The 288358-nt window shown below is 45.4% G+C and overlaps 2 protein-coding genes across 14 annotated transcripts; one reads left to right on the top strand and one right to left on the bottom strand.

The window, feature by feature from the left end:
- Positions 1 to 55887: 55887 nt before the first annotated feature.
- Positions 55888 to 189854, top strand: MAP7D3 (MAP7 domain containing 3). Of its 9 annotated transcripts, none has more exons than XM_073543533.1 (21): positions 55888 to 56110; positions 91261 to 91359; positions 91441 to 91521; positions 93058 to 93221; positions 94508 to 94613; positions 100023 to 100118; positions 103471 to 103566; positions 107040 to 107138; positions 108452 to 108550; positions 119439 to 119564; positions 127117 to 127241; positions 129153 to 129283; positions 129481 to 129722; positions 148821 to 148956; positions 149498 to 149678; positions 154093 to 154197; positions 154458 to 154511; positions 155829 to 155889; positions 156224 to 156419; positions 166119 to 166405; positions 186136 to 189854. In XM_073543533.1, the coding sequence occupies exons 1-21, from the start codon at positions 56065 to 56067 to the stop codon at positions 186141 to 186143; spliced, it is 2538 nt and encodes an 845-aa protein (XP_073399634.1). In that variant the 5' UTR covers positions 55888 to 56064; the 3' UTR covers positions 186144 to 189854. The 9 variants fall into 9 exon arrangements, with proteins under 9 accessions (XP_073399634.1, XP_073399633.1, XP_073399637.1 ...); XM_073543532.1 differs by having other exon boundaries at positions 127093 to 127241; XM_073543536.1 differs by lacking the exon at positions 119439 to 119564 and having other exon boundaries at positions 55889 to 56110.
- Positions 189855 to 190301: 447 nt separating this feature from the next.
- FHL1 (four and a half LIM domains 1) lies at positions 190302 to 256550 on the bottom strand. 5 transcript variants are annotated; one of them, XM_073543542.1, is made up of 7 exons: positions 256433 to 256533; positions 247727 to 247902; positions 200894 to 201075; positions 195766 to 195940; positions 194534 to 194703; positions 193178 to 193364; positions 190302 to 192368 (listed from the first exon to the last, which is right to left on the bottom strand). In XM_073543542.1, exons 2-7 carry the CDS (start codon positions 247875 to 247877, stop codon positions 192214 to 192216), a joined length of 1020 nt encoding a protein of 339 aa, XP_073399643.1. In that variant the 5' UTR covers positions 247878 to 247902; positions 256433 to 256533; the 3' UTR covers positions 190302 to 192213. The 5 variants fall into 5 exon arrangements, with proteins under 5 accessions (XP_073399643.1, XP_073399644.1, XP_073399646.1 ...); XM_073543543.1 differs by lacking the exon at positions 256433 to 256533 and adding an exon at positions 249815 to 249829; XM_073543545.1 differs by lacking the exon at positions 247727 to 247902 and having other exon boundaries at positions 256433 to 256550.
- Positions 256551 to 288358: the final 31808 nt, after the last annotated feature.

Genomic DNA, 288358 nt, shown 5'->3' with positions numbered 1-288358 from the left:
TCCGCTCCTGAGTGCCGGCGGCAGTGCCAGGTATTAACACGCGATACTCCTCCGAGTTTCTCGCATGTGTGATCCCGGCCTAAGATGAAGCAACACAAATAGAAAACTGGAAGCAATGAAAACAAGTGAATAATTAACAATGATATAAAAAAAAAGATCAGGCCCATAACACCTCACATTAGAATACATTCATATACCGTAGTTATAGTTATTGCCTGTAAATGGCAGAACATTTCTTCCTGGCAACTATGAAAACTGGAATTTCATTTTCTTCTGGGTTTGTATGACACTATATGGACACACTGTATTAGGATGCACTTCTTAATCATTGAATTTAGGTTCTTTTTTGGCCTCACTGTGTGACATCCAGCCCCCCGAGTCCCCGACCCTGGTGTTTAACATCCGGCCCCTCGCCCCCTGGTGTATAACATCCAGCCCCTCGCCCCTGGTGTATAACACCCGGCCCACCGACCCTGGTGTATAACATGTGGCCCCTCACCCCTGGTGTATAACATCCTGCTCCTCGCCCCTGGTGTATAGCATCTGGCCCCTTGCCACTGGGGTATCAAATCAGGCCCCCGAACCCTGGTGTATAACATCCGGCCCCTCGACCCTGGTGTATAACATCTGGACCCCCACCTCTTGTGTATAACATCCAGCCCCTGGTGTATAACATCCAGCCCCTCAACCCTGGTGTATAACATCCGGTCCCCCAAACCTGGTGTATAACACCCGGCCCACCGACCCTGGTGTATAATATCCAGCCCCTCGCCCCTGGTGTATAACATTCTGCTCCTCGTCCCTGGTGTATAACATCTGGCCCCTTGCCCCTGCCCCCAGGATTAAAATCAGGCCCCCCAACCCTGGTGTATAACATCCGGCCCTTCGACCCTGGTGTATAACATCCGGCCCCCCACCCCTGGTGTATAACATCCAGCGCCTGGTGTATAACATCTGGCCACTCGTCTCTGGTGCATAACATCAGAGCCCCCCTGCCCTTAGTGTATAGCATCCAGCCCCTCGCACCTTGTGTGTAACATACGGCCCCTGACCCATGCTGTATAACATCCGGCCTGTCACGGTCATGGTTTTCGGAACCACAGTGCCACGGACCACAGAGAGCCTGGAGGGGCGTGACTAAGCGATCACCTGACTATTTACTAGAGCCTCTGATGGTGAGGATAGACTTGGCTCCCAATGAATGCCAGGTGCCACTCCAGGGCAGATCAACGGTCGCGCAGCAGCTGGACTCGAAGGGCAGACTGGATAGAGCAGCAGGCAGGGCTTGTATCAGAGTGCAGCGGACAGAGTTTGTGTCAGAGACAGAGTTTGTGTCACAGTGCAGCAAGCTAATTTTGCTTCAGAGTGCAGTAAGCAGGATTTGCTTTTGAGTGCAGCAGGCAAGATTTGCTTTTGAGTGCAGCAGGCAGGATTTGCTTCAGAGTGCAGCAAGCAGGATTTGCTTCAGGGTGCAGCAAGCAGGATTGTACTTAGAGTATAGCAGGCAGGATAGGTACTTAGAGTACAGAAGGCAGGATTTGTACTTGAAGTATAATAGGCAAGATTTGTACTTAGTTTACAACAGGCAGGATTTGCACTGGTATGCGGCCTTACACAACATAGACTGAAACAGGAAGGTTGCTCAGGAACCTCCCCAGTGGAGAGGAAGCAATATATACATAATGCCTCCAAACCATCGGCTGGGGAGGAAATTGCAAGTGCACACGCTGGCCCTTTAAGAGGGCGGGAGCATGCGCGTATGTCCTTAGAACATGGCCAGAGGCCTGGCTGGAAGTGCTGCTGGGAGCATGCAGAGCATGAGGTAGAGAGGAACCAACTGCAGCACGAATGAGTGAACTGACACGCCGGGAACCCAGCGTGATGCTAACACGGCCCCACGCATCTGGTGTATAACATCCAACCCTTGCCCCAGGTGTATAACATCAGAGCCCCCCTGCCCCTGGTGTATAGCATCCTGCCCCTCGCCCCTGCTGTATAACATTCGGCCCCTGTCCCAGGTGTATAACATCCGGCCCTTGCCCCTTGTGTATAACATCCAGCCCTTCGACGCTGCTGTATAACATCAGGCCCATCACATCTGGTGTATAACATCCAGCCCCTTTCCTCTGGTGCATAATATCAGGGCCCCCCTGCCCCTGGTGTAAAGCATCCACCCCCAGGGTATAACATCCGGCTTCTCACGCCTGATGTATAACATCCAGCCCCTTGCCCCTGGGGTATAACATTCGGTCCTTCGGCCCTTGTGTATAACATCTGGCCCCTCACCCCTGGTAAGCACAATACTCAAGCCCATTATCCTTCAAAGGAGCGGGCTACACTCAAAATGCACAAATGTATCACAAAGGTTATGTCACTATCAGGTGACCCAATAACCAAGAGTGTCACTTATTTCATAAAACGAATATTTTATTAGACATTAATAGACATACAACCATAAAACTATTGCCTCAAACCAACACTTATAGGAAGGAGAAACAGCGAAAGGATACAATTCCAATTATACAATGTGTCAAAATTTAAAGAAAATGACTACAGTATCCTAAATAATATAATATGCCCAACAGTATGCTTAGTATCTTTAATTAGATACAACAGGGCTAAATGGCTATAGACAATTACATGCAAAAACCTGCATAGATGTGAATGAAATTTACTGCCTTAATTTGAATAGAATCTTGCACATAATTCACACCATTGAATGACTATTCACCAATCAGCTATTGCTGCGGCTACACCGCCATAGCCTTACACATATATGGATTCTAATCCCCCACAGCATGCTGCAGGGAAGCAGCGTCTAATCTCATGCCTACTTCACTGTGCACATGGCTTAGGTAATATGTATTTGGCGATTTGTTCATTACATTTATTTTCATGTTTTGGGTCAATTTACCTGTATACATGAGAGGCTGTGGTAGCGCTGTAGCAGCAATGGCTGCATATATCGTATGCTGTGGGTGATTAGAATCCATATATGTGTAAGGCTGAGTTCACACGTGGCGTTTTTTTCGCGTTTCCGCGGCGGTTTTAACCGCGCGATTTTGCCACGAAAATGCGAAAAATAAGCATCCCATGCATTCCTATGGGATTCCGCAATGCTGTGCTAATGCTGCGGTTTTTACCGCGGCGGAATCGCTTCGCGGTAAAAAACGCAGCATGCTCAATAATTTGCGGAATCGCGGCGATCCCGCACCCATAGGAATGCATTGTTCCGCTTACTTCCCGCATGTGGCTGTGCACACCATGCGGAAAGTAAGCAGAACATTTGCGGATGGTACCCACGGCCCGGAGGAGAGGAGACTGTCCCCCGGGCTCTGGGTACCATATACATGTAAAAAAATAGAATTTAAAATAAAAAATATTGTTATTCTTACCTTCCGGCGTCCCGCGCAGCCTTCCCGCCTCTCTCCACGCTTCCGTTCCCAGTAATCCTTTGCGAAAATGCCCGCGATGGCGTCCGTTCTCGCGGGATCACGAAGTCTCGCGGTCATTCGCGCGACGTCATCGCGAATTACCGCGAGACATCGCGATCCCGCGAGAACGGACGTCATCGCGAGCATTTTCGCAAAGGATTACTGGGAACGGATGCGAGGGACGTCGGAAAGTAAGAATAACACCGTTTTTATTTTTTTTTACATTCTATCTTTTACTACTGATGCTGCATAGGCGGCCTCAGTAGTAAAAAGTTGGTCACACTCGTCAAACACTATGTTTGACGAGTGTGACCAACCTGTCAATCAGTTCTCCAAGCGATGCTACAATACTGAAATTGTTCGACGCTTGTTTCCCAGCCTCTTTCCACCGGCTGAGGAAGAATAATGGGGGCAGAACAATTACCATTAGATCAATCTGTCCCCATACAGTATCATGTTATCAATTAAAACAACCCTGAGGATAGGGAAAAAAAGGGAAGGACGCTGCGCACGATCTAAGTGTAGTAGTAGACACTAGGTGTAAACTGCACGCTTATATAATTGCACTCACCTAGTTAAAGGTGAAAATTAAGCATTGAAAGGGGCAGGGCTGCCACTAGGAATTTCGGTGCCCCATACTGGCAAAATTTTGGGGCCCCTTGAGTCTCTGCCCAGGATCCATCCCAGCCCCGCACTCCACTCCTCGAACTGTCCATAGTCCCACCGCTCTCTCTTGGAAAAACTCCACTTCTCACCAATTACACATTAACAGTTCCCATCTCCAAATCACACACATAGCCAGCAGCTCTTGTTCTGGCCAAAAACATTTTTAAATCTGCCATCACGACAAGGTAGACTCTTTTGGCCAGGCCCTACTCTACTCTAACCTATTAAACATTTGTTAAAATATCCAATACAATTTAGGTATAGTTTTTATTTATTTTTCAATAATATCACATCCAAAGGGACAAATGCCACCGCACCATGCCCAGACCACATATTGCCACCACATGGTGACTGAATACTACAATACTGATCATTAATAAAAAAAAACCATAATACTATCACCATAAGTGCCATTATACACAGGAGATCTGTACTTAGTGTCTGTGATCACCAGTGACATTATACACAGGAACTCTGTATATAGTGCCAGTGTACAGGTAATACAGTGATCACTGGTGACATTGTACACAGGAACTCTGTATATAGTGTATAGCAGGGGTCCCCAACCGCCGGTCCGCGGCCCAGCACCGGGCCGCTGCAGTGCCCTTGCCGGTCCGCGGACACAAGGGGAGCCAGGGGCGGTCAGTGGCGTAGCGGGGGCTGGGGCGGCGTGTGTAGCGGCGGGCAGGGAGCGATCCAAGCAGCTCCGCTGCCTGCAGGAGGGAATAGCAGGAGCGGAGCTGCAAGGACCCGTCCAGCTTCCTGCCGGCCGCCCGCGCTTCCTGTCTCTGACTGACACAGAGAGGAGCGCGGCCGCTGCTGTGTCAGAGCGAGGAAGCGCGGGCGGCGGGCAGGTGAGAGGTGGTGTCTGTGTGTGTGTACGTATAATATGTATGTGTGTGTTGGTCTGTGTTTGTGTAGCCTGGCCCTGGAGGAGATGGGGACATGAGGAGAAGACCATGAGGGGAGTGATGGAGAGATGGCAGTGATGGGGAGAAGGCAATGATGGGGAGAGGGGAGTGATGGGCTGAAGACAATGATGGGGAGAAGGGAGTGATGGGGTGAAGGGAGTGATGGGGTGAAGGCAATGATGGGGAGACAGCAGTGATGGGGTGAAGGCAGTGATGGGGAGAGGGGAGTGATGGGGTGAAGGGAGTGATGGGGTGAAGACAATGATGGAGAGAAGGGAGTGATGGGGTGAAGGTAATGATGGGGAGAGGGGAGTGATGGGGAGAAGGGAGTGATGGGGTGAAGGCAGTGATGGGGAGACGGCATTGATGGGCTGAAGACAATGATGGGGAAAAGGGAGTGATAGGGTGAAGGCAATGATGGGGAGAAGGGAGTGATGGGGTGAAGGTAATGATGGGGAGAGGGGAGTGATGGGGAGAAGGGAGTGATGGGGTGAAGGCAATGATGGGGAGACAGCAGTGATGGGGAGAGGGGAGTGATGGGGTGAAGGCAATGATGGGGAGAGGGGAGTGATGGGGTGAAGGCAATGATGGGGAGAGGGGAGTGATGGGGTGAAGGCAATGATGGAGAGAAGGGAGTGATGGGCTGAAGACAATGATGGGGAGAAGGGAGTGATGGGGTGAAGGCAATGATGGGGAGAAGGGAGTGATGGGGTGAAGGTAATGATGGGGAGAGGGGAGTGATGGGGAGAAGGGAGTGATGGGGTGAAGGCAATGATGGGGAGAGGGGAGTGATGGGCTGAAGGCAATGATGGGGAGAAGGGAGTGATGGGGAGAAGGGAGTGATGGGGAGAAGGGAGTGATGGGGTGAAGGGAGTGATGGGGTGAAGGCAATGATGGGGAGACAGCAGTGTTGGGGTGAAGGCAGTGATGGGGAGAGGGGAGTGATGGGGTGAAGGGAGTGATGGGGTGAAGACAATGATGGAGAGAAGGGAGTGATGGGGTGAAGGTAATGATGGGGAGAGGGGAGTGATGGGGAGAAGGGAGTGATGGGGTGAAGGCAGTGATGGGGAGACGGCAGTGATGGGCTGAAGACAATGATGGGGAAAAGGGAGTGATAGGGTGAAGGCAATGATGGGGAGAAGGGAGTGATGGGGTGAAGGTAATGATGGGGAGAGGGGAGTGATGGGGAGAAGGGAGTGATGGGGTGAAGGCAATGATGGGGAGACAGCAGTGATGGGGAGAGGGGAGTGATGGGGTGAAGGCAATGATGGGGAGAGGGGAGTGATGGGGTGAAGGCAATGATGGGGAGAGGGGAGTGATGGGGTGAAGGCAATGATGGAGAGAAGGGAGTGATGGGCTGAAGACAATGATGGGGAGAAGGGAGTGATGGGGTGAAGGCAATGATGGGGAGAAGGGAGTGATGGGGTGAAGGTAATGATGGGGAGAGGGGAGTGATGGGGAGAAGGGAGTGATGGGGTGAAGGCAATGATGGGGAGAGGGGAGTGATGGGCTGAAGGCAATGATGGGGAGAAGGGAGTGATGGGGAGAAGGGAGTGATGGGGAGAAGGGAGTGATGGGGTGAAGGGAGTGATGGGGTGAAGGCAATGATGGGGAGACAGCAGTGATGGGGTGAAGGCAGTGATGGGGAGAGGGGAGTGATGGGGTGAAGGGAGTGATGGGGTGAAGACAATGATGGAGAGAAGGGAGTGATGGGGTGAAGGTAATGATGGGGAGAGGGGAGTGATGGGGAGAAGGGAGTGATGGGGTGAAGGCAGTGATGGGGAGACGGCAGTGATGGGCTGAAGACAATGATGGGGAAAAGGGAGTGATAGGGTTAAGGCAATGATGGGGAGAAGGGATTGATGGGGTGAAGGTAATGATGGGGGGGGGTGAGTGATGGGGAGAAGGGAGTGATGGGGTGAAGGCAATGATGGGGAGACAGCAGTGATGGGGAGAGGGGAGTGATGGGGTGAAGGCAATGATGGGGAGAGGGGAGTGATGGGGTGAAGGCAATGATGGGGAGAGGGGAGTGATGGGGTGAAGGCAATGATGGAGAGAAGGGAGTGATGGGCTGAAGACAATGATGGGGAGAAGGGAGTGATGGGGTGAAGGCAATGATGGGGAGAAGGGAGTGATGGGGTGAAGGTAATGATGGGGAGAGGGGAGTGATGGGGAGAAGGGAGTGATGGGGTGAAGGCAATGATGGGGAGAGGGGAGTGATGGGCTGAAGGCAATGATGGGGAGAAGGGAGTGATGGGGAGAAGGGAGTGATGGGGAGAAGGGAGTGATGGGGTGAAGGGAGTGATGGGGTGAAGGCAATGATGGGGAGACAGCAGTGATGGGGTGAAGGCAGTGATGGGGAGAGGGGAGTGATGGGGTGAAGGGAGTGATGGGGTGAAGACAATGATGGAGAGAAGGGAGTGATGGGGTGAAGGTAATGATGGGGAGAGGGGAGTGATGGGGTGAAGGGAGTGATGGGGTGAAGGCAATGATGGGGAGACAGCAGTGATGGGGAGAGGGGAGTGATGGGGTGAAGGCAATGATGGGGAGAGGGGAGTGATGGGGTGAAGGCAATGATGGGGAGAGGGGAGTGATGGGGTGAAGGCAATGATGGAGAGAAGGGAGTGATGGGCTGAAGACAATGATGGGGAGAAGGGAGTGATGGGGTGAAGGCAATGATGGGGAGAAGGGAGTGATGGGGTGAAGGTAATGATGGGGAGAGGGGAGTGATGGGGAGAAGGGAGTGATGGGGTGAAGGCAATGATGGGGAGAGGGGAGTGATGGGCTGAAGGCAATGATGGGGAGAAGGGAGTGATGGGGAGAAGGGAGTGATGGGGAGAAGGGAGTGATGGGGTGAAGGGAGTGATGGGGTGAAGGCAATGATGGGGAGACAGCAGTGATGGGGTGAAGGCAGTGATGGGGAGAGGGGAGTGATGGGGTGAAGGGAGTGATGGGGTGAAGACAATGATGGAGAGAAGGGAGTGATGGGGTGAAGGTAATGATGGGGAGAGGGGAGTGATGGGGAGAAGGGAGTGATGGGGTGAAGGCAGTGATGGGGAGACGGCAGTGATGGGCTGAAGACAATGATGGGGAAAAGGGAGTGATAGGGTGAAGGCAATGATGGGGAGAAGGGAGTGATGGGGTGAAGGTAATGATGGGGAGAGGGGAGTGATGGGGAGAAGGGAGTGATGGGGTGAAGGCAATGATGGGGAGACAGCAGTGATGGGGAGAGGGGAGTGATGGGGTGAAGGCAATGATGGGGAGAGGAGAGTGATGGGGTGAAGGCAATGATGGGGAGAGGGGAGTGATGGGGTGAAGGCAATGATGGAGAGAAGGGAGTGATGGGCTGAAGACAATGATGGGGAGAAGGGAGTGATGGGGTGAAGGCAATGATGGGGAGAAGGGAGTGATGGGGTGAAGGTAATGATGGGGAGAGGGGAGTGATGGGGAGAAGGGAGTGATGGGGTGAAGGCAATGATGGGGAGAGGGGAGTGATGGGCTGAAGGCAATGATGGGGAGAAGGGAGTGATGGGGTGAAGGCAATGATGGGGAGAGGGGAGTGATGGGCTGAAGGCAATGATGGGGAGAAGGGAGTGATGGGGTGAAGGCAATGATGGGGAGAGGGGAGTGATGGGGTGAAGGCAATGATGGGGAGAAGGGAGTGATGGGGTGAAGGCAATGATGGGGAGAAGGGAGTGATGGGGTGAAGGCAATGATGGGGAGAAGGGAGTGATGGGGTGAAGGCAATGATGGGGAGAGGGGAGTGATGGGGTGAAGGCAATGATGGGGAGAGGGGAGTGATGGGGTGAAGGCAATGATGGGGAGAAGGGGGTGATGGAGCACTCATTCAAAACCTATGGTGAGTTGAGTCACATTATAAATGTTATTTAATTATAAGTATGCACTGCTACACTACAACCGTGTCCATAGCCCTGCCCCCTTATGGCCAAAGCCCCGCCCCTGCCACACCTCCATCCCCGCCCTGCCGGGCCATGGAAGAATGGTCTTGCTTGAAACCGGTCCCTGGTGCAAAAAAGGTTGGGGACCACTGGTGTATAGTGTCAGTGCACAGGTAACAAAGTGACTCACCAGTGACATCTCTAGGTGAAGTTCTTCAGCTTCGATTTTCATCTTTCATCCAGCACAGACCGCCATCACGTCTTCCAGCCAGGGCTCGTGTATGCAGGAAATTACACAATTATCTAGAGCTTCACTTGCGGAGCACATTACTTAATTTTCCCAACTTCTACACTACACCAGATGAAGAAAAAAAGGTGACATAGTGTCGCTCTGCACAGTAACAGGACCTCCCCCCAATTAAAGCAGTATCCTCAAAAAAATAAAATAAATACATCACTGCAGTAATAATATCCCTTAATTAGTCCCTATGGTAATAATATCCCTTGTTGTAAATTCTCTTGATCTGACTTCTGAGTCGGGGCTCCCTCTGGTGGTTACTGTGGGTAGTGGAGCTGGCCGGGTTGACAGAAGTCTGCCACCTGACGACGACGATTGGAAATCAGGGGTTACTGACTGGGAGGATATAAGTGAGCAGGCTTCCCTCAGTTGCTGCTGGTGATGGTTTCTTCCTGTGCATTTTGAGGTCTGCTGTCTCCTGCCTGATCCTGCATTTTTCAAGTTAAGTTGTTCATTTGCTAATCCTTTGCATCTGATCTGGTTTTGCCTCTTTCTGCTTTGCTGTGAGGGTTCAGCGTGCTCCCTGCTGGGGCAGTGCTGGACCCCGCTCCATATGTTACAGCTTGTGTCAGTTTGTTCAGTTCCCTGTTATATTAGTCTCTTTTGCTTTTCTGCCAGTTCACACCAGAATGCTGATATAGTAGGGAGAGGTCGTGAGACCTCAGTGTTTTTTGTACATCAGACATTTTGGATTTGTTAGGGTTTTTGCCTGATTGCAGACAGTATCTTTCCTTTCCAAACCTATCTAGACAGTTTGGGCCCCATCATTTGCTCAGTCTATTTTCTGCCTGTGTTTGTGCCTCATCTTGTCTCACCGACAATATATGTTTGGGGGCTATCTATTTCTTTGGGGTTCTACTCCGGAGCAGTTCAGATTTTACCTTTCTTGCATTAAACTTAGTTAGTTCTCCGGCTGTGCCAAGGCATCTAGGGCATCGTAGGTACGCCCTTGGCTACTGCTAGTTGTGTTGTTAGGATTAGGTGTCATGATCTGACAGTTTTAAATTGCACTGGGTGAACTTTTTTTACTTTGGAAAGTTCAAAGGTGTTTTGACTGTCCCCGGTGGTGGTTGTGGTATTGCACCTTAGGTTAGTTTTGTGCACGTAATTATGGATCAGGTGTGACACCCTATAAAGGTGTGCTAGGGGTGTGCAATCACTGCCTGTGATATTGTGAGATTGTGTTCACTTTGAGTTGGAGAGCCTGGAGGAAGGATGGAGCTAGTGAGGAGTCCTGCGCAGCTTAGCCAGGGGGGACGTGTTTCAGCTATGGTGTCTGGACGAAGGGCTGGCATGGCGTGGTGGGGTCGCAGTGATGGTGTCAGCGGGAAGTGTCTGCATGGACTGGTGGAGTGGCGACTATGGAGAGTGGCACTCACCATGTGGGACTTGGCCGCTGAGCTGGACTCAAGCATGCTCGACTTCGTGTCAGAAGCTGAACTCATCCTTGGGACTCTGGTACTAAGCAGCTGCAACTGGTGGTGGACTCTGCTCCAAGGCTGCACTAAGGTGAAGGATCCTGTTATGGTGATGGATCCGGGTGGAGGAGAAGACGCACGCAGGTGGTGGGCTCTGTTGCTAGGAGCGCACACAACAGAGCAAAGCTAAGTGGTGTTTCCCCTGTATTGTCTCTTTCCTCATGTGTGTTATTAGTGCAGTGGTGGGATTAGTCTCCGCACCGACCCATTCCCTAGTGAGGGTTTAGGGTCAGGGTGAGCAAGGGCGTTAAGGTACGCGTGCGGCGACAGGTGCGGAGCCTGTTTAGGGAATGTAAGGAGTGCAGGGACACTGGCTCAGGGGAGCTTAGGAGGTCTCCATGTCCCCATTCCCTATCGCAGGGCCCACCATTGTTATAGTTTCCCAGGTTCCCCCTTTATTATTTAAATTCGCCTTACTGGAGGCGGGGTTTCCAGATTTTATGTATAACGTGTAATTCCCAAATTCCCCGGGTGGAGGCGGCGTATCCACCTGCACGTTTTATTATTTAAATGCGCCCCACTGGAGGCGGTGTATCCAGGGTCACGTGTGTCAAATGGGTTCGCCTTGCGGAAACATCTGCGTCCAGACACACGTGATCATGACATTAGGGGTCTGCAATCCGCTAAGTTACCAACCTTTCTGGTTTCCTGGTGGCCTAGCCTATTCCTGCCATCCTCCTCGGCGACCTATTTATAACAATCCCCCATCCTGGCCCCTGTTTGTCTCATTCCTAGCTTCAGCCATATGTTCTCCCATCCCACCCTCATGAGTATCCATTCTGCCCGCATATGATCTCCCGATCCTGCCCCATCTGTCTACATCGTATCCATCCTGTCCCATGATCCTGCACCATGTATCTCCCATCCTGCCCCCTGTGTGTCGCATCGTACCCCCTCCTGTGTCTCACTGTCACATTCTGCCCCCTCCTGTGTCTCACATTCTGCCCCGTGTCCATTCTGCCTCCTCCTGTGTTTTACTGTCACATTCTGTCCCGTGCCTCACATTCTGCCCCCTCCTGTGTCTCACTGTCACATTCTGCCCCTGTGTCTCACATTCTGCCCCATGTGTCCATTCTACCTCCATGTTTCCCATTCTGCCCCCATGTCTCCCATTCTGCCCGCATGTCTCACATTCTGCCCCATGTCTCACATTCTGCCCCATGTCCATTCTGCCCCCATGTCTCACATTCTGCCCCCATGTCTCACATTCTGGCCCCGTGTCTCACATTCTGCCCCCGTGTCTCACATTCTGCCCCCATGTCTCCCCTTCTTCCCCATGTCCATTCTGCCCCCGTGTCTCACATTCTGTCCCCATGTCTCACATTCTGCCCCCATGTCTCACATTCTGCCCTCTCTCACATTCTGCCCCCATGTCTCACATTCTGTCCCAATGTCCATTCTGCCTCCGTGTCTCCGATTCTGCCCCAGGGGGGCCAGTCTGCCCTCGTGTCTCCCATTCTGCCCCCATGTCCATTCTGCCCCCGCGTCTCACATTCTGCCCCCGTGTCTCACATTCTGCCCCCATGTTCATTCTGCTCCTGTGTCTCACTTTCGGCCCCTGTGTCTCATATTCTGCCCCTGTGTCTCACATTCGGCCCATGTGTCTCACATTCGGCCCCTGTGTCTCACATTCTGCCCCCGTGTCTCACATTTTGCCCCCGTGTCTCACATTCTGCCCCATGTCCATTCTGCCCCTGTGTCTCACATTCTGCCCCTGTGTCTCACATTCTGCCCCTATATCTCCCATTCTGCCCCATGTCCATTCTGCCCCCATGTCTCACATTCTGCCCTCGTGTCCATTCTGCCCCGTGTCCATTCTGCCCCCATGTCTCACATTCTGCCTCATGTCTCATATTCTGCCCCGTGCCTCACATTCTGCCCCCGTATCTCACATTCTGCCCCATGTCCATTCTGCCCGTGTCTCACATTCTGCCCCCATGTCTCACATTCTGCCCCCGTGTCTCACATTCTGCCCCAGGTCCGTTCTGCCCCTGTGTCTCACATTCTGCCCGTGTCTCACATTCTGCCCCATGTCCATTCTGCCCCCATCCCATGTCTCACATTCTGCCACTGCCCCCATGTCTCACATTCTGCCCCGGGCCCCTGGATTGCCGCTTTCAATAAAAAAATTTTAAAAAATGTTCTTCTTACCTGGCCGCATTCCTGCGGCGAAGCTCCCTCCACGCAGATGAAGCGCGCACTCACCGGCAACTGAATGACGTCAGACGCCAGCGACGTGCGCGCTGCAGCTGAAGTCAGCTGCCAGCCTCCGACTGGCTGGCGGCTGTTAACCATTGACGTGCGGGCCCGGGCCCGCACATCGATAGAGTTGAACTGTCGCAGCGCCGCTAGCCGTTTAGCCTGCTGGTAGGGCACGGTGAGCAGATGAGACGGGGCCCCCTCTGCCCACCGGGCCCCATAATTATATTATTTATTTTTTGATTACCTGAAGATGACTCCAGGGTGTAAGAGTCGAAACGCATTGTCCTGCAATTTTTTATAATCTCAATAAAGCAGATATTTATATAAAACATCTATGAGAAACTCTATACGGGAGCGCTGGCTTCATACTGGGATTTTTCTACCTAGTATCATGTTAGCAGCAGCATATCTGCAGTTTTCACTAGGTGATGTGCTGCTGAGATCAATGATTTTTGTTCTGGCATAAACAAGCTAATTTCTCGATGAATAGGCAGCATTTTGTTTGTTTAATATAATACATCCCATAGTCCTCCACATAGTATAATGCACCCCACAGTCCTCCATATAGTATAATGTGCACCACAGTCCCCCATATTGTATAATGCACTCATAGACCTCCACATAATATAATGTGCCCTATAGTCCACCATATAATATAATGTGCCCGATAGTCCTCCATATAGTATAATACACTCCCCATAGTCCTTCATACAGTATAATACACTCCTCATAGTCCTCTGTTATGATTGGGTCACCGAGGAGGAAAACAAAACCAAGCTAAGTCACAGAAAACCAGAGAGGTTGGTAACTAAGCGGATTGCAGACCCCTGATCCTAACCACAACAACTAGAAGTAGCCGTGGAGCGTACCTACGATGATTCTAGACGCCTCGTCACAGCCGGAGGACTAAATAAGCCTAAAGCAAGAAATGGGGAAATCTAAACTGCCCCAGAGCAGACCCCAAAGGAATAGACAGCCCCCACACATGTATTGACGGTGAGACGAGATGAAAACACAAACACAGGTAGGAAAATAGGCTGAGCAAACGATGGGGCCCACACTAACTTGAAAGGACAGGAAAGGAAAGGTACTGTCTGCAATCACGCCAAAAAAACCTGCAAAAATGTCCAACACTTCTGATAGCAAAAAAACCCTGAAGTCACTAGACTTCATCCACTATATCAGCACTCTGGCATATTCTGAGATCAGAGCAAAAAGAGGACAATCTAATAAGGGACAAAAAGCAAACTGGCACATTCAGTGACATAAGAATGGAAATTCAGCACAGCCCCAGCCGGGGCTGGCTAAGCACACAAAAACTGAATAGACCAAACCAAATCAAGTCTGAACAATAGCATAGAACACTTAGCTTGAGAAGGCAGGAACTGAACTGGAAACTAGAACCTCAGGAGGCAGGAAAAAATCACCAGCATGGGAAAAGGGAGTCGGCTGTCTTAAATCCAGTCTGAGACTTCAGATGTCCAATCCTCGTCCTCATTATCAGGTGGCAGGTCTCTGTTAATTAGATCAGCTTCGTTACCTCCTGCCACCAGCAGAGGGAGCCCGGAAAGAGAACTCACGACTCCTCTGTCAACACAACCAGCTCCTTCACCAGAAACCAGAGGCAGACCAGAAAATGAGTTCACAACAGTACCCCCCCTTGAGGAGGGGTCACCAAAGCCTCATCCACACCACCAGGCCGATCAGGATGGGCCCGGTGAAAAGCACGAACCAATCTATCGGCATGAATGTCAGAGGCAGAGACCCAAGAATTATCCTCCTGGCCATAACCCTTCCATTTAACCAAATACTGGAGTCTCTGTCTAGCCAAACGAGAATCCAATATTTTCTCTACCTCATATTCCACATTGCCTTTAACCAATACAGGGTCAGGAGGTGCCACCATGGGAACTACTGGCTCAACAATCCTCTTCAATAGAGATTTATGAAACACGTTATGGATTTTAAACATAACTGGAAGAGCCAATCGAAAAGAAACAGGATTAAGAATCTCCAAAATATTATAAGGCCCAATAAATTTTGGCTTGAACTTTGGAGACGCAACCTTCATAGTGATATTCTTTGACGACAACCAAACCATATCACCCACTTTAAACCGGGGTCCAATGGTCCTATGCCGGTTGGAAAACCGCTGGGCCTTTTCCTGAGAGAGGGACAACTTATCCACCACTTGGTCCCAAATCTGCTGCATTCTCTCTACCACAGTGTCCACACCTGGGCAGGCTGAAGATTCCACTTGCTCTGAAGAAAATCGAGGATGAAACCCAAAGTTACAGAAAAAGGGCGACATCAGAGTGCCAGAACTAGCTCTATTGTTTAGCGCGAATTCGGCCAAGGGCAAAAATGAGACCCAGTCATCCTGATCTGCAGATATAAAACATCTCAAATAGGACTCCAAAGTCTGGTTTGTTCTCTCAGTCTGCCCATTGGTCTGAGGATGAAACGCAGAGGAGAAAGATAACTGAATTCCCAAATTGGAACAAAAGGCTTTCCAGAATCTGGAAACAAACTGGACTACTCTGTCCAACACAATGTTCTCGGCAACCGAACCACCTGTTGTAAAAACAAGGGCACCAACTCTGAGGAAGATGGCAACTTTGGAAGTGGAACAAGATGGACCATCTTAGAAAATCTATCACAAATCACCCAGATAACAGTCATTCTCTGAGAGACAGGAAGATCAGAAATAAAATCCATTGAGATATGGGTCCATGGCCTCTTGGGCACCGGCAGGGGCATCAACAACCCACTAGAACGAGAGCAGGGTTTAGACCGAGAACAAGTCCCACAGGACTGTACAAAATTCCTGACATCACGAGATAAGGCAGGCCACCAAAAAGACCGACTCACCAAATCTCTGGTACCAAAAATACCTGGATGACCAGCCAATGCGGAGCAATGAACTTCAGACATCACTCTCTTCCTCCACTGGTCAGGAACATACAATTTTCCCATAGGACAACGCTCAGGTTTATCCTCCTGAAATTCCTCCAGGGCGCATCTCAAATAAGGCGAAATGGCAGAAAGAACTACCCCCTCACCTAGGATGGTAGTAGGCTCGGTCACAATAAGAGAATCAGCAAAGAAACTCCTAGAAAGGGCATCAGCCTTAACATTCTTAGTGCCCGGAAGAAAAGAGACCACAAAATTAAAACGTGTGAAAAACAAGGCCCACCTAGCCTGTCTAGGGTTCAAGCGTTTGGCCGACACAAGATAAATCAAATTTTTGTGGTCGGTGAGGACCACAACTTGATGTCTAGCTCCCTCCAACCAATGTCTCCACTCTTCAAATGCCCATTTCATGGTCAACAATTCCCGATTCCCCACGTCATAGTTGCATTCAGATGGGGAGAACTTTCGAGAAAAGAAGGCGCAGGGATTTATTTTAGAAGTCACAGGATCTTTTTGGGACAAAACAGCTCCCGCACCAATCTCAGAAGCATCTACCTCCACCTGAAATGGAAGTGAGACATCAGGTTGCCGTAAAACCGGAGCAGAAGTGTATCTCCGCTTAAGCTCCTGAAATGCGGAGACAGCCTCTGGAGACCAATTCAGCACATCAGCGCTCTTCTTGGTCAGATCAGTCAGTGGTTTGACAATACCAGAAAAATTACCTATAAAGTTACGATAGAAATTAGCAAAACCCAAAAACTTCTGGAGAGCCTTCGAAGAAATGGGATGAACCCTATCATAAATGGCCTGTATCTTGGCCGGGTCCATTTCAATAGTCGACGGAGACAAAATAAATCCCAATAATGAAATCCTCTGTACACCAAAGAGGCATTTCGATCCCTTAACATACAGGGAATTCTCCCTCAAAATCCGGAACACAGTCTGAACATGTTCCACATGAGAATCCCAATCCCTGGAAAAGATCAAAATATCATCCAGATAGATGATCAAAAACTTATCTACAAAGTCCCGGAAAATATCATTCATAAAGGATTGGAAGACAGAAGGGGCATTAGTGAGTCCAAAAGGTATCACCAGGTACTCAAAATGTCCCTTCGTAGTATTAAACGCCGTCTTCCATTCATCCCCGTGCTTGATGCGAATAAGATTATACGCCCCCCTGAGGTCAAGCTCAGTAAACCAGCAGGCACTTTTAACTCTGGAGAATAAATCAGAAATCAGGGGTAACGGGTACTGATATTTAACCGTCATTTTGTTAAGGGAACGATACTCAATACAAGGCCTTAATGAACCATCTTTCTTGGCCAAAAAAAAACCCCAGCACCTAAGGGTGAAGAGGATGGTCTAATATGACCCTTCTCCAACGACTCCTTAATATAAGATCGCATAGCATCATGTTCGGGTACTGATAAGTTGAAAAGCTGCCCCTTGGGAAATTTACACCCAGGCATCTACTCAATTGCACAGTCATAACTCCTATGAGGAGGCAAAGACGCAGACTTACTCTCACTAAATACATCAGAAAAATCAGCCAAATAATCAGGAATATCATGAGACTGAGGAGAGGTGGAGAAAACAGGAGTGTCACCAAGAGCACACCGACAGCCCCAACTCACCACAGACACAGATTTCCAATCCAAAACTGGATTATGAATTTGCAACCAGGGAAAGCCCAGAACAATAGTATCATGCAAATTAAGAAGTACCAAAAATTTACAATTTTCTTGGTGGTCTGGGGCGACCCGCATTATCACCTGGGTCCAAAACTGAGGTTTATTCTCTGCCAAAGGAGTAGCATCAATACCCTCAAAGGAATAGGCGTCCGCAGAGGTATCATGGGGAAACCACAACGTTTAGCAAAGTCCAAATCCATCAGATTCAAAGCTGCTCCTGAATCTACAAAAGCCTTAGCGGAAAATGTGGATAAGGAGCAGATCAGAGTAATTGCCAAAAGAAACTTAGGTTGTACACTGCCCACAGCAAATGTGTGTGCAAAACGTTTCTCTCGTTTGGGGCAGACAGAAATAGTATGAGAGGCATCTCCACAGAAAAAACACAGCTTATTACGCCTTCTAAACTCCTGATGTTGCGCCCTAGATAAAAACCCTATTACATTGCATAGGTTCAGATGTTTGTTCAAAAGATGGCAACGCCTCTCGTGTAGTTTTAAGTTCACGTAAACGCCAATCAACTTGAATGGCTAATGACATAGAATCATCAAGACCAGAGGTAACAGGAAATCCCATCATAACATCTTTTACAGTCTCTGATAAACCCTTCCGAAAGAGAGCCGCCAATGCACCATCATTCCATGTAGTAAGGACCGCCCACTTTCGGAATTTTTGACAGTATAACTCTGCAGAATCCTGACCCTGGTTAGGATAGGGCTTTCTCAGCCTGATCAATAGCATTAGCTTCATCATACAACAACCCCAAGGCTTGAAAAAATGCATCCATATTAGTCAGAATAGGATTTTCAGGTGTCAAAGAAAAAGCCCAATCCTGGGGATCGCCGTGCAGCAAGGAGATGACAATTTAAACCTGCTGCGCAAAGCTCCCCAATGAGTTAGGCTTCAAGGCAAGAAATAATTTACAATTATTCTTAAAACTCAAAAATTTAGACGGATCCCCAGAAAACACATCAGGAGTAGGGATTTTTGGTTCAACAGTAGTGACTGAGCGAGATAGGCAGAAATTCCATGCACTTCAGCAGCAAGCTGCTCCACACAATCAGACAATTGCTTAATCTCCATTAAAGAAAAAATCCTCCTATGGCCCCAGAGAAAAAGAGGAAAAAATACATACAAAAAAAAAAAAATTCTGACACTTTTTTTTAAACAATTCTTTCCTGCTTTTGAGTACCCTAGAGTCTGCGGTAAGGCTGGTGATTCTGTTATGATTGGGTCACCGAGGAGGAAAACAAAACCAAGCTAAGTCACAGAAAACCAGAGAGGTTGGTAACTAAGCGGATTGCAGACCCCTGATCCTAACCACAACAACTAGAAGTAGCCGTGGAGCGTACCTACGATGATTCTAGATGCCTCGTCACAGCCGGAGGACTAAATAAGCCTAAAGCAAAAAAAGGTAAAATCTAAATTGCCTAAGAGCAGACCCCAAAGGAATAGACAGCCCCCACACATGTATTGACGGTGATACGAGATGAAAACACAAACACAGGTACGAAAATAGGCTGAGCAAACAATGGGGCCCACACTATCTTGAAAGGACAGGAAAGGAAAGGCACTGTCTGCAATCACGCCACAAAAAAACGGCAAAAATGTCCAACACTTCTGATAGCAAAAAAACCCTGAAGTCACTAGACTTCATCCACTATATCAGCACTCTGGCATATTCTGAGATCAGAGCAAAAAGAGGACAATCTAATAAGGGACAAAAAGCAAACTGGCACATTCAGTGACATAAGAATGGAAATTCAGCACAGCCCCAGCCGGGGCTGGCTAAGCACACAAAAACTGAATAGACCAAACCAAATCAAGTCTGAACAATAGCTGAGAACAATTAGCTTGAGAAGGCAGGAACTGAACTGGAAACTAGAACTTCAGGAGGCAGGAAAAAATCACCAGCATGGGAAAAGGGAGTCGGCTGTCTTAAATCCAGTCTGGGACTCCAGATGTCCAATCCTCGCCCTCATTATCAGGTGGCAGGTGTCACGCTTACCCTTATCTGCAGGAGGGTAGCGTGACCGGTCAGCGGTCCCGGTGTCAGCGGGCTGAAGTGACGGGCTGGGGGCTCAGAGAGCCAGGGGTTTATACAGTAGCGATGGTCGGGCAATCCAGAAGGCATACACAGGAGGAGCAATGCGGTACAGAATCAGGCAGAACAAGAATGGTCAGGGAAGCAGGATCGGGCTGCACGGTACAAAATCAGAAAGCGAGAGGGTAGTCAAGGGAAGCCAAAGGTCAGAACACGGGTCGAGCAGGACGGTACCAAATCAGAAAGCCAAGAGACAAAAACCAGAAACCAGACCAGATCATACACACCATAGACACGGAAACAGGCGAGAGGCACTTAGCAAAGACAGGGTTGGACACACTCAAGTATGAAGTATAAACGACAGGGATGGTTGCTTGCCTGTGGCCATAAATACCCTTCCTGAGGCCAAAGAGAGGCTCCAACCATTAACCCTACGCTTGTCAGACCAAAATTTCAGATACCATGACAGTACCCCTCCCTCAACAGGGGGCCTCCGGACCCCCAGGTCTTCCTGGGTATCGAGCATGATATGCCCTGACCAGGCAATCTGCGTGTACTGACCTGGCCGGCACCCAGGATCGATCCTCCGGGCCATACCCCTTCCAATGGACGAGGTACTGTAAAGAACCACGAACCCATCGAGATTGCACAATTTTTTGCACCTCGAACTCCATGTGGCCGTCCACTGACATAGGCGGTGATAGAGGAGTACATTCCTCTCTCACAGAACCTACCGGTTTAAGCAAGGATCTATGAAAAACATTGTGCACCTTCAAGGAGGATGGGAGACGTAGTCAATAAGCCACCAGATTAATCACCTCCATTATTACATAGGGACCAATAAATTTGGGACCCAACTTTGCTGATGGCAGTTTTAACGTTATATTCCGTGTTGAGAGCCAAACCTTGTCCCCACAATGCAAGTCCTGACCCAGACCCCTCTTTTTATCAGCAAAATGTTTGTACCTTCCCTGAGCCTTTTCAATACTTGCGCGAACCCTTGACCATAAACCACTGATCTGCCTAACCGAATCTTCTACCCCTGGACAATTTGAATCCAACCGCGAAAACTCACCAAAATGAGGATTTAATCCAAGGTTAATAAAAAAAGGTGACCTACCGGTGGACTGGTTAATTCGGTTATTAAAGGCGAACTCCGCCAGTGGTAATGCATCACAACAGTCGTCTTGCAGTGTAGCAGTCAAACATCGAAGGATTTGTTCCAAAGACTGGTTGGTGCGCTCCGTTTGCCCATTACTCTCCGGGTGATAGGCTGAGGAAAAAGACAAAGATATCCCCAACTTCCTACAAAAAGCTTGCCAAAATTTAGCTATAAATTGTGTCCCCCTATCAGAAACGATATTGGTCGGTACCCCATGGAGACGAATGATTTGGGAAAGGAAGTGTTTAGAAACGACCTTGGCAGACGGTAGTTTAGACATGGCTACGAAATGTGCCATTTTCGAAAACCTATCTACCACTACCCAAATGACGGTATTACCCTTGGAGGGGGGGAGGTTGGTAATGAAATCCATGGACAAATGAGTCCATTGTCTTTCTGGAATTGGCAGTGGTACCAATTCCCCGGCCGGCCGGCAATGAGAGCTCTTAGAACGGGCGCACACCCCTCAGGCCATGACATACCCCTTAATTTCTGTACACATTGATGGCCACCAAAACATTCTCTTTACCGCCTCATAAGTGGCTGCAATACCTGGGTGGTCCCCCAACTTAGAATCGTGAAACTCCCGTAAGAGCTTGGACCGTAAGACCTGTGGTACAAACAATCTATTAGGCGGTTTGGCCCTTGGAGCTAAAGATTGAGCCCCCACAATCTCCCGCTCCAATTTTGACGAAAGCTCGGCTATCACCACCCCGGGTTGAAGAATGGATGAGGGAGGATCGGGGGCAGAAAGAGGTTCAAAACTTAGTGACGTTGCGTCCGCTTTCATGTTCTTAGAACCAGGCCGGAAAGTTATGGAGAACTGGAATCGGGAAAAAAACAGTGACCACCGAGCCTGCCTGGGAGTCAACCTTTTTGCTGTTTTGATGTACTCCAAATTTTTATGGTCAGTGATAACCGTAATTGGATGTTCTGCCCCTTCCAAAAAATGCCTCCATTCTTCAAACGCCAGTTTTATAGCCAAGAGCTCTCTATTCCCCACATCATAATTTCTCTCTGCCGGAGAGAATTTCTTGGAAAAAAAAGCACAGGGTCTGAGATTAGTTAATGTAGACGATCCTTGAGACAAAACAGCCCCCACCCCCACCTCAGACGCATCCACCTCTACCACAAATGGCTGTGACGGATTGGGCTGCACCAGAACTGGTGCGGACATAAAGCAATTCTTCAGACTCAAAAAAGCTTGTTTGGCCGGTAGGGACCAATTCATTATATCGGCCCCCTTACATGTGAGATCGGTAAGAGGTTTCACTATCTGAGAAAAACCCTTTATAAACCTCCGATAATAATTTGCAAACCCCAGAAAACGCTGCAGACCCTTTAGGTCCTGGGGTTGGACCCAATCCGCAATGGCCTGCACCTTCTTGGGATCCATACGAAACCCCTGTGGAGAAATAATTAGCCCTAGAAAAGTTAGCTCCTCCACAAAAAAGGTACACTTTTCTAATTTAACAAACAATTGGTTCTCCCTGAGTCTCTGGAGAACAATCTTAACATGAGATAGGTGAGACTGTTCGTCTGTAGAGAAAACCAAGATATCGTCTAAATAAATGACAACAAAGTGGCCAATCAGGTCCGCAAAAATCACATTAATAAAATTCTGAAAAACTGCTGGTGCGTTGGCGAGACCGAATGGCATCACAAGATTCTCAAACAACCCTTCAGTAGTAAGAAACGCCGTTTTCCATTCATCCCCCTCTTTAATCCTAATAAGATTATAAGCCCCCCTAAGGTCTAGTTTGGAGAACCATTTTGCTCCCGAGAGTTGATTGCACAGATCGGGAATCAGAGGTAAGGGATATGCATTTTTAACAGTGATTTTATTAAGTTCCCGAAAGTCGAGGCAGGGACGCAGGCCACCATCTTTCTTTTTAACAAAGAAGAACCCCGCTGCTATTGGGGAGACCGAAGGTCTGATATGCCCTTTACGGAGACTTTCCTTTATATATTCTTTCATGGCCAAACGTTCAGGCCCTGATAAATTAAACAGACGGGCTTTGGGTAATTTGGCCCCTGGGACTAAATCAATGTTGCAGTCAAAAGGCCTATGTGGGGGTAATGCCTCAGCCTCGCTTTCGGAGAACACGTCCTCGAAGTCTTTCAGGCACTCCGGAATGCCCTACAGACACACAGAAGACTCCAAGACAGGTTTTGCAGGGGAAACACAACACACAGTTTTATAGGAACAGTCATTACATTTCAGACCCCATTTAACAATTACCCTCCTTTCCCAGTCAATTACCGGGTTGTGCCGCTGAAGCCACGGCATACCCAACACCAGCCCTTCAGGTAGATTATCTATAATGAAACATCTTATCTCCTCCACATGGGAGGAGCCAACCTGTAACACAAAGGTATTGGTGGCATAACGAATCCCCGAACGGGTGAGGGGGGAGGAGTCAATTGCCACCATTTTCAACAGGGTCTCTAACCTGACTGTCCCTATCTTGACCCTGGAGACGGTGCTGGCACTGACCAGGTTAAGAGAGGAACCGTAGTCCACCAAAGCTGTGGAAAAAAAACGACATTTATCTACCAGCAGTTCAACATCAAGCAACAGCTTGGGGCATGAGGAAAAAGGTACCTGCCGGTCTGGGCAGCCTCCTCGATCACTACCCAGACCTAGTAGTTTCCCAACGGCTGGGAGGACGAGGGACAGGACGGACAGTCTCTCCTCCAATGTCCTGTTTCTCCACAATAAAAGCACAGCTGTTTATCCCGCCGGCGTCTCCTCTTTTTCTCTTTGATGGATGTGGTACCAATCTCCATGGGTATAGCACTGGTCCCCACCTCCTTGCTCCCAGCGAACAGAGGTGATTCGGAGTGCATCACCCCTCTGGCCCTTAACCGTCGATCCATCCGAACTGCCTGTGTCATGGCATCTTCCAGGGTATCAGGAGGCGGATGCAGGGCTAGTGCGTCCTGAAGGCGTTCCGCTAAGCCCCTACAGAACAGACCGCGGAGGGCCGCATCATCCTAAGTGTCTTCCGCTGCCCACTGCCAAAACTCAGAACAATACTAGTCTGCAGAGTGCCGACCCTGACGTGCGCTCATCACCCTGTCCTCCGCCAGGCATACTCTATCAGGCTCATCATAGATTCGGCCCAAGGCCTCAAAAAACGCATCCACAGTCATACGTTCTGGTGCTGTGGGTGCTGACGAAAATGCCCAGGCTTGTGGGGCACCTCGCAACAGGGAGATAACTACCCCCACCCTTTGAAATTCTCCCCCGGATGAGCGAGGTCTCAGGGAGAAAAACAATTTGCACCCCTCCCGGAACGCTCTGAACTCCTTTTTGTCTCCAGAAAAGGAGTCAGGCAGTTTAACCGGGGATTCAGGGGACGTAAGGGATACATCCCTACTCTCGGAAGACATAGCCCCTTGCACAGTATTAACCAGCTGCTGCTGGGTATGAGCTATACTGCGCTGTTCAACACTCATTTTCTGGAACATTTGGAAGAGCTGCTTCACTTGCTCCGACAATGCCTGCATCGGGTCCATGACCGCAGCAGACCCCCACACACTCACACACAAATATCAGAACAGGTAGTAACACAAGGAAAAAGTAAAGGTCCTTTATAATGTCACGCTTACCCTTATCTGCAGGAGGGTAGCGTGACCGGTCAGCAGTCCCGGTGTCAGCGTAGCAACTCAGACTGCGGGGCTGTCAGAGGGGCCCGTGCAGGAACACAGTCTGGGAGGTCGCAGGACCTGTGGAAGGGGCGGAGCGCTGGTAGAAGCACTCAGAGGCTGGAGGACCTGGCACCACGTGACCTGTGACGTCAGAGGGGGCGGAGCTTATCGCAGGGACGCTGAGGTGACGGGCTGGGGGCTCAGAGAGCCAGGGGTTTATACAGTAGCGATGGTCGGGCAATCCAGAAGTCATACACAGGAGGAGCAATGCGGTACAGAATCAGGCAGAACAAGAATGGTCAGGGAAGCAGGAGGTCAGGCACGGGTCGGGCTGCACGGTACAAAATCAGAAAGCGAGAGGGTAGTCAAGGGAAGCCAAAGGTCAGAACACGGGTCGAGCAGGACGGTACCAAATCAGAAAGCCAAGAGACAAAAACCAGAAACCAGACCAGATCATACACACCATAGACACGGAAACAGGCAAGAGGCACTTAGCAAAGACAGGGTCGGACACACTCAAGTATGAAGTATAAACGACAGGGAAGGTTGCTCGCCTGTGGCCATAAATACCCTCCCTGAGGCCAAAGAGAGGCTCCAACCATTAACCATACGCTTGTCAGACCAAAATTCCAGATACCATGACAGCAGGTCTCTGTTAATTAGAACAGCTTCATTACCTCCTGCCACCAGCAGAGGGAGCCCGGAGAGAGAACTCATGACTCCTCTGTCAACACAACCAGCTCCTTCACCAGAAAGCAGAGGCAGACCAGAAAATGAGTTCACAACAGTCCTCCATATATTAAAATACAGTCTTCAGTCCACCATATATTATAATACACTCCTCATAGTTCTCCATATAGTTTAATGCACCCTCCATAGTCCTCCATGTAGTACAATTTGCTTCCCATAGTTCCCCATAGTTCTTCATATAGTATAATATATTCCCCATAGCCCCCAATACAGTATAATGCAGGTCCCATGTAGTTCATATAGTATAATGCACTTCCCATAGTCCGATAGAATGTAATGCAGGCCCCATAGAGTATAATGCAGCCACCCCATAGAGGATAATGCAGCCAACTCACAGAATATAATGCAGCCACCCCACAGAATATAATGTAGCCCCCTCATATATAATGCCTTCTGCCATAGAATATAATGCAGACCCCCATAGAATATAAAGTAGCCCCATCACAGAGTGTAATGCAGCCCGCTCGTGGAGAATAATTTAGCCCCCTCATAGAGTATAATGCATCCCCCCATAGAATATAATGCAGACGCCCCCAAAGAATATAATGTAGCCCCCTCATAGAGTATAATGCAGCCCCACAGTAGAATATAATGCAGTCCCTTTTGTTAGGAACAGCGGAACGCACTAAATAAAAATAATAATAAAGTGCGTTCGCCGCTCGGGGTCCACCGTGCAGTAGGAGTTACAACCGCTGCTGAGTAATGGCAGAAGAGCAATATGGCGATATAATGTGTGGCGCCCCTGAGGGTTCAGTCGCCACAGAGGTACTCCAACTCCTCATGAGGTGTGGTACCCCACCATCCAGGTAAGGTGGAGACACCTGACCACACTCCAACACCTGCATCCCACACAACATAGTAGTGTAGCAAAGCAGTCTTTGGTGGCTCCCTGATTGGAACACGAAGCGTGCTGGGAGGCGGGTGGAGTTTAGTTTGCACTAAAAGAGCGGGAAGAGGATAGGATTTTGTCAGTCACAGGAGTCTGACGAAGTCAGTCTGTGAAAGGAGATCCCCTGAGTGGGATGGAGGAAGGAAGTGCTGCAGGCGACCTCAGTGATCTGGGTCCGCTGGCACAAGAAAGGAACATTGATAGAATGCCTGACTCTCCATAAGAAAGAAAGGATTAGTACGGAACGTGAGGAGAATAAGAGAACCAAGGACCAGGGTTAGAGGAGAACCCTTCCCAAGTTCTAAGCGCAAGGCCGGGGTCCGGTCCCCGAGGTTGTATGGATACTAATGGTCCTGCAGCAGACACTGGAGGAATGGAAGTAGTGACCACTTTATTCCCACACAAGACTTGGGGTCACAACAGCAACATGTGTGAGCCGGGACTAGGTAGAAGGAGTCCCCGAAGTAGGCTACAGCTGTCTGCCGTACAAGTAGAGTTCATAGGAACATCTGACAGGAGGAACTCCAGTGTAACCCAGTACTGTGAGTACTTCACTCAAAGGCGCTAAGAGGGAGACGTTCAGAAAAGGCATATATGTTGGCGGAGTGTTGGAAAGGAGTACTTCATCTTGCCTGGAAGTTGGCTGAGCTCCTGACCCGGAGGACACGGCACGGATGTGGGCACCTGTAACACAACAGACTGTGAGTAAAGCTTTGGAACTACATGCCCTGGTGTCCTCCACTTATTCCTGCGCCAGCCTGCCCGACACCGCTACATCCCTCCTGCGCCCGACACTACACCATCTAAGTGTCACCTCACCTACACTGCCCTGGGACTACAGCACTGCCTGTGGAGGGATATAACATCATTGCTGCACTACACCATCTGTCCCAGAGGATCTGTCAGCAGCGTCGGCTTAACATTTGCCGAACACCACAGGTGGCGTCACGAATCACTTATAGACTTTCACTACCATAAGCACACTGAAACAACCCCGTTTGCAATGGAGCCCCAGGGCCACGGACCGGGTCACTGCTGCCGTGACAACTCCCGTTGAGAAGATCAACCGGCTCGGTACCGAGTACCCCACGGTCCTGGCGAGTGAGGGCGATCCATAATGCGCACGGGTTCAACTTCACCCGAAGTGCGCAGAGCGGGCTCTGTTCACACACAGAGGTGCCGCAACAAAAACATACAAAAAGGCTGAGCCTGTTAGAGTCAAAGGCCTCAGGCACACACGGTATAAGGTCACAGGAGCAGGAACTAAGACAGAGGGGCTGCGTCCGTCTAGACCTACCGTGTGTGCGGCGTCGCTACTGCGAACGCCAAGAAGGGCTGCAACTGCAGCGCGGCGCAGGACACTGCCGCTGGACGAAACAGCTACAAAGCAGGCGCTATGTCGGACGCTAGCGCAGAGGTGCGGTGTGAGACTTGCCACAGACTGGCGCAGACTACTGAACTAATTCCCTAACAACATGCGTAATATCAGAGGGAAGGGGTTTCATAATAAGTCAGTTACCAGAATCATACATCCGTCACCATTCACACATAGCAGTATAGTCTATACTAGCGCATGGCGGAACGGCCATGCGCGCTTTTTATAGCAGCCGCGACCTTCCAGAAGCTTCCAGATCTCCGAGATGGACCAATGAGATCTGGAGCAGGACCTGAGCACATTACTCCCGATCTCCAATGGGAAACTGTCTCATGAGCATGCTCAGTAGGAGGACAGAGGGACTTAGCCCCTGGAGAGATTTGCTGCAAGGCAATCTCCTCTGCGGTAGATAAAGAGGAAGAGACCGCAGAATGTATGGGTCTGGATTCCTGCAGAGCAGACGCAGGAACCTGACTCCTAACACCTCTCATATAGCATAATGCAGCCCCCCATAGAATGTAATGTAGCCCCCTCATAGAATATAATGCAGGAACCCCATAGAATATAATGCAGACCCCCATAGAATATAGTATAATGCAGCCCACCCATAGAATATAATGCAACCCCCCTCATATAGTATAATGCAGCCCCCTCATATAGCATAATGCAGCCCCCTATAGACTATAATGTAGCCCCCTCATATAATATAGCCTTCTCAGAGTATGCTGCAGCTCACCTCATAGAATATAATACAGCCCACCCCCCATGGAATATAATGTAGCCCCCCACCCTCCTCCCCATAGAATATAACCCAGCTCCACAGTCCAGTACTCACTCACTGATAGATTTAAAAAACACGCCATCCACACCTATCCTCTTTCCCCGCGCTGCTTCAGGCTTTGCTCCGGTCTCAGCAACTACACTGCCCGGCACACAGCGGGTGCAGGATGAAGTGACGTCATCGCGCACCCGCAGTGTCAGAGGCAGAGAGGGAATGATGGGAGAGGGAGCATCATCTGAGGCCCTCTCCTACATCATTGCTTTCAACTGAATCGGTGTCTATGATGCCGATACAGTTGAATGCGGGAGGGGAGGAGGGGGGGTTGGTGCTGATGCCAGGCGGGCCCCCCTGACTCATGGGCCCCATAGCGGCCGTGAGGTGTGCCGCTATTAGAGGCACGGCACTGGCTGGGGGCCCCTGGGGGAGCCGGGGCTCTAAGCAGCTGCCAAGTCTGTGTGCCGCTGGTGTATAACATCAGGCCCCTCGCCACTGGTATATAACATCTGGCCTCTCTCCCCAGGTGTACTGGTGTATAACCTCTGACCTTCCACCATGCCATCTGCCTGTACTAACATGACAGAATGGCTGGTGATAAAGAGCTCGCTGACACCAGCATGGTCCTGGTTTCTTCTCTCCTAAATCTTCCCACATTATCTGTGAGTGATATTATTGAGAAGTAGAAGGAAAAGCAGCAACTCGGCCACAAAGTGGAGACCACGCTGGCGGCTGAGTGCTGAGGAGCAGAGGGCAGAAAAGTCACTAACGCTCTGCTGCCTCCATAACTGCAAAGTCCAAACATCCATTGGCAATAATATCAGCCCAAATGCTGTCCACTGGGAGTTTCACGCCCTAGCAGGTGCATGCAGCCTTATATCACCAAGCACAAAGCCGAACATTGAAAAGAGTGGTAAAACTGCCCTCACTGGACTCTGGAGCAGTGGAAACAACTTCTGTGGATTGATTTGTCATCTCCAGCTGGCATCTGATGGATGAATCTTGATTTGGTGAATGACAGGAGAACATGACCTGCCTGACTGCACTGTGCCAACCATAGTCTGGGGGTGAAAGGATAATGATATGGGCGTGTTTTCTATTCCAGCATGACTGAGCCCCAGTGCACAAATCAAGGTCCATAAAGAAATGGTTGGGGGGGGGACATGAATGGTCGCACAAAACTCGGACCTCAATCACATTTAACATCTTTGGGATGAACTAGAATGGAGGGAAATGGGCAAAAATTCCCACATACACCACCACAATCATGTAGAAAACCTTCCCAAAGGCGAGGAAACTGAAGCCGAGAAGGAACCAATACTATATTAATGCCTACGATGGAGACAAGAATTTCTCCTGTAGGTGTAATTTGCAGGTGCCAATACTTTTGCCCATATAGTGCATCATGCAGAATATTTCCAGCAAATCTCTACATATTCTTATCACTTACAATGCCTCTTTCACGATGTTCACCCCTTAATCACACATGCATGTAAGCTTAGCTATAAGGTATAATTGGCTATTACTAATGCCAAATCTGTAGTATAACCCCCAGCTGTCATCTGCCATATTTCATTGTGATGCCTTATCTGACAGGGGGCTCCTCCAGTAGTAGGCTCCTGGTGCGATTACTCCCCCTACATTCTCTATAGCTGTGCTCCTGTTTGTAAAGGTAGCAATTGAGATAATAGGATTTACTCGGGCACAGCTTTATATGAGTTTCTCTTCTACATACCATCTGTATATCACACGCTTCCTATTTCACTATTTTGCTTGGATGATTGGACTCTACACATTGTACATTGAGAAGTCTCATTGGTAATTTAATTAGGCGGGTGAAATAATTCCATCAAAAGTGCATTACGATAAATGTAATACAACAATAAATAGTATTGCTAACCTGTCGAATCCCTGCCATTCCCTTGTTCTCTGCAGTTTTTATGTACTTGGCTACAGTGAGGATACTGCACATTCCACATGTGACCGCTGCAGCCAAACACTGACCTCCATGGTACAGTAATGAGGCCAGTGACTGTCTGCAGTGAAGAACCTGTTATTAAGCATTGGATTGATAGCAACAGAACGGTGGTGAATTCATCAAGTAATTTTTTTCTTGTTTTATCACATATCCCTTATTCATTTTTCACAACTTTGAAAATCCTTTTTAATGCAATAGTGTCACAATAAGAAAAATAATGGCCATAGTTCTGTCACAGCACAGAAAAAAACACTTGTATTTCCTTATGTCTGACCAGATGACCCTACAACCTCTGCACACTTATAACAGCCCCCCGAGGAAGCCCACGCGAAACGCGCATCGGGGCTGCACGCACTAGGAAGTAAAGTGGAGATTATGGGTAAGGGCAGCTTTTAGTATGTTTGGGCTATTTTCTTTCCCTTAAAGTGGCACACAATCCCTTTTTTTAATTCAATTGTATATGATCCTCCAATGTTTGACTCTTCCATTCGCTGCTTCATTCATTTCTTATACCTTTTTGACACGTTTTGTTATTTGTTTATTACCGTATATAATCTAGTGTGAAGCAGTGATTGCTTGAGTGTACATTGTGATTCATATTTTTCTGGGAAAATTCAATTTTCTGCACTTGTACTTTACTTGAATTTGCTGCTACACTTTGCCCTTCCCTTCCACTAAAATAAAGGTGGATCTGGTACACCTGTGATATCTACTATTCAACTTTGTCCTCTAATTGATTATTACTATTTTTTTCAATGCTGCGTGTTATTAATTTTTTTAAATAAAAGTATAATATTATTTTATTTGGAACTTTTTGTGCTCCTTTTTTCCTCTTGTGTAAACTTCTGCACACCATATCGTTACACCCCTCATTGAATCTTTAGACGTTAACATCAATCTATAGGGTAATTGATAACTTTGTGTCAGCACCAGTGATGAGCGAGCATACTTGTTGATCGGGTTTACCCGAGCATGCTCGGTTGTCTTCCAAGTCTTTTGTAGTGCTTGAAGATTTCGTTTTTGTCACCTCAGCTGCATGATTTGCGGCAGCTGGACAGCCTGAATACATGTGAGAAATGCCTGTTTGTTAGGCAATCCCCTCATATATTCAGTCTGTCTAGCAGCCGCAAATCATGCCGCTGCAGCGACGAAAACTAAATCTCTGCGCACGCCAAAATACTCGGAGATCACCCGAGCATGCTCGGGGAAACCCGAGTAACGAGTATATTCGCTCACAGGGCCGCCATCAGGGCATTACTGCCCTGACTGGCGTATGGGGCCCGGTGGGCAGAGGGGGCCCGCATCAGGCCCGGTCTCCTCTGTCACCGGGCCCCTACCGGTAGGTGAACCGGGCCCTCAGCACTGCCACAGCTAAATGCTATTGACAATGCGGGCCCGCCGGCCCGCACGTCAATAGTTAACAGCTGCCAGCCAATAGGAGGCTGGCAGCTGATGTCAGCCGCAGCGCGCACCTCGCCGGCGTCTGACGTCACTGTCAGTCGCCGGCTAGAGCGTGCTGCAAAGTGGAGGGAGCAGATTGCTGAACACTGGTGCAGAATGCTGGACATGGGGCAGAATGATGAACACTGGGGCAGAATGCTGGACATGGGCAGAATGCTGAATGCTGGGGCAGATTGCTGGACATGGGGCAGATTGCTGAACGCTGGGGCAGAGTGCTGGACATGGGGAAGATTGCTGAACGCTGGGGCAGAGTGCTGGACATGGGGCAGAATGATGAACACTGGGGCAGATTGCTGGACATGGGGCAGAATGATGAACGCTGGGCCAGATTGCTGGACATGGGGCAGAATGATGAACACTGGGGCAGATTGCTGGACATGGGGCAGATTGCTGAACGCTGGGGCAGAATGCTGGATATGGGGCAGAATGAAGAACACTGGGGCAGATTGCTGGGCTTGGGGCAGAATGATGAACACTGGAGCAGAATGCTGGACATGGGGCAGAATGCTGGACATGGGGCAGAATGATGAACACTGGGGAAGATTGCTGGACATGGGGCAGAATGATGAACGCTGGGGCAGATTGCTGGACATGGGGCAGATTGATGAACGCTGGGGCAGAATGCTGGACATGGGGCAGAATGATGAACGCTGGGGCAGAATGCTGGACATGGGGCAGATTGCTGAACACTGGGGCAGAATGCTGGGCATGGGGCAGAATGATGAACACTGGGGCAGAATGCTGGACATGGGGCAGAATGATGAACGCTGGGCCAGATTGCTGGACATGGGGCAGAATGATGAACACTGGGGCAGATTGCTGGACATGGGGCAGATTGCTGAACGCTGGGGCAGAATGCTGGACATGGGGCAGAATGCTGGACATGGGGCAGAATGATGAACACTGGGGCAGATTGCTGGACATGGGGCAGAATGATGAACACTGGGGCAGATTGCTGGACATGGGGCAGAATGATGAACACTGGAGCAGAATGCTGGACATGGGTCAGAATGATGAACGCTGGGGCAGAATGCTGGACATGGGGCAAATTGCTGAATGCTGGGGCAGAATGCTGGACATGGGGCAGAATGATGAACACTGGGGCAGATTGCTGGACATGGGGCAGAATGATGAACACTGGGGCAGATTGCTGGACATGGGGCAGATTGCTGAACGCTGGGGCAGAATGCTGGACATGGGGCAGAATGATGAACTCTGGGGCAGATTGCTGGACATGGGGCAGAATGATGAACACTGGGGCAGATTGCTGGACATGGGGCAGAATGATGAACACTGGGACAGATTGCTGGACATGGGGCAGATTGCTGAACGCTGGGGCAGAATGCTGGACATGGGGCAGAATGATGAACGCTGGGGCAGAATGCTGGACATGGGGCAGAATGATGAACACTGGGGCAGATTGCTGGACATGGGGCAGAATGATGAACACTGGGGCAGATTGCTGGACATGGGGCAGATTGCTGAACGCTGGGGCAGAATGCTGGACATGGGGCAGAATGCTGGACATGGGACAGAATGATGAACACTCGGGCAGATTGCTGGACATGAGGCAGAATGATGAACACTGGGGCAGATTGCTGGACATGGGGCAGAATGATGAACACTGGAGCAGACTGCTGGACATGGGGCAGAATGCTGAACGCTGGGGCAGAATGCTGGACATGGGGCAGATTGCTGAACACTGGGGCAGAATGCTGGACATGGGGCAGAATGATGAACACTAGGGCAGAATGCTGGACATGGGGCAGAATGCTGGACATGGGACAGATTGCTGAATGCTGGGGCAGATTGCTGAAGACTGGGGCAGAATGTTGTACATGGGCAGAATGCTGAACGCTGGGGCAGATTGCTGGACATGGGGCAGAATGATGAACACTGGGGCAGAATGCTGGATGATGGGGCAGACTGGGAGATGGGGCAGAATGCTGGACGCTGGGGCAGAATGCTGGACGCGGGGGCTGAATGCAGGACATGGGGGCAGAATGTGACAGTGAGACACAGGAGGGGGCAGAATGCGAGACACGGGGCAGAATGGAGATACAGGGGCATGATTGGAGACAGATCGCACAGGATCATGGGGCAGGATAGGGAGATCATATGGGACAGAATGGGGAGATCATTGGGGAAGAATGAATACTCATGAGGGTGGGATGGAAGAACATATGGCTGAAGCCGGGAATGAGACACACGGGGGTCAGGATGGGGGACATTATTACCATAGCGGCTAATTAAGGGATATTATTACTGCAGTGATGTATTTATTTTTTGAGTATACTGTTTTAAATGGGGGGGGGCGGTCCTGTTACTGTGCAGAGCGACACTATGTCACCTTTTTTTCTTCATGTGATGTTATGTAGAAGTTGGGAAAAAATAAGTAATGTGTTCTGCAAGCGGAGCTCTAGATAACTGTGTTATTTCCTGCAGAGACGAGCCCTGGCTGGAAGACGTGATGGCGATCTGTGCTGGATGAAAGATGAAAAGCAAGGATGAAGGACTTCACCTAGAGACGTCACTGGTGAGTTAATATGTTACCTATACACTAACACTATGCACTGTATATTATATATACAGAGGTCCTGTGTATAATGTCACCAGTGATCACTGTGTTACCTGTACACAGACACTGCATACTAAGTACAGATCTCCTGTGTATAATGGCACTTATGGTGATAGTATTATGTTTTTCTTTATTAATGATCAGTATTGTAGTATTCAGTCACCATGTGGTGGTAATATGTGGTCTGGGCATGGGGCGGTGGTATTTGTCCCTTGTATGTGCTATTATTTGGTCACTTTGTGGTGGTAATATGTGGTCTGGTCATGGAGTGGCGCTATTTGTTCCTTGTATGAGATATTATTCGGTCACTATGGTAGTAATATGTGGTCTGGTCATGGTGCGGTGGTATTTTTTCCTTGTATGTGATATTATTCGGCCACTATGGAAGTAATATGTGGTCTGGGCATGGTGTGGCGGTATTTGTTCCTTGTATGTGGTATTATAGGTCACTATGTGGTGGTAATATGTGGTCTGGACATGGTGTAGCGGTATTTGTTCCTTGTATGTGATATTATTGGTCATTTTAAAAATTTAAAAATAAATAAAAATATACCTAAATTGTATTGCATATTTTAACAAATATTTAATAGGTTACAGTACAGTAGAGCCTGGCCAAAAGTGTCTACCCTGTTATGGTGGCGGCTTAAAAAAATCTTTTGCCCAAAGCAAAAGCTGCCGGCTATATGTGTGATCTGGTGATGGGAACTGTTAATGTGTGATTGGTGAGAAGTGGAGTTTTTCCAAAAGAGAGCGGTGGGACTGTGGACAGTTCGAGGGGTGGAGGCAGGGCTGGGTGGAGCCTGGGCGGAGTCTCAAGGGGGCCCCGAAAATTTTGCCAGTATGGGGCCCCGAAATTCCAAGTGGCAGCCCTGCTCGCTCATTAATAGTCAGCACAAGTATGTGATTTGTATACTTCTGGCCACATTCTGACTAGACATGCTCAATTTATTTTCATTGCGTAAGGTTACACATGTCTAGTCGGCGTGTGACCACATGTATGTAAATCGCTGGCACTAGAGAATCCTGACAACGAGCAGTGCGCACTGTGAGAATGCAGAAGTCTGCAGTCACAAGGAATGACTGCAGACTCATCACAAACCTGGACAACCGCTTTAATGCTTCTAACATAAATAAAAATATTAGAATTAATCAGTATCACAAAAAACACTTACATCCAGGTACCTTATAGATGACAAATATAAAACACAATAAAACCCATTAAAAAAAAGCCTCTAGGGCAGTGTGGATACACAATTAATAAAGCATATTAATATTGTATAAGCCCATAATGTCATGGCATTGACAATGATACAGTATCAATCGCTATATGGAACCTCGATACAATGGAATGAATATATTACACTATATGGAAGCTCAATACATTAAGATGGATATAATTAGAACATTGAACAAGTTTCAAGGTACATAAAGTCAAATAAATAGTCAAATAAATAAAGATAATAAGCCAACCACTTAAGATTACTTCATATAGCCCCCTCACAAAAGCACTTCAGGAGACACAGAAAATAGTCCATGCCACAAACATATGCCATTATGTATCAAACCACACTGCCCAGTACACCAACACGAGTTTCGGGTACAGCTTTGTCAGGAGGTCTTAAAAATGTTTGTAATAAAGATTAAAATAAATTTGTTATACTTTGTCCAATATGATTCATTATTCTACTTGATGGTAATCAATCTACTTGATGGTAGTCTTATTATAATATAATATGTTTTGGTACCCCTAAGAATTTGATCTGATTGATATTAATATGGGTTCTTATTTCCAATTTTTGGTTATAACCTTATAGATGACATTGTTTCTGATTGGAGTCCTTCTCTTTCTTTTCTTCATCTTGTCCAGACTCCATGACTTTTTTCATCCATAGCTCTTTCTCTGCAGACTTCCATTTTCTCTGTTCTTCTGCAGCACATCCCCACACGGTACCATTAAAATAGCAGTGTGATTACAATGCTCCTGAATAAAAATATCTGCCCTACACTGAGCCTCTCAGTAAATAATTACCCATCCCTATATTCCCTACACAAAATATGATCCACACACTGTCCCTCTTATGGTGCTTGCCCTACACACTGCTCTCTACTTTCCATACTGAGTCCACCTTCACACTATCATCTCACACTGTGTCTCCCCTAAAGGGCCCAGTCTCTCTACTGTTCCCACTCATCACACCCACCATACTGTGTCTACACCCATACCCCATACTGTTTCCTTATTCATGCCCCCATTTCCCCCCTTCCTCCTCATACTGTGCATTCAAACTTGTCCCGCTCGCCATATTGTGTCTGCACCTGTCCCTTCCTTGCTCCCCAAATCTAAGCCTGGGGCAGATACCTCGCATGCCCCCCGCCAGATATGCCTCTTCTTTTCAAATATTTTTATTAATTTTCAAACAATTTTATAGAAAGAAGATAAGAATGGGGAAACAAGAGGTAAAGCAAGGGCAGGGTATCTTAATAAAAAAAATAGGGAATTCAAACTATTTACAAACATATTTAAATCTAAGAATATCCAATTATGCCCATTGGTATACAGTAAGGTCCATATATATTTGGACAGAGACAACATTTTTCTAGTTTTGGTTCTAGACATTACCACAATGAATTTTAAACAAAACAATTCAGATGCAGTTGAAGTTCAGACTTTCAGCTTTCATTTGAGGGTATCCACATTAAAATTGGATGAAGGGTTTAGGAGTTTCAGCTCCGTAACATGTGCCACCCTGTTTTTAAAGGGACCAAAAGTAATTGGACAGATTAAATAATTGTAAATAAAATGTTCATTTCTAGTACTTGGTTGAAAACCCTTTGTTGGCAATGACTGCTTGAAGTCTTGAACTCATGGACATCACCAGACACTGTGTTTCCTCCTTTTTGATGCTCTGCCAGGCCTCCACTGCGATGGTTTTCAGTTGCTGTTTGTTTGTGGGCCTTTCTGTCTGAAGTTTAGTCTTTAACAAGTGAAATGCATGCTCAATTGGGATGAGATCAGGTGACTGACTTGGCCATTCAAGAATATTCCACTTCTTTGCTTTAATAAACTCCTAGGTTGCTTTGGATTTATGTTTTGGGTCATTGTCCATCTGTAGTATGAAATGACGACCAATCAGTTTGGCTGCATTTGGCTGGATTTGAGCACACAGTATGGCTCTGTATACCTCAGAATTCATTCGGCTGCTTCTGTCCTGTGTAACATCATCAATAAACACTAGTAACCCAGTGCCACTGGCAGCCATGCATGCCCAAGCCATCACACTGCCTCCACCGTGTTTTACAGATGATGTGGTATGCTTTGGATCATGAGCTGTACCACGCCTTCGCCATACTTTTCTCTTTCCATCATTCTGGTAGAGGTTGATCTTGGTTTCATCTGTCCACAGAATATTCTTCCAGAACTGTGCTGGCTTTTTTAGATGTTTTTTAGCAAAGTCCAGTCTAGCCTTTTGATTCTTGATGCTTATGAGTGGCTTGCACCATGCAGTGAACCCTCTGTATTTACTTTCATGCAGTGTTCTCTTTATGGTAGATTTGGATATTGATACACCTACCTCCTGGAGAGTGTTGTTCACTTGGTTGGCTGTTGTGAAGGGGTTTCTCTTCACCATGGAGATTATTCTGCGATCATCCACCACTGTTGTCTTCCGTGGGCGCCCAGGTCTTTTTGCATTGATGAGTTCACCAGTGCTTTCTTTCTTTCTCAGGATGTACCAAACTGTAGATTTTGCCACTCCTAATGTTGTAGCAATTTCTCGGATGGGTTTTTTCTGTTTTTGCAGCTTAAGGATGTCTTGTTTCACCTGCATGGAGAGCTCCTTTGACCGCTTGTTTCCTTCACAGCAAAACCTTCCAAATGCCAGCACCACACCTCAAATCAACTCCAGGCCTTTTATCTGCTTAATTGAGAATGACATAATGAAAGGATTGCCCATACCGGTCCATGAAATAGCCTTGGAGTCAATTGTCCAATTACTTTTGGTCCCTTTAAAAACAGGGTGGCACATGTTAAGGAGCTGAAACTCCTAAACCCTTCATCCAATTTTAATGTGGATACCCTCAAATGAAAGCTGAAAGTCTGAACTTCAACTGCATCTGAATTGTTTTGTTTCAAATTCATTGTGGTAATGTCTAGAACCAAAATTAGAAAAATGTTGTCTCTATCCAAATATATATGGACCTAACTGTATGTGATGATACAGGATAAGTAAATGAAACTCAAGATCTATTATAAATCTAATACAACTAAAGAGCCCAATAGCCAAGTTCTCTCTACAATGTAAGATGTTTTGCTTTCCACAAATCCCATTTTATATGGTATTTTTGTAGGAAATTATTGTTCATAGCAAACCTTTTTTAATGAAACTGTGGAGTTGAATTGTATTAATAATATCTAAGAATTTTGGTGTTTGGGTTTTTTCCACCACAGTGCAACTGAATTTTTAATCACCAGCAAGATATGAATAATTATATATTTAATTGAAGGATCAACATTCTCAAGTCCTATGGAGAAGAGCGCCATTTGTGGCGTAACTATGAGTTTGATATGTGTAAGAGAATTGATATGTAATATAGCGTCTTTCCAAAGTTTCTTTATTTTTGAACATGTCCAGAAGATATAAGTTAGTGGGTGATCCACATCCTCTCCAACAAAGAGGGGAGGTGTCTCCATTTATGTGTGAAAGTCGTATCGGTGTGAGATACCATCTCATAATCAGTTTATAAACCCTATAATGCATATTGGGGGCCTTTTAGGCCCCCATGCTTACTTTTTTGCTATTATCTGCAAAATTACTTAAGTTAGAATTTTGAAACTCCAGGTAATCCTTAAGTATGTCGTTGTTGGTAATATCCAGTTGTTCATTAAAAGGACTCATGGAGGGGAATGGAAATATTTGACGCGTAGGTGTGTTTGATGACATTTTCCCATGTTTCAATTGAAAAAGATCTATTTAAATGAGATTCCCATCTTTGTAGGTAGATATAGATATGCCTCTTAACATGTGTAATAGTAATCATTTTCTGGGAGACATACTTCATTTTTTGGAACAATTTCAAGGATGCCATCACTTTCACCCATGACTGTACCTTTGTCTAAAAATATATTGCCCTCAAACAAAATAATTGTCATGTTGTAAAATCCACTTCAGATACCTACATAATTAATATTGTGGTCTGGCATGTTGCCAGTCCTCAACAATTGTGAAGCTGCAGCGCAGGTACAATGTAACGCAGCCTCCGTCAGGTGCAGAGCCTCCTCCTAACAATGCTCAGATGGCCGCAGTCATATTTGTATGTTGCTGAGGATGCAATACTGCTGACAGCACACATTTCCCCGGAATGTCTCCGTAGCGCTGTGGCAATGAAGGATTGGTGGATATTTGCATCTAGATAAAGTTACTGCCAGCAGGATGTAAACCATCTTCCCGTCAGCTGTTTTGACCTGTTCTTTGTTCAGGATTTGCCTATTGCTGATCTGTGCAGGAATCCATGTCCGCAATGCAGGGAATTCTCTCCAAACTTCTTGCCAAACAGTATCAAACAGGAGCGGGAACTTCACTGATAAGAAATAATTGTTTTTCCAAAATAATAGGGTTTCATAACTTTAAAGGGGTTTAAGCGCACATTATTTTAGTGCACACATTGGCCCATGGTGGCCTTAAATAAAACAGACACTCACCCACAAACCTACACCATTCCCCCACAAGGCTGGCCTTTCCCGCCTATCTTGCTTCCCTTTTCCGAATGAAGAATTCACATGACAGGTGCAGCCAATCAGCATCTACTGATTGACTGCAGTGGTGTCGTGTCGTTAGCTGAAAGAGAGCGCACAAAGGAAACCGGGATAAAAAATAAATGTTAGCTACAGCTCACAGCTTCTCTAGCTGGTCGGGGATTAATACCGGTGCGTGGACATGGCTTGTCAAGCTCCAAGTGCACCAGATACAGATCAATTAATGGATGCAGAATCCAGCACTCAGTTGTTAAAAAATGTAATCCAAAATCTGTATTATAATTCCATTGTGTGATCACATCTGTACGGTTCTCTTTTGTCATATAAATTGGGGTATATAAGTTTTTCAATCAAGTCACCTTAAAGCACCACTCCAGTGGGGGGGGTGCACTGGAGTGGCGCTTTAATTTTAAGCCTCCTGCCCCCAGTCATTTCCTCACCTTCCAGCGTCTTCAGAGTTTTTTAGGTGCCGCTCCTGGACCCCATCTTGTCCGGAAGACAGAACCTACATCTCAAGAGCGCAATGCAAGTCTATAAGAGCCAGAAGGAGGCCAGAACATGGCTCTCATATACTTGTATTGTAATGTGACCTCTGCGCCACTCCATGAAAAACTGGAGCTGTGGGCAAGTCATTATTTGCCAGAGACTGATAGGAGCGACGGCGAAAACGGATGAAAACGCGGAGGGTGATTATTAGACAGGGGGCTTACATTTAAAGCACCACTCTAGTGGTTCAATGAAAAAAAGGCTAGAGTGATGCTTTAATGGCGAGTTAAAAGTCAAATGTTTCACATGTGATATTTGTTTAAATAATTTTGCTGGATGTTTTGAAAGGTTTGTGTGTTAGTCTTATGTATCTATGATAAAGAGTCACATCCACTCGAAACTCGTGAGTTTACATAAGCCTTTACTGTTTTTAATGGAATTTTAATAAGGATTTCGGAATACATTATTTAACAACCGAGTGCTGGATTTTAAATCGATTAAAGGGAAACAAGGGTCTAGTTTGAGATAAGATGACGGAGCTCATAAGTCTCATACAGAACTCGATTCCCTATGACTCCTACAGAACCAACAGTACTAAAGGTAACAATTTGGGAGAACAATGGCCACCACTAGGCGCAGGGAAGACAGATTTATGTTAACTCTATTGAACTCAATGAAATTGATACATTCATTGTGATGTTATGCTGCATAGCATTTATTTGAAATAATGATTATATCATTTTTATAATATATTTTTAAAACTACCCTTTATTCCAGGGAGCTAATGTTTTCCAAGTATATTTTTAAAGGTGCTATTGATATGAAATTCTCACCAGATGTCATTAACAACCCATCCAAACCACATAGGCAAAGAAATCATCCATGATGTCCATAAATTACAGTTGTGGCCAAAAGTATTGACACCCCTGCAATTCTGTCAGATAATGCTCAGTTTCTTCCTGAAAATGATTGCAAACACAAATTCTTTGGTATTATTATCTTCATTTAATTTGTCTTAAATGAAAAAACACAAAAAGAATTGTCCTAAAGCCAAATTGGATATAATTCCACACCAAACATAAAAAAGAGGGAAGACAAAAGTATTGGCACTGTTCAAAAAATCATGTGATGCTTCTCTAATTTGTGTAATTAACAGCACCTGTAACTTACCTGTGTCCTTGTGTGTACCACATTGAGCATGGAGAAAAGAAAGAAGACCAAAGAACTGTCTGAGGACTTGAGTAACCAAATTGTGAGGAAGCATGAGCAATCTCAAGGCTACAAGTCCATCTCCAAAGACCTGAATGTTGCTGTGTCTACCGTGCGCAGTGTCATCAAGAAGTTTAAAGCCCATGGCACTGTGGCTAACCTCCCTAGATGTGGACGGAAAAGAAAAATTGACAAGAGATTTCAACGCAAGATTGTGCGGATGTTGGATAAAGAACCTCGACTAACATCCAAACAAGTTCAAGCTGCCCTGCAGTCCGAGGGTACAACAGATTCAAACCCGTACTATCCGTCAGCGTCTGAATGAAAAGGGACTGTATGGTAGGAGACCCAGGAAGACCCCACTTCTTACCCCGAGACATAAAAAAGCCAGGCTGGAGTTTGCCAAAACTTACCTGAAAAAGCCTAAAACGTTTTGGAAGAATGTTCTCTGGTCAGATGAGACAAAAGTAGAGCTTTTTGGGCAAAGGCATCAACATAGAGTTTACAGGAGAAAAAAAGAGGCATTCAAAGAAAAGAACACGGTCCCTACAGTCAAACATGGTGGAGGTTCCCTGATGTTTTGGGGTTGCTTTGCTGCCTCTGGCACTGGACTGCTTGACCGTGTGCATGGCATTATGATGTCTGAAGACTACCAATTTTGCAGCATAATGTAGTGTGAGAAAGATGGGTCTCCCTCAGAGGTCATGGGTCTTCCAGCAGGACAATGACCCAAAACACACTTCAAAAAGTACTAGAAAATGGTTTGAGAGAAAGCACTGGAGACTTCTAAGGTGGCCAGCAATGAGTCCAGACCTGAATCCCATAGAACACCTGTGGAGAGATCTAAAAATGGCAGTTTGGAGAAGGCACCCTTCAAATATCAGGGACCTGGAACAGTTTGCCAAAGAAGAATGGTCTAAAATTCCAGCAGAGCATTGCAAGAAACTCATTGATAGTTACCGGAAGCGGTTGGTCGCAGTTAATTTGGGTAAAGGTTGTGCAACCATTTATTAGGCTGAGGGTGCCAATATTTTTGTCTGGCCCATTTTTGAAGTTTTGTGTGAAATGATCAATGTTTTGCTTTTTGCTTCATTCTCTTTTGTGTTTTTTCATTTAAGACAAATTCAATGAAGATAATAATACCAAAGAATTTGTGTTTGCAGTCATTTTCAGGAAGAAACTGAGTATTATCTGACAGAATTGCAGGGGTGTCAATACCTTTGGCCACAACTGTATGTGTAATAATGAGAAATGAAAAAGAAAAAAGTACTGAACACCTGAAGAAAGAGAAGTGCAAAAAGCAATGAAAAGTCATGTCACCAGCTGACATCTATCGGTCACTAAAGAATTTCATATCAGTAGCACCTTTAGAAATATATTTACAAAAGGGCAAAGCAACTCGCAGTACAATACATCACAGCAATTATATATATATATATATGTTTGAAAAAGGAGTCAAAACTTACTAATCTATGCTATATTTTCTGTTTTTCTTTCTCTTCTGTATGCTGTCTGTTCTCTATGGACAGAACACTGACCCATGGAGTTTAATGAAGCACAACCATAATAATAATAATAAATTTTATTTCCATAGCGCCGACATATTCCGCAGCACTTTACATTTCAGAGGGGACTTGTACAGATGATAGACATTACAGCATAACAACAATCACATAGAGCATAACAGATACCAAGAGGAATGAGGGCCCTGCTCGCAAGCTTACAATCTATGAGGAAAAAGGTACGAGGGGCGCCTGAAAACTTCGAGGCCCACCCATGAAATCTTTTTTTGCATGGTCTTGTTTTGCAATGCAATATGTTATTTAGTTAGTTGAAAGGTCTCATGAGCAATCTGGATTTTTTTTTCATTTTTTTTGTTTCCGTTACAGCATTTTAAAGTTGGGTCGCAAGGCTGAAATATTTGTACTGGATTCTGGAGTGGATGGGTAGCCAGTGTAATGACTGGCACGGGGTAGAGGAATCGGAGTAACGATTGGCGAGAGCCCCAGATCCTGCCCCGCATTGTGTGTGTTATAATGTATTCACACTGCGGGGCAGGATCTGGGGCCTCCATAACACGCAGGCGTGATCGCCTGATGTCAGCTCACAGGCAGCGCGCACTGCGCATGCCCGAGAACTGTTTCACAGAGCAGGCGCCGGCATAGGAGACAGAAGGAGGCGGGGCACAGACGGCAGGGCAGGGGCATGATGGACGATTATGGGAGGCGGGGTACAGACGGCAGAGCAGGGGCATGATGGACGTCTATGGGAGACGGGGCACAGACGGCAGCACAGGGGCATGATGGACGGCTATGGGAGGCGGGGCCCAGAGACTGCAGACACATGATTGACGGCGGGGAGGCAGCTGCTTCAGGGGGACACAGCATACCTATGGAACGCATTACAGGTATGAGGACCTATTTATAAAAGTTAATATTTCGGCGTTACTGGGGGTCAGAAACGGAAGAGCCACCTTTACAGAATGCAGCCTTAGGGCCCCGTCACACATAGTGATCTCGCTAGCAAGATCGCTGCTGAGTCACAAGTTTTGTGACACAACAGCGATCTCACCAGCGAGATCACTGTGTGTGACAGCGATCAGCGACCGGCCCCCCTGCCGGTATCGCTGATCGCTGTAGGAAACCGCTGGACATTTCTTTTGTCGCTGGTCTCCCGCTGGCCAGCAAGCATCGTTGCGTGTGACAGGCGGGAGACCAGCGATCTGCTGGTAACTAACGTACACATCGGGTATCCAAGGGACGTGCGTCCCTTAGATACCCGTTGTGTACGTTAGTTACCAGCTCCCTGCATCAGCGCGCTGGTAACTAACGAACACAGAGACGCCGCGCGCTCGGCGTCGCTGTGCTGATCACTGGTGAAGTTGTCTGTGTGACAGCTCACCAGCGATCACATAGCGACTCACCAGCGATCCTGACACGTTGATATCGTTGTCGGGATCGCTGGTGAGTCGCTATGTGTGACTCCAGCTTTAGAGCTGCTGAAGGTGGCTCTTTTACTTAAAAACGCCCTGGGGTGTGACAGGTTCCCTTTAATGGGCAGGAGAAACTAATAATTCTTTGTTTCTTCATAGTGCTCGGATAAGGTGTTATCAAGCATGCTCGGGTCCTAATTGAGTATTTTCAGCGTGCTCGAAAAAAGTGCTCAAGTTGCCATGGCTCCATATATCGCGGCTGTTCAACAGCCACAACACATGCATGGATTCCTGTTTGTTAGGCAATCCGTGCATGTGTTGCGGCTGTCGAACAGCAGCAGGACATGCAGCAGTGGCGACTAGAGCATTTTTTTTTTCCAGCACACGGAAAATACTCAATTAGGACCCGAGGACCTTATCTGAGCACACTTGCTGATCACTAATTAAGAATTGTAAAAACTGACACATGAGTCAAAAATGGATCCAGCACACTGAAAAATACAGACTGTTCTTCACCTATGAGAAAAAAAACCCTAACACGTGAAGCTTAGTTTGTGCAATAGACCAAACAAACAGTGTATGTCTTCTTCTTGATAGTCCCCAGATAGCCCTCACTTATAATGTAAGGAAGCTTGGCAATACTGTACTGAACGGTGAAATGTGGAATTTTTATTATTAGGCTGGGCTTAGAAATACTTATGATTCCGGAAACATGTTTGGCTTAAAAAATGTGGCGGGTTCATCTCAGTTTAAAAAATGTGTGCATATTCGCTAAATCAGTGGGGTTCATCAGTTGCTGCTGGTGTCAATCGTGCAATGGATATGGATCTATGATGTAAACAGGATCCTAATATACAGGTCTTCCCTATTCACTTATTACTAATATTACTGTAGTACTGTCCAAAAATTCAACCACATCAGGCCACTGTGTAAGAACAGTTCAATGTCCCCTTGCTCGCTAACAAGAGAGGACCTTGTCATCTGCTCACCAGATGTTCAGAACCAAAGCCTGCTGCCTCAATGAGGAGCAGATCGGGGGGCCATGGCAGGCTAGTAAATCAAACCTTATGGAGTCCACACCATGTTTGTAAACTACATCCAGTAGTGAAACATGAAGGGGTCAATTCATTAAGACTGGCTGCCCATGTCAGCCTTAAAGAAGGAGAGTACAGTGCACCACATTCGTTAAGCGGTGCACGCCACTTAATGAAACAGGTGTATCTGTTACCCGGCGTGAGCCACCGCCAAAAATGTCCTATTGCAATTCTGCAGTAAGTTACACCACTAAAGTGTCGCAACTTATCATGAATTTGATGGGCGGTCCGCGGTCATAGTTCTGTCCTGTCCCGCCCATGCTATGCCCATACTGGCATAACTGTAGGGACTGACGTGTAAATGCCAAATGTGTTTCAAGTTGGTCAACAATATTGCTACTTACTAAGGTGTTTTTTACGACAGAGTTCTGGATTAAACACCTTCATGAACTGCCCCCAAAGAGTATGTGCAAATGTGATGCATAAAGCATATGGAGCAGGCTTTGCGTTAGGAAAATCTGCTGCATATTACAATAGCAGCCATTTCTAGATGATTTTAAAGAGTACCTACACTTTCACAAGAAAGCGATTATAGTAAGGGCTACCACCAGGAATTTCAGGGCCCCATACTTGCAAAATTTTAAGGCCTCCTTGAGACTTCTTTCAGGCTCCACCCCTTGAACCTTTCACAGTCAACCATCCATTCTTGGAAAAACTCCACTTCTGCACCTTGTCCTCACCAATCACACATTAACAGTTCTCATCGAACACTACATCACATACACAGCCATCAGCTTTCAATTTGGCCAAAATATTTTTTAAGTTGCCATCATGACAAGGTAAACTATATTGGCTGGGCCCTACTCCACTCTAACATATTAAAAATTGTTAAAATATCCAATACTCTATTTAGGTATATTTTTATTTCTTTTTCTTTAAGGGAATGTGTCACATTAATTTTTTTAAAATGATCACTAATACTTCATACAAGAGACAAATACCGTCACACCATGACCAGACCACATATTACCACCACATAGTGACCAAATAATACCACATAAAAGGGACAAATACCACCACACCATAACCAGGTCACATATTACCATCACATAATGACTGAATAATACCACATACAAGGAATAAATACTGCCACACCCTGACTAGACCACATATTACCACCACATTGTGACCAAATAATGATCATAGCTAGTGTATAGTGTACAGGTAATACAGTGATCACCATTGACATTATACAAAGGAGCTCTGTATATACAGCTCTGGCAAAAATTAAGAGACCACCACATCAAAACCCTGTTATGGGCAACCCATTCTCCAGACCTGAACCCCATTGAAAACCTCTGGAATTTAATCAAGAGGATGATGGATAGTCACAAGTCATCAAACAAAGGACAGCCCCCTGACGAAGGAGTTAAACCAAAACGCGCGTCGGGGCGTGCTTTGGACTTGGTTACACCGTTACACAAGTAATGCGGTTTATATGTTATTCTGCCTATATGGTCTAGCCCAGGGGTCCTCACACTACAGCCCGCGGGCCACATGCGGCCCCCCAAGGACTTTTATCCGGCCCCTGGCCAGGCAAACATTGAACTCATGAACTGCACTGCAGTTCAATGCTGGCAGGCATGTAATCGCGGGCGGTACGAGGCGCCGAGGAACGGCGTTGCGCAGCCCTCAGTATGCAGCAGAGACCACACAGACGACGTGATTTTCATAACGCTGCCTGCGCAGCCTGATGACGTCACGCCGCCTGTGCCTGTGCCGGAAGAAGACTGAGACGAGCGGGCGCCTCCTTTTTTTTTTTAACGCCGGGGACATTGGGGACATTTACCTGCCTAATGGGGACCTATGATGCCTATTGGAGCCATTTTCCTGCCTATTGGGGACCTATACTGCCTATTGGGGACATTTACCTGCCTATTGGGGACCTATGCTGCCTACTGGAGACCTATGCTGCCTATTGTGGACCTATGCTGCCTATTGGGGACCTGTGCTGCCTATTGGGGACATTTACCTGCCCATTGGGAAATTTACCTGCCTATTGGGGACCTATGCTGCCTATTGGGGACCTGTGCTACCTATTGGGAACATTTACCTGCCTATTGAGGACCTGTGCTGCCTATTGGGGACCTGTGCTGCCTATTGGGAACATTTACCTGCCTATTGTGGACCTTTACTGCCTATTGGGGACCTGTGCTGCCTATTGGGAACATTTGCCTGCCTATGGGGAACATTTACCTGCCTATTGGGGACCTGTGCTGCCTATTGGGGACATTTACCTGCCTATTGGGGACCTATGCTGCCTATTGGAGACCTATGCTGCCTATTGGGGACCTGTGCTACCTATTGGGAACATTTACCTGCCTATTGAGGACCTGTGCTGCCTATTGGGGACCTGTGCTGCCTATTGGGAACATTTACCTGCCTATTGTGGACCTATGCTGCTTAATGGGGACCTGAGCTGCCTGTTGGGAACATTTACCTGCCTATTGGGAACATTTACCTGCCTATTGCGGACCTGTGCTGCCTATTGCGGACATTTACCTGCCTACTGGGGACCTGTGCTGCCTATTGGGAACATTTCCTGCCTATTGGGGACATTTACCTGCCTATTGGGGACCTATGCTGCCTATTGGGGACATTTACCTGCCTATTGGGAACCTGTGCTGCCTAATGGGGACATTTCCTGCTTATTGGGGGCCTGTGCTGCCTGTTGGGGACATTTACCTTCCTATTGGGGACCTGTGCTACCTATTGGGGACATGTACCTGCCTATTGGGGACCTATGCTGCCTATTGGGGACCTGTGCTTCCACTATATGGTCTTTCCTCATATAAATATTCCCTTGGTGCTCGGTACTAATTAATAATCAGCCCCTATATATACAGTATATGTATGTATATATATATATCTATCTATAATAATAAATGCCCTAAGCAGCTTCCGGTTGTAACAACTTCCGTCCAGTTGTAACCGGTGACGTCACCACACACACACGCACATGTTAACCCTCAACACACCACACCGCCTCAACACACACTCCTCTCACCTTTCACCTCCACTCACGTCCACTCACTCTTTCACTCCACATACGTTCCTTTCTCTCACTCCGTTTCTCATACTCACACCGTCATCGTCGCTGCCCCGACATCTTCCTCCGCCGGCGCGATCCTGGATCCAGACGTTCTCCCGGCCGCCGACATGGTCTTGCGGCGACGCCATCTTGGATTTCGTGAAATCCCGCGATATTCAAGATGGCGTCGCCGCAAGAACATGTCGCTGGCATGGACGACTCGGGATCCAAAAAGATGGCGTCGGCGAAATCTCGCGAGATTACGCCGACGCCATTTTGGATCCCGATGTCGTCCACGCCGGCGACATGTTCTTGCGGCGACGCCATTTTGGATCAGCGAAATCCCGCGATAGTCAAGATGGCGTCGCCGCAAGAACATGTCGCCGGCGAGGACGACGTCGGGATCCAAAATGGCGTCAGCGAAAACTCGCGAGATTTCGCCGACGCCATTTTGGATCCCGACGTCGTCCTCGCCGGCGACATGTTCTTCCGGATACGCCATCTTGACTATCGCGGGATTTCACGATACTCAAGATGGCGTCGCCGCAAGAACATGTCGCCGGCGTGGACAACGTCTGTATCGAAGATGTCGGGGATCGTGAAGCAGCGGCGATGACGGCGTGAGTATGAGAGACGGAGTGAGAGAAGGGGTCGTATGTGGAGTGAAAGAGTGAGTGGAGATGGTGAAAGGTGAGAGGAGTGTGTGTGTTGAGGGTTAACATGGCAAGAGGTGTGATGCTATCGCATCCTCCCGATGCGATAGCATCGGGCCATAATCTAGTATATATATATATATATATATACCCTGTATATACTCGTGTATAAGCCGACCTGCGTATAAGCTGACCCCCCTAATTTTGCCACAAAAATCTGGGAAAACTTATAGACTCATGTATAAGCCGAGGGTGGTGCTGCAGAAGGGTTAACGGTGGTCCAAAAAGATGCTCCATAGATAAATACCCCCATAAAATGCTGCACAAGGGTTAATGGCGGCCCAAGAAGATGCTCCCTATATAAAAAAAAAACCCATAAAATGCTGCACAAGGGTTAATGGTGGCCCAAGAAGATGCTCCATAAATACCCCCCATACTATGCTGCACAAGGGTTAGTGGTGGCCCAACAAGATGCTCCATACGTAAATACCATATGCTGCTGCAGCTGCTGCTATTAGCAAAAAAAAAAAAAAAGACATACTCACCTCTCCTTCGTTCGGGGTCAGGTGCCAATGTCGCCGCTGGCTCAAGCCCCCGGCACTGGCTATATTTACCGGTCCCCGCTCCATCGCTGTCTCCCGGGTCCTGTGCAGTGATTTTAGCAGAGGGCGCGCACTGACTACATCATCGCGCCCTCTGCTGAACGTCACAGCCAGAGGACCCGGAAGACAGTGATGGAGTGAGGACCGGTAAATATTGCTCTGCTCCCCGTCATACTCACCTCCCTCCTGGCACACGGTCTCTTCAGCCCCTGCTTCCCCCATGGTCTCAGCGCCCCAGCTGTTCCTGCATCAGCGGTCACGTGGTACCGCTCATTAAATACAGTGGGGAAAAAAAGTATTTAGTCAGTCAGCAATAGTGCAAGTTCCACCACTTAAAAAGATGAGAGGCGTCTGTAATTTACATCATAGGTAGACCTCAACTATGGGAGACAAACTGAGAAAAAAAAATCCAGAAAATCACATTGTCTGTTTTTTTTTCATTTTATTTGCATATTATGGTGGAAAATAAGTATTTGGTCAGAAACAAGCAATCAAGATTTCTGGCTCTCACAGACCTGTAACTTCTTCTTTAAGAGTCTCCTCTTTCCTCCACTCATTACCTGTAGTAATGGCAGCTGTTTAAACTTGTTATCAGTATAAAAAGACACCTGTGCACACCCTCAAACAGTCTGACTCCAAACTCCACTATGGTGAAGACCAAAGAGCTGTCAAAGGACACCAGAAACAAAATTGTAGCCCTGCACCAGGCTGGGAAGACTGAATCTGCAATAGCCAACCAGCTTGGAGTGAAGAAATCAACTGTGGGAGCAATAATTAGAAAATGGAAGACATACAAGACCACTGATAATCTCCCTCGATCTGGTGCTCCACGCAAAATCCCACCCTGTGGGGTCAGAATGATCACAAGAACGGTGAGCAAAAATCCCAGAACCACGCGGGGGGACCTAGTGAATGAACTGCAGAGAGCTGGGACCAATGTAACAAGGCCTACCATAAGTAACACACTACGCCACCATGGACTCAGATCCTGCAGTGCCAGACGTGTCCCACTGCTTAAGCCTGTACATGTCCGGGCCCGTCTGAAGTTTGCTAGAGAGCATTTGGATGATCCAGAGGAGTTTTGGGAGAATGTCCTATGGTCTGATGAAACCAAACTGGAACTGTTTGGTAGAAACACAACTTGTCGTGTTTGGAGGAAAAAGAATACTGAGTTGCATCCATCAAACACCATACCTACTGTAAAGCATGGTGGTGGAAACATCATGCTTTGGGGCTGTTTCTCTGCAAAGGGGCCAGGACGACTGATCCGGGTACATGAAAGAATGAATGGGGCCATGTATCGTGAGATTTTGAGTGCAAACCTCCTTCCATCAGCAAGGGCATTGAAGATGAAACGTGGCTGGGTCTTTCAACATGACAATGATCTAAAGCACACCGCCAGGGCAACGAAGGAGTGGCTTCGTAAGAAGCATTTCAAGGTCCTGGAGTGGCCTAGCCAGTCTCCAGATCTCAACCCTATAGAAAACCTTTGGAGGGAGTTGAAAGTCCGTGTTGCCAAGCGAAAAGCCAAAAACATCACTGCTCTAGAGGAGATCTGCATGGAGGAATGGGCCAACATACCAACAACAGTGTGTGGCAACCTTGTGAAGACTTACAGAAAACGTTTGACCTCTGTCATTGCCAACAAAGGATATATCACAAAGTATTGAGATGAAATTTTGTTTCTGACCAAAATATGCAAATAAAAGGAAAAAAAAACAGACAATGTGATTTTCTGGATTTTTTTTCTCAGTTTGTCTCCCATAGTTGAGGTCTACCTATGATGTAAATTACAGACGCCTCTCATCTTTTTAAGTGGTGGAACTTGCACTATTGCTGACTGACTAAATACTTTTTTTCCCCACTGTATGTGCATATTCATGACTTTATTGAGTGGTACCACGTGACCGCTGAATGCAGGAACAGCTGGGGCGCCGAGACCATGGGGGAAGCAGGGGGTGCAGAGACCATGCCAGGAGGGGGTGAGTATGATCTCTGACACCCGCGCTCCCTCTCCCCCACCGACCCCCGGTATATGACTCGCGTATAAGCCGAGAGGGTGACTTTCAGCCCAAAAAATGGGCTGAAAATCTCGGCTTATATGGCAGTATATACGGTATATATATTGTAACAGCAGTTTCTTTTGGTGAACGATTTTTTTCACTTTTTTTTATTATTATTAATCTTTTATATGCACAATTGCACTCTATATTCCTCTATTAGCCTATATATAAATATTGTTGCAGTTTTTTGTGACCAATTTTTCACATGATTACTTAAAGTATTTGTTAACCTTCCAATTGCACAACTGCACTTTAGATATTGACTTTTCTAGTTTTGGTCATATGTATTGCATATTTTTTTATTTACATGTTTCACTCTTAATTTTTTTGTTGTACTTGTGTCAACTTACTTCTGTACATCTGGCTGGTAAATATGGTGAATTATTATAACAATTTTTAATCTACAAAATAATTATCTATACCGTTTATTTATTATCCTCACTTTTTTATCTTTTCTGGTTGGGGTTTCTTTTTGTTTTACAGGAGCTCTGTATATACAGCTCTGGCAAAAATTAAGAGATCACCACATCAGAACCCTGTCATGAGCAGCCCATTCTCCAGACCTGAACCCCAATTAAAACCTCTGGAATGTAATCAAGAGGATGATGGATAGTCACAAGCCATCAAACAAAGAAGAACTGCTTACATTCTTGCACCAGAAGCAGTGTGAAAGATTGGTGGAAAGCATGCCAAGACGCATGAAAGCTGTGATTAAAAATCATGGTTATTCCACACAATATTGATTTCTGAACTCTTCCTGAGGTAAAACATTAGTATTGTTGTTTCTAAATGATTATGAACTTGTTTTCTTTGCATTAATTGAGGTCTGAAAGCACTGTTTTTTTAATTTTGACCATTTTTCTTTGTCAGAAAATAAATACAAAATTTATTGCTTGGAAATTCGGAGACATGTTGTCAGAAGTTTGTAGACTAAAAGAGCAATTTACATTTTACTCAAAAATATACCTATAGAGAGTAAAACCAGACAAACTGAACATTTGAAAGTGGTCTCTTAATTTTTGCCAGAGCTGTAGTGTCAGGGTACAGGTAACACAGTGATCACCAGTGACATTATACAGAGGGGCTCTGTATATAGTGTCAGTGTACAGATAATACAGTGATCACCAGTGACATTATTCACAGGAGCCTCTGTGTATAGTGTACAGGTAATACAGTTATCACCACTGATATTATACACTGGAGCTCTGTACATAGTGTCAATGTACAGGCAATACAGAGATCACCAGTGACATTATACACAGGAGCTCTGTACATAGTGTCAATGTACAGGCAATACAGAGATCACCAGTGACGTTATGCACAGGAGCCTCTGTATATGGTGTACAGGTAATACAATGATCACCAGTGACAATATACACAGGAACTCTATATATAGTGTCAGTGTACAGGTAATACAGGGATCACCAGTGACATTATACACAGGAACTCTGTATATAGTGTCAGTGTACAGGTAATACAGTGATCACCAGTGATGTTATGTACAGGAGCTTTGTGTATAGTGTATAGGTAATACAGTGATTACCAATGACATTATACACAGGAGCTCTGTATATAGTGTACAGTGAATAGGTAATACAGTGATCACCAGTGACATTATACTCAGGATCTCTGTATATATTATATAGTGTAAATGTATATGTAACATATTTCCTCACCAGTGACGCCTCTATTATTTTTTTTTTTTCGTATATGTACCTACCTACTGTCAATGTAATGCCTTTATGCATCTGTATCTGTACTTGTTCCTGCCTTGCTGCTGTAATGCTCTGAATTTCCCCATGGTGGGACGATTAAAGGATTATCTTATCTTATTAAAAGTCCTTCATCTTCCCTTTTCTTCTTCACCTTGCACAGACCGCCATCACTTCTTCCAGCCAAGACTCGTCTCTGCAAAAAATAACTCACAGTTAGCTAGAGCACATTACCCACTTTTTCCCAAAGTTCTACACTACACCAGATGAAGAAAAAAGTGACATAGTGCCATCCTACACATTAACAGGACCTCCTCTTAATTCATCATTTGCTATACTCCACCCTCAATTCATTATCATTTGCTCTCCCCCACCCCCACCCCAATTCATCATTATTTGTGCTCCCCCACCCTCAATACATCATAATTTACTGTCCTCCATCCCCCACCATCAGTTCATAATTTGCTCCCCCTAACCTCATTTATTTAATAAAAAATAAAAAAAAAGTTTTTCAGACCTCTCATACAATCCCCTGCAGCTCCACTTCTGGTAACTAGCGCACGTATATGCAGCCACCGGTGCAATGATGTAATCGCGTAGGCACCGTTACCAGCATGTCACAGAAGAGGCGAAGAGAGCTCCATTGGAGCAGGCTGACAATTTTGATTTGATGGCCGTGGAGCTCCAGGAAAGCTCCCTTTGTCGTGATGTGCACCGCAACCCATCCCTGCCTCTGGGACAGCAATGTCATTTTTGCAGTGCTGCGCACTATATTCATTATTTGTGGTGATTTTGCAGAGCTTTTTCAGGCGGATTTTAGGTCAGAATCAGCCTGACATATGTGTGCACATACCTTTAGGCTATGATCAAACCGAGTTTAGTGAAGTTTCCTTAGGCCGGGGTCACACTTGCCCGAGTCTCGTGTCTCAATAACCATCACTGCCGCCGGCACTCGGGACCGGAGTGTGAGGCTGCAAGTATTTCTATGTAGCTGAGCACTCCAGTTCAAGTGCCGGTGGCAGTGCCGGGTATTGAGACGCGAGACTCGTGCAAGTTTCTCACTGTGACCCCGGCCTTAACGCTTCTATTTCACTTCTAAGGGAAATCCATTTTACTGTTCATATAGCCTTAGTGGAAATTGATTCAGGAAATGCTATTTTTCTTTGGGGAGATATTGGAAGGGTTTTTCCATTTTCTGGAGCAGTTTTGAAACCATTTTTCCTGAAGCAATTTTTTTGCAGTTTTGTTTGGTTAGTTTAGAGCCTGATCTGAGTCTGATCAGAGTGTGCTCCGATTCTCTTGGATGAGGGCCTTACAGAAGAATGGAGATTTTTTTTTTCCTCCATCTTATGATGGAGAAAAAAAAATCTCCAATCTTCTGTAAGACCATAGAAATCAGACTGCACTCAGATGTCATCCAAGTGCGGTCCAATGGCTTTCACGGACTCATTGACTTGCGTGGCCGAGTGGGATCCGAATATTAGATTTAACTCAGACATGCAGCGACTCTTTTCCTCAGACTGAAAAAATCAGACATGTGCACGGCCCCATAGAATAACATTGATCCAAGCGCGATTCCATGTTTTGTGGGATTGCACTAGGACGAGCGCTTAGATTAATTCACCCCAAAGACTTTGATTTGAGGGGACCCTGCTGAAGTTTCAGAGGTACGGGTCGGGTTTTGCTTAGATCAGGGTAAAGTTTGCTGCGCCAGATTTTGCGCTCTGAAAGCAAACTTGGGAACCTGTATAAAACAAATTCCATAATATTGGGAATATTTATTAATGCAGCGGCGCCAATGGACTCCATATTTATTCAACTTTTTGCTAAAACTTGTGTAGTGTGAGAAAAAGGAGGCGAAAATTGTGAAGTGGGAAAAAGTCTCATATCTATGGGGAAGAGCACTGAAAAGTTGTGTGAAGCCCACCGGGCACTACTATGGCGCATGCTTCACTAACGTACCGATTGGATTAATAACTCAATAGGACTAAAGCATCTAAAAGACAAAATATCTTTGTTGCCCACAGCAACCAATCCGAGCACAGCTTTCATTTTTAAAAGCTCTGGTTAAATGAAAGCTGCGCTGTGATTGGTTGTCATGGGCAACAAAGCCTGGACGGTTTTGATAAATCTGCTTTGTGCCAGGCCCTGTCACACATAGTGCTGCTGTGCTATAAACAGCAGCGTCAGTATTATTAGTCCTGCTGGAACTTGTAGTACTCTGTCTGGTTCCGGGACACAAAGAGTAAAACCCAATCACAGACTTCTCCCTAGCAACAGCAGCAGCAACAGCCGTCGAGCGTGATTCCTCTACGGCGCATGCGCAGCCCGGGGCTGACAGCGAGAGAGCGGCAACACCGGGGGAAAGGAAGATGGCGGACGGTAGCGGCAAAATGAAGGGTCTGCGGGAGCAGCTGGGTAAGAGACGGCACCCCTTCTAATGCCGGAGGCTGTATATGGGGCGGAGGAGGGAGAGAAGGCGGCAAGAGGGAAGGAGAGCTGCTGTGGTGGGCTGGAGGCTGTGGGAGGACGTGGCCTGTCATGGAGGGAGAGCTCAGGAGGGGCTTCCCTGACTGTTACCCTGGGGTCCTGCGGGGAAGTGGAGGACGTGTCACACAGCTGCCTCTTCTGTGTCCTGAGTCAGGGGAAGTGATTGGAGCTTCAGGTCACACGTGGGGAACTACAAGTGCCAGCATGCCCCTGTTAGCTGAGGAGCCTCCACTGCTTCTTGTGGGGTATAAGTGTCTCATGTGGGCGGTGGGCACAGATCAGTGCCCGGCTGTATTTGCCATGGGGCACAGCTCAGAGTCTGGGCAGAATACTGACAAACTTTCCGCCAATCACACGCCCTGAGCTGGGAACCGGGGGTCTGTGTGATGTGTGGGGGTCCGAATGGTACGATCCCATGATCGGTGGTCCTGTGTCACCCGGGTCATGAGGGCTACAATGTACGTGCGTGATTAGTGCCTCATTCACCCCTATGGGAGTGGTAGACCACCGCCGCTCACATCCACATAGAAGACCCCTGTGTTCAGGATGAGTGGGGATCTGAATGCTTGGACGCCTTCATGTCGGTGATAAATGTTGGTAAAATAAACCGTTTGGGTTCCGTTCACATGTTGCAGATTTCCAGCTTGTAAAATCTGTTGCATTTTACTGTACCAGGAAAGTGGGTGAGTGTTCCCTTCATCTCATCCGCTCTGTGCTGGTGGGGGGGGTTGTGTGCCAAATCCAGGCAGAAATTGGGTTTTGCATTTTCTGTTGTGGATGTGTACTTTTTTTGTTGCTGATTTAACCCATTCATTTCAATGGGGACCCTAAAGCCGGCAGGTTATACTATAAACCAGGCATTGTTTTCTAAGGACAATTACTAAGCTTGCAAAATATGCAAAAGTTTGGGATGCAGAAACTGGGGATTTTAGATTAAAAAAAATCTGCGCGTAAAATCTGCACCAGATCCACATTGTGAGAGCCTAGGTTTCAGGCTGCTACTGTTCGTTCCTATTTGCTTTGAGGCTTATTCACACATCAGTGTTTTCCATGCGTGTGCTATCTGTGTTTATCATGGACCGCACACATTTCTATACTAGTTCACATGTCAGAATTGTGGATACATGCGGATCAAAATCGTCAACTAAGAAGTCTATGGTCCTTGGGGAAAAAAAAAATGGACATCACTCAGATGCCTTCTGGATGCGGTCCAATAGGAGAAGGTGGAGAAACTTTTTCTTTCTCACATAGGAGAAAAACTGATGGAACGCGGATCAAACTCGTACCGAAATCACTGATGAAACTCGGTCAGTTTTTCCCGCACTGTGTGATGTGTGAATGGTTACGTATGTTAGCTTGGCTCAGCATGAGTTTTCTACACTGAGAGGTAAATCGCTGCAAAAAACCACAGCTGGGAACGTATCTTCCCACAGAATAAAAGGCTCTGAAGCTGAAATTCAGCATGCCAGACCTTTCTTTCCCCAGCACCATTGTCGTGAATAGTCTGGATCCACCATAAACATACTGATGTTGGCCGATTCACCATAATCAGTGGCTTTGGACAACTTCCATCTTGTGTGTAGTCACTGTTAGGACTGTTTCAGATGCTGTAGTGTCCCCACCTAACTCCACAGGTCTACAGATCCGATCATCATTTGGCATGGAAAGCAGTGGTGGTCTAAGCTCAACTCAGTAGAACCACGAGGGTCCGGGTTTTGTTGTATTTCAAGACAGAGAAACTGACCTTCCGGAAAAACTGGCTGACACATAATAATGGCTTCCATTATAGCTCTGCCGAGTCGTCATCCGGCTCCTGAGTGGCAAAATGTCAAATCAAAGATGTGTCAAGTGAAGGGTGTGAGATCAGTGCTTGGTGCAGGGTTACAGCATTGGATAAATGGCTGCTGTTTGCAGATCTGCACACTGTCAGGGGTGTGCTCACGGGCACGGACGGTCATATGAACGCACACAAGACGTCTGTGCTGCTTCCTCCCGTAGCTGGGAACCAAAGTTCTGCATACTGTGAGGCCGACTTCCTTTCTGTCACCGTGTGGAGCACAGATGTGACAGTCATTACATTTCCGGGGCTTTTATGGGTTTCCTATGCCAGGCTACCACTGCTTCGGCGCTTCCTCCATGGTTGTTTGGGTTCAGTCCTGTATTATTTAGGACACTTAGTAATATATTGGTACATTACTGCAGAACAGCATAGGAGATGTTTAGTACTGTGCCGTAGGAGACATAACATAAGTTTCTACTATATTTAGGCATTTTCATAAAAACTGCCGCGATGCTCTGTTGACTGTGGCATTATGGGTTCCTGTATGTGTGTAACATGAACACTAGGTCCTGATTCGGAGTAGGTTTACTGCAAAATGTGCATGTGTGACATGATTTTGTTGGGGTTTAAAGCAGATTTCACCCTTTCAGCTTCTTAGATCCTCGGTCTGATCCAGGCCCTCTGACCACTGGCCAACAAGAAATTCTTCACCTTCCACACAAAATTAAACCAAATGAATTCTTTGCATTTCATAGAATTGCATCATTTTCTATTCATAACATGAATGCCATTATCAAGGGAAAATATGGTATTGCCCTCAATAGGAATCTGTCGGATTTCCACTCCCCCCAGACTGTTTGTATACTCATGTTGCTCTTGTAAAGATAATGTTATCCACACCTTCACTTCTGCAGTCTGTTGCTCACTAAATTAAAAATCACTGTTTTAATTCACATGCAAATGATGCTTAAGTGCTTTAGGAGTGTCATAGCACTTCCCATGCCTCTGCCTCCCTAGCTGTGTTCCCCACCTAGTTCCACCACCTTCTGTCTGACGGGACTATGCTGTCAGTCAAACAGAGGAAGGTGGTGCTGGTGGGAAAGAGCCATGGAGGCAGAGGCTCGGGAAGTGCTTTAACATTCCCACAGCACTGAAAGCAAAATCTAGACAGATTTTTCTGTGGTTCTTGGAGCAGAATCCACATCAGAACAATGTGTGAAGCCACCCTAAGGGTATGTGCACACAATGCTTTTAGGGTGCCTGTAGATGAGCATGTTAAAAAAAAATAGCCCGTGTTTTCTGAATGAAACTCGGACACTTTTTCATACACTCGTTTGTAGGCACCCTAATTTTCATCAGACTTTCATCCATGTGCCATCTAAGTATGTGTCTTTTAAATCTGGGTGATATATCAGTCCATGTGCAATCTGTTTTCATACAGCTACATTAAAACATTTACATGATCACATCCGGTTTCCTAGAGTTTTAATAGAAACCTATCCATAAAATTTTGGTCCGTGTAGGATCCAATATTTTTATACTGTATCTTCTGTAATAGAGAGATGGCAGCTTCTAAAGATTGAACCTGTTACTTCTCTTGCTTGCTTCAGGGTGTCCAAACCCTGAAGTGGTTAAAGGGTATCAGTCATTAGGTTTTTGCTACCCCCATCTGAGAGCAGCATAATGTAGCAGGATTCTGATTCCAGCAATGTTTCACTTACTGAACTGCTTGCTGTCATTTTTATAGAACTCGGTGAACTGAACAGGGATTTTATGTAACCCCACTCATACCACTGATTGACAGTTTTCTGTGTACACTGTGCATAGGCAGAAAACTGCCTACCAGTGGTTCAATCGCGGTTATACAGCGCTCATGAACAGTTTACCAGTCATCTAGCAGTAATTTTCTGCTGATAAAATCACTTTTTTTTTTTTTTTTTTTAACAAACTACACTAAGCAGACCAGTAAGTGACACATTGTTGGAATCAGGGTCTCTGGTTCTACATTATGCTGCTCTCAGATTAGTTTGGCAAAAACCTGGTGACCGGTTTACTTTAAAAGAATTGATCTAAGCTATAACATGTGCACAGCAGTGTCATTTAGACATTGCTGTACTTTACTTCCATTTTTTTTTTTTTTTTTTTTTGTTGGAGTTTTTTTTAGGTGCAGTCTGCCTGGAAAAGACTACAAGCACACATGCCCTATCGTAACGTGCATTTCACAGTTTATTATAATGATTCAACTTTCTTGTCAGGAATGGATCCTAAAGCCAGAAGGTGCCTATAAGAAAAGATATTTCCCCTTTTAATCCACATGATTAAAAACTGTATTAAAACATCACATGAGTGTGCCCCAGCTTGTTGCAGAAAGTTTGTCAATTGTCCCAATCATCTGGAAGAGCCCCATCTAGATGAGTGGAACTGATTAAAGTCTTACAAATTTCTGCAGGCTCAGTATATACACACGTGGTCAAAATTGTTGGTACCCCTCGTTTAATGACAGAAAAACCCACAATGGTCACAGCAATAACTTGAATCTGACAAATGTAATATTAAATAAAAAATCTATGAAAATGAACAAATGAAAGTCAGACATTGCTTTTCAACCATGCTTCCACAGAAGAAAAAAAAATAAACCTCATGAAATAGGCCTGGACAGAAATGATGGTACTCTTAATATTGTGTTGCACAACCATTTGATGACTTACCTACAGTGGAATTTTCAGGTACCCCTGATGGAGCCATTGTGCTCCTATGTGGTAGAATACATCTTTTTAGTCAGCCAAAAGAGTGTAGTTATGCGCCCATAGGCAGAGCTGACCGGAGGAGGCGCGGCAGGGGGCGGAGCTTCACAGCGAGTGTCCGCTGCTCCTCCAAACGCAAATGTGAAACTAGCCTTAGCCAAACCTCTGACTCCGACTCCTCAATTTCCATAACACCGACTCTGACTCCACCAAAATGGGCTCCGACTCCACAGGCTTGCTGTGAGCTATGGGTCTAGGGGAGAATATATATATCTTTTTTCCACTCAAAATTTTGGAATGAAGAAAACCTCTGAGTAAATTTGGAGACATGAAGGATTTAATCAAGGCGCAAACAGGGTTTTTTATAACAAGAAGTAAATTTCTAGCATTATATTTTATTCAATCCCTTTAATGCTTTAATTAAGTCGTATTTTACTTGATCCGTTTTCACAGGCAGTGCATGCATTGGAAGTCCCTGGCAGTCGGGCCATGTTTTCCGATCCAAGCTCTGTCCATATTTCATTGCATGCTTGTTCCCACCTTCGGATTTGTGACACCATGCATATATGTTCCCACAGTGTGACATCGCACAGATATATTCCCACGGTGGGATTTGTGACATTCTGCATAGAATCGTAGAGTTGGAAGGGACCTCCTGGGCCATCTGGTCCAACCCCCTGCTCAAAGCAGTATTCGCTAAATCATCCCAGTCAGATGTCTGTCCAGCATCTGTTTGAAGACTTCTATTGAAGGAGAACTCACCACCTCTCATGGCAGCCTGTTCAATTCATTAATCACTCTAACAGTCAAAAAGTTTTTTCTAATATCTAATCTGTGTCTCCTCCTATTCAGTTTCATCCCATTGCTTCTAGTCTTTCCTTGAGAATAAAGATGATCCTTCTACAATGTGACAGCCCTTGAGATATTTGTAGACAGTTATTAAGTCTCCTCTCAGTCTTCTCTTTTGCAGGCTAAACATTCCCAAATCCTGCAACCTTTCCTTATAAGACAGGGTTTGCAGACCGGTCACCATTCTGGTCGCTCTTTTCTGAACTTGTTCCAGTTTGTTGATGTCTTTTTTTAAAATGTGGCGCCCAAAACTGGACACAGTATTCCAGATGAGGTCTGACCAAAGAGGAGTAGAGGGCAATAATGACTTCACGTGATCTAGACTGTATGCTTCTGTTAATACATCCTAGAATTGCATTTGCCATTTTTGCTGCTGCATCACACTGTTGACTCATATTCAGTCTGTGATCTATTAGGGTGAGTGCAGACGTACTTTTTTGCCCTGCGGATTTTTCCGCGCAGAATGGAAGAAATCCGCAGGTCAAATGACCTGCATTTTTCCTGCGGATTTCTTCCATTTTTCATGCGGTTTTTGTGCGGTTTTCCATCGCGGTTTTCCCCCTGCGGATTTGGTGACAGGGGAGATGGAAAACCGCACAAAAGAAGTAACATGCTGCGGATTTTGTACCGCGGGAAAACCACGCTGTAAAAACCGCAGCGTCTGCACAGCGTTTTTTTTTAGATTGATTTTAAGGCTACTGTACATCACAATGCAGAAATGCAACGTTTCTGCGCGGTAAAATCCGCTGCGGATCCGCTACAAATCTGCATCGTGTGCACACAGCCTTAGTATACCCAAGTCTTTTTCACATGTGCTGTTGCCTAGCCCTATTCCTCCCATTCTGTATATGCTTTTTTCATTTTTATTGCCCAGATGTACTACTTTGCATTTTTCCCTGTTAAAAACCATTCTGTTAGTTGCTGCCCACTGCTCCAGTTTATTTATATCTTTTTGAATCCTCTTTCTCTCTTCTCTAATATTAGCTATCCCCCTCCTAGCTTTGTGTCATCAGCAAATTTAATCAGTTTACCCTCAATTCCTTCATCTAAATCGTTGATAAAGATGTTGAACAATACCGGGCCCAGGACAGAGCCCTGTGGTACCCCACTTGAGACATTCTTCCAACTGGATGTGCAGCCATTTACGACCACTCTTTGGGTCCGATCACTAAGCCAGTTATGAATCCACCTAACAGTTGCCTTGTCCATTCCATACTTAGTCATTTTTTCAAAAAGGATTGTGTGAGATACTTTGTCAAATGCTTTGCAGAAGTCAAGATATACTATATCTACAGCATTTCCCTGATCCACCCAATCAGTGATTCTGTCATAGAAGGAAATTAAGGTAGTCTGACAAGACTTATTAGTTACAAACCCATGCTGACTCTGTTTAATCACTTCATTCTTATCCAGGTACTGACATACATGTTGTTTAATAATTTGTTCAAAGATCTTTCCTGGTATAGAAGTCAGACTCACTGGCCTATAGTTGCCTGGGTCCACCTTCTTCCCCTTTTTGAAGATTGGAACAACATTTGCTCTTCTCCAGTCTTCTGGGACTTCTCCTGTTCTCCACGAATTTTCAAAGATTATGGAGAGGGGTTCAGAAATTTCTTCTGCTATCTCCTTCAGTACTCTGGGGTGTAATTCATCTGGACCTGGAGACTTGAATTAATTTAGGTTAGCTAAGTGTTTCCTCACTATATTTCTGTTTATAAATTTCCTGGATTCTTCTATTCCCTTATTAGGACAGTGAAGAACAGTTGATGTTACATTTCCTTCCTGAGAGAAAACAGATTTAGGCTGTGTGCCCACGTAGCGATTTTTAAGCGTTTTTGCCTCGATTTTCGGCGAGAAAACGTTTAAAAATCGTGTACAGAACGCCCCCCATGCATTCCTATGGCATTCCGCACATGCTGTGCAAATGCTGCGCTTTTTTCCGCTGCGGAATCGCATCGCGGAAAAAATCGTAGCATGCTCATTCTTTTGTGCGGAATCGCAAACAATTGCCGCGATTCCGCACCCATAGGAATGCATGAGAACCGCTTACTTCCCGCATGTGGCTGTGCCCACCATGCGGGAAGTTAAGCGTCTCATGTGCGGTTGGTACCCACGGTGTGGAGGAGAGGAGACTGTCCTCCAGGCCCTGGGTACCATACCCCTGTAAAAAAAAGAATAAAAAATAAAAAATCGGGGTATATTTACCTTCCGGCGTCCCGCGCTGCATTCCCGGCCTAAGCGTTCCCAGTAATGCCTTGCGGCAAGGCCCTGTAATGACGTAGTCTCGCGAGATCGCTATAGCAACGCGAGACTACGTCATCACAGGTCTCGCAAGGCATTTTAACATTCTATCTTTTACCATTGATGCCGCATAGGCGGCCTCAATAGTAAAAACCTGGTCACACTTGTCAAACACTATGTTTGACGAGTGTGACCAACCTGTCAATCACTTTCCAAGCGATGCTTGGAAAGTGCTTGAATATCGCACGCGAAAATCGCGGTGAAATCGCGCGGAAAAAAACACGTGATTTCTGGGAAGGAGTCCGGTTTTTAGTGAGCGTTTTAAAACGCTACGTGGGCACATAGCAAGTAAATAGGAATTTAAAAGTTTGGCCTTCTCAACATCCTGTCTTACCATTTCATCATTTTCATCCTGTAAAAATCCTATAGCATCTTTGACTTTTACTTTTGACATATCCCACAAATCCTTTATTATTGCTTTTGACGTCTCTTGCAAGCCTCAGTTTGTCAGCTGTAGATAATCTGATTTGTGCCCTGCAGGTACCGCAGACAGCATTATATTCTTCTTTAGATATGCCTCCCTCTTTCCATTTTATAAACATTTCTTTCTTCCTTTTTAGCATGTGCTTAAGTTCTGTGTTCATCCATCCTGGTTTCCTTTAAACGCTTCCTATTCTTCCCTCTTTCCGGAATTGTTAACGATTGTGCTTTGAGAATTTCATTTTTCAAGATTTCCCATCCTTCCTGGACATTTTTGTCCTTAAAGGGGTTGTCCGGGCTTTTCACATAATCTCAGTACATATCTGGGCTGCAGAATTATGACAATAAGTAATTTACTTTCTGTCACTAGTTTGCACGGTTTTCTAGATATTCTGAACAGAACGTCCAAGGGGGGGGGGTGTTATGGCATTGAAATGAGAACTAGTCGTAACCTCCTACTCTACTTAAAACCTGCCCTCTATAGCAACAACCCCACCCTCCATAGTAACAGGCCCTCCCCGTCCACATTAAGAAGAAGCCCTCATCACACAGTAACAAATCCTCCCCCTACCCCCATGGTCACTACCTCCTAGGGTCCCAGCCACTTTTACCTCCTCAACCATTTCCTCCCTGTTTATAAGGATTAGATCCAAGGTAGCAGTTCCCCTTGTTTTCTCCCCTACCTTTTGGAAGATAAAGTTGTCAGCAAGAGAGGATAAGAATTTCCTTGACCTGTTAGTTTTGCCTGAGAGAGATTCCCAACAAATGTCAGGATAGTTGAAATCTCCCATGACAGCTATGTCATATTTTTTGGAGAACTTTGCCATTTGATGCATAAAGAGTTCATCCATATCTTCAGCTTGCACAGGCGGCCTGTAGTAAATGCCTACAATGGTGTCCTTTCCATTGTTCTGTCCTTGTATTCTTACCCAAACAGTTTCCACAGAACTCCCAGTCTCTGAAGCTTCAATCTCTGTGCAGATATACACGTTTCTAACATATAATGCGACACCTCCTCTTCGTTTATCAAGTCTTTTTCTTGCAAATAAGTTGTATCCTTCTAGCCTTGTATTCCAATCATGTGTATTGTCCCACCAAGTTTCAGTGATTCTAATGACGTCATATTTCTTTTCCTGTGTTAGTAGTTCCAATTCTCCTTGTTTGTTGCCCATGCTTTGTGCATTAGTATAGAAATATTTTAGTTTGTGATTGGTTTCTCTTTCTCCAATATTTTTATTATTTAGATTCTTTTGTCTTTGTTCTTCCTTTCCACTTCTAATAGAGTTCTCAATAGAATTTGTCAGGTGTATGGCTTTTCCTGGCCTTTAGTTTAAAGCTCTCCTGATGAGTGTAGCAAGGCGACTTCCAAATACATGTTTTCCAGTCTTCGTAAGGTGCACCTCATCTCTAGCAAGTAGTCCATCGTATAGGTAATTCACTCCGTGATCCAGAAATCCAAATCCTTGCTGACGGCACCATCGACGTAGCCAGTTGTTCACCTGCAGAATCGTAGTCCACCTCGTTATTCCATGGCCATCCACTGGGGGGATGGAAGAGAAGACCACCTGTGCTCCCAGTTCTTTCAGTTTCCTGCCTAAGTCTTCAAAGTCACTGCAGATGGTTTCCAGGTTGTTTCTTGCGGTGTCATTTGTCCCCACATGTATTAGCAGGAATGGGTGGTCGTCAGTAGGTCTGAAGAGTCCTGATATCCTGTCAGACACACCTTTTAATTTTTGCACCTGGAAGACAGCACATTTCTCTTGAAGTTATTTCCGGTCTGCAGATAGCGGCCTCCGCTCCTCTCAACAGGGAATCCCCCATGACCACCACTCTCCGTTTCTTCTTCACAACATTTTTCTTTCTCCATCCAGGAGGACTCTGAAGGCGTACAAGGTTGATGTTTGTTGGCAAAGTCTTATCCTGATGTATTTCTTCATCGTTTTCCTGCGTGAGAGCCTGATACTGGTTCCTGAGCAGTATGGGTGCTGAATACCTCCCGATCCTCCTGCTTCTCTCGGTCACATGTTTCCATTCCTCTGTTTCTTCAGGTGCACTTTGAATTTCTTCTCTTTCAGTAACATGAAGAGATAATTCTGCTCTGTCTAAGAACTCTTCACCTTCCTTAATTATTTTCAATGTAGTTAACCTCTTTTCGAGATTTTGCAACTTTTCCTTCAACAGGGACACAAGCTTGCATTTGTGGCATGTGAAGTTTGGCTTTTCCACTGGTAAGTCTGTGAACATGTAGCAAGAAATGCAGCTCACCAAGTGGCTCCTGGCCTCTTCCATATTGTTATTATTAAAGAGATTTCAAAGCAATGAAAAATGAGCGGTTTACTGATTTCCTCTTTTCAGTTGCAACGGCCAAAATCCAGTGATCGAGTGAGCTTATAATAGTCCCGCGGTGGGGCTTGTGACATCACGCATAGAACTCTCCCGCGCTGGGGCTTGTGGCATCACGCATAGAACCTTCCCGCGCTGGGGCTTGTGGCATCACGCATAGAACGTTCCCACGCTGGGGCTTGTGGCATCATGCATAGTATGTCCAGTAATTGAGATATTTCTGTAATATTCCCAGTGTAGGTATGATGTACAGTATATCTGACTGTGGTGCAGTGGATATATTTTGATTAACCCTTTGTAAATTGTGATATGTGCATTAAAATATGTTTGACAGTGGTTCTCTCCCCACACGCTCTCTAATAATGTGGTCACCAGGTGATTGCTATAATGGAGTGATGTGAGCTGGGAAAGATTATATCTGCTTATGAATAAGACTTAGCTGCCAAAATATGTTCATATTGGTGACTTATCTGTGGTTACTGTGAAGCCGATTCATCAAGATTGGCGTTTTGTTTTGGCCACTTTCTCAAAGTTGGCTGAGCTGACTGGGATTGGCATAAAATGGCCAAACGTTGCAATGTTTTTGCAAGTTGTCCCCAAAATTTGTCACTTCAAAGAGTTTTATGTCAGATATCTAATGTTACCTCCTTGATGAATCCGCCCTAATGTTTTAATCAGGGCTGTGGAGTCGGTAAGCCAAACCTGCGACTCCGACTCCTCAATTTCCCTTACTCCGACTCCAACTCCGACTCCACGACTCCGACTCCCACACATATTGCTTATATTTAAGTGAAAAATTTATTGTAGTACAATGTGAACCTCAGACATTTAATCATTTTTATGATCCAATAATCAAGATATTTAGATAGAACAGAATATATATTGGTGTACTACCCGGTTTTCATTCTTTTTGGTACAGATACGATATGGATAGACAGATATGGATAGATAGAGCAGATTTCTAATCTGCTTTTGCTATTGAAAACATTATCTATGAGCTCAAAAACCTTTCAGGTGATGCAGTTTTTTAAAAAGATGATCAGCTTTTGCAGCTGAAAAACGTATCCTCAAAAAACACAGGAAAAACGCTGTGTGTGAATGTAGCCTTAGATCAGGAATATAACAGCCATTTATAGGACATTTCATAACTTTCCCAAACTCCTATGAAAAAATATTCAGCACATCCTGCATTGAATTACTGTACCCAATTTATTATATATTTTAGGAGTCGGTCCATTTTATACCGACTCCGACTCCACCAAAATGAGCACCGACTCCACGACTCCGACTCCACAGCCCTGGTTTTAATTATTGATTAAATAAAGGTATAATGGAGATTTACAATGTTGCTGCATTAAAGAGAACCTGTCGGCAAAATAATATGGTATTTTACCTGCAGCTATAGCAGTAACCTGCAGGTAAATTCTGTTTTATACATGGGCAGGTGTCTATTTTGCAGAGTTGCTGCAGGAAGAACATAAACTTGTATTATTCCTGCAGCTGCTCGCTTCTAGTCTACAGGGCTGCACCAGGGACTTCTGATTAGGCAGTGCTCACGTCACAGTGAAAGTGGTTAAATCAGGCCCACTGATCATTGACTGACATCCTGTTCTGCATAAGCTGCAGATTACTGGGTTATATGTGATGATCCTGGTAGGTCCAATTGCTGGGACCTCCAGCAATCCTGTGATCGGGGCTCTAGAGCTTGGCTTTGCAACCCCATCGTGAGCGTAGTGGAAGTGCACATGCACGTTCTCCACTCCATTTATTGTTCATGGGACTACCGAGTACTGTACTCAGATATTACCAGGGCTGTGGAGTCGGTAAGCCACAGTTGCGACTCCGACTCCTGGATTTTATCAGGCTCCGACTCCGACTCCGGCTCAGACTCCTTCATAAATGGCCAATTCATAACAACAAATTTACTGTTGTAAAATATTAAACATCGTGCTTATTCAATTTCTCACCATCATATAAGTAATCAGACCACTTAGAGCAAAAACTGCATTTATTAGAATACAATTAGAATATAGCAAATAACTTTTATAAACTTTTCTAAACTGTAAGTAAATATGCAATAAACACTTATGCAGTTAAGAAGAAATCTATAAATTTGTCCTCAGAAAAAGTATTGCCTCTGTCAGATCCTCCTTCATGGATGCCCTCAAATCTGATCTAATTATTTTGAGAGCAGAGAACAACCTCTCTACACTAACTTGTGTTGGTGGCAAAGCAGTAACCACTCGGGCAACATCTCTGACAATGTCAGGATACAGAGGAATCGCTTGTTGCACTGTTATTTTTGATGAACGGTCAAATTTCTCAATTTCTTTTAGTGCACATGAAAAATTCTGCTGAAATGTACTGGCTGTGTTCCTTGATGGGGATGACTCTTCTATGCGGGAACGCTTTGCACGGTCCTTGTGATCCAAATATTTTTCGAAATTAAATTCTTCATCAGTTGATGATGAGGGTGAAGATGTGGCAGGACGACCAAATTCTTCTTGTTCCTCCTGACTGTTCTGCAACCCTTTCATCCTTACTGCTATTTCAAACAGAGCTTCTTTTCCTTTACTTAGCTGTTGATCATCTAGAAGAATCCGATGCATTGGGTCTACATAAACAGCTGCCAAAAGAATGTTATTTTGTAATAGTAGCTCCTCTCTCCATTTCATTGATGTAGCAATGCCACTTGCAATTAACCCTCCTCTTTGGGACAGGCGAAACATCAGGTTCTTCCACTCCTTTAAGAAAATACCTGGAGTTAAGTCCTCTGCTTGTAATTTTTTAGTCACTGTAAATGGGTGCTCTAGCAATTTTTCCAGCTCAGTCACCTGATTCCACTGACTTTCATTTAGCGTCAGTTGAGGGTTAGCCATGTCTACAAGAAAGGTTTTCAGTTCAACCAAGCGCTGAATCATTAAGTACTGCCCCATCGTGTGGCTTGATCAATAATTGCCCCTTTTCCAGCACGTCTCTTCAAAATTGAGTCAACTTTAGGGGTTCTGGCAACAGTAGCCAATTTTCTCACCTTGCCAATCAGTGCAGCAGCATGTCCTTCTTGCAGACTGTCTCTTATAGCCAGCTGTAGCGTATGCACAACACAGCGCATGTGATGAATGAAAGAACATATTGACACAGTTTCAACAAGATCATCTAAACTATCATGTTGCTGTTCATCTGAAGCAACTTCAGTTTGCTCCTCAGTTACAATACTGTGTTCCTCTATTTCAAACATTTCTGTGTCTGTGGACCCAGAATGTTCTTCTAGCTGCTAGTCACCATCATTACTCATTCATTAGCTTAATAGTACTTATCATATTTGAAGCATTGCCAGTTACGACAGAACTTGCTCTTTTTTAAGTTCATAGTCTTGCAGAACCTTTTCCACCAAGACCTGGAGAAACTCACTGGTGTGATGAGCTTTGGTGTCTTTTACTGCCAATGTCTTGGTAACTATTTCATTTTTGTCACAAACAAATCGGACATTGATGGCAAAATAGTTCACTCTGTGACGTGTGCAGGCATCCATTTTAAGAAGCAGAAAGCGTCCCTTGAGAGTTTTTTTAAGTTCTTCCTTTTGTTTAAAAGCTTCTTCGATTACTAATTTTCTAATACTCTCTCTCTCCAGAGAAACACCAAGCTTGCGGGCCATTTCCCCATTCATACACATAAAAGCTGGTCGTGAAAATAATGAAATAGGCACACTATCCTTTACAACAAGCTCTATGATCTGTTTTTTAAATGTATCTACTGTCATTGTCACAGTAACTTTGTCACTGACAAAATATCTTGCAACTGATGGCTGCAAAGTTCTCTGCTCCTTTGTTTGGCTGGAAGAGCTGGGCACTGGTTCATTGGTTTGGATGCAGTCTTTCTCATCCACTGCTTTGAGTACTTCTGGATGAAAGCGCTGTAAATGTCTCTTTAGATTAGAAGCTCTGGTAGGAGCATTTTTATCTTTGCCTGAATATGCACTCATCTTGGCTTCACAGCATTTGTTTTCGTCTGGATCATTTGTCATACACTGACAGACATAATGTTTTCTATCTTGAGTGATGGTGAAATGTTCAAATACAGCTGATTTAATGTGATGCTTCTTTGACATTCTCAGGCATTCACAATCCAAATGACAATTGTTTTTCCTAAAAATAATTGTACAAAATTATTGCCAGGTCGTACAACTGATATAGTGGTCAGTAATACTGTTATTATTCCTCATGTACTCACAGTTAACTGATGCAAAGTTTGTTGAAAGGATAATACTTCTTACAGTCTTCCTCTTCTGAGTAGCAGGCAGCTGTGAGATGCTTGGAAGACGCACACCTAGTATGATCTAGTCTAGAGGAGGAGCTTTACTACTAAGAATTTGCAACACATTTTCACTTTCAGTTTCATACATTGTAAGTAGGGGGGTTGGGGCAGCATGAGGTTAACCAAGTATAAGATTAGATAAGGGCAGTGGAGAACAGTGACACACAAGAAGTAAAGGCCCCGTCTCACTAACCGATCTCGGTAGCGAGATCGCTGCTGAGTCACAACTTTTGTGACGTAACAGCGATCTCACCAGCGAGATTGCTTTGTGTGACAGCGATCAGCGAGCGGCCCCCCTGCCGGTATCGCTGATCGCTGGAAGAAACCTCTGGACATTTCTTTGGTCGCTGGTCTCCCGCTGGCCAGCACGCATCGCTGTGTGTGACAGGCGGGAGACCAGCGATCAGGTGTAAAAAATAATAAAAAAAAATAAAAAAATATATAGCTATTCTCACCTTCCGCCGTCCCGTTCAGCCATCCTGCCTCTCTCCACGCTCCGGTCCCAGTGATCCTTTGCACGAATGACCGCGAGACTTCGCGCTCCCGCGAGACCGTGACATCTCGCGGTCATTCGTGCAAAGGATTACTGGGACCGGAGCGTGGAGAGAGGCAGGATTGCTGAACGGGACGGCGGACTGTGAGAATAACTATATTTTTTATTTTGATTCTATTTTTTTTTATTCTATTTTTTACAGCGATGGTCAGCGATGTCGGGCGCTCGGCATCACTGTGCTGATCGCTGGTGAAGCTGTCTGTGTGACAGCTCACCAGCGATCACATAGCGACTTACTAGCGATCCTGACTCCTTGATATCGGTGTCGGGATCGCTGGTAAGTCGCTTAGTGTGACGGGGCCTTAAGAAATGTCTCTATCTCCAGCAGAACTGCTTATCACTGTTGTTCATAGTTTGATAGAACATATATATTTGAGTAACATTTATAAAATTCATATGAAAGTTCAATTATGAAATATTAATACATTTTTTTTAAAGCTGGAGTCGGAGTCGGTACATTTCTACCGACTCCGACCAAAACTAACTCCGACTCCACAGCCCTGAATCCAACAGTCTTGAAGGAGTTCCCAGAGATGCTTAGCACTTGTTGGCCCTTTTGCCTTCACTCTGGTCCAGCTCACCCCAAACCATCTCGATAGGGTTCAGGTCTGGTGACTGTGGAGGCCAGGTCATCTGGCGTAGCACCCCATCACTCTCCTTCTTGGTCAAATAGCCCTTACACAGCCTGGAGGTGTGTTTGGGGTCATTGTCCTGTTGAAAAATAAATGATGGTCCAACTAAACGCAAACCGGATGGAATAGCATGCCGCTGCAAGATGCTGTGGTAGCCATGCTGGTTCAGTATGCCTTCAATTTTGAATAAATCCCCAACAGTGTCACCAGCAAAGCACCCCCACACCATCACACCTCCTCCTCCATGCTTCACGGTGGGAACCAGGCATGTAGAGTCCATCCGTTCACCTTTTCTGCATCGCACAAAGACACGTGGTTGGAACCAAAGATCTCAAATTTGGACTCATCAGACCAAAGCACAGATTTCCACTGGTCTAATGTCCATTCCTTGTGCTCTTTAGCCCAAACAAGTCTCTTCTGCTTGTTGCCTGTCCTTAGCAGTGGTTTCCTAGCAGCTATTATACCATGAAGGCCTGCTGCACAAAGTCTCCTCTTAACAGTTGTTGTAGAGATGTGTCTGCTGCTAGAACTCTGTGTGGCATTGACCTTGTCTCTAATCTGAGCTGCTCTTAACCTGTGATTTCTGAGGCTGGTGACTCGGATGAACTTATCCTCCGCAGCAGAGGTGACTCTTGGTCCTTTCCTGGGGCGGTCCTCATGTGAGCCAGTTTCTTTGTAGCGCTTGATGGTTTTTGTCACTGCACTTCGGGACACTTTCAAAGTTTTCCCAATTTTTCGGACTGACTGACTTTCATTTCTTAAAGTAATGATGGCCACTCATTTTTCTTTACTTAGCTGCTTTTTTCTTGCCATAATACAAATTCTAAGTCTATTCAGTAGGACTATCAGCTGTGTATCCACCAGACTTCTGCACAACACAACTGATGGTCCCAACCCCATTTATAAGGCAAGAAATCGCACTTATTAAACCTGACAGGGCACACCTGTGAAGTGAAAACCATTTCCGGTGACTACCTCTTGAAGCTCATCAAGAGAATGCCAAGAGTGTGCAAAGCAGTAATCAAGCAAAAGGTGGCTACTTTGAATAACCTAGAATATAAGATACACATCATTTTCAGTTGCTTCACACTTTTTTGTTAATTATACAATTCCACATGTGTTAATTCACAGTTTTGATGACTTCAGAGTGAATCTACAATTTTCATAGTAATGAAAATAAAGAAAACTCTTTGAATGAGGTGTGTCCAAACTTTTGGTCTGTACTGTGTGTGTGTGTGTGTGTGTGTATATATATACAGTGCCTACAAGTAGTATTCAACCCCCTGCAGATTTAGCAGGTTTACACATTCGGAATTAACTTGGCATTGTGACATTTGGACTGTAGATCAGCCTGGAAGTGTGAAATGCACTGCAGCAAAAAAGAATGTTATTTCTTTGTTTAATTTTTTTTTAAATTGTGAAAAGTTTATTCAGAGGGTCATTTATTATTCAACCCCTCAAACCACCAGAATTCTGTTTGGTTCCCCTAAAGTATTAAGAAGTATTTCAGGCACAAAGAACAATGAGCTTCACATGTTTGGATTAATTATCTCTTTTTCCAGCCTTTTCTGACTATTTAAGACCCTCCCCAAACTTGTGAACAGCACTCATACATGGTCAACATGGGAAAGACAAAGGAGCATTCCAAGGCCATCAGAGACAAGATCGTGGAGGGTCACAAGGCTGGCAAGGGGTACAAAACCCTTTCCAAGGAGTTGGGCCTACCTGTCTCCACTGTTGGGAGCATCATCCGGAAGTGGAAGGCTTATGGAACTACTGTTAGCCTTCCACGGCCTGGACAGCCTTTGAAAGTTTCCTCCCGTGCAGAGGGCCAGGCTTGTCCGAAGAGTCAAGGCTAACCCAAGGACAACAAGGAAGGAACTCCGGGAAGATCTCATGGCAGTGGGGACATTGGTTTCAGCCAATACCATAAGTAACGTACTCCACCGCAATGGTCTCCGTTCCAGACGAGCCCGTAAGGTACCTTTACTTTCAAAGCGTCATGTCAAGGCTCGTCTACAGTTTGCTCATGATCACTTGGAGGACTCTGAGACAGACTGGTTCAAGGATCTCTGGTCTGATGAGACCAAGATCGAGATCTTTGGTGCCAACCACACACGTGACGTTTGGAGACTGGATGGCACTGCATATGACCCCAAGAATACCATCCCTACAGTCAAGCATGGTGGTGGCAGCATCATGCTGTGGGGCTGTTTCTCAGCCAAGGGGCCTGGCCATCTGGTCCGCATCCATGGGAAGATGGATAGCACGGCCTACCAGGAGATTTTGGCCAAGAACCTCCGCTCCTCCATCAAGGATCTTAAGATGGGTCGTCATTTCATCTTCCAACAAGACAACGACCCAAAGCACACAGCCAAGAAAACCAAGGCCTGGTTCAAGAGGCAAAAAATCAAGGTGTTGGAGTGGCCTACTCAGTCTCCTGACCTTAACCCAATTGAAAACTTGTGGAAGGAGCTCAAGATTAAAGTCCACATGAGACACCCAAAGAACCTAGATAACTTGGAGCAAATCTGCATGGAGGAGTGGGCCAAGATAACTCCAGAGACCTGTGCCGGCCTGATCAGGTCTTATAAAAGACGATTATTAGCTGTAATTGCAAACAAGGGTTATTCCACAAAATATTAAACCTAGGGGTTGAATAATAAATGACCCACACTTGTATGTTTAAAATTTATTAAAATTTAACTGAGTAACATAACTTTTTGGTTTGTAAGATTTATGCATCTGTTAATAAATCCTGCTCTTGTGTGAAGTTTGAAGGCTCTAACTTATTTGCATCTTATCAAACCTGCTAAATCTGCAGGGGGTTGAATACTACTTGTAGGCACTGTATATAACACTATGACTTATCTCAGCTAAGACAAAGCCTAGATCCTCAGGCTACATTCACACCATGGGCGTAGCCAGGATCAAACCTGGGGTGGGGGCAGAACCTCATACTGCATACCTGCACACCTCAGCTGCTGCAGAACCTCATTCTGCACACCCCTACACTTGAAAATAAAGCCTGCACCTTAAGAAGATGTGGTGGTGATGAATGCAGTCTATTTATTCCAACTATCAAGTGATGTTGATGTGTTACTGAAGACGAGCAATGCCTGTCCTGGCCGTCTTTTTGGGCAGCTATGAGGTGTACCTGACTGGTGCTAAAAAAAAGGAGTGTTAGTCTGTGTACTACCCGGTTTTCATTCTTTTTGGTACAGATACGATATGGATAGACAGATATGGATAAATGGATAGAGCAGATTTCTAATCTGCTTTTGCTATTGAAAACATTATCTATGAGCTCAAAAACCTTTCAGGTGATGCAGTTTTTAAAAAGCTGATCGGCTTTTGCAGCTGAAAAACGTATCCTCAAAAAACACAGGAAAAACGCTGTGTGTGAATGTAGCCTTAGATCAGGAATATAACAGCCATTTATAGGACATTTCATAACTTTCCCAAATTCCTATGAAAAAATATTCAGCACATCCTGCATTGAATTACTGTACCCAATTTATTATATATTTTAGGAGTCGGTCCATTTTATACCGACTCCAACTCCACCAAAATGAGCACTGACTCAGACTCCACAGCCCTGGCTGCTATGTCACAAAACTGGTGACAGGTTCCCTTGAAAAAGGGTTACTCCCAAATTCACAAGTTAAACTTGCTAATCACATAGGTGATACCCAGAGAAATCTGGAGATCAGAGCTCTTGAACCGCAAGAACATGCTCTACTGCCCCATCTTTGATGGAGCGGAGACAGAGGTACGCATGCTTGACCTCCGCTCCAATGACTATCAATGTGATTACCAGTAATATCCAGGGCTGTGGAGTCGGAGTCGGAGTTAGTTTTGGTCGGAGTCGGTAGAAATGTACAGACTCCGACTCCAGCTTTAAAAAAAATATATTAATATTTCATAATTGAACTTTCATATGAATTTTATAAATGTTACTCAAATATATATGTTCTATCAAACTATGAACAACAGTGATAAGCAGTTCTGCTGGAGATAGAGACTTTTCTTAAGGTACTGTCACACTTAGCGATGTACCAGCGATCCCGACCAGCGATATGACGCGGTCAGGATCGCTGGTGCATCGCTAGGTGGTCGCTAGTGAGCTGCCACACAGGCAGATCTCACTAGCGACATCGCTGGGGACGGGGGTCGCTACTTACCTGTCACTCCAGGCGATCCTGCGTCCTCCCGCCCAGCTCCATGCGTCGCTCGTCGGCGCCACAGGAAGCTGACGACGAGAAACAGTCCAGGACGTTCTCGCGCGATCAGCGATAACCAGCGGGGGAGCGGTCGGAGGTAAGTATCAGACACAGCGATATCGCTAGCAATATCGCTATAACGTCACTAGTTATAGCGATATTGCTAGTGATATCACTTAGTGTGACATGCCCTTTACTACTTGTGTGTCACTGTTCTCCACTGCCCTTATCTAATCTTATACTTGGTTAACCTCATGCTGCCCCAACCCCCCTACTTACAATGTATGAAACTGAAAGTGAAAATGTGTTGCAAATTCTTAGTGGTAAAGCTCCTCCTCTAGACTAGATCATACTAGGTGTGCGTCTTCCAAGCATCTCACAGCTGCCTGCTACTCAGAAGAGGAAGACTGTAAGAAGTATTATCCTTTCAACAAACTTTGCATCAGTTAACTGTGAGTACATGAGGAATAATAACAGTATTACTGACCACTATATCAGTTGTACGACCTGGCAATAATTTTGTACAATTGTTTTTAGGAAAAACAATTGTCATTTGGATTGTGAATGCAGAATTAAAAACCTGAGAATGTCAAAGAAGCATCACATTAAATCAGCTGTATTTGAACATTTCACCATCACTCAAGATAGAAAACATTTATGTCTGTCAGTGTATGACAAATGATCCAGACGAAAACAAATGCTGTGAAGCCAAGATGAGTGCATATTCAGGCAAAGATAAAAATGCTCCTACCAAAGCTTCTAATCTAAAGACACATTTACAGCGCTTTCATCCAGAAGTACTGAAAGCAGTGGATGAGAAAGACTGCATCCAAACCAATGAACCAGTGCCCAGCTCTTCCAGCCAAACAAAGGAGCAGAGAACTTTGCAGCCATCAGTTGCAAGATATTTTGTCAGTGACAAAGTTACTGTGACAATGACAGTAGATACATTTAAAAAACAGATCATAGAGCTTGTTGTAAAGGATAGTGTGCCTATTTCATTATTTTCACGACCAGCTTTTATGTGTCTGAATGGGGAAATGGCCCGCAAGCTTGGTGTTTCTCTGGAGAGAGAGAGAGAGTATTAGAAAATTAGTAATCGAAGAAGCTTTTAAATAAAAGGAAGAACTTAAAAAAACTCTCAAGGGACGCTTTCTGCTTCTTAAAATGGATGCCTGCACACGTCACAGAGTGAACTATTTTGCCATCAATGTCCGATTTGTTTGTGACAAAAATGAAATAGTTACCAAGACATTGGCAGTAAAAGACACCAAAGCTCATCACACCAGTGAGTTTCTCCAGGTCTTGGTGGAAAAGGTTCTGCAAGACTATGAACTTAAAAAAGAGCAAGTTCTTTCTGTCGTAACTGGCAATGCTTCAAATATGATAAGTACTATTAAGCTAATGAATGAGAGTAATTATGGTGACCAGCAGCTAGAAGAACATTCTGGGTCCACAGACACAGAAATGTTTGAAATAGAGGAACACAGTATTGTAACTGAGGAGCAAACTGAAGTTGCTTCAGATGAACAGCAACATGATAGTTTAGATGATCTTGTTGAAACTGTGTCAATATGTTCTTTCATTCATCACATGTGCTGTGTTGTGCATACGCTACAGCTGGCTATAAGAGACAGTCTGCAAGAAGGACATGCTGCTGCACTGATTGGCAAGGTGAGAAAGTTGGCTACTGTTGCCAGAACCCCTAAAGTTGACTCAATTTTGAAGAGACGTGCTGGAAAAGGGGCAATTATTGATCAAGCCACACGATGGGGCAGTACTTAATGATTCAGCGCTTGGTTGAACTGAAAACCTTTCTTGTAGACATGGCTAACCCTCAACTGACGCTAAATGAAAGTCAGTGGAATCAGGTGACTGAGCTGGAAAAATTGCTAGAGCACCCATTTACAGTGACTAAAAAATTACAAGCAGAGGACTTAACTCCAGGTATTTTCTTAAAGGAGTGGAAGAACCTGATGTTTCGCCTGTCCCAAAGAGGAGGGTTAATTGCAAGTGGCATTGCTACATCAATGAAACGGAGAGAGGAGCTACTATTACAAAATAACATTCTTTTGGCAGCTGTTTATGTAGACCCAATGCATCGGATTCTTCTAGATGATCAACAGCTAAGTAAAGGAAAAGAAGCTCTGTTTGAAATAGCAGTAAGGATGAAAGGGTTGCAGAACAGTCAGGAGGAACAAGAAGAATTTGGTCGTCCTGCCACATCTTCACCCTCATCATCAACTGATGAAGAATTTAATTTCGAAAAATATTTGGATCACAAGGACCGTGCAAAGCGTTCCCGCATAGAAGAAGAGTCATCCCCATCAAGGAACACAGCCAGTACATTTCAGCAGAATTTTTCATGTGCACTAAAAGAAATTGAGAAATTTGACCGTTCATCAAAAATAACAGTGCAACAAGCGATTCCTCTGTATCCTGACATTGTCAGAGATGTTGCCCGAGTGGTTACTGCTTTGCCACCAACACAAGTTAGTGTAGAGAGGTTGTTCTCTGCTCTCAAAATAATTAGATCAGATTTGAGGGCATCCATGAAGGAGGATCTGACAGAGGCAATACTTTTTCTGAGGACAAATTTATAGATTTCTTCTTAACTGCATAAGTGTTTATTGCATATTTACTTACAGTTTAGAAAAGTTTATAAAAGTTATTTGCTATATTCTAATTGTATTCTAATAAATGCAGTTTTTGCTCTAAGTGGTCTGATTACTTATATGATGGTGAGAAACTGAATAAGCACGATGTTTAATATTTTACAACAGTAAATTTGTTGTTATGAATTGGCCATTTATGAAGGAGCCGGAGTCGGAGTCGGAGCCTGATAAAATCCAGGAGTCGGAGTCGCAACTGTGGCTTACCGACTCCACAGCCCTGGTTGGATTACCTCTTGAAGCTGATCAAGAGAATTCCAAGAGAGTGCAAAGCAGTAATCAAAGCAAAAGGTGGCTTCTTTGAAGAACCTAGAATATAAGACATATTTTCAGTTGTTTCACACTTTTTTGTTAATTATATAATTCCACATGTGCTAATTCATAGTTTTGATGCCTTTAGAATGAATCTACAATTTTCATAGTCATGAAATAAAAGAAAACTTTGAATGAGAAGGTGTCCAAACTTTTGGTCTGTACTGTATATATGTAATCGATATTACATAGTGTATTACATATTTACAATTTATTACAGTTTTTTGTGTTCTACAGTTGTATTCCAATAAATATATATTCTGTTCTATCTAAATATCTTGATTATTGGATCATAAAAATGATTAAATGTCTGATGTTTACATTGTACTACAATACATTTTTCACTTAAATGTAAGCAATATGTGTCGGAGTCGGTGTAAGGGAAATTGAGGAGTCGGAGTCGCAGGTTTGGATTACCGACTCCACAGCCCTGATAGCAGCTAAAAATATCGCCTTATTCAGCATCTGTTATACATTCTCTACATCCTTATAGAACACACTGACTCCCCTTGTATACTCACAAAAAACGTTTTTTAATGTCTCCCGCGCTGTATGGTAATCTCAGTCCGGTCCGATGGGCGTGATTTTGAGCCTCTACATCACTCCCAACAGCTGTTGCTCGCCGTCCTACTTCATGGATGATGTTTCTTGCGCCGTGCGACATCTTGTGCCTGCTCAGAAATATTCTGTTTCATGCCTGCGCAGTATGCTTTGCCCAACTGCGGGCAAAGCTGAAAAACAGAAGTGTGACATCACGCATAGAACGTTCCCGCGGTGGGGCTTGTGACATCACGCATAGAACGTTCCCGCGGTGGGGCTTGTGACATCACGCATAGAACGTTCCCGCGGTGGGGCTTGTGACATCATGCATAGAATGTTCCCGCGGTGGGGCTTGTGACATCACTCATAGAACGTTCTCGCGGTGGGGCTTGTGACATCACGCATAGAACGTTCCCGCGGTGGGGCTTGTGACATCACGCATAGAATGTTCCCGTGGTGGGGCTTGTGACATCCCGCATAGAACGCTCCCACGGAGGGGCTTGTGACATCACGCATAGAACGCTCCCGCGGAGGGGCTTGTGACATCACGCATAGAACGCTCCCGCGGTGGGGCTTGTGACATCACGCATAGAACGTTCCCGCGGTGGGGCTTGTGACATCACGCATAGAACGTTCCCGCGGTTGGGCTTGTGACACTCGGGGATTGTCCATGCCACATGATGTTTGATGCTGGGGCATAGAATTTATTACCTTGCAGTCCATGTGACCAGTGCTGTGGAGTTGTAGTTGAGATGAATCTGTGCTGCACTTTATGTACGTGCTCAGTAGTGACCAGTGCTGTGCAGTCGTAGTTGGGATGAATCTGTGCTGCACTTTATGTACATGCTCAGTAGTGACCAGTGCTGTGCAGTCGTAGTTGGGATGAATCTGTGCTGCACTTTATGTACATGCTCAGTAGTGACCAGTGCTGTTGAGTCGTAGATGAGATGAACCTGTGCTGTACTTTGTGTACATGCTCAGTAGTGACCAGTGCTGTGGAGTCATAGATGAGATGAATCTGTCCTTCACTTTATGTACACGCTCAGTAGTGAGGCAGTGCTGTGGAGTCGTAGATGAGATGAATCTGTGCTGCACTTTATATACATGCTCAGTAGTGACCAGTGCTGTGGAGTCGTAGTTGAGATGAATCTGTGCTGCACTTTATGTACATGCTCAGTAGTGAGGCAGTGTTGTGGAGTTGGAGTCAGAGTTGAACGTCAGGGAAATGTCGGAGTCAGAGGTTTGGCTTACCAACTCCACAGCCCTGGTCTTCACCCTCCATGTTTGAGTAGTATTGAATATAATGAGCACTAGACTTTGTTGTATCCATTTTGAAGTTTTTTTTTTTATTTTTTAAAAAAACAGGCCACCTCTGCTGCCTCTATTTTCTGCTGCAATATATCCAAATGGTAATCAACTGATCCACCCTATCACTGCTAGCAAGCAGCCTGAATGGTACAACTTCCCACCTCTGCTGCCTCTGTTTTCTGCTGCAATATATCCAAATGGTACAGCTCCATACTTCTGCTTGCTGTCTGTCGTCTGCTGCTTTACCATTTTGCTGCATATTTTAATGTGCTTGCCAAAGCTTTGGCATAATTCATTTGTTGCACTGTATGTAATACTTACTGCTTTAGATTCGTCACTGGGGCCTCTCTAGATCTTATCAGGTGGAAGGTGCTATAGCATATGACACAGCCTGGTCTAGTGCCTTTGATCATCTAACCACCCCCTGGTGTGCTGGCCCTAGCTGCCAAATTATACCCAACCAGCTCCCACAAGCCCTCTCTCCTGACCCTGTAGTGTGGCCTATAAATGTAGTAGTTCCTATGGGGAAGCACGTAGTGTGGGGTGCAGCACGAAAGCATCACAGAAGCTAAGCATCAAGAAAACGGCAGTTATACGTGGCAGTTAGTCAGGGCAGGAGTCAGGTAACCTACACTTTGCTCCTCTCTTTTATCCATGTGCTTTATTTCTATCCTCCTGTGTTCCCTTGCCATCCACTTTCACCACCCCATTCCCCCTCCATCATGACTCATATACATCAGCCCCTCTGTACTTCCCTCTCCCATGTACAGCTCCCATGCACTCCTCACCTTCCTGAGAAACCTCAGCCCATCTTGCCCAAACACATCGCAGAAAAAAAACTACTTACAATTCCAACAACTATTTGCTCTTTATCTTCCTACTCCTACTGATTTCAGGGGACATCTCCCCCAACCCTGGTCCACCATCCCCCAACCTCAACCCCTACCCTACCTCCTATCGAAACCATAATAATCTAATTAATATTACTTGCACTCCCTCATCTCCATCTTTTTATTGTGCCCTCTGGAATCCACGGTCTGTTTGTAACAAGCTTCCTTTCCTACACAACTACTTTCTGAACAACTCTCTTAATCTGTTGGCCCTCACTGAAACCTGGATTCAGGGTTCTGACACTCTCTCTCCTGCTGCCATTTCCTATGGTGGCTTACAATTCTCTCATTCCCCGAGACCCACAAACAGACATGGTGGTGGAGTCGTCATGCTCCTGTCCCCACAATGCACTTTCCAGGTTATCCCCCCAGTTCCATCACTCATATTCCCTTCTTTTGAGGTCCACACCATCAGGCTCTTCCGTCCCCTCTCCCTCAGAGTAGCGGTCATATACCGGCCCCCAGGCTCACCCACCCACTGCCTTGACCACTTTTCAGCCTGGCTGCCGCACTTCATGTCCCCAGAACTTTTCCAACCCTTATTTTGGGAGACTTCAATATCCTCAATAACAGCCCTACTTCCACATCTGCATCTCAGCTTCTATCACTAACCACCTCTCTAGGCCTCTCGCAGCTTTTAAACTCTAAGACACACAAGGACGGTAACACCCTTGATCTGGTCTTCGTCCGGCTCTGTTGAATCTTCCACCTAAATAACTCACCGCTTCCACTCTCTGAGCACAGCATTCTCTCCTTCACGCTTACAAATCGTCGCCCACCCCAACTCACTCCTACCTACCTACCATACATTCAGAAATCTACAAGCCATTAACCCTCAAACACTTTCAGATTCCCTACACTCATCACTGTCACCAATCTCCTCTTTTTCCTGTCCTAATCTGGCTGTTCATCACTACGACACTCTTAGAAGCACCCTTGACCAAGTAGCTCCCCTCACCCTCAGAACCTCCAAGCACAGAGTAAAACAGCCCTGCCTCACATCGCAAACTCAACTTCTCCAGCGATGCTCTAGGAGTGCTGAACGCCTATGGAGAAAAACCCACACACCAGAAGACTTCATCTACTTCAAATTTATGTTAAGAACCTATAACACTGCCCTTGACCTCACCAAACATACCTACTTCACCACCCTGATCTCCTCACTTGCCAACAACCCCAAGAAACTTTTTGACACGTTTCACTCCCTCCTCAGGCCAAAAGCACAAGCCCCTATCACAGACATTTGTGCTGGCCTCCCACTTTACAGAAAAAATAGATAATATCCATCAGGAAATCTGCTCCCAACCACCAAGTGCTGTGACTCTCCCCTGGCTCACTTTCCACATTTGATCCCATCACAGAAAAAGTCTCCAGACTCCTCTCTTCTCGTCCGACTTCATGCACTACCGACCCCATTCCCTCACATTTCCTCCAGTCTCTCTCTCCAGTTGTCACAACCCACCTAACTACAAACTTTAATCTCTCCCTCTCCTCGGGCATTTTCCCATCCTCCTTCAAACACGCCATCGTTACTTCATTACTAAAGAAACCCGCTCTCGACCCATCCTGCACAAACAACTACAGACCAGTCTCCAATCTCCCCTTCATTTCTAAACTTTTGGAGCGCCTAGTTTACTCCCGCCTCACCCGTTACCTCTCCACTCACTCCCTTCTAGACCCTTCACAGTCCGGCTTCCGCCCCCTACATTCGACTGAAACTGCACTCATCAAAGTGACCAATGACCTTCTGACAGCAAAACGTAACGGTGACCACTCTCTGCTCATTCTTCTTGACCTATCTGCAGCTTTCAATACTGTTGACCACCATCTCGTACTCTAGGCTCCAGTCATTAGTTATTAAGGTCTCTGCTCTCTCCTGGTTCTCTTCCTATCTCTCTGACCGCTCCTTCAGTGTTTTGTTCTCTGGCTCCACGTCTTCTCCTCTTCCTCTTGCAGTCGGGGTACCTCAGGGCTCAGTCCTTGGCCCCCTTCTTTTCTCTCTCTACACGGCCCCAATTGGACAGACCATCAGCAGATTTGGCTTTCAGTACCATCTTTATGCTGATGACACACAACTATATACGTCTTCCCCCGACCTTACCCCCCGCTGTATTACAGAACGCCAGTGACTGTCTGTCCGCAGTCTCCAACATCATGTCCGCTCTCTATCTGAAACTCAACCTCTCCAAAACTGAACTTCTGCTCCCGCTGTCTACTAACCTCCCTAAATCTGACATTTCCCTCTCTGTGGGTGGTACCACAAATAACACCCCGGCAGCAGGCGCGCTCTCTGGGTGTTTTGTTTGATGCCAATCTCTCCTTCACATCCCATATACAATCTCTTGCCCGCTCTTGCCGCTTACACCTAAGGAACATCTCTAGAATCCGCCCTTTTCTCACCATGGAAACAACAAAAACCCTCACTGTAGCATTGATCCACTCCCACCTGGATTACTGCAATACTCTATTAATTGGCCTCCCCGTCACTCGTCTATCCTCTCTCCAGTCCATACTTAATGCAGCAGCCAGGGTCATCTATCTGACTATTCGGTACTCGGACGTGTCCGCTCTTCGCCAGTCCTTACATTGGCTGCCCATTCATTATAGGATCCAATTCAAAGAACTTATTCTCACCCACAAAGCTCTCCACAGTGCAGCACCCCCCCTACATTTCCTCCCTCATTTCTGTCCATCGGCCTAACCGACCGCTGATCTCTGAAAACGGCTTTCGACTAACCTCTGCACTAATCCGTACCTCCCGACTCCAAGACTTCTCCCGTGTTGCTCCTATCCTCTGGAATGCTCTACCCCAAGAAATCAGGACTATCCACAATTTGCATAGTTTCAGGCGCTCCCTCAAAACACCTTTGTTCAGAGCGGCCGATCACGTTTACTAATCAAAGTCATGCTATGTGTAAGGGTGCATGTGTAGCCCATTCACTATCTCCATCTATCCCTCACTCCCTCAAGATGGCTGGACCATCATTGTAAAAACACACCTGTACTTTGTATCTTCCCCACCTCATTGTAGATTGTAAGCTCTCATGAGCAGGGTTGTCTTAATTTGCTTTAATTATTGTATTGTTAATGTTGTTACTTATGACTTGTGTTTTGAAACTGTTAAACTGTAAAGCGCTGCGGAATATGTTGGCGCTATATAAATAAAGATTATTATTATTCCATCATTTTTCTGATATGTCTATTCTCGTGTTCTTACTTTGTCTCAAAAAGCTGTTCTAAATACATAGTGGGGTATTTGTATTTTCTTCATCCTTCTACAATGCATTTGCAGCCTTCTAGCGAGCTATGCAATTTGTCCGTAGATGTGCAGTTGTCAAACACTTTTTTTTTTTTTTTTTTGCCTTTCAGTTTTATTTTTGTTAAACCACCACAAGTATTATTCAATCAGTTCTATTTACCCATTACATAGATGTGCAGTTTTTGTTCTTTTTTTTTTTTATCAGTCTGTGCCTTTCTCCCCCTCCCCGGTTCCAGCTTTGAGTCTCCCCGCTGCTCATGATGTCTGTTACTGTCTACAGTTCTGACATCTCATCGATTGGCTCGTCCTGTCAACTCGAGCAGAGCCACTAAGCTCAGTTATTGGCTGCATTGTGGACAATGGCTGATACTAAGCAATAGACCTGGGGAGGGTGAGTTAAGATTGTTGTTGTGTTTTTTTTAACAGTCATAAATACCTAGAAGGAATAACAGAAGAATGGCTCAATGCAGTTATGTAAATACTGCAGAAATCATTTAATGAGGCGTTTGCATATTTACTAAAATGAGCATGTCAGGCCCGAGCTGCAGACACCAGGTAATTTCTAGACTCCTAGTTTGTGCTTTCAGCTCTTACCTTGGGGAAGCTCATTATCCTGACAGGGGCAGTTACCATGGTGAAATGTCCTTTCCTTCCTTCTATTTGATTGCGTAGTAACTAGTAGAAATAGACAACTGAGGATGTCTTGAGAGATTTGGTTGCGCAGCGCCTTTGATCGGGAAATGTTTATCATAACATCTTAAAGTCATGTTATCATGTAAAAGGCGTGTGATTGTGCACTGTCCAAGTAAGAATCTGACAAATGAAACTCAATGGCGCTGTTGAGATGACTGGTTTGTCACAGAGACCAAATGTTGGTGTGTGTAAAAAAAAAAAAAAAAAAATGCTCAGCATGCATTATTCTCTTCTGAGTGTTGGATGACACTTGCCCATTTAAGGCTGTAAGTAGGCAAAAAAAAAATTGGCTCCCGTCAGAACATCATCTTGCATCGGATTTTAATGGCTACTTTGCCATTATTACCTAGGAAGCTACATTTCATTATATATATTTTATAATGTTGACATAAAATACAGACACATGGATGATAATACTAATAAAATAAGCCCTTATTTTCTGAATGATTTCTCATATTCTAGTCTGAACCTGGTCTCATAGGCGGCTGTAGGGATCCATTTTTACAGATTAGGCTGCACCTATCCTAGGGGCTGTGTGACACTGCAGAGTAGTATGGACTTATGAACTGGGAAATGCTGTAAATTACAGTGGATTCACACATACACACTGTTTGGGGGGGAAAAAACTACTGCCGTTTTTTCTTAAAGTTTGAGGCTATATTCTCACGTCAAGTATTTGGTGCACAAATTTCTGGACCATTTCTGCATCTCTTGGAAGGAAGAACGCAGTATAAAATAGGTGCGCTATTGTTGCGTTTTGTGTATTTATTTTTTTTACATGTGTTGCAGATTTTTCCCCACTTGTTACTATGGGTGAAATCTGCACCAAAATCTGAAGGTCTTGACATGCTGCAGATTTACATCTGCACCAAACCCGCAAGTAACAAATTGGCAACATGTGCATGAGACTTCAGGATACTTATTCACTTTTTGTGACAAATCTGCGCAGAAAAAAACCGCGACATACACTACCGTTCGAAAGTTTGGGGTCACCCAGGCAATTTTTTGTTTTCCATGAAAACTCATACTTTTATTAATCAAATAAGTTGCCAAATGAATTGATAATGTAGTCCAGACATTGACAAGGTTCGAAAAAAAAGATTTTTATTTAAATAATAATTTTCTCCTTCAAACTTTGCTTTTGTCAAAGAATGCTCCCTTTGCGGCAATTACAGCATTGCAGACCTTTGGCATTCTAGCAGTTAATTTGCTGAGGTTATCTGAAGAAATTTCACCCCATGCTTCCAGAAGCCCCTCCCACAAGTTGGTTTGGCCTCATGGGCACTTTTTGTGTACCATACGGTGAAGCTGCTCCACAACAGCTCAATGGGGTTGAGATCTGGTGACTGCGCTGGCCACTCCATTACAGACAGCATACCAGCTGCCTGCTTCTTCCCTAAATAGTTCTTGCATAATTTGTAGCTGTGCTTAGGCTCATTGTCCTGTTGTAGCATGAAATTGGCTCCAATCAAGCTCTGTCCACAGGGTATGGCATGGTGTTGCAAAATGGAGTGATAGCCTTCCTTATTCAAATTCCCTTTTACCTTGTACAAATCTCCCACTTTACAAGCACCAAAGAAACCCCAGACCATCACATTACCTCCACCATGCTTGACAGATGGCGTCAGGCACTCTTCCAGCATCTCTTCAGTTGTTCTGCGTCTCACAAATGTTCTTCTGTGTGATCCAAACACCTCAAACTTGGATTCGTCTGTCCATAACACTTTTTACCAATCCTCTGTCCAATGTCTGTGTTCTTTTGTCCATATTAATCTTTTCCTTTTATTAGCGAGTCTCAGATATGGCTTTTTCTTTGCCTTTCTGCCCTGAAGGCCAGCATCTCAGAGTCCCCTCTTCACTGTAGACGTTGACACTGGTGTTTTGCGTATACTATTAAATGAAGCTGCCAGTTAATGTCCTGTGAGGCATTGATTTCTCAAACTAAAGATTCTAATGTACTTGTCTTGTTGCTCAGTTGTGCAGCGGGACCGCCAACTTCTCTTTCTTCTCTGTTTAGAGCCTGTTTGTGTTCTCCTCTGAAGGGAGTAGTACACACCGTTGTAGGAAATCTTCAGTTTCTTGGCAATTTCTCACATGGAATAGCCTTCATTTCTAAGAACAAGAATAGACTGACAAGTTTTCACATGAAAGTTCTTTTTTTCTGGCCATTTTGAGAGTTTAATGGAACCAACAAATGTAATGCTCCAGATTCTCAACTAGCTCAAAGGAAGGTCAGGTTTATAGCTTCTCTAATCAGCCAAACTGTTTTCAGCTGTGCTAACATACTTGCACAAGGGTTTTCAAGGGTATTCTAACCATCCATTAGCCTTCTTACACAGTTAGCAAACACAAACTACCATAAGAACACTGGAGTGATGGTTGTTGGAAATGGTCCTCTATACACCTATGAAGATATTTAATTACAAACCAGACGTTTGCAGCTAGAATAGTCATTTGCCACATTAATAATGTATAGAGTGTATTTCTGAATCATTTAATATTAGCTTCATTGGAAAAATTGTGCTTTTCTTTCAAAAATAAGGAAATTTTGTAAGTGACCCTAAACATTTGAATGGTTGTGTAAGCAAATCTGCAAAGTGTGCACAGACTTTTAATTGGCTTAATTTAAAGGGAATGCACAGTTCACTGGCTTATGCATAAGCTCTTAAAGGGGTTGCCCTTAAAGGTGTTGTCCACTACTAGGACAACCCCTTCTTGATCTAAATGTTTGGCCCCTATACTCACCTCCCGTGCCAGTGCCGTTCCAGTGTCGGCACTCGTGGTCCCGGGGCTCCCGTGCTGCTGTTGTGACACGTGACCCCGTTGCCCAGTCAGCACTGGCGTCACGGTCTCTGCCTTCATATGAATTGAACATGACGTCAGGGCTGCGGCTCATCTCTGACTTCCTCATGTTCAATTCGACAGAAGGCGGGGCCAATGACGCAAGCACTGTTTAGTCGCCGGGGTCACGTGTCACAACATATGCACAGGAACCACCAGGAGAGCATGTGCTGACACTGAAGGAACGGCCCGGTCACGGGAGGGGAGTATAGGCTTTTTTTTGTTTTATCAGGGCCATATATGAGGAATGAGGAGTTGTCCAAGTAGTGGACAACTTCTTTAACTTATGTTTGATGAGGGCAGCTAGATCATATTAAGACTAATTCACAAAGCAGTGGTTTTATGTGAGACTACAGGGTGGGTTTTTAACAACTTGACAGCTTTAAAGGATTGTCCACTTTATGATTATTTTCTAAATATGTTTTAAACATTGGTATAAAGGTCCTCGATCTATACAAGTCTGTTGCATCTGCTAATTTCAGTGGCATCAGCCAACCATCTATTGTGCATTGCTCCTCCCGATTGTCGCTTGTCACTTTATGTTGGTGGGTGGAAGGCTCAGGCGGATGACACTGGAAGCTGCTCTCTCATAGAGAATGCAGGAATGCTCGGCTAAGTGCGAGTCAGGAGAAAGCTGTCAGCCAAACTAGGGTTCAGCTGACCACTATGTAATGTGTATGACCAGCTCGTCACTTACTCTTATAATGCTGGTAATAGATCAGTCCTACTGTACTTTGCATTTCTGTAAACGTTTAGCTATAGATCCAGTGTTTCCGTGTAATGTGTGAAGCCTTTATATAGTGGCCTTGTTGTTGGCTCTGCAGATGGGAATTTCTATATATAACGGGCTCTTTGTGGATATTCTGCTGCCTGGGCAGACTTTTGTCATTTGCTTTCATAGCCTAAAATGGTTTTTTTGTTTGCCTTGTTTTCAAAGATATCCCAGTAATATAAGAAGACATTTACTGATTGTGGTGTCATTCTGATAGGACAGATACTGTGATGAAGGAGCTCAATCATTAGTAGCTGTAGCTGGCTGGCAGTATACGGTGCTCTGTCCCTGTGTGCCCAATAAAATAACTATTCAGTTTCATTTGACTTTCTCTGGCTATGAAAAAACATGCTGCGGATGCTAGTTAAGCTGAAAGGGAAGTACCACCTATTAGAAAAAGAATACCTTGTCTACTGAGCTCAGTGATTGGCTACAGTTTGCACTGTCAACGTGATGTCTCCGCTGCAGCAAGAACCCCAAGACCCGAGCAGCGGCTGGGTGTCCACTCTGGACAGGGCAGGATGTGGAAGGCTATGTTCACAGGGTGCAGGTTCTGCTGCGGATCCGCAGCGGATTTGGCCCTGCGGATCCGCAGCAGAACTGCAGGTGTTGTACAGTACCATTATAGCCCATGTAAAAAAAAAAAAAAACGCTGTGCACATGCTGCAGATTTTTCCGCGCTGATTTCATGCGGAATAAACGAAGCAGCATGTCACTTCTTTTGTGCGGTTTTGCTGCAGTTTTCCACCTGCTCCATTCTCCAAATCCGCAGGTGGAAAACCGCACAAAAAATGCACTAAATCCGCAGGTAAAATTTAGTAAAATCTGCGCGGAGAAATCCGCGGGAGGATCCACACCGTGTGCACATAGCCTAACTCCTCTGTTTATTATTTCAGGCATTTTACAGCATTTGGGGTCCACTTTTTGAAAGTGGAAAAACCCTTTAAAGCAATGCAAGAAGCCTTGGAGTTGTTGCATGTTGCTAAAAAAGTGTACGTTCACTTTAAAGTGGTGAAAAATCACTGCGATATGCCATCACTTTATGACCATGGAGGCCTGACCACATCACTTAGGTGTCATTTTACACCCTTTTTGCAAATTTGTGAATATATTTCTCCACTATAATGGGCATGTCTTCTATCCGTGAAAAAAAATGGACTTGTTATGACCAGCATACTTCTGTAAGGCCCTGTTTACACTGGGTATCTGCAGGGCTTACTTGGGTGCTGCTTGAATCCCCCTAAAAACAGGGTTCAGAGAAACCCCTGACTAGTCCATAGACTGCAGTGACACAAACGGAGTTCATCTGAAAGTCTGTTTTTTTTGTTTTTGTTTTTTTTTTTTTCTTTTGAAAGTGTCCTTCATTTCACACAGGCAGAAATGAATTTCACGTTCAGATGAATTCTGTTCCAGTCTGTGGCCCATTTTACGGGGTTTCATGCAGAACCCCCAAACGTTCTGAAGAAAACAGACTTGGTCCATTAAGGGTTGTAACATTGTGGTCAGACCTGTGGTGACCATTATAGTATAGACTGTTTGCTGGTCATTAGCAGTAATACCTTTCATTCTCACACATGTAGCTGGTGAATGGCAGAAGTGTCAGCCATGTATTCTTCTTTTGTTTTTGTTTAGTGGCCGCAGCACAAGCAATAGCTGATGAGCGCAGAAGCCAGACTGGATCCAGCCCTGTCCCTGCTCTGTCCTCCGTCAATGTAAAGACTACTAAGCCAGGTAATCTTTATTTCCAGTAACAGGTTTGTGGGACCCTGTTCTCCTTCAATGAAGTGATCGCTCACGTCTATCTTTTTATAGTAATTGATGGCTCAGCTTTAAGAACAGATGAGAGACAAAGATTAGCTCGGGAACGCAGAGAAGAGAGAGAGAGGCTAAATGGTAAGCTCAGAGTCTTTGTCATCTGCGCCTGTATTATCTTGGTAAAGCAATGCTCCGTACATCCTAAGGGTGCATTTACATTTAACAGTTTTGCAGCGTTAATTGACCGCCTGTCGATTACCCGGTTTACACGGGCTGACCCCGCTTTAGATGTGCGTTGTGCTATCTGAAATGGATCGTTCACTGCATGTAAGCAGCCTTTGTCCTCAGCAGCGCAGCTCCTGTTTACAACAGACAACGCGCCGCCGAGAACGATGATCTTTTGTGTCAACCAAAAGATCATTTCACCCAACGAACAAGAGATTTCCTCATTCGTCGGGCAATTGGCCACTTGATTAGAATTCACGATTATAGTGAACAGTTTGTTCCTAGGAACACTCATGTACAATAAACTTTGCAGACTTTTTTAGTTGCATGAATCCGTTTTAGCTGACCTTGGTAATATTTTTTTATTTTTTATTTTTTTTTGCCATGAATCAGTGTCTTACTGCACGATTACAGGCACGTCTTCCTCTGAAACGCTGTGGCCTTTCAGAGAAAACATACTTAGAAAAGCCGGCCAGGGCCATAGAGAAAGAGCTGTCTAGGCTGATGCTGCCCCTGGCCAGCTTTTCAAACTGTTTTAGTGGAAGTTGCGATACCAAATATGCTTATATTTTATTTTTCTTTTTTTACAGGAAAAATATGTGGTTGACTTAAATTTTTATATTTAAAAAAAAAAATCATTTTTATAATCTTTTTTTTTATTTTGTCTTTTTACTTTTAAGTCCCTTAGGGGACTTGAACTTGTGATCGCTTGTTCTTTATACTGCAATTCTATTGTATTGCAATTTATGGAGAAAACGACATTCTTCTATGAAGCCCAGCCACATGATGACAATGATGATGTAATGGGGGTCCTTCAGGCCCTCAGCTGTCATGACCTGTCAGCACCACACATGCATGTTGCTGTCAGCGTTTAGATGATTATACAGCAGTGATTGGCGGAAACTAAGCTTGGGTCACTGCTACAACAGTGAGATGCCAGCAGTGTAACACAGCTGACATCCTTCTTCCAGATATGGTACAAGCTCCACTCCTGAGCCCTCTCTGCATGCATGGAAACCGGATGTAGGACAAGCTTTTATGTAGTGCATCATAAAAGGGGTTAATGAATAATGTTGATGTGACATGATTCGGCTATCTGCCACCATGATTGCTCCTTCCCCTTCTGATATTGTTCCCTTATGGCAGACTAAATTTCTCATGATGGCAATTGCTCCGATCTTGGAGCCTGACAACCTGTCTGGCTCCAAGATCTTGGAGACTGACAACCTGTCTGCATATGACTGGACTGGTTGGCATACTGGAGATCAGATGACCCAACTTCCTATAATAAAAAAAGTAACTGTATAGATGTAACAGAGGTCCTATTAAATTCATTAAACAATTAAAATATTAATGCTGGGTCAGAATTATATGGGCAAAAAAAGCTGCTGGAATGATTTACTTCCTTGTGTCTAGATAAGCAGTTTTATGGAATGTTTTACATTGCAGCTGCCAAAGAAAAAGAATTACTTGAAAAAGAAAAAAAGTCAAAACTTCAATATGAGAAACAAATGGAGGAAAAGCAGAAGAAATTGGAGGAGCAGAAACTGAAAGATGAGCAGAAGAGAGTAGCGGCGGAGGAAAAAAGAAAACAAAGATTACTGGAAGACAAGGTGATATTTCTGGCAGGAACATGTGTGCACCTGCTATCTTAAGAGATCCTCAGCTAGGTGATCAAAATCCTCTAAGCTGCTTATTAGCAATGAACTACAAGGTACTGATTTGTTAGGCTAAGTTTAGGTTCACATTCAGCTTTCTCCTGCATTTTTTCTGCATGAAAAACTCGATTATGACCAGAAAACAGCTGGAATTGATATGGTCATATTCCGAAATGTTCTGTTTTTTTTAATTTGAGGTTAAACCGGTAAGATAAATATTTCATCTTGCAAAAAAGCCTTGTGACGAAGAGCTGCATCACAAAAGTGTGACAATCTGCTGGAGACTGATTAAACATTAGAAATTAGCAATATGTACTCTGTGTGCTCATTCGTTACCGTGATGCATGTGAGACACATTAAATACGTTTCACTTGCAATTACTATGAAGACTAAATAGGTATTGAAAAATGGCAGCAATTTGTGGTCAGATGCGTGCAGTTTAGACAAATAGGTTTTTGTTTGCTTGGCAACACTGCAGCTGCCTCCCGGCGAGAATACACCCAAATACAGCAGCTCTTTGTTGCGAAGAGGCTAATGAGAGCGTTTTAATCACCTTTCTAGATAATCTGTGCTGTGTTTATGGCTAAATACATGTTCTTTGTAACATGATTCTAATGCTGTCTACTGTTACATTTAACCTATGGACATCACAGCTTTTCATGAAACAAAGTGAGGCGCATAGGGGCCATCCAATAAGTTATTTTCTCCTGAACTCTTGCATAATACACCATAAATAGCTATATTTTTGTGCAATTCGGAAGTTCTGTAAACATATTGGAACTTTTGAGTTTTTTACAGTAGTCCCAGCCAGCTATGCCAATATGGACGGAGCATGAGTGAGACAGGACGTGACTACACCCGCCTGTCGAATTCATGAAACGTTAGATCACTTTAGTGATACAACTTACTTAAGAATTGTACTCCTGTCCTTGACTAGAGTAGATTTCTGACAGTGGCACATGCCAGTTAAGAGTCGCACCTAAATCATTAAGTGGCACATCATACTCTTAAGAGTGGCCTGTACAACACTAGTCTTAATGCATAGGCCCCATAAAGTGTAAAAGCTGCTCTGAAACTGTATTCACATTGTATAAATGGCAGAATGTTAGCACATGCAAGCTGACAAGAGTTTCTCTGCTCCTATCAGTCTCTGAGCATAACTCTTTTGTTTTAGCAGTACATTTTTGATACACGGAGGCACGCTGTGTCAACTGAATCAGTGTTTATTTTTGTTTTTTTAGGAACGCCGGGAATCAAATGTTAGGCGAACTCTCGAGCGCAGCAGTCAGCTGGACCAGAGACAGAAACGATGGTCTTGGGGGGGAACAGTAGAAGGAGACAAACAAGGTACTTCTCTTTTTTCTTTCTAATTAAGGTGATTAAATAACATTGCTTTTTCTTTTGGATTTGTTTTTTTTTTTTTGTTGTTGTTGCATGATATGTTAGTACTTGGCTCTGTATACTGAAAGTTTTTACAGATCCTTATTCCCCATATATCTATTACAACTATGACAGGTGCCTGGCTTTTTGGATTTTGTTTAGATTGCAGATGGTAAAGTATCCTAAAGAAGTATTTTTGGCACTCGCCATACTCCTCTTTTTCTTGGAGCCTTCATTAGGAGACACAGGTAACCATAGGTGTATGCTGCTGACACTAGGTAAAAAAGGTTAGGTCCTCCCTAGCAGCTTACACCCACCGATTGGCGCAAAGCTTTTCAGTTAGTGAAAAAGCAGTAGGAGATGCATCAGCAAAAGAAATAAACAAGCCCAACAGAGGCATTCAGGCCCAACATTGACACAAACAAGGGAGGGTGCTGTGTCCCCAAATGAAGGCTCCGAGAAAGAGATTTTATGATGAGTACCGAAAATCCTTATTTCTTTATCGCTTCATTTGGGGGACACGGGTAACCATAGGACATCCTAAAGCAGTCCCAAGGGAGGGAACAAAATATTGTGCTCAAAACAGGTCGAGCGACAGATGACCGCCGCTTGTAGCACCTTTCTACCTAGACCAGCATCAGCCGAGGTGTAGGTATGTACCCTGTAGAATCTTGCGAATGTATGAAGGGATGACAAGGTGGAATGTATGAAGGGATGACCAAGTAGTGGCCTTACAAATCTGAGTTGAAAGGACCTGGTGGCAAATGGCCCAGGGAGCCCCCCACTGCAAGAGTGCATTGAGCCCTCACTCCCAGTTGGGGTGGTCTGTCCTTGACTCGGTAAGCCTCCAGTATAGCTGAGCAGATTGAGTGGGCAATAGTAGACTTGAAGGCAGGGTGTCCTTTACGACAACCCTGATAAATGACAAGCAAGGCATCAGAACGTCAGAAGGATGCTTTCCTTGAGAGTTAAAGACGTAAGGACCTAACTAGGTCCATCTTCTGGAAAGCGCTTTCTGGGGGCTGGGCTGAAGGAATCAAAGACAATATCCTCGTTGAAATGGAATGGGGAGACTACCTTGAGAAGGATTGAAGGAAGTGGTCATAGTACCACCTTGTGCTGGTGGAGGGCATAGAAAGGATAAAAGCAAGAAAGAGCTGCCAATTCTGAGACCTGTCTGATGGAAATGATCGCAGACATGAAGGCAAGTCTACTTGGAGAGAAGAGAGAATGTGATGTCCTGAATAGGTTCAATGGGAGACTCCTGAAGAAGACTGAAAACTAGGTCAAGGTCCCACAGGTCTACAGGGGGACGATATGGTGGCGCTAGGCGAGCAACTACCTGAAGGAAGGTCTCAACCTAGGGATGAGAGGCCAAATTCCATTGAAAGAGAATTGAGAGCACGGAGACCTGATCATTGAGGGTACTAAGAGACAAACCGGACTCTAGCCCTGATTGTTAGAATGCCAGGATGGATGGAAGGGAAAAAGACATGGGAGCTGTGTGGCTATCTTCACACCAGTGACACAAGGCCTTCCTGGTCCGGTGATAAATGCGTGACGACAAGGGTTTCATTGCCTTGATCATGGTCTGTATGACCTGGGGCGAGAAACCTGCCTCCCTCAGTACTGTGACTTCAGCGGCCATGCCATTAAATTTAGAGACAGAGAATTCTGGTGGAAGAGGGGACCCTGAGAGAGTAGGTCTGGGAGTTTCCAGGATACATCTGCGAGTAGGTTGACTAACTCTGTGCCCTCCCTCTGACAGATCTGTTTAAACACAGAGGGGTTGAGGGTCCAGTCATCCAATGAGAGGCCCTGACAACTTAGGAAATCGGTGGCCCAGTTGTCACACCTGTATGTAAAGTGTACCGCTGATATTTCTGGCAGGTGCTGCTCGGCCCAAACTAGAACCTCTAACATGACAGACTTGCTGCTTGTCCCGCCCTGGTTGCTTATGTATGCCACGGCCCAGGCATTGTCAGATTACATGCGTACTGGTTGGCCTGTGGAGAGGTAGATGGCTCTGATTTACAGAAGGTTGATGAGAAGAGAGGTTTTCTGGCGGATCCTCCAGACACTCATTTAACCCGAAATTCTTTCTGGGTGCCGGACAAAAAAAAAAAAATCTCTCTCTCTCTCTCTCTCTCTCTCTCTCTCTCTCTCTCTCTCTCTCTCTCTCTCTCTCTCTCTCTCTCTCTCTCTCTCTCTCTCTCTCTCTCTCTCTCTCTCTCTCTCTTCCTTTACATTTCTTCATTTTCAGGATCCGTCTGAAAACGGATCCTGTGCCATCCGTTGACAACGGATCCGCTTGTCCGCCTTTTTGGCGGATTATAACTGATGCAAAAAACTGAAGTGTGAAAGAGGCCTTAGAGAATGAATCCCCAGACGGAATGACTAGATCTTCTTTGGGAGAAGGACTCTAGCGTGGGCCGTATCGAACAGCATGCATAAGAAAACTAGGAGCTGGGCCGGGACCAGAGACAACTTCACCGTGTTGACTACCCAGCCTAAATGGTTAAGTGTGTTCAGGGTTATCTGAAGACTTTTGCAACAGTCTCAGAAGGACAGACCCTTGATCAAGTCGACGAGGTAGGGGACGATTGATTACTATCCCTTTAGAGTGAAGGATGGTCATGATGGCTGTCATGACCTTTGTAAACACTCTAGGGGCAGAGGTCAGTCCAAAAAGGAGAGCTGTGAACTGGTAATGGTCCCTCTGGACCGCATAGAGGAGAAACCTCTGATGTGCCACGCAAATAGGAATGTGGAGATGGGCATCCTGGATGTCCACCTTGCAGAGGAACTACTTGGGTTCCATGGAGGCAATCACCGAGCAAAGGGATTCCATCCTGAAATGACGGAGGCACACCCGCCGGTTTAGTAGCTTGAGATCCAGGATCGGATGGAGTCAGCCATCCTTCTTTGGGACCACGAAGAGGTTGGAATAAAAACCTGAGAAGCATCCTTGACAAGACTATCTTCCTCACCCGTTCAAGTCCATGAAAAACTCGGTCAGTCCTTGGGTGGCATCCCAGTGCTGACTTGTTTTTCACTGATCATTTGCTAGGAGAAACTTGAGATCTCTATCAGGCTACGTATGTTTGTACATATGAGAAAGGCTAATGGTAAAAACGGATACTGATGGATATCTGATCCAGCGTTAATGGAAACTGGTCAGTTATTCATGTATTCAAATACCGTATATACCCGCGTATAAGCCGACCCCCCCCCCCCCCCCCTAATTTTGCTTTAAAAAAACTGGGAAAACTTATTGACTCGTGTATACGCCGAGGGTGGTGCTGCACAAGGGTTAATGGTGGTCCAAAAAGATGCTTCATAGATAAATACCCCCATAAAATGCTGCACAAGGGTTAATGGTGGCCCAACAAGATGCTCCAAGGATAAATACCCTCCATATATTGCTGCACAAGGGTTAATGGTGGCCCAAGTAGATGCTCCATACATAAATACCCCCATATGCTGCACAAGGGTTAATGGTGTCCCAAGTAGATGCTCCATACATAAATACCCCCCATATGCTGCACAAGGGTTAATGGTGTCCTAAGTAGATGCTCCATACATAAATACCCCCCATATGCTGCACAAGGGTTAATCGTGTCCCAAGTAGATGCTCCATACATAAATATCCCCCATATGCTGCACAAGGGTTAATGGTGACCCAAGTAGATGCTCCATACATAAATACCCCCCTTATGCTGCACAAGTGTTAATGGTGACCCAAGTAGATGCTCCATATATAAATACCCCCCTTATGCTGCACAAGGGTTTATGGTGACCCAAGTAGATGCTCCATACATACCCCCCATATGCTGCTGCGCTGCTATATTTAAAAAAAAAAAAAAAAAAAAAAAAAAGTCATACTCACCTCTCCGTCGCTGGGGACCAGGTGCTGGTGTAGCCGCTGGCTCAGGCCCCCGGCACTGGCTATATTTACCGTTCCCCGCTCTATCGCTGTCTCCCGGGTCCTGTGCAGTGACGTTAGCAGAGGGCGTGCACTGACTACGTCATTACGCCCTCTGCTGAATGTCACAGCCAGAGGACCCGGGAGACGGCGATAGAGCGGGGAACGGTAAATATTGCTCTGCTCCCCGTCCTCCCCCGTCATACTCACTCCCCTCCTATCGCACGGTCTCTTCAGCTCCTGCTTCCCACATGATCTTGGCGTCCCAGCTGTTCCTGCATTCAGCGGTCACGTGGTAACGCTCATTAAATATGTGCATATTCATGAGTTTAATGAGCGGTACCATGTGATGCTGGGACGCTGAGATCATGGGGGAAGCAGGGGCTGAAGAGACCGTGCCAGGAGGGGGTGAGTATGGTCTCGGACACCCCCCACTCCCCCTCCACCGCCGACCCCTGTATATGACTCACGTATAAGCCGAGGGGGGGGGGGGACTTTCAGCCCCCAAAAATGGGCTGAAAATCTCTGCTTATACACGAGTATATACGGTAAATGAAGAAAAAGCAATAGCTAAGAGAGGCCTAAACTGCACTTCTACTTTGTGGACAGCATCAAAGGAAAAAAAAATGGTCATTTCTAGCATCTTATGCAGAATGCATTCCTGAAATTGATTAACTTAATTTCTTAATATGGATGAAAAAAGCATTATTGGTTGTGTTTTTCAGTGGCTGGTTATCCCTGGTTTTTGACAATAAAATGCAGCTCCTAAGTCTGCAGCAGCTTCTTTTGACATTACAGCATTAACATTCCTGCAATCTAGCAGAGACACAACCAGGGACTCTGAGGAGAGGACAGAAGCAATTTATAACCGCTTCTGTCTTCTTTTCCAGGCATCTTGGCATTCACTGAGCATAATGTAGTAAATAGAACAGTGGCAATGCCCGGGCTTCTCTTGGACCTGGTTATCGCTTGGTAAGCCAGATTCCTTGTCTCGTAGTCTTAAGTTTTCTTCTAGCTTGCAGCGCTTGGTCCTACTGTTTTAATAATTCCTCAGCAGTTTAGGAAATGAAAATGAACACTAATTGCAGCTGAGAAAAGGGTTCTTGTTGATATGAGATCCAGTTTTTTTTTTTTTATCTCCTCAGGGATGTGATTGTTTTACACACCTATGTGATGTCCTACAACTGTCTTATTAATAAATGTGCATAGCTAGCCAGAGCAGACATATAAGGGTATCTTGTGAGCAGCCAATTCAGGATTCACTTCATATAGATACAGAGGGTGGGATCATTCTGTACATTTATTTTTTAATTTTATTCCTTTTGTTCCTTTTCACATGTTATGACTGATTACGTTGTTAGGAGTGGTCTGAAAGTTTATTTTTATGATTATTTTCTCCACACAGTGTGTCCCGACCTTTTCAAAGCCCTGATTGTTTTGTTTTTGCATAGGTGCTTCGGGAAGTAGTTCTCCCAGCCATGTAGATTTAATAGGCAAAAATGCTTCCACCATAGAGCCACAGCCCGGAAATGAATGTGGATCTGGCGGTATTTATTAAACCCAGCTCTCGCTGTCCCTTGTATACTAACCTAAGATTTGTTTGGCTGCATTATAAGCATTCACACATATAGTTGATCTACTTTTGGACACACTTTCTCATTCACATTTGTGTAGAGAGAGGTTCTGTTTCTGCCATTCGGAAGCAGGTAAAATATCCTTACAGCAGAGAAGACTTAGGCCGGTTTTAGCAGCAATTAAGGCAATGCCATAATAATTTGTTACATAATCCAATATTTAGTTATATTTGATTATTTACTTAAACCCCCACTTTTATTAATAACGTACATTTCAGTTTATAGTGTGCACATGATGGTAGCATTAAAGGGAACTTGTCATCTAGTTCATGCTGCCCGGACCACTGGCAGAGTGGATCAAACACTGGCTGAGTTATTGTAGCCGGGTATGTTTTACTCTAAGAAGCTGCGACGTTTCAGAGAAATCAAAGTCCCGATTCAGCAAAGTTGTACAAAAATTTAGCAATTTGGGGGTTTTCATGCCATTTTTGCACAGCTCTGACAAAGTGGGCAGAGTTGGGCAGAGGGAGTAGACCCCCATTTATCAAATTGATGATGAGCATTGCATTCCCAATGCAACAAATATCTCTAGAGTCTCTACCTGATGTAAAATTTGTGGTGAGGTGCACATCGCTTCTCCTGGTTCTTTAAGAGGTGTGCAATCCACCCCGCCCTGTGAAAAATGCCAATTTTGATGAATTGGGACCAATATTTTAAAAAAATCTGGGTGGAATGATAAGTCCGAGACGAATCCCCGGCAGATTCTCTCTGCCCTGCTCACCTACACTGACAAGTCTGTCCCTGTGTGTGGCTAGGCGTAGATCTGTCAAAGGGATCGGGGCATGTAAAAGCCACCGGGGAGCTTCCTCGGACTAGTCATACAACATGACTAAGTCCCTGGCCAGCTTTGTGGAGCCAGATTGTGATGTATGCGGTCTGTGATTCGGGAAGCATGAATCAGATGGCAGGTTCATCTTAACAGAGGTTATCACATAAAGACAGGGAGTGCTGATGGTAGGATCACCCTGTATAATAGAGCGTAGAGCCTCTTGCAAAGATCCGCTTTTACTCTAGTGTACCCATGCTGTAGTCATAATACACAGAAAGCGTATATGGTACATGTGTAATGGATGGTTTGCTGACGACTTCCCTGGGAATTTCTTAGTCCAGACTTGTGGCTTCAGAAGCTCCTTATCAAGTGAGTGGACAGAATACCCTACACTACAGATCGATGTTAGTTACATTACATGTCCCACTGCTGCTCGATACCAAAAAGCATTTCCACCAGTTTGATGAGGAATTGTCCAAAAGTAATATAAGGCTCCATGACTGATTGTGACATTGCAAGAAATCACAATGGATTTTACACGGAATTTATGTAAAATGCGTGTGATTTTGCATCTGTTTTAAGACAAGTTAATTGACCCTTTCACACATTATCACAATTGGATCATATCACTGCATTAGTGAGATCATCACAAACCCAGGCCTTATACATAAGGAGCAGCATGCTTACCAATGCAATGTACTGACATTTACATTCTTTATTCAATATAATCCTAAATTAATTCAAATGCATGACATGTAAAAATGCTTTTCTGCATGGTTATATAATCCTGTTTATTGCCTGCCCCAAGGGCTTATTTCATGTGCTGTGCAAATCCAGTTGCATTTTATGTGCCTTATAACATAGCTTTGTTTTTGTTTGCAATTGCTGATGTGTTTCTATTGCCCACGTCACAAAGATTTTCACTATATAAGCTACTTCAACCCCTTACTGCCATTGGATGCAAAAGTATATCCAATGGCAGTACCCCCGTTTTGATGAGGGCTTCGGCAGTGAGACCGCATCAAAGCCGGGACATGTCAGCTGTTTTCAACAGCTGACATGTACCAGCAATAGGCGCAGGTGGAATCGTGATCCACCTGCGCCTATTAACTAGTTTAATCCCGCTGTCAAACGCTGACAGCGGGCTTTAACTAGAGCTTCTGTTTGCGCTGCCGGAAATACGCGCATCGCCGACCCCCGTCACGTGATCGAGGTCAGCGATGCGTTGCCATAACAACCTGATGTCTCCTAGAGACCTCTATTGTTGATGAGGCATTGCTATGACCGCTACCTGGTGGTCGGCGTTCATAGCAATGCTGTAATTCTACATATAGGCGATCTGCTCATCGCTTATATGTAGCAGAGGCGATCAAGTAATGAATGCTTCTAGCCTCCCATGGAGGCTATTGAAGCATGCCAAAATTAAAAAAAAAAAAAGGTTTAAAAAGTATGAAAAGAATATAAAAGTTTAAATCGCACCCCTTTCACCCTATTCAAAATACCGTAAAACAATAAAGAAAAATCACAGATACACATATTTGGTATCGCCACGTTCAGAATCACCCGATCTATCAATAAAAAAAAAAAAAAGGATTAACCTGATCGCTAAACGGCGTAGCCGGAAAAAAAATAAAATGCATTAACGGGCGATCAAAAGATCGTATCTGCACATAAATGGTATCCTTAAAAATGTCATCTCAGTGAGCAAAAAATAACCCTCACCCAACCCCAGATCACAACATTTTTTTTTTTTAGCAAACTTTGGAATTTTTTTTCACCAATTAGATAAAAAAGAGCCTAGACATGTTGGACGATTGGTTTGCTGCTGACAGAAATCTGACCTCTTCGGGGCTGCAAAATAGATTCATCAGCTGCACTTTAGGAAATGATTTATTGGTTTGCAAAATAATGGTCAAGAGGTCAGAAAGCCTTCAGTGAACGTTTCTGCTTTTACCTTTGCCAGTGGCATGTTGCCTTTTCCATGAATGTCTGCTCCTTGGATTAAAAGAGGATTTTCGCTCAAAATGGCCATCTTTAACCAATTCAGAAGTATGGGCTGTAGCCACAGATGTATTGATATGGTTAATGTACTTAGACCTGGTTCATACACATGTCACAATCCGTATACGAACCCCCGATTCCCAGACTAACCGTGGGTCTCCTCACCTTATAGCCTCATAGACACATATGCAGCGGTCAGTCTGGTCATTTCGGTCCGTATATGGATTGTGAAATACGCCTGTCTAAACCCTGCTTCAGAGTTATTGATTTTTAAAAAAAATTTTTTATAGCGAACATTTTGTCAAATATACCGGTAAATTAATGGGACGTGCACCAAGCTTTCCCTTGCTTCCCTAACCTCTGATTTGCTAGTTATATGGCCATTGGTGGGAATCCTCATTAATCTGTAAAAAGGCTAACACCGGCTTGATTAACAAAAACTGCTTGGATATCAAAGATTTGAGATGCATAAATATATATATTTTTTTTTTATAGCTGCAAACATGCGTTCCACATCAGCATCGAACCTTAAGCAGGCAGACGGCAGCATCCACAAGCGTCTGTCATCTTCATCTGCCACTCTTGAAAAAGGTACATTTGTTTGGATGGCAATAAAGCGTTGGTGATTCCTAGGGGGTTGTCCAATGGGTATAATTATTTGAAATTAGTTCATAGTAAAAGGTCCTATTTTAATGACAACAAGAACAGATCTTGAAAATCTTGAGTTTAGTCACAAATTGTTATAAAATTGTATGACTTTTTGATTACTAAAATTAGCTTCTCATATTGATGACGTATTTTATTCAGTTACTTTTGATTTTGGTGACAGATACAGATCCTGGACTACAATCCCTGAATAGTGTATGCATCGTTGAGGGGTCTGAAATTTCTGGGTTGCAACTGAGTAAAATATTATGACCTTGCAAGAATGAAAGGCATAGTGTCAGCTTTGTTTTATCTGTAACTTCCCTAACTCATCTGGTTTCTGGATCTAACATACTACCTCAGAGCAGTAATACTTCTGATATATCGCTATATATATAATATTATTTACAGGATCTTATCAAGTTCTTTATGTTCAGACTTATAATTCTGGTCTTATGTAATTTGACATTTGGTTTCAGATGCTGAGAACAGATGCCAGGTTATTAGACTTTCTGGATTGTCAGATACCAAATTTAAAGGGAATAGGTCACGATGCTTTGGCAAAGGCGCTGACTCCAGCGATGTATCCTTACTGGACTGCTTGGTACATTTTTTATATATATATATATATATATATATATATATATATATATATATATATATATATATATATATAAAATCCCTGTTTTATCTACTGCAGATCTATCAGTTTTATGAATGCTGAGCTCTGTATAAACCCGCCCACACCACTGATTAGCAGATGTGTACACTGCATTGGCAGAAAGCAGCCTATCGGTGGTGGGGCGGAGTTATGTAGAGCTTATGAATATGGAGGACTACATAGCAACAGGTTTACTAGTCCTTTAGTGATAATCTCCTGCTGATAAAACTATGATTTTATTAAAACTACAGCACACAGACCAGTAAGTGGCACATCACAGAAGTCAGGGTTTCTGTCTCTATATCATGCTGCTCTCAGATTAGGTAGCAAAAACCTGGTGACCATTTTCCTTTTAATGAATTTCCCTTTTTTACACACAAGCAATAGAGGTTTAATGATTTCTGAAAACCCCTGTACCACCCAGCTGCCGTTTGTTTTCAAAACACAAACTGTGCTTTATGCACCCTCCTGGGTGTAACGTTGAGTCTCCACCTCTGTTCAGGCATCTTATTCCCTGAAGCAATGATGTCACATTGATGGTGCTGCAACCAATAAATGAGCTCTGCACCACTGCCCAACTTGATTGCACAAGCCAGTTATATATAGCTGCTAACTTCACTGATTGTCTGCAGCGCTGTCAATGTTGCAGACAATAACAGCTGCAGCAGAGACTTTGCGATAGACCCACAGGGCATCCTGCTTTGCTGATCTGTGAGATTCTTACCAAACATTGATACTCAGTGATGCATATTTTACTAAGCAGATTCTGTCACTCTGGTTTACATACCAGCCCCCCAAAGAACATACAGCTCATGAAATTCAAACTTGCTAAATCTTTTTCTGGCGTAAGAATACCCAGTCTTAGTAAATGTCAGCTGTCGCCTATGTACAGTGGGTGAAAAAATTTGCCAAGTATATTTCTAAAGGCTGCCATTGACATGAAATTCTCACCAGATGTCAGTAACAACCCATCCAAGCCACACAAGCAAAGAAATCAAACCATAGATATCCATAAATTGTGTAATAATGAGAAATGACTCAGGAAAAAAGTGTTGAACATGCCTACTGAAAATTATTTAAAACTTTATGCAAAAGCTTTTGTTGGTGATGACACCTCCTGTATGGAGAAACTAGTCGCATGCTTGCTCTGTTATGATTTTGGCACATTCTTCCACACAAACACTCTTCACTCCTGAAGGTCCTGTGACCTTTAATTCCTTCCATACATTTTCTATTGGATTCAGGTCCAGTAATTGGCTCTGCCATTCTGGCAGCCTTATTTTTTAAGAAACCATTTGAGAGCTTCCTTCGCTGTGTGTTTGAAATTTTCTTGCTGAAATGTCCTCCCTCATTTCATCTTCATTATCCTGGTAGATGTCAACAGATTTTTATCAAGAATGTCTCCTTACATCTGTCTATTCATCCTTCCTTCAGTTATATTGTTTTCCAGTGCCGTATGCTGAAAAACAACCCCACGCTATGATGTGCCCACCTCCAAACTTCACTCCCGGTCTGGTGTTTTGGGGGTTATCAGTGTATTTTGACCTCCAAACATGATGTGTATTATGGCATGCAAAGAGTTCAGTTTTGTTCTCATCTAACCTGACTATATTCTCCCAGTTTTTCGCAGGCTTGTCTAAATGTTGTTGAGCAAACTGTAAAAGCTATTGAACTTGCTTTATGTTCAGCAATGGAGTCTTGCATAGTGAGTGTGCATACAGGCAAAGTAGGTTGAGCGCATTACTTATTGTTTTCTCTTAAATAATTGTACCTGCTGTTCCTGGTTTTTCATAGCTCTCCACAGGTGGTCCTTTGCTCTTGGACAACTCTTCTGATAATTCTTTTCACTCCTCTGTCTGAAATCTTGCAGGGAGCACCTTGTTGTGGCCAGTTTATGGTTAAGTTCTTTCTGCTTCCTGATTGTGGTCTCAACAGTGCTCACTGGACCCTTCAGTAATTTAGAAATTCTTCTGCAACCAATGCCATTAGTATATTTTACAACAATAAGGTTGTGAATGTCTTGAAACAGCTTACTGCTTTTACCAATTATGAGATGTTTATTGTGTGTCACCTTTTTATAGGCCTTCAGTTAAACCAGCTGATATTTTTCACTAAGTGGCAGGATTGCTTTCTAATTACTGTTAATGTCAGCTGGTGTCATGACTTTCCATGGCTTTTTGCACCTTTTTCTTCATGTGTTCAGTACTTTTTCCTGTGTCATTTCTCATTATTACACACAACTTAATTTATGGACATCTATGGATGATTTATTCTCCTGTGTGGATTGGATGGATTGTTACCGACGTCTGGTGAGAATTTCATGTCAATAGTATCTTTAGAAATATATTTACTTAGAAAATTGCTGATGTGTTCAGTACTTCATTCACCTGCTTTGTATAAATATGTGATAGAAGATGTTCAGTAGTTTGGTTCTAGCATTGAAACACTAGCGCCAAAGGTGTACTTTCTGGCAGTAAGTTACAACATATTATATTACCAGTGATTAGTATGTAATTATTACTTGTTACAAATATCTGTCCTGGGGTAACTAACTGGAAGTCTTTGTATATCTGTTACTGTGCAATATCCTTATAATCTTCACTAAATCCAACTCGACTCTGTTATTATGCTTCTTTATTATTACAGTCCCATTGGCGGTTTTGACTTTTTTCCTTCTTTTTACTCCCTAATAATGTGACTATATTTGGAAATTGTTTGGATCTTGTATTTGTGGGTGCTGACTTTGCACATCTTACAGGTACCAAGCAGAGGAGTTCATCATTAAGCAGGCTGAGTAACAAAACTCCTCTCAGTCCACAGCCCTCCTCGCCTAAGGTTTCAAACCAGGAGCAGAAAGGTGCAGCTTGTGAATCACTTTTCTTTTTCCTCTACTGTTTTCATAGAACAATAAAAATAAATACTTTTAGTATTTGTCTGGTGAAAACAAGTTAATGCACATCCTTGTGTGCAAACTGTTTATAAAGCGCTGCGGAATATGTTAGCGCTATATAAAAATAAAGATTATTATTACGCAGCGCTTTACAGTTTGCACACATTATCAACACTGTCCCCGATGGGGCTCACAATCTAAATTCCCTATTAGTATGTCTTTAGAATGTGGGAGGAAACCCACGCAAACACGGGGAGAATATACAAACTCCTTGCAGATGTTGTCCTTGGTGAGCCACCATGGGTATCAAGTTATCTGAGCATGTTCTGGTATTGGCCGAGTATCTCTGGTTTGTTTGAGCAGTGTGCTTGAGTCCCCGTGGCTGCATGTCTCATGGCTGTTTGACAGCTGCACCAATTGCAGGGATTGCCTAACAAACAGGCAATCCCCAATGCTGCGGCGACTCCGACATCTTATTCAAGCACTACCAAGATATTCACATAACATCAGAGCATGTGGATTTGATGGGGTTTTGGACTCCAACAAGCTTAAGGGTCAGTTCACTCTTCATTTCTACCTTATGGCCAGTATATGGTACGGCGCTGGGAAAGCTCCTGGCAAATGCACCCTACTTATCCATAGGCCCTATTGCACCAATGATATGACCAAAAAGTGTCCCTTTGATACATGTTGAGCCCATTTGCGTCAGCATAATTTTTAAAAAAAATTTTCTTACTTTGTATAGGAAAATCTAGTCCGCTATATTCTTTTATACAGAGGGAAACAATAGAAAAAAAAAATACCACAAGGTATACTTTTTATGCCGAATGGCATGGTAACATTATTCCTATATAGTATGATGTGTCAAAGGCTTCCTTTGGAGCAATGCATCTAGGAGTACATCTGAACATCTTTTTGACAGAACTAAACAAAAACAAAAAAAAAAAAACCTGTGAAAACGCAGTAATGTGCAAACACCAGACTCATGCACATAGAGGGCATGCAGATGATATTAAAGCTGCACAGTGCTGTATATACCAATTCATAGGCACTGCGGTGTTACTGATCATGCTTTCTAATTGATAGGAGACATTCGAATTTATAACTGTGTTATTTGCTTCCTGTGAACTTTTTTTTAACTTTGTAAATGACCTTTGATGAAAATGTCATCAGGAAGGCAATGACACAATGGACATAGCTTAGACTAAAGTATGAATTGCTCATTCTTGTGTTTTGATGTTTCATTTTGATAAGCTGCGTTTTGTTGGTTTGACATTTAGGCATTGTGGGCTACAAGAGAAGCTCTTCCCTCAGTAGACTGAGTAGTAAAAAGTCACCTCCTGCACATCTAGAGGGCATGAAAAAGGAAGAAAAATCAGGTGTCTGTTCAATCTACTTTTATATGCTGGCAGGACTCCATTGTAGTGTGTACGATGCCATAGCTCCAATGAATCAGATACAACTTATGGAGCAATGGTTAATTTCAGCATGCGTTCACACTTGATTTTTTTTTTTGCTGTAAAATGTGTTTTCTAGTCAAACATTATTGTATTTTTACACTAAAGTGATGACTGATGAAAACTGATCTCCGTTTATCCAGGCAATATAAGGACAATCTGTCAACAGATTTCACAACACAATTAGCTGAGCACTTATTTTGAAAATCCATGTTAGAAAGTCTTTATAAACCTGATATTAAAAATTGCATTTTAAGAATCCAAATATTAAATATCATGATTAAGTGTGTTCAAACTCCAATCACCTTGCTTGGCTATCAGCTGCAGCGTGTACTGAGCAATGTGAGACCTCAGCAGGGAGGAGAGATACTGAGGAGCTGTTATAAAGGCAACTGAGTTAACTTTTAAAAAGGGTTAAACAGCCATTCTGACAATGTCATTAAGTGCACCAGACTCATCAACATTAAGAGTTTTGTAACAAGTTGTAGAGTTTATATTGGGAAATCTGGTGACAGATCTGCTCTATGTAGGTTACGGAGCAAAAAAAAATGCAAATGTGAACCCAGCTACATCTATTTGATAGATACTACAGCTTCTGCAGCTTGTACTGGTAAAGTTAAGCTTTTTTCCTGCAACATTGTACATGATCAAAGCCACATATGGTTGTTTAGGCAAACACTCCTGCCCAATCAGGCTAGGAAAGACACAGCCTTGGTGGCACAGGTGCTGAGGCAGGTTCTGCCGCCATGCATGTATCATGCCCAGGTTTCAATAATTAGTATTGTACCCAATTAAGATAATTACTGGGCTGTGAACCGTCGTCTTAGCAGCCGTACCGCCTGGAGTGCAGTTGTCTTTCTACACCCGGAGTCAGATTGTGCAGGACTGTATGCCAGGGCAACCCCTTGAAATTGAAAATGTAATTTGCTGCTTTAGTAACACAAGATAGTCATTTCAGAAACTGCTAAAATAAGGTCTTTGCTATATCACATGGTGACAAGAAAATACCAAGTGTGTTAGAGATACAGGATTGAATACACATGGAGGCAGATTAATTAACATTGCCATTCCCAAGTGAGTTTTCCTCTAAGTAGGTTGAACATTCTGTACTGTTTATCTTATTTAGAGATCTATACAGAAGTACGAAGTATGAGTCTTTTTTACTTTATTGCCTTATTGGGGGACACAGATTACCATGGGTGTATGCTGCTGCTAGGAGGCTGACACTATGCAAAACAAGAAAATTAGCTCCTCCCCGGCAGTATACACCCACCGACAGGCACCAAGCACCTCAGTTTTGTGCTTAGTGTCTGTAGGAGGCAGACCGGGATTTCCCCAGATCCGCAGTTAACTTTTTTCCCTTAGGTTTTCTAGTAGAACGTTTTAATTCTTTGTCTTTTGTTTTTCAGATTCAAGTCGGGAAACAGGGTGTAAGTTTCACCCTGCTTTCCCATATAAGGCGGCTGAGCGAGCAGTGTGGCGTGCCCCACATCGCAACCGCTGGCAGGACTTTTTCCCTATCGCCTTCTGGTGCTATGGGTTGTGGACAGGTGGCTGGTTCTTGCCAAATCCCCCTCCTCACCCCTCTCTCGGGACAGGGCTGAGAGGAAGACGGCGATCGCAAGTAGTGCATCCTCCTCATCCAACAAGAGGTTAACGCTGTCTTCTGCAGGATGCAGGTACAGAGGACATTTCCCAGCGGCTTGCCTTATGCTCGTGGGCCCCTGTGATCATCCTCTTCAGGGACGTCAAGTAAGTGCCTGTACGATCCCTCCAGCCCCGCATTGTTACCAGAGATCCCATCGGCAGTAACATCTACATGCTTCCCTGTTTCAATCTCCTGTCTCTCTCCCCTGCCTGCCGCGCACCGCTCTCATCAGCCGCGTGCCTCCCTTTCTATATTCAGGGGGGCACAGAACAGTTCACAGCCTGGGCAGGGATTTCAAGGGAATCTGCGGGCATAGTACCTTAATATCAGCGTTTTTTTTGTCCTGAGTAGTTATCAGGCACCGGGCTGGGGCAACGTCAGTTTCACTTTCGTTTCAGCCCGCTTTCAGCGCGCTCTCTCCTCCTTCTGAGCGCGCTTTCCTTCGCGCCTTTCCTAGCCTATCACAGGGCTCCTTTCTCTTTTGCCTTGCCAGCCCCCCTTCTCCCCGCGCCCTCCCCGCTGCTCTTATCCAATCGCGGCTCAGCTGCTAAGCTCCGCCCGCCGCTTCCTTTATACAGTATTTCCTGGTCGTCTTTTCTCTTCCTGTGTTGCGTGGGGGACACTTCGGCGTTCTCTGCAAGCCTGAATCTCGGTAGGCTCTGCTCTGAGGCTCAAATTAGCTCCTCTCCGCAGTTTTTCTCCCTAACTCGTGTGGCCATTCAGCGCAGGTTACTTATGCCCAACCCTTCAAGGGATCTCAGCTTCAGGCCCGCCGCTGCCCACTACGCTTGTGCGCGCTGTAATAAGAAGTGGGCTTCAGGTCAGTTGTCCCCCTTCTGTCCGTCCTGTAGACCTTCCATTATGTCTGCCTCTCAGGAGCACACCGAGTCCCGGGATGAGGATACTCCACCTCCCCCAGAGTTGGCCGTGGTAATGTCTCAGTCAGTCGCTGACTTGACTAAAGTTTCTCAGTCTCTGGTCCAGGTCTTAGAACGATTGCCTCAGCTAGCTACAGCCACCTGCGCACCGACTGCCTCTCAAGGTGAGTCGTCCGCACCTGACCGCGACCTTCAGAGGGACAGACCGGGCAGGAGTTCTAGGAAGCGAGCTCTGTCTACTTCATCCTCCAGCTCGCAGGGTCCTTCTGCCTCTCCTAGGGTTCCTTCGCCCTCCTCAGAAGACGACCTTAAGTCAGGCAATGACTCCCAATCGGGGTCTAGTTCAGACGCCGACAACGCATCTAAAACACGGGACATGGTCGATAGTCTCATTTCGGCTATCTTCCAAACCCTTACAATTAAGCACGATAAGGCTCCCACTCAGGAAGGCTCTGTGCTCTTTAAACGAGCAAGGCCCCCATCTCGAACCTTTCCCAATCACAAAGCGTTCGATACTACCTTGTCCAAACACTGGGAGCGCCCTGAGCAACGTTGCTCAGGCCGCAGGTATTTAGACGTGCTGTATCCCTTTGATGCGGACCTGCTCACCAAAGTGGACCAAGGCTGCCGAGGTGGATCCCCCAGTTTCACGGATAGCCTCAAAAACGGTTCTATCCTTTCCAGATGGGGCATCGCTTAAAGATCCTACTGACAGGCAGATTGAATCTCTGGCTAAATCAATCTTTGAGGCATCCGTCGCCTCCCTCTGTCCTATTTTCGCATCCGCCTGGGTGGCGAAAGTTATTTCTGCTTGGGATAAAATTCTTCACAGGGGCATCTTAGCGACAGCTCCTCAAGACGAGTTAGCAGATCTGGCAGATCAGATTAACCATGCGGGTAAATACCTTTTGGCCGCCTCCTTGGATGCGGCCGGGTGCGTAGCTTGGGCTAACGGCAACGTAGTAGCTATACGCCGAGTCCTTTGGCTAAAGTCATGGAATGCGGATACTACTTCATAAAAGTCGCTTACTAATCTGCCATTCCATGGATCTAGGCTCTTTGGAGCCAAGCTGGATCAGATAATCTCCGATGCCACTGGTGGTAAAAGCACTTCTCTCCCCCAGTCTCGACCAAAACGCTTTTTTAACAGAAAGGGTTTTCGGCCGTTCAGGTCTTTTCGTCCCTTCTCTTCCACGGAAATATCTGCTCAGCAAGATCGCTCTTCCACCACTAGGGAGCGGGAGCAGAAAAAACCTTACAAACCCGCTCCCCGCTGGAGAGAGGTCAATACTCCAGGTCTTCAGGCGCCAGTTACGGCAGGTTTTCCTCCAAGTGATGGGTCACCCTCACCTGGAAGTTCTTCCAGGGTGGGAGGCAGACTTTCCTTTTTCGTCGATGCTTGGCTGTCTGCTGTCGATGACGCTTGGGTCAGAGAAATCGTCGCATCCGATTACAAGATCGAATTTGCTTCCCACCCAAACAGACGGTTTTTCCTGTCTCGACCTCCGAGACAGCGGTCCCAGATTCCAGGGTTCCTTCAGGCCATTTCCTCCCTTCTTTCCGCCGGAGTGATTGTTCCCGTCCACCCCCCCAAACGAACGGTTTTCAGGGTTCTACGCAAATCTCTTCGTAGTCGCAAAGAAAGACGGCTCCCTTCGTCCAATCCTGGACCTCAAATTGCTCAGTCGCCACGTGAAGATTCTTCATTTCAAAATGGAGTCCCTTCGGTTGGTGATAGCCTCAATGGAATCCGGAGAATTCCTCTGCTTTGTGAACATACGGGATGCCTATCTTCACATTCCTGTTTGTTTGCAACATCAGAAATATCTTCGTTTTGCGATTCAGGAAAATCACTACCAGTTCACGGCTCTCCCCTTCGGCCTAGCTTCCGCTCCCCGTGTTTTCACGAAGGTGATGGCGACCGTCATGGCCATCCTTCGCTCCAGGGGGATCCTCATCATCCCTTATCTGGACAATCTCTTGATCTAGGGCTCGTCCCATCAGGACTGCCTTCAGAGTCTTCAGATAACCCTGGACACTCTCTGCCGTCTCGGAAGGATAGTCAACAAGGAGAAGTCCATTCTCATCCCCACGCAGCGTCTGACTTTTCTGGGCATGGAATTCGACACGAACCTGGCCCGGGTGTTTCTTTTGAGGGAAAAATTTACGGCTCTTTCCAAGGGAATCAAAATCCTCAAACGGCTAGCACCCATCCCCCTTCGGTCCTGCATGAAGGTTCTGTGGAAGATGGTAGCTTCCATGGAAGCAGTGCCGTTTGCACAATTTCATCTTCGTCCCCTCCAGCTATCCCTTCTTTCAGCCTGGGACAAGTCCACGCTGTCCTTGGACCGTCCCATTCTCCTCCCTCACAGAGTGAGGCAATCCCTGACTTGGTGGGCAATGCCAGCGTCAGTTCAACAAGGGAGGTCTTTTCTTCCGCTTCAGTGGCAAGTCATCACCACCGATGCCAGCCTTCTAGGCTGGGGAGCGGTGTTCCATCAGAAAATGTCCCAAGGCCACTAGAATCCACAGGAGGCTCTTCTACCTATTAATCTTCTGGAGATCAGAGCAATCTTCCTGGCCCTTCTTCGCTGGAAGCCTCTCCTCGTCGGCAAGCCAGTCCGCATTCAGTCGGACAACGCCACGGCTGTGGCATACATAAACCACCAGGGGGGCTCTCGCAGCAAGCAAGTAATGTCAGAAGTGGCCAAGATACTGCGCTGGGCGGAACATTACGTTCCGGCAATCTCAGCCGTTCACATTCCAGGGGTGGAAAATTGGGCAGCCGACTTTGAGTCGTCAAGGTCTAGCATCAGGCGAATGGGCTCTTCATTCCACAGTCTTCGATCAGATATGCCAGCGCTGGGGCTCACCGGATGTCGATCTCATGGCATCTCGGATGAACCACAAAGTTCCGCACTTCGTAGCCAGGTCCAAGAACCCTATAGCCGTCGCTTGCGACGCCCTAGTAATTCCGTGGTCCCAGTTCCGACTTCCTTATCTGTTTCCTAGTAATTCCGTGGTCCCAGTTCTGACTTCCTTATCTGTTTACGCCTCTTGCCTTGATCCCACGAGTGGTCAAAAAGGTAAAATCGGAAGTCGTATCAGTTTTTCTAGTGGCGCCAGACTGGCTGAGACGACCTTAGTACAAGGAACTGGTGAACATGCTCGCGGACGTTCCCTGGAGGCTTCCAGACCATCCGGACCTTCTCTCGCAAGGCCCCCTTTACCACGAGAATTCTCAGTCTCTGAGTTTAACGGCATGGCCATTGAGGCCGCAATCCTGAGAGAATCAGGTTTGTCCGACCAGGTGATTCAGACTATGATCAGAGCCAGAAAACCGGCCTCTTCCCGCATTTACCATAGGTACTGGAAGGCTTTTTTCCGTTGGTGCGACGATAAAAAAGTCTTTCCGATGTCCTTTTCTATTTCTTCCATACTTGGGTTTCTCCAGTCTGGTTTAGAGGCGGGTCTGTCCCTCAGTACCCTCAAGGGCCAGGTCTCCGCTCTATCTATCCTCTTCCAAAGAGAGCTCGCTTCCTTGTCGCAGGTTAAGACCTTTCTCCAAGGGGTCGCCCACGTGGCTCCTCCTCATCATTCGCCGATAGACCCGTGGGATCTGAATCTCGTCCTTAGCGCTCGTCAAAAGGCGCCGTTCGAGCCTATCCAGGACATTTCTTTATCCCTTCTCTCATGGATGGTAACCTTCTTGATTGCCATTACATCCATCAGAAGAGTTTGAGTTGGCGGCCTTGTCATGTCGTTCCCCTTACCTCGTTCTTCATCAGGATAAGGTCGCCCTCAGGCCCGTCCCTTCCTTTCTTCCGAAGGTGGTGTCCTCTTTCCACATCAATGAGGATATCATTCTCCCATCTTTTTGTCCTGCTCCTTCTCACCCTCTTGAGAAGTCTCTCCACAAACTGGACGTAATTAGAGCCTTGCGTGTCTATCTCGCCAGGACCTCTTCTTTTCGTCAGTCCGATTCTTTGCTGGTCATCTCTGAAGTTCGCCGGAAAGGGCTTCTGGCTTCCAAATCCACGATCGCTCGCTGGATTCGTTCTACCATTCTGGAAGCGTACCGACTTCAGGAAAAACGGCCCCCTCCGGTAGTGAGAGCTCACTCCACCCTGGCTGTGGCGGCTTCGTGGGCCGTTCGTCACCAGGCTTCAGCTTTACAAATTTGCAAGGCCGCGACCTGGTCGTCCTTGCACACCTTTGCGAGGTTCTACAGCAGTGGTCCCCAACCTATTTTGCACCAGGGATCGGCTTCAAGCAAGACCATTCTTCCATGGCCCGGCAGGGCGGGGATTGAGGTGTGACAGGGGCAGGGCTTTGGTCATAAGGGGGCGGGGCTATGGACACGGTTGTAGTTTAGCAGTGCATACTTATCATTTAATTATAACATTTATAATGTGACTCAACTCACCATAGGTTTTGAAGGAGTGGGAGCATCTGGCTTGTTTCTCTGTTTCAGTGGGAGCACTGGGCTACTTCTACTGATGACCGTCACTGCTAATGATGATTGGAACCTACAAGGAAATGGAGCATTGAGCACTTATGAAAGATTGTACTGGAGTACTGTACATGCTGATTATTTTCTAATCATCAGAAAATGTATGTGTGGTTCCCCCCGTCCTGTCCTGCTCTGTGTGGCTCCCCCTGTTGTATGCATGGCTCCCCTGCCCATCCCTGTATACATGGCTCCGCTCCCACTCTCCCTCTCTTGTATAAATGGCTCTGCTCCCATCCTTGCATACATGGCTCCGCTCCCACTCTCCCATCCTGTATACATGGCTCCCCTGTCCCATCCTGTATACATGGCTCCCCTCCCACTCTCCCTCTCTTTCATATATGGCTCTGCTCTCACTCTCCCTCCCTTGTATATATGGCTCTGCTTCCACTCTCCCGGCCTCCCCTGTATATACGGCTCCGCTCCCACTCTCCCTCCCTTATATATGGCTCCGCTGCCACTCTCCCTCCCTTATATATGGCTCCGCTGCCACTCTCCCTCCCTTATATATGGCTCTGCTGCCACTCTCCCTCCCTTATATATGGCTCCGCTGCCACTCTCCCTCCCTTATATATGGCTCCGCTGCCACTCTCCCTCCCTCATATATGGCTCCGCTCCCACTCTCCCTCCCTTATATATGGTTCCGCTCCCACTCATTCTCCCTTATATATGGCTCCGCTCCCACTCTCCCTCCCCAGTATATATGGCTCCGCTCCCACTCTCCCTCCCTTATATGGCTCCGCTCCCACTCTCCCTCCCTTATATATATGGCTCCGCTCCCACTCTCTCTCCCTTATATATGGCTCCGCTCCCACTCTCCCTCCCTTGTATATATGGCTCCGCTCCCACTCTCCCTCCCTTGTATATATGGCTCTGCTTCCACTCTCCCGGCCTCCCCTGTATATACGGCTCCGCTCCCACTCTCCCTCCCTTATATATGGCTCCGCTCCCACTCTCCCTCCCTTATATATATGGCTCTGCTCCCACTCTCCCTCCCTTATATATGGCTCCGCTCCCACTCTCCCTCCCTTATATATGGCTCCGCTCCCACTCTCCCTCCCTTATATATGGTTCTGCTCCCACTCTCTCTCCCTTATATATGGCTCCGCTCCCACTCTCCCTCCTTTGTATATATGGCTCTGCTCCCACTCTCCCTCCCTTATATGGCTCCACTCCCACTCTCCCTCCCTTATATATATGGCTCCGCTCCCATTCTCCCTCCCCAGTATATATGGCTCCGCTTCCACTCTCCCTCCCTTGTATATATGGCTCGGCTTCCACTCTCCCTCCCTTGTATATATGGCTCGGCTTCCACTCTCCCTCCCTTGTATATATGGCTCCGCTCCCACTCTCCCTCCCTTGTATATATGGCTCCGCTCCCACTCTCCCTCCCCTGTATATATGGCTCCGCTCCCACTCTCCCTTCCTGTATCTATGGCTCCGCTCCCACTCTCCCTCCCATATATCCATATATATATATATATATATATATATATATATATATATATATATATATATATATATATATATCTCTGCTCCCACTCTCCCTCCCTTGTATATATGGCTCCGCTCGGCTCCCCCATCCTCCCCCATCATACTTACCCTCACATCACTGACCTTCCTTCCGCTGAACTTCCCTCCCTGCATCTCGCGGCGCTTCAGCTCCTGTGCGGAGCGTTCACGTGCTACCGCTCATTAAGGTCTATGAATATGGATGCCACGCCTATGGGAGATGAGTGGCGTCCATATTCATGACCTTAAATGAGCGGTAAACTTGACCGCTCAGAGCTGGATGAAGCCGCCGCGCCGACAGGGACCGCTAGGTGAGTATCAGCTGCTGCACCGCCGCCGGCTCCCCTTGTGTCCGCGGACCGGCAAGGGCACTGCAACGGCCCGGTGGTTGGGGACCCCTGTACTACAGGGTTCATACCCAGGCCTCGTCTGATGCAGTTGTTGGTAGGAAGGTTCTGCAGGCGTCGGTGGCACACCGGCCGACCTAAGCCTTTCCTGTTCTTTCGTTCCTTATTGCTGTTCCCGCCCTTGGGACTGCTTTGGAACGTCCCATGGTAATCTGTGTCCCCCAGTAAGGCGATAAAGAAAGATGGATTTTTGGTTCTTACTGTAAAATCTCTTTCTTGGAGCCTTCATTGGGGAACACAGCACCCTCCCTGTTTACGTTGTACCGTGTTGGGTCTTTGAGTCCCTTGTTGGGTTGGTACATATGTTTAGAGTTTTCTCGTTGCTTCTCCTGCTTTCTCACCAACTGAGGTGCTTGGTGCCTGTCGGTGGGTGTATACTGCCAGGGAGGAGCTAATTTTACTGTTTTGCATAGTGTCAGCCTCCTAGCAGCAGCATACACCCATGGTAATCTGTGTCCCCCAATGAAGGCTCCAAGAAAGAGATTTTACAGTAAGAACCAAAAATCCATCTTTTTTTTTTTTCTTGTATATCGAGTTGTAGAGCGCTGCAATGACAGATTTAAGCATGGCCGTTGTTTTAATTATTTCATAAATCAATAATACACATGATACAAAGCAACTGTGTAATATATCTTCTCAGAGAGATCGGTTTCTTTCTCCTCTTTCTGGACTGATCTTTCACTCTCAATTTACAGTAAAATTTATATTCCGCAAAGACAGACTTTCCCATTACTGAGATAAGAGATTTTATCATTCAGAGGAGGCCGACACAGACATTTTAGTGCAAGTTCTCCTGAAGTTACAGTTCTCCATAGAAATGTATGAGCCGTCATCTCCTAGCTCAGTAATGAGAATATCTGTGCTTACTGTAGACTAATTTTACCTGTGTTTTAAGCTTTTTGTGAATGAAAGATAAATGCAGGAGAATAAAGAAACATCTTCCTAATAAGATACATTACAAAATTTCGTAATTTTACCTTTACTACTGATTTATGGGGGGAAAAATTAAAAGGACATTTATTCTTTAAATGATAACATGCTGACTACTGTCAGCCACCACTAGAGGGAGCCAAGGAGTGTCTTGCATACAGTATACCTCCAGGGCCCTCTAGTGGTGGCTGCAGGAAGACGCTAGATTATCTATCATATCGGTGTCTGTGAAGGAGATATTTTCCTGTATCTTTAATTTACTCCGTATGACAATAGCATAAAGCATTGTATTTAGTAACGTGAAATTACGTGCACATGGGCTGTAACCCAACTAAACAAACCGAGCCAGATTTTGGCAACGCTATAAACGCCGATGTCTGTGCTGCATATAACAGGCTTCTATAGAGAGTAATGATCAGGACCCGACTCTCCTGCTGCGCCTTGTTATGCCTGGAACTAATCCTTTGTCTTTGTTTCCTGGCCAGGATGCTAACCCTTTATTGTTCCTAATGTGCAGTCTTGTCATGAACCTCTTCTCGTCCTCCTTCCCTAACAGTCCAGTTTATAAAGTTTCTCTTTTAGCCATATCCTGACCGGATTGTTATCTGATGTCCGTCCGTCTTTAATATTTTCTTTTCCTAAATGCATGTATAATGTCCCCCTTACAGGTATTACTACTGACCATGCTACTAAATAACGTCATGTAATGCAGTTACCGTTGAAGTATTGCCTTGACCTGTTTTTGCCTTGGCTTTAACATTCTGCTTTAACACTGCCTGTTTGGGTGATGTGCCATTCTATTTTCTACTCACACCTTATCCATTTCCTGTTGGGGCTTTTTGCTTATGGTTCGCCTTCTGCACTTGGTTTTTCTGTATTGCACTGTAACTAGTCATAACAAAACACATTTCATTTATCCATTTAGCTCATCGCCCCCCAAGCAGTCCCCTGGACAGTAGTTTAATCAGTCGTCTCCTCGCCCCCACTCAGTCTTCCCTAGCTAGGAGTAAGAGTGCTGCCACATTGTCAGCTGATGGAAAAGAATTGCCAGGTAACACTGAGTGCTACAAGTGGCACGTGAATCCTTACGGTGGAGTGCTCGACGTTATGCAATTACTACGTCAGTTTGGAAAGCTTTTGTGATTATAATGTATAGCATCACGGAGAATTGACCCCAGACCCTAGAAAGATTTTGTAAAGTGTCCTTTTACATGATGATATAATTGAACTATATAGCGCAGTCTAATGTAGGATGCTATCAGTGTCTTTAAAGGGGTTGTCTAAGATTTAGAAGAAAAGTCCTGCTCCACCAGGCCTGCTCACAGGTTGTGCTTGGAATTGCAGCAAAGGCCTCGTAAGCCCTAACTGTGTTTGGCCTTACGTCCGCTACAAACACTTAGTGTTACATGTATACGTCATTGTGATCCCACAGTATGCTGCTTCTGGGACCAGACTGATGAACACAGCTAGACTCCTGCTGTAACTGTAAGGCTGTGTGCACGGTGCGTTTTTGCTGCATTTTTTTTCTGCATAGGCCCGAAAACACTAGGGAATCCTTGTGCCAGCAAAGTCAATGAGAATCCTGAAGTGCTGTGCACATGATCAATATTTCTCTTTTCTGGATTTGCTATGCATTTAAATTTTCTCCCTCACCCATGACAGCACCACGGAGAGAGGGGGTCCGCCCATCAAGGACAGGAACCTACAGACAAAAGAGCGGCACCTCTCCTCCGCCCCCAGTTTGGGTTCCTGTCCTTGACGGGTGAACCACGGCAGCAGGAGCGCAGCGCTTACCGGAAGGTGAAAATCCGGGACCGTCCCGTCCGCGGTCAGACAGCGGGAAGGCCCCTGTCGCGGCGGGGTCGGTTGCCGAAGCCGCCACCGCTGCAGCTGAGGGGCTGTCCAGGGTGAGCGGGCGGGGAGGACCGGGCCGCCGCTCCGGGAGGAGTAGGGGCCGGGGGACGCCGGTATAGGGGCAGCGCCGGTACAGAGGTGTACCAAGATGGCGCTGCCCCGGAAGTAGAATGAGGAACTTCCGGGTCCCCGCGGTCGGCACATGCGCAGTGCGCACTCCCCGGGGGAAGCAGCGGTGCAGGCCGGGAAGACAGGTGACGCCAGGGCGGCTTATTCAAATTGGGAACGCTAAAGCAGCCTCAGGGCTGGAAGCGTTCAGGCGCGATGGATAGCGACCGGCATGAGGAGCTACAGCAGCCTAAGCAGCAGCAGCAGCAACAAAGGCAGCATCACCAGCGCCGCCAAAAGGATAAAGACGGACGGGGGAGCAGGTCCAGCAGCCACTCCACGCAGCAGTCTACTGCAAGGAGCAAGTCACCTGCCGTGGATCGCCCAGTGAGGGATTTGGATCCACTTCCAGAACTGGTACCTGCAACCGCGCATGAGGGGTAAGTGGATCTTCGTGAATGTTCCCCATTGTAATAGACTTCTTTCCCTTATCAGGGAAAGAAGAAAGAAAAGACCAAGAACAGGGAATGCCCCACCTGTGGGAAACCATTACCAACGCCCTGGGAGAAAAAATTGTGTGACTCCTGTATACAGGAGGTCCTCGGCGGTGAAACCCCGGATCATGCCGCAGACCTAAGGGCGGTAATCCGCGCAGAAATTCAGAATGCCCTTTCATCCAGAAAACGGGAAAGGAAGGGAAGGAAGGGGGACGTGGTGATAGAGTCCCAATCAGACAGCTTATCGTCAGGGGAAGTCACCTCCCATACTGTAAATACTGACTCGTCATCCTCCGATGAGGAGACGGAAGGTCGTCATTGTTTCCCCCTGGACGAAGTGGATGCCTTAGTAAAGGCGGTAAGATCCACTATGGGGGTGGAAGACCCCCGGACTGATAGATCAGTCCAGGACATTATGTTCGGGGGACTGAGTCAAAAGAAACGGAGGGTATTTCCGTTAAATAAGAACGTCCAAGGCCTCATAGATAAAGAATGGGAAAAACCGGATAGGAAAAGCTCGACGGTTCCTTCCATCAAAAGGAAATACCCATTTGAGGAGGAAGCATCCACATCATGGGATAAAGCCCCCAAACTAGACGTGGCGATAGCCAAAGCTTCAAGAAGGTTTGCACTCCCCTTTGAAGATATGGGTACCCTGAAAGACCCGTTAGATAAAAAAGCGGATACCCTACTTAAGGGCACCTGGGAATCAGCAGGGGGAAACATCAGGCCGGCGGTAGCGGCAACCTGTACCTCCAGAGCTCTTATGGTATGGATAGACCAATTGGAGAGACAGATAAGGGAAGGGGTTCCCAGAGATAAAATCCTGGAATCCATGCCAATGATAAGAGGGGCGGCAGCCTACCTGGCCGACTCTTCGGCTGATTCGGTAAGATTGTCATCTAAAACAGCAGCCTTATCGAATGCAGCTAGACGAGCCTTATGGTTAAAATGTTGGCCTGGGGATCTCCAGACAAAAATAAAATTATGCGCCATTCCCTGTGAAGGAAAATTCCTCTTCGGGGAAACCTTGGATGACATCCTCGAAAAGGCAGGCGACAAAAAGAAAGGCTTCCCAAACCTAGGACCAGTGACCGCCACAGGCTTTAAACGGTCCTTTCGGAACAAAAAGTTCTTCCAGAGGAGACCCCCGAGAGACCAAAAATGGGAAGACAGAAGAAGGGACAGGGGGTTCATCTTCGGTAACTCGTCCCGGGATAAAAAACCCGCCAAGTGACTGTGGGCCCAGGGTGGGAGGGAGACTAAGTTTTTTCCTCCCAGCCTGGGAGAAAATATCCAACAATCCCTGGCTGATAAACCTTGTAAGATCAGGATTAAGGATAAACTTTTATTCTCTCCTGCCGCAAAAATACATAATTACCCCGATAAGGTCGTCAAAAAACGAACAGGACGCCCTCGAAAAGGAGGTTCTGAGTATGTTGGACAAAAAAGTCCTACAGGAGGTTCCCCCACAGGAGAGAGGCAGAGGGTTCTACTCGCCTCTCTTCCTGGTAACCAAACCAGACGGCACCTTCCGCACCATCATAAATTTAAAAAGACTGAATTGCTATATCAAGAACGAAAAATTCAAGATGGAATCGATCAAATCGACCATCAAAATTCTCTTTCCGCAATGCTTTATGGTGGTCCTAGACCTCAGCGATGCCTACTACCATGTCCCCATTCACAAAGAATCCAGGCAATACCTCAGGCTAGCAGTCTCGATAGCAGGAGAAATAAGAGAATTCCAATACAAGGCCCTGCCATTTGGGATCTCAGTGGCTCCACGGGTCTTTACGAAATTGGTGGCAGAGATGATGGCTCACATAAGAGAACAGGATGTTCTGATAGTGCCTTATTTGGACGACTTTTTAATAGCGAGCAACTCAGGCCAGAAATGCACAGAACAGAGGGACCGAGTGATGAGCACTCTAAAAAACCTCGGGTGGCTTCTGAACCTGAAAAAGTCAAGGCTGGAACCAAAGAGAGTCCAGGAGTTCCTAGGCCTGACACTGGATTCAAACATCCAAGTGTGTTACTTGCCAGATCACAAAAGGGACAGAATTATTCATATGGTACAAAAAGCGAGGCAAAACCCCTCTATGACACTAAGACGAGCAATGTCCCTGTTAGGGTCCCTCTCTGCATGCTTGCCGGCGGTCCAGTGGGCACAAATACATATGAGGGATCTGCAATGGGATATCCTAACCAACCAGCGGACCTTAGGAGACCACTTGGAACATCATATTACGCTAGGTTCAAAAACTATTCTTTCCCTAGCCTGGTGGGAGGACAAAAACAACTTGTCCAAAGGGATCCCCTGGGAGGCCAAAATCACACATGTAATTACCACCGACGCCAGTCCTGTGGGATGGGGAGCACACATGGGCATCAGCGTGGCTCAAGGGGGATGGCGAAGTCAAGAACTAAAAGCCTCCTCGAATCAAAAAGAACTGCTAGCAGTAAATTATGCCTTGAGTCACTTTTTGCCAGCATTAAAAGGCCATCATGTCCGGATATTCTCGGACAACCGAGTAACAGTGGCCTATATAAACCACCAGGGGGGAACCAGGTCCAGAACTCTAATGGAGGCATCCTTCCAGATATTCGGGTTAGCAGAGAAAAACTTACTGTCCCTATCGGCGCTACATATACGGGGAGTAGAGAACCAAACGGCAGACTTTCTGAGCCGTACCCAACTACATCAGGGGGAGTGGGCTCTAAATCAGTCCGTTTTTCAGAAGATTGTGGAAATGTGGGGAACCCCAGACATAGACTTATTTGCAGACCACAAAAACAAAAAAGTGGAAACATTCTGTTCTCTAAATCCCAAAGGGAATCCTCACACCCTGGACGCATTTATGCTCCCATGGACACGGGGTCTACTGTATGCCTTCCCACCGACCATTCTCCTTCCGGCGGTGATAAGGAAAGTCAGGGAAGAGGGGGCTCGGGTAATACTTATAGCCCCTTTCTGGCCAAAAAGAACATGGTTTTCATGGCTCAGAATAATGTCAGTAACCGACCCCTGGGTTCTACCAGATCTCCCCGACCTTCTATCGCAGGGCCCTGTGCTACACCCCCAAGCAGTGAACCTCCATTTAACAGCATGGAATTTGAAAGGTCACTGCTGAGGGAGAAAGGATTTTCAGAAAATCTAATTTCCACGTTAGAAAAAAGTAGAAAACCAGTTACAATCAAAGCCTATGGTAGAACCTGGAGAAAATTCCTATCCAGTTCGGGGGCAAAGGTTCAGGATGGAATACAAATGGATAAAATCCTGGAATTCCTCCAAAGGGGGTTAGAACAGGGACTAGCGACTAACACACTGAGGGTACAGGTAGCGGCCCTGGGCGCCCTCTATAATCAGGAGGTGGCGAGCGACCCTTGGGTGTCACGGTTTATGAGGGCCGCAGCCAGGTCTAGACCAATAGCTACCCAGAAAGTACCATCATGGGATCTGAACTTAGTGTTGTCAGCCCTAACAGGACCCCCATTCGAGCCTATTCAGTCAGCTCCACTAAAGACCCTATCATTAAAAACGATACTGCTAGTGGCCCTAACATCGGCCCGCAGAGTAAGTGACATTCAAGCCTTATCGGCATTACCCCCATTCATTAAAATTATGGAGGATAGAATTATATTGAAACCTGACCCTGCATATTTGCCCAAGGTAGCAACACACTTCCATAGATCACAGGAGGTAGTCCTTCCTTCCTTCTGCCCAAACCCTACGAATAGAGGAGAGGAGAAATTTCACACATTAGATGTGAAGAGGTGCTTAGTGCACTACCTAGAGGCCACCAAGGGATGTAGGAAGGAAGGATCTCTCTTTGTGTGTTTCCAGGGACCTCGTAAGGGGCTCGGGGCGTCCAAAAGTACCCTGGCAAGATGGATAAGAGACGCGATTGCCCTGGCATACTCATGCAGCGGGAATACCATCCCGGAGGGTCTAAAAGCCCACTCTACAAGAGCAATGGCGACCTCATGGGCAGAAAGATCAGAGGTATCAATAGAACAGATCTGTAAGGCGGCCACCTGGTCAACACCTTCTACCTTTTTCAAACACTATCGCCTAGATCTAGCCTCTGCGTCTGACCTGACCTTCGGGAGAAGGGTCCTTCAGGCGGTGGTCCCTCCCTAAGCTACCAATCTCTGAAATTCTCTCCGTGGTGCTGTCATGGGTGAGGGAGAATAGCTTAGTTACTCACCGATAACGGTGTTTCTCGGAACCCATGACAGCACCCGCTTAATTCCCCCCCTTTTTTCACGTGTGCGGTGAGCACGATTTAATGTGTGTAGAGTGTGTTCTTAGACACGAGGTTTCTCTATAAGTATACAAATTATAATGTTATGTATATACTTTTGTTATTAACTAACCGGGAGACCCTCTGATGCTCTGTAACCAACTGGGGGCGGAGGAGAGGTGCCGCTCTTTTGTCTGTAGGTTCCTGTCCTTGATGGGCGGACCCCCTCTCTCCGTGGTGCTGTCATGGGTTCCGAGAAACACCGTTATCGGTGAGTAACTAAGCTATTCAGCAGGTCAATTCTTTGTGCTTCTTGACCCATTGAATGCACAGGAGAAAAAAACACCAATAACGCTGTGGATTTTCCAGCAGCATTTTTGCTGCCAAGAGATGCAGAAACCTTGCAGAAATTTCTGCAAGCTAATGCTCAACGTGCGCACAGTAGCTTAGCATCAGTGTCAACTCCTATCTCAGCAGTTTAACTTCGTATTTGCAGTTGTCTGCAATGACAGCACCACATGAAGAGTTTGACAGAGGCAGAACGCTCCCTCTGTCAACCCATCGTCCACCCTTCTGCCAGAGGCAGGATCTAATAGGCTTCCTGGGAGTTGACAGATGAGGCTATGTGTTTATTGGGTTACCTATCAGATCATTGACTCACATGTTCTTGTCCCTTTGTGGGTCTGATTAAAAATGAAAAAAAATGGTTTTCCCAATTAAAAAATGGTTTAAGCAGGAAATAGACAAACACTTAAAGATACACATTTAGTATGGACGCGTCTGTAATGACCAATACTATAAAACTTTATCATTGTTTTCCGCATGGTGAACAAAAATAATGCGGTTGTCTAGGTTGAAATAAAAATACTGCAGCGTTGTGACAGCATGCAAGAATTATAAAAGAGAAGTGAGAGAAGCTCACGGCATGAGACCTCGGCTAAGGAAATCCCATATATGTGGTCACGTCACTGCGCACCCACACGGGGAATACAGGGGATCCTGACAGTGTGCACATCACACACGGCCATGGTTCACCAGTCACACAGGGTGCAGCCCGGACAACCCCTTTAACAAAAGTTAGGTAAGAAATGATATGCACCCTGAAATGGTGCAACTGACAAATACAATTCGTCCTGCAAAACACAAGAACTCACACAGCTACATCTACAAAAAACAAAAACTATTATGTCTCCTGGAATGTGATGATTAAAAAAATAAAATAGAAGTTTGGTCAATAAGACCACAACTTTAAGGGGTTGAAGAGTATGAGTCTAAGCTGTAGTCACAGGCACCACATAAGGACAAGAGTGGTGCTGGTTTGGCGAGAAAACACCTTTTTTCTAATCTAAGACAACGCCCATTATACCACTAGCATTTATGTATAAAGTATATTGGAAATATAACTATAACACAAATGTTGGAAGTTGCAGATCATCTGATGCCCTTATTTTCCCAGTAGCTGCTCTAGTAACATAGACTGATGTGTAACATGACATGAGAGATGTGCCTTATAGCAATGGCGATGTGCCACCTACCTCTTATGTGCCTCAAATGCCATTGTTCTCATTTATAATAGGAGTCATTTCTGAAAATGTAGTTATAAAAACGCTAGCGATGGATAATTGCCCATAAGAGGAGTCAATCTGAAGACGTATTGTCCTTCCATGTAATCTATAGGGGGCTTTCTTCCTGGTGCTATTGCTTCTGTTCACTATGTATGTGGTGGTGGAGTCTGTGTGATCTTCTGCACTGCGCACTACCATGGGTGGCTTCCCTGCTATGTCTAACACACAATCTTTCTCTCTTTCTCCTTCTCCTCTGTTCTGCTCTGCACTTGCCTCTGTTTTGTCCTGTCCAATTCTTAACTTTATAGAATCTCACCTCTGTCCTCGTTCAGCTTCAGCCACTACCACCAGTACCCCACCCTCCATCTCTAAAGGTCCCATGCGCAGCCGCAGCATTGACAGAGGGAAGACTCCTAGCACGGCAGCTTCCGCTTCTACCGCCTCAGAAGCTAGCCAGGTAGGCCTTTTTTTTTTTTTTTTTTTTTTTTTTTTTTTTTGCCTTTTAATGATACCTACTCTGCTCTTCAGATAAAGCTGGCAATGTTATGACATAATGGTATAGCTAATAGATATGAAGATTACAGCTGCTTAAATTGGAAGTGCTCCATCTCAAATATTAGCTCTGTTGTTACATTGACTTCAGAAATCACCCCCTGAGCAGCTTTAGTAATCTTCATAAAGGGGGTTGACACATAAGAAATGTTTCTGATGTACCCAACATGATTGCTGGTAAGCTACCATAGCGCAAAAAAATGAAAGGAAATCTGTTCTATGTGGGCAACCCCTAAAGAGTTAATGAGAAGCTAAACTTTCATATCTTTCAATTATATGCAGCATTGAAAGTTTTTAATTAAAGGAGTTGTCTTACTACTGCTCTTGCACCCCCTTCTCAATCAGGATGTTTACCCACCCAATATAATAACACTTGTTCTCGCTGCCGTTCCAGCGGTGTCTGCACAGTCTCTCTCCCGGGGATCGCGTCACATTATGTCACGCAAGCCCTGCGCCCACAGTCAGCGATGGCTTCACTCTCCCCACCTTCATGCAGATCAGACATCAAGAGGAAGTGAGCATGGCAGCCGCTGATCTGCTGTTCCCAGTTCCGGATGCTGCCGATAGTGCTCATTTGCGGAGCTGCAAAGCACATCTGCCCTTCATTGATTCGAAGAGGAGGCGGATATGCAGCACCCAGCTGAGGCCACTGTACAGTTGACTGTGCTGTGAAGCTCCACAACTGAGCAGATGCGGCCGGCAACCTGAACAGCTTTTCCGCGGGGCTGCCGGGTTTCTCACCCTTACGGAACAGAAACTGATGACCTGTTCATCAGGGCCAACAATATTACTGTCGTGTACAACTCTTTTTACTTTCCATTCTGGATATAATTTAAAGTAAAAAAAAAAAAATTTACTTTTTAAAAATGGTACAATACTAGCTAGCTGTAGGCTTTTATCTTGAAGGTTTGCTCTCTAATCTGGTCGTACACAGTAAATAGCTGTCATCTAAACGTCCATACACGTACATGCTTGTTTCGAGATTGTATGCGCTCTGAATGACAGTGTTATGGAAGTATAGTAAGCTGCTGCAAGGCATCTCTGAAGGCAGTTTATCTTCCTTAAGGACAAGATGATTGGACATGTTGAAATTAAACTGCCTAATCTTTCCCCTAACACGTGTCATTGGAGAAAGTTGGAAGACCTCCATACACTCCTGATGATCTGTTTGGCACACCTGCATTCCTCTACTGTGTATGACCACATGTATTTCCTGCTCTTACAGTGTAAATTGCATAGACTGTTTCATAGATTTGCTGGTGTTTCCATGGAATATTAAGCATATTTCATTGAGCATTTTAAGGGTATCAGACAGCAGGGTTTAGGCTTTATCAGACTCCTAATACTGTTTTGGTAAGTCATGTATGATTATTAATGCTGACGTCTGTGCTTAGACTAGTCCAGGACCGCAGTCCGCCATTCCAGCAGTGCCCTGATATTGCGTCCTCATCAGTGTGATTGACATCCCATCGTGTGCAGTCCTCTTTCTCCTTCTCCCTTCTCTGCCCGTACCCACTGGGATGTCAATCACTGCCGTGGGTGGAATGTCGGGGCACTGCTGGAATGGCGGACAGCGGTCCTGGACTAGTCCAAGCACACACACTCCAGCATTAAACATAGGTTTCAAACTTACTGGAGCGATTCAGGATCTGTTAAATAGTTCGAAGGCTGGTAAATGGCTCCTAATGCCTTTGAGGGGTAACACCTGCTATCAGGTCCCCTTTAAGGTTCTTTGTGGCCTATATTCAGGATAGGTTTAGAGTTTTCACTCCTGTGTTTTATACAATGCATTTAATACATTTAATATGCTAATCAGAAGTCTGGTATTGAGAAGCCTTCACCACCATCTGTGGGGAAACTGCCGCCATCTCCCACTGTGACATCTCGAAGACGATCTCCATCACCATCTGGTGTAACAAAGCGCGCGCCTTCGCCAACACTTGAGAAGTAAGTCTCCAGACTCTTCTGACACTCGGTTACATCTGCAGTTACATTTTCTGGGGTCGTGAATTTTAAATGTGCCAAAGGGGATTAAAATGTCAATATTCCTGTTTGCCAGAAATGAGACCTACAAATTGTAAATTGTGTAGAGTTTATACTTAGTATTGTACCTCTCTACTTCTTTCTCTGCAATTACATTTTAGAAGGAATAGTAGCTCTTTGACGCAAAGAAACCGTCCACCATCTCCAAACTTAGTGAAGCAGAGACCACCTTCACCGACTACAATTCAAAAACCAGCTCCAATCCAGCGTCCCTCACTTACACCGTCTGTCTTAAGCACTACCAAAAAGACTGCCGAGCTAGAAACTAAGCCAAAGGAGAAAGCCTCAGATGTGATCAACTCAGAGCCCAAGACTGAGGCGACAAGTTCAAAGACCAAAGATGGTAATTTTTGAGCTTGTGTTTTAGTAATTGAACTTTTCTCCCTTGTTACATTAAAAAGGATTTCCACAGAGCATCATGGGGATCTCCAGACGCTTTGAATAATGAATCATTCTCCTTCGCATCATTGGGGGACACAGACCATTGGAGGACATAGACCATGGGTGTTATGCTGTGGCCAATAGGAGGCTGACACTAAGTTGAGACAAAAAAAGTTAGCTCCTCCTCAGCATACACCTTCCTGCTGACCCCAAGTGAACCAGTTCTTGCTTAGTCTGTAGGAGGCACACTGTTCTGGTCTTCAGACCATTTGTTATTTACATTTTTTGAGTTTTACTTTTTTCATTTTTTAATCTGGATTAAGGGGCAACGGAGCCTTTCAAGGTTCCGATTTCCCCAAACCAACAACAGGCGAGCACGTGCGAGTGTCGCCTCCACGTATCCTCTCCTGCGACGTGGGGTGCCATGCCTGAGCTGATTCAAGGGCGACGGGTCTCTTAAAGGGCACTGATCTCCCCGCCTCGACTTACGGACGAGCACATGGAGTGTCGCCTTCATGTATCTTCTTCCGCAGCCAGGCCTATGCTTAGGAATTGAACCCATAGGATGCTCAGAGGCCTCTACATGGCGCCCGTGCAGCCCCCACTGCTTCACCACTTTTTAAAGCGGATGATGCAAGGAGGCAGACGGTCCCTCTCCACTTCCCTTCTAAGGGATGCTGGATTGAGGCATTCACTTACCCTGTACCTGAAGATTACCCATGGCCCCTGAAGCGACCGGATAAGTGACCGACAGTCCGAGGGTCGCCTTGGGAACGCGCGCCTCTAGGCTGAAGTCCCATGGCGGCGGCTCCATGCCGGGACGCGCACCGCGGTGAATGCCATGCCATCAGCCATTCTAGGCTGAGCGTGACTGCTCTCCTGAAGCCACGCAGCACAAGTTCTGCCACAGCCGGACATAGCCCTGTGAAATCCTAGTAGAGCGAACTCTTAGGATACACAGAGCCCCCCCCCCACGGCGTCCGCGCTGCTCCCTCTGCATCACCACTGATGGAACAGTGGTGCTGCAGGGAGCTGGACGGTCCCTCTCCACCTCCCCCTCAGAGGTTATGGTGGATTGAGGGTTCCTGCACCGTCCCTGTCGTAGCACTGGCCTGCAGGCAGAAGCTCTGCTCTCACTCCCCACCGCTAATCTAGCCCTCGGCTATGGCCCTTGCTAGGCCGCAGGCAGTTTCTCCGCGCGTCACGTCGGAGGTCCCGCCCACATGCCTGACGTTTCTCGCAGGTAGGGCATGGCGGAGCGGGAGTGTCAGCGCATCCCCCGGCGTGCGCCGGTAAGCGCTTGGCCCACGAACACCTTCCCTGGAGCCGTGCCAGTCAATAATCTAGGCCCCGGCTTCGGCCTACTTCGGAGGAGCCATCTCTCCCGTAATGGTTCTCACGAGAACGCCGCCTCCATGCTGAAGTCCCCATCGCGGAGGCTCCATGCCGGGACGCACACCGCGGTGAGTGTCAGATGCCCCCTCCTGGCCGACAATATTCCTTGCCGGGCTGCATTACGTACATTGACGTGTTGGCTGTGGGACCATGCCCCTTGAGGAGTTATGGTCCGCCAGCAGAGGAATGTCACTCTCATCCTCCACTGGAGTCCGCCGCCGGTCGCTCTGTCCTTCAGGTGGCAGCTGCTAAGCAGCATGAGGCTGGAGCAAGTACCACCGTCCTGCAGACCAGGGTACGGGCACCCTTATATGATTTAAAGGGTCATACAACACAGAGGGCAAGGATAGCGCCCATTCAGCGCTAACAAGAGTGCTGTTTTCCTGGGGAGGACCACAGTCTACAGGGTGCAACTTGGAATATACTATGTGTGGATGCATATTTGTATATATATATATATATATATATATATATAGATAGATAGATAGATAGATAGATAGATAGATAGATAGATTATATATATATATATATATCTGATATATAGATAGATAGATATATATATATATATATATATATATATATATAGATAGATATATAGATATATATAGAGATATAGATATATATGTGTGTGTTCTTTGACCCTCTATATCCCCGGCCAGCTTGCATTCCAGAGGATTGGAATGCTTTTTTTGGCAGTATTTATTCTGGAATTATACCTGCCCTGCGCATGCACGAAGGGTTGTTTCGTGGAGATCCATAGGCCATCTCACCATGCCAGTGTTAGACTCCGTCAACACCGGGCCCAACTTATGAACTCCCCCTCATCTCTGGCACAGGTTATCCTCGATCCCTCTGTGCATCGGAGCATTCACAGGATCACAGCAGCTGTCCATTATCAGACGCAGGCAGTCTACAGATGCGTAGACATGTAGAGAAAGGGCTCACAGTACGCTATTCGACCAACTACGGCTTAAATGTCCGTATGCTCTGAATCTCGCTTCCCCTTCACAACAGGTTTACAGAGTACAGGACTCTGTGTATCAGTTTAATGTTTTGCCTGGATTTTGGATTCTCTAAAGATGAAAAGGAAAGAAAAAACAAAAACTGGAAGATTTGTCTTTTTAATGGCACTCACACAGTTTTATGAGGGTTAATGCCTGGTCTGTTCCGAATCGTACCATTCTTCCGGTGAACTATACCCCATAGTACAGCATTTGCCACACTCCGGGTGGCCCGCGGCATAGTTGACCGGCTAAGGGAGCGATGGGATAACCAAATCAGAAGCCTCCGGAATGGAGGAATCCCCCTTGCTTTCAGCTGGTTAGCGGAAACATTAGGTTGAATCCCTGGGTCATCCAGGCCAGGTTGATAGTCAATTAAAGGTCCCACCGACCGACAGACGGGAGCCTGATTCGTTCCGTTCTGTGAGCCTCAAAACCAGCTCTCTTTTTAGCTGGACACCCTTTTCACATGCGGCCTGCTGCACCACAGCGGCAAATGCCATCACACTCAATAAGGCATTATAGCTCACGGAATGGAGGGAGGGCGGCACCCACAGAAGGAACTCAAGGCCATAAAAGGAAGGACAAATGTCTTCCCCAGCAGGGAGTAGAGCATCTTCCCCATTGCCTTCGGCAGCAAATCTGATATTGGTCCTCTCGCATATATCCGGCGCTCCCATCGGCAAGGGATCCTAGTCTTCCCATGGGTCAAGCCAGCAATGTAAGGGTCCTCCCCAAAGTGTCTGGACCTGAGAGAGATAGGTCCCTGACGGTTTTTCACCCAGTGATTTCCAGCATAAGCCGTCGACACACAGCATTACGGACGGCCGCCTATTTCTGGTTTGTGAAGTCTCCTTTTTTTGTATGGTGTTCGTATCGAACGAGCCCAAAGCCTGGGTCATCTGGATACAAAGATTCCTTTTTTCTTATCGTCTCTCTACAAAATGTTTTTTTTCCTTCACGTCTTCCAAAGATCTTGGAACCAGACGCCTAGCATTAGCCTGGGCAAGACTCTGTGACTGACGTCTCTGCTGAGCAGGAATCTCTGCGGCCGCAGAAGAATGGAAGACCGCAGATGACGTGGCTTGAGATTCCCCCTGTGCAGTGGGGGAACCTCGACGCCTAACAAGTTGGTAGCGCTGACTCATGCGCAAACACGCCCCATTCGTGCGCTGCACTCTCCTGTGGCGTTGCGGTCCTGGATGCTTTGTCATAGCGGTGGAAGAAGGGCTTTTTCCGAGCCATAGATATACGGCATCAGGACGGAACCATTATTCGATGCTACAGAATTTAGTGATCGCCTACTCCTATTCAATCTGTCCATGCTTCCCAGAAGGGACGGATCTGTAGGACCCTCGCTGGATCTTGGCCAAGGTACACCATCCACGAATGGAATCCCTCCATTCGGTTCTTACCTTTATCGTGAACAACATCTTCTTCAGTTCACACTCTTTGGCACTCATCTCCTTTGTCCTCTGGATTGCCGTGAGGTACGGGGTGGGGAGAGATTGCAGTAACAATTGAAGTGATCCTCTTCAATTAACTGTATTCTCTTCTGGCAGTCGGCGCCAGAAGACTTCTCTCCTCGGCGGCGGTGCCGCTCCCCCCCGCACGTCAGATAGCCTCACAGACGGTGGACATTGAGGTTCTCCCTCTATACCAAGGAGAAAGATTTATCTTCTAATCTAATCACCAGTGGTGGCTGTCGATACCAGCCTCCTTGGTTGGAGAGCAGTCTTTTTGTATATCCTTGTGTTTCAAGTGATCCAGGTTACCGGCACTCGCTCCAGTATCTACTCGTGTATCACTCCATTCGAATCAATAACATATCTCCACGGTTGTTGGTATGCACCACGGAGGACGTTTTTAACAGGACTGCCTTCGTTAGGAGAACCCGAATGGGGATCTGATGGCTTCAAGACTGAAGGCTAAGATACTCGGCAGTCTGAGCCCGGTCTCTATATCCAAAACGCCATAGGGGGGGCATGACTGGTTACTCCGTGGCACCAGTTTCATCTTCCTTTCCTGGCAACGGTCATCACGTAAACAGAGGTAGTGGCCGTTTCCAGTCTCCCTAGGCATTCAGGATTGATCTCGCCGGACGTGGTATTCAGTTACTACAGATCAACAGGTGACTGTTGCATCGTCCAGACATGCTCTACTAACGTCCAATAGATCACCAGATCGCACAAGCTGGTGTTTAACGAGCTGGCTTTCAAAGCCGGGGCTCTAATCTACTCTCCCTCAGGGGTCTCCACGCTGGTTGGTGCCCAGAGGGCGATGTCAGGGTGCATCTTTCACCTCTCCTGAACGCCTTCTGTCTCATGCTGTTAGGACCACGGTCGTTCTCTTCGCATCTTCACCGCTCCAGTTCTTTTGAGAGTTTTCTCCAGACTGACTTGGACTCAGGTTCGTGACGCTCACCTCCCTCAAGGGACAGATCTCGGTTCTACCTGTCTCTGTTTAAGCGCAGGATTGCTTCCAAGACATAATTCATACTTTCTTTCTCAGGATTTCCCAGGGGTACTCCCCTACAAAAGTCCGTTAGAAGCCTGGAACGTTAATTCGGTCCTGGTTGCGCTTTAAGAGACGCCTTTCAACCCGTTCCAGGATGTCTCGCGGGCAGTTCTGTCTTGGGAAGTCACCCTTCTTGTCGCAGTGTCAATTATTATGCAACGCTTGGAGCTGACAGCCATGTCCTGTTTCGCTCATTTGTTTTTTCTCTCTTTGCGTCCCAACCTGGATACGATTGTCCTCAGATCATTTCCGCCCCTTTTTTCCAGTGTTGGCTGACCCTTCTATTTTAACAAAGATTTTGTCTTGCCCGACACTGGTACTTCAGATGGAGGTAGTTACGTACGCCCTGCATGCAATGACGGCTCTCAGGACGTATGTCCTGAGGACGGCACTCTCTTGTAAGCCAGTTCATGGTCACAATGGCCAAAGAAATTAATTTGGCTATTCAGGAGTTATACTACTTTAGAAGCGGCCCATCCCAGTAGGGATTAGGGCGTATTCTACGTGGTCGATGTCCGCCCTCTGGGCCATTCGGTCACTCATGCCGACCAAGCAAGTCTGCAATGCTGCGTTTTGGCTCAGCATTTTCACATTCTTGAAGCACTACTAATACTCAGACTTCCAAAGTACGGTCCTCGGCAGATACTCTGCAACAGGTGGTAGGGCACCTTTACTCAGCCACTACATGGGCTTTATCTGTTATATTGTTGCCCACCCATGTCCCCAATGAGGCGAAGGAGAAACAGGGATTTTTGTAATAACTCACCGTAAAATCCTTTTCTCCGAGACGCTCATTGGGGGGGGGGGACAGCACCCACCCTGTTAGCCTGACGGCTTCTGCTTCTTGTCCTTCCATTCAGTGGTTTATAGTCTGATATGAGGTTGGCGATTGTACTCTAATATATTAATGATCTCCTACTGCTTTTGCACCGAACTGTTTCATTTGGGGCCAGCAGGAAGGTGTATGCTGCGGAGGAGGAGCTAACTGTTTTTGTCTCAACTTTGTGTCAGCCTCCTATTTGCCACAGCATAACACCCATGGTCTGTGTCCCCCAATGGTCTGTGTCCCCCAATGAGCATCTTGGAGAAAAGGACTTTACGGTGAGTTATCACAAAAATCCCTGTTTCCTTTATATGCATTGATAGTTATTGTGTCTCTATGCATTGTTAGGCAGGTTTTTCATGAAAGAGGCTGGAAACCTGCTAGTTTATGACGTGATTGCTGTTAAACTCTAAAGCACAAGTGTTTCCATTGAATCATCAGTGTCGCAGTTCGTGCTCATGAGATTGCATTGTCACAGAAGGTGCATTGTACAGTTTATGCAAAGGAAGGATAAGCCTATTGTTAAATCTCAGGTAACCTCATTAGCAGCTTACACATACGTGAACCACAGACGGCGTCCTGGTCTCATTTGAACCTGGTGTGTCCACTTCGATGTGCAGCACTCTGTACACCATCTTTTATTCCATGCACATCAATACAAAGTAATACTGGTTATTGAGGCATTTTAATTTCATACTATAAGTGGAAACCTGAGAACTGCAATACGATAGAGGAAGATTAAACAGGAATAGGCAGAAAAGAGACTGCAGCAAAACGCTTGTATGTACGACAAGATGCACCTGATGGTTACGGTCTAATGAAGGTAATTTTATATTAGCTTTGGTGCATATAAAGAACCACTCTTAAAATAAAAGAAATTGTATCCCCTAAACCTTTCTATAATTTTGCCTGTAATGTAGTGTAGTTGGCTTAAAATACTTGCCAATTGCTGGTTTCCAGCTCTCTCTGATCCTTTCCTGGGTCACTTGATCTCTTGTTTGCTGGCTTACACAGGGACCGTTGCTTGTGGCGGTGGTACTTCCTCCATGAGTGTAATCCTACATAGGATCCATAAACTTACTTTCAGAAAGCAACTTTTAGTTCACACATAAACCCTGCGTGATCCAGCTAGTCTAATATGAACTCATGTAATTTTTATAGCCAGTTTTACCTTTGTAGGATACAGAACATGTAAAATAGTTGGGAGCATAACTTTGGTTGATGTAATTTGAACACAACTTAGTTACCAAAAGAGATGAGTGAATATTTCAATGTTTGGTTCGGATTACGATCACAGAATTTGCAATATTTGCCAATTAATTCGTCGAATATTCTACGAACATTACCAAACACTATTCAGGTCAATGGGAGGCAAAAGCAAATGCATGCACAACACCTTAGAACAGCCCCAAATGCTACCAAAACACATCAAATTAGGGACAGACACCCACAGTACTAATTGTAGCATGGCACTGCAGCAATCAGTCAGGCATGAGGTGTCAGGGGTCTGGGACAGCATTTACAGCTTTCAGTTGAACGTGCAACACCTCTACCTGCTTTCAGGCTGAGCCACACTCAGGTGGCACAAATATCAGTTTTGTAGACTACCTTTGTCAGAAAAATTTAAGGAAAGTAACACAGGTAGGTGAGCTCAAGGAAGAGGAGACCTGACTGTCTCTGAAGCCTACTGCTACAGGCAACATGCATGAAGGAGACCCAACCAGGAGTGTTCACATTTGCAAAAATTATTGGCAGACAATACCAAAATGGCATCAATTTCACCACAGTATAGATAGTATAATAGGGACCGATAGGTCTTCCACTACACCCAATTCAGCAGATGGACACCCAACCAGGAGTGTTCACATTTTTAAAAATGTGGGCCTTACACCACAGAAGTGGAATAACTGTCACGAGAATAGAAATAATATAATTGGGACCGAGATATCTTCCACTACAGCTAACCCAGCAGATGTAGACCAACCATGACTGTTCACATTTTCACAAATTTGTGTTAACATCAGCAGCAGCCACAGAAGCGACACTAAAGATATCACAGAGTGCAGTTATGTGACATTAATGCATCACACTAAAAAATGCAATATCACCTAGTCTGTACAATCTGCGATTGAGGTGCAAAAGTCTTTGGCGATCCATGACTTGTTCATCTTAATAAAAGTTAGGCGGTCTACACTTTCAGGGGACAGCCGGCTGTGCATATCCCTCAGGACACCACGAGCAGCGCTGAAGACATGTTCTGAGAGAACGCTGGCTACCGGGCACGATAAAACCTCCAAGGCATGTGATGTGAGCTCAGGCTTCTCATCCATTTCGGAAGACCAAAATGTGAAAGGGTCCAAACCCTCCCTGATGGTATTGATATTCAGTTCTAGATACTCCTGCACCATCCTCTCCATTTGTTCACCACAATGTAAGACTTGGACTCTGTTGAGCTGGTGCACGAGTTGGTCTAAAAAAAAAAAGTGTCAAAGGACTCACAGAAATTGCTTCTTCCACGTACACTACTGCTGCTGCTAATGTTTTGGCGTTGACGATTTGATATAGTGGTTGGAAGTCTAGAGCTGTGTGCTTCACTGCTGTCTTGAGGGAAAGCTCTCTTAACCCTTTCGCGCCTGAGCCTGTTTTTGCCTTCGTGACCAGGCCAATTTTTTCAATTCTGACCAGTGTCACTTTATGAGGCCATAACTCTAGAACGCTTCAACGGATCCTGCTGATTCTGACATTGTTTTCTCATGACATATTGTACTTCAGGATAGTGGTAAAATTTCTTAGATATGAACTGCGCTTATATGTTAAAAAAAAATCGAAATTTGGCAAAAATTTTGAAAATTTTGCAATTTTCAAACTTTTAATTTTTATGCCCTTAAATCAGAGAGTGATATCGCACAAAATAGTTAATAAATAACATTTCCCACGTCTACTTTACATCTGCACAATTTTGGAAACATTATTTTTTTTTTTTTAGGAAGTTATAAGGGTTAAAAGTTGACCAGCGATTTCTCATTTTCACAACAAAATTTACAACACCATTTTTTTTAGGGACCACCTCACATTTGAAGTGAGTTTGGGGGGTCAATATGACAGAAAATACCCAAAAGTGACACCATTCTAAAAACTGCACCTCTCAATGTACTCAAAACCACATTCAAGAAGTTTATTAACCCTTCAGGTGCTTCACATGAATGAATGGAATGTGGAAGGAAAAAATAAACATTTAACTTTTTTTCACAAACATTTTACTTCAGAACCATTTTTTTTATTTTCACAAGTGTAAAAACAGAAAATGAACCACAAAATTTTTTGTGCAATTTCTCCCAAATACGCCGATACCCCGTATGTGGGGCTAAACCACTGTTTGAGCACACGGCAGAGCTCAGAAAGGAAGGAGTGCCGTTTGACTTTTTCAATGCAGAATTGGCTGGAATTGAGATAGGACGCCATGTCGCATTTGGAGAGCCCCTAATGTGCCTAAACAGTGGAAACCCCCACAAGTGACCCCATTTTGGAAACTAGACCCCTTAAAGAACTTATCTAGATGTGTCGTGAGCACTTTGAACCCCCAAGTGCTTCACATAAGTTTATAACGTAGAGCCATGAAAATAAAAAATCATTTTTGTTCCACAAACATGATCTTTTAGCCCCCAATTTTTTATTTTCACAAGGGTAACAGGAGAAATTGGACCCCAAAAGTTGTTGTCCAATTTGTCCTGAGTACACTGGTACCCCATATGTGGAAGAAAACTACTGTTTGGGCACACGGGGGGGCTCGGAAGGGAAGTAGTGACGTTTTGGAATGCAGACTTTGATGGAATGGTCTGCGGGTGTCATGTCGCGTTTGCAGAGCCCCTGATGTGCCTAAACAGTGGAAATCCTCCACAAGTGACCCCTTTTTGGAAACTAGACCCCCCCAAGGAACTTATCTAGATGTGTGGTGAGCACTTTGAACCCCCAAGTGTTTCACTAAAGTTTATAATGTAGAGCCGTGAAAATAAAAAAATCATTTTTTTTCCACAAAAATGATCTTTTAGCTCCCAATTTTTATTTTCACAAGGGTAACAGGAGAAATTGGACCCTAAGAGTTGTTGTCCAATTTGTCCTGAGTACGCTGGTACCCCACATGTGGGGGGGGACCACTGTTTGGGCACACGGTGGGGCTCGGAAGGGAAGTAGTGACGTTCTGGAATGCAGACTTTGATGGAATGGTCTGCGGGCGTCATATTGCATTTACAGAGCCCCTGATGTACCTAAACAGTGGAAACCCCCAATTCGAATTCCAACCCTAACCCCAACACACCCCTAGCCCTAACCCTAGACCTAACCCTAGCCCTAGCCTGCCTACCTGCTTTTTTTTTCTTTACTTTTTTTTTATTTTTATGTTTTTTATTTTTTGTATTTTTGACTCATAGTAACGCCACTTCTCCTCTGATCTCACACTGGCAGATGATCAGAGGAGAAGCAGCGTTACTATGTGACAAGATCGCTGCCCGGCACATAGTAACGCCACTTCTCCTCTGATCTCACACTGACAGATGATCAGAGGAGAAGCAGCGTTACTATGTGACAAGATCGCTGCCCGGCACATAGTAACGCCACTTCTCCTCTGATCTCACACTGACAGATGAGCAGAGGTGAAGCAGCGTTACTGTGTGACAAGATCGCTGCCTGACACAGCTGTGCCAGGCAGCGATCAGCTGTGCCAGGCAGCGATCTAGTCACACTGTAAAGGCCCTTTTACATTTAGCGATGCACCAGCGATCCAACCAGCGATCCGACCCGGTCAGGATCGCTGGTGCATCGCTAAAAGATCGCTAGTGAGCTTTCATACAGAAAGATCTCACAGCGATGCAGCAGCGACGCAGCACACGATACTTACCATTCACACACAGCGATCCTGCATCCTCCCGCCCGCATCCAGCGTCGCTCGTCGTCACAGCAGGAAGCCCAGCAGGAAGCAGACGACGAGAAATGGAGCCGGACATTCTCGCGCGATCAGCGATGGACAGCGGGGGAGCCGGTCGCTGGTAAGTATCACACATAGCGATATCGCTAGCAATATCGCTATAACGTCACAAAACCAGTGACGTTTTAGCGATATTGCTAGCGATATTGCTTAGTGTAAAACCCCCTTAAGGCTGCTTCACCTCTGCTCATCTGTCAGCATGAGCTCAGAGGAGAAGTCGCGTTATAATGAGGGAGATCGCCGGGAAACAAGCAGCTTTCCCAGCGAGCTCTCTCATTGGCTGCTGTGACGCGACGTCATCAGGACCTGAACCAATCAGGTCTCGATGACGTCGGGGGTCCCAGCATGCATTGTGCACCAGGATCCCCGCGTTATAAGGTATGAGGGGGTCCCGGGGGGCACAAAACCGCCGACAGTAGATAAACGTCGGCGCTGCACAAAGCCCAGCAAGCGCCAACGTTTATCTACTGTGGGCGGTCGCGAAGAGGTTAAGGTTGTGTAAAAGTGTGTTTCAATACTAAGCATTTGCGGGTCCCTTTCCAGGGCGGGAATCATCTGGCAAAATTTGGTTTTATAACGTGGATCTAAGAGTGGCAACCCAGTAGTCAGCATTATTCCTAATCACAACTATACGGGGATCATGTTGCAGATAGTGCAGCAAGAAGGCACTCATATGTCGGACTCTACCATGAGGTCCAAGCCCATGCTGTGTTTGTGGCTGGGTAATAATGAAGCTCATTTTTTCCGTGCCCTCTTGCCAACCATGAACAACAGAGGAGGATTATCCTCTTCATCCAACAGTTGCTCGCCCATCACCTCTGCCTCCTCCATTTGTTCCTTGGATTTTTCACCTTTGATAAGTTTGTCTGTTATCACCAGTCCCCCTCGATTGCAGTTAACCACCCTCCCATGGCACCCGCCTGTGTGACGACAGTCTTGAACTTAGAGACAATGTTATCCCTTCCGTATCCTCCTCTGCTTCCTCCTCTTCTTCTGGGACCACCATCTCCTCCCGCAGGCTATTCAAAGTCTGCTCCAGCATATAGATGACTGGAATAGTGATGCTGATGATGGCGTCGTCAGTGCTAACCATCTTAGTAACCATTTTGAAACCATGTAGAAGGGTGCAGAGGTCTTTATTCTGTGCCCATTCTGTAAATGGAATATTTGCCACGTCCGTACTGCATTGCCACAGGCTATACGACATGACATACTGCGTCAGGGCTCGTTGCTGTTGCCAGTCGCTGCAACATGTGCAGAGTGGAATTCCACCATGTCGGCACATCACATATCAACCTGTTAACGCATGGACAAAAGACCTCTGTATCGATGCAAGTCGATGATCAGAGGGGTGCGTACGGGGGAAATAAGCACACAGCTTACGTGCTTTCTGGAGCAGATCACCCAGGCCAGGATAGTGGCGGAGAAAAAGCTGTACCACCAGGTTGAGGACACAATGACAAGGTGGGATACAACAGGCTGTTTCACATTTAGCTAGTGAAAATATATTATTTAGAATGTTGTACTCGAGCACAATAGAAGCAGTGCACAACACACTTGTAAGACTTGTGCCCTGCTGTCTTTGTCTGTGGATCTTAGTAATGGCCACAAAAAAAAAGCGCTGGAAGGTAAATTTAGCAACCACACTGGACACTAGCTACACTATCTTACTGATTATAATCTACAACCGCCTAGCTAACTAGCTAAAATCTTGCTGATAACAGTGGCAGAGTCAGGAGCAGCCTATCTGCGCTATTAGTGTCAAAATGTGGCTAAAGCAAGATGTTTGCTATTTATATGGAGAGGGACATGTGATTTCAGCAGCCAATGGTACAAGCCGTTGCGTCAGGACATTGTGGAAGTTTCTTGCTCCCTGATTGGCTAGCCGCAATATGCACACACAAAGTTAGGAAAAAAGAAAACTGACTTTTTACAAGCTCTGCAAACCCCCTCGCCTCATCAAACACGTGCCAAACACTCATGAGACCACCACCATTATCGTTACTAAAGTGCTGAAAACACTTTTGTGGCAACGCAAATATTTTCCCGCACTTTTTACCGAATGTTACCGATTTTATAATATTTTGATCAGGTTTCCGATCACAAATCCGAATGTGCTATGCTATATTTGTGTTGAGTTTATGTTTGGCGATCGTTTTCCGAACAAATTTGCTCATCACTAGTCACCAATAAAGAATTAACAAAAATTAGTAAGCTTATTTACTCTGTCGCCTCATTGGGGGACACAAGACCTTGGGTGTTATGCTTTCCGTCCACTAGGAGGCGACACTATGCTTAATCTGAAAAAGATTTGGCTCTGGCTCCTCCTCCACAGCATACACCCCTGGGAGGCATCCGCCTTACCTCAGTTTTTGCTTAGTGTCGCAAGGAGGCACACCATAAGAAGATTCTTCTTGACACAGATGAAGAAAAGAGGGTCTCTCTGAGACTCCCGGCATGGCTCCCTCCTCGGTCCTCTTTTTAGCGGTACCCGGTTGAGGTAGAGATGGCTCTTCCCCATGTCGCTCCCTCCCCAGCCCTTCGGGTGCATGGTTTGAGGTCGAGAACCCCCCTCCCTCCCCAGGCCCTGGGCCTTTTGGGTTGAGGCTGAGGTGAGGAAGAATTCCTCCTGATGGCGGTGAAGCGCCCTCCCTAACCCCCTCTAGGGATGTTAGGTTGAGACACCGCAGGTAGGAGCTGCGTTCGCAGCGCTAACTTTATTGTAGCCCCAGCACTGCTGTGGTCTGCTATGGGGCCGGGGGCTGTCATATTTGGGCCACAGTATACAGGGATTCCTGTCCCTGCGGCAGCGTCAGCCCTCTAAAGGGGTCAAAAAGACCCTTCACAGGGCTGCGCTGCGTATATAGGGGCGTCCGGGCGATATGGCACTCATCCGGGGGGGGTTTTGGTTCGTTTTCTGCCCCCCTCCGGACTACCGCGCCGCTCTGGAGCCCTTCCCGGTCAGGATTTTGTACTTTAGACCGCGGCTTCGGCCTAAGCCGAAGCCGCCGCCCTTGTTACCGCCCCCGGCCTGCCCCCCTGGATGATGATAATGACGCTGCACAGCGTCATACAGGGGGCGGATCGAACCAGGAAGGCGCGGTTTTGCCTGGCTGCGCGCCCTTTTTCTGCTCTCCGCCCCTCCTCCCTCCCACCTCTTTACCTCAGGGAAAGAAGAAGAAGAAAAAAAAAAAAAGCAGCGCTGCTATATTACTCAAGAACGCTGCACAGTCTCCAGGGGGCGCAGAACCGAAGTTTTTCTGCTGGCGCCGGATCTAGGAGCACACCGGTGGGGTAAGGCACAGCAGGATATTATCCTGCTGTGGACGCAGACTCCCTATAGGTTCCCTATAGCGCTCCTCTGCATAGCCACCCCAGTAAGGTTTTTGGTCAGAATAACCTGCCGACACTCAGTGCACTATGTCGGTCTCCAGGTCCGAAAGAAGGAAGGTTTATCTGCTGTTACTCAGTCTGTTCAGCCTGTAAAGCCAATCTTCCCAGTGGCAACATGCACCGTACTGCTAGAGTTGTTCCCAAAATGCTGGGTCAGTGCCCCAAGAGGCTCCTGTCACTGTTTCAACTCCACTGACATGCCGGTATGGGCCGCATCTATGTCACAGTCCATAGATACGCTGACTTCCACATTGCTTCAGGCTATGCAGGGTCATATCCCAGCTATAAGCGGACAGGCAGTCCCTGGCAATGCTAGTAGTAAACGGCTCCATAGGTCACGTTCAGCTACGTCCTCCCATGGCTTACGGTCGTCCCGCTCTACGCAGAGACACCGTAATTCTAGGTCTCCTAGACCGTCTCGTTCCAAAGACGGGCGCAGCAGATCTCCACAGAGATCTTCGGGCATGGAAAAGCGGCGGTCCAGATTTCCCTCCAGGCAACGCCTCAGCGATGCGCAGGATTCAGAGGGCATCTGTGACTCCGAATCAGAAAAGGAAACATAGGAGTCTCAGGCTCCTTGTCCTCCTAGCAATACAGCGCTAGTTGAGGACATTATCACTTCTATTCATCGGGTGCTGGTTTTATCCGATGCTCCCCAAAAACCCCCAAAACATAAAATCTGTTTTGAGGGGTCCCTGAAGTCCCTAAAGTTTTTTTCTGATCACCCAAGCTTTCAGGACATCCTTGATAAGCTTTTTTCGCAACCTGCCAAAAAATTCGCCAACCGTAAATAAAACCGTAAAAAAGGGCTAGATACTCTCTTTTTTCTCAAAAAGACCAAGAAGTGGACAGTTCCACCAGAAATCGATCCCCCTATCTCTAAGCTTGCAGCACAGTCTCTCCTCTCACTGCCAGATAGCTCAACCCTGAAGGATACAGCAGATTGGCAGGTTGAGCGCATGGCTCGTTCAATTTTTAGAGGCTGCAGGAGCCTCCCTGGCTCCCGCGGTCACCTCAACGTGGGCAGCCACTGCCATTCTGGCATGGGTCAAAAGATTGCAGGAGAGCCTCCAAAAGTCTGCTCCTCAGATGTTCGATCAACTAGTTCAGATAGCGGTGGTGGCAGATTACATACGCCTTGCAGCTTTTGATTCTGCAAGAGGCGTAGCAGGTATAGCAGCGAATGTAATTACAATCAGACGTATCCTCTGGCTGTGAGAATGGGAAGCGGACACGTCTTCAAACAAGCCTCTTACGGATCTCCCGTACGTCAGTGGGAGATTTTTTTCGGGGAAAAAATTAGACAAGATGATTTCCAATGCCACGGGGGGTAAGAGTACCTTTCTTCCCCAACCGCAACCTAAACGTTCGTTTAAGCGACGTAACCAGGCTAAGTTCCGGTCTTTTCAGAACTCCTCAGGCTAGGCCGCTTCACGTCCTTCACGGAATTACAACCGTTCCTCCTCACAGGGACAACCAAAGGACAGCACAGAGGACGGACAAGAATTGGCGGTCAACATCAGGCCAGGCAAAGCCCAAAGGAGGGAAATTGCAGAATTTCTCCTCGTCATGACTCACGAAATACAGAAGACACCCCACCTGTAGGCAGTCGATTTTTAATTTTTCAGCAAGTCTGGCTGCCTATTACAGAGGACAGGTGGGTCAAGGAAATAGTGTCTCTCTCTCCTTCAAGCAGGAGTCATAATACGGGTTCCCGAAAACGAGAGATTCCAAGGACTCTACTACAACCTATTCGTGGTTCCCAAAGAAAGGAGGCAGCGTTCGGCCAATTCCTGGACCTAACGCAACTCAAAAAGTTTGTAAGAGTTCGGCAGTTTCGCATGGAGTCCCTTCGATCCATCATTGCGGCTATGGAACAGGGAGAATATCTCGCCTCCATAGACATACAAGAGGCATACCTGCACATCCCTACTGCGCCTGCTCATCAAAGATCTCTCAGGTTCACAATAGGGCAGAATCAGTACCAGTTCGTGGCTTTGTCTTTCGGATTGGTCACGGCTCCCAGAACATTCACCAAGGTTATGGCAGCCACCATGGATGTCCTACACTCCAGAGGCATAGTGGTCCTCCCATGTCTCGATGATCTACTCATCAAGGCACCTTCTGTCAAAGACTGCGAAGACAGCGTCTCGATCACGATCGACACACTAACTCGTCTAGGCTGGCTAGTCAACTTTAAGAAGTCGTCAACTACTCCCGAGTCAGTCACTGATCTTCCTAGGGATCCTATTCGATACCTCCAGGGGTCTGGTACACCTTCCCAAGGACAAGGTACAAGCTATCCGCGGTGCACTTCGCATGTTAATACACATACCTTGCCGATCTCTTCGGTTTGCCAGGAGACTCCTTAGCAGGATGGCAGCAGCAATGGAGGTGGTACCATTTGACCAGTTCCACCTCAGACCTCTTCAACTAGCCATTCTCAGATCCTAGGACAGGAACCCTTTTCTCCCTCGAAAGGGAGTTCCGACTGACGGAGTCAACCAGGAAATCACCGTACTGGTGGCTCAAACCACCCGTACTGGCCAAAGGAAAATTCTTTCTTCCCAGTCAATGGAAAGTCCTGACCACCGATGCGAGTCTAACAGGATGGGGTGCAGTGCACCTACTTCACAGGGCACGTGGTCTCCAATAGAAGCGACCATGCCCATCAACATTCTGGAGATACGAGCTATCTTCCTGGCGCTAAAAAATTTTTTTTTGCCATCTGCTGAAGGCCTCTCACATCAGAGTGCAGTCGAGCAATGCCACGGCAGTGGCATATGTGAACCACCAAGGTGGGACTCGCAGTGCCCAGGCAATGAGAGATGTGGCGCGTCTCCTTCGCTGGGCAGAAAACAAGAAATCAGTACTCTCACTGGTCCACAGTCCGGGTGTGGACAACTGGGAAACCGACTACCTCATCAGACAGGAAATGGACTCGGGGGTGGTCTCTCCATTCCAAAAATCTTTCGTCGGATCTGTTATCGCTGGGGGACTCCGGACGTGGACCTAATCGCATCTCATCTCAATGCCAAGGTCTCCATTTTCATGGCAAGGACACGCGATCCGAGGTTGCTCGGTACGGATGCCCTGGTTCAGGACTGGACTCAGTTCCAGCTTCTGTACATTTTCCCACCTCTTCCCCTGATGGCCAGAGTCATGAGGAAGATCAAACAGGAAGGAGTTCCGACCATCCTAATTGCGCCGGACTGGCCCAGACGTACATGGTACGCCGACATCCTTCAGCATTACAGCAGACACCCCTTGGTGTCTTCCAGACCGTCCCGATCCCCTGTCTCAAGGCCTGTTCTACCACCAGAATTTAGGGACTCTCAATTTGACGGCGTGGTCCTTGAAACCTGGGTTTTAACCCAGGCAGGGTTTGCTCCAGACGTCATTAGAACCATGATCAGGGCACGGAAACCAGCTTTCGCCAAAGTTTATTATCGTACCTGGAAAACGTATTTTACTCGGTGCGACTCTCGCGGGCGAATTCCGTTCCCTTACTCTCTTCCGAAAGTTCGTGGTTTCCTTCAATCAGGTCTGGACGCCGGCCTATCCTTAGGATCGCTTAAGGGTCAGGTGTCAGCGCTTTCAGTGCTCTTTCAGAAGCATATTGCTAACAAACCTCAAGTCAGGACGTTTCTTCAGGGAGTCTCCAGATTGGTCCCTCCTTACAGACGTCCACTGGATACGTGGGACCTTAATTTGGTCCTAACTGCTCTACGGGCACCTCCTTTTTTCAACCTCTTAAGGAAGTTCCACTTCGAGTTTTATCACAAAAGGTGGTCTTCCTCGTGGCAATCACCTCGCTACGCAGGGTGTCTGAGCTGTCAGCGCTCTCCTGCAAACAGCTTTTCCTATTCTTCCACCAGGACAAGGTGGTTCTCCGTACAGTTCCATCCTTCCTTCCAAAGGTTGTCTGATTTCCACCTCAATGAGGGCATCTCATTACCGACCCTTTGCCCGGCTCCGGTTCATAGAGTGCAGAGGGCCCGGCATACGCTTGACCTTGCCAGGGCATTGCGTATGTGTGTGTCTAGGACTCCACCCTTCCGGAAGTCTGATTCCTTTTTTTTTCCTTGTTCCAGAAGGCATTTGTAGGGGTTTACCGGCTTCAAAAGCTACCCTTGCCAGGTGGATCAGGTCCACCATCCATGACGCCTACCGCCTAAACAATTCTCCTATTCCGGCCGGTATCACGGCACATTCCACACGGGCGGTAGGAGCCTCCTGGGCCATTCGACGCCAGGCTTCAGCACAACACGTGTGTTAAGCGGCCACATGGACTAGCTTACACACGTTTACAAAACAATACAGTGTACATACTCAGTCCTCAGTGGAAGCGAGTCTGGGTAGACTGGTACTGCCGGCGGCAGTGTCCCAAGTCTAGGGACCTGTCAGCACAATATTCGTCCATTGCTTCCCACCCAGGGACTGCTTTGGGACGTCCCAAGGTCTTGTGTCCCCCAATGAGGCGACAGAGTAAAGGAGATTTTTGTGTACTCACCGTAAAATCTCTTTCTCTTAGCCTCTAATTGGGGGACACAGCTCCCACCCTGTTGCCCTTGCGGGCTGTTATTATGTTGGGTACTCATATTGTTCCTTGAACTGTACATAGTAGCCTTTGTTTATAGGCTTGGTTATGTTGGATTTGTTATCTCCTCCTACTGCTTGGGTACAAAAACTGAGGTAAGGCGGATGCCTCCCAGGGGTGTATGCTGTGGAGGAGGAGCCAGAGCCAAATCTTTTTCAGATTAAGCATAGTGTCGCCTCCTAGTGGACGGAAAGCATAACACCCAAGGTCTTGTGTCCCCCAATTAGAGGCTAAGAGAAAGAGATTTTACGGTGAGTACACAAAAATCTCCTTTTTTCCCCCTAAAAATGATAAATGGTGACATTTTGTAGAAGTATTACAAACCTTAGAGAAAATGATTTTATCCCTAGAACCCAGTAACAAGACTGCATCCGGGAGCACCACGGCTGAGGAAGCAGCGAAAATGTTAGCTGAGAAGCGCCGTCTTGCACGGGAGCAAAGAGAGATCAAGGAGCAAGAGCGAATTCAAAGACAGGAAGAAGAAAGGTAATTCCGTCAGTTGTGGGTTTCCTACATGTTAACTGGAATGTTATAACATGTATAAGCTGCTGAAAAACTGTTCCCACATCGATGTGAAGTCACAGAGAAGCTTTCACTGTGCATGCACGGTTCACTGTCACATTTGTAATTCCATCTGCAGAATCAATGATCTGTTGCTACAGCACCCAGGATATGTGCACATATGGGTGTTATATGGTCCTGCAACTGCAAGTATGACAGTGATCTACAGGACAGAATCTACACAGATGACACCAAGTGGGCACATGTTTGTATTTATTGCCCTATCCTATTATGTGAATACAGCGGACTTATAACCCTCTGATAAATGCTAGATGGTAACTTTGTGTTTTGTGCCTTTCTTGCTAGCTACCTATTATATGGTGCACTTAACGTAATGGTCCCAATTAGGCCAGTAATCGCCTGTCCACCGGTTCAATTTTTTTATATTTCTCAGAGTTGGTGTGACAGGGTTTTACCTTGGACACATCCTCTTTTTTTTCTTTATTTCACTTTCAACTTTTGACAGGATAAAGCGAGAAGAAATGGCTCGTAAAGCAGAAGAAGACAGGCTAAGGTTAGAAGAAGAGACAAAACTATTGGAGGAGAAGAGAAAGCTGGAAAGAGAGGAGGAAGAAAGACTAGCTCAAGAGGAAAAGATCCGCAGAGACCAAGAAGAACAGGAGCACCTGATGGAGCTTCAGCAGCAGGTATCTAACATGTTTGTCTGCTTGTAGGGATCATTTGGTTATTACATTAATCAGGATTTCATTAAATATAATAGATGTAAAGGGATTTCATGCATTGTCATTGAAATAAAATCATTCTCCCATGAATAGTTTTGTAACTTTCTAATATACTTTGCAGTCGATTCATCAAGACAGTCATTTTCTACCCAAGTCTTGATGCAGAGTACGAGGGAGTAAAATTCGTTCAAGTCAATAAGAGACATGTTCCTCTTAAGTATTTGGCACATTTCTCGTGTGTTCATTGGGACACACAGCAAACTATGGATAAAGTCTACTGCTAACAGGAGGCTGACAAGAACACACGTCGTAAAAAAAAGTTTTCTCCTTCCTGGCAGGCTACACCTGACCTACCGGTGCCAAGCTTCTCAGTTTAGCTTTGTGATGTGTAGGAGGCAGGTACAGGTCTGGGGTCCAGACTTGTTTCTGCCTATGGTTTTTCAGCGGAATGGTCACTCTGTTCGCTCCACTATGAACAGAGATAACAACATGTAGTGGTCAGTCTGTCTCCTTTCTCGTCTGGAAGACTGGACCATAGTACCTGACTCAATCGGCCATCTGGTACGTGGGTGGACGGTCCTTGCCATTTGACTGCTGATTGTCCTGTAGGTCTAGAGGCAACACAATTTCCTCAGCATGACAAGCTGTCCTCACCCAGAGGCTCTCTTTGGGTTGGCGGATGGTTATTCAGCCAGTATGTGTTGCTCTCCATTGAGTCAACACCTGGGCCAAATAGGTTGTTTCCAGCTCCAAGATAGTGTACCTCTTTCTCACGTAATCATTTCTTCAGATCTCATGCTCCTTGTACTTCCTTCTTGGCTTGCGTTTTTTTCCAGGCCATCTATTTTCCTCCTTGGGAGCACTTCAAACTTTTCCTCTTATCCAAGAAGGACGGCTAATTCCAGCCCTAAGATTTGTAAGCAAGAGAAGGTCCCACTATAACACTTCAGAATGAAGTCTCTTCGTTCTATTATTATAAATTCCATGGAACCAGGGGAATTTCTGTCCTGTGGATATAAAGGGTGTCTATTTCCATATTCCCTTATGTCCTGCTCATCAGAAGTTTCTCCGCTTTGTGGTCCAGCCCTTTCACTTTGTAGCCCTCTCCTTCTGCCTGGCCATGGCCCCCACGGTGTTCACGCAGGTTTCTTCGTACCAGGGGGCTTATAGTTATTCACTACCTGGATGACATTCTCATCAAGGCTCCTTTTTTCTAAAAAGAACTTGAAATCACCTTGGACACCATATCTTGATTTAGGTGGATCATAAACGGGCTGAAGTCCTCCATGATCCTGGCTCTGCATCTTCTTTTTCTTGGGATGAATGCCTTCTGTGAAGGCCTTCCCCTTTGCGGGGCTACCATGGCACATGGCCTTTTTTCCGTTTGTGCGAATCCAATTACATCGCTGACATGTATTATCCCTTCTGGTTCTTTTTTTTCTTTTTTGCAGTCCGATCTTGAGTCTGGATTGGCACTCAGTTCTCACAAGGGCCAGGTCTCTACCTTGGCTATGTTTTTCCAGAGCAACATGCCTTTCCAAGTCTCAGTTCAAGACTTTTATTCAAGGCGTGGCACACTTCTGCTCTCCTCCCTTCTTTTATCAGTGGGACCTGAATCTGGCTTTGGATACCCTTCAGGTCCTCTATTGTTATGCAGATTGGTGACTTTTCTCTTCTATCAGGTGCGTTTCCAAACTGGCAGTACTCTCCTGTTCCTCTCTGCTCCTTGTCCTTTACTTTCAAAGGTGGTCTTTACTCCCTGTACCCTCTTTTCTCCCGATAGTGATCTCTAACTTTAACCTTTAATAAGTATATGGTCTTTCCTTCCTTTTGCCCTTCACCTTCTCATCCCTCTGTGTGGTCCCTACATAAGCTAGGCATGGTCAAAGCTCTGTGACACTGTCTTTCACGGCCTCTATCTGATGTGTCGATCCCTTATTTGCCAGCCTGGATGGCTATCGCAAAAGTCTGGCTGCCTCCAAGGCTACTATTGCTCACTGGTTTCGATCTGCAATTCTGGAAGCATATCAGGTTAAAGTCAGTGCAGTCATGGTTCACTTCTCTCCTGGCTGATATATCACCAGGCATCTGTTCTACACGTCTTTAAGGCTTCTACTTGGTCATCAGTCATTGCCTTTTTAAAGTTTTACATTGTTCCTTAGGTTGTGTTGGGGGATACAAGTCTTGGCAAAAAAAGTGCTACATGCAACAGTCACTTGAGTGGTACCTGAGAGTTTGCTATTCTTCCTTTTGTAACACTTATGTTTCCTACCCCATGTACGGCTTTCAGTCATCCTATGGTTTCCTATGTCTCCAAATGATGATCCTGAAAAAAGATTCTTGGTACTCACCATAAGCCCGCATTGTTTTCCCTTTTGGTAGGGTGTTTTATGTTTTCCTTCCCAGGATGGTTCTTTCATTCTTTTGCTTCTTCTATTGCTTTGTCACTGAGTAGTTTAGCTCTGGTAGGCCAAGTGTAGTCACCTGGAAAGGTATGTAGAAGGTATGTAGTGTCGCCTCCTGACACTGGTGGCCGAAGACTTCACCCATGGTTTTCTTATTCCTCCAGTGAAGACTGCAAGAATGAAATGTTACATGGAGCACTAAAAATCCTCTCTTTTTCAGCTGCAGTTCGCTATTGTTAGAAATCTACTGCGGTCATGGATTAGACCATAATAATTTCATGGAAGCAATACCCATTTAACGGTTAATAGAAGAAACAAACTACACTGAAATGTAGCACTATAAAATGGGACTGTAGAAGGATATAATGGGACAATCGCAAAAAATATTACATATAAATAGAAAAAGAAGCGATCAAAGAGTCCAATACAATTAGATATGAAAATACAAAATTATTTTATTAAGGTATCAGGAATGGAGAAAAGGGTGTGATAAAAGTCAATTGACCATAGAAAGCACATGGACAAAAATGGGGAGGATAGGACCAAGGGGATATACATGATTTTATCATAACATAGTAGCAAAATTGCAAAAATATCAGAAAGAGTATATTGTATTATCCCAGATCACAATAAAATGACCAGGCATAGTATGCAAAACCCAAACAACAAGTATCATTATCCGCAGTCACAGAATATACGACTGCACATGGTATGCAGATGGTGTATCAAAGGCAAGAATAAATACAATAGATATACATATTACCTTTCCTGGTCTGTAAATAAGGTCCGCCCTGGCGTGCCCCTCCCAACGCATGTTTCGGCAAGATGGCCTTTATCAAGGGATAGCAGGAAGTGGGAAACAGAGGGTATTTAAAATATAAATCCACCAATGAGGCTGTGGAACTTATACACATGATCAGGTAAGCCAATGGTATCATGTATCTAATCTCCCTCCTATAAGATGGCGCCTATCACCACGGAAACGCCTGATAAATAAACAAACCACCCCACCAGATTATAATGTGGCATGTGTAAACATCAGCCACAATATAACATGAGATAAAGAGGCGACACAGGTGGGGATATGTTTAATATGCAGTGCTATCCAGCGCCGCTGGATGCAATTTTAAACAAAAGAATAAAGCCAGAGGTATAGCTAAATAAAACCCCTCCCACCATGTGTCATAATTCGCGTCACGTCTGCCCCTAATGACGCGCATGTTGCCTCAACAAGTGGGCGGTCTAAGTAAACCCCTCCCATAGTGTGTCATGGTCCGCGTCAGGTCCACCCCTGATGACGCGCGCGTGACCGCAGCAACCAAGACAACAGACGGCGGTGACGTCACAGGCATGTGACCAATCACCAGGCAACGGTTGACGCCGAGAGCCGCCGGATGTTTCGGAAGCAGAGGCCCACACCCGTGCTGGGAGGACACAGACAGGCAGAAACAATGCAATGATGACATGTATAGAGGGCTAATACTGTATCTATGTCAAAATATAAAAGGATACCAAGAAATTAAATGCATAGTAGGAAATATGAAAGTCTATCAATGTCAAAATGAAAAAATTAACACATAATATTAAGACTATAAAGGGCAGTTTAAGTGGTCATGGATTCGAGTACCCTTCTGTCTTAATTTACGCCACCTTTGAGGCGTAGGTTATGATTAGTTTATTGGGTGGGACTTAGCCATGTTCCCCCTCCTGTTCATCTATCTTACACAGACATATTGCTTGGATATAACAACATTAATCATTTAGGGTTTATTTCCCTACACAAATTGGAGATGTGTTTTAGCCTCTGAACTGCAGATTGACAGAAGATCTGCTGTGCACTGAATAAGTAATGAATGAGAGTCCCAGAGGTCGGAGTCATGCCGATCCTGCTATAACATATGCTAGTGATGTGCTATGACAGTATTGTAACGGTGTAACTGGTTATATACATTGTAAATTGTTATTCATTTAAGAGAGAAGAAGCAGAAGCCAAAGCTCTTGAAGAAGCTGAGAAACAAAGACAGGAACGGGAAAAAATCATGCACCAAAATATGCAGGAAAGATTACAAAGAAAAAAGGTATTTGGTTATCTTTACATTTTCTGCTATTACTGTCCTTTTTTTTTTCTTTTTCTATTTCCTAAACGTGTGAAGCAGCAGGAAAGTAACAGTGTGATCGCCCAAGATCATCAGGTTTTATTAGGTATGGTGGTAAACTTTGTTCCATTGTTACGCTGGTTCTATCGGGGGAAGGCTAATGTGTCTGGCCAGTCTATGTATGTTGTATCTGTGTATACAACATAATATGAATGTTAATTGTACGTTATGTCTTTTTATAGAGAATTGAAGAAATAATGAAGAGAACTAGGAAGAATGATCAAAGTGATATCAAGGTAGGTACAGCTATCGATTTTTCTGATGGAATAATTAATATAACATAAGCTGGGAAGGGATGGTGTTACTCCTTGTGCACTGGTGCTTACATTTACAGGGAATTATACAGTCATTCAGTGGGTTCTGGGTGGTGACCCTTTTCTCAGTACCCTCAGCACATCTGTCTCTTAGTAGGACATGCCTAATACATGTGTTACTTGGACAGGCAATTGATCTCCACGAGTGCTATGTAATCGTTGCACAACAGGGATTTCAACACAACTTCTGGATGTCTTTTCCTCAGCATGATCATTAAGGGACCCTTCCAACAAAAAGAGATTGTTTAAAAGGAATCTGTCACCTCATTTTTGGCCTATGAGGTGTGGCCACCGCCATCAGGGGCTTATTTACAGCATTCTGTAATGCTGTAGATAAGCTCCCGATGTAACCTGAAAGATAAAGAGTACTGCAGTGCGCCGGCGCCGGGAAAGGTCAGAGAGGTCCGGCGCCTGCGCAATGCAGTACTTTACTCTGCCCTCAACAGGGCAGATAAAGTACAGCTGCGCAGGAGCCGAGTGAGAAGCAAGGAGGAGGACATCATCGTATGAAGATGGGAGGCATCGGACCACGACACCCATCGGACCACGACACCCATCGGACCTGACCCCCGGGTGAGTATAATATAACTCGTTTTTCTGCTCTTTCAGATTACATCAGGGGCTTATCTACAGCATTACAGAATGCTGTAGATAAGCCCCTGATGCCTGTGGTCGCATCTTATAGGCCAAAAATGGTGACAGATTCCCTGTAAAGCAGGAGAACCAAGATTTCTAAAATGTATCAAATCTCAAATCCTGCATTTTTTATTGGCTAATCCTTAAAAAAAAAAAAATATATAATTTTATTAAAAAGCACTCCCACTATTTTTTCCTATTTCCTAAAGCTGCCTAAATGTATGTGTAATGTTGTGTAAGTGTATTATACTTATTGATCGCTGTCTTCCCCAGTTTCCAGCACCACCCCGGTCGTCTTCTCACTCGTGTGACTGAAATTCCAACTTGGCGGATCGCACTGGGGTTTATGTGTGAGCCGCAGGTTGCTTTTACTATGTAAGCCCAAAAGTGACTTCTGGCTCACATTATCCCCAGTCACGTGAGTGAGTAGAGGACTGGCGTGGTGCTGGAAACTGGGGAAGACAACAACCAGTAAGTACAGTATATTACTATACTCACAGTACACTACATACACATTTAGAACATGTTTAGAGCATAAAACACTTTGTGGGAGTGATTCTTTAATAATGGAGAAAAATGAATTGTCTCTTCTCTGTTTTGAAGAGCGAAGACAAATCTGAAGAGGATGATGAGGACATTGGTGATGTCGAGGAAAATCTGCAAGGTTGGTCAAGTCTGCGTCAAACACATGAGCTTTAGAATGAATTTCGTCATTTTTGGACTACATGGGGACATCAGAGTATTACAGGGTGAATGAGGAAAACATTATGGCTTCGGTTACATCCAGATTGAAGGCTCTTTTTGTGTGATATTGTTTTTTGTTTTTTTTTTGTTTGCAAGCAAAACCGAAAGTTTGTGAAACCTAGCGATCGTTCTGTTGAGATTGGAAGCGTGATCGGCGTTCTTAGGCAGGATATTAAACGATTAAACTGATCAGTGGTTGTTCAACTCCACAAGTTGGGTGCTGTTATCCTGTCCTAAGTATTGCTATCTTTCAGGAGACAATGAGGATGACATTTATGAGAATGCGGATATACCCAGCGAACTGGAAGAAGAAACGGCTTCAGAGGCTTTGTTGTCTCCGAAAGCTGCAGTAGTGGAAAGCAGTGAATTATTTATTAATGGGAACAGGCCAGACATCGAGGAAAAAATTAACGGGCACACGTCAGAAACCGTACCCGCACTAGAGTCAAGGTCAGTGTATTGACTGCTGTACATGTACAGTCATGGCCAAAAGTTTTGAGAATGACACAAATATTATATTTTCACATGATCTGCTGCCCTCTGGTTTTTATGTGTGTTTGTCAGATGTTTTTATCACATACAGAAATATAATTGCAATCATATTATGAGTAACAAAAGGTCATATTGACAGAATGAGTTAATGCAGCAAGTCAATATTTGCAGTGTTGACCCTTCTTCTTCAGGACCTCAGCAATTCTCCCTGGCATGCTCTCAATCAACTTCTGGATCAAATCCTGACTGATAGCAGTCCATTCTTGCAAAATCAATGCTTTTATTTTGTCTGAATTTGAAGGTTTTTGTTTGTCCACCCGTCTCTTGATGATTGACCACAAGTTCTCAATGGGATTAAGATCTGGGGAGTTTCCAGGCCATGGTCCCAAAATCTCTATGTTTTGTTCCCTGAGCCATTTAGTTATCACCTTTGCTTTATGGCAAGTTGCTCCATCATGTTGAAAAAGGCATTGTTGATCGCCAAACTGTACTTGGACGGTTGGGAGAAGTTGCTCTTGGAGGACATTCTGGTACCATTCTTTATTCATGGCTGTATTTTTAGGCAAGACTGAGAGAGAGCCCATTCCCTTGGCTGAGAAGCAACCCCACACATGAATGGTTTCAGGATGCTTGACAGTTGGCATGAGACAAGACTGGTGGTAGCGCTCGCCTGGTCTTCTCCGAATAAGCCGTTTTCCAGATGTCCCAAACAATCGAAAAGGGGATTCATCAGAGAAGATGACTTTACCCCAGTCCTCAGCAGTCCACTCCCTGTACCTCTTGCAGAATATCAGTCTGTCCATGATGTTTTTTCTGGAGAGAAGTGGCTTCTTTGCTGCCCTCCTTGAGACCAGTCCTTGCTCCAAGAGTCTCCGCCTCACAGTGCGTGCAGATGCACTCACACCTGCCTGCTGCCATTCCTGAGCAAGCTCTGCACTGCTGGTAGCCCGATCCCGCAGCTGAAACACTTTTAAGAGACGGTCCTGGCGCTTGCTGGTCTTTCCTGGGCCCTGGAGCCTTTTTGGCAACAAGGGAACCTCTCTCCTTGAAGTTCTTGATGATGTGATAGATTGTTGACTGAGGTGCAATCTTTCTAGCTGCGATACTCTTCCCTGTTAGGCCATTTTTGTGCAGTGCAATGATGACTGCACGTGTTTCTTTAGAGATAACCATGGTTAACAGCAGAGAAACAATGATGCCAAGCACCAGCCTCCTTTTAAAGTGTCCAGTGGTGTCATTCTTACTTAATCATGACAGATTGATCTCCAGCCCTGTCCTCATCAACACCCACACCTGTGTTAATGGAGCAATCACTGAAATGATGTTAACTGGTCCTTTTAAGGCAGGGCTGCAATGATGTTGAAATGTGTTTTGGGGGATAAAGTTCATTTCTCTATCGCCTCATTGGGGGACACAGAGACCATGGGTGTATGCTGCTGCCACTAGGAGGCTGACACTATGCACAAAAAAAGGTTAGCTCCTCCTCCGCAGTGTACACCCCACCGACAGGAAGCAAGATATAAGTTTAGCTTAGTGTGTCAGTAGGAGGTGGACACGGGTCTTTCATTAGACCCATATCTACCTCGATGTGCGTCATTTCCTTTCAGGTTTTCCGGAGGGATACAGAGTGAACAGTCACATCTGTAGTCCCACAAAGAGACTGTGAGTACGACGTGTACTGCCACCCCGCATCCTCACAGCTCTCCGCAGCAGGACCAGCAGCCTTCCAGGCGGACGCCAACACGAATACGTGTCAGCGATTCAGATGGTCCTTGTCGTCAGTCTCCCACCCACTCGCCGCCTACCAGAGCCTGTCGGTTGGATGAGGCGCGGACATACTTCAATCCAGGACAAGCAAGGTACCTTTATTCAGCAGGTAACATTTGGGCCCGGGACAGGGTAAGTATTGGGCCCCATTCGCCTCAGACGGCACGGTCGCAGCTTCAGCGTTTTCTTTGGAGTGGGGCTGCGGTAGCGCTGCGGGCTTACGTGGTCGTCCCGCGCCTCCCTGCAGCCACCGCATTTGTCCTACAGCCCGCTCCCTTCACCCTGGCCAGGATTCTCCCGGCAGCGTTCATGCTGCGTCACCTCCGCGACGCCCCGTGCTGACAGGCGGCTGCTGCTATTAATTTAGGCCCCGGCTTCGCTTTGGGCCTACTACAGCGTCGCGGCCACGCCCCCCGCCGTTATTCTCAGGCGGGCTTCTCTCCCGCCCGTCCTAGGCCCGCCCACCGCCTCTCCTCCTGCTCCTAGTGCCCTGACTTAAGCACAACGCAGCGCTCAGCCCACCTTTTCCAGCGGGCGGTACCTTTCTCAGCGCGGCGGTTAGCTCCGCCCTTCGTCTTCGCTGAAAGAGCGCGCTTCTCAGTCTCCTGGCGGCTGCCGTTTTCTCTGACCTGTCAGCCGGACTCTGCACGCGACCCTGCAAATCCACAAGCTGCGCAGCATCGCTTGCTGGGGTTATCCACTGGACTACGGACCGTGAGTAGCTCTTCTTCTGCAGACTGACACCCTCCTCCCTGTCCCCCAACCTTCCGGTACTCCTTCAGTGACTGTGCTTTCATTATGTCTTGATCTGCCTTTACTGCTGCAATTCCATTCAACCCGCTGCCCAGGAGCCCCCTATGGCTACCCGTGAGAGTGAACCCCCCATTCCTGGCTGGGCTTCTTCTCTCACGATCGGTGGCGGGTGTCTCAGTCCCTAGTTGCCGTTCTTGATAAGCTGCCCCTGGACACTTCTACAGTATCCAGCAGGGCACAAGAGGTTCCATCCGAGCCAGCGACCATGAGCCGTAAAGGCCCAGGCAGGATCTCCGGCCGGAATCCTCCCCTCGCCCCATCTCTCCTCATAGCACGAATCAGGCGAGGCGTACTCGCATGCGCCATCCGAAGAGATGTTAGAGCTGGATTCGGACCAGGACGCGACATGAAGGTTACGGTACAGAACCTCATTGCTGCGACTTACCACACTTTCGAAATCACGGACTCCCCTGCGAAACCCTCAGATCAGGAGGTTTTGTTCAGACGGGCAGAAACACCTTTCCAGAGTCTTCGTCCCGCACTCTGAGTTTGGCAAGCTCTTTACCAGGGAGACAGAAAATCCGACCAGGCGCTTTCAAAGAGGGAAGCGCCTCGGCGTGCTGTATCCATTTTCTAAAGGAGCTCACCGACAATTGGTCGGCGTCTCCCTCTATAGACGCTCCCGTGTCCAGACTATCTAACAACACGGTCATCCCGATTTCAGGTGTGGCGTCTCTGAAGGATTCTAACGATAGGATTATAGAATCCTTAGCAAAGTCAGCGTTCGAAGCGGCTGCGATGGCGCTGAGCCCTGCCTTCGCTTCAACTTGGATAGCTAAAGCCATAGCTACTTGGGCGGTGGATCTACACCAGGGCATTTTAGATAAAGCCCAACTAGAGCGTTTGGCTGAGCTAGCCAACTAAATCTCCCATGCAGGGGATTATCTGGTCTCGGCCTCCTTGGTTGCTGCATCTAGCGCAGCTCAAGCGTCCAGCAACGTGGTAGCAATCCGGCGTACATTTTGGCTCAAGGCTCGGCATGCGGATTTGTCTTCAGAAAAGTCCCTTACCAATCTGCCTTTTCAGGGCGCGCGTCTTTTCGGATCCCAGCTGGACCAGATTATTAAGGACGTCACTGGAGGCACAAGCTCTCTTCTCCCTCAGTCCAAGCTTTGTAGACCTCCTCCAAGGCATCAGTTTCGGTCCTTCCGCTGCTTCGCGACGGCAGAAACCTTTTCCAGCCAACAAAGGCCGCAAGCACGCCAGGATAGCAAGAAGGTCTTCTTTAGGCCCACTCCCTCCTGGCTATCTCACTCCTCCCAGGGCATATCCTCCAGGTCTAGAACTGGACGGTCCACATCAGCATGACTATAAACGAAACCCCGAGGCGCCGTCACAACTGGGCGGTTGACTCCTTTTCTTCAGAGACATCTAGCTTGCCTCAGTAGAAGACTCTTGGGTCGAGGAGGTTGTATCCTCAGGATACAAGATAGAGCTCGCTTCTCGGCCCCGGGATCATTTCTTCGAGTCCCGACCTCCATAAGACCCTGCCTTAGTACCGGGTTTCTTTGCATCCATCGCTTCCCTCCTCAGTTCCGGGGTGATTGTGCCCGTTTCCGAGTCAGAACGTTTCACAGGGTTTTATTCAAACCTGTTTGTAGTATCGAGAAAGAAAAAAAAAAAAAAAAAAAGGCGGCGCGGTCCAGCCCATCCTGGACCTCAAGTTACGGAACAGGAGGGCCCGCCTACGACATTTCAGGATGGAGTCACTTCGTTCAGTAATCGCTTCCATGGAAGCGCAGGAATTCATGTGCTCAATAGACATTCAACATGCCTATCTGCATGTGCCCATCCTTTCCGGGCATCAGAAATTCCTGCATTTCGCATTTCACCAGGTCCTGTACCAGTTTGTCGCACTGCCGTTCGGTCTCGCCACCGCACCCAGAGTATTTACAAAGATCATGGCGGCGTTGATCGCCTTGTTGAGGATCAGAGGCCTCACCCTCTTTCCATACCTCGACGACATTCTAATCAAAGCTCCGTTTTTTTCACCAGACTTGCCAAAGTCTTCCCATCATTCTCGACACCATGTCCAATTTAGGGTGGCTCGTCAACAAACGATATCCTGCCTTGTTCCGACACAACGTCTTGTGTTTCTAGGCCTATTGTTCGACACCCGTCGATCAAGGGTTTTTCTCCCACTAGAGAAAACGATCTCTCTGCGGCGAGATGTACGGTCACTGCAGGGCACACTGCTTCCATCTCTCCGGTCAGCCATGAAAGTCTTGGGTAAGATGGTGGCGACGGCCGAAGCTGTTCCCTTTGCCCAATTTCACTCAAGACCGCTTCAACAAGCCATCCTGTCTCAGTGGAACAGGTCTGTCCTTTCCCTGGATCGGCCAATTCACCTTTCGCCCCGGGTCAAACAATCCCTCAATTGGTGGCTGGCGTCACCTCTCTTTTCTCTGGGCAGATAATTCCTTCCGATTCTCTAACAGATTGTGACAACGAATGCCAGTCTATTAGGCTGGGGTGCAGTGTTTCGCAATCACGCTGTTCAGGGTTGGTGGTCGACTCAATACACAACTCTGCCTATCAACGTCCTCAAGATACGGGCGATTTATCTGTCTCTCATTCACTGGGGAAAGCTTCTCAGGGGTTTGCAATCCGAATTCAGATAGACAATGCCACAGCGGTGGCATATTTCAATCTCCAAGGGGGGGGGTCACGAAGATCCTCAGCTCTAGCGGAAGTGTCCAAGATTCTTCACTGGGCAGAGGTATCAGTCCCAGAGATTTCCACGGTGCACATTCCCGGCATGGACAACTGGACCGCCGTTTTTCTCAGCCGCGAGGTCTCGCAACGGGAGAGTGGTCCTTACATCCGGACGTCTCTCATCAACTTTGCCGTTGTTGGGGGACTCCAGACGTAGATCTGCTGGCGTCTCGCCTAAACAGCAAAGTCCTACAGTTCGTATCCAGGGCCCGAGATCCTCTCACAGGGGCGCCGATGCTCTGACCATTCCTTGGTCTCAGTTCGAGCTCCCCTACCTTTTCCCTCCCCTTCCTCTTCCCAAATTGTTGAAGAAAATCAAGGCGGTAGGGATTCCAGTCGTCATTATCGCTCCTGATTGGCCCAGAAGATCTTGGTTCGCGTCCATCGTCCTCCTGCTCGCGGACGCCCCCTGGAAGCTTCCACAGAGCAGATCTGCTGTCTCAGGGTCCGATTTGCCACCCTAATTCTCAGCCGCTCTATTTAACGGCATGGCTGTTGAGACCGTGGTTCTGAAACGGTCAGGTTTTTCAGATCGGGTTATTCACACCATGATCCGGGCTAGAAGGCCTTCGTCTTCCAAAATTTATTATTGTACGTGGAAGGCCTATTTCACTTGGAGCGAGGCCAATAACATTCTGCCCATGTACTTTTTCATTCCCTTCTGTCCTGGCGTTCCTCCAGACAGGCCTTGATGCAGGCCTTACCCTCAGCTCTTTAAAAGGTCAAGTTTCGGCGATTTCCATTCTGTTCCAGAAGACGTTGGCCTCCCATCCGCAGGTCAAGACCTTCCTTCAGGGGTGGATCATGCGGCACCTCCGTACCGCACGCCTGTGGATCCATGGGATCTTAATCTGGTTCTCGAGGTTCTGCAAGGTCCACCCTTCCAACCTCTCAGGGAAGTTTCCCTATCCCTTCTCTCCTGGACAGTTGCCTTCCTGGTGGCCATCACCTCCATCCGGCGTGTGTCGGCATTGACGGCCCTTTCTTGTTGCTCCCCTTTCTTGGTACCCCACCAGGATAAGGTGGTCCTGCGGCCTCCGCCCTCTTTCCTTCCTAAAGTGGTGTCCACTTTCCACCTGTATGAGGATATTGTTCTCCCGTCCTTTTGTCCAGGTCCAACTCGTCCTCTTGAACGCTCCTTGAACAAGCTAGACCTGGTCAGGGCGATGAAAGTCTACCTCGCTAGGACGACTCCCTTGCGGAACACAGTCTCTCTCTTCGTCATTACATGATGCGCGGAAAGGTCAGTCGGCCTTCAAGGCTACTATTGCTCGCTGGATCAGATCGGCAATTTTGGAAGCCTATCGGGTCAAGCATCGAGTGGTCCCTCCTGGAATTAGAGCTCACTCTACCCGGGCGGTGAGTGCCTCCTAGGCGGTGCACCACACAGCTTCTGCTCTGCAGCTTTGCAAAGCTGCAACCTGGTCATCTGTTCACACGTTTGTGAAATTCTACAGGGTCCACGCCTACGCTTCGGCGGATGCCAGCCTAGGAAGAAGGATACTGCAGGCAGCGGTGGTGAGTCTGCTGGCCTGATGGAAGTTTGATTTCCCTCCCCAGGGACTGCTTTGGGACGTCCCATGGTCTCTGTGTCCCCCAATGAGGCGATAGCGAAAACAGGATTTTTGGGTTGCTTACCGTAAAATCTGTTTCTCGGAGCCTTCATTGGGGGACACAGCACCCTCCCATGTTTTACAACTCCTGTTATTTGCTATGTGTTTTAGGTTTACAGTTGAGTTGTCTGTTTATTCTCTATTCTGTTGCTTCTCCTACTGCTTTCTCACTAACTGGATATCTTGCTTCCTGTCAGTGGGGTGTACACTGCGGAGGAGGAGCTAACCTTTTTTTGTGCATAGTGTCAGCCTCCCAGTGGCAGCAGCATACACCCATGGTCTCTGTGTCCCCCAATGAAGGCTCCGAGAAACAGATTTTACGGTAAGCAACCCAAAAATCCTGTTTTTCTAGGCAAATATTGACTTTGCAAGTAATTGCTGTTAAGCTGATCACTCTTTATAACATTCTGGAGTATATGCAAATTGCCATTAGAAAAAATGAAGCAGTAGACTTTGTAAAAATTAATATTTGTGTCATTCTCAAAACTTTTGGCCATGACTGTACATATCGATTATGAACACATTAAAACCAACCGCAACACTACTCGTGGTTAGGGGGTTATTCCTATTACAGCCATTAATGCACCTACACAGGAAATGATAAAAGTGTCTTATAAGTGCCAGTCTGACATCTGTGATCTGCACTTCTCCCCTGAATGAGGGGCTACCACATCCAGGAATGGGTAGAGCAGGGTCTGCACACGTGTGCTGCTCATTTCATTCATGTCTGTGGAAGTTATGGAAACATTTAGGACCCACACCTGAGCCATACATTTCTGTTAAGGGATTCCTTTAAACCTCTCCAGGCAACACTCTTATAAGAGTACAGAGAACAATTGCTGAATAAACTATATTAATTGAGAGGCGATGTTCACACTGCCCCTGGCCTGTTCATTGTATGGCTCATAAGTGAGCACAATGTCTCCCTCAGTGTGCCCATACTCTACCATTATTCAGATGTATTCCAAAAGTCTGTTTGATGGAGACCCTAAGGCACCAATTAATTAAGGTGTTCTGTAAAACACCTTAAGTTGCAATATTTTTGTGCAGCTCGGAAGTTGCTCAAAAACATTGGATCATTTGGCATTTACACGCCATTATATGGTCAAGGCTTGGCTACACCTGCCCGCCAAATTTGATGAAAAGTCAATGCACTTTAGTGGCAAAACTTCATAAATGTACTCTAGTGGATGACTGGAGTACATTTTTGGCAGCAACGCACACCTGTTAACAGATTTGCCTAATTTGTTAAGTGCCATGCGCCTCTTAATGAGTTGGGCACATCGTACCCAGCAGCCACGTTTATTGAGACTTGTGTGCACAATGTCAGTCTTAATAAGTTAAGGCTATGTACCCACGTTGCAGAGATGCTGCGGAAATTTCTGCAACTCCCGCAGCTGGAAAAACGCATGGAATTCGCATGCGTTTTTCCCGCGAAAACAAGCGTGTTCACGAGATTTTCGCTTGCGGAATTCAAGCACATTCCAAGCGATTTGAAGCATCTCTTGGAATGTGACCAACTTCTTACTATTGATGTTGCCTTTGCAGCATCAATAGTAAAAGATACAATGTTAGAAATAAAAAAAAATAAAAAATTGTGATAAACTCGCCTTCCGGCGTCCCGCGCAGCGTCCGTAGGCCTCAGCGATGCTCTCGTTCCCAGCGATGCCTTGCGACAATGACCTTTGATGACGTAGCGGTCTCGCGATACTATAGCGTTCTCGCAAGACCGCTACGTCGTCACAGTTCCTTGCTGCAAGGCATTACTGGGAACGGGAGTATCGGTAAGGCTGCGCGGGATGCCAGAAGGTGAGTATAACCAATTATTTTTTTTTTTATTATTTTTTTACAGGAATATGGTACCCAGGGCCTGGAGGACAGTCTCCTCTCCTCCAGACTGTGGGTACCATCCGCACATGAGCCGCTCACTTTGCGCATGGTGGGCATAGCCACATGCGGAAAGTAAGCGGAACTCATGCATTCCTATGTGTGCGGAATCGCTGCGATTCTGCAAAAATAATGAGCCTGCTGCACTTCCGCTATGTGATTCTGCCGCGGAAAAAAAAAGCAGCATTAACATAGCAGGTGCGGAATGCCATAGGAATGCATGGGGTGCGTTCTGTATTTATTTTCACAGCGTTTTCACTGCGAAAAACGTGGCAAAAACGTATACAATCCGCAATGTGGGTATATAGCTTTAGCCTTTCATGTTTAGTGACCTAAATGACTATATTTTTGCCAAAAGGCATGATGAAAATGCGTCAAACCTGCCTCGAACTTAAAGGGGTTTTCAGTCACTTTCTTGTCATTTGGATATGGCTACCACTGCACCGCAACGCTGGAAGTGGGAGACAAGTGGTACATAGGATGATAGGAGTGGTGGGGATTGATAGGCGACTATGCACTTCTTTCTTGGCCATGCGTAAAGTACAAGAAAGGGATGAAGACATCTTTAATCTTGAAGGCAATGCTAGACTGCTGGAATCGGCAGAGCACATCTGTGTAGCTTACACCTAACATTTTCCTGTCCTTATAAACCATAAAGCTGCAGCGTTATACTATCTATATTTACTGATTCTTGGTCTGACACTTATTGATTTGGTTGTTTGAGGTAAGATGTTTGCAGGATCTAGATGATTGTTCCTGAGTACTGTTCCCTCTTTATTAGTCTCTGGTCTGAAAAAAGAGGATTATAAATAATTGGTATAGATATTTCCATGTGTAATATATTCATTTCATCTAATTCCAGTCATGTAACAGATGACACGGCTAGACTGAGCCAAGATGAATTTCATCGTAATGAAGAGGATAATACGGGTGAAAGTGTACCAAAGCTGAATGGCAAATCTGCTACATGGACGTTTGAGGAAATAATTGACTTGAGCATCCATTCCAAGACTAGCAACCTGTCTGTTGATTCCATTGCTATGGATGGCTGTAAACAGGACCTCATCGAAGCTGCTACGATTTCCCCAAAGTTAGCTTTTGAAGAAGGACAAATTAATTCTTTGTCGGCAACCATTGAGACTGCTGCAGGTACATTGTTAGCAAGTTTACTGCAGTGTAAATAAAGATGCATACAGAGAAAATGCACTTTTAGCAATTAATGGACAATGGCTACTAATAAGTAGCTAAAAAAAAGTCTGGTATATGTACTGCTGAACTTAGAAACAGCAAATGTTTGGATCTCTGTGAAACGTCAAAAAAAATCACAGGTTTTTGTCATGAACCCAAACAAGTATTTTCTCTGTGGTCCCCCTATAAACAAGCCAGTAAAGGTTAAGCAAACAGCTGTGAGCTGATATTAATAGCCTGGGAACATTTATGGCTATTGGCTCCTCAGAATATTAACAGCAGCCCTCGGCCATCGGCTTTTCCTCTGCTTATTAAAATTATGCAGGAGCCCACGCTACTTTTTTTCTTTAAAATTAACAGTTGCTGTTTGGTTACAGCCAATGAACGTACCTTCATTCTGTTAACGCTCCTACATAGGCTGGTGACAATGTGTGTGTAGGTTTGTGTGTGTGTGTTACTGTTTACTTATCGTCTTAGTAATGAGGGTGTCTGGCTGACACCTTTTTATTCCTAAACCTAGGGCTTGGTGTCAATGACAGCTGCTGACACCAAGCCCTAATCCCATTACCCTGCTTCCACCGCATCAGCTAGGAAAAGGTGTTGTTGAACTAAGAAATTACATCACAAAACTTTTTTAAAATAACTTTATTTAGCTAAAAAAAAAAAAAAAACTTTCATTACTCTGTCGCCTAATTGGGGGACACAGAACCTTGGGTGTTATGCTGCTGTCCACTAGGAGGCGACACTATGCATAATCTGAAAAAAGATTAACTTTGGCTCCTCCTCTGCAGTATACACCCCTGGACGGCGTCAGCCTTCTCCAGTTTTTGCTTAGTGTCGCAAGGAGGCACACCTTTTTTCTTCCGTTTTTTTCCTTTTTTCACGGAAATACAGATGAAGAAAAGTGGGTCTCCAGCGAGACTCCCGGCATGGCTCCCTCCTCGGTCCCCTATTAGGGGTACCCGGTTGAGGTTGAGGTGGTTTTTTTCCCCATGTCGCTCCCTCCCCAGTCCCTCGGGTCCTGGTTCGAGGTCGAGACCCCCCTCCTTCCCCAACACCCTTAAGGGGTCTGGGTTGAGGTCGAGGCGAGGATGAAGACCCCCTGACGGTGACAGACGCACCCTCCCTAATCCCCCGCAGGGGGTATTAGGTTGAGACGCCTCAGGTAGGGTCGGAGATCAGGCAGCATTCCGCAGCTTCCAGGGACCCCAGGCCGGCTGAGGGATCCTGTGGGGGCCGGGGGAGGGTGCGGACTGGATGGCACAGCAGAAACAGGGCTTTTGCTGCGTCCCTGTCTCTGCAGCAGCAGCGGCTCCATAGCCCTTCAGGGGCCCCCCATACAAAAACCGCTACCCCTGCTACCCCCACCGCTATCCAGTCGACCGTTCTGGGGGGGTCTGGTACAAATCCGCCCCCCCCCCCCGGACTACCGCGCCGCTCTGGAGCCCTCCTGGGCATCAGGCTTCAAATTTAGACCGCGGCTTCGGCCTAGCTGAAGCCGCCGCCTTTTCCCCGCCCCCCGGATAACCAAAATGACACACTGGAGTGTCATAGAAGGGGCGGATTGAGGCAGAAAGGGCGCGTTTTTACACAGCCCAGCGCGCCCTTTTCAGCTCTCCGCCCCCTCCTCCCTCTCCTCAGAGCCCCGGTGGCCATTTTTTCTGGATGAGATCCAGGAGAGAAGCATCACAGCGGTCTCCGGGGGGCACAGAACTTGGATCTGTCGGCGCTGGACCTAGGGGCACACCGGTGGGGTAAGCTCACAGCTGGGTTCTCATTACTCAGCTGTGAATCTATACTTCCTATAAGGCTTTCTGTGGGTTCCCTCTGCGTAGCCACCCCTGTACGATCCCTTATAGCCAGCCTCTGTGCACTATGCCGGGCTCAAGGAAGAGAACCAGGCAGGAATGTTTCTATGCATTCTGCACAGCCTGCAAAGCCACGCTCCCTAGTGGCAGCACGTATCCGCACTGCCGGATCTGCATCCAGAACTCTGGGTCAGAACCCCAGGGAGTCCCTACTGACGCTTCAGTGTCACAGGCCACGCCGGAATGGGCAACTCAGATGTCTCAGTCTATGTCACAGTCCATAGACAACCTAACTGCTACATTGCTGCAAGCTCTGCAGAGTCGGACCCCGGCTATGGACGGTACACAGCAAACGGACAGCTTGTCTCAGGAACATGCTGCTTCTGACTCTCACAGACGTAAGCGGACTCACAGGTCTCGATCACCTGAGTCGCGCTATAGCACAAGGTCGTTCCCCTCTAGGGAGAGACAGCGTCATTCCAGGTCTCCTGGGCAGTCCCCTGCCACAGACAGACAGTGCAATTTACCACAGGGATCCCCCACCACAGAAGACCCCCGCCCCAGGTCGCCCTCCAGGGATCACCTTAGTGAGGCACAGGATTCGGAGGGCATCTGTGACTCCGACTCAGATAATGAAACGGTCAGGTCCGTGGTACCTTCTCCCCCTAGCAATACAGCGCTAGTTGAGGACATAATTTCTTCTATTCATCGGGTGCTAAAAATTCCAGAGTCGCCCCCGGAAGTCCCAAAACATAGGATTTGCTTCGAAAGTGTTCAAAAACCACCTAAGGTCTTCCCTAATCACGATGAGTTTGAGAAAATACTTACCAAACAGTTTGCGCAGCCTGACAAAAAATTCGCTAATCGCAAATATCTGGAAGCGAAGTACCCTTTCCCACAGGAAGACACCAAACAATGGGCAGATCCACCTGAAGTGGACCCTCCGGTTTCTAGGCTAGCAGCGCAGACTTTACTCTCTCTGCCGGATAGCTCAACCCTCAGGGACGCAGCAGACCGGCAAGTAGAACGCATGGCTCGCTCTATTTTCGAAGCGGCAGGCGCCTCTCTGGGCCCTGCGTTTGCTTCAGTTTGGGCAGCCAAGGCCATCCTAGCTTGGGCCAAAAGACTACAGGAGGGTCTTCAGCCTTCAAATCCTGAACTCTCGGACCAAGCGGTCCAGATGGCAGTGGTAGCAGACTACATGATTCATGCAGCCCTGGATTCCGCCAGAGGTGTAGCGGGAATAGCATCAAACGCCATCACGATCCGACGCATCCTCTGGCTGCGAGAATGGAAAGCGGATGCGGCCTCAAAGAAGTCCCTCACGCGACTTCCGTATTCTACTGGTAGACTTTTCGGCGAAAAGTTGGACACCATGATAGCCAATGCCACCGGGGGTAAGAGTACCTCTCTCCCTCAACTAAAACCGAAACGCACGTTCAAACGAAGAAACCAGACGCGATTCCGATCCTTTCGGAATTCCTCGGGCTGGTCCGTTTCGCGCCCAGTGCAAAACCGCAACCGTTCTCCACGCAGAGACAACCCACGGACGCAGCAGCGACCGGACAGGGCTTGGCAGTCGAAAGCAGGCCAAGCGAAACCCAAGGGAGGAAAACCTCAGAACTTCACTTCATCATGACTCGAGACCTCCGGAAGACACCCCACCAGTAGGCGGCCGACTTTTACTCTTTCAGCAAGTCTGGCTGCCTATTACAGAAGACAGGTGGGTCAGGGAAATAGTGTCTTCCGGATACAAGATAGAGTTCACTTCCGTTCCACCGAACCGGTTCTTCCTTTCTGTTCCTCCAACACCACCAGAAAAGGCTCGTGTCTTCCACCAAGCGGTTTCCTCTCTCCTTCAATCAGGAGTTGTGGTGCCGGTTCCCGCGAACGAGAGATTCCGAGGATTCTACTCAAATTTGTTTGTAGTCCCCAAGAAAGGAGGCGGCGTCCGACCCATACTGGACCTAAAACAGCTCAACAATTACGTACGGGTCCGTCATTTCCGCATGGAGTCCCTCCGGTCCATTGTTGCATCCATGGAGCAGGGAGAATTCCTCGCCTCCATAGACATACAGGATGCGTATCTCCACATACCAATTGCTCCCGCCCACCAAAGGTTTCTCAGGTTCGCGGTCAACCAAAACCACTACCAGTTTGTCGCCCTTCCGTTCGGACTCGCCACGGCTCCAAGAACGTTCACCAAAGTCATGGCGGCCACCATGGACGTCCTGCACTCAAGAGGCATTCTAGTCGTCCCGTACCTGGACGACCTCCTCGTCAAGTCTCCCACTTTCAAAGACTGCGAGGTCAGTGTCTCAATCACTCTAGACACTGAGTCGCCTGGGATGGCTAGTCAACCTACAGAAATCGTCGACCATCCCAACTCGGACTCTAACATTCCTGGGAATGGTATTCGACACCACCAGGGGCCTGGTGCTCCTTCCCAAGGACAAGACACTGGCCATCCGTCTGGGAGTTCGCACACTCCTTCGCAGTCCTCCTCGATCTCTCCGGTTTGCCATGAGAATCCTCGGCAGGATGGCAGCAGCAATAGAGGCAGTGCCATTTGCCCAGTTTCACCTCAGGGTCCTTCAGCTAGCCATACTCAGATCTTGGGACAGGAACCCCTTCTCCCTCGACAGGGAGTTCAGGTTGACGTCATCGACCAGGAGGTCCCTGCACTGGTGGCTCAAACCAACCTCGCTTACACGAGGGAAGCCATTCCTCTCAGGACAATGGAAGATCCTGACTACCGATGCAAGCCTGACATGCTGGGGGGCGGTACACCTACATCACAGGGCAAGTGGTCACCGAGGGAAGTGACATTGCCCATCAATGTTCTGGAAATCAGGGCCATTCTCTTGGCACTGAGAGCCTTTCATCACTTGCTTGCAGCCTCGCACATACGGATACAGTCGGACAATGCCACGGCTGTGGCATACGTGAATCACCAAGGCGGGACCCGCAGCGCCCAGGCAATGAGAGAAGTGGCTCATATCCTCCGCTGGGCGGAAGACACAAGGTCGGTTCTTTCTGCGGTACACATTCCGGGTGTAGAAAACTGGGAAGCCGACTTCCTCAGCAGGCAAGGAATGGACTCGCTCGGAGCGGATGCCCTGGTCCAGGACTGGTCCCAGTTCCGACTCCTGTACATTTTTCCACCCCTCCCCCTAATAGCCAGGGTCGTGAGGAAGGTCAAGCAAGAGGGAGTTCCGACCATCCTCATCGCGCCAGACTGGCCCAGACGTACTTGGTACGCCGACATCGTCCAACTTACGGCAGACGCCCCCTGGCGTCTACCCGACCGCCACGACCTTCTGTCTCCAGGTCCGTTCTTCCACCAGAATTCAGGGGCCCTCAATTTGACGGCATGGCCCTTGAAACCTGGATTCTAACCCAGGCAGGTTTTTCACCGGCAGTCATTGCAACTATGATCAGGGCAAGGAAGCCTGCCTCTGCCAAGCTCTATTATCGTACCTGGAGAGCCTTCTTTTCTTGGTGCGAATCTCATGGACAAGTCCCACTCCCTTATTACCTCCCGAAGGTACTAGGTTTTCTTCAATCGGGCCTAGATGCCAAGCTATCCTTAAGTTCGCTTAAGAGTCAGGTGTCGGCGCTTTCAGTCCTTTTTCAAAAGCGCATTGCTATTAAACCGCAAGTAAGGACTTTCATCCAGGGAGTTTCCCGATTGGTTCCTCCCTACAAACGTCCGATGGATACGTGGGACCTCAATCTGGTCCTGACAGCATTGCAAGCTCCACCCTTCGAACCTCTTAGAGAAGTTCCACTCTCCATTCTGTCTCAGAAAGTGGTTTTTCTAGTGGCTATCACCTCGTTACGCAGAGTGTCGGAATTGTCAGCACTTTCCTGCAGACGACCTTTCCTAGCCTTTCACCAGGACAAGGTGGTTCTCCGCACGGTACCATCCTTCCTTCCGAAGGTTGTGTCCAACTTTCACCTTAACGAAGAGATTTCACTGCCTTCCCTTTGCCCGGTTCCGGTACATAGAGTGGAGAAGGCTCTGCATACGCTTGACCTAGTCAGGGCATTGCGGATTTACGTGTCCAGGACTGCACCTTTCCGGAAATCCGATTCCCTCTTCATTCTTACGGAAGGTAGTCGCAAGGGGTTGCCGGCTTCCAAGGCTACCCTTGCCAGGTGGATCAAGTCCACCATACATGAGGCCTACCGACTTAACAGCTCCCCTCTTCCGGCCGGTATCACGGCACACTCTACACGGGCAGTAGGGGCCTCCTGGGCCATTCGGCATCAGGCATCGGCACAACAAGTGTGCAAGGCGGCCACTTGGACTAGCCTACACACGTTTACGAAACACTACAGTGTTCATACCCAGTCCTCAGCGGATGCGAGCCTGGGTAGACTGGTTCTGCAGGCGGCAGTACCCCAAGTCTAGGGGACTGTCGGCACAATATTCGTCCACTGCTTCCCACCCAGGGACTGCTTTGGGACGTCCCAAGGTTCTGTGTCCCCCAATTAGGCGACAGAGTAAAGGAGATTTTTGTGTACTCACCGTAAAATCTCTTTCTCTTAGCCTTTAATTGGGGGACACAGCTCCCACCCTGTTGCCCTTACGGGCCGTTGTTTCCTGTTGAGTTCTCATATTGTTCTTGAGCTCGTACATAGTAGCCTTCTTACAGGCATGGTTATGTTATTTGGTTACGTTCCTCCTTATGCTTTGGCACAAAACTGGAGAAGGCTGACGCCGTCCAGGGGTGTATACTGCAGAGGAGGAGCCAAAGTTAATCTTTTTTCAGATTATGCATAGTGTCGCCTCCTAGTGGACAGCAGCATAACACCCAAGGTTCTGTGTCCCCCAATTAAAGGCTAAGAGAAAGAGATTTTACGGTGAGTACACAAAAATCTCCTTTTTTGTGCAAAAAACATGGCAAAAGACTTTCGTTTTTGCCGCAGCGTTTTTCCTGCCAAGAGATGAAGAATCTATGCAGAAATTTCTGCTAGCAAATACTCAACGTGCGCACATAGCCTAAATCCATACGATTTGCTACTGAATTTGTCACTGAGGAAATTCTGCAGTGTATTATCATGTTGACATCAGCAAGAATGTTTCAATTCACTAGGGAAACAGACATCTTGAACATGGTTAGTTGTGGTAGCGGGAAGTATTGCATAACGCTTAACACAGTGATTAAATTGTAGCTATTGCGTCTGATTAATCAAGACTGGCATTGAGGGGACATGCTGGAGTCAGACGCTCCTAATTTGTGAAGAGGTTTGTACATGTCTTCTTGAATCAGGAGTGTTGGACGAGCACTTACACCTTAGTGTGCGCCTTGCCACAAATCCAACCCCAGACCCTGCTAAGATTTCTGGCATCACAGCACCACTCCTCGTCATGAATTCCCAATCTGCCCTGGCTCTACCCATTTTGGCGGAGCTGGGAGAAACTGCCATGAAAACACCAGAAGTCGTAAAATTTAAGCATAACTATGAGTTGTGCTTATATTTTGCGATTTTTCAAAGCTGTTACAGCAGAGTCGTGGCGTGAAAACGTTTAATGAATCGGGCTCATTGTTTTGAAAGGTGATCACACTTCTGGGCTGATTAAGGCTTTGTTCTCATGTTCTCACTGTGTCCTGGTTTCTTTTGAACTTTTTAGTCTTTTCATAGCAAGCATGGCAACATTTGCAGCAGTATTGTCATCGTCTGTGTACGAGAACGGTGCTTTCTCCTTCGCCTCATTGGGGGACACAGGACTGTGGTATGCTACTGCCGCCTGGAGGCTGACACTAAGTGAAAGAAAGAGGTTAGCTCCTCCTCCGCCGTATATACCCTCGCCCCGATTGCGGGCGGAAACCAGTTCATGCTTAGTGTCCGTTGGAGGCACACGTCTGTCTTTTTCCAGATTTTCTTTTTTTTTTTTCCTTTTTTCTCTGAAGATGAGACAGGGGCGACAGACCCTATTGAAAGGGTCCTATCTCCCCAAACCAACAACGGGCAAGCACGTGCAAGTGTCACCTCCACGTATCCTCTCCCGCAACGTGGGACATGATGCCGGACTTAGCCCTGACCGCCCTAAGGTATTGAAACCCTAGGCTGTACAGAGGCACAAGCACAGTCCGTGCGGCCCCCACTGCACCACCAATGCTAGACTGCGGTGCTGCAAGGCGGCGGATGGTCCCTCTCCTCATCCCTTGGAGGGAAAGATGGAGCTAGGGTGCCTGCACCTTCCTTTATGCGGCCCCCCCTCCCCTCTAACCTGAGCTGGAGCTGAAGCGTCATCTCGGAGGAGGGTGGCCTGGGAGGGCTCCTGCAGCAGCGTTCCACAGGGCTGGCGGCCCTTAGCCTCTTTTCCTGGGCGTCAGAGCGGGCAGCGCCTGCTACAGGATAGCGCCATCACGCGTTCCCCGGGCCGGACCTTTTTCCCGGCCTAGCCCTCTGCCCGGGGGTGGGGGGGGCGGACCCGCCGGCCATGGAGGCCTAGGCCGGGAAAAAGTTCCGGCCCGGGAACGCGCGATGGCGCTATCCTGTAGTGGACACAAAAAATCCAGCCCCCGGCTTTGGCCGTCGCTAGGCCACGGGCGAAAGTTCCGCCCTCCTTCGTCGCGTCACTTCTGGCAGGCCCACCCCCTGTGGCTGGGCGGGAGCCGAAGAAATTTAGCCCCCGGCTTCGGAACAACGCTAGGCCGCAGGTGGAAGTACCGCCCCCAGGACTCCTTCTTCTTCCGGCGGTCCGCCCGCAGCTGAGGCGCGCCCTTTTTTGAATTGAGTGAGGCTCTGCACTTCCAGGACATGAGGGGGCACAGGACTAGGGTAAGTGCAACCCCCTGAGAGGCCACTCTAGGTGAAAATGAAGAGTGCACACTCTCCCCCAGCGGTCTGCAGCGCTGATGCCTGGCAGATACAGCATGTCCGGAAAAGCTAAGATGCACACGTTTCTATATGCTTCATGCATCTCCTGTCGGTCCGCTTTTCCGCAGGTGCAGAGCAAGCGATTATGCGAAAGCTGCGATTCCGAACGTGCCCGGGAGCCCTCCCCTGCGACCAAACCGAGTGTACCAGGTCCCCCGGAGTGGGCTCTATCTCTGTCGCAGTCTATGGCGTCACTTACGAGAACAATCAAGTCCCTTCGCACCCCAGATAAGAGCAGGGATAGTGGCTCGCCTGTCTTAGAGGGGTCCTCCACCTCACAGGAGCCTCCGGCCTGCAGGGGCCGCTCGCTCTCCTTTACCAGTAGTCGATAGCGAGCAAAGCTCAGATTACAACTCGGACGAACCCCTTGACCTAGATACCCCGGGTTACCAGGAAACAGTTGACAGTCTCATCGAGGCCGTCAACCAGACTTTGGGGATTGAGGATGATTCCACCTTGACTTCAGGCCATAAGGTGTCATTTAAGCGAGTCAAGCGGCCTCATAGAGTATTTTGTACTCACCCAGACTTTGAGGACATAGTGCAATGACACAGGGAACAGCCAAACAGGCACTCTGGCTCGAGGCATGGTATCCGTTTGCCCCGGATCTCCGTAAAAAATGGGCAAAATCCCCAACGGTAGATCCACCCGTGTCACGCTTGGCCTCTAAAACCCTGTTATCCCTACCTAGTGGTTCTTCTATTAAGGATCCCACTGATCGTCTCATAGAGAACTTGGCTCGCTCAGTATTTGAGGCATCAGCACTCTCCCTCGTTCGCGGCAACGTGGGTAGCCAGGGCCATGGTTTCTTGGTCAGAATCATTGAACAGAGCCTTGCAAGATATAGACCTACCAGCAGAGGTATCAGAGATCGCAAATCAAATCGCTATGGCCGGTGACTACTTAATCAATGCATCTTTAGATGCGGCCAACTGCGCGGCACTTGCTGCCGCAAATGCAATTTCCATTAGGAGAGCTCTATGGTTAAGGACGTGGCGGGCCGATTCAACCTCCAAGAAGTCCTTGATTTCTCTGCCTTATCAGAGCGGCCGCCAATTCGGAGAGAAGTTAGATCAGCTCATCTCTGACTCCACAGTGGGAAAGAGAGGTTTTCTCCCTCAACAAAGGGTCAAACAGCCGTTTCGTCACTAGTTTCAGCCACGTTTCCGGGCCTTTCGCAGCCCCGGGTGGACTACAGTAGCCAATTCCGCCACTTCAGGTCGCCCCAACCAGGACAGGGATCGTCAAGTCTCATATAGAGCCAACCCGTTGGGGAGAATGCGTACTCACCAGTCCAGGTCATGGGGACCCAGGTCCCAGAGATCCTCAGCAAAATGACTCGAGGCATTTTCCAGGCAACATCAGCAGGGTAGGCGGTCGCCTACTCTGTTTTCGGCACGTCTGGCTCACCGTTGCATACGACACGTGGGTAAGAGAGCTGGTGTCCTTGGGGTACAAGATAGAATTTGTCAGGTACCCCCAAGATGATTTTTTTCTTTCCTGTCCTCCCAAGGTGGAGACCCGGGCTAGGGCTTTACTTAAAGGCCATCAAATTGATCCAGCACAATGGAGTCATTATTCCCGTACCAGAAAACGAGAAAGCTAAGGGCTTCTATTCCATCCTGTTCATGGTCCCCATAAAGGACGCAACGGTCAGGCCTATTTCTCTAGCAACCTTTCATGACAGCATAGGAGGTTGTCTCCACGCCCTAATAGGGGACAGGAAGTACAAAGAGGTTAAAAGACACCTCCCTCTCACCAGTGTCTTTCCTGTCCTCCATGGGGCATGGAGAAGTTAGAGGTATGCTGCGTGGCCGGCCGCTGCAGTGTACCTGACGGATTTCTAAATGGCCGGGCAGTGGTGGTCGGTGGCTCTGCCTTCCCTCCTCCGTGCTGTTCCCGTCTTCTTTGAATTCGGGACCTTCCTGGCCCACCTGCGCTCCCTCGGGGGGTAAAGCGGGCCAGTGATCCCCGACCGGAGGCCTCCCGCAGCTCTCCGGTCTCTCCTCCTGCACGCACGGCTGTCGGCGTCCCGGAAGTGGCACACTTCCGAGGTATGCATTCCACTCAGGAGCGCAGGTGACTACCGGTCCGGCTTATGGCGAGCCCCCGGATAGCTGACAGCTTGCCAGAAACGACTGTGCCTGCTCTGGACCCTGGGATGAGGAGGGGGAAAATGAAAAAAGCGCTGGGGGCGGGTTTTTAACCTTTTACAAACCCGCCGGAAGACGCCGAGAGGTAAGACGAATCTCCTGTCAGCATAGTTCTTCCTGCCCTGCATCTGCAGAGCCCAGCGCTGCCCCAGCCACAGTAAGTGTCTATTGGGGTGGGTCCTATTGGTGCCGTCCTGGGTATAGGGGTCTAAGTTCATCAAAATACTTCTCTCTTCTCTTGTAGGGAGACAAGTCCTCCCACAAAGGCACCAATACCACCAAAAAGTCTGTTAAATGCGCCGTGTGTAACATAAAACTCCCCACAGCATTTTGGGGGGGGGGGGGGGAATTGCCAGGCATGCACAGACGGAGTGGTCAGGGGCAAAGCACTGGTGCTTTGCAGCATGGGTGGATGACATCTGCAAGGAGTGTGTATGTTCTCCCTGTGCTCAGGTGGGCTGCCACCTATCTTACAAGGTTCTCCCCTCCACCTCCTTCACCTGCGGGCTCACCTCCCTCAAAAAAAATTAAAAAAATTTCAGACGACTTATGATCTGAGTGATGAGAGGAGTTGAGAGCCCCTAGAACCTCTGAAGCCAGAAGATATCTTTTTTTCTTTGGCGTAGGTGAAGGAGCTGGTTAGTGCTGCTCCCGTCAGGTGTCAGCCAAGAAGCAACTTGAAGCTGGGCTGGGACTAGCAATCCTTGGTAAATGTTTGGAGGTAGCCAAACAGACAACTATTCCACTCCATCAGAACTTAAACATAGGTTCCCTCTGGGGGTGATGCATACAAATGCAGGTCACGGGTCATGCTTTCAAAAAAGCTGCCTGCCATTCTTGGCTTAACGTGACTGCATTTGTCAGATGGCGGCTGCTAGGCAGCTTGAGACCCAATCAATTCCGAAAGTGGATATTCAAGTGGCAGGAGTCGTAAAAAAGACAGTTCTTCCATTTTGATGATGCATCCCAGCTTGAGGTCCGAGGGACCTTAAAATAGAGAGCCTTCTCAGAAAAGTCTGGAAGACCTCTGCCTTAAAATCGGGAATTGCTTCCATGTACGTTTCTAGTTCCCTCTTCCAGTGGATAGAGGAGCTAGAAACTCATAGTTCTCAGGCTCAGGGGGTGAGCTTCTTGACTCCCTTCCCATACTACAGAGGTACAGGCTTCCTGGCGGACTCATCTATAGTAATCCGTCTAATTCTGCCGGGCAAGCCCTCTGGCTTAAAACATGGATCGGGGACATTACCGTCAGGGTTAAACCTATTCCATCCCCTTCAAAGGTGTACACGTCTTTTCCCCAGCTCTGAATGAAATCCTTGGAAAGGAAGCAAAAGACCCCAAGGAAGCTGTTTTCTCGACACAACCCCCCCCCCCCCCCCCCCAGGACCAGTCATCCCAGCCAAAAGGTAAGGGATGGAGCTATACTAAGGGGAGAGGCAGTAATATCCTTCCTAGTCCCCCAGCAGCAACAGCAGCAGAAACAATGAATCAGATCCGGTGGGAGGAAGGCTTTCAAAATTTTTTCCACTCTTGGCAGTTAATCTCCACTACCATCTTGGGAAACTTTGGCAACGCTAAAGACCGGTATTCAACTCCTCCTGCAATCAAAGCGCCATATCTCTGTTCCCTGTGGGAGAGCATGAAAGGGTCATTATTCCAGGCTATTTCTAGTAAAGAAGCCCACAGGGGAGGATAATAATAATAAACTTAAAGGAAAATGGAGTCAGTAAAGGCTGCCATTCTCTTTATAGGCCCTCATTCCTTCAGGGCAACCATAGACCTGAAGGATGCCTATTTTCACATTCCTTTTTCATCCTGCTCACAGGAAATATCTAAGGTTTGCGGTCCGTCGGGGTCCAGAGGAAAGTGCTTCCCTTTGGGATATCCTCTGCCCTACGACTATTTTCAAAACCTATGGTGGAGCTGTGTCCCATGTCCGAGGCCAGGGTATATGCATTGTACCTTAACAGGACGACCTATTGATAATAGGAACCTCCTACCAGACTCTGGAAAACCAGGTAGCTCAAACTCTGGATATTCTCCGATCTCTGGGAGGATCCCGAATATAAAAAATCACAGATCCAACCCTCTCAGGAGATAAGGCTTTTGGGAGTCCTCTTAGACTCAAGGAAACAGATGTCCTTCCTTCTGGAAGATCATCAAGTGACTATAATATCAAAGATCTCGAGCTTCAGAAAGCAGAGGTCCCCGACCCTCTGGTCAGCTATGTCAGTACTAGGATAGAGGGCGTCCTGCATCCAATCGGTGCTCGAGGCGCAGGCCCATGCCAGAATCCTCCAGTCCCATATCTTGGGAAATTGGAACAGAGATCACAATTGCCTAAACAGGAGAGTCCTGACCCCAGGGAAAGTAAAAGCTTCACTGGCTTGGTAGATGGACCACAAAAATCTGCGCAGAGGCGTCAGCTGGTCCCATGTCCCCTTGGTCGCAGCCGTGGTATCCCAGCTGCCATTCCAGGGGTTATGGAGTCAAGAAGTGAGTACGAGATCTTCCAATTGCAGGGAGCTGAAAGCAGTGGAGGAAGCTCTCCTGGCTGCAAGACACCTGGTCCAGGGTCATCATATACGGATCTACGACAAAGGTGGCACGAAGTTGGTGCCACCGGCCATTCTAGGCTGAGCGTGACTGCATTTGTCAGGTGGCGGCCGCTAAGCAGATTGAGGCCGGGACCAGAATGGGAGACCAGCCCGCAATCGCAGGCCACGAGTCATGCAATTACAACAGCCTAAAAAAAAAATCTTTCAGGACGAATACTTTCCTGAGCCGAAAGGCACCTCCTTTCACTAACGGCAGTCCACCTAAAGGGGAGCTCCAATCTTCAGGGAGACTTCCTGAGCAGAAGATGTATCCAGCCTGGCGAGTGGAGTCTGAATGGAAGAATCTTTCAGAAACTAGTGAACAAGTGGGGCCTTCCGGAGGTGGATCTGCTAGCATCAAGCAGAAACGCTCAAGTAGGAAACTACTTCTTCCTGTACCCCAGGGACAGATCACTAGGGGTAGATGCATTCGCTCTCAAGAGGGTCCATTTGGCGCAGGTCTTTCCCTCAATTTCAATCCTTGCCGCAACCCTGAGAAGGATCCGAGAAGATCGAACCCCGGCCATCTTGGTGGCTCTGCTGGGAAGAGGAGCTGGTTTTCCTTAATTACAGGACTCCAGGTAGATGGACCGCTCCTCTTACCCTTGGAGGACGACCTCCTCCTGCAGGGCCCCCTACAACACCCAAACCTTCGGGGAATGGAGTTAGCGGCCTGGTTACTGAGGCCCAGATCCTGAGGGCCAAGGGTCTATCAGAGGCGGTGGCTGAGACCCCTTAGAAATCAAGGAAGCCAGTCACCATTGCCATATACAGCAAAGTATGGAAGAGATTTTCATCATGGTGCCTGCCGAATCCTCCTGATGCATCGTATCCTGAATTTCTTACGGAAGGGGCTCGAGCTAGGCCTAAAACTTAGCACCTGCAAGTCTCGGTCTTAAGCTCCAGGTTCGACTGCAACTTAACCAGCCATCGGGCATAAGAAGGTTCATGACATCAGCAACTAGGCTACATCCCAAAAAAACAAATTGTCATTCCACCATGGGACTTACATGTGGTGCTTAAGGGGGCTCAATCAATCCCACTTTGAGCCCCTATCATCTTATACTTCTCAGCTCCTCTCCTGTAAAGCGGCCTTCCTTGTAAGCAATAACCTCAGCGAGGCGTATAGGGGAGCTCCAGGCTCTTTCAAATAGAGACCCCTACCTAACCATTAGAAATGATTCTCTAGTTCTCTCCCTTGATCCATCCTTTCTCCCGAAGGTCCTGTCTAACTTTATTAGGTCACAGAATATAATTCTTCCCTCATTTTGCCAGAACCCAGCAATCCTAAAAACGAAATGTTTTCATACGCTTGGTGTAAGGTGCATAGACCTTCACTACTTGAGTTGTACTAAGCCCTCGACCACAACCGGTCAGGTGCAAATAAAGGAAGGAAGGTGACAAAAAACACCATTGCCAACTGGATCAAGAAGGCCATCTCTGAAACATATCTAGCACAGAACATCACACTCCTTACGGGAATCAGGGCTCATTCAACACGGTCTACTTCTGTCTCATGGGCTAAGAGGGCAGGTGCATCCTCCGAGCGGATCTGCAGGGCTGCAACATGGTCCTCGTTACATACCTTTACTAAACACTATAGGTTGGACCTCGGTCCAACTGGGATTTAATATTTGGCCGAAAAATTCTTCAGGCCGTTGTCCCCCCTAGGTGCAGTATAGGTTGGTATGCCTCCTATGCTGTCGTGGAAGGTTGCTAGAGAAAATAGAATTAGACTTACCGGTAATTTGGTTTCTGGAAACCTTCCATGACAGCACTATTTCCCTCCCTGTATTCTTGGACAGATTCTGAGAATCTTAAGGTAACCAATGCTACAGAGTTCAGTTATAAGTCACTGTTGAGAGGGAGGTGGGAGGGGCCTTTTAACCTCTTTGTACTTCCTCTCCCCTATTAGGGCATGGAGACAACCTCCTATGCTGTCGTGGAAGGTTTCCAGAAACCGGATTACCGGTAAGTCTAATTCTATTTTTAGACCTGAAGCTCCTGAACAGATTTATCAGGATCAGACATTTCCGGATGGAGTCTCTCCTTTCAGTCATATCTGCCATGGGGCAGGGAGAATATTTGGCCTCGATCGATATCCAGGACGCCTACCTACATATCCCCATTTTCCCTCTGCATCAAAGATTTCTACGCTTCACCATCAACGGTCTATATTTCCATTCGCAGCACTGCCCTTCGGGCTAGCCACCGCCCCCAGAGTATTCACAAAGGTCATGGCAGTCGTCAGGGCCATCCTGCACTCCCGGGGCATAGTCGTCTTACCTTACCTAGAAGACCTCTTGGTCAAGGGCCTTTCATTTCAGCAGTGCGAGGAGAGTGTCAACATCACGCTAGATATTCTTTCCCGCTTAGGGTGGTTGGTCAGAAATCTTCCCTTGTTCCAGCTCAGAGGATTTCCTTTTTAGGGATGATCTTCGACACCTCCCGAGGGTTGGTAATTCTCCCTCTAGACAAGGCCCTAGCTCTCCGGCAGGGAGTCCGGAATCTTCGCCAACCAGTCCCTCATACCATCCGTTTCTGCATGAGGATCCTGAATGGTGGCAGCAATGGAAGCGATTCTGTTCGCCCAGCTCCATCTTCACCCCCTGCAAGCACGCTCTCTTGTCATCCTGGGACAAGAACCCATTCACGCTTAACCACCGGTGTCCGTTGTCCACACAGGTCAGACAGGCTCTCGGGTGGTGGGCAATCAGTTCCTCTCTTCTTCAGGTGAAACCTTTTCCCCCAGACCATTGGCTGGTGGTCTCAACCGATGCCCGCCTCCTCGGCTGGGGAGCGGTTTTTCGCCATCACATGACCCAGGGACGGTGGTCCCCGCAGGAGGCACACCTCCCGATCAACGTGTTAGAGATACGAGCGATCCGGCTGTCTCTTCAACATTTTCATCATCTTCTAGCAGGCCGCCCCGTCCTGATTTAATCGGACAACACCACTTCTGTGGCTTACATAAATCAACAGGGGGGCACCCGCAGCAGAGCAACCATGCGCAAGGTGGGGCACGTTCTTCTCTGGGCCGAGAGGAACCACTCGGTGATATCGGCAGTCTACATCCCGGGCGTAGAGAACTGGGCGACAGACTTCCTCAATCGGCAGGGTCTTGCGTCCGGGTAATGGTCACTACACCCCGAGGTCTTCCAGCAGATTTGACAACGGTGGGGAACTCCGGATGTGGACCTGATGGCCTCCAGGGTGAACGCCAAGGTGCCCGCATTCGTCGCTCGGTCCCGGGACCCGCAGGCAAACGCCGTGGATACGTTGGTTCTGCCATGGAGCCAGTTTTGCCTCCCATACCTATTTCCCCCGCTGCCACTGCTTCTGAGAGTCATCAAGAAGCTCAAGGCAGAAGGGGTTCCAGTGATTCTGCTGGCCCCAGATTGGCCCCATCGGGCGTGGTACGCAGACCTGGTGCAGCTACTTGCCGACGTTCCCTGGCGGCTGCCAGAACGCCCAGGGCCCGATTTTCCACCCGAACTCAGGGGCCGTGTTTGAAGGCTTGGCTGTTGAATCTTGGATTCTGACCCAGGCAGGGTTTGGGCACGAGGTGGTTGCTACAATGGTTTGCGCCCGGAAGCCCGCCTCAGCACGAATTTACCACCACACCTGGAAGGTGTTCTTCTCATGGTGTCGGGACCACGGTTGTTCTCCGCTGAGATTCTCTATTCCCAACATCTTGGCCTTTCTCCAGTGTGGCCTAGACTCAGGTTTGGCCCCAAGTTCCCTCAGGAGATAGGTATTTGCTTTATCCGTCCTGTTCCAGGGCAGGATTGCTACACTTGGTACCTCCCTATAAGGCGCCCATGGACGCCTGTGACCTTAACCTGGTCCTAGGCTTTCTGCAGGAAGCTCCATTTGAACCGCTACAGGATGTCTCCTTGTCGTACCTTTCCTGGAAGGTAGTATTCCTTGTTGCTATAACCTCAGGCGGGTCTCGGAGCTGGCAGCTCTATCTTGTCGAGCACCGTTTCTGATTTTCCACAAGGATAAGGTGGTTCTCAGACCAGCTCCTCCTTTTCTGCCAAAGGTCGTTTCCTCGTTTTACATTAATGAGGATATTGTCTTGCCCTCTTTTTGTCCGACACCGGTACACCGTGTGGAAAAGGCTCTTCATACGTTGGATCTGGTGAGAGCTCTCAGGAGGTATGTGTCACGGACGGCACCCTTTCGTCAGTCAGACGCGCTGTTCGTGCTCCCCCGAGAGTCGTAGGGAGGGGCTCGCTGTCTCAAGATCATCCATAGCCAGGTGGATTCGTTTGACTATTCAGGAGTCTTACCGCATCAGAGGCGCACCGGTTCCAGCAGGGATCAGAGCACACTCTACTCGGGCGGTGGGCTCTTCGGCACCAGGCATCGGCGGAACAGGTTTGCAAGGCGGCAACCTGGTCCAGCCTGCACACACTCGCCAAGCACTACAATATCCATACTCAGGCTTCAGCGGACGCGAGCCTGGGTAGAAGGATTCTCCAAGCAGCGGTGGCGCATCTTTTGACAGGAGGTGCATGTGGCTTGGATCGGTGAGTCAATTTCCCACTGCTTTAGGATGTCCCACAGTCCTGTGTCCCCCAATGAGGTGAAGAAACATGGATTTTTGTGATAACTCACCGTAAAATCCTTTTCTCCGAGACGCTCATTGGGGGAGACAGCACCCACCCTGTTAGCCAATTGGCTCTTGTTTGCTTTGTTTTATTAATATGTATTTATAATACTTTGTGGGTTTTCTAGACATGTTGTTACCTGCATTAAGGTTGATTTTGTCTTATTTTTGATCTCCTACTGCTTTTGCACCAAAACTGGTTTCCACCCGCAATCGGGGCGAGAGTGTATAAGGCGGAGGAGGCGCTAACCTCTTTTTTTTCACTTAGTGTCAGCCTCCAGGCGGCAGTAGCATACCACAGTCCTGTGTCCCCCAATGAGCGTCTCGGAGAAAAGGATTTTGCAGTGAGTTATCATAAAAATCCATGTTTCCCATTAAAGGGAATCTGTCACCTATTTCTTCGAGTATCAGCTGCCGTCACCGCCATCATGGGCTTATTTACAGCATTCTGTAATGCTGTAGACAAGCCCCCGATGTAACCTGAAAGATAAGAAAAACTAGTTAGATTACACTCACCCAGGGGCAGTTCGGGTTCGGTTTTGGTTCGATGGGTGTCGTGGTCCGGTCTGGCGCCTCCCATCTTCTACCCATCGGACCAAAACCGGACCCCTTTAAAAGGGGTACGCTGGGAACATTAAAAATAAAATTGCACTATTCCTGCCCTCATAAACTATAAAGATGAGATTCCCAGTGCAGTTATATTATCTTTAGAACACTTGTAATTCCATGTGACAGCAGCTGCTCTTCAATACTCCCCTCCGTCAGTTTGGAACAATACGTCACACACCAGTGTGCAGCTCCCCACTGTAACAACCAGCCTGAGAACAGGGGGCATGGCCTCACCCTTGGTTATATGCAGAGAAACATCTATTATCAAGAGACTGACTGATAACAGCGTGGAGCTTCACACTTCTGTAATGTCCTAGATGTGAGAGGATGAGCAGTGAAGAGCAGCTCCTGTCACACCAGCACCCTGATAATGTCTCCTTTCCTGAGGTGAGGAGGTGTGACCTGCTCTCCGCTAGTACTGCAGTAAAGAAAGCATCATCCGAGACTGGCTACTACTGTGCTGCTGTGAACGAGACATCAGGGGGTTGGCTGCTACTAAAAGCTACGAGCAGGCCATGTCCCCTCACCTCAGACTGCAGACAGTAGACATTATCAGGGGGCTGGTGTGACAGGAGCTTCTCTTCACTGCTCGCCCCACCATCTGCAACGTTACACTAGGGTGCAGCTCCCCCTGTTACTATCAGCCAATCTCCTGATAATAGTTGTTTCTCTGCAGAGAACAGGGGACGGACTCGAACTAGCTGTTACAGCCGGGAGCTGCACATTGGTGTGTGATGTAACGTCCTAGAAGGGAAGGGGGGAGCAATGAGGAGCAGATTCTGTCACACGGAATTAGAAGTGTTCTAAAGGTAATAAAACTTCACTGGGCATCTCATCTTTGTAGTTTGAGGGTAGGGATAGTAAAACAAAATATATCTCCCCGAAGTACCCCTTCATTGTCTTCAATGGTATCCATTTAAGTGCAGATTTGTCATTGTTGTCTTGAATTTAGGTTATAATAGGCTTTATGTTTAGACAATCAATTATTTAAAATATTTTTTTCTTCTGCCAACAGAGATGTGAGATCTGAGCAGCTCTCGTCCTGTTATTGCACTTCGCTCTCCAGTATTTAATGAAGCCTTGTCGTTAAAAGCTGCTACTTCAACATATGACATAAAGATGCAAATATCATCCAGCAAGAGAAGAAACAAAGGTTGCTCCATGACACTTGTTCAGGGAAACCACTTTAGTGGTATCACTTGTGATGTTGGGCAGTTACACAGGGTCTCAGAAATATCGTAGTCTTTATTTTATTTCTAACTTTGTTTGAACTTTACTTTACTCTCCTTATGCAGTAAGTTATTGTTTCCTCATACCTGTCGAAATCTCAACATGACCATTATGTCATTAGGTTTTCTGTTCTAGCACTTGCAATGAAAAACTTGAGTTAATGCTGGGAGTAATACCCTTTACGTGAGCATGTGAAAATTAACCCCTCAAGAGCTGAAGTCTTTTACACTTTCAGCATCATATTTAAATGTTTCTCGTTAGATAAGATGATATTTGGTAAGTTTGTCATTACTTGTATTCATGGTTAATAATATTCACTAACTGGGTCAGACTAGAGTTAGCGGTAATCAGTTTGCCTGATCCGGTCCATCAGTCTCTAACCTGACGGCATCCGCGGCTCTTCTTTTGCTTAGCTGTGTCTGACATGGTATCACGTGTGTGTCACGCTGCAACAATTGTGTCGCTCTAGGCCTGCTAATCAAAAGAAGATCTAGGGATGCCGTCAGATAAGAGGCTGTTCTCACAGCTCCCATCCAACATCCATAGATCACTGATGTGGCTGATGGACAGGCTGGTAAGGTAGGTAAGACTCTTCTGCACAGTGGCAGAGCCATGTGTATGGGTAATGGTTTTGTCCAGGGTTAGAAATAAGGATCTGCCTTTTTCCATAAACAATGCCAGTGTTTTACAAGAGCTATTTCTGTTATTGAAGGTCAGCTAGCCCATGAGCATGAATGTCACTGGTTTTTGGAGTGGGGGGAGCAGCCTTTTTTCCTAAATGACCCTGAATTTTAAGATGTTGTCTATTAACATTAGGGTGGGTCTTAAATATCAGATCAGACATCCGGCACCTCTATCGATCAGCTGTTTGCAGATCCCGCCTCGTTCTGTAGCCTTTTTTGAGTCCTTCAGCTTATTGAGCTGTGGTACCAAGAGACGTCAGTGCACTCTGTAGGGAGCCATGGTGTCCCTGCTCTGTATACTGCGGACTTCCCATGGTTGCAGGACCTGGTACAGCTGATATGTGGGGGCGCCAGACCCCCAAAAGGCAGGTCGTCAGTATCAAAGTTCTGGATAACCCCCTTAACTCGGTATGAGTATCACAAATGTTGATGTGATACCGCTGCCTACACATCTGTACATAGGCTCCTTTCCACAATAATAGTTTGGTTCCTTAAATGTTTGTCATTGTGTAAAAGTGACGGGGCCCCTCCTAACTTCTCACAACTTTGCTCTTGTCGTGATTTTTTAAAAAAACATTTCATATTTTTTTTCTATGGTTATGTATTGATGTTACATTTGTAAGTATTATTTTATTCTGTACATAAACAGCAGTATTAGACAACTACTTGATTACTTGGAGGTTTCTGTTGGTATTTTACAGTGATTTCATTCTGAGCGCTGCAAATCCCATTGTGATGATGGGGCTTCACACGCAGCCCGACGTAACATTTCAGGCTACCGGATTAACTTCCACGGGCTGAACGTTAGACATATGCTTATTAGGATTAGATATGACAGCTCCACTGATTGACGCCTTTATGTCATTGGCATCTTCGAGGATTGTGGCTTAACTGCCTGCTTTTAAGTTCCTTAGTAGCCACCCACTGTGCTGAGTACAAGGTGATGCTGCCCAGTGTCCACAGAGAAAAGTGGTCCAGTAGCTCTATATGGATGTGTGTAAGGGTTGTTTAGATATCATCATTTACCTTTCTGTTGTGCAATGGTTAAGATGTATTACTCCTCAAATAACTTCAGCTACTTACTAGGCTAAAGTGCTCTAGAGCCAAATAGTGTTTAATACCGGAGTGGAAGGATTCCACCCCTAGTGTCCAGGATTTTGTTTTCCTTTGGCGGAGCCATTCGTTTTCTTGTTTCCAATTATGCCTGGGTTGCAGCAGCACTTCCAATAACCGCCTCTAAGATGACATGGCATACATCTAGACTTGTGATCTATCCTGGCCCTTTATCACCCCCGATGTGTGTGTTATCACTGGGGCTAGTGAGTGATTACTATATATCCATGGAGGGTAGGTGCTAGTGTTTGTAGGAATTGTAGTTCAGAGCTCACTACCGGAGCTCCCATACGCCCACAAACTGGTAGTAGGCGAGGAACTTCAGCGGCACGCAGACAGTGGAGCTGAAATTATAACAGACACCCCATCTTTGCATTGCCGTGCCTTGTTTACAATTTTTATATTCCTGGATAACCCTAAGGCCATGTTCCCACGTACCTGAAATGCTTTTTTTGTGCAGAAAATCCGCTGTTTTTAACAATTCAAGCAAGGTGGATTGTGATTTCATGAAGACTCATGTTACTGTGTATTTAAAGCTTTCTCTTGACTCGTGCAATTTTTCGTTTTTTTTTCCCATGTGTAGTTTGAAAAAAAGAAACAAATACACAGTTGCATTTTTTTTAAAGGGATCCCGTCTTGTACGGGTTTGCACATAAGACCACAGTTTTTAATGGAAAAATGTGTTGCAACGCACTGGGGACAGTTTACACGCTACAAAGGACAAGACAGGTTCCCAAATCCTAGTGTTTATGCACTAAAAAAATGCATTAAAAAACACCTACAGTCTATTGGTTATTGCTATTACAGATTTTGGTATGACACCTGCAGAGAAAAATGCAGCATTGAATCTACATGTGAACATGGCCCTAAGTTTTTACCAAGCCTTGAAGTGTGCACTGGGTTTCCATATGAATGTAGCAGGTCTCAGGGTGATACCTTCTCAAAACCATAACCTGTTTGTAACAAAGGAGGTAGGAATGTACGACTGGCTTCAGGTTTACCCTTTCTTACTCATAACGCAGGCGGACACTTTATAGATTGATGTACTCTGTTTTAAAGCAATCTCTTCACATGTAGGAATATTCCAAGCAGAGAAAGTGGAAGAACATGTAAAGTCCCATCCGCTACCCTGTGAGTGTGTGGCAGCCGGCATTCTGCTGAAAGCACCACAGGTGCAAGGGGCCTGTCTGATGGCGGGGGATTGCTTAGGAAATTATTTATTATGGAAATGATCTTCCATGAAGTGGGTGCTTGCATAAAAGTTGCCTCCTGTCCAAGACTACACCATGATTTCTGCAATATCCCTCACACCGCCTGCATTATGCGTATGTAACTGGGAGAATTTACAAGAGCCAGGAAACGCTTAATTTAATGAAAATGCGGACTTTTCTCATCACTAAGACTCGTCATAGTTTAAGTTGGTTTTGGATTAAACATTTGCTCGCGAGAGGAGATTGGTTTCATTTGCTAAAGTCTCCTTTAGTCTTAAGGTGTCATTGGCCTCCGCTTGGTAGCAGTTGTGACAGAGCAGTGCCTTAGATAAACTATATATATATGTATTTTTGTATAAACACTGTTTAATTCTAGCAGAGACAATCTAACCCATGAAATGCTTATTTTTTTGTGTATGTGTTACTTGTTAATTTCCTAGTTACAGCTCCTTATGTAAATATATGTGCACTGTTAAATAAACTTTACCAAGGATAAAGCCTGTTTGTTTTTCTATCCTCGCAACATGTTCAGGGATAGAAGCGCCACTCGTTTATTGGGAGATGGTAACAGAACATCATTAGGGGATTCTAATGATTGTACATATATATTTTTTTTCATTGCACATATATACTGATCTGCACAAGCTTAGGCCCCAAGTCATCAGGACCAGCGACATTCACGCTATTCTTGATCAGGGGGCTTGCTGGAGTCGGACATGCCGTATTCTTTAAAAGGTGTGCACCTGTTAATGAATAGGGTCCATCTTAAAGTCTTGGAAATACATATACAGGGCTCTGACCTCTACTATGTGCACACAGACTTACATTCATGGTGAAAGACCTGCAAGATTCACTTTAGGTTTATGCCTATCTATATACCATCACCTGCAGACCTGTCAAATTAATGATGTACCATGCAAAATCATTGTAAGAAGAGACTTGGGGATTGGAGAGGCGGCTAAAGTTTATTTAGTCCATTCGCTGCTTCATTATAATAAATCATAGAGAACCTTTCTGTGTTTAATACAAGTCTAATAACGTGCAAGCTCGTTCACCACTCCTAAGTTTGCATTCCTAGTGAAAAGCGCCATTTCATTTTTCTGCTTAGGTTTAGAAAAGAAGGCCGTGAGAAAGGGATTTTACAGTAAGTACCAAAAATCTTCTTTTTAAGACTATTTGTAAAGCTGCAAAATTTCTTTTACACGAATTGGAGAATTAAAGGTGTGTATTGTTGTATTCTCTGTTATTTATGACCAAATCCAAAACTAGATGTTATAATTTCCCTGTTCAGAAGGGGGTGTACCTACACAGTCTATGTGGACCCCACTGACTGTAGTGTCACACCCCAACTGCTGATACATGGCGATCATGTAGATGGGAAGGTGCACTGAACTGCTCCTCTGCTGTGCTTGGTTTGAACAGTCATCTGCTGGTTAACTCCATTTCAAACAAACTTGTAACTTGGTCGAATGTAACAAGTATTTGCTGTTTTTCTGTGCTGCTTCCCTAATTTTTATCTTATTTTTTAAAATTCACCATACAGTTACAAGTATTTGGGTCTTTTTAGCTGGTGCCAATTTGTATGGTCTCTTCCCACAGGAGTGGCGCTGCATTATTTATTATGCTTTGCTTATATAGCGCCATTAATTCTACAGTGCTCTACAGACATCATCATTGTCCCCATTGGGGCTCACAATCTACATTCTCTATCTTTGTATTGTGGGAGGAAACCTGAGAACCTGGAGGAAACCCATGCAAACACGGGGAGAACATACAAACTCCTTGCAGATGTTGTCCTTGGTGGGATTTGAGCCCAGGACCCCAGTGCTGCAAGGCTGCAGTGCTGACCACTGAGCCATCTTGCTGCCTACCTATGAGCAATGCCCTTAAAGAAATCAGCACTAAATAAAAAGGCCTATATCGCTGGTACCGTATGGCAGATTTCAGTAACGCAAAAAATGGAAAATTCAGTACCACGGTGATAATAAGATCTATAACTGGCTGCTTTTAACCCGGTGACTGGTTCCCTTTAAAGCATTTCCCTAGTACAGTTTATGTGGTGTCCATCTCATCCTATAATAAGAGACTCTGCAGGCAATAGACAGAAGTCAAGGCTTTAATGTGTTTATTCATACATATGTCAGTAGCAGGCGTGCTAGTACGATGTATGGCCAGAGCTGCGACCATTATATATATATATATATATATATATATATATATATATATATATATATATATATATATCCCATTACATATGTATTGTACAGGTTTGTCATCAATCCTACTGTAATGAGTTATATTGCTATCAGTATAACATTGTTCATACATTTGCTGAAAAGAACAGTAATGTGCCGCCTGGGTCTCCAGCTTTTGTCCAGGATTGTAAAACAGTCTGCTTCCCCCCCGAAATAACACCACTCTTGTTCGCTAGGTCTGGTATTGCAGCCCAGACCCATTTACTTGAATGGGGATGAGATGCAATACTAGACATGGGACTATGGACAAAAGGGGTTTTATTTTGCCCCCCAAAAGACATTTTTCTAATTTCCAAGTGTCTGGCCGTGTTGAAATTTCTAGCTTCACAATAGCTGAAGAGCCACAAGTTACACACAACTAGTGCAAAGCTTTTTTTTTTTTTTTTTTTTTTTTTTTTTTTTAAACATGCCTAAATTTTTTTTATTTGTAACTAAGAGATTTGAGCATGCATATATAGAATGATTAGAATATACATTGTCTGTTCACTTATTTCATAATGAGCTCATTTAACAACGTCGGCTGTCATGCATATTCAGATTAGTAATTTAGTTTACTAATTGTGAATTGTATCAATGCGAATCAGTGTGTCCGGTCACCCTCTTAAAGCTTCTTGGCACAGTCGGGACAGTAGATCTGCTCCTCATGACGTACAAAACGCTTGTTAGCCAAGGACAGAGAGCACTTCTTACAATTGAAGCAATACTCATGCCAACAATGCCCTTCATAATTAACCACATTGGATCCTTTTCCAAATCCTGTAAGAGAAAAAGATTCTATTAACATGTCAGTGGTCAGTGATGAGTATTGGGGTTTGCATCAATCCAGTATTTATGGGAGATATATTTTCAGCATCGTAGCAAAGGGACGAACATAACGCATTCAGTCACATCACCGTGAGGCCATTTGAACATCAACTTAATAGCAGTCTGATGGATGATGCTAACCATGCTGTCTTTCATCTGTATAGAAAGGTAAATTCTCGATGAGAAACATGCAACAATATCTACCCCCTGGAACCTCCAGGGGCAAAGATAGCCTTAAAGGGAATCTGTCACCTCATTTTTCCGATATGAGATGCGGCCACCACCATCAGGGACTTATCTACAGCATTATCCCATGCTGTCTGTGGGGTGGGCAGCTTGTATCTCCTGCCAAGTTTCCTTTAACGTTATTTCTACCCAAGACTTCTATGATATACCGTGATAGCCTAAATAAAGGGACAAGTCCATTTGGCAGTGCTGCACAAAGTACATATAGGTACATCGGGATCTGCAGCCAAGCCGGGACTCTGTTGTGCAGGGAAAGACTTGATTGGGCCACAGCCCTAATGATGAGCGAACGTGCTCGCATAACGTCTTATCTGAGTATCTTGGGAGTGCTTGTATATGATGTCCGAGTCCCTGCGGATGCATGATTTGCAGCTGTTAGACCACCTCAACACATGGGCTTAGATAAGATGTTATCCTAGCACGTTCACTCATCACTACACACCACCCATTATCTTCAGAATCCGTGACTTAAGTCAAAAACAAAACCCATAGTAGATTAATAGTCTACAGTATACCTGTTATTGGGTTGTTACAGCCAGAACACTTCTTGGCCACAAAAGTCTTGTAGCAATCCACACAATAGTAGTGATCCTCAACAGCAGTGAAACGCTGGCCGGCTAACTTTTTGTTGCAAGTTTCACACACAAAACAATCACCGTGCCAGGGCTGATCTTGGTAGGTTATCCCTCCAGATGTGATCAGCTGGAAAACAATGCCCACACTGTTAATATGCTGAGGAATGGATGAATCTGCACTTAATGCACACATTTCATTGCAGGAAGTAATTTTAGCAACATTACAGGTTGTCCACTACAATGTGTAGTGGGCAGATCGATATAAACCTTGTTTCCAAATGTGCCTGTGAGGGGTGCTATCGCAGTCCACTCATCCCCATCATGTGACCCCCGGCTGCAGCTGCCTCTGATGCCGGTAAGGTCATGTCAGCTTTCGGAATTGGAAGCTGACCCGGCATCCCTGAGGCGGGACCCAGTCTTCGTGAGTGACTGGGCTGTGGACACTGAAGTCTATGAAAAAGGTATCTGTTCATTAGACATCTTTTTTGTTTCATTTGTAACACATCCTGTTTTTGGTGACCAGATCCAGTATGCAAAAAAATAGTTACAAATGAAAGAAAAACAGATGGCTAATTAAGTGATCCATTTTGCATAGACTTCAATGTTAAAAAAAATAAATAAATAAATAAATGGATCCAGCAGACATCAGTTAACATTGGTCTTTGGAAAAGGGATCAGTTAATTAGCCATCTGTTTTTCTTTCATTTGTAACTATTTTTTTTTGCATACTGGATCTGGTCACCAAAAACAGGATTTGTTACAAGTGAAACAAAAAAGATGACTAATTATCTGATAGATTTTTCATAGACTTCAATGTTAAAAAAACAGATGCAACAGAGATCAGTTATTCAAAAACAGGCTAAAGTTGTGTCTGTACAACTGCTGGATCCCTTCTAACTGATCACTACTGGACATGTGAACATAGCCTCAGAGACACCCGTTAATGTATCGGGAGTGTCTGACCAGTGATGTGGCCTCTGTGCACCTTGCCATAAATCTTACAGTAAGGAATGCCACCACTCATCGTGAATTAGACTAGCTTTCTGCATCCCACCATTATCCCAGCTCTGCCCATATTGGCGGAGCTGTGCAAAACTGGCATGAAATGCCAAAAGCCACAACATTTCTTTATGCAATTTCACGTTGCGAATTTCCCCCCAAAAAAGCTGTAGAATTCTGGCATAAAAGCTTTGCTGAATCGGGGCCTTTGTGTTTGGCAAGAGGGTTTATCTTCAGTACCAGACAACCCATGGACGTGTGACGTGGTTTCAAGTTGACTGACACATGAATACTCACATTTTTGCACTTCACACAGTTCTTGGCAAACTTTTGCTCATGGCAGTTGACACAAAAGATATCGGCTCCTTTGGGGAAGAAGCTTCCTGCCCCAATGGACTGCTTGCAGTTGCTGCATATAAAGCATTCCTCATGCCAGGCACTTCCCTTATACTCCACATTCTGTCCACCTGTAACAAAAGGAGACCAATTTCACAACTTGATATGAGGATTTCTATGAACCTGTGAGAGTTTGCATCAGTCCATGTAAAAAAAAAAAAAAACATTCCTACAACTAGATAGGAGAGGAAATATGGCACTCCCAGTCAGGATCAGGTGCTCGGATATGATCCCAATCCATAATGTAGAAGCTCTAAGAAGACTCTGGCACTCTGAATTGAGTATGGTGAAAAAAATTAGACTTTTATTATAGTGGTCCTTTATAGATATTGCGTATCCTACGTGACATTTCAGTGTGTATTGGCGACGTATGTCACTGGAGCATGGATAACGGTCTAACCAAAACGTCACGTATGATACACAATATCTATAAGGACCACTATAATTAAAGTCTAATTTTTTTCACTCTGCTCACTTCAGAGTGCTGGATTCTTCTTAGATGTCTACAACTAGGAACATTTTGTTTTCTTTTTGTGGAGCAAACAACAATTCGGCCAAAATAACTGAAAACTTCACTGTGCATAACTATCCAACCCCTAAAGTCAGTGCATTGTAGAGCCTCCTTTCGCAGAAATTACATTTGCTAAAAGCTTTGGATAAGTCTCTATGAGCTTTCCACATCTTGCCAATGGGAATTTTGCCCATAAAACTGCTCCAGCTCCTTCAAGTTAGATGGTTTCCTCTGGTAAACAGCAATCTTCAAGTTTGACCACAGATTCTCAATTGAATTAAGGTCTGGGCTTTGACTAGGTCTCCAAAATATTTACGTTTCCCTTTAAACCACTTGAGTGTTGCTTTAGCAATATGCATTGGGTGATTGTTTTGTTGGAAGGTGAGCCTCCCAGCCTCAAATCACTGACAAACTGGTTTTGCTCAAGAATATCCCTGTAAATTGTTACAAATCCAAGGTCCCTTGAGGCTACGTGCCTTGTTTGTATGTTGTGCTTTTAGTGTGCAGGACAGTGTATAAACAGCCTTAAGTGTACTTTGCGTATAAATATTGAAAGCTAATCTAGATTACGCTGCATAGGATTTTCAACTCTAATAGACCATACTGTGTGTTGTGCATTTACCGGGCTGGATCAGCTTGTGGCATCCGGTGCAGCGCACTGCGTCCTCCCGGGTAGCACATCTAGAACACATAATTTTATTGTCTTTGAAAATAAACTGTTCATTGGCCAAAGGATGGTAGCACTTGGCACAGCGGAAGCAGGTGTCATGCCAGTAACGGCTCTTATAATGCAGCTCCTGTAAATAAGCAGATAAATACAGACATTATCCCTCTATCTTTAATGTTTGCACTCATATATACATTAGACCCAGGCTGACTGCACTACTGAAAAAGTGTGACCCCCCTAATCATTGGACACAAACTGAGAGATGTACAGAACCAGGGGTCTCCTGTGTGTAACAGCAATTTAAATGACAAACTACTAAATTATTCCAATTTTTAAAAAAAAGCTTCGTTAATATAACCGATTTGTGATATTTCATAATGGAACAAGCCCTTTAAAGTAGTAATACTCTGGATCCCACTAGAGGGCACTGACTGCATACTGTTCACATGTTAATAAAACACCATGCAATAAGCGCATAAACTCCCCTATTATCTGTGTAATCCCTCGTTATGAAAAGTGATCTCTATTATAAAGAAATTAGGAAGAAATAAGGGTTTGTCTGCCAATTTAAAAAAATCCTTCCCAGAATTTTTTTTTTTTTTTTTTTTTCTAGTGTTGTAGAAACTCCCAACAAGTTTATGGATGTCTTCTAGCAAGGACGGGTATGTGAATGTTGCAGTGGTCATATGTCTGTACAATAGCTGGCCACATTGTTAATCAGCCCATCACCTCTGAGGCAACAGATTGGCTGCTGCAGTAACATGCCCATCCCCAGCAGAAAAGGAAGCACGGAGACATATATATTTATATTTCAAGGTGCTGAAAGTGTTGGCAAACTTGAAATTAAGTATTTCTCCCAGAAAATTATTGCAATTAAACATGTTTTGTTATACACATTTATTTCCTTTGTGTATGTTGGAATAATACAAAAAAAAAAACTTAGGAGAAAACGGCAAATTGGATATATTTTCACACAAAACTCCAAAAATGGGCCGGACAAAATCGTTGGCACTTTTCCAAAAGTGGGGGTAAACAACTTTGTTTCAAGCATATGTTGCTTGGTCAAACTCACCTGTGGCAAGTAACAGGTGTGGGCAATATGAAAAAAATGAGAAGTTGATTCAAACTTTGCATTGTGTGCCACAGTAATCATGGAGAACAGAAAGAGTAGAAGAGAACTGTCTTCAGAACTTGAGATCCAATATTGTTGAAACATATCAAAAAGTCGACAGTGCGCAATACAATCAAGAAGTTTACAATCTATGACACTGTAGCTAATCTCCCTAGAATTGGACGGCAGAGAAAAATTGATGAAAGGTTGCTAGATAAGCAGCTCCAATCAAGAGCCAAAGAAGTTCAAGCTGTACTGCAGGCTTAGGGTGCATCAGTGTCAGCTCAAACTATTTATAGACATTTAAATTAAATGAAATTCTATGGCAGGAGGACCACACTGCTGACACAGGGACATAAAAAGGTAGATTGCAGTTTGCCAAAATGTATGTGAGTATGCCAAAATCCTTCTTGTGGAAATATGAAACCAAGATAGAGCTTTTTGCTAAAGCACATCATTCTACTGTTTACCAAAAATGGAGTGAGGCCTACAAAAAAAAAAAAAACACAGTACCCAGAGTCAAATATGGTTGAGGCTCAAAGACGTTTTGGGGTGGTTTTGCTGTCTCTTGCACTAGGTGCATTGACTGTGTGTAAGGCAGCATGAAATCTGAAGATTAAAACTGGTTTTGAATCCTAGGTCATGGGTCTTCCATCAGGACAATGATCCCAAGCTTTTCAAGAAGCACCCAGAAATAGATGGAAACAAAGTGCTTGAGAGTTCTGAAGTGGCCAGCAATGAGTGGGATCTAAATCCAGTTGAACTTCTGAGGAGTGATCTTAAAATTGCTGTTGGGAGAAAGCGCCTTCAAGCATGAGAGACCTGGAGCAGCTTGCAAAAGAACAGTGGTCCAAAATTCCAGTTGCGAGGTGTAAGAAGCTTGTTGATGGTTATAGGAAGCAATTGACTGCAGTTATTTATTCCAAAGGGCAAACAAATATTAATTTGAGGGTGCAAACAATTTTGTCCTGCCCATTTTGGGGTGGTGTGTGAAATTATGTCCAATTTTCTATGTTTTTTGCGTTGTTCCAATACACACACAAGAAATAAACGTGTAATAAAACATGAGTAATTGTAATAGTTTTCTGGGAGAAATGCTTAATTTTCTGGAACAATTTCAACGGTGAAGCATGGTGAGGGAAACATGATACTTTGGGGCTGATTTTCTGCAAAAGAGACAGGTCAACTGCACCGTATTGAAGTCATATGGATGGATGGAGTCATGTATCGCAAGATTTTGGCCAACAACCTCCTTCCCCCAGTAGTAAGAACATTGAAGATGGGTCATGGCTGGGTCTTCCAGCATGACAATGCTCCTCTGTCTCGGATTCCAGTAGATCTGATGGGAACGGCAGAGGAGTATTTGGTGCTTTTCTTCTCATCAAAATAATGGAACTTCACTGACCTTGGGGTTTATTGGGAAAAATACAGAATTGCTTTGGTATTTTAGTTATAAATTGTAATGACAATGTAGGCGTGACTAAGGCGTGTATGGTTTGTGTTAAAAAACAAAGAGATGATCTGGAATATAAGTTGGTAAATGTGATTTTGATTTAAAAAAAAAAACATAAGCCATCCCAGCACGTCAAGGTGACCCTATTTGGGACGGTCCTAACTTCTATGTCACGTCATTTGACATATGGTAAGGTTTTAATATTAGAGGTTAGGACTGTCTTGAATAAGGTCACCTTGACTTGGTTGGATGGTGTTTAAATTTTTTTTTTTAATCAAAATAGGTACCCTTTATAATCTTCATGCACTATTGCATGGGGGGTTATTTTTTAATTACTAGTTTGCTTTATCCTTGACATGAAACTACAGTTTAAGATGAGGAAATGTAACTCATCCCGTAAGTTTAGTATAATGAGTCATTACATTCCATTCATGGTAATAATAAGAAGTGATTTTTCCACTAAGTGGCACTATGTAGTGACTGAACAGATAAAAATAAAATAAAAAGCCCTCATGAAACAAGAATTGCCGCCTGTGTCCCATGTTTGAGACTGTCAAGACTCTTGTAGTGAGAACAACTTAGTGACGTTATGCACCATGTACAAACAGAAGTAAAAAAAATAATCTATCCTTGGCTTTCTTCACAGACTGCAGCATTTATTTAATATTCACAGTAGAGATTAGATTAAAAAAATGGAGGCTTTCCTTTTATGCTTTTCCTCTTTATATGACTTACTCCTCACTATGGTGAATGAAAAAAAATGCACAAAAAATGCGCGGTCACTCAGGGTGAACAGAGTAGAACTGTAAAAAAAAAAAAAAAAAAAAAGCAAGATGTCTCAGGTGAGAAAATGACCCAAAGTTTCTAGACCTGCGTAGTTGATATAGAGGCATCACTATAGGAATTGCATATAAAAAGACAAAAAAGTAGCATCCACCTTAGCTAGCTATCGGACAGACACATTCTGCCAACAGCTTTTACTCAGACTTACCAGGACACATGCATACTCAGCTCAGCCGCGCACACATGTATTTTCAATTGAGTAAGCCGCTGCCAGACATCCAAGCTTTGAGAACAAAAGGATTTAATATAGTGGCATGTAAAAGTTTGGACACCCCTGTTCAAAATGACTTACTGTGAATAGTTAAGCAAGTTGAAGGTAAAATTATCTCTAAAGGGTCTAAAGTTAAAGATGACACATTTCCTCTGTATTTTAGGCAAAAAAAAAACACAAATTTTCATCTTTTATATTTTAAAAAATTCAAAGAGGAAAATGGGCTGATGCAAAAGTTTGGGCACCATACATGATTAGTACCTAGCAGCACTCACACCTGTTCAAAGCAGTTAAAACTGGTTTGAATCACTGACTGGTAACTAACTTACGATTTTACTTAAAAAAATGCTTTGTCCCAATTAATTTGCACAGCACTGTATATATTTTTTCCTAAAATAGAAAGAAAATGTGTCATCTTTAACGTTAGGCCTTTTAGAGATCATTTCATCTTCAACTTGCTTAAAGGGAATCTGTCACCCTTTTTATTGATATCATGTAAAGATATCACCCTATTGTGCATCCCATAAGGATTCTTTTAGGATTTTTTTTATTCCCTCCGACCCCGCACCTTTTATGCAAAAATACCTTTGTTATGATGGTGAAGAGGTATGCAAATCGCCGCGGACCGGTCCGATGGGCGTGGCTTGGTCGGCTTCTCTAAAAAAAAAACCCACCCCCGGCTTGCTGAGCATAATCTTCATCCGTGACTATCACAGATATCGCTGGTTTCCGCACTTGCGCATTCAAAGAGGCCTCTGGCGCCTGCGCAGTATGCTTTTCCCAACTGTGGGCGAAGCATATAAGCGGTACTGCGCATGCGCTGGTACTTTCCAGCGCGGTCTATGCCCTGGAAGTCTTCACATGCAGGACACACTTCTGGGGCATAGACCGCGTTGGAAAATACCGGCGCATGCGCAGTACCGTTTATATGCTTCACCCACGGTTGGGCAAAGCATACTGCGCAGGCGCCAGAGGCCTCTGAATGCGCAAGTGCGGCAAACAACGTTATCTGTGATATTCACAGATGAAGATTACGCGCCGCAAGCCGAGGAGGGGGGGGGGGGGGGCGACTAAGCCACGCCCATCAGACCGGACCACGGCAATTTGCATACCTCTTCACCATCATAACAAAGGTATTTTTGCATGAAAGGTGCGGGGTCGGAGGGAATAAAAAAAAATCCTAAAAGAATCCTTATGGGACGCACAATAGGGTGATATCTTTACATATCATCACTAAAAAGGGTGACAGATTCCCTTTAACTGTTCCCATTAACAGTAATTTTGACCAGAGGCGCCCAAACTTCTTTTCCCCCCACCCCCAAACATCTGTTTGCAGTAGAGGATCGGTACATCCCCATACATATTAGATAGTTGCCTAAAATTGCAGCTCTTTATTGATAATGTGCATGCACACCGTTGGCGTTCGGTTCACAGACATGACCCTAGTTCTTCCCTCTCCTCTAACCTTGGAATCCACTCCAATGGGTTTCCTGCACTCGGCACAAGTGTTGGCGCAGATTTTCTCGAAGCACTTTACACAGCAGTTGTGTCCATCCTTCTCCACATACTTCTTCCCTTGAAGAGCAGCTCTGCAGTAGTGGCAATCAAAGCGTTCAGACATTGTGCCCACAGTATATTGGCGTGGACCTATGAAAATGGAATGTGAGGGAATAAATATAGAGAAGTTGTAAGAATGGATCATAGATGACAGTATAAATCTTATGTGGATTGGGATATGTTCTATAAACCTAGAACATCTACCCCCATATGCACATGTACACATTATATGCATATTTACTTATTTTACTCATTTATACAGCGCCATTAATTCTACAGCACTTTACAGACATTATCTGCTTACATGACTCCAAAAAAAGACTATCTACAATACATAGCAATTACATATGACATAACCTTGCTGAAAGAAGTCATCCACTCACATCACACGAGTTCACAAATGAATAAGTATCTGATTAGTAGTTATACAGGACCCTGTCAGTGTTGCCGTCGTTCTTGTAGCCAGCGGCTTTTATCCTGCTGTCAAGCACAGCATGTAATTTCCTTTAACTGCTCCAGAGTTTTCTGAACCGTTTTGACATTGTCGTGCTTTGTGTTAATTTTATGGGGCTTTTTTGCGGAGGTTTTTCAGACTGATTTTTGCTCAGAATCCACCTAACATAGCCTTAACCTGCTTCTAGGACTATATAGTACCATTGCTCCAGCTTTAAGAATTTTAAAGGTAAAGTACAAAAACCAGTTTAAGAGCGTGATTTTCAACAGGCTATAGCTTGGACCTATAAACTGTATGATTTAGAGTTTTTTGATACTTTTATAAATGACATTTCTTGCTGCCCTTTAATTTCGATCTGTAGCTGGATTTCACAATACACAGTAAATTAATAAGCAGATCTTTTAGACCTGATTAGGCTGAGATTTAAAATCTTTATTTTTTTATGTTTTAACTTAATCTACCCCCCCACCCATTAGCCTGATGGACAGCTCCTCAATGTCCCTCCTCTCTACTGATGCTGAGATCTGACACTGCTCAGTACTAGCTGCAGCTGTCAGTCATGCTGGGTGAATGGAGACTGATTAAGCATGGTCCTATGAGCTTTCTCACTCTTTAGCTGGACTCATATCACAATTATCCAGCCACTGGGAGACAGAATTTCAAAGTAAGCACACCAGCCTCATGAAGTCTACTAGATCTATTTAGTAAGGTATAGAGTTCATGTTGTAAAGCTAGTGACAGATAGCTTTAAAGTATAGAAGGAAAATGTATTAATACACTCTGATACCCTATAACTGACTATCACAATCACAGTAACGTGTGCGTGCCTCTGATAACGGCTACAGTGTAACTTCATGCCAGCAAGAATATATGGCTCTTCTCACATACTGTAATTGGAACATAATCAGCGGCCCAGAATATCACATTATAATATATAGAAATCATTTATTGTATCTATTTTATGCACAGCTATCATTTAAAATTATTTTATCCTTTCACCTCTGCACAGCTGTTGTCAAAGACACAGCTAGTGTTTTTAGATAGTTGAGGGACCCACTGTCAAGTTACATGCAATATTACCGGGTCGTTCACAAATTCATCTACAGTTGTGCTCAAAAGTTTACATACCCTGGCAGAATTTTTGCTTTCTTGGCCTTTTTTCAGAGAAATTGAATGATAGCACCAAAAACTTTTTCTCCAGTCACGGTTAGTGGTTGGGTGAAGCCATTTATTGTCAAACTACTGTATTTTCTCTTTTTAAATCATAATAACAACCCAAAACATCTAGCATCTCCCTAATCAAAAGTTCACATACCCTGGTGATTTTGGCCTGATAACATGCACAGAAGTTGACACAAATGGGTTTGGCTACTAAAGGTGTGACCTGTTTGCTTGTAATCAGTGTGTGCATAAAAGCTGATTCACACTATAGGAGAAAAAAAGCGCAGAATAGGGTCTTATCCGATGGAAATGTCAAAGGTGATATTCAGATTGCACTCACCTGATATGTGAGAAATAAAGGCACATAGAATCGTCAGTCAGCTGCCGCAGATCCACAGGTCAAACTAGTGACCGCAAACGCATTAAAATACTGGAGATTTCGTGGATTTTTTTTGCACTGCTATATAATGACTCGGGAGCAAAAAATAAGTTCATAAAAGAGATGGTTTAATCATAATCTCAACGCGTTTCGAAGTACAAGACTTCCTCAGGAGATGATATGAAGATACAATATCGTTACTTGCTGGTTAAATATATTCAACATTTGAAACTGGCGCCAGTTTCAGATGTCGAATGTATTTAACCAGCAAGTAACGATATTGTATCTTCATATCATCTCCTGAGGAAGAAGTCTTGTACTTCGAAACGCGTTGAGATTATGATTAAATCATCTCTTTTATGAACTTTTTTTTGCTCCTGAGTCATTATATAGCAGCGCAAAAAAATCCACGAAATCTCCAGTATTTTAATGTGTATAATAGCTGAGTAAGTTTCTGGGATCCAAACAGACACTTGCATCTTTCATCCAGCCACTGACTTTTCTGGATTGTGAGTCATGGGGAAAGCAAAAGAATTGTCAAAGAATCTATGGGAAAAGGTAGTTGATCTGTATAAAACAGGAAAGGGATACAAAAATGGAAAATCACCAACAAAAATTTTGTCCACAACTTCCAGGAAATTTGTTTGGAATACAAAAAAAACCCCACAAATAACATCAGCTGAAATACTGGACTCTCTGAAAACTAGTGGTGTGCTTGTTTCAAGATGCACAAAAAGGAGGCGCTTGAATAAAAATAGGCTGCATGGTGGAGTCGCCAGAAGAAAGCCATTACTCTGCAAATGCTACAAAGTATCTCGCCTACAATACGCAAAACAACACAGAGACAAGCCTCAAAACTTCTGAAACAAGGTAATTTGGAGTGATGAGATCAAAATTTAACTTTTTGGCCAAATCCATAAATGTTACATTTGGAGAGAGGTCAACAAGGCCTATGATGAAAGCAACACCATTCCTATTGTAAAGAATGGAGGTGGATCGCTGATGTTTTGGGGATGTGTGCGCTACAAAAGGCACAGGGAACTTGGTCAAAGTTGAAGGAAAGTTGAATGCAGCATGTTATCAGCAAATACTGAAGGCAAATTTGTACTCAGATGTACTTGGACTTTCCAACATGACAACGATCCAAAACACAAAGCCAAGTCGACCTGTCATTGGCTACAGCAGAACAAAGTGAAGGTTCTGGAGTGGTCATCTCAGTCTCCTGATCTCAATATCATTGAGCCAATCTGGGGAGATTGACAGCCCAGGAATTTACAGGAACTGGAGGCTTTTTGTCAAGAAGAGTGGGCAGCTTTACCATCTGAGAAGATAAAGAATCTCATCCACAACTACCACCAAAGACTTCAAGCTGTCATTGATGTTACAGAGGGCAATACACGGTATTAAGAAATGGGGTATGTGAACTTTTCATCAGGGTCATTTGGATGTTTTGGGTTGTCATTATGATTTAAAAGGAGAAAACACAGTAGTGTGACAAATAGTTTCACCCAACCACTAACCATGAGTGGAGAAAAAGGTTTTGAGTTACCATTCATATTCTCTGAAAAAGGGCCAAGAAAGCAAAAATTCTGCCAGGTTATGTAAACTTTTGAGCACAACTGTATTCTTTATATAGTAATAAAGCGGGGAGCTTGTTAAGGGGGTAATGTCAGACTTTGGAGGTGAGGTGGTTGGGTATGGGGTAAGGACTTACCCACAAGTAGTTGCCCTGCAACAATCTGTTTTGGCCCAGAGCAGTCATGGACCTCTACTACTGGTGATTCTCCCACTTGCGATGACGTCACATTGACCGATCCCTTCTTTCTTCCACTCTGCTCTGTTGATGGGCCATTACTGCCTATGTTATATTAGTGGATGACTGTCAATCATCATGTCCTGCCAACGGAGCAGAGTGGAAAAGGAAGAGCTGCTCTGTTGACATGAAGTCAAAGGAAGCGGGATAATCTCCACCTGAGCCAGAAGAGAAGTTAGCAACTGCCTGCTTATAAATTCTTAGCCCCATAACAAAAAAAAAAAAAAGTCCCAGATAACCCTATTAACTGAACGATAAGACGCTGCATTATGGGGCGGGACCACTCCTGGTCAGGGGCCCAGTAGGGAATTCATCAGTTTCCCTGTAGGCAAGTCCAAGCGTAGACAGACAGATGAGGAGCATATACCAGGATTTAGTGTTTTGGCCTCTCCAGCATCTGAATGAGTTACCATAACGGACTTCATCCGTCACTATAACTAAGCAGCTCGGCCCGAGGAATGTGTACAGGGTCAGTGAGTCGCATTAATATTTGTATCGGTTGGTCTGTTATTATTTGTTTATTAACAGTGAGTCATCCATTGCAAGCGCTGGAATTAACAGAACTTTCTCATCCTCCAAGACAAGTCTCCCGATTTGGTAGGTTATATCTGGTGCTCTCACATTATATCTAATGTTCACAATCTTTTTATTGACCATAACTAATTTCTTCCAGCATGCAATGACTGCCCACTGGGTATCATAAAGATTTCCCCAACATCCCAAAAATAATCTAATACTTGTATGAAAATCTAATCGGGGATGCCAACCTTGATAAATACTTGGACTCTTTTAGGGCACTTTCTTAAGGCGTATATCACTTCTATAGGGAAAATAGACCCATGCTTCATACAACACCTTAAAAGACCTTTAAGAATATGAGGCGTTCACTGGAATGCATTATGGTGGTATCTAAAACTGGTGTAGGTGTAAGCAGCATTGAAAATACTTGGTTAAGTGTTGCACGATTCATAATAGATGTCTGCAGACAGGTCTGACTTGTGCTCTAACTGCATACAACAAAATTCGGCCAAACTGATTTAATTGAGACCTACTGGGAAGTTTCATGCACAAACTGCGGGTTTCATAAATAATTATAATGCAACTGTATTTTAGCATTGACATTAGGGGCAAAACAGCCAGACGCTTAGCATTTCTGATCTAAACTTAAATCTTAATTACGCTTTAATTATTTTTAATAAATCAACAATAGCGATGAGCAAACGTGCTCGGATAACGTTCTCCGAGCATCTTGGATGTGCTCGAATAATTTATTTGAGATCCTGCGGCTACATGTTTTGCGGCGGTAGAGAGCTGCAAAACATATGCAGGGATTACCTAACAAACAGGCAATCCCTACATGTATTTGGGCTGCCTTCCACCACAAAACATGTAGCCGCAGAGTCTCGAAAATATTATTTGAGCACATCCAAAATACTTGGATAAAGCCCCCGTCACAGCGAGATCACTGCTGAGCGATCTCACTGTGTGTGACAGGTATCAGCGACCGGCCCCCCCTGCCGAGTATTGCTGATCGTTCTGGAAAGCCCTGGACATTTTTTTGATCGTTGGTCTCCCTCTGGCCAGCACGCATCGCTGCGTGTGGCAGGTGGGAGACAAGCAATCAGCGAGCTGGTATCCAAGGTAAACCGCGGGTTTCTAAGTGACGCACGGAGCTTAGAAACTCGCTGTGTACCTTAGATACCAGCGTGCTGGTGCTGGGAGCTGGTAACCAAGGTAATCAGCGGGTTTCTAAGCGCCGCATGGCACTTAGAAACCAGCTGTTTACCTTGGATACCAGCTCCCTGCACCAGCACGCTGGTATCTAGTGTACACAGCGGGTAACTAAGTGACGTGCACGCTTGTTACCCGCGTCGTCGCTGTCCTGATCGGTGTGTGTGACGGGGGCCCAACACCCAAGCATGTTCAGATAATATCCGAGCACATTCGATCATCAGTTGTCAACCGTACAAGTGAAGAAAAGCTTGGTAGTGTATCTTATTAGAATAACATACATTCCCGTCCACTGCCCCAAGTTCCAGTTATTTTTTTTTCCTCCTGCACTGATTATTTTCTCAAAAAAACTGCTTGGAATCTGTCTACAAATTTGTCTTCAGTATGGGATCAAATTACATCACCTCCCCTATAAAGGTCTGTGGAGAGGGGAGGAAGCTGGAGACACTGCTGAGGCTTCTAGTTTAGAGGAATACCTGCTAAAAATGCAGAATACAAGTCATATAATGACTAGAAACAGTGTTATTCCTCTTGTACACTCACAGGACAGTTTATTCTGAAAAGTCACCTGAAATTACAGGTACGCTCTAAACCACCATGCTAGTCTGTTGGAGGAAAAACGAGAGTTTTACCTATTAAAGAAATCACCCATAGAGAGGTTTTGTTTAATGAAAAACACTGTTTCACACGGACTTATAGTAAGGCTGTGTTTTAATATCTATATTGCAATCACAACAACCGGACCCCCAATATACTTTTACTGAACTCAGATTATTAAAGGAAAATTAATTACCAAATTCGGAAGACACATGCCATCAGCATATCTCCATGATTACTCATGGTACACTTGTATTAGAAACTAGGGGGGAACAAAGAACCTCACGAACCATTGTACAAATTCCTTCACTAATAAGTATATACAATAAATGCAAATAAACAATCACTGAAGACTTTATGGGGGTGCTACAAGTAATCGCGCTCTGCAAGAGTCCATGATAACTCATCCATGAAGTCACAAGATATCCCAGAAGACCATAAAAGCAGGCCAAAACTCTCCCACGTAGATTTGTTTCTCCAACCTTGTACCACTGTCAAGAAAGATTACCTCTTGCTATGGATCACTCCCAGGAGATGGTCTATTCTGACACATTTTAATCAACCCATAAGCTGTGTGAGCAGGACTCGATCAGGAGGAATGGTCAGATTTTTAGAATGTCCCCATCCATTGTCAGCCAATATAAGATTCTGGAAATAAAGGTGAACTCTAACCCCAATATTACAGAGTATTATGTAACCGCATTTAGTGTTAAATATGTCATAGCTGGGGACAAATCCTGGACAATATCCACTGGAAATGAAGGATGGCTCTAATCCCCCTTTAATAACAAGACAATGTAACTAGAAACCATAGTAAAGTGACATACCGCACTGTTCTTGTAGCTGTCAAAATAACCGCTGTCATCGCAGGCTAAATAAAGTGGGCTACAAGCTGTTTACATTGCTGGAAATGGGGTTAAAAGATAAAAGGCTGGAAACAGAGTGGATCTGTGACCTTTCCTAATGTCAGCAGCCTACAAACTAAAGAGACGTCCTAGCAACCTTCTCAGTTCAGATGTAATCTGGAGGAACTCGGAGGCCTGCCAGGCACAGCCATAGTCATCTTCCATTTATAGAGCAAATAGGCTTTACCTAGGAACAGGATGTGTCTGACCTGAGCGCTCCCAATGCTGCGATATTAGGATTTAGTCTTCAGGAATGTGAAATTCTTACATTACCTACTGGTGGATTGTGACAGCTGTATGAGAAGCACGTCCGCATATTGCAGGTGTCACTCGCTCTCTGTGCGGATTTGGGCAATACAACAAACCAGACGAGTGTATATTGGGATTTCTGGGGTGTATAGGACACTGGTTATTATTTGATCAGTGACGGTCTGATGACCACACCGGGGAGAGCATATTGGCCATATGGTCATCCAAATTAGGCCTCATCCAAATGAAAAAGGTTGTCCATTCTTCTATAAGTCAACATTATAATTCCTTGCCATATTCAACATCTAGAGACTGACAGCAGATGATGGACTTCTACTTCTTACAGCTAAGGTTTACAATATTTGGAGGAGAACCAGGTCATGGGATCAGCAGCCTGGACTTTTGGATAATACATTGTAGCAAACTATTAGTAGAGATTTGTTGCTACTTTTACTAGAAAGGAACTTTGCATTCTCAGAAAAAAATGGAGTTCCATATTATAAAATAAAACAGCAGAGAATGTACGTTTTTAGTATTCTTGGGGCGAATGGATCACGTGTGACAGCTTTTAAGTAAGTTTTGCTAAGTTATCAAAATGGGTTGATAAACTTGTTTCTATTGGAGTGAAATTTAGGAAAACAAAATCGACAATCTTAAAGAAAAAAAAAAGCCGACTTTATAAAGGTTTCTACATCTAAGCCAAGCAGCAAGTCATGCCCATTTTTCATATCGACGTGCCCGGCCCATCTGGATGATACATGTATTGCAGAGCAGAATACATATTAATTTGTAGTAAAATATGCCACAATTGGGTAACAATGTATTAATAAATGTGGACCTTTGTTTTTCAGTTCTTCAATATCTAAAGTGTACCTGTCATTTCAGTCAACTTTTCAGAAAAAGTTATCAAGTGCGTGCACTAGAGCAATGACACTATTTTAGGGCCAATATGACCTGTATCCTGCATTTTTTACCAGCTTTCTTCTATTCAGGTTCTAGTTTTAGTTGTGTCCTGCAAGGGACGCAAAACTAGCAGCTGAATGTTTCCCAGGCAGTGCACACACAGACATGATGGATTCCTGCTCTACTGTGGCTATGTAGGTCATGTTCAGAGGCAGCAGCATGAAATTATACAACAGTCCTAAGCAGTGTAGCTGTGAATCCAGCACTTACCTGAACTAGAGAACAGCAGTACACTCTGCTCCTCCTCTCCCAACCCCTCTCTCTACACTTGTTCTGTATTTTAGCAGTTTTTCAGAAAGAAGTTGACCGGAGTAAGAGTGGAAGAAATGTCTTATGAGTGGAGAAAGAAGCAGATTTCCTTGAAGCACAGCGCTGAATATTTCCTAGTGATTTTGGCAAAGTCATTCAAGTGATTGGGACTAAACTGCAGTGCCAGGCATATCTGTTACTAAAATCAATCAAGTGATCAATGGAGGTTCCAGGAGCTGGACCAAGGTTAGACTAACCAGCTCACCAGTCCTGATCATATGGAATAAGGTCCCCGGAGCTTGGTACTATGCTCCAACCTCGCATCTGCAACTTAAAAGGAAGAACAAATCCAGCTCAAAAAAGTCTTCAAATCAAACACTTATTTCTAATGTACACCAATTATAAATATAGTAATTGGAAGGGTTTTTTTTAAGAAGTCAAAGTTTGATTTGAGATAAATCTTCTGTACAAGAACAATCTCCATGTCAGAAAACATTTAGGTAAGTGGAGCTGTATAGGAATTTTCCCTGACTTCTCACCTTGGATATCTATATCAACACCATGGGGTGGGATCCCAGCACCAGGAGAAGTGCTTTGTGATAATTGGATAATTCCATGATGAACGCAATTAAAATGTTGACTACTTAATAATGGCTGCGCTAATGAGCTGTGAACAGCATAACGAAATAATTATCAGCTGAGATTATAGTGTAATCCTAATGATCTCCCTGGGGTCAGGTGTTCATATTATACACGCTAAGCTTACTAGAAATCACAAGTATAATGTGATGATTGTGAAACATGAGGATTCTGCAATGTTACTTCAACTTCACATTTTTCCCCAGTGGCTCAGTGGTCGGCACTAGAATTTAGCAGAATACTTCCCAGGTCCAATGGCCATGTTGGTACTGCATGGCAGCTGGACCAGAGCACTGCTAATTTCATAATGTCAGTATCTCCGACACTTCTAATTAGCAAGCTCCGCATGATGCCTGAGGTGCACTCTCAGTGTGGCCAAACAGCTCAGTGCACCCTCAGTGTGACCAAACAGCTCTGTGCACCCTCAGTGTGGCTAAATAACTCAGTGAATCCTCAGTGTGTCTAAATAACTCTGTGTACCCTCAATGTGGCCAAACAGCTCAGTGTACCCTCAATGTGACCAAACAACTCAGTGCACCCTCAGTGTGGCCAAACATCTCAGTGTACCCTGAGTGTGGCTAAATAACTCAGTGCACCCTCAGTGTGGCCAAAGAGCTCAGTGCACCCACAGTGTGGCCAACCAGCTCAGTGCACCCACAGTGTGGCCAAACAGCTCAGTGCACCCTGAGTATGGCTAAATAACTCATTGCAACCTCTGTGTGCCTAAATAATTCCGTGCACCCTCAGTGTGGCCAAACAGGTCAGTGCACCCTCAGTGTGGCTAAATAACTCAGTGCACCCTCAGTGCAGCTATAAATAACTCAGTGCTCCCTCAGTGTGACTATTTAGCTCAATGCACTATTCACCCCCACTGTCCTCTCGATCCCTGGTGATTGACAGCGCAGGCATTCCTGAACTATCTCTCTAGACAAGTAAGCCATTGCTGTCAGTCACTAGCGAAGGAGGTGGAGTATGCAAGACTTGTGAGTGGAATTGTACTGAGCCTCTTGACCACACCAAGGGTACACCCAGATTCTAGTTGGCATATTTGGTTAAATTTCTGTTTATGCAGAAAGGAGGCAGCGATTAGAACACTAAAGGTACAATTTTTATAGGGGGCTATATCCTCTACAAGGCTATGTGCTTAGTGTATATTGTCAGTTTGGGCTGAGAGAGGTCCCTTAATATCCAAACACTGGGAAGTGACTGTCCTGGGTGATGAGTTCCACATCAGAATTTCTATCACTATGGTTGTGGCTTTCAGCTGTTTACAGCCCTGACAACAATTGCCAGTCATCTAACATTCTTACACAGTATAGTCACGGTCGTGAAGTTTATACACTCATTTATCTTCTGGAACAGTTGGCTGACGCTGTACATTATCAGACCGAGAATGGACGTGACATTCAAGAGGGTTTCATTTGTGCTCATATTCAGATCTAGACGTGCTCTCAATAGTAAAGACTTAAAGGGGTATTCCTGTCTCCAAGATCTAATCCCAGTATGTAGTATTGTAGTAGTAATAATAATAATAATATTAGCAAATACCTCCAATTAGAAATGTAGTATAGTTCTTCTGATTCGCTATATCACTTATCCCATGTGCAGGATTTTGCAGTAGATTAGGTATCTATGGTTATAACCACTAACAACTAACTCATAACCATGGATACTTAAGTTACTACAATGCCATGCACATTGGGTAAGTGACATAGCTAATCGGAAGAATTATACTACATTTCTAATTGGAGGTATTTGCTAATATTATAATTATTACACCTACTACATATTGGGATAGGATCTTGAAGATGGGAATACCCTTTAAAACCAGCCATACACATGAGATAGCTACCGGCAGAACAGTGCTATATGCCATTGCACTGCCACCTGCAACAAGCAAGTTGCTAAAAGTAAGGACAGGTTGGATTTTTTCCCACTTGCCGTGGCTGCAGTACGTTGCTGGTCGCTACGGTGTGTGGGGGGGGGGCGTGATCCAGGACGGTTGGGAGATATGGTAGCGGATTATAATGGGGCAATTTACCCTGGGCTGGTGGGGGCCCCCCCACACCACTGGGCCCTGGGCTACCGCTCATATTGACCTCATTATAATCCGTCACTGGCTATGTGACACCATTCACTTACATTATTCCAACGCCAAACTCTCTGTGATCCATTATTGAAATCTGCAAGAATAGCCATAATATCGGACACATGGGGACCCCATCTCTGGGTCTCCCACCTGTCTGGAGATCAGGAAAGAGATAAGGCAACCCCTATATAGTGTAAATGTATAGTATATTCTGCGAACAGCCGTTCACTATCCTCTACCCAGCGGAGAAAAAAGGGTTCTCATTCTGTGACGGTGAACAAGAATGGTGAAAGTTGTCAATCAAAGTTCACTTAAAGAAAAACAATCTTCATTCCCCGTAGCCGACAATCCCAGGACAACTTTAATATTGCGATAGCCATTTATAACAATGGAAGCAAGGAGAGGTATTCTTTTAGGAAGTATTAAAGCTGTAGAACTTTGCATGATGTTTTATAGATCTACAAGATACTCGCAGACCAAAGGATTGTCAACGAATGATATTTTCCTGTACAGGATAAGTCAGTTCTTTAATATCCAGATAACAGATACTTTATGCTAATTTGTTGTACATTTATCTCCAGATCGTCACTTCCTGACTACAATCTATTCTGGTTTCTTCCAATGTATCTCCATTATGAAAGCATGCTGCAATGTATGCACAGACTGTGCTCATCACACTTTACTAGACACACTATTCGGTTCACTTATCGAAGACAGGTGCTATAAACAAGTGTAGGAAATGGTTGTAAAAAGCAAAAAAAATGAAAATCTATACTGCAAAATTACTAAAAACTGAATATAGGAATATCTCTACGACAGCAGGACAGATAAATGACTGAACTTTCTCCAATTTGTCTGAAAGACATTAAGATTTGCATCTGCCCACCATATCCGATGGTTATAGGATGTATTCCACTAAAGCAAACAGTGAAATAACTTGACACATGATATAAGCCAGACACAAGTCATGTAGAACTACATTTAAAAAAAAAAGAAACCCACAATAATCAAAAACCTCTTTCGCTTATTCTACTATGGCCCCCAATTCCCATTCATTTACCTGAGTGTCTTTCAAAAGCCATTGTAACAAGTGGTGACGCCTGTCCTGTCCAGAGCAGATCCAACCCTACTGTTTGATAACATACATTTACAGCAGCTATTAATAAGGAGCCAGAGGCACATGTTCACACCCCTCTCAGGGGATTTCGTGTTTAATCCTGCCTGAAAAGCAAGACCATTTTTGGTTATCTTTTGAGAGAAGAATAGGGTCCAAAAAAAAAAAAGTGTACATATAAGATGCCCACACAACTACTCCAATTTCTAAATTAGCATACAAGACTATGCAGCTGCATACAACCCTTCCCCCTTAATGAAACCCAATATCCCACTCAGGGATCAAAGAAAAGATGTGCCGCATGGGTCATCAATGGAAAGTATAAGTCAGACGACTCCCAGAGCCTCCCTCCCCTATAGTTGTCATCGTAGTCCAGCACCATTAAACTGGGATTTACTTATTTCTTAAACAGCACCAACATATTCCATAGCACTGTACACAGGTCACTCGCACTAGTAGATCTTAATGTGCCCATACAACTTTAATTCCACTAACAGCTATTTTTCCCAATGTCCCCCAGTACATATGTACCATTGGTGAGGGAAGTAGCCCACAGGGGGCAACTCTGGCCACAGCTTATATCTTCTAACATCAGGTAGATAAGGTTTCGTAATTCAGATGAAACACGATTTCATCTTCTGTTATCCGTATTAGAAGAATTGATGGAGCGTCTTGCCTATGAGCAGGGGCGTAACTAGAATCCTATGAGCCAGAGGGTGGCTTTTGGATCTGCCCCCTCCCCAACCGCCACCACCTCTCACTGCTTGAATCTACATAGCTTCTTTCGTCCTATAGAAAGCAAACTGCAAATTATATATCTGTCACTATATTTAGCCCCCAAGTGCTACTATATTTTTTTTACAGCCCCCTTATGCGACCATATATCATTAATTTCCCTACACCATCAAGTACATCTGATGTTTGTTCATATGAGGTCTGTGCTGTGGGTATGACGTATACACTATATGGACTAAAGAAATGGGACACCCAAATCCAGTAGGCTGCCAGTTTCAGAAATGTGATCTGTCACTCACAGAGCACGTTCCCGCTGCTCCAGAGTCCAGTGATGGCAGCTTAAACCTCTTCATCCCACACTTGGCATTGTGCTTGGTGATGTAAGGCTTGCATGCAGCTATGTGACCATGGAAAGCCATGAAGCTCCCAGGAAGCAGACATTCATTATTCGTCAAAAGGATCTACAACCAGTTTTTCACAATTTAAAAAATCCATCACTTTTAAAGGGAATCTGTCACCCCATTTTTCGACTATGAGCTGCCGGCACTGACATCAGGGGCGTATCTACAGCATTCTGTAATGTTGTACATAAGCCCACAATGTAACCTGAAAGACAATAAAAAGGAGTTATATTATACTCACCGGGGGGCGGTCCGGTCTTGGTCCAATGGGTGTTGCGGTCCGGCGCCTCCCATCTTCTAACGGTGACGTCCTCTTCTTTGCTGTCTGTCGTGGCTTCGGTGCAGGCGCACTGCTCTGCCCTGTTGAGGGCAGAGCAGAATACTGTAGTGCGCAGGCGCCGAACCTCTCCCGGTGCCTACGCACTGCAGGACTCTGCTCTGCCCTCAACAGGGCAGAGCAGTGCACCTGTGCCGGAGCCACGACAGGCAGCAAAGAGGAGAACGTCACTGTTAGAAGATGGGAGGCGCCGGACCAGACGGCGACACCCATCGAACCGGACCGAACGCCCAGGTGAGTATAATTTAACTCTTTTTTTCTTATCTTTCAGGTTACATCGGGGGCTTTTCTACAGCATTACAGAATGCTGTAGATAAGCCCCTGATGGTGGTGGCTGCAGCTGATAGGTGAAAAATGGGGTGACAGATTCCCTTTAACTGCTCTTGTACCACAGTTCATAAACTACCCCTGTATATCCCCAAAATTACCTTTTTGTAAGTCTCTTCCACTGCCTGCTAATCAACAAGGTCTGATTTTGAGAACCTCACTGGTCTGTGCCTCCTCTATTAGCAGAATCACCGCCTTCCTGTCACAATTAATGAGAATGATACATTCTACTTCATCCACAGATCGATGTAGGGCAGAGCAGTGCGCCTGCTCAGGCCCAAGATCTGTAGATGACGTTAGATGCATCATCCACATCAAGCATGGCAGGAGAATAGTGATTCTGCCGAGGAGGCACTGACCAGCGATGATTGTGTTGATTTGACTTATAAAAGGTACTTTTTAGGATATATATAGAGGGAATTAGTGGCTTACATACAGGTTGAAGGACTGTGGTAATAGGGCGATTAAAGGTGGTGGTTTTAGATTATATTAGGAAAACCTGCTGACCGGTTCCCTGTAAATGTACATGCAGATATACTTTCATCCTTCTCCATAAAGATTAACATCAGCTGTCTGTCAAACATGCATTTTTGATATCTGAAATAATAAAAACAGTTACCTTTTTTCTAAAAAAAAAAAGTTTCACTTTTGCCCATGGCTTGATTTGCTATTGCAGCTTACATGAATAAGGCTGAGTGTGCCGCACTTTGACTCAAGACGTACTTTTTCTAAGATCGGACAACCCCTTTAAAGGTAAAAGGATGTTGAAGGAATAATCTGGGACTACCAAATATCAGATTAGTGGAGGTGTGACCCCATGATCCCTGCCCCAAGAGACCAAGCACACAAAGCATATCCACAAGCTCTGCTTTCCCTTTGTTGTCCACCACTCCATATGTTAAGTCATAGCTAAGACTGGTATTTCAGCACTCTACAGCTTAATCTCATTTGAAGGAGCCATCAAAGTGTTTCTCTTAATTTATTGCAATCATCATATTATACAGCACTGTGCACTTACAATTGCTCATTTTGCCTTTCTACCCAGTTATTTTTTCTATTTTCTGTGCTCTATGTAGAAACAGGAAGTCTCTTGTCCCTTCATGAATCTTTCCCCTCTTCAACTCCTGACTCAGCTGCTCCCTCCTCCCCCTGCCAGGGATTATGGCAGTGAGTTATGACTCACAGGGAAAATTGACCTCCTGTTTCTACATAGAATCATAGAATCGTAGAGTTGGAAGGGACCTCCTGAGCCATCTGGTCCAACCCCCTGCTCAAAGCAGGATTCGCTAAATCATCCCAGACAGATGTCTGTCCAGCCTCTGTTTGAAGACTTCTATTGAAGGAGAACTCACCACCTCTCGTGGCAGCCTGTTCCACTCATTGATCACTCTATCAAAAAGTTTTTTCTAATATCTAATCTGTGTCTCCTCCCATTCAGTTTCATCCCATTGCTTCTAGTCTTTTCTTGTGCAAATGAGAATAAAGTTGATCCTTCTACAATGTGACAGCCCTTGAGATATTTGTAGACAGTTTTTATGTCTCCTCTCAGGCTTCTCTTTTGCAGGCTAAACATTCCCAAATCCTGCAACCTTTCCTCATAAGACAGGGTTTGCAGACCGGTCACCATACTGGTCTCTCTTTTCTGAACTTGCTCCAGTTTGTTGATGTCTTTTTTAAGACATCTCCTTCATTCATGACTTCTTCCTTTCTAATTCTCTTAACCTCCTGGCTCTTACTGAAACCTGGATCCAGCAGTCAGATACTACCGCTGCTGCTGCTCTTTCATACGGGGGGCTACACTTCTCTCATACCCCAAGATCAGACAATAGAGCTGGTGGAGGCGTTGGTCTGCTCCTATCACCAAAATGTACCTTTCAGGTTATCCCTCAAGTACCCTCACTTGTCTTCCCTTCTTTTGAGGTCCATGCCGTCAGACTCTACACCCCCTTCTCCATGCAAGTGGCGGTGGTGTATCGTCCTCCCGGCCCCTCCCATCAGTTCCTGGATCATTTTGCCACTTGGCTTCCACATTTTCTCTCCTGTGACATCCCTACCCTCATCATGGGAGATTTCAACATCCCCATTGCTCTTCCCCTCTCCCCATCTGCTACTCACCTTTTATCTCTAACCTCCTCATTTGGCCTTTCGCAGCTTACTAATTCTCCAACGCATGAAGACGGAAACTCCCTCGACTTGGTCTTCTCTCGGCTTTGTGCAGTGGATGATTTTGCAAACTCCCCTCTCCCGCTCTCTGACCACAATCTTCTTTCATTCTCTATACAGAACTGCCAGGCTGCTCAGCTCACCCCCACTGTCCAGACTTATAGAAACATACAGGCCATTAACACCCAGAAACTTCTGAAGAACTTGCAGTCTTCATTGGCCCCTATCTCCTCCCTCTCATGTCCTGATTCTGCATTGAAGCATTACAATGAAACACTTCAAAGTGCCCTGGATGAATTTGCACCCCCTATAAATGGAACACCACAACACAGACGGCGACAACCCTGGCACACGGTGCAAACACGTTTCCTGCAGCGGTGCTCCAGGTGCGCCGAACGTCTGTGGAGAAAATCCAATCTACACGAAGATTTCATCCATTTTAAGTTTATGCTTAGAACATACAACACTGCCCTTCACCTCTCCAAACAAACCTATTTCAACACCCTCATCACCTCACTGTCCAATAACCCGAAACGTCTCTTTGACACTTTTCATTCTCTACTCAATCCAAGAGTACAGGCCCCAACCACGGAGCTCCGAGCTGACGATCTGGCCAATTACTTCAAAGAAAAAATTGACCAGATCTGACAGGAAATTATCTCCAAATCCCCTCATACCATGCACTGTCCTCCCTCCCCCACTGCATCTAACTCACTCTCTGATTTTGAACTAGTCACAGAAGAAGTAAGCAGGCTCCTTGCATCTTCTCGCCCAACTACTTGCACCAGTGACCCATTTCCGTCACATCTCCTCCAGTCCCTTTCCCCTGCTGTCACCCCTCACCTAACTAAAATATTTAACCTCTCTCTCTCTTCTGGTATTTTTCCCTCCTCATTTAAGCATGCCATCATACATCCACTACTTAAAAAACCATCCCTCGACCAAAACTGTGCCGCTAACTATAGACCTGTCTCTAATCTTCCCTTCATCTCTAAACTCCTGGAACGCCTGGTCCACTCCCGTCTTATCCGCTATCTCTCAGAAAACTCTGTTCTCGACCCTCTCCAATCCGGTTTCCGCTCTTTACACTCCACTGAAACTGCCCTCACTAAAGTCTCTAATGATCTGCTAACAGCTAAATCAAATGGTCATTACTCCATGCTAATTCTCTTGGATCTCTCTGCAGCATTCGACACTGTGGATCATCAGCTCCTCCTCACTATGCTCCATTCCATTGGCCTCAAGGACACCGTTCTCTCCTGGTTCTCCTCCTATCTCTCCGACCGCTCCTTTACTGTTTCTTTTGCCGGTTCCTCCTCCTCTCACCTTCCCCTTACTGTTGGGGTTCCTCAAGGATCGGTTCTAGGCCCCCTCCTCTTCTCCTTGTACACTGCCCCTATTGGTCAAACAATCAGTAGATTTGGTTTCCAGTACCATCTCTATGCTGATGACACCCAATTATACGCTTCTTCTCCTGACATCACGCCAGCCTTTCTAGAAAATACTGGCGATTGTCTAAACGCTGTGTCTAATATCATGTCCTCACTATATCTGAAACTGAACCTGTCAAAGACTGAACTCCTGGTGTTTCCTCCCGCTACTAATGTACCTATACCCGACATTGCTATTTCTGTGTGTGGTTCCACTATTACTCCCCAGCAACATGCCCGCTGTCTTGGGGTCATACTTGATTCCGAGCTTTCCTTTGCCCCCCACATTCGATCACTGGCTCGCTCTTGTCATCTGCACCTCAAAAACATTTCTAGAATTCGACCTTTTCTTACTTTTGACTCTGCAAAAACTCTTACTGTTTCTCTTATTCATTCTCGTCTCGACTATTGTAACTCTCTTCTAATCGGTCTCCCTCTTACCAAACTCTCCCCTCTCCAATCTGTCTTGAATGCTGCAGCCAGGATCATATTCCTCACCAATCGTTACACCGATGCCTCTACCTTGTGCCAGTCATTACACTGGCTACCCATCCACTCCAGAATTCAGTATAAACTTATTACCCTCACCCACAAAGCCCTCCATGGCTCAGCACCACCCTACATCTCCTCCCTTGTTTCAGTATACCACCCTACCCGCGCCCTCCGTTCTGCTGATGACCTGAGGTTAGTATCCTCAATAGTCAGAACCTCCCACTCCCGTCTCCAAGACTTTACACGTGCTGCGCCAATTCTTTGGAATGCACTTCCCAGGTCAATACGATTAGTCCCCAATCCCCACAATTTTAAGCGTGTCCTGAAAACGCATTTATTCAGACTGGCCTATCGCCTCAACACATTAACCTAACCTATCCCTGTGTGGCAGAGCCAAAAGTTTTACCATAACCAGGTTCCCAGCATCATGTTCCCACATGCTTTATGCATCCATTAGCCCTCTGTGTCTGTACTGTTACACACTTAACATTATGGTTGGTCCATACAATCAGAGCAACTGTTACCACCCACCTTTCGTGTCTACCTCTTTCCTCATAGACTGTAAGCTTGCGAGCAGGGCCCTCACTCCTCTTGTTATTTGTTATAATCTACTGTATGTGATTATTGTTATGCTGTAATGTCTATTGTCTGTACAAATCCCCTCTGAAATGTAAAGTGCTGCGGAATATGTCAGCGCTATAAAAATAAAATTTATTATTATTATTATTATAAAATGTGGTGCCCAAAACTGGACATAGTATTCCAGATGAGGTCTGACCAAAGAGGAGTAGAGGGAAATAATGACTTCACGTGATCTAGACTGTATGCTTCTGTTAATACATCCTAGAATTGCATTTGCCTTTTTGCTGCTGAATCACACTGTTGACTCATATTCAGTCTGTGATCTATTAGTATACCCAAGTCTTTTTCACATGTGCTGTTGCTTAGCCCTATTCCTCCCATTCTGTATATGCTTTTTTCATTTTTATTGTCCAGATGTTGTACTTTGCATTTTTCCTTGTTAAAACCCATTCTGTTAGTTGCTGCCCACTGCTCCAGTTTATTTATATCTTTTTGAATCCTCTCTCTTCTCTAGTATTCGCTATCCCTCCTAGCTTTGTGTCATCACCAAATTTAATCAGTGTACCCTCAATTCCTTCATCTAAATCGTTGATAAAGATGTTGAACAATACAGGGCCCAGGACAGAGCCCTGTGGTACCCCACTTGAGACATTCTTCCAACTGGATGTGCAGCCATTTACGACCACTCTTTGGGTCCGGTCACTAAGCCAGTTATGAATCCACCTAACAGTTGCCTTGTCCATTCCATACTTAGCCATTTTTTCAATAAGGATTGTGTGAGATACTTTGTCAAATGCTTTGCTGAAGTCAAGATATACTATATCTACAGCATTTCCCTGATCCACTCAATCAGTGGATCTTAGAAGGATTCAGCTAGTCAGTTTTTAATCACGTGATGTCATAGACCTAATGGAAAAGAGAAGAATTATCTGGGTAGAAAGGCAAAATGAGCAATTATAAGTACACAGCGCCATATAATATGATGACTGCAATATATTAGGATAAAAACTTTGATGGGAGGAGTGCTTCTTTAAGTGATTGAGACTGAGCTGTTCTACCATGCACAGCCAATACTAAAAAAAAGTGGCGCTGAGCCTACTAAACAAAGAAAGTGATGGGTGAGGAGCTAGTTGTTGCCCTTCCCCCCCACCAATCTGATATTGATGTGCTATCGTAAGGTAGATATGTTCTCTAGCCCCAGATAACCCCATCAACTGCCAGAAAAATCATCTTGTCACATTCAATTTACATTTTTCTAGGAACATATTTTTTGGGGATGGAATTATTATTTCATTTAATGAGTCAAGATATGGAGAATAGATTAGGTCAAGCCCTGGGTAAACTACAAGAGAAACCTTGTCCCGTAATATCGGGATTAGCTCTCACTAGCATATTTCTATACAGTGAAAGATCCTGGATTTTTAAATATTTTTCCAAATAAGAATCCCAGGATCTATAATGTAAATCCCAGTGGAAAGCTCATCCTGCTATCTATGAAAAAGAAGAAAATGGTGGCACTCACCGTTCTATAAAAAGTTGCTTTATTGTTTCACATTAAAATATGGATGCAGGATTGTCTGTGGGGGGTACATGACGGATATCCTGGTGTCTGCCAAGCTTGGACTGGAGGCTAGCCTAATGCTTAGAGGCTAGCTCAGGTAGAGATGGAGATGGAAGATACATATGCCACAATAAATCACCATCTTTATATTCTGGACCTCAGATGGTGCTTGTTAGATGTAACTAATTGTCATAACTCATTTTTTTCTGACCACCAGATGAACACCTGGACCTGATAGTCCTCCTCACTTGGCAGGATGTACAGCAGTATAAATAGCTTTGTGTAATCCACAGCCGATGTACAATATGATATGCATGCAAAGTGTGGAAAGACAGACATTCAGGTTGGGTCTGTCAGGAACAAATGCCAGTTCTATTGCAGAGAAGTGAGTCAGCATCTGACATTAAACCATCCTGCTCTAAAGATACCAGATGTCAAGGCTGTGCATAGGCAATAAATTACTGTCAGCCGAACAATGATTCAAATGATAATTTGGTTGATGTCCATCTCGGCTTCCTCTCCCATAGACAGGAGCGCTCATTCGGTCAAGCACTCCTTTGTTCTCTATGAAAGTGACATCTCTGCCATAGGCTTATCTCCAGCAGAACAAAGCGATCAGCAGTCCGAAATCAGACATGTCAGATCGACAATCAGTTAACTGGCAACCCATACCCATTAGAGCCAAACCCACTGATATCGATAGGGGCAGCTGACATTAGACTAATGTATCTCAGATGACTGCTCCAAAGCAGGTCTATGGTGGCTTCTCCCCACCCTGCTCCCCTAGACTGACAGGTCTCTCCCTAAGTGTGCATATAATGAGACCCATCAGTCTAGGAGAGCAGGGCAGAAAGAAGGCGCCGGAGCCCTGCCCCAGACTAGTCATCTGAGATAGTCACTGGATGGATTTTCAAACTGTGTTTTCTGAAGTGCCGCAGCATCGCAGAGTAAAATATACCTGGCTGTAATAACACAGCTCCTACATACACAGTACAAAAGGTCATGACACCTCCATTTTTTTAAGATCATCTGGAAATCTTTGGCTCCTAGTGGGCTGATAGTATCTGACTGCACCAACAGTGTTAGCACTGGAACGAGGAGCCGATGAACAATATAATAGTACCTATTCACTAGTTAGAAAGTGATTTGGACTAAAATATTAGAATGTTTCCCAAAACTCCTGAGCCAGTCCAGGGAGCCATTCCAGGAATTTGGGAAACTGTTCTACCTTCAACTATAGCTGCATCTTTAAGACACAGATACAGTTAAATAAAATGGTGGAGTAGAGAGCTGTCAGCTCCCCGCTCCACCATTCACCTAAGGAGGTGCAACAATGTCACTATATCACCCCTGATGCACCCCGTCACACACAGTGCAAAGCGGACATCTGGTCGTCATGGGATTGGGGCTATTTTACCCGTCAGTGGGGTACGGTGAAGGGGCAACATTCTGGGAGGATGTGGACACTGGGGGGTATTATACTATATGTATAGGAGCAGCATTTTAATGTGTAAAGAAGGCACTTTGAGGGACATCGTACTGTGTGAGTGACATTGTGGGGGCATCATACTGTAAGGGGGCCATAAAAGCGATATACGTATCCCTCTTCTCTGTCTTTCTAAGTTGAGAGGTGAGGATGTCATGGCTAAATAGCTGTATTCCCCCTGGCTTCCTTCTTCTGTAGGACCATGCTTGAAATATAGTTACAAGCGCACTTTTAGTAGTAGTCATGTTGCTACGAATGTGTGAATAGATGTTGTCTGTACCGACAACGGGAACGAGACATCAGCACAGTGACCGATGTCTCTCGCCAGACAAAATATATGGAGATAGATGTATAAACGTTCGATTGGCTGATGAATGAGCTCCACAGGCTCGGAGCAATTTCACATGTCTTTTACAAGTTAATTCAGTATAAAACCTTAGCTCCCGGTTCTGGAGCACGCTGCTCACTCTTCTACTCTATATTCAGAAGCTGGCGTCCCATCAAAGAAACCTGAGATCAACTGCAGTAATGATATCCACACGTTGGCAGCATTTTACTGAAAATTATTAGAATGACTTAATTGACCAGATCAGAAATACGTCGGCATTACTACCACTCAGCGCTCATTTCAAAAACCCTAAATCCATAAAATAATATTTGGATCCTGTAAGGTCTGCTTACAACATAAACATATTAGAGGGGATTGTGACACGACAGGTTACATTTGGCCGGGATCTGACGTGAGCTGTCAAACAGCCAATGCACAAAGAACAATGTTTGTTTTGTAGATGTGGACCCAGTAATTTAGGGGATAAAGGGTCAAGAAAGCAGCAGATTTGGAAAGTTGAAGGTAACTAAACCCACATTTACAGGGGGAGTAGAACATTAAGGATCAGGGAATTTTCGTGTCATAAAAAAGGGGCTAAAAGTCCTATTTTCCAAGCTCCAATTCACAGTTTTGCAAAAAACTATAGCATAAAATACTAGAAAAAAAAAAATAATGAACACTTTGGGTCCAATAATTAGCAGCTTTCGCACCCTATGAATAACATAGGGAGCAACTATTTGTAATTCCAGCAGCACTAATGCTCTACGGTGAGTTACAGCCACCCTCAGTGACCCAGCTGTTGTCTAGCAAGAACATCTCCCCTAGAAAATATTCAATATGGAGTCTGAAGATGGAAAAATTACAATAAAATTCCTAAAAATTCCATCCGGGTGGAGTAATTAGGATAAAATGCTATTTTATTAAAGCATCTATTGCTCTGCTGTTCCACCTGGAAACTGACAACTAAATTGTGAACTAAGTGTTGCCATATATACTCAGCGCAATCAGTACCGACAGAGTCAAATTATGTTGAGACGCATCCGATTGGAAAGAATGGTTAGAAGTCGTGTTTAAGCCACATCTTTGCATCTTCATTACTGATCTTAGCAGTAGCATTTGGAATGCTGCTCACTGAATGACAAGACCTGACAATCTGTCATCCCCATCAAGGTAAATTTGGTGGCTGATGAAATTTGGATTGAGAAAACGCTACAGCTATCAAATGTGAAATCTCTATCTCCCACACATGGCCGACGTTGGGGAGTAGACACTGAGCTATTGCTGTTACGGAGTGTGTTTAGGATGGCAAAATAAAGAGAGCAACACAGAGTGGACCCTCTGGGTCACGGCTCCAGATCCCTTGCGGACGAGCTGGACCAGGTGAATCCACCCCCTATACAGGGAGTGTTAGGGGCAGGCCCACAAGGGATGGAACCGTGACAGCCGGAGCCAAAGGGACGACTGGGTGAGCACCAGGGGAACTAGGGTGGAGAGTCAGCGGAGCAGCGGTACGGGAGACAGCGGTAGGAGCCAGAGAAACGCAGAGACTTGGAGGGTTCGGAGCTGGTAGTGGCTGGAGGCTGCAAGAGAGAAAAGGGGTAAGAGAGTACACGGACAAGGGGGTCACAGGAGAGCAAGCACACAGAGAGGACGGCAGGGTCAACGGGCGGTGAAGGCACCAGAGGCGAGGGAGAACCAGGACCACCGGGATGGCGAACCCAGAGAAAGACAGCAGAAAACCTAACTCAGCAAAGCAAAGTGATACGGAGTATGCAGAGCCTAAAAGCGTACTGAGCGCTGGCCGAAAGGACAGTGACCCGGGAACGATACATAGGCGTCTTACCTGGGGAGACGCCGGCCAGAAATACACGATGGGCGCCGCCATGTTGGGGGCGGAGCCACCGCGTCACATGGTGTAGTCAGAGCGCCGGCCACAGGAGCGTGGGAGCAACGTCGGGGAGGCCGGAGGTCCGGAGCGGGTGCGCGCCGGGAGGTGCGCACAGGGCCTTGCAGGTGAGTATCGGTGGCGGGCGTGACAATTGCCCAGGGCCCCCACTACCCATCGACCGCCAGCCAGTGGGTACAGCCTCGCTCCAAACACTTGTATGGAGCGAGGCTGCGCCCACAAGACTGCTTCTGCCCGGGAGTATGCATATCACATACATCACCGCCGTTCCCGGCTCAGAGACCAACAAAACCTTGCAGCACACAAAGTGATTGCAGACTTTTCATTTAACTTCAGTAAATCACAATTGCCTTTTAGGTTGAATTCCCACACTGCAGATTTTTTTGGCAGAAATTTCAGAGGTTTCATTCATCTTTATGGTGTTGTTTAAAAGGAATCGAACAGTTGCAGAACTTTCTGCAACGAAATCTGCAGCAAATACAGCCGATACTAGTGTTATCGCAACGAGAACTAGATTGAAACTGATTTGCCGCAGATCTAGAAATAGCAAAGGAGCCATTTCCTCTGTGACTTGTCCTCATCCACAGGATTGTTAGCCTAAATGTCAAAATAGAAAGCAAACACAAGCAAAACCCTGGAAAGTTCAGGCTGGGCCCAAATGGCACTAAAAACAACTACAACTGTAATTCCTTAGTAGCGGCTGGTTGGAAAGTCCTACTTAGGTGGTAGCAGTTCCCTACACGACACCAGATGGCTGCGTGTTGCTCGTACTACTGTGAGCAGTCTGGGGGCCTAAATGTGCTTCCAAAGCCTGCAGAGTCTCTGGACTTGTCTCCCATCTGACATCTGGGACATCATTGGACAGAAATTGCAAAAAGAGCTGCCAGCAGCGGATCTTGATGATTTGCCCGAGTGCATTCAGAGCGGCATAATATTCATCAGACAACTATTAATGATCTAATTGATAATTAATCTTTTGAAAATCTTTTCATAATTTGCCCATCATTAATTAACACGTCTATCCATCCTGTGATTTCCATAATTCCAGTTTACCCGCTTGGTGTTGCAATTTCATTTTTTTTGGAGTGTGTGTAATCACATCAACCCTGACCAAATGTTTTAAATGCAGATTCTAGTGTGTCTGGTTCTTCATCTGCTATAGTAAGCTTAAATCGAAAACTTTAAAATCTGAAAGTGTGAAGTGACTACACAATCAATATAGCGAAATGTCATGCTAACACTTCAGAGCTTCTGTCTCTTGCGACTATCACGGTGTTAGAAATCCAAAAATACTTTAATAAAATCTAATGAACGTTTCATCAAACCTGCACCAAAAAGTCACAAAAAAGGGAAAAACGTAAAAAAGCAACAAAAACGCAATAAACATCAGATTGTTATTTTGATGCGGAAAACATGTAGAAAAAAAGTGCAGAGATTCTGCATGTGCAAACATTGTATAGGCAATGCATCGGTCATAGAAATCTGGAGCAATGTGACATTACATTAGTCCAGACGGTCGGGTTTATTTGGTGCCCCAATAAAAGAATTTATGATCAATTTAGGAAAGTTTTCTTTTACTTCACTTGTAAGACACATTAAAAGCTCACTATTTATAACCAAATATGGGATTTTGTACAGATCGCCGGCACCGCCGTCCAACAAGGAATCAACTTTGTTTACTTTTATTTGCTTTCTTTAAATTTTTCTTCTGTTGCCAAGTTTCTCAGGAAAAGTGTCTCCTGCTTCTAGAGCCTTTCACTGCAGATATTTACAGAAGGAACTGTCATCTGCCGTTGGAACCTGTCAGTCGATGAATGAGAGACCGGACGCAAAATTGCAGCTACGTCTATTTTTTCTGAAACACCCTGATGTTCCAGAGAAAATATAGTTTGAAGATCCGGCAGGGGACCATAGCCGGAGACAAGACTAACCCGGCCCCGCTCTTGGCCGGCTCTTCACAGCGCTGCTGCAAGTGATTGCTACATCTCTACATAGCAAGAGACCTCTACATAGCAAGAGACCTGTCAATCACCTGCAGCAGCTAACTGGGGAGAAGCCGACTCATGGCGCTGCCCAACCAGTCTTGTACCTGGCTATAGTCTCCAGGTCATGCACCATGGTTCCGATTCATGCTGCCTTTGGGTTTGGGAAGCATGAAACAACGGACATGTTTCCTTTAAAGGAATTTTCCAGATGGATGGATATAAATGTATTTTTAACAGCACTCCAACTGGATAAAAAAAAAAAGTAAGTAGCACTCACCCACCCTAGTCCTTTGCAACTCCAGTTTTACCCAGTCTCATCTCAACACACTGGAAATGCTAGAACAGTCGATCACCAATTAAGGCGATTCCCAATTGTGGCTAGTGATTGGGCTTCGCCATCTGTTTCTGGTGTATCGGGATTGGACCAGCAAGGTCCAGATAAGAATTAGAACTGGGGTTCTGCCAAATCGGTGAGGGGAACTATTACTTCTTTTATTATAAGCTGCCCCTGTAAAAATAGTAATTTTTTAAGCCTTGGGAAACCCTTTTAAATAATATTTTAATAATAAACTTGCTGTTTTGTATTTTAAGTAAATGACATAGCAGGATCCATGACGTGATCGGATTTTACCGTCAGTGAAAGTGAGCATTGTTCGTCAATATATAAAGTGTTGATACATGACAGCTATGGCTTTATTTCCAGTCTAGACAATTTTTGGGTAATTACAGTGTTATTCCCATCTCTGTTTTTGACGGCTGAGATGGGAATAATTGTTTCTAGGTCGCAACCATCTGAACTGAAGTGATGCTATAACAGCTGAGGGTGGCTGCACTACAGTGTTTGTGTAGCTCCCCTAGAAATGAATGGGAGTTATGGATGCAGCATAGCTAAAGTGAGCTATACAGTTCCCCAACTCGGTAGTTATGCCAACAGCATAGCTGTGAATATGCTGAGGGCCCATTTTAGACAGAGCCTTCTTACAGTCTATACAGTTATGGAAATATGCCACGACTGACATACAGGCAAGGACAGGACCACAAAGGTCAATGACTAGTCACAGTAAGAACATACAGTCCTACAAGGTCATCTGCAAAAGTCAAAATCTCTTGTCTGCCTGCTCGCATTACATTCTCAGAAAGAAACCAGAGCAGTGTAACACTTAATCTGGCTTTATAAATTTAGGTAAAATGACAGTAGGATGCCCATCCATCCTGACCTCAGAATATCAACATACCCAATCATTTGTTCCCCTTAGTGGCAGCTTGGCACTGTCTTCCCATTGAAATAAACAAGTGTAAGAGTGGTGGACTGTACTGTCACGTTTCTACCCTTGATGCCAGCAATCGTGTTATAAGGCTATGTGTACACGCTGCGGATTCACCTGCTGGTTTTTCCGCACGGATCCGCAGGTAAAACCGCAGGTAAAGTGACCTGTGGTTTTCCTGCGGTTTGACACCTGGACAATGGAACAGGTGCCAAACCGCTGCGGAATACGCAGAAAGAATTGACATGCTGCGGTTTGTAAACCGCAGCAAAACCGCGCGGAAAAAACTGCAGCGTGAGCACAGCAGTTTTGAAAACCCATAGGATAACATGGTGCTGTGAGCCGCAGGGCCAAAAACGCTGCGGTACCGCAGCAGAATCCGCAGATTGCACATACCCTAATGGAGTGTGAACAAAGTTGTGTCTTTTATATATGTATTGTGATATGGTAATGTGTAGAGTGTGATAAACATTAAAAATGTAATGTACATAGTGTATACTAATTTAGGATGTGATTGAGTAAGGTATAGTACAGTTACTGTTAGTAAAGTGTTTTGATTGGGAAGTTCTGCCCAGCAACAGACAGCAGAGCAAGTGAAAATTAAGAGTTGGGACTAGCTCACAGTGGGAGGGGCTGGTGCCAGGCAAAGCAGACCACGTTCTGATAGTCAGAGTCTGATGAAGTAACAAGGCAGTGCTGCCAAATGATGCTCCACAGCCTAAAGAGGCGCAAGAGACATACAGACAAAGATAGTGAGATCTTAAAGTGAATTACTAATGAGACAAAGTGCCCTTCCACCTTAAAGGGGTTCTTGGATAGGAAGGTGTGCTATGAGAAACCGGAGAGCTTGCTCGGGCAGAAGGTAACGGACCTAAAGAGCACTGAAAGCGAGGGACTAGGGAGGGTCCCGAGTGCTAGATCCAGGACGTCAATCGTACGAGGACGCGGAACCGCTTAGCGAGTAGAGAAACTCACTAATCAGGACTGTGGCCTAGAAGCTGTGTTGTGGCGAAGAAGGGTGAAACAGTGTGCTTCATCGGCCCTGGAGTAGACTACAGTGGAAGGAAACCATGAAAATGCTTTTCATTGTGAAGGAGATGTGCTTTAGACTGTGTAACCGCTATCCCTTGTACATAACCCTTATCAAGTTCAAGTCCCCATGTTTGAACAGAAGTCTTTATTAATCTGTGGAATTTGTGATCATGGCCAGCCAACACTATCTGCTAAAGGCCCTCACATTACCAACATCAACACCTAGCCAGGACCCATCTTTTTCTGTAAAGTCCCATTATTTATGAAGCAGCCGCTCGGCCATGGCTCCCGCCCGCGGTCACTCTTAGCTAAGCTGAGAAGTCACGATTATGGTGAGGTGATGTACAATAGCTGTCATTAGTGGCAGAGACAGACAGAAGAGACCCCTGTACAAGAACAATATATAGGCCCTTTCCAGCCCAATAGCTCATCATACTGCACAATTCCATCTACGAATGTGACCCCCTGACCTCTTGGGCCTCTGACTGCACCAATGATTTGTCTGTCCCTGTCTGTAAGGTCGGACAGCACTCTGTCTCTTGTGTATGACCGGCCTTAGCAATCCTATATACCAAAAGGACTAAAATCTAGAAGCTGTACAGAACCTAATGCAATATCTCCGATGCATTGAGCAGGTCTACAAATCTAATTTATACAACTTTTACTATTAGAAGGTCTAATCCCACGGAGCACAGCGGATGGAGAGAGATCCATACAGTTATATTTGCATGTTTCTAAGTAATATGCCGCCAATAGCTCACTGCATATCAATCTCACAAAATATTTGCACAATCTGTCAGATGCGCTTCCTTTTTGTGCTGATTTCAATCAATCTGTGCATTAGTAATCATTTAGGATTTACAGGGAAATAAAGTGCAATGACAGTAGTCCTCAAGATTCACAGAGCTGAAACATTCTTTGCACAAAAAGAGTAAAGGACATCTAGAGAGCCGAGGGGAGAAAGAGGATAATATAGAGTTCTGTGAAACAAAATTAGTATAACTTGTACTTTGTAAATTGGACCCTGCTTATTCCTGGCTTATGTGTTCAGTCTGCCATCCGAATCAGTGACCGACAACTATTCCTGAGTGCATTGTAATATAAATAAGTGCGTTCCCGATTGCTGAGGGGCTGACTGCTGACACCCCCACCATTCCCAAGAACTGGGGGTCTGAAGAGCCCCGTGCAAATGGAGCTGCGGTCAATCACGCGTACTGCCACTTCGTTCATTATTACGGGAGTGCTGAATGTGGTGTTTGGCAATCTCTGGCGATCCCATTAAGAATGAATGAAGCGGCAGTGCGCATGATTGACCACTGCTTCAGTCACATGGGGCTGCATGTCTCATGGCTGTTTGACAGATGCAACCAACCTATGCAGGGATTGCCTAACAAACAGCAACTCATATATATTCTGTTCTCTTTCAATGGAAGTCTTCAAACAGAGGCTGGACAGACATCTGACTGGGATGATTTAGCGAATGCTGCTTTGAGCAGGGGGTTGCACCAGATGGCCCAGGAGGTCCCTTCCAACTCTACCATTCTATGATTTTCAAGCACGCCGAAGACATAACATCTTATTGGAGCACGTTTGCTCATTACTAGAAGTTATCCTTTATCTCATGGATAGGGGATAACTTCCAAACTTGAGAATGTTGCACAATTTTGCTTCCCAATCATGCAGTTATCGGGCTGCCACAGGTGACCAAATACTCTGCTGAGCAGCAAGTCACAATACGTGGTGGCCAAAGAAGGCTCCATTCTTGACCCACCAAACTATAAACACAGGGCGTCACTTACTCAGGACTCACTCATCCTATTACTATCACACGTTCTAGTCCACTCACAGAGGCTCGCTGGAACATTTGGCCTAGTCCGTCGTGGCACATTCCCAACTACAGAAGCATGACAAATCTACAATATATGCATTATGCATATGTAAGCCGTACCCTCCATTAGTGATCCCCAATAACATGGCGTCAAGGTCAATTCTCCAGGTGCCCAACTATCAGTGGTTCATCATATCCCCAGTTAAAAAGGAAAAGCACTATCTGGCCTACATAGTAAAAAGTAATAAATGCACTGTGTGTATATCTATGTATGTATAGTATGGGTTCACATAAACATAATTAAAACAGCACAATACATACAGACAAAACATTGATATATCATACAATTTTTGCTACGCCGCACACATACAACAGCATACAATTACAAACTTCATAACCACAACTTCACAAGAGCCGTAATCTGTAATGTACGATGCAATAGCTGTTTAGGATGAACCAATAAAATGCAGATCTAACATCATGGCTGGACAGGCTACATATTTATAGAGAACTATATGCTCCTCTTACATGGGGCACGTTTACTGCCAAAAATGAGCATAGAAAGTCGATCTGACTGGTTTAGCGCTCGATCACTCTGATCAGCATGTGTCCTTCTGACTGTACACCGCGGTGCGGGACGGTGGATGTCACGGTGACCTTTTCATTATCTGGGAGGATTAGCTAGAGAACACGGCATTGTTGAACAAGTGAGATCATTGCTTATTTCTACTGCTGCATTAATACCAGTGAGTGATCTTCATCCACACATGCCCTGAATCATTATCTAAACTCTCCTTCCATAGCAAGCTCTGGAAATAAGTCCTGAGTGCTGATATTGAGGATTCACCATGGAGCAGCAGGCAACGCGGACACCACACACACGTCCTTAGAAGCCTTTTTTGGAAAGTACAAGGTCAAATCTCTCTCCTTAAAATCATCTTTGCATCTGTGCCTCAGTCTTGCTATAAGTGTATGATGACTGTATGGAGCAATATGCAATGTACAGGGTCAATATAGAGTTCACATTCCCATTTTGCTCTTTAAAGGGAACCTGTCAGCAAGGTTTTGAAATGTTATCTGAGAGCAGAATAATGTAGGGGCAGAGACCCTGATTCCAGCAATATGTCACTTACTGGGCTGCTTGCTGCAGTTTTGATAAACTCCCTGTTTTATCTACTGTAGATCTACCAGGTCTCTGAATGCTGAGCTGTGTATAATCCCACCCACACCACTGATTGCCTGCTTTATTTGTACACTGTGCGAAGGCAGAAAGTTGCCAACCAGTGGTGGAGGCGGGGTTGCACAGAGAAGGAGGACTAGTCCTCTAGTGATAACTAGACAACTAGTCCTCTAGTGATAATCTCCTGCTGATAAAACTCTGTTATTAAAACTACATTGAGCACTCCAATAAGTGACATCACTAGAATCAGACTCTCTGCACCTACATCATCCTACCCTCAGAATAATTCACAAAAACCTGTTTACAGATTCCCTTTAATACTTGATCATCCTACTATGTGATTTACATATGAATACTTTTATTGAGTATTCATTTTATTGAGTATTGTTATTTCAGGCCAGGAAAAGGGATCCTCACAAATCACAGTGAAATAACAGCTTCATGCTCACTGTGATCTGTAGCCAACCTTAATGTTTTCCTGTAAGATAAGACGTAATTGGTGATTTGCAATAGTTATTTCCACCATTTCACAATTCTTACAACTATTGGGCAAATTTCCTCTTAGGAAAACACTGAGATGCGCACAGGTTGTGTTATTGTCATGATTTTACAGTGACTTTTGGATGATCTTGGGGAATATTAGCCTTAAGGAGTGGTTGATGATTCCCCACCGATATGGGGTGTGTTGTGAGTTCATTTTCCCCTTCACTACTGAGGCCCGATGAACTCCCTCTTCTGGTAAGGAAAGGTAGCGAGCCTGATTATCAGGCACCTGAGCCTAATGATGATGACTGGCTGAGTGGAGTTACGGACTGGATATAAGGCTGCCGACGCCCTCCTGCCCTGCGGGTGATTTCTCTGTGGGATCCTTGGAGATCAGTCTGAATTCCTGCTCTTCTAAAGCTAAGTTTTTTTGCGCTGCTTTTTGCATTTGTGCTTTGACCTTGTTTGCTTTGTTTTTCTGGATTTCTGCCATTCCCTGCTGGGGTGAGCTGAATTCCTTTAGCTCTGTCTTCTGAAAATACCGGAGTGCTGATATAGTTTTTGGAGCCTAGCTGCTTCAGGGTCTTTTTCCATATCAGCTGTTGGCTTATGTCTTTGATAGGGTTTTGGCAGATTGCAGACAGCAACCGTCCTTTCCTGTCCTGTTTAGTTTAGCTTGGGCCCCATCGTTTGCTCAGCCTATCTTTCTATCTGTGTGAGTGTTTTTTCATCTTGCTTCACCGTCATTATATGTTGGGGGCTGCCTTTTACTTTGGGGTCTGCTCTGGGGCAGTTTAGATTTCCTTTTCTGTCTTTAGGCTATTTAGCTCTCCGGCTGTGATCGAGGGGTCTAGGGCACCGTAGGAACCCCCCACGGCTACTGCTAGTTGTGTTGATAGGTTCAGGGGTCTGCAATCTGATAGTTGCCAACTTCTCTGGTTTTCTGGACGTAGCTTCTAATTTTGTGTCTGCCTCCTACGGTGACTCATTCATAACAGGGGTGCAGCTGAGGTTGGTGCTGCAGTTCAGCCATTCAAGTCCTTGCAGCGCCAGGCACGGCAGCACTATATACAGTAATAAGCCTGGATAAGCTAAGAACGAGCTGACGGAGTTGCCATTACTTTTCTTGCTGCAGCCTAGCTTTGGTTTTTATAAAATATTTTTTTGTCAGTCAATAAAAAGTTCAAAAAAATATTTCTGAAGTGGCTCAACTGTCAGTAAACATCCACTGGATTTCGCCTACCGCTGTTCTAAAGAGACCAATTAGGACCATTTTCTACATACCATTGGCAACATTTAAAAGAGCATATACAGGACTTTGTTTAAAAAAAAAAAAATTAACTAAGCCCTAACAGGCAGGTTGTTGCGACCTACCAGCCTGTTGTGTCCGACACGGCACAGTTCTTCCCCGGCACAGATCGCTCCTGCCGGCGATTCAGCTGCTGTGTCAACAGAGCAGCACTTCCTCTTTCAGGCTGCTCTGCGGACAGGGTGTGACTGCTAACCTCATTCATATTGATAGCCAGCTCCCTCAGTTAGGCAGTGGTGATCTGGCTGTCAATTAGTATTCCGTTAGCAGTCCTGCCCTGTCAGCAGAGCGGAAAAGAAATCTACACTTTGTAGTCTTGACATCAGCAGAAGCTGCTAAATCCCTGACAAGAGCGGTCAGTGACCATTCTTTGCCGGTGGAGATCGGTTCCATGCACAACAGGCAGGTAGGTGGCAACTACGAGCCTGTTAGTGCTTAGCCAAATTTTTTATTTTTTTTTAACTCCTTTAATGACATAAAAGATGTGGCTGGTGCTGATGAAAGTAGCAATTGCGGAAGTCCTGAGGTCATGTGTTTCAGGGACTGGACTTTCTCATTTCTCAGTCTACTATGCTACCTGTGCCTCTGTTCTACTAATGACTCAAAAATCCAAATTTCCTATTCTCGTCTCCAAGACTTCTCACGTGCTGCCCCAATTCCCTGGAACTCACTACCCAGAACAGTTTGAATAATTCCCAATATCCACAGTTTTAAGTGTGGACGTAAAACACACTTCTTCATACTGGCCTATCACCTCACCTCACTTATCTATCTCAGCTTTGACCTTCCAAAATTTTCTTCAAAATCAGGATCCTCATAGCATCAGTTTACACACCTCCATGCACTTAGTAGCCCTCTGTACTGTGCAGATACTGGCTGGTGACCGGCTCATACAGTGCTATGTAAACACCCTATGTAATATATTATGGCTGACCGTACAATACAAGCACTTTTCACCATTTACCTTTCGTGTCCCCCATTTACTCATAGATTGTAGCTTGTGATCAGGACCCTCACTCCTATTGGTATCTGAATGATGTGTTACTCTATTATATCTTTATTGTCTGTACAAGTCCCCTCTGTAATGTTAAGTGCTGCAGAATATTGTTAGCGCTATTGAAATAAAATTATTATTCCTCCATCTGTAAAAGATGATGTTCCAAAATATGCCATATTTGGCCTTTTTTTCCCATCTGCTACTTCTATCTCAGGAGAATAGAGTGGATTGTTTTCTGCATTGGCGTGTGTTGGGCTACTTTCCCATTTGCATCTGTGCATGTCCACAATGATACACTGGAGACATTCTGGGTGTTTTTTTTCTTTTAGGGTTGATTTAAAGGGGTTGTCCGGGACTTTAACATTGATGACTTAATCAATAGGGGTCAGATGTACAGTATCCGGCTGCGGTCAATGTACAGTTGAAGGAGCTGTGCTATTCAACTCCGCAACTAAGCAGTACCGGCTGTCTCTGGCCCTGGAAACATCTGATTGGTGCGGTGCCGGGTGTTGCACAACCACTGATCAGACATCGATGATCTATTCTAAAGATAGACCATCAATATTAACGTCCTGGACAATCCCTTTAAGCTCAATGATAAAGCAAAAGCTGAAAATGTGAAATGTATAAGGGTTGCCAGACGAGGGGGAGGTGGAAGGTCTGCAAACCAGAGGTGTGGAATGCTTCAAATAATTGTAGGATATTTTTTCATTTTCTCCCTTACTACTAAGGTAAAAGGAGAGTCACATCCCTTAAGTACAGACATTATTATGTGTCTTTACTGAAAATAACACCAACTACCCATCGGAAGACTGATCTGTAGAGTCCAAAGGTCCATTAGCTCCCATCTAGAAGAACAGTCTGTTCTTTGTGGCAAGCAAACAGCGTATTATAAGGGATTACTGTAGCCAGGAAGGAAGCAAACACAACACAACACTCCTTTATAGGGCTCTGTCCTGTGTCATGGTTGGACTGAAAAGTCCCCAAAATTTTTTAAAAATTATGTTTAAAAAAAAATAAAAAATCACATTGTGTAAATATAGTAAGTTACTAAACAAAACTCCAGGCGACACAATGAAATAAAATACTCAAAGGAAGGAAATGAAAGAATTGCTAAAATAAATATAAGGATGGAACTAATTGAGGCCAAAAGTATGCAAAACACTAAAAAACAGTGGCCAAATATATATCTTATAGTTAAAACAAAACTGAGTGTCCACCTTTGGTAAAAGCCGCATAAATACACATAGACAATAAATATTTATTGGTCAGATGTAAAAGTTTGGGTACCCTTGGAGAATTTGTGGGCTCAGATATCTTTGACCAAGGTTTCAGACAGTAATTAGCCTGTTAGGGTTATGGCTTGTTCACTATCAAAGTTAAAAAAGGCCAGGTGATGCAAATTTCCCAGCTTTAAAAAAAACCCAGCCTCCTCTAACCTTGTGCCAAAAAACAGCAGCCAAGGTTTCTTCTAAGCAGCTGCCTGGCACTCTGAAAATTGTGAAGGCCCACAAAGCAGGAGAAGGCTATAAGAAGATAGCAAAGAGTTTTCAAGTTGTCCTTTCCTCAGTTTGAAAAAGTAATTAAGAAATGGCAGTTACAGGAACAGTGGAGGTCAAGATAAGGTCTGGAACACCAAACAAAATTTCAGAAAGTGCTGCTTGTGGGATTTCTAGAGCAGCAAATTAGAATCCCCACTTGACTGCAAAAGTCCTTCAGAAATATTTAGCAGACTCTAGAACTGTAGTACATTGTTCTACTGTTCAGAGACACCTGCACAAATTTGGTTTCATGGAAAAGTCATCAGAAGAAGACCTCTCCTGCGTCCTTACCATAAAATTCAGTGTCAGATGTATGCAAAAGAACATCTAAACAATCGTGATACATTTTGGAAAAAAGTCCTGTGAACCGATGAGGTTAAAATAGAATTATCTGGCCAATGATCAAAGGTATGTGTGGAGAAAAAAAAGCACACAGAATTTCAGGAAAAGAACATGCCTAGATTTTTCTCTCGTCACTTCACCCACTTAGACTATTTATTGCTGATGCATCACACACAAATCGGATTACAAAAATATTAAAACACAGGTTGTAATGTAACAAAATAGATAAAAAGCCAGGGGGTGGTGTGAATATGTTTGCAAGTCACTGAATATGAATGCTTGTCAAAAACAAGACAAATAATATCACAGTAGACAATTTTCTAAAATATTGCAGAAAACCCTATCTACAATGCGAATGACAGGACACAGAGGTGGCAGCAGTAAAAGCGAGAACAGATTCTCTTATTGAAGCGATAACGCAGCTGCCATAACACTATTCACCATCGCCCCCTGCTGGATATAAAGGGAAATTTTCAAGTAATATGAAAACTACAGTGGGCTTTACAAGCGACCAGACAAATGGCAGCACATGTAACCACCGGTACTGTGATACCTGAGGATATACAATGGCTGGGGTCAAAGTGACGAAGATGTGACAACATGACTATCACATTGTGAGATCTTCTGGATTCAACTTTTGTTATCCTCTGAGAGAGGTATACATGATACCTATGTGGTCACTGGTAAAGGACACCTCTAATGGGCTGTATTCAGATATTCGTGAAACACGGCCAAAGTACAGACCATAATTTCCGCACTGGCTGCAAGTCTCCAGACCTGAAGCCTTATAGGAATACCGTATATGTCAGGAGATCCATGGTAAGGTTCTAAAGTCGTGGTCTGTACTCGATCGGTGAATTCAGCATATTATTAAAGTGCCAAATCATTAACTTCAATCACGTAAATTGCCTCTAGCGCTACCTATTGGAAGTAGCAATACTAAAAGTCAATATTGACCCATTAACAACCCTTGCCATACAACTTAGGATAAAAGACAAACCAGAAACTCCATTTGCACACACGTGTTTTGGGCTGTTTACCTCTCATCAGTGCAAAGCAAGAGACCTAATTTTACTAGGCGAGAGGCCTCTGATTGGGGGAGTAAGGGGTAATGTCTCTCCTTGTGGACATCGATGAGAACTTAACACACTTTATTGATATGCTGCTAAAAAATATCCATATGTAAATTGACAGGCTGATCTGTACCATGTTAATTCTTTCTGTACATGTTCACCACATATCAATATAAAGCATGTAGATTTATTATAAAGAAAGCCAAAACAGCGTGCAGTTGCTTTGTTCTATGCCCAACGTGAGGTTAGGCATGGAGAGACGCTTACATGCACCGTATATTACTGCACCATGAAGAGTTTTTGGAAAACACATTACATCACGAGTGGCTTATTTCCAGCAGCTGATATCATGCAGATCTATTGGGGTATGGAAATGAAAACATGCATTTTGTCTGAACAGCAGAGAAACCTCAGGAGCGCTCGTGCAGCCATCTGGTTAAAATTCCTTCCCGAGTGAATGTAATCTAAATGGAACACGAGGTGCCTTTTCCTGCCACAGAGTCTGTGCCAAATATTTTTTAGCTTTCAGCAGTTTTCGCTCTCCTTCACCAAGTCACAATTTTTCCAAGTAGTTAAACCTTGACTAAGGATCACCCAAGCAAATTGACCTAATTTGGTAAAAAAAAATGTGGTGAGGGACAAGCAGATTTTTCCTATTGTGTTATCTGAAACAATGGAGATAATAGGTCCCATGACGGTCCCTCATCACTGGTCTGGCTTCTCTCATTGAGGCAATCAGCTGTTATCACCAGGGGAAAACACTTATCTTTGCCTGTATCATTACATGGCAATAGAAAGGCTTGGCAGTCCTTTTCATGCATGGATTGTCTATCAAGCAAATTAGCTCAAAAGTTGTAAGGGGCACCCAAACTTTTCAACAGGCAAAATCGAGGCATTTAAACTCCACATCCAGGAAGCCTCCAAAACAGATGGACCCTCCAATTATAGGCAGGGTTTACCTAAAACCTATCCATTTTGTTCCAGTTTGGCAAATGTGAGCCCCTCTATTATGACACTCATACCTACCCTTCAACTCTGCGTCTCTGCTGCTGCTCCCAGTGTCTGGTATTGGCTGCAGTGCTAATATCAGACAATCAGTGAGTTCAAGTTGACAGGACAGCAGGAGCCACTCAGAGTTGCTAAGATCACTGATTGGCTGCAGTGCTGTTGAAGTCAGCACTGCAGACAATATCACACACCAGGATCAGTGGCATAGACTCCGTGCTAAATCCGGGAAGGGTGAATAAAACGCAGTTTGTCTTTTTAAAACAAACTGCAGTTGGAGAACAGATGTTTTCTAAAAGCAGAAAACTCCTTTAATGATGGAACTAGAGAATGGAACACTGGAAGCTGGTGGCTCAGGCTGATGAATGTCTTCTTTCACATCATGTGGACATCCGGCTATGTGCAACACTTACCTGGGGAAGATATGGCCCCAGATGCACTAGTGGTAGGTAGGCTGGAGGATGCAGTGGGATTCTCTGAGCAGTCTTCTGTTTGGGTTCTGGCCTACATGGTAATGTGACACCACCTATCGAAATAGTGCTAGTTAAGGACCAAGTACACCCCATCATGAACACGTTCTTCCCTAATGGCAGTGGCCTCTTTCAGCAGCATAGTGTGCTGTGCTACACTGCAAAAACTGGTCCGGATTGGTTTGATGGAACAGGACAAAGCATCTAAGATATTGACTTGGTCTTTATATTCTCCTGATCTCAATCTGATCAAGCATAAGTGGAAAACAAATCTGATCCAAGGAGGGTCCAGCTCCCAATTTACCGGCTATATTGGATTTGTTGCTAATGTCTCCATGCCAGATACTACAGGACAGCAGATGTTTTGTGGGACCTATGGCCATGTCAGACCTGCTTCAACAGTTCCATTACAGTAAAAAAAATAATATAAAGTTTATTTTTCAGGACTACACTATAATATTCAAGCATTTATCTAAAGCAGAACTTGATCATCCTCATCATGTGCTACTAGGAATCCTGATGAATTTTAGTCTTAAAAGCTGTGAACCAGTTATATGCAAATTGCCTCTTCAGAAAGAAAGAGGACTTTTACTCTACAGCGCCACCTATTGGTAGTAGCGATCCTACAAGTCACAATCAACCCTTTAACGAGTCTTGTAGTATGACTTAGGATACAAGCCAAATCAGAATCTCAATTTGCAGACACGGTGTTTCGAGCTGTTGGCTCTCGTCAGTGCAAAGTATGAGATCTGATTTGGCAAAGTGAGAGGCTCTGGACTAGGGTCTAAGAAGTAAGGTTTCTCCTTGCGGAGAGTGACATGCCAGCTGTGGCTTGTCAAGGTAAGGAGACTTATTCGCCGTGCAATGCTCCTCTGGGAAAATAATATGCAAATTGCCTCTTCAGAAAGAAAGAGGACTTTTACTCTACAGCGCCACCTATTGGTAGTAGCGATCCTACAAGTCACAATCAACCCTTTAACGAGTCTTGTAGTATGACTTAGGATACAAGCCAAATCAGAATCTCAATTTGCAGACACGGTGTTTCGAGCTGTTGGCTCTCGTCAGTGCAAAGTATGAGATCTGATTTGGCAAAGTGAACCAGTTAATGATGCACTGGCCCAGGATAAATGTTCTTCTGTGTAGCTTGTCTGATCATTCCGCTAAATACACAGATACACAGATGATGTCACTCAGGAATGCCTGCTCTGAATCAACAGGAGTCAGAACAGCCTGAATGTTTTCATGAAAAGCAAGGATTTTTTTCGCCTGAATTAGTTGAAAATCTTAGAATCCATATTTGGTTATAGTTCAACCTGAAGTATTAGCTTTTTATGGGGTGAAGGCAGCCGTTGAAGGTCTTGACCAGGTGCCAACTCTAGGCCAGAATGATTTTATAATGACATAAGTAGTCTCCTTCCCAACTCTTGCAAAGCTCATCATTTGCAAGATAAAAAGGAAAACGTTCCGTTGTGGAATTTCATGGTTTCCAAGGTTGAGAGCTGACAAAGATATTGAGATAAAAAGACCATAAACTTGTAACAACAGGTAATCCCTTACTATGGAAGCACCGTCATCCAGGGGCGGAGCGTGGACAGGGGACCTCACTCCCATGAATTTAGAAACACTGTAAATTTTTAGAAGCATGTTTAGTACTCAGCGGGCTGTGCTTTTCTTAGCTCAATAAGTTGGTTTTTCCATACTACACCGCCAGTTTTAAATTTATAGACGTTACTGACACAAAGGATAAAGAATTATTGATGGAAAATTTAAACCAACTTCTACTTGAAAATATTAATTACAGTATGTCTAATAACCTGTAGGAATGTGGGATACAGTCAGGCACGTGGAGGCAGAGCAAGGGTTAAACAGGTTTATTTACAGGGGGATGTGCTCCACGCAGGGAGTGAGGGATTGTAGGGTGACAGCGAGGAAAGGGGCAGAACTGGAAGGTTGGCAGGGTAGGTGAGGAACGGGCGGGAGTTCTGTAATAAAGATGTTAAACTTATCGGACTGTGGGCTTTTGTTGTGAGGGAGTACAGGGTTCCAACGGTGGCACCGGCAACAGCGGCGCGGGTTGTCTTGTCGCAGTCTCTGTCAGGCAGGAATCCAACGGTGGCACCGACAACAACGGCACATGCAGTCTCTCTCTCAAGTCTCTGTCCACAATGAAGAAACGGCCTCTGGGGAAAACAACAGGATGCTGGGCGGTGAGAGGGGGTCCTGCTCTCACCACTCTTAGTCACAAGTCTACACTCAGAACGTGTCACCGCAGGGACAGTGCTGCGCTCCTTGGTCAGTCCAGCTATTACTCTCAGGGGCTCAGATCTGTCACTGTGCACGCCGGGCCTGCACGCACTAGCGACTGTCTCAGGCTTGTCAAGGGAGTCTCCTCCGGTCATGGAGGCTGGCGGGTCCACGTTTACAGAGAGGGCACTCACCACGTACTGTCGGTCTGTCTTAGTCCTCAGCAGGAGGGCTCTTTTGAGTATGTGGGCACTCTTGGGCAGAGTGGGTGCGGTACTCACTGTCTCCTAGTGTACGGCACCTGGCTTAGCTCCACACACTCCGCTCTGCTGGCATGGCTAATTCCGCCAGCACCACAGCTCCTATTCTGAACAGCAGCAGCACGGCCTGTCACAGGGTCAGCACTCTCTGGAGGGGGAAGCAGAGCGCGCTCTTCTCTGCGTGCTGCACTTGGCGCCAACTCCTGCTGCAGCGCGCGCTTTTCCTTCTTATATCCCTGTGTCAGCGTGCTCTCCCTAGGCTCTCCCCGCCCCCTCTTGTCAGCAGGAAACTCAGTCTCTCCTCTCCTTCCCTCTTGCAGCAAGGGAAGGTTCACCTCCTTCAGGTTTCCCCCCAGAAACAGAGGATGCAGCCCTTTCAGTTCCGGACCAGGCATGCAGGTACCCACGGTCTGGTCCTCCTTCTTACATATGCATATCAGATAACACCTTCTCTGAACACCTCTTGGAAACTCAGGCGTTTGTAAGTTGAAAACTATTGGAATAATGCTAACTCACTGGGGAGCGATCCAAGGTATCACAGGAACCGTTTCTATCTAAAATCCGACAGGTTTATTTCAGTACTCATAAACCACATCACAGGAAAACTTAAGTAAAGCCTTTGGCACATAGTGAAACATAAAGTAACAAGTCCATACAATAGTGCTGGTTAGCCCGCCTGGCTTTTAGAGTCCAGATTCTTAATCCTTAAGCAAAGGCACTTAATTCAAGATATCTACACACCTCCATACACACAGACATGTGTGAGACAAACAGTGAACCACACCCAGGGGTGGAGATATGGTGAGAAGCCATCTCTCCCAACTCTTTAGGCTGAGTTCACACGTAGCGTTTTTTTTGCGTTTCTCCACGCATTCCTATGGGATTCCGCAATGCTGTGCTAATGCTGCGGTTTTTACCGCGGCGGAATCGCTTCGCGGTAAAAACCGCAGCATGCTCATTAATTTGCGGAATCGCGGCGATCCCTCACCCATAGGAATGCATTGTTCCGCTTATTTCCCGCATGTGGCTGTGCACACCATGCGGAAAGTAAGCAGAACAATTGCGGATGGTACCCACGGTCCGGAGGAGAGGAGACTGTCCTCCGGGCTGTGGGTACCATATCCCTGTAAAAAAAAGAATTTAAAAATAAAAAATATTGTTATTCTCACCCTCCGGCGTCCCGCGCAGCCTTCCCGCTTCTCTCCACGCTCTCGTTCCCAGTAGTCCTTTGCGAAAATGCTCGCGATGACGTCCCTTCTCGCGGGATCGCGAAGTCTCGCGGTCATTCGCGCGACGTCATCGCGAATTACCGCGAGACGTCGCGATCCCGCGAGAACTGACGTCATCGCATAGGCGGCCTCAGTAGTAAAAAGTTGGTCACACTGTCAAACACTATGTTTGACGAGTGTGACCAACCTGTCAATCAGTTCTCCAAGCGATGCTACAGATCGCTTGGAAAACGCTTGCATTCTGCAAGCTAAATACGCGTGCAAAATGCTAGTTTTTCCGCGGGAAAATCGCGGGAATTTAAAATGCGATTTTCCCGCGGACTGGAATTCCGGAGTTCTCGCGGTAATTTCCGCGAGAGTTCCGTTACGTGTGCACTTAGCCTTTAGCTGCTCAAAATCAACCTGTCTTGGCTGATTAACCCCTTCTAGTCCTATATGTACTAAAGCATTACTCCAGGTTTATCTCCAATCTACTGGGTGTCGTACAGCCGCCTTACACTATTCAGACTGTGACCTATTGAGTTTTGAGAGATCAAAATGTGAAAACCTGTATTAAAATCTAATTATTAATCACCAGAGAAAAGGCATTACAGGGAGCCCACTGAAAAAAAACTAGTGTTCCAATGATTTGAATGGACACTAAGGCTATGTTCCCATGATGAATTTTTGGTGTGCTTTTACCTCTGCATATTTAAAAAAAAAAAAAAAAAGAATGCAAGCAACCAATTTTACTTAATAGGTACAGAAATGAACCGTAGCCTTAGAGAAGATTGGTGTTCCATTCGTCTGTGTTGAGACTACAGTTAGCTAGAGCACAATGTGGCAAATTTAATAAGAGGTGAATGTCTTAACAAATTTATTTTATCTTTAGCGTTCTGGTGTACATGTATAGCAAATTTGTAACGCAGTGATACCTCACTTTCCCTTTGTTGAACCCTGTCTCGTTTTCAGACAAAAAAAATCATAAAAACTTAGGCAAATACCACTTGTGACAAATTTTGTGACTTTTTGACACCAGAATATTGCATTTAGGAGATGATGAACTCGCCCCCTAGTACTTGAATCTTTGAAAAAAGTAACTGTACAAGAATCAGATGAAACTATGGATACTTTACTAGAAATATCTAAAAAGGTTATGTTTACACATGCCAGACAGTTTAGTCATTACTGCATCCCATAATCCCCACCTTTAGTGGAATATTAACTATTTCCCAAATAAAGGGATTTCTATAATGATGTCCGCCTACATAACACTGTTAGCTCATTGTGCAGCTGTGAACACCCCCAGTGCTCTGTAGCAAAACCTTTTGGAAAGTGTCCTCTATTAACAAGTGCGTTTTATTCTACTTTTATCTGTAATGCAGATGTGATGTGGGATCCTCGCTAAGGAGATGTTTCTGATATAGAAGTGCTAAACAAACTAAAGTAACTTCTTTATTCCACCCTCATCTATTTCCCGGAGAGGTACTGGTATTATTTTTCCAGCAATTAGTAACAATCTTAGTAATGTGACTGTATCGGTTCCTGTAATAAACAGACTACGAACTAGGGTGGACTCGGTAGTCATGTATTGTGGTCTCCTAATTCCTCTAAGTCAACACCATGACACAACACTTCTCAAGGCTAATGTTTATATCTTGTCAGCACAGGGTTCTGAGGACAATACCTGCTATATATCCTACCCTTGTAAGAAAGCGAAGAGCGGCTACTCTGGAGCTACATACTGTGTAAAAAACCCTGGGTTCCCCTAATTATGGAGTTCTTTTCCATTCTGCCATACGTCACTCCAGTGGAGAGATATTTACATTTGTTGCTTTTGGAGCACAGTATGTGAAATCTCTGCTTGAAACCAACTGTCTTCTCTGTTGACATGGGTTTTCACCTTTCCTTTCTAGACACTGGCAATCACGGTTCAGCCGCATCTGAGACTGCAAGTTCAGCTACTGAGCTCTGATTGGAAGCATCTGGGTATGAGGGAGGGCTGAAATTGTACACTCCCACAGAAGACTGAGGAAACTCCCAATTGGACTGCAAGCAGAAATTTCCCATATCGCGCTTGAAAAAGGAACAAAGGTGAATATTTCTACACTGGAATGACGCGATACAAAACAGAAAAAAGTGACAAAATCAGGGGAATTTAGGCCTCCTATAGTATTTAATTTATGCGAGCAAGGGACAGGTCCCAACACAACATGGCATTTGTGTCTGGCAGTCCTATATTCAATAAATGGAGCAAATGCCAAGGATGCGCATGTCCACTCCAGTCAAAACAGCCCCGATCTTGATGTTCCAGAACCCAGATATGCAAAATATCCCATACTTTATAGAGGGGATAACTTCTTCTATTACACCATATAATACACATGGCATGTCTGTGACATAAACTGCATCAACGAATGAGAATCTGACTGTCAATCACAGTGTAATATAGGTAGGAAAGGATAAGATGGGTAGGTGTAAAAAAAACAACAAAAAATAAAACAGAACCTGGGACAGAAAAGCATGTTATTCATTGAGGTCGATATGTCTAGTGATGTGTCTTCACAAGTTTTACACACATAAATGCACAATTATTGTCGGCATATTAAATCTACAGTGCTATGCTGATACTTAGGAGGAATTTCTGCTCACCAGCACATAACGTGGCCTCCCCTGTCTGCCAGACAAAATTGTGCAAAAGTGGCTTTGTTTATAGAACTTAAGCGCTATTCCCTACGGCCATTAGAAAAGTTGGCGCCATTACAATACCTCTACAGTCAAACATAACGTAATGCCCCGTCATAAAAAAGCCATTACCTCTACCTGTTATTTTTACTGTTCAGTACAAATGGTTTTATGATGTGATACCACAATTTAACAGATTGTGTTATAAAGTATCATCGTTTTCACTTTTTTGCTCATAAATCAATAGTTCAAGTGAATAGATGAATTTCTGGAATACATTATGTTTTCAGAGAAAGCAGCTTATTTCTCCTCTCTGCATGATCTTTCACTCTCAATACATGAGTAAAAATCTGAATTAATTGAATGAACACATTTTCATATTTCTGAGGAATAAGATGATAGTTGCCACTTTTGATATTGTATGGAGAAGGGAGGATGGATGGAGGGAGGAGCAGAGAAAGATAATTTGAAGCACCAGCATATGCTTTAGTCCAGATCAGATCACCTGTGTGTAGCAGAAATGCTCTCTTGCTATGAGCGATGACCACTGGGTGGCACTCATAGCATTCCGCAATGACAACCGTAGAGGTCTGCTGGAGATCATGTCACGGGGTCACCGATGGGCGGGATTAGTGAGCACTTCCCACGCGATCACATTAAATACCAATGTCAGCGATTGACAGCGGCATTTACAGGTTAACAGTCGTGGGTGGATCGTGACTCCACCCACGGCTGTTAGGGGAACATGTGAGCTGATCAAAACAGCTAAAATGTGCAGGGAAAGATGTGAGCTCAGTGCTGGCGTCCACATCAAAGGGAGGGATACGACATGCGCCGTACTAGTATGGAGCATGTCATGAAGGGGTTAATTCTCCATACGGATCCAGAGATATAGGCCTTATTATTTAGTGGTTATCTTTATGATCATTACCAAGGGTGGGGTAAAGACCATAAAAATTAACACAAAATAAAATTACCTATATCTCTGGAACTGTGTGGAGGATTAACTCCCAATATGCCTTTTAATGGCGGCCGTTAAGGGGCTTTATTCCTCAGCTTCACTTTTTAACGGTGCTGAGGAATGAGTGTATAGCGCCGCCACGCGGCAGAAATTCACATGGGTGTCGGCTGTACATGACAGCTGACACCCTGCGGTATTGGCCCTGGACTGTTTTTAAGCCAATTGGGGCTGATTAACCCCGTAAATACTGCTGTCAATCGTAACAGCTGTATTTAACTGGATACAAGGGGGATTACAAGACCACCTTTGTAACCATCAGACCCCCGCGACAAGAATCGCGGGTTCCGATGGTTACTATGGTACCCTGTGATGATGTGATGGCCCCAGCGTACGGCAACCTGGGAGATCCAGGTCTCATGCACTGCAGTACATAAGTACTGCGGTGTATAAGGCAAAAAATAAAGTTAAAATTATACATGTCCCACAGTAGAACTAAGTAAAAAGAATGAAATAAAATATGTGAAAGAAATAAAAAAAAGAACACACAAATCACTAAAAGCCGCTTCGCCACACAAAACACAGTCTTTGTGTTAAAATAAAAATAAACAAAAAAAGTACATATAGTTGGTATTGACACGTCCGGAGCGACCCGCTCTATAAAACACAGGAACGAAGATCCAGCGAGGCAACAGGCAAGTATGATAAAAAGCAAGTCTCAGTCACACTGGAACCACCATGCACTTTTACTTTTCTACAGTAAACTTGTTTTTTAGCATACTTACCTACTGCCTTGCTGGATCTTCGTTCCTCAGTTTTTGCCTCAGTCTTCCCCAGGCTTATTTGTGTGAAGCAATCAGCAGCATCCATGCTGCAACTTGGGTGACCAGACTCTCCTTTCCCGTTTCCCCCTCTATGACTGTATAAAACTGGCATGTTATTTATTCCGTATGGCGAACACCTTAAAAAAAAAAAAACATGCCAAAATTGTTTTATCATACTGACTCGCAAAAAAGTGAATACAAAGTGATCAAGAAGTCGTATGTAGGTATCTAATGAGGTCGATGGAGCCGCTTTGAACTGGTCATTGTTCCGTGGGTGTCCTATCATTTTAGGTGTCTTTTTAAAACACAAGTGTGGGCGACCACAGATCTGTGCATGCCTACAAAGATGGATATCACCGGAGCAAAAGCCAAACGGAAAGTTTCTCCATCTGCCTTATGGTGGATGGTTCTGTTGGGGGTTTCATCTGAATTGCATTTTTGTGGGGTCTACACGGAAACCCCAATGTAAGTGCTCTGCATAGAACACAAGAATGTGATCCAGCCTTATACTGGAAGTGTTCAAAAAATGTTATGAACTCCAAAATGTTACCAATAAAAACCCCAATTTATCCCATACAAAACCAGCCCCCACTCAGGTCTGTCACCTGTCACTAGAACTATAGGGGGTTTCCACATTGTTCTACCAGTAAAATGACATGGCTCCCCGCCCCCTGAAATAAAACCCAGTGAATTCTGAGCTCCCACATCCAAGTGCCCCTTCGCTCTGAGCCCCACTGTGCCTCAACCACAGTAAGAGGCCACATGTTTAATTTACAGAGTGTGCGTTGGCAAAAGCAAAAACTGGGCACAAGGTATGGGGGGGTGCTACAATGTATGTGGGCACAAGGTATGGGGGCGCTACAATATATGGAAGCTCTACACTGTATCGGGACACAATGTATGGGCACTAGACTGGCAGATTTGCATTTCTCCAGAAAAAAACCCTGGCATGGATGTTACAAAATAGTCTCAGCAGACATACATGAATGTATTGAGAGGTGAAGTTTCTACAATGGGGTCACTTTTATTTTTTTTCTGTTTTGGCACCTTCGGGGCTCCGAAAATGGTGCCTGAGAACTGTTCTATCAAAATCTGTGCTCCAAAAGCCAAATAGCGCTCCTTCCTTCTCAGCCATGACGTGTGGCCTAACAGTAATTTCTGACGACATATGGGGCAGCAAGGTGTCCGTGAGAAATTGTCCAATATATTATTGGGTCCAGTTTCACCTATTAACCCTTGTTTATCTGACAAATTTGCAGCACATATAAAAATTACATTTTTACCATTAAAATGTCATAATTCCATATCCTAATGCTATAAAATTCTGTGAGACACCCATGGGTTCAAAATACTCACTACACCCCTAGATGAATTCCTTAGGCAGTGACGTTTCCAATATGGAGGTCCTCCGGGGAAGGAAGGGGTTTCTGCTGTTCTGGCACCTCAGGGGCTCGGTTTATGGAGCACACGATCTATTCAAATGAAATCTGTGTTCTAAAAGTCAAGTAGCACTCTTCCCATCCGATCCCTGCCGTGCGCTCAAACAGTAGTATACAACCACATATGGTGTACTGCCGCATTCGGGAGAAATTGTATTACATGTTATGGGTTCCAATTTCTCCCAATTACCCTCATGTAAATTATAAATTTGGTGCTAAAACAGTATTTTTGAAGAAAAAAAATGTTTTTGTTCTCAAATCTAACTGTTATAAAGTTTTATGAATCACCTGTAGGTTAAAATGCTCAGTACACACCTAGATTAATTCCTTGATGGGTCTAGATTCCAAAATAGAATGGAAATAACAATGCGCAGGACTGTATTCCAGACAAATAGCGCTCGTTCCTTGCCATGCTATGTGCCCAAACGTACATTTTTTTCCCCACATATGGGGTATTGCACTCGGGAGAAATTGTGTAACAAATTATGGGGTCCATTTTCTCTTATTTCCCATTGTGAAAATTACAAATTTGGGGCTAAAACAACATTTTTGTGAAAAAAATTAAAACTTTCAATATGACAACCTAATGTTAACAAAATCTGTGTAGTACCTGTAGGTTCAGAATGCTCACTGTACCCCTGTATAAAATATTTGGGGGGTGTAGTTTCCAAAATGGGGTAACTTGCGGAGGGTTTCCACTGTTTAGACACATCTGGGTTTCTCCAAATGCAACATGATGCCCGCAGGCAATTCCATCAACGTCACTCCTTCCTTTCCGAGCTCTGCCGTGCGCCCAATCAGTAGTTTTCCTTCAGATATAGGGTATCAGCATATTTAGGACAAATTACACAGCAAATTTTGAGGTCAATTTTATCCTGTTATCCTTGTGAAAATAAAAAAAAATGGGGCTAAAAGTGCATTTTTGTGAGAAAAATTTGATTTTTTGTTTTATTTTCATTGCTTTATGTGATAACCTTCTGTGAAACACCTGGGGATTCAAGGTGCTCTCCACACATCTAGATACATTCCTTGAGGGGTCTAGTTTCCAAAATGCGGTCACTTGTGGGGGGTTTCCACTGTTTAGGCACATCTGGGATTCTCTTAAGTGACATGGTGTCCGCTCTTGATTCCAACCATATTTGTGTTCAAAAAGTCAAACGATGATGCTTTCCTTCCGAGCCCCGCCATGCGCCAAAACAGTAGATTTCCCCCACATATGGGGTTTCGGCATACTCAGGGGAAAAGGAACATCAAATTTTGGATAAAAGAAGGGGAGAAGCCAGTGCTGCTTATGGTCAGAACGCAATACATACTGTAAAGTGCATATGCACATATTGATTTTTAACTGTATTTCAAAATAAGACATTTAGCAAAAAATGTATCAATTATTTGAGCCACCCCACCAGGGCATTCTCATTTAGGGCAGTCCTCCTCTACGTTTTTTATATTCGCTGTGCCATTACGGCCTCCTAAATGTATTAAAAACAAGACCACATTAAATGCAAATTGTACCTGAAGCGTTTCTGAATCACTCCCATGGAGCAAGAAAAGGCGAGTGCAGATAAAGGTTGACCAAGTCCAGACATAGACATTTCAGTGCTAACCTCCACACTGCCTGACCAGCACCACAGATGAAGGGTGATACAGGCCCAGACACAGGTGCACAATCAAACAGGTGCACAACAGCCTAGATCACTCACAATGAACACAGAAAGAACAGCGAACATAACCCAGCGCGCACAGCAACAGTGGTTGTCAGCCACAACCAATATCAAATAAAAAAGGGGAGAAGCCAGCGCTGCTTATGGTCAGAACGCAATACATAAAGTGCATATGCACATATCGATTTCTAACTATTTCAAAATGAGACATTTAGCAAAAAATTGATCAATTATTTGAGCCACCCCGCCATGTCAAGGCATTCTCATATGGGGCAGTCCTACTCTACGTTTGTTATATTCGCTGGGCTATTGCGGCCTCCTAAATGTATTAAAAGCAAGACCACATTAAGTGCAAACTGTACCTGAAGCATTTCTGAATCACTCCCATGGAGCCAGAAAAGGTTTTTGGGGTTCAGTTTGCCCTGCTATCATTATGAAAATAAAAAATTGGGGGCTAAAAGAAAATTTTGTGAAAAACAGGAAAATGTTAAAGTTTTCCCTTCCACATTCCTTTAGTTCCTGTGAAGCACCTGAAGTGTTAATAAACTTCTTGAATTTGTTTTTGAGGCCTTTGAGGGGTTCAGTTTTTAGAATGATTTTAATTTGGCCTCCCACTTCAAATGTGGTGCGATCCCTAACAAAATGGGTTTGTAAATTTTGTTGAAAAAATTAGAAATTGCTGATCAACTTTTAACCCTTATAACTTCCTAACAAAAAAAAAATGATGTTTGAAAAATGATGCAGATTTAAAGTAGACATGCAGTAAATTATTTATTAACTATTTTGTGTTACATAACTCTGGTTTAAGGGCATAAGACTTAACAGTTTGAAAATTTCAAAATGTTAGCCAAATTTCCGATATTTTCTCAGATAAACGCAAGTCATATTGAAGAAATTATACCACTATCATGAAGCACAATATGTCACCAAAAAACAGTCTCAGAATCAGCGGGATTCATTGAAGCGTTCCAGAGTTATTACCATATAAAGTGACACTGGTCAGATTTAAAAAAAATTGGCCTGACCATTAAGGTCAAAATGGGCTCAGTCACTAAGAGGTTAAAGAAAAAAATGCATGCTCAGGAGCAGGAGGAATAAAATAATAGGTAAAACTCCACACTCCGGACATGGTGACCAATCTTCTTCAAGGATAAATGCACATTATGTATTTTTTAAGCAAGATTCCAGTCTGAAAACAACTTGAAAACCACTAAATGCTCAAAACAATGAACATATTCATTTCTATGTAAAACGACTGGCTGTTCACTTGTCTGAGCGCCTTTTAACCGTTAAAATAAGTGACCTGACCATTCTTCAGGTGTTCTCGGCTCTGAAGACACTCTGTATTTTATGAAAAAGAAGTAAAAAAAAAGCTAAAAAAAAACATTGGAAAATGCCAGGTTACTTTTTGAGTGTTTTGCCAAAGTTTTTGCTTTAAAAACCACTGGTAGTGAAAAATGCAAGGAAAAAAAAAAGAGACACCATATAAATGTTGGAAAAATGCTCAAAAACCCAGCGAAGGCTAGGAAACAAACAAATATATGATGAAAAAGATGCCTCAGAAAAAAAAAAAGTCATTTTCTCAGAGGGTAACAAAGGATAATGGCAGATATTGCGACGATGATGATGAGAATAATGGCAGCAATATAATGAACCTAAGGGTAAGTTCACACTAAGCGTTTTTCAGCATTTTTGTCTCTGAAGCAAAACCTGATCTCTTGGCAGGAAAGAAGTTGCAGAAAAAAGCATTTTTTGTTCTTACATTTCTCAAGGCGTTTTAGTATTGAAACAAAGTCCTATTCTAAAAAATAAGGTTTTGGCACAAACACTGCAAAAAAAATGATACCTGCATTTTTGGTGCATTTTTCACCACCCATTCAAATCAATGGTTGAAAAACACTGAAAAAAAATGCTGAAAAAGTGACATGCTCTATGTCCAAAAAACCATGCAAAGCACAAAATACTGATGACAAAAAAAAGCACAATGAGATATCTGAAATCTCATAGGCTTTTCTGGTACTGTAAAAAACGACTGGGGTTAGATGACGTCAGGTTGCACAATAACAGATCACTCTGGGTAAAACAGGTGAATGAGGTCACAATGCGACCCCCTAGGGCGTCATGACAAACAAGAAAGTAGCAATAAGTCCAACTGCTTCCAAAGTTTTGTTACTAGTTTGTCGCAGCTCCTGGGGATCACAAGCTGACCCCACTCACCTGCATTAGGCAGTAATGTCGCAGCACCCAGGGATCACAAGCTGACCCCACTGACCTGCATTAGGCAGTAATGTCGCAGCACCCAGGGATCACAAGCTGACCCCACTGACCTGCATTAGGCAGTAATGTCGCAGCACTCGGGGATCACAAGCTGACCCCAATCACCTGCATTACGCAGTAATGTCGCAGCACCCGGAGATCACAAGCTGACCCCACTCACCTGCATTATGCAGTAATGTCGCAGCACCCGGGGATCACAAGCTGACCCCACTCACCTGCATTAGGCAGTAATGTAGCGGCACCTGGGGATCACAGGCTGACCCCACTCACCTGCATTAGGCAGTAATGTCGCAGTACCCGGGGATCACAAGCTGACCCCACTCACCTGCATTAGGCAGTAATGCAGCGGCACCTGGGGATCACAGGCTGACCCCACTCACCTGCATTAGGCAGTAATGTCGCAGTACCCAGGGATCACAAGCTGACCCCACTCACCTGCATTAGGCAGTAATGTCACAGCACTCGGGGATCACAAGCTGACCCCACTCACCTGCACTAGGCAGTAATGTCGTAGCACCCGGGGATCAGAAGCTGACCCCACTCACCTGCATTAGGCAGTAATATCGCAGCACCCGGGGATCACAAGCTGACCCCACTCACCTGCATTAGGCAGTAATGTAGCAGCACCAAGGGGATCACAGGCTGACCCCACTCACCTGCATTAGGCAGTAATGTCGCAGTACCCGGGGATCACAAGCTGACCCCACTCACCTGCATTAGGCAGTAATGTAGCGGCACCTGGGGTTCACAGGCTGACCCTACTCACCTGCATTAGGCAGTAATGTCGCAGTACCCGGGGATGACAAGCGGACCCCACTCACCTGCATTAGGCAGTAATGTCGCAGCACCCGGGGATCACAAGCTGACCCCACTCACCTGCATGAGGCAGTAATGTCGCAGCACTCGGGGATCACAAGCTGACCCCACTCACCTGCATTAGGCAGCAATGTCGCAGCACTCGGGGATCACAAGCTGACCCCACTCACCTGCATTAGGCAGTAATGTCGCAGCACTCGGGGATCACAAGCTGACCCCACTCACTTGCATTAGGCAGCAATGTCGCAGCACTCGGGGATCACAAGCTGAACCCACTCACCTACATTAGGCAGTAATGTCGCAGCACCCGGGGATCACAAGCTGACCCCACTCACCTGCATTAGGCAGTAATGTAGCGGCACCTGGGGATCACAGGCTGACCCCACTCACCTGCATTAGTCAGTAATGTCGTAGCACCTGGGGATCACAGACTGACCCCACTCACCTGCATTAGGCAGTAATGTCGCAGCACCCGGGGATCACAGGCTGACCCCACTCAGCTGCATTAGGCAGTAATGTAGCGGCACCTGGGGATCACAGGTTGACCCCACTCACCTGCATTAGGCAGTAATGTCGCAGCACCCGGGGATCACAAGCTGACCCCACTCACCTGCATTAGGCAGCAATGTCGCAGCACCTGGGGATCACAAGATGACCCCACTCACCTGCATTAGGCAGTAATGTTGCAGCACCCGGGGATCACAGGCTGACCCCACTCAGCTGCATTAGGCAGTAATGTAGCGGCACCTGGGGATCACAGGTTGACCCCACTCACCTGCATTAGGCAGTAATGTCGCAGTACCCAGGGATCACAAGCTGACCCCACTCACCTGCATTAGGCAGTAATGTCACAGCACTCGGGGATCACAAGCTGACCCCACTCACCTGCACTAGGCAGTAATGTCGTAGCACCCGGGGATCAGAAGCTGACCCCACTCACCTGCATTAGGCAGTAATATCGCAGCACCCGGGGATCACAAGCTGACCCCACTCACCTGCATTAGGCAGTAATGTAGCAGCACCAAGGGGATCACAGGCTGACCCCACTCACCTGCATTAGGCAGTAATGTCGCAGTACCCGGGGATCACAAGCTGACCCCACTCACCTGCATTAGGCAGTAATGTAGCGGCACCTGGGGTTCACAGGCTGACCCTACTCACCTGCATTAGGCAGTAATGTCGCAGTACCCGGGGATGACAAGCGGACCCCACTCACCTGCATTAGGCAGTAATGTCGCAGCACCCGGGGATCACAAGCTGACCCCACTCACCTGCATGAGGCAGTAATGTCGCAGCACTCGGGGATCACAAGCTGACCCCACTCACCTGCATTAGGCAGCAATGTCGCAGCACTCGGGGATCACAAGCTGACCCCACTCACCTGCATTAGGCAGTAATGTCGCAGCACTCGGGGATCACAAGCTGACCCCACTCACTTGCATTAGGCAGCAATGTCGCAGCACTCGGGGATCACAAGCTGAACCCACTCACCTACATTAGGCAGTAATGTCGCAGCACCCGGGGATCACAAGCTGACCCCACTCACCTGCATTAGGCAGTAATGTAGCGGCACCTGGGGATCACAGGCTGACCCCACTCACCTGCATTAGTCAGTAATGTCGTAGCACCTGGGGATCACAGACTGACCCCACTCACCTGCATTAGGCAGTAATGTCGCAGCACCCGGGGATCACAGGCTGACCCCACTCAGCTGCATTAGGCAGTAATGTAGCGGCACCTGGGGATCACAGGTTGACCCCACTCACCTGCATTAGGCAGTAATGTCGCAGCACCCGGGGATCACAAGCTGACCCCACTCACCTGCATTAGGCAGCAATGTCGCAGCACCTGGGGATCACAAGATGACCCCACTCACCTGCATTAGGCAGTAATGTTGCAGCACTTGGGGATCACAAGCTGACCCCACTCACCTGCATTAGGCAGTAATGTAGCGGCACCTGGGGATCACAGGCTGACTCCACTCACCTGTATTAGGCAGTAATGTCGTAGCACCCGGGGATCACAAGCTGACCCCACTCACATTATGCAGTAATGTAGCGGCTTCATCTGGATGTTGCAGACTTGATAAACTTGAACGTAAAGGGCAAAGATGCCGCAAAAACGACTAAAAAGAAGTCGGTGTAGACACTTCAGGAAAATGACCCCCGTTATTGTAAAGACGCCGTGTGCACATAGCCTTACATTTTACACCCAAACTCCGATTCAATAGTTCGCCAAACATTTCACCCATCAACAGTTGCTGTACCTACTGAAGATTATCACAACAGTCAACTGATCACAAAATTTACAGCTTAGAATTAGTCTGAAACCTCAGGAAAAGTAAAATTCCTGAAAAGACAGCAACAAAGATAATGATGCAGAGGTTGTGTCAGAGTGCAGGGCAATCACTAAGCACTTAAAGGGTTAAAACTATTTGCAAAATGTCTAATGGGCTAAAGAAGAGACAAACTTACTGTGTGCTGCCTGCTCCACAGAGAGAGAGTGACAGGCGAGCTGCCTGTGTGACAGAGGGAACTACAACACCGCCCCCTTCTGGTGAATGGGGGGTTCTAGAACAACAGCTGCATTCTTCCTCTGCCCCAATGGGAAAGAGCAGTAGTATTAAATATAGAGAGACATTGCAGAGTGCACAGACTTGTTATATCTGGAGAAAAGGGGCATGTATCTAATAAATGTACCGATAGTGTCATATGTAATAATAATAATAATAAATGTTATTTCTATAGCGCCGACATATTCCGCAGCACTTTACATTTCGGAGGGGATTTGTACAGACAATAGACATTACAGCATAACAATAATCACATCGATCATAACAGATACCAAGAGGAATGAGGACCCTGCTCGCAAGCTTACAGTCTATGAGGAAAGAGGTAGACACGAAAGGTGGGTGGTAACAATTGCCCTGATTGTATGGACCAGCCATAATGTTAGGTGTGTGACAGTACGGACACAGAGGGCTAATGGATGCATAAAGCATGTGGGAACATGATGCTGGGAACCTGGTTATGGTAAAACTTTTGGCTCTGCCACACAGGGATAGGTTAGGTTAATGTGTTGAGGCGATAGGCCAGTCTGAATAAATGCGTTTTCAGGACACGCTTAAAATTGTGGGGATTGGGGACTAATCGTATTGACCTGGGAAGTGCATTCCAAAGAATTGGCGCGGCACGTGTAAAGTCTTGGAGACGGGAGTGGGAGGTTCTGACTATTGAGGATACTAACCTCAGGTCATCAGCAGAACGGAGGGCGCGGGTAGGGTGGTATACTGAAACAAGGGAGGAGATGTAGGGTGGTGCTGAGCCATGGAAGGCTTTGTGGGTGAGGGTAATAAGTTTATACTGAATTCTGGAGTGGATGGGTAGCCAGTGTAATGACTGGCACAAGGTAGAGGCATCGGTGTAACGATTGGTGAGGAATATGATCCTGGCTGCAGCATTCAAGACAGATTGGAGAGGGGAGAGTTTGGTAAGAGGGAGACCGATTAGAAGAGAGTTACAATAGTCGAGACGAGAATGAATAAGAGAAACAGTAAGAGTTTTTGCAGAGTCAAAAGTAAGAAAAGGTCGAATTCTAGAAATGTTTTTGAGGTGCAGATGACAAGAGCGAGCCAGTGATCGAATGTGGGGGGCAAAGGAAAGCTCGGAATCAAGTATGACCCCAAGACAGCGGGCATGTTGCTGGGGAGTAATAGTGGAACCACACACAGAAATAGCAATGTCGGGTATAGGTGCATTAGTAGCGGGAGGAAACACCAGGAGTTCAGTCTTTGACAGGTTCAGTTTCAGATATAGTGAGGACATGATATTAGACACAGCGTTTAGACAATCGCCAGTGTTTTCTAGAAAGGCTGGCGTGATGTCAGGAGAAGAAGCGTATAATTGGGTGTCATCAGCATAGAGATGGTACTGGAAACCAAATCTACTGATTGTTTGACCAATAGGGGCAGTGTACAAGGAGAAGAGGAGGGGGCCTAGAACCGATCCTTGAGGAACCCCAACAGTAAGGGGAAGGTGAGAGGAGGAGGAACCGGCAAAAGAAACAGTAAAGGAGCGGTCGGAGAGATAGGAGGAGAACCAGGAGAGAACGGTGTCCTTGAGGCCAATGGAATGGAGCATAGTGAGGAGGAGCTGATGATCCACAGTGTCGAATGCTGCAGAGAGATCCAAGAGAATTAGCATGGAGTAATGACCATTTGATTTAGCTGTTAGCAGATCATTAGAGACTTTAGTGAGGGCAGTTTCAGTGGAGTGTAAAGAGCGGAAACCGGATTGGAGAGGGTCGAGAAGAGAGTTTTCTGAGAGATAGCGGATAAGACGGGAGTGGACCAGGCGTTCCAGGAGTTTAGAGATGAAGGGAAAATTAGAGACAGGTCTATAGTTAGCGGCACAGTTTTGGTCGAGGGATGGTTTTTTAAGTAGTGGATGTATGATGGCATGCTTAAATGAGGAGGGAAAAATACCAGAAGAGAGAGAGAGGTTAAATATTTTAGTTAGGTGAGGGGTGACAGCAGGGGAAAGGGACTGGAGGAGATGTGACGGAAATGGGTCACTGGTGCAAGTAGTTGGGCGAGAAGATGCAAGGAGCCTGCTTACTTCTTCTTCTGTGACTGGTTCAAAATCAGAGAGTGAGTTAGATGCAGTGGGGGAGGGAGGACAGTGCATGGTATGAGGGGATTTGGAGATAATTTCCTGTCGGATCTGGTCAATTTTTTCTTTGAAGTAATTGGCCAGATCGTCAGCTCGGAGCTCCGTGGTTGGGGCCTGTACTCTTGGATTGAGTAGATAATGAAAAGTGTCAAAGAGACGTTTCGGGTTATTGGACAGTGAGGTGATGAGGGTGTTGAAATAGGTTTGTTTGGAGAGGTGAAGGGCAGTGTTGTATGTTCTGAGCATAAACTTAAAATGGATGAAATCTTCGTGTAGATTGGATTTTCTCCACAGACGTTCGGCGCACCTGGAGCACCGCTGCAGGAAACGTGTTTGCACCGTGTGCCAGGGTTGTCGCCGTCTGTGTTGTGGTGTTCTATTTATAGGGGGTGCAAATTCATCCAGGGCAGTTTGAAGTGTTTCATTGTAATGCTTCAATGCAGAATCAGGACATGAGAGGGAGGAGATAGGGGCCAATGAAGACTGCAAGCATGTAAGCATCAAATAGAAGTTCTCTGCATTATATAATTTATAGCTGGCCCCTGTATTCTTCAATGGATTGTAGGGGTCCTGTTCCAAAAGCATTCACTATTCCCATAACTAAAGTGTTGGGACCGGACCACTATCAGACTGGGACTGACCCATGGGGGCCCCTGTGCAGGAGCAGTACTTATGCAAATTCTCTCTTCAGAGAGGAGTAGGACTAGAACTCTAGCGTCACCTATTGGAAGAAGCGATCCTAACAGTCAGTAACAACCCTTTAATGAACCTGGCCACATGACTTCGGATAAAATTCAAACCAGAATCTTAATTTGCAGACACATGTTTCGGGATGTTGCCCCACATCAGTGCAAAGCTTGGCACTACATACAGACAGAAGCAGCGATCAGCTCCTCGTCGTTTATCTACTAAAGTACCCAGCGTATAAGTGTATAGAGGCACAGGCTGCTCGGAGGACACAGCGTTAGCACCAGGTCTGCCCTCGGTTTGCTTTCTACAAGGACTTGCAGAAGAACGTCTGGCTCCTCTGGATTTAATGAGATTCTGTCGCTGCTGTTTTGGATTAACATACCCAACAAAACTAGAATTTCCATTTATTTCCTGCTCTTGTTTATACAAAGAGGAAGCGAACTGCATCATGTATTGAACAATATTTGATAAATGAGACCCTGTCTGACAAAAGCACATTCCACCAAAAGAATAAGACTGTGTACACACAGGAGATGACCCGCGTCCCAGTGGGAATGGAGTCTGAAGTACTTGGCTGCAACTACACCTAAAATACAAGTGGTTACAAATTTCCTCAGTGAAATTTACATTCCAGCCATTCGTAGCCATGCGCTTTGCCATCATGTGAATTTCCACTGCTGCCCTCCTGCAAAGGGGATAGTGTAGCAAAACCTGCAGCGATAAATATGGACATTTATCCCATTGCATTGCAAAGAGTGAAATACCCATTGACATTCGCAGCATGAATTTTCTGTCATGTTCATATTCCTGAAGACAAAAATCACATCATGTATATAATATCATGTATTTTACAGTGAACAGCATGGAGTAAAGACATACATTAGGATCTAGGACATAAGGACAATAGGCTTAGTACATACTGTTATAGGATAGTAACTGTAGTTAGCTGAAGGTACAGGATAAGATACAGTTAATGTTTGGGACTAGCCCACAGTGGGAGGGGTGGGGGCTAGTGATAAGCAGGCACTTCCTGATAGTCTGATAGGGATTATCAGTAAACAAAGTCAAGTTCAATTGCAGTGAGCTGTTTTTGCCAGCAAGGCACATTCATGGCAGTGGGAGACCTTACTAGTATCCCTTGCGGACATTCCTGCAATGTCTGAAGCTCAAGGCTTGGTATAGGACATGGAACCGTGAGACGGGAAGGTAATGGACCCCGGGTGCACTGCGGAACTGGACAGGTAATCCCAGGGACAGACAGGAATAGTCATTGTAGGGATATTCCAGGAGGAACGGATAGTAATGTTCAAAACGTACAGTGCTACAGAAACAATAAAGGAGTGTGGGGCCCGATACTGTCTGTTACAATCGGATGAACTATCCAGCAGGGCCGTATTAAGAGTTTATGCTGCCCTAGGCACTTTTAGTGCTGCCTTCCCATTGGTGAGTATGACTAATGCAGACACTTTGACAAAAATCGCTGATGTGAAAGTAGCCTTTCTCCCTAGTGCAGCCATCTCCCTAGTGCACCCGTTTCCCCAGTGCAGCCATCTCCTCAGTGCACCCATCTCCCTAGTGCAGCCATCACCTCAGTGCACCCATCTCCCTAGTGCAGCCATCACCTCAGTGCACCCATCTCCCTAGTGCAGCCATCACCTCAGTGCACCCATCTCCCTAGTGCAGTCATCACCTCAGTGCACCCATCTCCCTAGTGCAGCCATCACCTCAGTGCACCCATCTCTCTAGTGCAGCCATCACCTCAGTGCACTCATCTTCCTAGTGCAGCCATCACCTCAGTTCACCCATCTCCTTAGTGTAGCCATCACCCTAGTGCAGCCATCTCCTCAGTGCACCCGTTTCCCCAGTGCATCCGTTTCTCCAGTGCAGCCATCTCCCCAGTGCAGCCATCTCCCCAGTGCAGTCATCACCTCAGTGCACCCATCTCCCCAGTGCAGCCATCTCCCCAGTGCACCCATCTCCCCAGTGCAGCCATCTCCCCAGTGCAGCCATCTCCCCAGTGCAGCCATATCCTCAGCGCACCCATCTCCCTAGTGCAGCCATCACCTCAGTGCACCCATCTCCCTAGTGCAGCCATATGCTCAGTGCAGCCATCTCCTCAGTGCACCCATCTCCCCAGTGCAGCCATCTCCCCAGTGCAGCCATCTCCCCAGTGCACCCATCTCCCTAGTGCAGCCATCTCCCCAGTGCAGCCATCTCCCCAGTGCAGCCATATCCTCAGCGCACCCATCTCCCTAGTGCAGCCATCACCTCAGTGCACCCATCTCCCTAGTGCAGCCATCTCCCCAGTGCAGCCATCTCCCTAGCGCAGCCATATGCTCAGTGCAGCCATCTCCTCAGTGCACCCATCTCCTCAGTGCACCCATCTCCCTAGTGCAGCCATCTCCTCAGTGCACCCATCTCCCTAGTGCAGCCATCTCCTCAGTGCACCCATCTCCCTAGTGCAGCCATCTCCTCAGTGCACCCATCTCCCTAGTGCAGCCATCTCCTCAGTGCACCCATCTCCCTAGTGCAGCCATCTCCTCAGTGCACTCATCTCCCTAGTGCAGCCATCACCTCAGTGCAGCCATCTCCTCAGTGCACCCATCTCCCTAGTGCAGCCATCACCTCAGTGCACTCATCTTCCTAGTGCAGCCATCACCTCAGTGCACCCATCTCCCTAGTGCAGCCATCTCCTCAGTGCACCCATCTCCCTAGTGCAGCCATCTCCTCAGTGCACTCATCTCCCTAGTGCAGCCATCTCCCCAGTGCAGCCATCTCCCCAGTGCAGCCATCTCCCCAGTGCACCCATCTCCCTAGTGCAGCCATCTCCCCAGTGCACCCATCTCCCCAGTGCAGCCATATCCTCAGCGCACCCATCTCCCTAGTGCAGCCATCACCTCAGTGCACCCATCTCCCTAGTGCAGCCATCTCCCCAGTGCAGCCATCTCCCTAGTGCAGCCATATGCTCAGTGCAGCCATCTCCTCAGTGCACCCATCTCCCTAGTGCAGCCATCTCCTCAGTGCACCCATCTCCCTAGTGCAGCCATCTCCTCAGTGCACCCATCTCCCTAGTGCAGCCATCTCCTCAGTGCACTCATCTCCCTAGTGCAGCCATCTCCTCAGTGCACCCATCTCCCTAGTGCAGCCATCACCTCAGTGCACTCATCTTCCTAGTGCAGCCATCACCTCAGTGCACCCATCTCCCTAGTGCAGCCATCTCCTCAGTGCACCCATCTCCCTAGTGCACCCATCTCCCTAGTTCAGCCATCTCCTCAGTGCACTCATCTCCCTAGTGCAGCCATCTCCTCAGTGCACCCATCTCCCTAGTGCAGCCATCTCCTCAGTGCACTCATCTCCCTAGTGCAGCCATCTCCTCAGTGCACCCATCTCCCTAGTGCAGCCATCACCTCAGTGCACTCATCTTCCTAGTGCAGCCATCACCTCAGTGCACCCATCTCCCTAGTGCAGCCATCTCCTCAGTGCACCCATCTCCCTAGTGCAGCCATCTCCTCAGTGCACCCATCTCCCTAGTGCAGCCATCACCTCAGTGCACCCATCTCCCTAGTGCAGCCATCTCCTCAGTGCACCCATCTCCCTAGTGCAGCCATCACCTCAGTGCACCCATCTCCCTAGTGCAGCCATCTCCTCAGTGCACTCATCTCCCTAGTGCAGCCATCTCCTCAGTGCACCCATCTCCCTAGTGCAGCCATCTCCTCAGTGCACTCATCTCCCTAGTGCAGCCATCTCCTCAGTGCACCTATCTCCCTAGTGCAGCCATCACCTCAGTGCACTCATCTTCCTAGTGCAGCCATCACCTCAGTGCACTCATCTTCCTAGTGCAGCCATCTCCCCAGTGCAGCCATCTCCCTAGTGCAGCCGTCTCCTCAGTGCACCCATCTCCCTAGTGCAGCCATCTCCTCAGTGCACCCATCTCCCTAGTGCAGCCATCTCCTTAGTGCACCCATCTCCCTAGTGCAGCCATCTCCTCAGTGCACCCATCTCCCTAGTGCAGCCGGCTCCTCAGTGCACCCATCTCCCTAGTGCAGCCATATGCTCAGTGCAGCCATCTCCTCAGTGCACCCATCTCCCCAGTGCAGCCATCTCCTCAGTGCACCCATCTCCCTAGTGCAGCCATCTCCTCAGTGCACCCATCTCCCTAGTGCAGCCGTCTCCCCAGTGCTCCCGTCTCCACAGTGCACCCATCTCCCCAGTGCACCCATTTCCTGATGCAGCCATCTCCTCAGTGCAGCCATCTCCCCCCTCCCCGCTGGGCTGTGTGACAGTCACAACACACAGGCTCTCCATGCATGTGGTGTGACTGTCACACAGCTGCGACACCTGTAGCTGCGGCAACAAACAGCTGATTATCGGGATTGACCAGGTATCCGCGTTGCCAATGCAGGTATTCTCAGGACCTGGGTGTCAGGTGCCCACACATTCCAGAAGCATTAAATACAATGGAGGAGCAGGAAGCCATCAGCTCCCTACACCACTATTCACTCTGTGACTGCTTATGTGTCCCTCCAGTACAGGCTAGCATGATGCAGAGACGTTAAGGTACCTGCCTTCACTGAACCAATAGGTGCATAGAGAGAAGAACGCCGCTGAATGCTGCTAGGTGCTTGCGTGAATGGGATGATGTGTGTACAGAATTATTAGATATTTTGACAAGCAATTTTCTATGTGGGGGCACTTTTGGGTCATTAAACTGCTTGGATGACTAATAGGGTCATTATACTATGTCGGGACACTATGGGGGCTTTATACTGTGTGGAGTACTACGAGGACATTACTCTGTGTAGGGAAACTAAGGGGGGACACTAGGTGCGCATTATATTGTGCAGTCGTAAAAGGGCAATATACAGTAATATGTGTGGGTCATAAAGGTGGTATTATATTGTTTGAAGGCACTAACACGGTATGATACTGTGTGGAGTGCACTAAGGGGTCATAATGTGTGAACGGCACTAAAAGGACATTATACTGTGTGAAAGGAATTAAGAAAGCTTCATAGGGTGTGGGAGCACTAATGAGGTGTACTGTATTTGGGGGGGACAATGGGGGCATTGTACTATGTGGGGGTACTAAGGAACATCATACTTGTGGTAGCACTGATGACACCGTATTGAATGGGAACACTGGGAATTGTACTTTATGGCAGGGCTGCCATCAGGGCATTACTGCCCTTACTGCTCACCAGGCCCCAGTGGCAGGGTTCTGACGGTTCAGTAACTGAATGTGTGTCCGAGGATGCACAAGCACATTTAGTTAAAATCTATATTGCCGAGCGGGAAGGCTTCCTGCAAGGCAATAGTTAACAGTTGCCAGCCAATCACAGGACGGCAGCTGATGTCAGTGAGCTTGTTGCCAGCATATGACGTCACTGCCATACGCCAGGGCCTCGAGTGAATATGTAAGGAGGAAGAACAGGCTGTGGGTACCTGTACCAAGCCGGGTCCGGAACTGTTGAGGCTGTCTCCCTTGTTGTCTGGGGGTAAGAATGAGGAGCCGGACCAACCTCATGACTCGGGTAGGAGGGGCAAGATAAAAGCAGAAACGCGCGCAGCAGCTGGCAGTTTGGCAAAACTAACAGCAGCGCGCAGCCGGGTAAGCAGCGTGCTCTGTCTCCTGAGTACCGATGCCGCGACAGGCTGCGTTGATTGGTCCCGCTATCTCCAGTGGGAGCGCTGAGGAGAGAGGTACTGTGAGCTCAGTGACTGAGATTATAGCGCACGAGCAGAGGAGAGAAGGCCAAGTACCGGACAGAATCTTGCAGCCTTTCCTGCCAACAACTTCGTGCACATTCTCGTTTGGCACTGGGAGTGCCGCGGCCTTGTTTGCTTCGGCCGCAGGTGTTTATGGACTAGGGGCTCAGGGGAAGGTACCAGATACCGACCGCTGCCGCCAGAAGACAGACAATCGTTAGAGGACCTCATCTGAGGACATCTCGCCGGACACTGCCGGTGCTACAACCCCTGTGGGACCACTTGCTGAGGAGCATAAAGGACACCTTAAGTTCCTTAACTGGACTGCGATTGTTTTACTTTCATTATTTTTTTTATCCATTCTTTAACCATTTACCTCCCTCCGAGGAGTGAATACCCTGTTCTATTAAATTGTTACATTTGGTAAACCCTTGCTCTGCATTCTGTCCGTCACTGCATCCCGCAACCTGCTTACTAATAGGGGCGAGGACACCAAGTAGGCTACTGTGGGAAACTAAGTGGACATTATAGTGTGTGTAGGTAAGGGGGTGCCACTACTGTGTAAAGGCACTAAGGGAACATAATTGATGAGTGGGAACCAAAGGGGCATATTCCATGTGTGAAACAAGAACTGTCACTATTGCTGTGGGTTGCTTTATTGGCCAGTTTTGAGGGGTTTTATTTAGATTTTTTATGTAATGATGTGACTTGGCAGAATATGTGTATGTGGGGGCAGGGGGCCATTCAAAAGTTTGCTGTAGGACCCTGCCTGTTTTAGAACTTGAAGAAGGAAAACAGAGCTTCAACAATTGAGAACTATTTGGAGTGATATTTTGCCACTTGGGTCCATTTTGTATGCAGTAATTCACTAATAACCTATTAGATGTCATTGATCATTTGTTCCATATGTGCAGTTACAATGACAAGTTCATAAGTTGTCCTGGAGAGAAGGGAGGTGGCTCCTAGAAACCTCCGTCTGATGCCCTGTGCATGAATACTGTAACTAATGCTTGTAAAGATATTTATAGGGAGCAGTGATGTCCGAACTTGGCAACAAAATCATCAGGGAGTAGAGATAAGGAAAAGGGATAATGCAATCTACGGCCGCCTTCTGTGTCCATAGTTATGCATCGATACCAAACAGAAACATTGTGTCACCACCTGACACGAGACTTGTGTTATGATGAATATGAAGAATAATGATGTACATTATTAAAAAAAATGTATTCTTTATAATTGCAGCAATATTAACTTCACTATAAGTGGTACTCATAAATGTAGCACTTTTTCATTATTTGTCAATAATGCAATACTTTTTCAATTACACCTATTCTTGCCACAGATGTAGGGCTCATTCGGACGTCAGTTTTCCACGGACAGGGCTGGTACTTATTATATTCTATGGAGCTGTTCACAAATCCGTGTATCTTTGAACACGTTCAATTTTGATTTGAGTCACGGAATAATCTCGCCAATGAAAGTCTATGGGTCCGTGAAAAAAAAATCGGACAGCATGCAGATGCCATCCGTATGCTGTGCTGGATACCAGAAATCATCTTGAGTCCTGTACAGACCACTCTTAGAGATTTTATGGGCCTGATCACTACATTTTTTTCCAGCCTTAAATTGTAATGATTCATTATTGAGTCCTACTGAATTCCTCTTGCATATAAGGCAGACTCTGTTCTTGTTCGTCAGGGGGAAATTTATCATTAGTTGTATGACAGTTTTCTTTAGTTAAAACAAAAAAAAGTAGCACTAGAAAACAATGTTGCACCTTTTTCAAAGTTTGCAGAAGTGGCCTTGGCCAACATTACCCAACAGATTTACCTTAAAGTGTACCTGTCATTTCATGCATAAGTTGTTGCATATGTAGATGAGGAATAACATAATTTCTTCTTAATTCTTTGACCTGTTTTCTGCATTTTTCCCCAGTTTTCCGCTTTGCAAGCTTCAGCTGTAATTTTCAGTTGTCTCTGAGCTGGTGGGTGAGCACTAACATTCTCTGATATCTCCCAAAGACAGCGCACAAACGGGATTACTATTCTTCTTTTACTATAGTACAGTCAGAAGCAGCATCAGAATGGAGGATATCATACAGCAATACTGAGCTGTGTGGCTGTGAATCCTGCAATGAAGTGAAATACATTTGGCAAATGCTTGCGCAACTTCTGGCTGGTCTCTCACTGAGCTGAGTGCTCCAAATTCCTCCTGTCCCCTCTCCATAAACTTTAATAGGAGCTACAACCTGATACTGCAGTGAGTTGGGCTTGCTTTGACCACCAATACAAGTTTATGCTATTTTTAAGAGTGGATATTGAGTTCAGGAGGAAGGATTGAGGGGGAGAAGTGGCTCATAAGTGGAGAAAGAAGAAAATGTATCTAATAAAATATGTTACAAAGTTTCTTATAGTTGCTTATACTATTGATTGATGCAAAGTTAGCTGAAACGACAGTGATCATTTCACTTATGCCAGATTTTAGCATAAATAATAATTGAAAGATACGGACAGACCAAAAATCTGCCAAATTAATTAAAGAGATCCTGACAGCTTGCCCATTTTACCCAAACACCCACCTTGTATTTTGTGCTCTTATAATACCTCTTTTATCCTAACAAGCTCATTTTAATGTCTAGTTGACTTCTGCATATGGCCAAAAAAAAACAACAATTTTATAACTGCATGGCAGTATGATAATTAGTTGGTGACTAGTCTTGTGGGCATTGTTATCCCCAGACTAATCTTCCAACTAATCATATTATCACACCCTTGTGGGCATGAGTAACAATAACTGCAAGAGTGATGTCACTGCCGGCTACTTGTAACCTCTTCCTCCTTTGCCTTCAAAATAGCATCACAGAACAGGACACATATCTTTGTTAGAATGGAGGTGCAGTGAGCACGCTCGGCCGCCATTCCATCCATTTCTTATTGTGGTAGCGAGCGCTGCACTCACTTTTTTCAGCGGCCTCGTAGAGTGTGAATAGAGCAGCGGTCGAAGCTGTGCACTGCACCTCTATTCTGACTGGGATAAAAGTTCTGATTGGTGCAGATCTCATTGGATAGGTGACAACTTATCTTAAAACTTCTTACCGGAGCTGGTAGCAAGTGACTGTGGGGATGTCGGGTATCGACCCCACCAATTTTTAATTAATGACCTATACTGAGGACAGGTCCATAACATTGGCGCTGTGGACAACCCCTTTAATAGCACTCTAGGACTGTTTTCATTGAAGCCTCACATATCCATCGACAAGCCATCTCTTGACACATGAACACAAACAATTCTTCATATCTTCATTACCCTGGACAGACATTGCAAAAATACTTCCCAATTTTCTGGGGGTGAAAAAGTTGTAAATTCTGGAACACTTGATATTTGTACTATAATTTGAACTTTTTTTTTGCTCCACTTTTCTAAAAGGTGGCTGAAGGGCCGGGACTCATACAATCTGTCAAATTTACTATAATTTGCTCCGGATTTGATTTTCTGGTGCACACATAGCAAGACATGCATCTAATGTATTAAGAGGTGTGACCCTAAATTAGGCAAACTTTATTCAAGCCGGCTAGATGTCAGTTTTAGTTAAACTACAAGGAAAATGACGACTGAATGTTGACTGGATACTGTAGGCAGAAACAATGCTACCTTCCTGTATTGTTATAAAACCCTCTCCATGATGGTTAATTATACACACCACCTCACATCTTCCGTAATTCGCATCCTGTATTTCAAATGACATCAGTGTAAAACTATGGAGTAAACAGTTTTTACCTAATAAGAACAAGTCTCTTCATAGATCCCTCCCGAGATCAGCGGAACTTACTTTTAGTGGGATTAATTCCTGGCACTCGGAGCGATGCGGCATATGTGTCGCGATCAAAGGTTTCATTATTTGTAGCTGCCGTTTATTAGAAATCGAGGATGATAGAAATATTTCACAGAAAACATTTCCATAGCAGAGATTGTTACTTTCGAAAAATTCCTTGAAAGGAGAAACTGCGCCTATGAGTTACTGCGGTGTATAAAAAAATACTAATATACACCAGAAACAAAGCTGCAGATTTATTACTTATAGGAAAAGGTGCAGATAAATATAGAGATCCTCCTGTTTTATAGAAACATGTATAGAAATGTACATAGAAAAAAAATGAAAGAAAAAAACTCATTTCGATCCTCAAGTGGAAATGGTCATCGGATTCCGGCTGCCCACACTGTAGGCAGGATGAATGGTCGCAGCCATTATATTATGATCTGAAACGCTCCAGCATTTCTGAGAAAATATAGTTAGAAGATCAGGTCATGGACTATAGAGAGAAACTAGACTACTCCGGTGCTGCCGCTGACCAGCTCAGGTGATTGACAGGTCTCTTACATTGCCATGGACCTGTCAATCATCTACAGTTTACATCACCACTGCAGCCAATCACTGAGCTCAGCAGTTCTGCTGATCAGTTCCATCATTAGCTGGTGGCTGACTGGGAGGATATAGCTTAACCAAAAGAGGTGGGGATTTTTTTGTCCTATTACATACCAGACCTTGGAGGGACGGTCCTGCTCCTGCCAGATATAGTGCCCGGGGCAGCCGCTTACTCCTTTCTCCCTAGTTGGAACTTGTGCATGCTCAGCCATAAGGGAGAAGTCAGGAGAGATCATGTGGAGACCACCCCTCTGGCACAAGACATGGAGAAGGTGGAAATGGCTGCACTCTTAGGTCACGTCGAGATTTCTTTACATGTTCTAAGTTTTAAATGTACAGTAATATTAGACAAAATATGGTAAAGGAAAGAAAGTGATTGTGTCATATACCCACTGTTAGAATTCTACTCTGCTCACACTCTTGTCCGTCATTATGTGACGGCTCACGTCTTTTTTTTTTTTTTACACATGCTAAACGCTTTCTTTTCCTCTTTTCTTTATTCAGATCATGGAAGGAGATGGAAGAGAAAGCAAATGGCTCTTGATTACAAGAATGAAGAATGCGTGGGCGTCGTCACGTAGGGAGCGTGAACAGCAGAATCCTGACAGTGAGTGTGTAGGGTTCGTAGGCCGGACTGGGGGGGTGGTCCCTCTCTTACCGCGCAGAGATGTAACAGAGACACGATGGAGGCAAATATCGGGTACAACAGGTCCAAGTTTTATTCTCTTCGCCGTCCACCTGACGGCCTCCGCAGTACACCGCACTTTAATACACTTTACCTCACTTGACTTCACTTCACTTATCGGCCCTCCGTTTCCAGAGCCGTTTCCCGCACACCGTACTTTACACTGGGGACGTACATATACGTACCGGCCCCTCTTCACTCTTTGACACTCCTGTCAGATCGGTCACTCTGGCCGCCTTAGGCCCGTAAACCAACAGTACTTTTACTGAACAGTCGTCTCCCTCTTTCAATACGGTATGCTTTACCTCGGTGCCTCGTCTATACTGCGGTATTTTCCTGTCAGGCCCACCCCCCTGACGTTCTCTCTACTCAGTCCCCCTGGTTTGGTTTTCCTCAGAGTGCACAAACTGTCGGAGCTCCCCCTGGAGACTGAAACCTTCTGGAACCCTCCCTCAGTATTTATACCATTCCCGTTTCCCTGTAACTCCTCCCCCCATGACCAACAGTTTCCTAAACCCTAAGCTGATGTCAAGTCCATTGCTCACGCTCCTCCCTGCCCTCTAATGGTCAACCCAAGGTACTGCACGTCCACTACACTTTCTTAGCAGTTTCCCCCATTGTGATAACTGACACCTGTCTAAACTGTGCAAACCTACCTTTCTCTATTCTAACATGTCCGTCCATCCGTCAGGTCACCTTCCCTACAAGTGCATTACACACTGTTAGGATTCAGCATCCCTCCCAAGTGTTATACATAATCTAAGCAACCCCTTTAAGGCAAGGCATTTGGATATTTGATTTTTTTCTTTTTAGAATTTTGTACATTTTTTTAAGGAAGCTGTCAATGTCATAGGTTACTTTCTGTTCCACTGAAAGCTTCTGTTATCGTCTGAGTGTCTTAGGCTGGCCATAGACATTAGATGGCCGATGACCAATTGTTAGGTTAATGACCATCTCAGCCGACTCTCCCATACACAGCAGCGCTCGTTCGGCCAAATACTTCTATGTCCTCTATGAGAAAGCCCACAAACGACACGTCCGCTGGTGACTAATTGCTGGGAGAACAATGGTATTGGCAATCCAAAATCGGACATGTGTGATAATCATCTCTCCCAGAACATCAGTCAGTCGGGCGTCCCGATAACATTAGGCCGGCGGCTGAACCTGTCGATATCGGCATGTGCGAACCACTGATATGTAAGCCCTAATGTGCATGGAGGGCTTTACACTATGTGTCATGATGACAACATGAGTTCATTCATCCTCATTTTTCACAGTCTTCTACTAGGCATTGCTCCTACTGGTCAGTTTCCTACTCCACACTGATGAGGGGCAATACCCGGAAACAGCTGTCTGTGGATGGATACAATGTTTTGGCATAGGTGGTTTCCTTCATTTTAGACTGCCCTTCCCGTGGTTGTTCCTTCCCGGGGAAAGACCTGGCTAGTCATTGCTTGCGTTGAGAAACATGTCTCCGCGGCTTGTGTTTTGCATGATGACAACAAAGTCCTTGGGGGTATGACAGCAAGATTCCCACCCTGGGGGGTCCTAGTGTGATCTCAGTCCTCATCGTCACTCTAAACCACAAAACTATGAACAGTCACTATAATTTGTCTCCTTCCAGACGATTCTTGGGATTTTATGGGAAAAATTAACAAGCAGAGAAAAAAATGACAAATAAGACCATTTTGACTGTAGACATTCTCTCTGTAGCTGCTATACCCTACATGAATAGCGCAGGAATCCCCTGTAATGCAGAGTTAATATACCGCCATACTGTGAGCATGCGTCTGCTCTACACGGAGAACACAAAACAGATGTGCGCGACTGTCACAGAAATGTTTATGGGTTCTTGTAGCCAAGATTTGGACATTTTATTTTCGCTGTCATTTTGTGGTATGGAGCAACTTGGAAACAGAGACAAACTCCCTCCATTTGCTTCTCTGGAATAACCTGGACTATGGGTCAGGGCAGCGGCTTACTCCTCTCTCCCTGGTTGGAGCCTGTACATGCTCAGCCACATGGGTGCAGCCAGGAGAGGTAATATGTGGACTGTTTACTCCTTTATGGGACTGCTTAGACCACTGATCGGCAAACTGTGGCTGTCAGGGCATGCTGGGAGTTATAGTTTCACCATAACTGGAAAGTCTAGGGATGCACAGGACAAACGGAAGTGAAATTCTTGATTCCCAAGTGTTAGATGTAGGACTGTGTGTAGACAGCTGCACAGAAATATTCATTCGCAATGTAAATATATAGTATACCTTGTTCTTTACTCCCACTCCTCCATCTTTGGATCCACGTGCCATAGTGAGAAGAGAAAAAGCGTCTGCAGCTTCTGTCTGCGTGATGCTAAAGTCAGAGACTATGGAGATACATGTGCTAGAATTTTGACAATTTGCTGCATAAAATCGTCCTGTGTGTCTTGTGTCATTTGTTGCCATCTTCTTTTGTTAGTAAAACACAAAAAACAAACATGAAGTTCCTGCTCACGGTGTGTGTAGCTGGACCACATTTTTCACTTTCACTCTGCAAGCTGATAAGACAAGATGCTGAGATCCTAAGCTATAAGAAATACCAGTTGTAAGCTGTATTATCTTTCTTCTGGAATGAAAATATATTCACTGTTTATCGGCTGGACAGTACAGAGATTAATCTGCTTCCAACAGGAAATCTGCTGCATTTAACAGTTCACTTTGCTTGAATGTAATTTCATGAAAACTCACAGCCACTGTTGAACTTTTAGGCCATGTGCACACGGTGCGGATTCTGCTGCGGATCTGCAGCGTTTCAGGCTCTGCGGGTCCACAGCAGATTTAGCTGCATTGTACAGTACCATTGTTTTCAATGGTAAACTGAAAAACGCTGTGCACATGCTGCAGATTTTTCCGCGCGGATTTGCTGCGGGTTCAAATCCGCAGCATGTCAATTTTTTGTGTGGAATCCGCAGCGGTTTCACATCTTCTCCATTGTAGAGGTGTGAAACTGCAGGGCTAATCCGCAGGTCTTTTGACCTGAGAATTTACCTGCGGCTTTTTCCAAATCCGTGCGGAAAAATCTGCAGCACCTAAAACTACGTGTGCACATAGCCTTTGTAGGGAGCCTGGAAAAAATGCATGTATGAAACACAACTGCATTTTGTGAGTGCAGAATCCTAGCATTTCTGAATGTATAAAAAAAAAAGCTGCAGCAAATCTGCATGGAAAAAAGCAGGAAACACGCAATAATCAGAGCCGATTACAATTGTGTATTTTGGTGTGGACACCAGCAGAAAAAAAAAGGAGGAGAAAAAGAAACAGCTCTGCTTGTGGGAACAAGGTCTTCAGTTAAAGGGATGTTGTCAGCACAGAAAGACTGTTCAAACCAAGCTCAAGCGCTTGGTGCTTCATGGTGGGGCCAATCATTTAAATATACCTTCTTCTTTTCCATCAACATCCCCCTAGTCTTTGATTGCCAGCTGTGGCTTCATAGAACAGAGAAGGGTGGAGATAGATGGAAAACAAGCAGGTGGGAAGGTGTAAGCGTCTGTGCTTAGTTTGAAGTCATTCTGTGCTGACAGAGCCACTTTAAGCCTGCAGGGCGGTGAAAGGACCCATACAATATTTTTGAGCCCATACAACACTTTACGTATGCTTCTGCCCCCGGGTTTAAGTGATCAGTCTGGTGGGGTCTCCAGTGGGGTGAACAATACATAAAAAATTATTCAGTTTATACTTTAACAAGGTTTTCTGCAAAGTTTACAGTGAATTTTACAGCTGGTATCAATGCCACAGCAGCAGATTATGGAAGTACCATCACTACCAGACTCGCAGCCCATTGTAAATGTTAATTGGTCGCATCAGAGCCATAGCTGGGAGGAATCTCACCGGTCAACCATCAGAGCCATAGCTGGGAGGAATCTCATCGGTCAACCATCAGAGCCATAGCTGTGAGGAATCTCATCGGTCAACCATCAGAGCCATAGCTGGGAGGAATCTCACTGGTCAACCATCAGAGCCATAGCTGGAAGGAATCTCACTGGTCAACCATCAGAGCCATAGCTGGAAGGAATCTCACCGGTCAACCATCAGAGCCATAAGCTGGGAGGAATCTCACCAGCCAACTATCAGAGCCATAGCTGGGAAGAATCTCACCGGTCAACCATCAGAGCCATAGCTGGGAGGAATCTCACCGGCCAACCATCAGAGCCATAGCTGGGAGGAATCTCACCGGTCAACCATCAGAGCCATAGCTGGAAGGAATCTCACCGGTCACCCATCAGAGCCATAGCTGGAAGGAATCTCACCGGTCAACCATCAGAGCCATAGCTGGGAGGAATCTCACCGGCCAACCAGAGCTATAGCTGTGAGGAATCTCACTTGGTGTAATGTGGTCAGCAATGTCTGCGGCATTCTGACCTGCCTTACATTGCGATTTCCCGTCTGTGCTAAACAATCCAGCAGTAAGTTTGAATCAGACTGACAGCGTTCTGACTACAATCAGGGCACAGAAATAAGAGCTGCCATGGCGTACAACCAAGATGCTTCTGGCCTTCCTGCATGGTAATTATTTATTCATTTTATTGTTTTCCGGCCAAACCTTATAAAATTGTAAAAAAGCAGTAATAAAGCAGTGCAAAACAGCCTGCACGGCCGATTCTCCAGCACGTGTCAGAAAATGGTGGGGCCTTGCACCGATGGTACCTGGCCGAGTCCCTGTAAGCTGGTCCCAGCAGTGTCTCCCTATAGGAACGTGTCCTCACAAGATTCGTCTTCAATGCAAAATATGCAGAATTTGGGAGGATCCAGTGGAACGAAAACGTAAATCCATGAGGTCAGATTCTTTAAACACTTGTGGAAAGAAAGACTGTGAGCCTTTCTCCGAGGACAGATGGGATTAACATATTTTGGAGTCTGAGCAGATGATCTGAAACTTCTGCTGTTAACAGATTGCAACACAACTGGACGGAGATATTGTCTCTACCATAAATAAAGGGGCTATCCCATAAAAAAAACATTCATGTTATAGATGTATTCTCACAATTGCAAGTTATCCCTACCCCGAGCATCTGGACTAACACATATACGTGGGGTATCGTGCAATACTAGGTATGATGCCTTCCAGGGACCATATCAGAAAATGACCAATTTATATAAATCAAGTTTATTGTTCTATGTATTTGTAAATAAAAGAAAGTGCTTGATACATGGTGACCCTGGTTTGGCAGGATATATCAGCTGACAGATTCCCTTTAACTTCTGGGTGTTTCAGGAAGCCCCCTTAGTGATTAGCAGCAATACACTGGCTCAGATACTATCTTTAGTGTTAGAGAATCTAATGAGCGTCTGTAAAGGTTATGGTGAAGGGCAGCAGCAGGGTCAGCTATTTTCAAATAATTTTTATTGAACTTTTGATTATTAATAATAGAAAAGGAGGGGAAGGGATAGGGAGGTAGGAAAGGGGAATTTTTTTTATTTTTTATAAAAATTAGAGAACCCATTAACATGAATTAATTGTAGCCAAAATTGTGTAAGTGTAAAATACAAAATATAAGAAGTACATAGAAATCACTTACAATTATAATAATAACAGTACACAATTAACTTAAAATAATATAGTCTATCTAACTATACAAAATCAAACTAAGACTAACTAATAAGTTACCAGACCCAGAACAAAACAAAAATAAGAAAGACATTTCTGGTTCAAAGCCCCATGTATTTAGCGATCCACTTGTCCCATTTTTTATTATATTTACTCAGCGAATCATTAATAGCAAATCTATATTCCAGCTGACTATGTTGTCGGAGGGCATCCAAAATAATAGAAAAATTAGGGATGTCCTCCCTTTTCCACCAGGAAGCCAAAAGGTTTTTAATAACTAAAAAAATATGAATTATGACATACTTAAATGTCAAATCCATATCTTCTAGATCAAGAGAGAACAAAGCTCAGCAGAGTCAGCTATGACCATCTGTTGTGATTGATGAATCCTGTGTTATCAGCTGTGTACAGAGGTGTTACCTGACATTGTTATCCTGCCTCTGCTGATAAGGAGCCTGCAGAAAACTCTTCCTGAAAGGGCAGGAAGTAGGAGTCTAAAATATCCCCAGTGGCCAGTGTGAGAATTGCAAGATTACTAATTTTGTTTTTGTTTTATTTAGTAAAGAGTGTGATATTAAATAGTGATGAGCGAGCATGCGCTAGTGCTAACAGTGACTTCAGTCTGCTCGGGTACCATGTTTGAATCCCCGTTGCTGCATATCTCATGGCTGTTCGAGAACCGTAACACAAGCAGAGATTGGCTGTTTGTTAGGCCATCTCTGAATGTGCTGAGACATGCAGCCGCAGGGACTCGAACATACTTTTTGAGCATGCCGAAGTCACTCTATTCGCATTCGAGCATGTTCAGATGACACCTTATCCGAGTGCGCTCGCTCATCTCTAATATTAAACAAGAACCCACTGTCAAAGTTTTTTTTTAAAAATACATGTAACTAAAAAAAAAAAGGTGATTTAAACAATAGGTCATTTTCTGATGATACTATGTGCAAAGATACCCCTCACTGGCATCAGTGTGAGTGCCCCCTAATCTTTTCTATTGCCCCCAGAATCTCTGTCTACCTTTCCCTTCTGTCAGTAGTGGGTACAAGTATACAGGAACGCTCATTCTAAGTGTACCCCTAATTAAGGGAAGATCCTGCTCTGACAGAACCACCACCGCAAAGGAATAGGCAGACATTTCCATCAGTCCTGGCCTGACCGCAGGTCTACTGACCCGAGCTACATGCCTCATATACAGTTGTTTTTTAAACCATGAACTTTTATTAATTTTAAATAAAGTCATATTAACAACTATTTAGCTTCCAGTCATTGTACATTGTTACAGACATTTCCTCAAAACATTAATCAGCTAAATATAATAATAATTTAACATAGCTAAATATTATAGGAAAAAGAAGGGGAAAGGGAAGGAGTGATGACAACAGATTATTATACCCGTGTATTACCATGGATAGCTCTGTTACATCTCTATGACCACAGTGTTTAGTCTGAATATAGCCAGCTGTCCAATTTCCTGAGGTATCATATCATATTATTGGTGGATGAAGCAACTATCCTCTCCGCTAGACAATTGTCATTCACCAATGCTACGATCTCAGTCAGTGACGGACATTTGGGGATTTTCCAATATTCTGCAATTTTAATTCTAGTAGCTATGAGGATGTATGCAATCACTGTCCTGAACTCGTGCGGAATCAAATCCAGGTCAACGGCCAGAAGCGCCTGCTCTCTCCCAATTTTTATTGGGATGCCAGTAATCTGAGACACTAAATGGGAGATTGCGTCCCAGAGCTGCTTCACCTTATGGCACCTCCACCAGACGTGTAACATATCTGCGCTGGCATCTCCACACCTCCAGCACACATCTGGGGAGTTGCGATAGATCTTAGACAATCTGTACCACCTGTACAGCAGCTTTCTGGCATTCTCCAGGTAACTGGTGCATTTAGAGTGTGTCCCTATCGTTGAGAAGGACGTCCACCATTGCCCCGGGGTGATCCCACACTGTAGATCAGTCTCCCATTTGTGGGGATACGAGTCCAGAGAGGGGAAGGTCTCCTCCAGCATATGGTTGTAGCTCACGGACAGCCCTCATATACAGTTTTGTGAAAAAGTGTTTGCCCCCTTCCTGATTTACTATTCTTTTGCATATTTCCCACTTTTCAATGTCTTTTTAAGGTCATACCACAGCATGTCAATCGGATGAAGGTCAGTACTTTGACTAGGCCACTCCAAAGTCTTAATTTTGTTTTTCTTAAGTCATTCAGAGATGGACTTACTGGAGTGTTTTGGATCATATTATCCTGCTGCATAAGCCAAGTGCACTTCAGCTTGATGTTCACAAACAGATGGCCGCACATTCTCCTTCAGGATTTTTTGGTAGACAGCAGAATTCATGGTTCCATTTACCACAGAAAGTCTTCCAGGTCCTGAAGTAGCATAACCGTCCCAGACCATCACACTACCACCACATTTTACTGTTGGTATGATGTTCCTTTTCTGAAATGCTGTGTTACTTCAAGGCCAGTTGTAATGGGACATACACCATCCAAAAAGTTTAACTTTTATCTCGTCAGTAGAGATGAGCAAATTTTTCAAAATTTGGTTCCGATTACGATCAGCAGCGAATATTGTTTTTGCAGTATTCGCTGAACACAGCCAAATGTCATTGGAGTCAATGGGAGTAGAAATTACGGAATATGTTCAGAACCAATCATCAAACATAAATTCAGCATGAATAGGGTACCAATATGGCACGAATGTGGCAAATTCAGATTCGGTGACCAATTCCGAACTTATTCGCTCAACTCTACTCGTCAGTCCAGAGAGTATTCTCCCAAAAGTCTTGTGGATCATCAAGATGAGTTTTTATGTTCTTATTGCTCAGCAGTGGTTTTCGTCTTGGAACTGACCGTAACTGAGGCAAGTGAGGCCTGCAGTTCTTTGGATGTTGTTGTAGGGTCTTTTGTGACCTCTTGGATGAGTCATCGCTGCACTCTTTGGGTAATTTTGGTCAGCCAGCCACTTCTGGGATGATTCAGAATCACCGCTGTTCCATGTTTTCGCCATTTGTGGTTAACGGCTTTCACTGTGGTTCACAGGAGTTCTAAAGCTTTAGAAATGGCTTTATAGCTTTTCCAGAAGGATAGATCTTAATTACTTTGTATCTCATTTGCTCCAGAATTTCTTTGGATTGCAGCATAATGTCTAGCTGTTGAGGAACTTATGGTCAACTTCACTTTGTCAGGCAGGTCCTATTTAAGTGATTTCTTGATTGAGAACAGGTGTGTCACACTATTAGATCAGGCCCAGCACAATGTAAGTGCATCCTACGATAATAGTGTGGGCATTACTAATAGGCTGTAAGCTGGTATGGTACATTACACACACCGGCGTGACTGGCGCCCTATACGAGCTGTATCCCTGTGCATTTATAATACCAGACAACCACCCCCTCCATGGATGATAGATGTGTGAGTAGTTGTTCATCAGTATTTTGCACCTGTCTTGCTTTGCGGTTTATCACTGGGGCCTGCTGCATCCTGTGGAGCATTATTAATGTGACCTGGTGTTGGGAAATACGACTGCGATGTAGATGATAGAATGCTGATTCAATCTCTGACAATTACTCTGTATACTGAGCATGATAGATATACAGTATATATATGGCTCTTTTTCCTGACAGAATCAAATAATTTGGAAAGTTTTCAAGACTTTTGCATATGGTTTTTTGTGTGTTTTTTTTCATTTTTGTACTATTAAATTATTACAAAGTAATGGTGCAATTCCATTTGAAGAGATATATGGAGTGGGAGTAGAATCCAAAAATATTAACTATAAGTACCTAACAGCACAATAGGAATAATACCATAACTCGCAGACCGTTCTTATTTGCATTCCCACTAGTTTCCAGTTACCTCATTTGAATAAAAATGGACAAAATATTTTACAGACAGCTCTGGCCAAAAAATGCATCTGTGGTCTTGCCAGGAGAGAAGTAATAGTCAAGAACTGGGATCCAACATTTCAATGTAATAAAATGGAAAAAAAACGTCTGTGCCTGAGGTATTGTAAAAAATGGCAGAGATGAAAAGTTCTATTGCGACAGTATTAGTTTTCTCAGGTATGTAGCAGATCTTACCCTTTTCTACAGGACGCCAACTGCAAACAATATGTTGATGGAACACGTGTACGCAAACAAAGGAAAAATGCTATTTCAGAAGATTTTAGAAACTGCATTATTATATAGATCTCTTACACCTGAGGAGGCCATTGTACTTACTGTGAAAACTAATGCAATCCTTTTTGAAATTGAAAACTCAATCTGCACCCACCTAGCCTGACAGCTCTTCAGTGTCCCTCCTCCCTGCTGCGATCTGACACTGCTCAGTACAAGCTGTCAGGCTGAATTAATGGAGACTGAATATGTGGGACCCATGAGCTCTCTAAATCATTACCTGGAATCATAAAATGCTCATTGCTGTATCACAAAGGATGTCTTGTATGGGATTACAAGCTGTCTGATGTACAGTTGTGTTTTACTTCACCCCAATCCAACGAATGAAAATTGCATGTATTTACCTTTTTCACATAAGATCTAACGTAGCTCTGCTGCTTGACTCAAGATGATGCATACCTCCTGTTATAATTATATCTCGAGGGCTAATTGTAACAGTTGATTAGGTAATTGTTAAAATTAGTAGAGTGCTAAGATGAACTCTGAACTCTACGTTCTTACGTCTATTGGCACTAGTTGGAAGAATCCCAAGATCACTGGTGGTTCCACCTCTATTCCTCTAACCATGTCCTATATACTCTGTTAACAAAAAAAAATGTAAGGCCATATTTAAATCACACATCAGGTCTGGATGAATGAATCATTCAAGATGAAAATCTTTACTGATATAAATTGCGCAATCCGTTAAGTACAAAACGATGCATGAATGGTCAATGTAAACCAAAATCATCAACACCCAAAGGGCTGGACTCAAATTAAAAAAATGAAGTCACAGGCAAATTAAATTTGCTTCAATTTTATCATGGCAGCCCATGATGTGACTCCGCAATGTGAATGGCCTGTATGCAATCCCGACAACATCTGGCATGCTCCTCATGTGATGCCATATGGCATCCTAGTAGATCCTCTCCCAGACCCTGGCATCAGTGAACTCCTGTGACTGGTGACTTCAGATGTGCTGATGCATAATATCCCAAAGGTTCTCAGTTGGATCCACAACTGGGTAAGGTGAGGGCCAGACAAAAGCATCAATGTCGTCATCCATGAACTGCTCACACAGTCCCTTGTATTGTCATGTACCAGTAGGAACCCCGGGCCAAGTGCACCAGCCACAAGGTGTAACAATGGCTCTGAGGATTTCATCCCTTTACCCAATAAGCCAGTGTGTAGTTGGGTATTGCGAAGAGGTTTGTGCGAACATCCCAAGATATGTTACCAAATGCCATCATTGACCCAGCACCAAACTTATGTTGGATGATGCTGCCATGTTCACCACAGTATATCAAGACTGATTCACATTTATGTGCTCCGTGTGAACCTGCTCTCATCTGTGAAGAGAACAGGGCGCCAATAGAGGACCTGTCAATTCTGATGTTCTTTGGCAATGCCGATTGAACTGAATGGTGTAGGTCCCACTACTGGAGGTCGGGACCTCATGCCAGCCTTATGGAACATGTTTCTGACAGTTTAGTCAAAAACATGCACATTAGAAGTTCATTGGAGGTCATTTTATAGTTCTCTGGAATGCTCCTAATGTTCTTCCTTGCAAAATGGTGAAGATACTAGTCCTGCTGCTGGGATGATGCCATTCAGTGGTGCGGTTTGGATCTCGTCGTGTAGCAGCCTGTGTCCTAGTATCAGCTCCATGCTCTCGAGACTGTGCTGGGAGACAAGGTAAACTTTCATGTAATGGTACGCTTGGATGTGCCATCTTGGAGAAGCTGGACTACCTGTGCAACCTGAATAGGTAGCAGGTATCAGCCCATGCTGTCTGTAAGGACCCTAGCAAAACTGGAGAAGAATCAATCAGAAAAGATAAGGAAAGGGTAATGGTCTACTGCCACCACCTACTGTACAAAACCATTCCCTCATGGGGGTTGTCTTGCTGTTCCTCTCCAGTGCACCTGTTGTCGCTTTCATTTACACCAAAGCAGGTGACACTGATTCACAATTGCTTCCGCTTCCTAACTGGACAGACTGAGTTCCCAAAAGTTTAATTGAATCGAGATTATACTGTGAAGTACAAGTGTTCCTTTCCTTTTTTGAGCATCGTAGTTCATTACCAACTGATGGCCTTTCATTGCAGTGGCTACTTAGTGTATGTACATTCTCCAATTAAGGCTTTAAAAATCTGATCCATAGTGGCACTATATACTGGGGACAAGGCCTGGAATTACACGAGCGCTCCAGATTGTGACACAGGCATTGTAATCATTTAACAAGTAGAATAACACATTCTTGACACTAAACAACAAATATCTTAGTACAAATAATATTTTTTTTGGCCGTGTTGCGTCCCCAAATACCAGACTTTGTATCCATTTCTGTATCTTTAATTGTTATTTTGTATCTTACGGAGAAACGTTGCCAATTTTCCTCACAACCCATAGATGAAACGTCAAATATTAATCCACAACTCTGGGATTGTGATATAAGCAGCAGAAAATCAGGATGGATGTACCCTAAAGGTTTTACCACTTAAGAAAAGTAAACCCAAAATACTTGTATAAATAACACGCTGATGGCTCACATCAGCACTGCAGCCAATCACTGAGCTTGGCGGCTTGTACTGTCTACATCAGCATCAGTTCAGTGACTGGCTGCAGTGGTGATGTGAGCTGTGGATGTGAGATCACCACTGTAGCCTAAACACAGGGCTAAAAAGAAGGCTCCAGAGTCATCATATCATCAAGTATTTGCTAAATCCACAATTCAGGAGAGTGGACAGATCCACTTGAAGGCTACCAGCATGCAAATTACACAAAAAAATCACATTTGGATTAAAGGGAACCTATCACCAGGAAAATGCAGTAATGATGGTATAGAGCAGGGAATGCGGAGATGATACAGTGCCTTGCGAAAGTATTCGGCCCCCTGGAACTTTTCAACCTTTTCCCACATATCATGCTTCAAACATAAAGATACCAAATGTAAATTTTCGGTGAAGAATTAACAACAAGTTGAACACAATTGTGAAGTTGAACAAAATTTATTGGTTATTTTAAATTTTTGTGGAAAGTCAAAAACTGAAAAGTGGGGGCGTGCAATATTATTCAGTCCCTTTACTTTCAGTGCAGCAACCTCACTCCAGAAGTTCATTGTGGATCTCTGAATGATCCAATGTTGTCCTAAATGACTAATGATGATAAATATAAACCACCTGTGTGTAATCAAGTCTCCGTATAAATGCACCTGCTCTGTGATAGTCTCAGGGTTCTGTTTGCTGCACAGAGAGCATCATGAAGACCAAGGAAAACAACAGGCAGGTCAGTGATACTGTTGTGGAGAAGTTTAAAGCCAGATTTGGATACAAAATGATTTCCAAAACATCCCAAGGAGCACTGTGCAAGCCATTATATTGAAATGGAAGAAGTATCATAACAATGCAAATCTACCAAGACCCGGCCGTCCCTCTAAACTTTCATCTCAAACATGGAGAAGACTTATCAGAGATGCAGCCAAGAGGCCCATGATCACTCTGGATGAACTGCAGAGATCTACAGCTGAGGTGGGACAGTCTGTCCATAGGACAACAATCAGTCGTACACTGCACAAATCTGGCCTTTATGGAAGAGTGGCAAGAAGAAAGCCATTTCTCAAAGATATCCATGAAAAGTGTTGTTTAAAGTTTGCAATGAGACACACCAAACATGTGGAAGAAGGTGCTCTGGTCAGAGGAAACCAAAATCAAACTTTTTGGCAACAATGCCAAACGATATCTTTGGTGAAAAGGCAACACAGCTCATCACCCTGAACACACCATCCCCACTGTCAAATATGGTGGTGGCAGCATCATGGTTTGGGCCTGCTTTTCTTCAGCAGGGACAGGGAAGATGGTTAAAATTGATGGGAAGATGAATGGAGCCAAATACAGGACCATTGTTGAAGAAAACCTGTTGGAGACTGCAAAAGACCTGAGACTGGGACGGAGATTTGTCTTCTACCAAGACAATGATCCCAAACATAAAGCAAAATCTACAATGGAATGGTTCACAAATAAACGTATCCAGGTGTTAGAATTGCCAAGTCAAAGTCCAGACCTGAATCCAATAGAGAATCTGTGGAAAGAGCTGAAAACTGCTGGTCACAAAAGATCTCCATCAAACCTCACTGAGCTCGAGCTGTTTGCCAAGGAAGAATGGGCAAGAATTTCAGTCTCTTGATGTACAAAACTAATAGACATACCCCAAGTGACTTGCAGCTGTAACTGTAGTAAAAGGTGGTTCAACAAAGTATTAAGTTAAAGAGGTCGAATAATATTGCATGCCCCTTTTCAAATTTTGAATTTCCATAAAAATTTAAAATAAGCAATAAATTTCGTTCAAGTTCACAATTGTGTCCCACTTGTTGATTCTTCACCAAAAATTTACATTTGGTATATTTATGTTTGAAGCATGATATGTGGGAAAAGGTTGAAAAATTCCAGGGGCCGAATACTTTCGCAAGGCACTGTATATAGTTTTGTGAGAAAAGATTCAGTATAGCTATTGTAGGGATTCACTCTCTCTGGTAGGCATTAGGTAGCGTTCACACAGGCAATGCAGTTTGGGTCCAAACACGTGCAGTTTTATTGCTTTTCTCAGGCTGCACAGCAACAAAATAAACTCGCAAACAAATCCCTAACCTTGTCCAGGCGCTAACTAAGCACAGACCCTGGCTAATCACACACGGCAGGTCACAAAAGTAGCTATTAGACAGCAACCAGTGATACTTGCCATTCAGTGCACACGGCCTGTGCGGACTCTTCCCAAGAGAGGGATTCTTGCCTTTGCTTCATCCACCAGACCCCCAGTCTTCCAGATTGACTCCCCAATCACTCCATCCAGAGTGAGACCCCAGCACGTCTTTCTCTCAGCTACAGCTCACATCTTGGCTGGCCCCAACAGCAGCACACTCAACTCTGCGTCAGCCAGCAGACTGACACTCTTTCAAAAGATTGCCAATATATGAAGCTACTTCCTGGTTCTTGGTAAAATCTTACAGGTGTATCTAATCAAGACCCTGTGGAGCTTGGACTTAACCACGTACTTCCCAGCTATGATACACCTGGGCTTTAATCATTTAAAGGGAATCTTTCAGCAGGTTTTTGCGTCCTCATCTGAGACCAACATGATATAGGCAAAGAGACCATGATTCCATGAAGCACTTAGTTTACTGGGTGCAGCGGTTCTGACACAATCAGGCTTCTTAGCTTTAGCAATGCAGCAGAGCTGAGAAATCTAACCCCACTCACACCATGCTCTGTATGTACATAGTCTATAGTGAACTGCTTATCACAGGAGGGCGCGGAGTTGGACTAGCATGCATGTGCTGCTGTAGTCCAGATAATGATAATTGCCTGGTGATAAAACCTTCAGTGTAAGTAAGCAACAGCACACTGAATACCATGTGAGACATCGCTGAATTCAGTGTTTTAACCCCTACCTCATGCTGTCATCAGATTACAAAGTAAAAACTTGCTGACAGATTCCCTTTTAATCCTCTGCTCTTTCTGGGATTTTCAGTCCAGTGGGCGGTCCAATGTGGTTTCTGTATGCACACTTATACAAAGAAAGCTGACTGGACCGCCCACTGGACTGAAAATTTTACAGTAGAGGATTAAGTCACTGTTTATACTAAATCTTTTCTCAGAAAACTATATATCCATCTACTCAGCTACCCCTGCTCTATAACATGGTGCTGGACCACCGGACTGCACTTTCATGGTGACAGGTTCCCTTTAAGTCACCTATAATAAATAAGTTGGCCCAAAAGTCCTAACCCAAAAAAGTAACCATTATGTCAATGTCAAGTACAAGATAGAAAATTCACCCAGGATTCTTTTCTGTAAGAGCATATTTATTTACAAAAAAAAAACAAAACACAGAAATGCAATTGGCAAGAAGACTTCTTAATTTAACAAACAAGTGGCGGACCGTCACTGTACACAACACAGCTACACACAAGAAAGGACTTTGTACATCTTCAAAAACTCTTAGAAAAAGAACGGAAGGGATTAAGAAGACAGTGAAAAAAAATAATGTACAAGATATGGCGATCGAGCGCTTGGCCGTAACAGTAATGGAGGGATCAACATTTACAAAAGATTTACAAACTGTCGTATATGGGGAGTATAAAGGACGAAGATTTCCTGCATAGTGAGACAAGGAGAAACAATAAGAACCTACAGACGAGGAGTCGGTGTGATGGGACGCTCCTTCTACCCTCAAACTAAAGAAGTGAGGCTAGAAGTGAAAAATGCCGTCCAACAGTAAGTGACTATGCAGGTGGTGCTTTACTTTGTATTATTCATGGTTCTAACCTCATGCAACTTTATTTACTTGGCTTTTTGATCTTTCCTGTAATGACTTTTTCATTCTGTCCTTTAATCTCCACCTAATTTACAAGGCCATGCCGTGGCGCTCATGCCGACTCATTGTACGGCAGTCGGCACAGCGCTCTGGCATCAGTCGTCTCAAAAGAAACCATGCCTAGTTTCGATGCCCATGGTGTCCTGATAATCACAATCACCTCTGACTATTCAATACTGGTTGCGAGGAAGAATATTGTGTTTTTCACTCATTGGACAAATGATAAAGTGAGACACCAGCGACATAGAGCAGATTAAAGAGGAGCTGTCAGTGGCCATAAATATGATTTTTTATTACCTGAATTTTGCTATATTTTTGGTTCCCGAGCCACTCAATTCTTGAGATATGGCCCCTTGTTTTGTCTATGTAAATCTAATGTTATTATCCAAATGGGCGTGGTCCTATTGAAGACGCCCACAGAGAAGAATGGAGGAACATGCCCCTTTGGTGAACAACACTAGATTTACAGACAGGGAACAGAAAATTATATTTCAGGAATGAAGAAGCGCAGGTACAAAAATAGTGGCATTTAGACTAGTTAATGGAAAAACCCCCCACAAATTTATGGCAAGTGACAGGTCCTCTTTAAATACAGCGTACTGAGCCCTCTATATCTGCCTCCTATAGAGAGTGAGCTAATAAAAAGATTTTTAGGCACAGTTATTTGGCACGCTGCTTAATTTTAGCCTGATTTGACACCTTTGGCTGTGGGGTAAAGTATAGATTCTCCGAAATAAGTTACAATCCTAACTCTAATTATAATACTGTGTTACAAGCCAGTTCTGAAGTGCAGATCTCACAGACTCAAATTAAGGATGGGTGTAGAGATGAGCAAATCAATCCGCAGGACCCTGGTCCAAAGGTGGCTGCTGGAGAGGAGACCTGCGAGCCATCTCCTACCTGCCACTATCTCCGGACTCCTCTTCTGATTAGGAGTCCTGGGGTGATGTCATTGCTGTGGTGTGATGAACACACGAGGTGCCAGGCCGGTTATTTCAAAGAAAAGCAGATAGGTAGGAGGTGGCTCGCAGGGCTCCCATCTAGCAGCCATGGATTACTGACCTGACCCCTGGACCAGGGTCCTGCAAATCGATTTGCCCCTCTCCAGTGGACGGTATTAATTTATAGGTGACAAATGTACATAGCTAGACAAACACCATTGGTCTTATTCCATAGCCATACTTATAACAGTCATCGATGAGATCAGGGTCTAGGTACCGGTTAGAGCATCACCAGCAGAGAGCTAGAAAGAAAATGGAGCAAATTTGTCACATAAAGTACAAATCCAATGGCAGTTGGGTAGATCCAAGTCTTAAACTTGATCCCCATGATCAGCTTTGTAAACCTAAAGAATAAGTCCAAAACATCAGTATTACGTATCAGCTGCACTGTACGGATGTATTCATATGAGGCAGAATGGTGCGGCACACAGGTACAGATTAGATCTGGCATACAACTTGCACATCGGGACAAATTTGACAAAATTTAATAATTCAAGATCCCAATAAATCGTGAATGAATCTTCAATACAGCATGAAAATAAATCTGTTTTAGGGTGATATAATTTCTGAAAATGCGACGCTTCCATGTAAGCCGAATTATCGGGATCTATTTATAAAGAGGGAAAAAAACCTGTCCTTTTATGAAATGAGCAGCAGCTTTACATGGCACATACAGTGAGCGCGGATATAAGCAGTATGACGAAAATACCTTCATAGATCAGATAGAAATTGGCAGATCTGCTACAAAACTAATGTGTCAGCCCGGTTTCCATTTTATGGTTAGGATCCAGCTTTCTCTATTCCAAGCCCATGCTAAAGATCATCCGTAACGGAAGTGTCCTGCAGCCGCTTAGCTCTCCTCTCAACATATAGATCCTATGCTTATTCATGGGGGCATAGGGAGAAGCGATGGACGAGGCAGAACCGTACCTGTTATATTGATACTAACATCGATATGGAGTGTCACTAAACTTTTCAATGCTTTTTTTGATACGTTGTAAACCATTACATATGCTGCAGATTACTGGGACATCCAGGTCCCGAGACCCCCACCAATCTCTTAAATGACTGCAGAAGTTTCCAGCTCCGCAGGCA

The sequence above is a fragment of the Dendrobates tinctorius genome, unplaced genomic scaffold, assembly GCF_039654945.1.
Source record: "Dendrobates tinctorius isolate UK_male_01 unplaced genomic scaffold, ASM3965494v1 ptg000133l, whole genome shotgun sequence".
In the NCBI taxonomy this organism is placed as follows: Eukaryota; Metazoa; Chordata; class Amphibia; order Anura; family Dendrobatidae; genus Dendrobates; species Dendrobates tinctorius.
The sequence above is the reverse complement of the archived record's forward strand: the minus strand, read 5'-3'. Positions and strand labels throughout refer to the sequence as shown.

What these genes read in the sequence shown, in the direction of transcription:
- MAP7D3 (XM_073543532.1), top strand. Translation starts at nt 56,065, where the DNA reads ATGGCGGACGGTAGCGGCAAAATGAAGGGTCTGCGGGAGCAGCTGG. An exon ending in CCGCCTCAGAAGCTAGCCAG is followed by an intron (nt 127,242 to 129,152) that starts GTAGGCCTTTTT and finishes TATGCTAATCAG; the next exon opens with AAGTCTGGTATTGAGAAGCC. An exon ending in CCTTCGCCAACACTTGAGAA is followed by an intron (nt 129,284 to 129,480) that starts GTAAGTCTCCAG and finishes ATTACATTTTAG; the next exon opens with AAGGAATAGTAGCTCTTTGA.
- FHL1 (XM_073543542.1), bottom strand. Translation starts at nt 247,877, where the DNA reads ATGCCAGTTTTATACAGTCATAGAGGGGGAAACGGGAAAGGAGAGTCT. An exon ending in AAGATCCAGCAAGGCAGTAG is followed by an intron (nt 201,076 to 247,726) that starts GTAAGTATGCTA and finishes CCATTTTCATAG; the next exon opens with GTCCACGCCAATATACTGTG. An exon ending in CCACAAGCTGATCCAGCCCG is followed by an intron (nt 194,704 to 195,765) that starts GTAAATGCACAA and finishes CTTTTGTTACAG; the next exon opens with GTGGACAGAATGTGGAGTAT.